General features: G+C 42.1%; 4 protein-coding genes and 2 non-coding genes across 8 annotated transcripts; 2 read left to right on the top strand and 4 right to left on the bottom strand.

The window, feature by feature from the left end:
• The first annotated feature begins 6772 nt into the window (after nucleotides 1-6772).
• On the top strand, nucleotides 6773-6907 carry LOC129400362 (U4 spliceosomal RNA). Its single transcript, XR_008627608.1, has one exon. It is a non-coding gene; the product is annotated as a U4 spliceosomal RNA (small nuclear RNA).
• A 17151-nt stretch (nucleotides 6908-24058) lies between these two features.
• On the bottom strand, nucleotides 24059-24640 carry MSGN1 (mesogenin 1). Its single transcript, XM_004609343.1, has one exon. It carries the CDS (start codon nucleotides 24638-24640, stop codon nucleotides 24059-24061), a length of 582 nt encoding a protein of 193 aa, XP_004609400.1.
• Nucleotides 24641-52348: 27708 nt separating this feature from the next.
• Nucleotides 52349-85386, bottom strand: GEN1 (GEN1 Holliday junction 5' flap endonuclease). The gene is given in 16 exon segments (XM_055122135.1): nucleotides 52349-54458; nucleotides 54460-55150; nucleotides 55565-55705; nucleotides 58188-58249; nucleotides 60468-60598; nucleotides 61517-61597; nucleotides 61699-61735; nucleotides 62201-62351; nucleotides 64411-64502; nucleotides 65419-65492; nucleotides 68866-68976; nucleotides 73712-73888; nucleotides 75219-75405; nucleotides 76442-76633; nucleotides 84901-85007; nucleotides 85310-85386. Coding segments are annotated over 14 exon segments (2721 nt in total). The 5' UTR covers nucleotides 76603-76633; nucleotides 84901-85007; nucleotides 85310-85386; the 3' UTR covers nucleotides 52349-53833.
• Nucleotides 85387-85486: 100 nt separating this feature from the next.
• SMC6 (structural maintenance of chromosomes 6) lies at nucleotides 85487-160857 on the top strand. Of its 2 annotated transcripts, none has more exons than XM_055122784.1 (27): nucleotides 85487-85677; nucleotides 95925-96073; nucleotides 102880-102997; nucleotides 106373-106478; nucleotides 109903-110039; nucleotides 110784-110845; nucleotides 114148-114228; nucleotides 114924-115025; nucleotides 118391-118510; nucleotides 118602-118700; nucleotides 122415-122561; nucleotides 123051-123139; nucleotides 123289-123453; nucleotides 123820-123998; nucleotides 125892-126096; nucleotides 128408-128522; nucleotides 129273-129433; nucleotides 130198-130333; nucleotides 132701-132781; nucleotides 134609-134779; nucleotides 142814-142951; nucleotides 144125-144270; nucleotides 149088-149213; nucleotides 153347-153452; nucleotides 155643-155795; nucleotides 158220-158317; nucleotides 159099-160857. In XM_055122784.1, the coding sequence occupies exons 2-27, from the start codon at nucleotides 95930-95932 to the stop codon at nucleotides 159211-159213; spliced, it is 3300 nt and encodes a 1099-aa protein (XP_054978759.1). In that variant the 5' UTR covers nucleotides 85487-85677; nucleotides 95925-95929; the 3' UTR covers nucleotides 159214-160857. The 2 variants fall into 2 exon arrangements, with proteins under 2 accessions (XP_054978759.1, XP_054978760.1); XM_055122785.1 differs by lacking the exon at nucleotides 85487-85677 and adding an exon at nucleotides 86020-86064.
• LOC129400515 (U6 spliceosomal RNA) lies at nucleotides 131576-131677 on the bottom strand. The gene has a single exon (XR_008627743.1). It is a non-coding gene; the product is annotated as a U6 spliceosomal RNA (small nuclear RNA).
• Nucleotides 160858-169228: 8371 nt separating the features above from the next.
• Nucleotides 169229-286589, bottom strand: VSNL1 (visinin like 1). 2 transcript variants are annotated; one of them, XM_004609347.2, is made up of 4 exons: nucleotides 286271-286589; nucleotides 237279-237441; nucleotides 176009-176224; nucleotides 169229-170510 (listed from the first exon to the last, which is right to left on the bottom strand). In XM_004609347.2, the coding sequence occupies exons 2-4, from the start codon at nucleotides 237438-237440 to the stop codon at nucleotides 170313-170315; spliced, it is 576 nt and encodes a 191-aa protein (XP_004609404.1). In that variant the 5' UTR covers nucleotide 237441; nucleotides 286271-286589; the 3' UTR covers nucleotides 169229-170312. The 2 variants fall into 2 exon arrangements, with proteins under 2 accessions (XP_004609404.1, XP_054978738.1); XM_055122763.1 differs by having other exon boundaries at nucleotides 237279-237445; nucleotides 286271-286587.
• Between the last annotated feature and the right edge of the window lie 1769 nt (nucleotides 286590-288358).

Below are 288358 nucleotides of genomic sequence, written 5' to 3'. Positions count from 1 at the left end.
CAGGAGTGACTCCTGAGCATCGCTGGGTGTGACCCAAAAAGAAAAAAAAATTAAAACAAAACCATTATATCTCTGAGTCGTCTAACAAAATGAGTTGACCCTTATAAAAACAAGTACTTTTTAGTGTTTAATGCTATGAACATTCTCTTCTGTATCTCCTGTCTTCAGACACTGAATTTCATGATATTGCTTTCCTCTTAACCTTAGCTACTAGGAGCTCAAAAGTAAACGCTTTTTCTACCTGAAATGAAGTAAAATTATTCCTCCTACTTTCACTTTTATAATGGTCTCTTATCAAGATCTATCATAAGTGAGATTTAAATTAAGCATGAAAACTGTTTATGATGTTGACCCTTTAGGCTATCAGTTAGTAGCATGGAAATGACTCAGTATCTGGACCATGAGGTTTCTTGTGTGCAGACAGTAAGATGGGGCTGGAGTGATAGCACAGCGAGTAGGGCATTTCCCTTGTGAGAGGCTGACCCAGGTTCAATTCCCAGCATCCCATATGGTCCCCTGAGCACTGTCAGGGGTAATTCCTGAGTGCATGAGCCGGGAGTGACCCCTGTGCATCACCGGGTGTGATCCAAAAAACAAACAGAAAAAAAAAGACAGTAAGAAATAAAGCTGTACTCATTGGACTTAAATCTATTCTTTGGTAACAAGTACTAACTGATGTTCTCTAGCACTAATTTTGTTTTAAAAACAAAGGTTTCCAGGGCTGGAGTGATAGCACATCAGGTAGGGCGTTTGCCTTGCACGCAGCTGACCCAGGTTCGATTCCCAGCATCCCATATGGTCCTCTGAGTACCGCCAGGGGTAATTCCTGATTGCAGAGCCAGGAATAACCGCTGTTCATGCAGGGTGTGACCCAAAAAGCAAAAAAAAAAAAAAAAAAAAAAAGTTATGCAAATACTGAGGAATCCCAGAGAATGATCTTCTACTCCATTAAGTTTCCTTCCCATATGAAGAGATTTTAAGCAAAAAATAATATTTACCTTCACAAGGAGAGAAACTACTGTTTTAGAAGATGTGATTGGCTTTTCTTATATGACTGTTTTCTTACTTGCTTAAATATGCCAATGAACAGAGAAAAGACCTTGCAAATAAAATTCAATTTAAAAAAACAGGCTGATCTAATTGTTGATAATTAAACAAAGAAATCAAAATGAATCAGAAAAGTCTTAATAGTTCTAACACTTCAATGAATGACCCATTCTAAAATGCCACTGTCACTACAAATCAGAAGATAACTGTTAAGCCATCATTGTGTTTAAAAGTTTATGTTATATACTTCTGCACTTGTATTCAAATGTTTATATTATGTAAAGTTTCCATGGTATAGCTATATCTAGGAATTCAGTCTTCTTGTATGTAATTATTTATAAGTTGAGAATATTCCCTGTACTATATGATTCATTTAATAATTACATAAAATTATTGCTATCTTTTAAATTTTATAATTACTAGATTAATTTTATAATTACTAGAAACTTTATATTACTAGACCTAAATCTTGAATCCTCCAATTTCTTTGGATTTCATTCAACTTCTTGATTTATGTGGCTAATATATCCTGTGAGTCCATATCACAGAGCAGTATTAGCCTACTAGACTCTACTTAATAAGGTAGAGTAAGACCGAGTACATTTTTGTGAGATTGTTGACCTAAGCATAGTGTATAAGCTTATGCACAAATGCCCTATGTATCTCCATGCTGGGTAGGTGGGGTGAAGGAGGGACCACGGGGCCATCTATTTCCACCACTGTTCCTTCTGCACTTATTCACTTTAGTAAGTTACTCGGTACCTTTGTCAGATGGGGTTACTCAGAGAAATAGAACCAATGAGATGTGTAGATTTATGACAGAGAATTGGCTCTCATGATTAAGCAGGCTGGCTAAGTCAAATTCTGCAGGATGGACTAGCAGGCTCAAGATCCAGAACGGAACCAATGTTTCAGTTCAAGTGCAGAAGCCAGGCACTGGGGGGGATTCCCTCTTGCTCATGGACGTCAGCCTTCCTTCTACCCAGCTATCCACCTGATAGGATAAGGTGCACTCACATTAGGAAGTGCAGTGTGGCCTCTCAACCTCATATCTCTTCATTCTCAGCAATGGAAAACAAATTATCAAATGCTTTCTTTTCAGCAGGTCGACTTTAGGGGGGAGAAACTCCAAATCAATAATAGTGAATAGTGAATTTTTTGTTGAAATATTGAACATAATCAAAGTAAAGTGAAAGTAAAGTGAAATTTACCAGTTACACATGCGGGGTGAGGGTCTGGGGAGGTTGGGGGGTGGGGGGAGGTATACTGTGATTCTTGGTGGTGGAATATGTGCACCGGTGAAGGGATGGGTGTTCGAGCATTGTATAACTGGGACTTAAACCTCAAAGCTTTGTAACATTCCACATGGTGATTCTATAAAAGAATAAAAAAAATTTAAAAAAATAAATAAAATAAAATAAAATGTGGGTAAATGGGAGCGGGGTGAGTTCAGCAATGAAAGCTTGCCTTGCATAAGAGGCTGTAGGGTTAGTTCAAAGGTCTGCTGCATGTGCTTTGCATACAGGAGGCCTGGGGTCCATCCCTAACACCACATGATCACATGGGTACTACCAGGCATAGTACCTAAGCACTGCTGAGTATGGCCCCAAAACTAAAATAAAATGTGAGTAAACATGGGTCAGGTATTCCCAATATTTTATTTGTCAAAAATTATTTCTCCTGTACTTTTCAGACCTCACTTGAAATAGAGGAAGGAAGGCAATTTTGAAACAGAAAAAAGGAAGCACAGCAGGAAGGGATCTTGCCTTGCATGCAGCTGACCCAGGTTTGAGCTCTGGCATCCCACATGGTCCCCTAAGTACTGCCAGGAGTAATTCCCAAGTGCAGAGTCAAGAGTAACCCCTGAGCATCACCAGGTGTAGACCAAAAAACAAACGGAAAAAAAAGTGATTTTTATGAGACTGACAATTGTTGTCCAATGTTCTGATTCCCTTCTGATTTAATGAAGACAACGGCAATCTCTATTTTAGGTGCCTTTGGTTAGCAGAGGATAGAGTAACATGGATCTGGGCGATCAGTTGTTGAAATCTGAGGAATTTTCATCTTTTCATATCTAACTCTGTTACAAGATCTGAGTGTTTAAAAGTGGGTAAGGGATATCTTGATAATCTTTCAGTATCAATATTGCAAACCACAATGCCCAAAAGGAGAGAGAGAGAGAGAGAGAGAGAGAGAGAGAGAGAGAGAGAGAGAGAGAGAGAGAGAGAGAGAGAGAGAGAGAGAGAGAAGAAAAACACCTGCCATGGAGGCAGGTAGGAGTGGGGGGTGGGGGGTGGGGGGAGGGAACCTGGGGATACTGGTGCCAGGAAATGACGGGTGTTGGAACACTGTATGACTGAAATCCAATCATGAACAGCTTTGAAATGGCCTACCTCATAGTGATTCAATAAAAAAGTTTAAAAAAGAATAGAAAATTTGCATACATGGAAATAAAGTTTAATATTGTGTTTCTGGGAAATTATGTTTATAAAGCATTTGGTAGTAGCGTTGTAGCACTGTCCTCCCGTTGCTCATCAATTTGCTTGGGTGGGCACTAGTAACGTCTCCATTGTAAGACTTGTTACTGTTTTTGACACATTGAATACACCACGGGTACCTTGCCAGGCTCTGCCATGCAGGCAGGATACTCTCAGTAGCTTGCCGGGCTCTCGGGAGAGGGACGGAGGAATCTTGAACCCGGGTCTTCCGCGTGCAAGGCAAACACCCTACCCACTGTGCTATCACTCCAGCCAAAAAAAAACATTTGGTAAAAAAACTAAACTATGAAAAATAAAATCTAGCAGTGTGTAGGATGATTTGACTCCCAGCGTGTTTTCCATCATGAGTTTGTTTTTGTGGCTCCAGTAGACCTTGTAGAAGACTGTGACACCTGGCTGAAGCCTTCCCAGGTGTGTATTTGGTTCTTGGGAAATACTCAAAAATATTAGGGACCCAAAATCCATTTTATTTAAATTTTTTTAAATTGTCTGCATTGATTAAGATACTGCAGTTTATAATGTTGTTAATAATGGCTTCTCATGCACATAAACCCAATAGTAGACTTACCATCCACCCTCCACCTCTCTCCCCCAAGGACCCCTTTCAGACCCTTTATTCCCACAGCACCCTGCAAAAAAGCTCAACTGTGTATATCAGTTCTCCCACTAGGTGGCCCCTGGCTACCTTGCTCTGTGTCTCAGGTATGTGTGAGATTATCCAGAACCAATTTTCATATCCTTCTCCTCCTTGGATGTCCCCAGGTTCTGCAGGCAGTATACATTTAAACTCTAAACCGAAGCCCTGCAAAGACTCAAGGATAGATTGCTTACATAAAGTTCCAAACACTCTGTTCCTTTCAACCATTAACAATTCACTGAGCAATCTTTGTACATATTTTCTGGAATAATGTTATAAATGGTGTTTATCATTTTTTTTTAATTTTGTGTCTAAATAAAGCGCAGAGAAACTCGCTGTAATTAGGAAACAAATTTTATTGTGATGAATCTTACCAATGTAAAAACATCATTAGGATTAATGAGAAAATGGAGTGCTTGAGAAAGGGTCAATGCCAATTTCCCTGTCTTTCACATCCATCATTTAAAAGCATAAGGCAACTTTGAGGATAAAGCATCATAGTTGTCAAGGTGGAAAGCTAATCTTACTTTTCATTTTTCAGTTCTTCCATACTCTGAACTTTCATGCATTAATTAAAACATTTTTAAATAATTCTATATCTCAAGATTCAATTAGAGCGAGAATTTCTCTCTGGTTGAACTTGGGTCTCTGCCTCCCCTCTGCCTCCCATTGGGCCATTTCTCCTGAGCTGAGTATCGGAAAAGTAATGTCTGAAGACCACCTAAGGCTAGGAGCACAATTCAAGGGCTGCTAACTACCCGTAGCTAAGCATACTACTAGACTTACAACTACAATTTAATTGTAACTTAATTTTATCCAGGCACCCTGGATAAAAGCCAGGACCTTTTGTGAGACATACAATCTACCACTAAGCTAACTCCCCTACAGGGAGGACTTTGTGAACAAAATCAAATCAGATATTTACCAGACACTTTGAGGGGAAGGAAACATTTACTCCAGCAGTTATTATACGTGGGACTTTGGTTCCATTGTCTCATTTAACCTTCACACTTGGCCTATGAAGTTAGCTTTGTTTCCATCTTCACAGAAAGATACACTTATCTGGAGCTTATGAGCCTTGTGACACTCTCCCCCCTCCCCAACATAGCTTTTCTGGAAAATCTCCAGACTTCTCATTGCCTATGGTTCTCAGGCCACTGAATCAGTCACAAAGCACTTCTGTCCTGTGTGTCATCTGGCCAAAGCCATCTCTGGCTGCAAGAAAGCAGTTACCTTTTGCACCCAGAAGTGCCAGTCCCAGGCACAGCCTGGGGGCCCCCTCTGGGCACCCCAATCTGCTTTGCTTTTGCTTCTCTGCGGTACCAGATTACGTTTCTGAGTGGGTTTTTTCTTGCCCTGCAGCGATGCCCCTCTGTCCGTGAGCACTGAGCCTGGAGAGCGTGGAGAGCCCGGAGGAATGAGGAGATGGTTCATAGTCCTTTCTCCTCTCCATTCTATTAATTTGGACACCCAGGACTAGTAGGGCTGGACGCAGCTGCGGGGTAAACTTACCTGCAGCTTTCCAAAAAGGAGTACCTCCTTGCTGGGTATTCCAAAAATGAGGGAAATACTCTCTTTCTGGGGGTCCTGCTCCCCAAAGATAAACGGATCTATTGCTAGAGGCACTCAGATTCCAGACTAACAATTGTTCTTCCCTTCACCAGTTCGAGTCCAAACACACCTAATAAGCTTTTCTTTGCCCCATTTGACTAGAACCCTTTATGTGGGGGCCTCCTGGTTCCTCTCCCCACTCCAGTATCCCTCTGAACCTCCAGCCTTGTTAGCAGGGGTGAAAGTCCCCCCCAGGAGCAGCTGAGACTCACTCGCTGTGGGAAAGAGCAAATTAAAGAGGCCTTACTTTTTGTTTGTTTGTTCCATACCCGACAATGCTCAGGGTTATTCCTTGCTCTGTACCCAGAAATCGATGCTGATGGGTTCCAGGAACCCCCTGGGGTGCCAGGGAATCAAACCCGGTCCGTCACATGGAAGGCACGTGCCTCAGCCACTGTACTATCATTCCTGTCTCAAGAAGAAGCCTCTTGGGGCTGGAGCGGGTAGGGCATTTGCCTTGCACATGGCCGACCCAGGTTCGATTCCCAGCATCCCATATGGTCCCCTGAGCGCCGCCAGGGGTAGTTCCTGAGTGCAGAGCCAGGAGTGACCCCTGTGCACTGCCGGGTGTGACCCAAAAAGCAAAAAAAAAAAAAAAAAAAAGAAGAAGCCTCTTTTACAGATAGCCCAAAGATAAGTCTTTTACAGCTACTTCAGATAAGCGACTATTTTATTTGGCAAATATTTAACTATGTACATATCAACCAGTCACCTGCTCGAGCAAATCGATGAACAACAGGACGACTCTGCTACAGTGCTACATATCAACCATCTCACTATGTACATATTTAAGCCTCTCTGGGGATTTTGAAAAAATCATCCTCCAAATAAGAAAACAGATAAATGGAAATGGAAAGCATTAGCAAGTCCTTAAATTAACTGTAAATTGAGAGACAAATCCACCTTTCCTGGGTTCCTGGAACTGGCTGGGTTGTTTTGTTTGTTTTGTTTGGATTTTTTGTTTCTTAACATTTTTTTAAGCTTGGCACAGTGGCAGTATCACAGCCAATGAGGTTTATCCGAGGTGCTATTATTGCTAATTGAAAACTTTTCCCAACCTTTTCTTAAACTGAGGTACTGTGATTTATAATACTGTTGATGACATCCCATGTAGATAATTCCAGCACCACGGCCATCACCAGCGTACCTCCATCTCCTTTGCCCAAGGACATCACACCCCACCCTAACAAGACATCCCCCCACCCCCAAGCTCGATTGTATGAATCTGTTTTCCCACTGTGTTGCCTTGGACCCTTTGTTACTGGAGTGACCATTCTGAACCTATCCCTTTCCTTCTGACTGACTTCCCTCAGGATAAAATTGTCCTTTTTTAAGTGTTAAGCATAGAGAGTCACCATGCTTAGATTGCTTAAGACAAACTTTTTTTTTTTTTTGCTTTTTAGGTCACACCCGGTGATGCAGTAAGTTTACTCCTGGTGGTGCTTTGGGGACCATATGGGATGCTGGGAATCAAACCCAGGTCAGACGCCTGCAAGGCTAACGCCCTACCTGCTGTGCTATCGCTCCAGCCCCGCTTAAGACAAACATCTTTTTTTTTTTTTTTTAAGACAAACATCTTAAGCAATCTTTCTCACATGGGATCCTCACTCTAAAGTTTCTGCTCACAGGGCCTTTCTCTGAGTGAGAGCAGTGATGCTGAGGGGTGAGGGTCGCCCTAACTGTATTGCCCTTTTCTAGCTATCCACCCAGGAAACATGCTTGCGGAAGGCCTAATTTTTTTGTCTATAAAATGAGCCCAAGGCTTGCATCTCACCCGAAATATTGGAATGCACCAGGCTTGGGGAAAGCACTCTGTTACTGGGACTAATTCAGCACTGAAGTGAACTTTCGGGAACCACAGAATTCTCAGGCACTGTTCAGAATGCAGCAATGATACCTTTCTCATGGCTTTTCCCCACCCCCTCACCACAGCTTCTCAAAGTTGGGTCTTTTCCTCTTCGCTGTTACTTCTGGCCCCTCGTCTACCTCACTGGTCTCTCATTCTTTTTGCTTGTTTGTTTTTGTTATTCGACCACACATAGCAGAGATGAGGGATTGCTCCTGGCTCTGTGCTCAGGGAGCACTCCTGGCAGGACCCAAGGGACAATATGGGATACAGAGGATTAAACCTGGTCAGCAAGGCAAACGCCCTCACCACTGTACTATTGCTCCCACTCTCTAATTCTGCTAATTCCTTGCATCCACTCTTTGTCCCTACTTCTGCTCTCCCTCAGTTTGTATCGCCCCTCAATTCTCTGTGATGTGCAACCTATTCCTCAGAGAATTCCCGTCTATGCCACAGGTTCTCAGCCTCCTCACACCGTTGTGGGTGTCCCCAATCTACCGTGGGGAGTATAAATTCCCAAGGGCTAAAATCCTTTCTTTCTCCCAGGAACCAGTTACAGGCCAAGAAACATATTATCAGCCCGGACAATCTTGTTCAGTAATAAATGTCTCATCTTCATCTAGCCTGACAGAATGAGTCCAAGCAAAACTAATGGCATTTGCTGAATCCAGACCTTTAGATTGGCATTCAAGCCCTTAACAGTCTGTACCCAAACTTATCCTTCTGTCCTGAGTCTTACATCCCACTCTACAGGGCCTCCCACCAAGCCCAGTCTTAGCATCTTGGCCTTTGCGAGTCTCCTTCTGAAAACATCCTCTCCTCCGTCAAGTCCCACTAGTGTGTGTGGGTTCAAATTCATTGCTAGCTCACTCACAAAGTCAAGTGTCTCAGCCCAAACAACATTGCTCCACCCTACTTTGTTCTCTTTGTATTTTTACCACCTTTGTTAGGTAGATATTTCTCTCTTCCAAATACATGTAGCTTTTTATACTCCCACAAGGTGATTTGGAAGATGAGAGGGGTTCTATGGATTTTTTTGAGGGGGGTACTTTTGGGTGACACTTGGCGATGCAAAGAGGTTACTTCTGGCTTTGCACTCAGGAATTACTCCCAGCAGTGCTCGGGGACCATATGGAATGCTGGAAATCGAACCCGGGAGAGCTACATGCAAGACAAACACCCTAGATGCTGTGCTATCACTTCAACCCCAGGGACTCTATAGATTTTTTTTTAATCCTGTTATTTGTTTTTAAGTGTGTGGCATCTTGGTCATCCTCCATTCCTTTGTTGTTCCAGAGCCCAGTACTCAGCTAACTGTACATGTTTGCAGCCTGGTGTAGGAATGATGAAGAAGAATGAAAGAGGCCCTCAGGTGTAAGCTCGCACAGCACGGAAGATGGGGTGGATGCATAGGCTAGATGCATAGTTGCATGGTGTGCTGTGTGCCCTGGGAGAAAGAGAATCCGGCTTTCTCTTCTTCCTCCTCCTCCTTTCCTCCCGCTGGGAGTGTTGTGCTGCACAGGTGTGGCTGGAGCAAAGAGAGTCAGAGCAGAGTTGCAAGAGGGGAAGTGGGTGGTGGAGCTGGCGAAGGTGTTCAAGGGTTATGTGCATAGAATGCACGAGATTTGTGTGTGTGTGTGAGTGTGTGTGTGTATGTGTGTGTGAATCATCTATTGATTTTGTTTCTTACTTTTTTTTAAAGCAAATCTAAGAGGAACTGTGAGACAGAGAAAAATGAGCCATTACAAAAGGAAGGTTTTCAGAAATATTGCTAAAGGTCAATGAAGCACAAGAAGGAAACCTGGGATTGTTGGCCATTGAAACACAGAGGTTCCGACCTCAGTGCCTCCTTGGATCCTTCCTGTTCCCATGTAGGTAGGAAGCTCTGATGGTCCTGGGAAAATTAGCCCCTGAGATAGTGCTTGGGAGAGGTGCGCCTCTGGGTTCTCCTCTCGGGGTGAATCTGCGTCCACTCTGCCCAAAAGTCTTCAAGCCCTCAGCCTCTCAGTCCTGTTTGTCTATTCAAGCTTTTTTCCCTGCCCCCCCACATTTGTGTTTCCAGCAAATCAGTCCACTCTGAATTCCCCAAAGCCGGGAGCTTCATTAGGTCATGGTGCGTTTGTGAATTCTGCTCTGGATGCCTAGACCTTCCTTCCTCCAGACCTGAGGCCAATGGCACCCAGGGTAAGGCCTCCTGGCACTCTGCCAGAGACAGGGGAGCTTTCACCTGTCTTTCTCCCTCCCGGGATTGTGCGCGGGCATCTCCCTCGCATGCCCTTAGCTGGCCAGGGAAGGTCTTCAGCCTTCCCTTGCTATCTCCTTCCGGCCCCTCTTCTATCCTTGCAGCTCTCGCCATCACTGCACGTCTCTTCTCTCTGCTCCAGTGACAGGGGACTTCGTCACTTCCAGCATGCAGCTGCTTCCAGACTCCATGAGGATAGCTGATTTTTGTTAGTATATTGGAACTTCGAATTAAGGATCATCTGCTTTCTCTGCTGAGAAGTCATTAGTTAGGCATGTGGTGGAAATAGTGCTAGGATCTCTTGGAAGTACAAATTCTTTATTTTTCCCCTTGATTTTTGGGCCACACCCGGCAATCAGACCATACTGAGGTCTGATTCATGGCTCTGCAATCAGGGCTCACTTCTGGCAGGCTTGGGAGACCATAGGGGATGCCAGGGATTGAACCTGGTTCAACCGTGTGCTAGGCAAGTGTCCTACTGGCTATATTATTTCTCTGGCCCCGTAGGGGTAAAATGTTTGTATTATGAATGGAACAAAACTTATTTCTAGGGTTTAGTTTTCAACTCCCTACCCTACATGTGGATGTTAGTTGTTTTGTGTTTGCAAACTAATTAGATGAAATTCAGACAAGTTTGATGTGAATCCCACTTTAAAGAAACATACACAGAATTTATTCGCTTCTGTCTTCCTGAGGATGCAGGGGGCAGGGTATTGTACATAACTGGACTTTTTTTCAGGAAAATCATAGTTTAGCCTGAAAGACCTAGACTAGAATTTCAAGGATTGGAGTTCAATTTTATCATTTATTAATCCTTACACAATCTTGTCATTATGAAATTTAATTTCCTCATCTGTGAAATGAACATATCAGACAATAATCAACCACTATATAATGAAATGAGCGAGGATAGAACTAAAGAGGAGACAATTGCAAAACTCTTTGTTATTGCTGAAGCAATATAAAGACCTATTTTTTTGAGAACTAGAATTTGGTGTGGAGTGTGGCAGGGGTTTGAATTTTAGGTCCACCGCTGCTGTTGCTGCTGAGTTTCCTTCCTGCCTCTTAGTATTTTCATCCATGAAATGGGGATAATTGTATCATTTGCTTGATTGAGTCCTCAAAATAGCATTAGCTCTTGAGCAACACAGGTTTGAACTATTAAGTCAGTCCACTTACGTGGGAAGTGTATTTCTAATCAGTAAATTCTGCATTCATGTGTTTAATCAAACTTAGGTGTCAGCTGGTTGTACCCACAATGCAATATCTGCCTAAACAAAGGGGGAATTTATCAGTTATATATGAACTTTCAACTGCAGAGAAGAATTGAGCCAAAGTTGTTCAAAAGTCCTCAAAAGTATTGAATAATTAATTATATTTATTTTCTTACTTAATAGAGCTTAAAATATCTGTACCTTGAGAGAATTTCCACACCCTGCATATACACACAATATACTTTTTATCATTGTGGCTATTGCTACACTTTTTTCCATTGTTGTACCTGAGAAGAACTAAATTAAAAGATATATAAATTATATTCCATAAGAAAATGTAATCCTAAAATGAGGTTTCTGGTACCTTTGAAAGCATGTGTGCAAATGGCCCAAAGTTTTATAAAACTCCATGTTTTTTTCCCAATTCCACTTTACTAAAGGAGAGAGCAGCAGGTCATGTTCCATATCTGGTGGGAGGAGAGTTTGATGGGAGCCCAGTTTAAAATATCTTCAGCTCTATGTAAATCCCAATGAATTATTTGGATAGTGCAAATATGAGGACTTCACACAGGTCTACTCTAGTGAAATGCTTGAATGTGGAGCATTCCCTGACATTTATTTTGTTCCCTGCTGCCTCTAAGACACTTAACAGCGTTATAATAGCTCAGGTAAGATTCCAGCAGACAGGATGGAATCCTGATCTCTGCATCTGTTTGACCATAGGCCAGATTACTAGTCTCCCTAAGGCTGTTTCTGGATATGCAGAATGGGCTAGAATAGCTACTTGGTGTTGTCCCACTGTGGAGATTAGAGGAGAAATGATATGTAGAGCCCTTGGCACTAAACCTGATGGCTCAAGTGACAAATTACCAACTGCTGCTCCCTGGAAGAGCCCATGAAGGTACTTTCCACTCTCATACAGGATTCCTCGGCCCTTTTCAGCATCCCTATGTGAAAAAAAGAAACGAAAGTCAGCTGAGTTCATATGAAGACCTCAATAGGAGAATATTACGAAAAGAGTTGAAGTGTTTCATTTCTTTATTATTATTATTGTTGTTGTTGTTGTTAATATTATTTATTGGGTAGCACCTGGCTGTGCTCAGGATTTACTCCTTGCTCTGTGCTCAAGAATCAATCCTGGTGGGTTGAGGGGATCATTTGGGATGCTGGGGATCGAACCTGGGTTGGCGTCCCAAATAGTCCCTGGAGCCCAGCAGGCGTGACGTGTAAGACAAGAGCCTTACCCACTGTACTATTACTCTGGCCTCAAGTCAAGTGTGTCTATTTTTATTCTTTGGCTTTTGGGTCATACCCAGCAATGCTCAGAGGTTCCTCCTGACTCTACGCTCAGGAATTACTCCTGGCAGAGCTTGGGAGGACCAAATGGGATGCCGAGGATCAAACCCAGATCAGCCTCATACAAAACAAGCACCCTCCGCACTGTCCTATTGCCCCAGCCCTAGCCAAGTGTTTCTAAATCCAAGTGACAGACAGATCTTGTCTTGTTCCCAGAATCTTCTCACAGGTTTTATTCTAGGCTCAAAATATTAAGATCAAATCCTTTTGGGTGCTTTAAGCGTCGCTTCTTCCCCTTCAGTATTTCACTGGCAAGGTAGATAGGTCCTCTGAGGTTTCGTGCTAGAGGATATGAGGTTCCCTGCTCCTGTTACTGGCAGGACAGCATGGGCTAAGCCTGCTAAGCCTACAGAGGTCACAGCCTAGGCCCAGATTCTTCTCTGCAGCCAAAGCATGTCCAGGAATCAAATGACATTTTCCTGTAAGCAGATAACGTGCTATGCAGAAAGAGGACCTCCAAAGCAACTTACCACAAGTCATTTTTTGTCTGTGACTTCTTTTGCTGTTGTTGCTTTTTGAAGGAGAAGGAGAAGGAGAAGGAGAAGGAGAAGGAGAAGGAGAAGGAGAAGGAGAAGGAGGAGGAGGAGGAGGAGGAGGAAAAGGAGAAGGAGAAGGAGGAGAAGGAGGAGGAGGAGGAGGAGGAGGAGAAGGAGAAGGAGAAGAAGAAGAAGAAGAAGAAGAAGAAGAAGAAGAAGAAGAAGAAGAAGAAGAAGAAGAAGGAGGAGGAGGAGGAGGAGGAGGAGGAGGAGGAGGAGGAGGAGGAGAGGAAGGAGGGGAAGGAGAAGGAGGGGAAGGAGAAGGAGAAGAAGAAGAAGAAGAAGAAGAAGAAGAAGAAGAAGAAGAAGAAGAAGAAGAAGAAGAAGAAGGAGGAGGAGGAGGAGGAGGAGGAGGAGGAGGAGGAGGAGAAGGAGAAGGAGAAGGAGAAGGAGAAGGAGAAGGATAAAGAGAGGAAGGAGGGGAAGGAGAAGGAGAAGAAGGAGAAGGAGAAGAAGGAGAAGAAGAAGAGGAAGAAGAAGAAGAAGAAGAAGAAGAAGAAGAAGAAGAAGAAGAAGAAGAAGAAGAAGAAGAAGAAGAAGAAGAAGAAGAAGAAGAAGAAGAAGAAGAAGAAGAAGAAGAAGGAGGAGGAGGAGGAGGAGGAGGAGGAGGAGGAGGAGAAGGAGGAGGAGGAGGAGGAGGAGGAGGAGGGGGAGGGGGAGGGGGAGGGGGAGGAGGAGGAGGAGGAGGAGGAGGAGGAGAAGGAGGAGGAGAAAAAGGAGGAGGAGGAGGAGGAGAAGGAGAAGGAGAAGAAGAACTGGCAGCATTGTGTAAGCAAAGTTCAGAAAGTTTTCCCACCCTTTTATGAATGTTTATTGTTCACTGAGCAAAATCAATAGCATCAAAAAATTCTAATGACTGTTAAAGAAAAAGGTTTGTTTGTGTTTTTGTTGTTTGTTTGTTTGTTTTTTGCGACTTTGTTCCTTCTCTTTCCCTCTGAACATTTAGGAGTCCTCGGGTTTAGAAAATGCTAAGACTGGTCTGAGGCTTGTAGTTTAGAGGGTGTGACAAACTCTGAGGGAGAAGTTGCCCCCTTTGCATTGTATTTTGGCTGTGTTTGGGCTAAAGTTGAAGTTTTGGAACATTTTTACACTAATTAGGACCTCAGAAACGGAGAGACTGGAGCGATAGCACAGTGGTAGGGCATTTGCCTTGCATGAGGCCGACCCGGGTTTGATTCCTCTGTCCCTCTCGGAGAGCCCGGCAAGCTACTGAGAGTATCTCGCCCGCCCGGCAGAGCCTAGCAAGCTACTCGTGGTGTATTCTATATGTCAGAAACAGTAACAACAAGTCTCACAATGGAGACGTTACTTGTGCCCGCTTGAGCGTCTTCATTACTGTCATCACCCGCATTACCATCTCCCCCATGATCTTTCTCTGCCATTTTCTGTACATATAATGTAGGTTCTTTGTATGTTCCTCAGTTGCGCATGCTCACCACTCTCCATTGTGATATATCGACAGGTTTCCTAAAAACTCCTGCAATATGTATGCTATGTATAAGAGTAGGTACAGAGTCTACAGTGTATGGATACATACAAATATGTGTAAGGTGACATCACTCTGTCTCTGCAGGTCCCTAATCCCTCTCTTTGAAGCTGTTTTCCAGCCAATAAAACACCTCTTTTCTATTTGGTTGTTTCTGTCCTTTTGGTAGCACAGGACAACACTCAGTAGAGCCCTAAGGGACTGGTATAGAAAAGTAGTATTCTCGAAGTTTCTAGGTTCGAAGAAAGCAAACAACTAAGTTAAAGTCTCAGAACAAATAAAACAGTGCATAGGAAACTTGTCTTTTGTATGGCCCCTCCAGGTTCAATCCCCAGGACTGCATATGGTCTCCCAAGCCCACCAGGAGTGATCCCTGAGCACAAAGCTCAGAGTAAACTCTGATAAAATATAGCTGGGGTATAGACATGGAACGCTATGCACAATGGGAGTTTTGCAAAGACTTTGTTAATGGTCCAAATAAATGTTTGGAACATCTCTTTACAGTTCTGCAGGCTTAAATATGATAGGAGTATGGTCTTCCATGCAAGTCAAAGCAAACATAAATAAATGGGACTACATCAAACTAAGAAGCTTCTGCACTTCAGAAGAAACAGTGACCAGGATACAGAAAGAGCCCACAGAATGGGAAAGAATATTTACCCAATATCCATCTAATAAGGGATTAATATCCAGGATATACAAGACACCAGTAGAATTGTATAAGAAAAAACCTCCAATCCCATCAAAATATGGGGAGAAGAAATGAACAGAAGTTTCCTCAAAAAAGAAATTCAAATGGCCAAAAGGTACATGAAAAAATGCTCCACATTGCTAGTCATCAGAGAGATTCAAATCAAAACAACAATAAGATATCATTTCACACCACAGACTCTGGCACACATTCAAAAGAACAAAAGCAACCAGTGCTGGCGTGATTGTGGGGAAAAAAGGACGCTCCTTCACTGTTCGTGGGAATGTCGACTGGTCCAGCCTTTCTGGAAAACAATATAGACAGTCCTTCAAAAATTAGAAATTGAGCTTTCATATGACCCCACAATACCACTTCTGGTAATATATCCCGAGGATGCAAAAGAGCACAGTAGAAATGACATCTGTACCTATATATTCATTGCAGCATTGTTCACAATAGCCAAAGTATGGTAACAACCCGAGTGCCCTAAAGCAGATGACTGGTTAAGAAACTTTGGTATATCTACACAATGGAAAACTATGCAGCTGTTAGGAGAGATGAAGTCATGAAATTTGCTTATAAATGGATAGACATAGAAAGTATCATGCTGAGTGAAATGAGTCAGAAAGAGAGGGACAGACATAGAGGGACTACACTCATTTGTGGAGTGTAGAGTAGCATCACATGAGGATGTACACACCCAAGGACAGTAGATACATGGGCCAGGAGGATTTCCCCATAGCTGGAAGCCTGCTTCATGAGCAGAGGGGAGAGGGAAGATGGAATAGAGAAGGGATCACTAAGAAAATGATGTCTGGAGGAATCAGTCAGGATGGGAGATGCGTGCCGAAAGGACCAAACATGAGGACCTCTCAGTGTCTGTGTTGCAAGCCATAATGCCCAAAAGTAGAGAGAGACTACAGGGAATATTGTCTACCATGGAGGCAGGGGGAGAGTGGAGAAGGCAAGGTATACTGGGGATATTGGTGGTGGGGAATGTGCACTGGAGGAGGGATGGGTGTTTGATCATTGTGTGATTGTAACCCAAACATGAAAGCTTGTAACTATCTTATGGTAATTCAATAAAATTTTTTAAATAATAAAAATATATATACATGAGAATCCTGGTGAACAACATAGTGTAATATATAGAATTGGTTTATACCTACGTATTTTGGAAACATATAATTATATAAACAAATATTACTTCATCTTTTAGAATCAGGAGAAAAGGAATGAAGAGCGTGAGTGAAAGATAATTACCAGTTAGTCCAAAATAGGTTTTAAATTTATGAATGTGTTCTCTTTCAGATTTTGTGAAGGTGAAGGTTTAAGGAGCAGAGAATTCCCCAGAAATAGGCATCTCAAGCACCTGGGAGCTTGAGAGATGTTGGACCACATGGACGTTGTAAAAAATGTAAACATCGTACGTGCAGAAGGGGGTGATGTGTGTATTGTGTTCGAGGGCTCTCAGGGGAAATCTCTCTCTCTCTCTCTCTCTCTCTCTCTCTCTCTCTCTCTCTCTCTCTCGCCATTGCGTTCGGTGCCTTTGGCCACTGTGTATGGACCGGATGGTCAGGATGGCTCCTCCTTGTGCTCTGCTTCTTTGTGTGCCTCTGTGCTCTCTTCTGTCTGTCTCCCTATCTCTGTCTCTGTAGTTTCTCCAATGGTCTCTTCCGAAATCTCTCTATCTCTGCCATCCCTCCTCTGGTCCCTTCCAATCTCTCTTCTTCTGATCTCTCTCTCTGGAGCCCTACTGCTTCAGTCTCTGGAGCCCCACTCGCTTTCACTTCTGACTCACAGGTGTGTACTCACAGGAGTATTTGCTAACGGGAGTATGTACTTTTATGTTACCAATTAAGTTGGCCAATTTTCATAAAGACCACAATATTTGGGGCTGAAGAAATAGTACAAAAGGTACTATGTAGACAGTCCCATGTGTAAACACTCCCGTTGTGTAGTCATGGGAGTGCGCACTCACGGAGTGTAAGCTCACAGGAGTGTGCATTCACAAGAGTGTACGATCATGAGAGTGTATGCTCACGGGAGTGTACGCTCATGGGATTGTGCGCTCATGAGAGTATGTACTTTATTGTTACCGATTCAATTGGCCAATGTTCTCAAAACAACAATATTTGGGGCTGAAGATATAGTACAAAAGGTACTATGTACACACTCCCGTGAGTACACACTGCCGTTGTGTACTCACGGGAGTGTGTCTTGACAGGAGAGTTCGCTCACGGACGTGTTCACTCATGGGAGTGTGCACTCATGGGAGTGTACGCTCACGGGCGTGTGCATTCGAAAGACTGTGTACTACGGGAGTGTTTGCTCACGGGAGTGTACACTCATGGGAGTGTTTGCTCACGGGAGTGGGTGCTCATGGAAGTGTGACCTCATGGGAGTATGTGCTTTTTTGACACCCATTAAATTGACCAATTTTCTTAAAGACAACATGATTTGGGGCTGAGGAGATAGAACAAAAAATACTATTTACACATGCCCATGTACACAGCCCATTGTGAACTCACAGAGTGTGTACTCACGAGTGTGTTTGCTCAGAGGAATGCGCACTCACGGGAGTGTCCACTCACGGGAGTGTCCACTCACCGGAGTGCGCACTCACGGGAGTGTCCACTCACGGGAGTGCGCACTCACCGGAGTGTCCACTCACGGGAGTGTCCACTCACGGGAGTCTCCACTCACTAGGTGTTCTCTCACGTCAGCAGCCACTCACCTAAGCGGCCACTCACGGCAGTGTTTGCTCATGGGTGTGTTTGCTCACAGGTGTGCCTCACAGGTGTGTGAGATCACAGGAGTATGTACTTTTTTTACCCATTAAATTGGCCGATTTTCTTAAAGACTACAATATTTGGGACTGAAAAGATAGTATAAAAGGTAAGATCTGCACGCTCCCATGTGTACATACTCCCATATGTACTCACGGGAGTGTGTACTCACAGTAGTGTTTTCACATAGGAGTGTGCACTCACTGGAGTGTGTACCCATAGAAGTGTTTGCTCACGGGAGTGTGCTCTCACGTGAGTGTACATTCAGGAGAGTGTGTACTCAAGGGAGTGTTTGCTCACAGTAGTGTTTGCTCATGGGTGTGTTTTCTCACAGATGTGTTTGCTCATCGCAGTGTATGATATCCAGAGTGTGTGCTCGCAGGAGTGACCTGTAGACTTTGGGGAGTGTAGGGCTGGACTGGAGGGGAGTGCACGGGGATAAACAAAACTATTCAGAACGGCCGTGGTTGCACAGGCCCTTTGGGCAGAGGAGTGTGTACTCACAGGAGTATTTGCTCACGGGAGTGTGCACTCACGGGAGTGTATACTCATGGGAGTATTTGCTCATAGGAGTGTGTACTCACAGGAGTGTCGCTCATGGGAATTTTTGCTCACGGGAGTGTACACTCACCATAATGTGTACTCATGCGAGTGTATGCTCACGGAAGTCTATGCTCAAGGGAGTGTGCACTCTGGAGTGTTTGCTCACGAGAGTGTGCACTCATGGGAGTGTGTACTCATGGGAGTGTTTGCTCACGAAAGGTTGCACTCACTGGAGTGTTTGCTCACTGGAGTGTTCACTCATGGGAGTATATACTTTTAGGACACCCATTAACTTGGCTAATTTTCTTAAAGACAACAATATTTGGGGCTGTAGAGATAGTACAAAAGGCACTATGTACACACTCCCGTGTGTACATACTCCCACTGTGAACTCACAGGAGTTTGTACTCACAGGAGTGTTTGCTCATGGGAATGTTTGGTCACTGGAGTGTAAACTCACAGGAGTGTGCACTTACAAGACTGTACACTCACGGGAGTCTACTTTCACTGGCATGTGCAGTCTGGAATTTACTCACGGGAGTGTTTGCTACGGGAGTGTGTACTTTCTGGAGTGTACAGGAGAGCATTTGCCCACAGGAATGTGCACTCATGGGAGTGTACGCTCATGGGAGTGTGCCTTCACGGGAGTTTTCACTCACACTCTTAGTGTGTACTCTACCAATTAGCTCATGGGATAAAAACTACAGGAACAAAGAAACCTCAGCCCAGTGTAAACTGTGGAACACTTACTAGGACACAAATGAACTGAAGTCAGATTTCCTCTGCACCCTAGGACGGACCCTCAGTGTCAGCAGGAAGTGAAAAGAATTTCCAAGAAGATGTTCAGGGGGCAGCAGCAGAAGTTCAAAGGGAAATCATTCAGAGGATGAGATAAACGACCCCACCTGAAATGCTTCCGGTGGTCAAAGAAATGGGGATCCCAGAGCTAGGGAACTAGGGAAAGGTCACGAAGCCTCCAGAGTGAACACTGGATGGACAGACTCCTAATTACCAACTCTGTGCCCATACGTGTCCTAGAGAGGGAGATAGGACAGAAGCATGCAAGGGCCAGCTATGAGCCTTGGGTAGATCATCCACCTAGCATGTGGGAAGCCCTGGGTTTAATCCCTGTCACTAACAGCTGCCTTAATACCTTCAAGTGTGACCTGGGTAGCTCTCATGCACCCCTAGGAGTATTCCAGGGCCTCAGGCATCACCAGGTGTTAACTTCATAGCCAAGTAATAGCTCTCGCCTCCACCAGCACCCCAACCCCAAAGGTGGGTAGCATGATTCTGTGGAAAAGTCCAGAGTCTGCAGTGTGAGGTCAGCCATGCACACTGGCTAGTCACTGGGCATTTGCACTGCTTAGCTATCTAAACCTGTTTAAGCTCATTTTCCAAATGACACTGATAATGCGCTACCTCCTAGGGTTGTTAGAAGGATTACATAGTCTAAAATGTATGAAAATTCTAACCACAACCCAGTAGAAACGCATGAATCATGCTTCCATAACCAAGCACCAGAAATCATTTAATCCTATTCTTGAGCTCTGACCAGGTCAACTGTTTTTAAACGCTCACTCAAGGAATCAGCAAATAAGCTAGTCTGCCACTCGGGCAGCAACTCCGCAGGGACTTCACTGGGACTGTTGCCTTTTCCAGACAGCACCAGGGCTGAGAAAGACAGGGCTGCTCTAGGCTCTGCGGTGGCAGAGACAAGACCCTGGGTCTCAACCGAGAATTCTGTCACCTCCTAGTTTTCCAGGTGCTTCTCTTCTGTTTCTGCTGGCCTCTTCAGGACTGAGGTGAGCCCAGGGGACAGAAATGACTGTAGCGCTATAGTGCTCAGAGAAAGGAGAGAGAAAGGAGAGAAAGAGAGTAAGATGGAGGGACAGAGGGAGGAGAGAAAAAGAGAGAGAGAGATGGAGGGAAGAGATAGAGGGAGGGAGAGAGGGAGGGAAGAGATAGAGAGGGAGGGAGAGAGGGAGGGGAGAGAGAGGGAGAGGGAGGGAAGAGAGAAAGAGAGGGAGAGAGGGAGAGGGAGGGAGAGAGAAGAAAGTGTCTGCCATAGAGTCACAGGGACAGACTAAGGGGCAAAGGGGAGGGTGGTGGGAAGGAAACTGGGGTCATTGGTGGTGGAAAATAAACACTGGTAGAAGGCTGAGTGTTGGAGCATTGTATGACTGAAAACTGATCATGAACAGCTTTGTAACTATGTATTTCATGGTGACTAAATTTAAAAAATATTTTTTTTAAAAAAGAAAGAAATATCTGTAGTTCTCCAAGAGGTTTTGAAATGACAAGATCTCCTGGCCTTTCTAAAGTTTGGTCTAGAGGATGACCAAAACCCCCAAGTTATGGTATTTGTAAAACATTCTTAATACCAAGACTAAAAAAATATCCAAATTCAAAAGCATTTGGCTCCCAGTCTTTTAAAACTAACAATTGACCTAAATGTCTCATTAAAGGCTAGAAACCTCCTCCTGCTTTCTAACCTCACCCCCTAACAAATGAAACACAACAAAATAGACAATAAAACAACATATGTGCATATACATATACTCTCTCTCTCCCATGAGCTCCTCTTCATGGACAGGGTAGGAATGCCTTGGGGAAAAACCATAAAATGCCCAGTATTTTCTAGATTCTTCTTTAAAACTCTACCAGCAAACATGTGGCATCGCTAAAGCCTTGTATATACAGGATGCCACTTCAGCCAGATGCACCATGGCTATCTACCACTAGCCATGTATATACTGATTATTCACTTATAAAAGCATTAATCAAGAGTAAAGTTAACTCTTCCTTGTACTCTAGGCAAAAGAAAAAAATTGCAGGGGCCAGCAGGTAGCACAACAGTTAGGACACATGCCAGGCATACACCTGACCCATATTTGATTCCAATCCAGGTACCACATGGTTTCCCAGGCATCACTGGGCACAGCCTTGTGTCCCCAGCACGGCCAGGCTGGTTCGGGTATTCCTGGAGCTACGGGGACTAAGCAGCTTTGTATTGACCAATAGCTTAGCTTACTGAGAACACCAGTAGGGTCCCTGGACCTCCCCTTGGGAACACCCCAAATTAAAAAATTAATTGCAGTTATATTTAAAGACCCATATATAAATACTTATAAAATATTTGATAAATTAGATACTCTTGGGACTGGAAAAAAATTACCAAATGTAGAAAACACATAAGTCACTTTTAAAAGGAAAAACTTGATCATATATAATGTATATGATCAAAAAACTTAATCATATATAATAAGCCTCAAAGAGCAAAAGTACCATAATCAAAATCACAAATATAAGACACCAGAAGCAAAGATTAGAACAAAATGATGACTTGTAAGACAATTCTTTCAACATGTAAAATGTAGTGAATATGCTCCCAAATTATTAACAAGGACTAATACCTAAATAGAAAAATCTCAAAGAACATAAACTGGTAAGTTACGGAAGAGGAACTGAAATGAACAAAAATAGTCACATGAAGTAAAAAATACTCCACCTCATCTAATGCAAAGGAAAATAAAAATTAATATACTAATTGCATAATAGTGTTTGATCTGTTTAAAATTTAGAAGATACATAAAATCCAGAAGCATTAATACATAGCTAGTTATGTTGCATAATGGTAGAGGAAGTGTAAATAACCTTAAACTTTCATAAGAAATAACATTAAAGTATTTACACTTGAAATATGCATACACAACTCAACCAGGAGTCCCATTTCTGAGACTTTATCATGTTAATTAAAATACGAGTAGGCAAAGTAAAATGCCTTTATTTGTAACATCATGCTTGGGTAATGAAAATTAAAAGTCCACATATTACGCAAAATAACCCTCAAACAAATTGCACAATACCTCTGCTATGGAATGTTGCTTAAAACTGATTTCCACCACATTTTTCACACATGCGATTTGGGCGAGCATTTGCATCAATTTATGTATCTTTAAAATCAAGGAAACAACTCACTTTCATCACAGATTCACTTGTGTTAAGTTAGAGTGATGTTTACTATATACAACTAAATAAAAAATGCAAAAGCAATTTTCAGGATTAAAGGTATTTATGTCCATTGCCTAAATATATTGGTATGTGTATAATAAAGGGGGAGAAATAAAGTTATATGTCCAATCACAGCCTTTGTCATTAAAGAAAAGAAATTTGTCACCAATATTTGTGTATTTGTCACCAACAGAAAAATAATTGGCAGGAAACATGAACAGACAATTTATGGGGGTGGAAAAATACAGCTAGATACAGATAGCTAATAATTAAAGTATAAAAAATTTAGTCTTAAAAAAATCCAGTTGGCTTTGGAGGATTTCTTCATTTCAAAGTCCCCTTTTCAAATCACATGCCACTCAAATTAGCCAAGTTTAAGGGTGCTGGTGACCCCCTACTTGAAAAGCAAAGGGGGCCAGGGATGAGATGAGGTACAGTGTTTGTGGGTGTGGGTAGCAGACAGAAGGCGTTGTGTGCAAGTAAATTAATATCTTTAGAGGGTTTGGAGAGAGACAAGCTTGAATCCCCACCCTTTTTACTTCTCTACAGAATTTAAAGGGTTTCCCTTTCTTCACTTTAGAAATACTAAGAGAAAAAATTCGGCTGAGTCCTATTGGTGAGATCACAGTCATACCAGGCTGGTCCCAGGACAGCCTTCCTCCTGGGCATGCTTCAGGCCCATCTTTGAAGGGGAGCACTCCGCCTCTCCTTCCTCCTTCCATCCCCTCACTCCCTGGACCCCTGCCTAAGTGGCCATTTCTTGCCTGCAAAGAGAAAGTGCTGCCTTTTTGCTGCTTCGCTCTGTCTTAATGTGGCCTTAAAATGCCTTTCTGTCTCTGACTGCCCGTTTTCCAGGACACTCCTCCTTCTGCATTTAAGTGGTTTTGAATTTCTGCCCAAAGACATGATCTCTCTCTGTCTCTGTCTCTCTCTGTGTCTCTCTCTGTGTCTCTCTCTCTGTCTCTCTCTCTGTCTCTCTCTCTCTCTCTCTCTCTCTCTCTCTCTCTCTCTCTCTCTCTCACACACACACACACACACACACCACAGACAGAAAAACAGAGAGGCAGAGAGGCACATCTCACGCACACACATAGACACTCATACACACCACATACACACACACACACACTCACACACAGAACAAGAGCCCTTCATCATTTACTTGACACATCTCTTTCTAAACATTCTAGTCAAGGTACCACACTGAGCCCGAGGCAAAACGCAGTTCTAGTTAGTAACAGAGAAAAACAAAATGCAACTCCAAGTGATGAAAACATCCAGAGAAGATTAACTGCAACCGTTTTATATCTTTGGAAACAACGCTCCAAAATTCATGGATCCTTTAAAATACCTCCTACAGACAAAGAAGGGCAAAGTCATGTCTCTGCAGAGGGCACAGCTCCTGAGAAGTGGGGGGCGAGCCGAAGTCCCCGCTTGTCCCATCACCCAACGCTGGTGGCAAGTCAGCTGGGAAATTCCCCTAGTACCACGCGGCCGGCAGGTTCCCACGCTTACTCCGGACCCGGAGCCCAGCTGCAACCCCGGGGTTCAGGCGCTCTGGGCCCGCGGCTCTCTCCCGCTGTTGAGGAGGTCTGTGAGTTCTCCGATGTACTTGATGGTGTACTTCAGGGTCTGGATCTTGGTCAGCGGCTGGCCCCGCTGGCTGTAGACAGGCGGCAGGTAGTTCCGGAGGGTGTGCAGGGCGTCGGCCAAGGTCCGCATCCGGAGCTTCTCCCTTTCGCTGGCCTTCTGTCTCCGCTGGACAGACATCCTGACTTTGGGGCCCTTCTGGGCCCGGGCGCCCCCGGTGCCCTGCAGATAGGCCGGCTGGAAAGCTAATAGATTGTAGTCCACCTCCACCAGGCCCCCGGGCCCCCGGCTGCTGCAGCCATCGCTGCTCCCGTGACTGGCACCTCTGAGCCCACAGGAAGGGCCAGTCACCAGGGGGCAAGGGGAAGAAGAGTAAGACTCCAGGGAGGGGGCCGGAGAGAGGCTGTGGGCCGGGGAGGTCTGGCTCAGCTCTAAGGGCCCCGGCCCACCTTTCCAGTCCCAGGAGGACAGCAGGCCCTGACTGTCGGCAGAGGCCGAGCTGTCCTCCAGGCCCAGGAAGCTCTCCGCCAGGCTGTCCATGCCTGCAGAAGACTCGATCCCCCAGTGTCCCCTGGCAAGTGAGAAAGCAAGTTGTGCCTCTGAGCCAGGGCCGGCTCTTCTTTTATGAGGGTGCGGGAGAAGTGATGAAGTGGGAAAGCGGGTGGGGAGAGGGGAGTTCAAAGGAGAAAGCCAGGACCAAGATGCAAAATGAACTCTTCAGGTGTCACTTTCTCCTCATTGATAATTAGCATCCTCCAGCTAAAATGTCTTTAAACAGAAAGGCCTCCCCGAGAAGAAAAAAGGAATTATCTTGTTGTAACTAAACCAATTAAGGCTACATAACTAGACTTAGCATTGTGCCGTGGACCTCATTAATGAGGGAGCCAAAGAAAACAAACCTGGGGTGCTCGGCGGCCAGGAGGTGGTGGCTGGAGGCCCCCGGGAGAGGAGCTGAGGGCCCCCAGAGGGCCTCGACCCCCGCCTCTAAGACCTCCTGGATATTTCAAAGCAAGTGGATGATGTGTTGAGAGGTTGAGAGAGGAGCAGTGTGTGTGTGTGTGTGTGTGTGTGTGTGTGTGTGTGTGTGTGTGTGAGCACAGGGGAACCCCCAAGCATGGGTTTCCCCACATGGCAAATGCATGCAAGCTTAGTTCCTTCACTAGGGTGAGGGCAAAGCTGAATGGACACCGCTGTTCTTTCTTTCTCTTTTGTAGCCACCTGATTTTGTAGAGGGCAACGTGCTCTCTGCACCCAACAGGCCACCGGAGCCCCTCTGAATGACAAAGGGATCCAGCTCCCGGTAAACTCTGCACCTTAATAATGAGCAGGAAATATCCTTCCTTCTGAGCCTAAATCCCTGGCTGTAATGGAGAAATTTGGGATTCCCCCTAGTAAACAGATGCCAGAAGAGCAGAATCTACAAGTTTGCAGAATATCTGATGTTTAGGGTTCTAAAAGTCTAAAAATCCAGCTGCAGACTCACACCTAGGTTGTGTTTTTTTTTTTTTTTTTTGAAATGTATAGAGGAAGTGTGAAGTTAACTCTTGGAGACTGTTTTCCCCACCATAGCTCCAAATGCCGCTGAATGTGTTAAGTTGGATGGCCCTGCTAGTTTGCTTCACTTCCTACATGGTCTTGAGAGCTCGACCCTGTGTTTTGGGAAAGGGGTCTTAGAGTCCCCATTTGTTCCATGAATGTAAATTGCAACAATCTCACCAACTAGTATTAACACCGGAATCACACTGCGTTCCATTTCAGGGCCATATTAGATCCCTTTAACGTGACTCTTAAGGTCCTCTTGCCTTTATTGAAAAGAAATGTTGGTGGTGTCATCAGAGCATTTATGATTCTTTTAAATAGCAGAGAAAAAGCTCAAGCAGGGCACCCTGGAAGAATGCTCTTGCTTTTTCTACTTTCTGAAGAACCCTAAAGCCTCATCTTCATACTATGAATGAAACATAAGAAATGTAATAAGTGATTTCTCTTTCTTCCTTTTTTCATTCTCTTTCCTTGGTTCTTAGAGAGAAGTTTGGGATCTGCTAAACTATTCAGGAAACTTTTCTTAAAAGTCATCTTTATCTTTCAAACCCATTATCCTGAGGCACTACGCGATTAAGAAACCTGATCTAGGAGGGTATCACTCTATCGTTAATGGTATTATAAATCACAGTGCCTAAAATCACAAATCCTTTGAAAAATAACTAAATTTAAAAAGGAGAGACAGTGTGGGGTAAAGCCAAATGAGTCAGAGGACAAAGGAGAAAGATCAGAAATTCTAATTTATCTGTGTTATAAAGAGTAATGTGACAAGGAAATGGAAGGTATCATCATGTGCAGACCCTGGTCCCTGCATCCCTAAATCTCTGCAATACAGAAATGAGAATGTCTAGAAACGGGGGTGGGGGGTGGGAAGGAGGCAGAATGGTGGCGATAAGGAGGCATAATCTGGGGGTTTAGACAACTGAGGTCCAGAGGGCAACAATGTCCACCAAAACTGTAAAAGCTAAGACTATCGTAAACGTGTGTCTCAGACTATAAGAATGAAATTTTTAAAATGAGTTTGATATGGAGGTAGGGGGAGGAGAGAGATCCAAGTCTCTGGTGGAGAGATACTGACATGGGTGATGGGTTCCGAATGGGAATCCAATAGACCTGAAACTCTATTTTTTTTATTATTACTTTTTTGGTTTGGGGGCCACCTCCAGCAATGCTCAGGGGTTCTTCCTGGCTCTGTGCTCAGCAATCACTCCTGGGGGTGCATGGGGGATCAAATGGAACTCCAGGAATTGCACCCTGGTTGGCTATGTGCAGAACAAGTGCCCTACCCACTGCATTATTGCTCCGGATCTGAGATTCTGTTCTTAACAGCCTTGTTAATCACAGTAACGTGGTTAGGTAAGAATATATGACATAAAGAAGGACTCAGTTAAGATGTCCCTGGTAAGGAGCCAAGGAGGCAGCTCCAAGTGCTGGGGCTTGAGCTTTGTATGTGGGAGCCCAGTTTTGCTCCCAGCTTTAGAAGTGACCTGCAAGAATCACCTCAGCCATGTGAGCCTTGCCTCTGAGGTGGACATCACCCAGGGTGAGGCTCAAGCAAGGTGCCAGACAAGACCCTATGGGAGAACCCCAAACCACCTTTTAAAAAACTGTTTCTTTAATTTCACTTGGCCAGGTCAGGTGATTTGGTCACAATAGAGGCTAGGTACCATGCTAGTGTGGGGTTTCAGAACTCAGATGCTCAACATCCTGCTCTGGCATCTAACTGTCCCTCTGCTCTCAGACCACCACTAATTTCTACCTTTCTATAGCTCCCTTTTTGGGAAAATGTATTATAGTTTAGGCACTGTGGTTTACACGGTTGCTATTGGAAGGATTTCACGCATAAAACATTCCAGCACCACACCCTCTCCCATTGTCCCAATGTCTCCCCATCTAATTTACTCCCTGGAAAATAGGAAATCTGATAACCTACCATGTGGCAAGCATAAGCCTTTCTATAACTTGTTGTTAATGATCACCAATTTCTCTCATTTTCACAACCTGCATTCCTAATGAGACTATCTATCAGAGCCTGGGTACATGCTCCTCAGGGAATATGTATCATTTGAAAGCCATGGTTACTGCTGGAATGACTTCATGAACTCCTGATTCCTCTAACCCTGACCCCCTTCATGTTTCCAGCCACAAAAGCCATGTTCTTCAAATGAGGAAACTGCCCATCTCCATGTCTGTCTATGAAGACATTCTCTCTCTTACTCTCTGATAAAATAAAATAAGCTAGAGAGGGGACAGAACGATAATACGGGGACTAGGCTTCTTGCTTTTTAGACCACCAACACTTTTAAATCCCTGGCACACATGTGGTCCCCTGAGCATCACAGGAGCACAGAGCCAGGATTAAACCCTGAGCACTACTGGTGTGACCAAATGAGCCCCCCCAAATATAAATAAATGAGCCAGAACTAGATTTACATGACTTCTGTTTCCACGAAACTTTCTAAGCTCAATTGGAAGGAAATGGAGGTGCAGAATTCTGTAATCCCACTGGCAATCTAAAGGCCTATGGGTGGGTAAACAGCAGTGCAGGAGTTTTATTTCCATTGAGAATAAGGCAGCAGAAAAGTGGGCACGGCTATCTGGGTCCCGGAAAAAAAACATTATTTGCTATTGCTTAGGGAAAAGCTGAGACAGAGTTAATCTCCTCAAAGAGAATATACGCCTTCAGGAAGGAAGGGAGAGAGGGAGGAGGGAGGAGAGTGATAAAGGAAGGAAGAAAAGAAGAAAAGAAGGAAGGAAGGAAAGAAGAAAAGGTAAGAAAGGAAGGATTGAAGGAAGAAAGGAAAGAAGGGAGGGAGAAAAGGGAGGGAGGGACAGAAAGGAAGAAAAAGAAGGAAGGAAGGGAGGAAGGAAGGAAGGAAGGAAGGAAGGAAGGAAGGAAGGAAGGAAGGAAAGAAGGGAGGGAGGGAGGGAGGGAGGGAGGAAGGAAGGAAGGAAGGAAGGAAGGAAGGAAGGAAGGAAGGAAGGAAGGGAGGGAGGGAGGGAGGGAGGGAGGGAGGGAGGGAGGGAGGGAGGGAGGGAGGAAGGAAGGGAGGAAGGGAGGAAGGAAGGAAGGAAGGAAGGAAGGAAGGAAGGAAGGAAGGAAGGAAGGAAGGAAGGAAGGAAGGAAGGAAGGAAGGAAGGAAGGAAGATAGGTAAGGAAAGAAGAAGAGAGGGGGACAAAGAAAGAAGGACAGAAGGGATGAAAGGAAGGAAGGTCAGAAAAAAGAAGGAAAGAAAGAAGGGAGAAAGAAAGAGAGAAAGAGGAGGAGGGAGAGGGAGAGAGGAAGGAAGGGAGGAAAGGAGGAAAGGGAGAAAGAAAAAGATACTATCTGTCCTTGGTTCATTCACAAGGGAATCTTTAAAATGAGTGTGGAAGGGGGCCACCAAACTCCCTTCCAGGTCTGAAGTTCAATGGCATGTTATTGTATGAACTGGCATTTTGGGGGAAGACGCACTATACCAGCATACAAAGATAGGGACCACCATTTCATCTGTACCCTAAAGATGACAATAATTTATTCAATACCACACCAAAAGCCTGTGCCAGAAGCAAATTGAAAAGTCTGAGTTGTCTGATTCCCAGCTCTGTCATTTTCTGTTCTTTTTTATTTGTTTTGGTGCCACCCTCAGCAGTGCTCAGGGCTTACAGGGTTTACTCCTGGCTCTGTGCTCAGGGATCACCCATAAGGTGCCAGCTATTGAATGCCAGGCTCTATCTGCTGTACTACTCTAGCCCCAGGCTAAGTCTTTTGTTGTTGTTGTTGTTGTTTTGCTTTTTGGGTCACACATGGCGATGCACAGGGGTTACTCCTGACTCTGCACTCAGAAATTACTCCTGGCAGTGCTCAGGGGACCATATGGAATGCTGGGAATCAAACCCGGGTCAGCCGTGTACAAGGCAAACGCCCTACCCGCTGTGCTATCGCTCCAGCCCAGGATAAATCATTTTTATTCCCGTGAAACTAACACAGTGATACAGTGAAACTAACACTGATTTGGTGATAAATTTTCCTATATGTCAGTCTACAGTTCTCACATTACTGGGTTATCAAGACACACGTTTCAATGTGAACTTCAATTACATTTGCTCAAAACATATATACATAAGTATGATATATATGTACATACACATATATCTATATATCAAAGATAGTTACTGTAACTTTAACAAATTGAAAAGAAGTTCACATGCCTGAGACTTATGTCTCTCAGGGGCCTCAAAATTTCCTGCTCTCCTTTTCCATCAAGTGCAACAGAGGTATAAATGTCAAACTCCAGGCCTTCATAGTAACCTCTTCAATGTCTCTTCCCCCACCGAGGGGGAACCAGGATTTGCCAGAGGGATAATGAGTGGTCTGGCGTCTCATCTTATGATGATGAGCATCTTAGGAAATGCAGGTCGTATCCTCACTGGCAGTCATGAAAGAGACACGGACAAAGGGGCATTTCACACTGACCAGAGATGATTATAAACTGCAGTGAAGGGCCCATGAGCTTTCTTTGGGCAGAGCCACTTCCAGGAAATTGACACAGGGCTCTCAAAATATCAACAGGAAAGAGAAGGCAACAGGTTGCTTTGATGTCTGAACCTCAAACCACCAAGGGTTCAATATGAGCCAGTACCTAAGGCTTCGCTGTGCAAATTAGAAAAATACGGAGTTTGGGCAATCCAGCCTCTCTCCCTCTGTGGATGGGCGACTTTGTACAACCTCCCCAAACTGTGACCCCAAGAGTCTTTCGGGATGTGTTCCTTTTCCAATGCTAGTATTTTTTGCTGTCCAGGCACGGGCGCACAGAAGGGAAGTGTTTTTAGTGGTAAAAGTGCAATTGTTAGAGCTGGAGTCAAAATTTCACTGGTTCCTACATAATTATGACCTTGGTCATGTTCATGAATATCTTAACCTTCGGCTTCTAACACAAAGACTTATCTCATAAAGCAGCATTCTTAAATCCGTTTTCAGATCCCAGACATGGACCAGCAGTCATAAGCAAGGTACTAGACCAGTGTTTTTCATTCTTTCTAGGCCTATGGACCAGCAGCCGTTCATGGGCCAGTGGTGAAAACCCACTGTCATAGAGAACATACAAGTTCTACGTGTTGCGGGCTTCAGCTGGAACTAATGTTGACGTGATGGTGTTAGAGCGCCAATAGCAGAGCTGCAAATACATCCTTTTCACGTCCTTTGGAGTCAAGTCACCTCTGCTTGAAAAATCACAATTGCTACTTCAAATGAAAAATGCCTGTTCACGTCTTTCCATAGCGTGTCTTTAGTGTTTGTGGGTGGGACCCTCTCCCACAGATGCTCAGAAGCTTCTCTACCTACTCAGTGCTGGGGGGTGTTGTTCTCAGCAGTGCCTGGGGGACCTGCAGTGCAGCAGAGTAAACCAGGGCTCCTGTGTACAAAGAATGTTCTCCAGTTTGGTGAGCTACTTCCCTGCTAAGTATGATTTCTAGTACCAAGGAGGAAGCCAGGCCAGTAGTCACTGTCACTTTCATCCTGTTGCTCATCGATTTGCTCGAGCGGGCACCAGTAACGTCTCTCATTATGAGACTTATTGTTACTGTTTTTGGCATATCGATTACACCATGGTTAGCTTGCCAGGCTCTGCCGTGTGGGCACGATACTCTCGGTAGCTTGCCAGGCTCTCCGAGAGGGGCGGAGGAATCGAACACAGGTTGGCCGCATGCAAGGCAAATGCCCTACCACTGTGCTATCGCTCCAGCCCAGGCCAGTAGTGTGGGATACGAATAACAAAGGGGCCTGTTGTCTGTGTATAACCTGGAAACAAAGATAAAACCTACTAAAGGTTAGTTTGCATTTACTATCACCATTAGCAGCAATTTTAACCAATGATAAAAATGATAACAATGAATATTTCTCTCTGCCATAGTTCCCTCCATCCACCAACTCCTCCTTGTTAATCGCAGTCAAAGAGAACTTTAAGCTTTGCCAAGAAGTCTGGAAGTGTGTCCTCAGGCACCTGAATCCTATACCTAGTTCTGAAACTTCTTTGCAAGGAACACTGAGTGACCCATGTAGCTGTTATGGACCTGAATTTCCTCTTGGAGTCTCCTACACACAAAATTACTGTATCACTGCATCACTGTTACTCATTGATTTGCTGGAGCAAGCACTAGTAATGTTTCCATTATGAGACCCATTGTTACTGATTTTGGCATAGGGAATATGCCATGAGTAGCTTGCCAGGCTCTTCCATGCAGGCAAGATACTCGGTAGCTTGCTGGGCTCTCTGAGAGGGGCAGAGGAATCGAACCCGGGTCGGCCTCATACAAGTCAAATGCCCTACCACTGTGCTATCGCTCCAGCCCACAAAGTTACTAGAATGCTAAAAAATGATTCTTAAACTGATTTGACTTTGGAGAAGTTTAAGGGGTTGTAGCCATATGTTATGCTATTTCCACGATTCACAGAACTAACTCCTTTACCTATGAAATTATCTGCTGCCTACCCAGAATGTTGCCCAGCTACATAACACCAAACGCATCAGCTAAAAGGCTCCTTTACAGCCTGTCTTACGAGACACAATGCTCGATCTCAGGCACCACCTGAGGCAGCTTCTATGACCCATGTGCCCATGACTGAATTTCAGCCTCTTGTGACACTTTAAATCCTTCAAGAGATAAGAATCTAGTCAGTCAACTAAAACATCAGATCCTGTTGTCTTATTAAATGAAAATTATTCTATTATGAATTCCCGCCTGTGCTAACAAGCAAACACATTCATCTCCGATTTATTTACCCAACTTAATTTTCCCAGAAACTCTATAAAGCAGAGCTATGGGACTCGCCCTGGAGATGAGGGGACATGGGTTTGCAAAAGGGTTTCACCCAAGAAGAAGAACAGAGACAAGGCAGCTGTTCCCTACGCTGTGTGTGGGGTTAAGGCTCAGGTGCCTTCCTCTCCACTAACTTGCCTCTCAGAACAACACTGTCTGGGCAACACACTCACAAAAACATCCACACAGGGAACCTTCTCTGCCTGTCTCAGCCTTGGGGATTGCTCCTTTGCAGTCTTCACTCTTTCAGTGCTTCAGGAGCTCTCAAAGCATTAGTGAATGGACAGGAAATCAGTGTTAAGTGGGGACCACCAGGGGCAGAAGAAAGGTGGTCCAATCTTAGAAGTACATACCAATGAGGGAGAGATTGAGAGAAGAATCTTCAAAAAGATATGATCTCTAAAATCTGACTTCTTTTTTTTTTGTCACTTGATTTTGGGCCACACCTGGCAATTCTCAGAGGTTACACTCAGAAATCACTTCTGGAGGTGCCCAGGAGACCCTATGGGATGCCAGGGATCAAACCCGGGTCAACCATGTGCAAGGGAAGCGCCTGACACACTGTACTATCTCTCCGGTTAAAATCTGACTTCAGAATCTCTTCTTAGCTCTTTTATCTTAGGATTTGCAGAAAACTGTTCTCCAATGCATGTGCCTACAGGGACAAGGGCCAATTGGAACTAGAGGACACACTGATAAGGCACCTGGACTTTATCTTGACTACAAGGTTTTGTAGAGGCAGGGTTTGCTCAGCGGAGCACGGAGCTAGCATTCAGGCCGCAGTTGGGGAACATGTTGGAATGGAATGTGCCCACAGGGCAAGGCTGCACATAGATTATTATAGATGCTCAGTGTAGATTGACTCACATTCATTCCCACAACGATCCTATAAGACAGATATTATAACTGTCACCAGTCTTGTGTAACACAGAAAATCAAAGCCCAGAGACTTATCTAAATTGCCCCAGATCCCATACCTAACAAGAGATAGTCCTAAGATTAGGATACAGGCACAATGTCTGCAGTGCTCGTGAAGGCAGAACTGGATCTTGAATTGCAACTGAAGCCTAATAGGTACTGTTCAACCCTAGCCAGTGAGTACAGAGCACTTGGTATTGGTTCAGCTTGGTATTGGTTCAGCATACAGAAAGTCAGAGAGAGAGAGAGAGAGAGAGAGAGAGGAAGGAAAGTGCCTGCCACTGAGGCCAGCTGGGGGCAGGGGCAGGGGAGGAGGGTGGGGTGGTAGGAGGGAAACTGGGGATATTGATAGTGGGAAATGTGCACTGGTGGAGGGATGGGTGTTGGAACATTGTATGATGGAGAACTGAACATGAACAGCTTTGTAACTGTGTATCTCATGGTGATTCAATGAATGAAGGGGGGAAGGAAGGAACGAAGGAAGGAAGGAAGGAAGGAAGGAAGGAAGGAAGGAAGGAAGGAAGGAAGGAAGGAAGGAAGGAAGGAGAGAGGAAAGGAAGGAAGGAAGGAAGGAAGGAAGGAAGGAAGGAAGGAAGGAAGGAAGGAAGAAGGAAGGAAGGAGAGAGGGAAGGAAGGAAGGAAGGAAGGAAGGAAGGAAGGAAGGAAGGAAGGAAGGAAGGAAGGAAGGAAGGAAAGAAGGAGGGAAGGAGGGTGGGAGGGAAGGAAGGAGAGAAGGAAGAAAGGAAGGAAGGAAGGAGGTAGGAAGGAAGGAAGGAAGGAAGGAGGGAAGGAGGGAAGGAGGGTGGGAGGGAAGGAAGGAGGGAAGGAAGGAAGGAAGGAAGGAAGGAAGGAAGGAAGGAAGGAAGGAAGGAAGGAAGGAAGGAAGGAGCGAAGGAAGAAAGGAGAGAAGGAAGAAAGGAAGGAAGGGTGGGAGGGAAGGAAGGAAGGAAGGAAGGAAGGAAGGAAGGAAGGAAGGAAGGAAGGAAGGAAGGAAGGAAGGAAGGAAGGAAGGAAGGAAGGAAGTTCTCACGTAATGTACTTGACAGGGTTTTAATTCATTTTTAAGTCCTTTTTGCCTCTCCCGTACCCCTTCATTGTTGTTGATATTGTTGACTGGGGGTTGCACACATTTCTGCCTGTGGTACTTACTGCACATCGAGGCAGTGCTATCACACTTGGGTGCAGTACTCACTGAACTTTGCATTCCTTCAGATGCAGCTCTCACACATGTGCTCCACAGAGCTCACACTCTTATTTGAGGCACACAATGAGGTTTGAGTACCTGCTGGGAGTTCCTGGGGTACTCACACAGTGCTCACCAGTGCTTAGTGGTTGCACTTCTTGATGGTCGTGCTTGCATGCTTTTAGAGTTCCAGCACTCCCCAGGAGTTGCTCCTCTTTTGTGTGATGCATTTAGCTGCATCACAGAAGTATTTGCAGTGCTGGACACAACTGACATAAGAGCTGCCATGTGTAAACAGCAAAGCTTCCAGGGTTGTACTCAGCACATGTGGGACCTGGGATTTGAACTCAAGACCATGTGCTCATAGGGTAGGCACTAAAAGCCATTGTGCTTTTCTCTATGCCCTTGTTATGTTCTAAGAAACTGATTCAGAAGCAAAATGATATAGGATAAAATCAGGTCCTTAAGAAGTCTTCATGTTCAATGTCAGCCATAAATGGTAAATGTAAACTTATTTACCATTAAAATAAATTGCATGGTTTGTTCCAGTTACATCTTGCAAGGAAAATACAATTTTTGTTTCCATTTTATATAAGAAAGAAACTAAGATTTGAGAAGTTGCAAAGGTGAGCCAAAGCCATGAGAGGCAGAGGTGGAGGAACCATGATTTAGAACAGTTCATCAGACTCCAGGGTTCCAGAGAATCATCTTATTTATTTTTACATACTTCATACATTTATTTTGGTTTGTTTATTTGGTTTAAGGCCACACCCACGCTAACCAGGAGTTACTCCCTGTCCTGTGCTGGGCTGCAGTCACAGGGTGTAAGGATGGGGGTTCTCAGGATGCTCCGGGCTGTGCAAAAATTGATCCTGGGCCTCCTGCGTATGTGCAAAGCATGTGCTCAGTCCCTTGAGCTTTTGCTCCCAGGGAGTGATTTTAAATCACAAAAGACCAGACAAGTAGCTTGTTTGAAAAGAGTCCCTTAGTGTATGCTTCGGGTTAGCAGTTGTTTTACCACTTTCAGTTCAGGGTTTCAGCGCAGAAAATATCTGTATTATCCTACCGCTTTCTAGTGCTTTCCTTACTGGGAGTCCACACCATCATCTCTCTTAATCAGAGATCGTTAAGTGAAGGGTGATGTGTAAGTCTATTTTGAAAACTGAAAACCTCGTGTGCATGATCTCAACTTACTTGCACCCAGCCCAGTGAGGTAGGCTTCATGCTCTTTTTTTTTTTTTTTTTACGAGAGAAAACAAAGCTCAGAAGGTGCAGGTCCTCCCCCGAGATCAAAGGACAGTTTGTGCTTTCAAGGCCACAGCTTCTCTCCACACTTCTGAGCTTGACACCCCCAGTACCAGCTGCAGCAATGCCAGCCCTTCACAGCCGCCTGTCTATTCTCAGACGCTGGGGCTACTCTCCTCGCCGTAAGTGTCTTCCTGTCTGCCCTGGACTCTAGACAATGTCCCAATCTTTGCATCTGCAGCCACATGGGACACCCCTGGCCCCGTCAGCCCTGGCCCCGTCAGCCCTGGCCTTGCTGGCAGACAAGGGGAAAGCCTGGCTCTCATTGCCTGAACAGAGTTAGGACTCACTTAATCCAGACCTTTCACCCTATTACACAATCTTGGCATTCAGCTAAGTCAGCAATAGTCAGATAATTCCTGTGGGGCAAAGGAAGTATGCGCGTGCCCGTGTGTGTGTGTGTGTGTGTGTTTGCTCTAAAACACCTCAGTGTAATGTGATATCTTTTCATGTCCTTGAGCTAGTAAAGAGAAATGAAAGCAGCAATTTCCTACCTACTAGGAAATCGAGCTCCTGTGTTGTTCAGCTTCTAAGAGTCTGCGTGGGTCTGTGTGTGGTTCCGCAGCACATGTATGTATGTATCATTACTCTCAATGAATTACTCTCCAGGGAAACGAGAGTTCTGGCTCTCCCGACTAAGGCAGGAGGGTCACTGAAAAGGCAATGAGTTATGTTTGGGTTTTAATCTTCTTCAAAATACACTGGGAATCATCATGCAATATGAGAATAGATGACTTTCACAGACCGAGAATTTAACCAGTACAAATAGCATAAGGAGAGAAATGAAGTGATCTGATTTCCTTTGGAGGAGAGAGAAGACACAGAAAATTAATGTGTGGAGCAGAGAAATCCTTTAAAGCAGAACGCAAAACTCATGATGGATCTCTCAGTCCTTCCTGAAGATTTCCCAACCAGATGTTATGTTTATATCAGCCTTTCACCTAGCAACAGCATAGGATGGAACAACACCCTTTCTCTTCACAGGGCAAGAGCTCATTTCTTTTCAAGTACTTAGACCCCTGCAACTCAAGATTCTATCTCTAGAGCCCAGCTGCGGGGATTTCTTTGCCAGATGAAAGCCGATGAAGAGCAATTGTTGGCAGTCTCTCTGAGAACTCCTCATTCCCACGTAGCTCTGTCCGGGTGGGGCCCTGGTCCTTATGGTTTCTGATCAGGACTCTCCTCTGGAAAGATGGCTAAAGAGGTTGATTTGGACCAAAACAAACTCTAGCCACAGCATCTGTACGAAATGCGCAGTGAGGAGAGAGACAGGGCCAGAGGCGAGCAGAAGGGGGAGTGCAGTTGTGGGGGCGGAGACCCATCAGAGGGAGGAAGCAGGCAATAAATTGCGGAACTGGAAGCTAATTCTCCCCTGAGAGCAACAGGCAGGATGTGTTCAGCATTCTTACTGCAAGGAAAATATGAGCAGTTCGTCTTGGTTCCAAAATCTCTTGTCAACATTTAGGCCCCCGATAGCACCACTTACTTGCCCACTCACCCTAAACCCCGAGGCTAGGACAAGGTAGTGGCTCTGAGTGCTTCACGATGGATTCTTCAGCATCTGGCTAGCAAGATTCTCCCCCAAATCTCACGTGTTACATTTACACCTACTCCTCCTTTTAAGTCAGGTTCTTTATTACCACTGGTATTTGGGGTGGCATTTTAATACCCATGTCAAAAAAGTTGAAAGCAATTTGCTCTGAAGCTGTTCTCTAAGGATTTCCTCCCTCTCCCTCCTCCCTCCCTCTCTCTTTCTCTCTCTCTCTCTCTCTCTCTCTCTCTCTCTCTCTCTCTCACTCTCTCTACCTCTTAGTCTCTCTTTTAATCAACCAGAAGAGGAGAAAAATGCCAAGTTACTTCTTGTGTCCTCTTGAGGCCCATAATTAAGATGCTAAAACTCTGGGTACTAAAATGAAGACTAAAAAGGCTTTTAGTCAGATATTTGCATAATGAGCTGGCTTATTTTCAGAACCAAGGTCTCTACTTTTGAGTATTTTATTCAGATTTCCAATTTTTGCAAATTAATCAACACCTAGAAGCTGAAGACAATGCAAAGAACAAATTTCAGCAACTATTTCTTATGGCTATGAAATTCAAGAGGTTCTTGATAAGAAAAACTCATATAGGTAAGAAAAACAAAAGCCTGTCTTAGGGGAAATGAGCCAGGGCATAAATAAGCAGCTCACAAAAGGAGTACAAGTGGCTAATAAACGCAGAAGAAAAATGTTCACCTCGCTCATAATCAAAGACATGTAAATGGAAGCAACAAGGCAAAGCTTTTTTCTTTTTAACCTCCCAAATGGGCAAAGTTGGCAAGAGGGTGATGAAATGATTCCTCCCACATACTGCTTGTAGGAGGATCAACCAGTGAGATTGCAAAACGATTTTAGTCTCTGGAATGTTTTTTAGATATTAAAAAGTATCTGTGACACATGAATCTTATTATATAGAACTTAACAAAGAGGCTGTCAACTATTTACAAGCAAGAATCTTATCATGGTATTATGCTACTAAAGGATTTCAAACACCTCAGTTTTAAACAAGGATCGGTTATGTATATTTTGTCATCTCCATATATGCTATGCAGCTGATAAAAATATATACTAGGTATGGGGCTGGAGCAATAACACAGTGGGTAGAGCGTTTGCCTTGCATGTGGCAGACCTGGGTTCGATTCCCAGCATCCCATATGGTCCCCCGACACCGTCAGGAGTAATTCCTGAGTGCAGAGCCAGGAGTAACCCCTGTGCATTGCTGGGTGTGACCCAAAATGCAAAAAAACAAAAATATATGCTAGGTACATTGTAAACAAAAAGTCATATTCAGAAGGATGTATAGTATAAAAATATAAAATGAGTCTTAAGCAAGATATGTAAAAGTAATACTCTTAGGCAATTAAAAATTTACAGAAAAATTTTAGAGTTCTGAGTGGTAGGTTCTAGGTGATAGGAATTATGGCAGTTATTTTTTAAAATTCATTTTTCTTCTTAAGAAGAAATGTCTGAATTAGGAGCACTAACATTAGTCCAGTCACGTCAGAGCCTGGCAAGCTACCCGTGGCGTATTCAATATGCAAAAACAGTAGCAACAAGTCTCACAATAAAATGGTACTGGTGCCCGCTCGAGCAAATCGATGAACAACTGGATGACAGTGCTACAGACAGTGCCACTAGCCCAGCAGTATAGGGCACAGGGTATTTAATGACTATTTTCAGCTCTCTGCAGACTGAGCATTCATCTTCCGTCTTCAATAAAAATAAAACCAGGGGTCTCTCCTGGTGGAAGTAATAAAATGAATCAAATGCACAACATTCCCACACTTCCACACCAGAATCGCCTGTGGGAAGAGAAAAGTTTTGTTTCGATTGGGATTTCCAGTTGATCAATCATTTCACCTGCTATCCAAATGTTTCCACCCGTTTTCTGAACTCAACCAACTCAACCAGGTCTGGTTTGTCCTGACCCTTCCAACTTTATGTTCCTCTAGACTATTCTGCTCCAACCCAAAACAGTTCTATGCTGCTCTGACACCGTATTTTATCTCCTCTTACCTCAGCCTGGGCCGTGTCTTCTCCCAAGCCTCCCTTCCTCTTCCTTAACCATCTCAGACTTTACCAATCCTTGTAATCTTGAGCCAAGTATCTTCTCCAGAAACTGCCTTGCACATGGAGGTTCCTGATCATTCCTATCAATAGCCAATGTGGAAATTGCACTATCCTTATGGTTCCATCATTTCCTTCCCTTGTTAAGCTCAGGAACCAGAACTGTAATAAGAAGTAATGCAGGAATGTTGTCTTGGACTTTGTAAAAGATTATCCTACTTATTATAACTCTGGAGCTTCCCAACAACCTCACAAGGCTGGCAGTATCATCGGAGAACTCAGGAAACTGGATTTCACAGGCAGTTTCCATACTTCTGGAGGTAAAACTGTATCACTCACTGTATCACTGTCATCCCGTTGCTCATCGATTTGCTCAAGCGGGCACCAGTAACATTCCATCATGAGACTTGTTACTGTTTTTGGCATATCAAATATGCACAGGAAGCTTTCCAGGCTCTGCCAGGCGGGCGAGATACTCTCAGTAGCTTGCCAGGCTCTCCAAGAGGGGTGGAGAAATAGAACCCAGGTTGGCTGTGTGTAAGGCAAATGCCCTACCCCCTGTGTTATCGCTCCAGCCCAGAGGTAAAACTATCAGTAATTAGCAAAATTAAAAGACCATACACCAGGGATGTCCCCCATAAGAAAAACTGAAATGTGGCAGGCTAGGGAATGGCTTTCTTTGTTATTTAGGCCTGGAGAAGGGGGTAAGCGGCTGGCTTTAAAGAACAGCTGCCTCTGGAGACTGAACCTATGGCATGCAAAGGCTCGAATGGTGGACTCATTACTGCAGCTGTTGCTGGCTATGTGGAGCCAGACAGCTGCTACCAGGAGAAAGATTCAAAGAGAACCAAGGAAATGGAATCCGGCAAAACAACAACCAGGCTCGTACCTAGGAGCATAATGTTCTCCCTTCTTGCAGCTCAATTTGTTCTAACGCCATCACCTAATTATACTCCTAGGAAACCCGGGCTTGACAAGGACAAGGGAGAGAGCCAGGCGGAGAGAAGGTAAGTGTGTTAAAATCTCCTTGCTTCATTCTTTGGAAAGGAAAGGAGCCTTTTACTGCTGCACACCCAGAGGGTTTGGGATAGGCCCTGCGGGAGACAGAATTTGGCAGGAGTGGAAAGCCCAGGCTCAAATGTCCTGCAGAAAACAACAGGACAGGAGATCTCCTTTCTACTCCCATTTTGGGTCTCCTTTTTATCCATTCCCTCACTTCCGAAGCCCTACTTCCCTGTAGTATATGCCACTATTGCAGTTTTATGGATTCAGCATCTCTTACTGATTCTGAAAAGACGGTGCCTGCTGATGAGCCCTTGGCCTGTTCTCTCTCCCCACGTTCTTAGAGGCTGAGCTGGCCCTGCAGTTTCCAGTTCCATGCCCTTTTTATAAGAGGAGCTGCTCATCCCATCGCTAGGTCCCAGTTGGTTGAGGTTTTCTGCTTAGGGTGAGAGGTGCCAGCCTGCTGCCCATCCCAAATCTGAAGTTCCTTCTGGTCCCCGTTCCCAAGGGTCTCTTTCCTTACTCCTTGAAACTTGCTTTTCAACTTTATTTTTTTAATTTTTTTAATTTTTTTGCTTTTTGGGTCACATCCGGCAATGCACAGGGGTTACTCCTGGCTCTGCACTCAGTAATTACCCCTGGCGGTGCTCAGGGGACCATATGGGATGCTGAGGATCGAACCCGGGTTGGCCAAGTGCAAGGCAAATGCCCTACCCACTGTGCTATCACTCCAGCCCCCTCACTTTTCTGCTTTAATACATCCTGCTTTATGTCAAATTTAATTTTTTCAGTTGTTATAAACTTTGAACAAGCACTTTTTAATGCATTTGGAGGAAGAAGGCCCTCAAGTGTTCTCAGGGCACCTGGGAGTCACTCCCGGTAACACTCAGCCTTGAGGTAACAATCCCATAGGAGGGTCTTATGAGGTGGTACTGCTTGGGCCCTGCAGTGTCAGGGCTTAAATGGTTACACTGGCAATGAGAGAGGCCACAAGGCAGGCCAAACATAGAACTGGGGATGCCCACCCCTGAATCCTACAGTAGCTATTTCCCTGGCCCCTCTATGAATTTTCAGTAAGTTCTCCTCCTCCTCCTCCTCTCCCTCCTCTTCCTCCTCTTCCTCTTCTTCCTCCTCCTTCTTCTCTTTCTCCTTCTCCTCCATTTCTTCTTCTTCTTCTTCTTCTTCTTCTTCTTCTTCTTCTTCTTCTTCTTCTTCTTCTTCTTCTTCTTCTTCTTCTTCTGCTTCTTCTTCTTCTTTTCTGCTTCTTCTTCTTCTTTTCTTCTTCTTCTTCTTCTTCTTCTTCTTCTTCTTCTTCTTCTTCTTCTTCTTCTTCTTCTTCTTCTTCTTCTTCTTCTTCTTCTTCTTCTTCTTCTTCTTCTTCTTCTTCTTCTTCTTCTTCTTCTTCTTCTTCTTCTTCTTCTTCTTCTTCTCCTCCTCCTCCTCCTCCTTCTCCTCCTCCTCCTTCTTTTTTTGAGTTTGTAAAATGCAAATGATAATTTCCTTCTCACCTCAAAGAGATTGACTTTAGTGGAGCTAAAAAATGAAATTCCTCTGGGTCTGAGGGCTCACTGGAAGGGCTTCTGCATGCTTTTCATGTAGGAGGCCTGGGTTTGATGCCTGGTCCCACAAGGTTCCCTGAGCACCACAAGAAACCTCTAGAGCAAGGACCCAGGATTAGCCCCCCATCCCTGCTGTGCGTGGGCCCTAAACAAATAACTAAAGTTATCTAAACACATTTATGGATATAATTGGCTCTATTTAATTATTCATGATCTAGACAGCATTCTAGTTAGGAGTAGAAAGACTGCTGGGAGTTGGGCACAAGAAAAGGTTCTTATAGTCAGAAAGGTGGGACAAGAAAAGAAAATGCAGGACCAGAGCAATAGTATTGCGTTCGCCTTGCACGTGGCAGACCTGGATTCGATTCCTGGCATCCCATATGGTCCCCTGAGCACAATCAGGACTAATTCCTGAGTGCAGAGCCAGGAGTAACCCCTGAGCATCACCAAGTGTGACCCAAAAAGCAAAATAATTAATAAAATAACAAATAAATAAATAAAATATTTTAAAGAAAAGAAAATGCACCAAAGTCACCTTCCTTCAGAGAATACAGGGGCTACAACCATCTTTCCAGTGCTCACCAGAACTTCCAAGACTGATAGGGCTAAGACTGCACTTTGGGGAGTGTGGAAACTCCCCCTCTCAGTTAGATATTGAGGTTGGGTGGGCCTCAGCATAAATGATGACATTTTGTTTTTTTAAATAGTTCCCATAATTTAATGCAAGAGGCAGATTTGCCATCTTCTGATCTTCTTACATGATCTTTGTAGAAAATACCTTAAACCCGCTCAGGGTGGGAACCAGGTACAGCCCCAGATCGTTCAAGTGGAAGTGGAGGACTCACTGGACTTGTCCTCATCTCCTTACCCATCGAAGAATTTGCTGAGCTTCTGCCTGTGCTGTGATCTACCTCCGCCACAGCAGTGATTCCAGGAAAAATAAATCTCTGCAAGTAGTATTTGATAATTTAAGATAGTGATCAAAGCTCTTGAAAGCCAGAAAATATGCAAAGGAAAAAAGAAGAAAGTAAAGGAAGAAAGATAAGGACATAGGAGAGAGACAGAGAGATGGATCTGTTATTTTGGCCAAGCCTTGGTAAATGAAGAGATCTATTCCCCCAACAATACTGTTATTTCCTTTTTTCCCCTCCAGTCTCTTACATCCTTCCTTGATAGTACAAATGTATAAGGGTCCAAAAATAGCTTTTAAAGCTAAAACTCTTGGGTCTGGAGCAATAGCACATCGGGTAGGGCGTTTGCCTTGCACGCGGCCGACCTGGGTTCGATTCCCATCATCCCATATGGTCCCCTGAGCACTGCCAGGGGTAATTCCTGAGTGCAGAGGCAGGAGTAACCCCTGTGCATTGCCAGGTGTGACCCAAAAAGCAAAAAATAAAAAATAAAAATAAAACTCTTCATAACATCTTATGAAGGTTGATATGGAGGTGTTGAGAGTAGGAGCTTTCAACTATTGACAAATATTCAAAATAATTGTTGATAATCTACAAAAACACTTTTTTAAGTCTGTGAGAAGTTAACTGACAGCGGTTTTCAACTGCCAGTCCATGGCTGAGGCTGGCTCACAAGTAAGAGAAGATTAAAATATGTAAGTCTAGAGATTTGCAGTATTCAGGTTTGTCTATTGAGTACATGGTGTCCAAGAGGTTGAAGGACATTCTTGTCTATCACCTTGTCGATACTAGTTTGCATCTCTTGTCCTATAATCCCTAGAGGAGGCTGCCTTTGACCTTGGTTGTTTCAGTGAACACATTTGTATCAGAAGAGCTGCATTCTCCATCATACATAGGCAAACACCAAGCCAACTTTGCTCTTACAGATTTCTCACTTCCAGAGTAGTGTACTTACTTGACATGAACACACATTTCCAGTGTGTTGTATCATTAAGTAACAGAAACCTCCGTGTATTACAGAGATATATGGGTACTAAGCTGTTTCTTATCTAGCACAGAGGTCAGAACCAAGTGTTCAAAACTGCACTCAACAATAATGATATGTACCCATTGATATGTTATGGGTAAAAAAGTCTATGAATTTGGCAAGATTTAAAAGGCTTTTCCACAGTTCACAAAAGGTGAGTGGTTACTAGATGAATTGATAACAAATAGCAATTGCTTTAAAAATAAAAATACAATCACTGGCAAGTTAGTCAAATAATGCCAGGTAGGAATCTTCTGAGGAACTATCATTAGCAGGTCACCTATTTTCTCTAAAACGAGTGTTAGTAAGATACAGTAGTTTCCTCAGGCATGGAGGACAAAGTATGACTCCAGTAGTCTCCAGTGACAAGCCATCCTCACAATAGTCTTGTATGGATGTATCTTATTTTTGAAGAGCCTCTGATTACATGGATGGGTGGTCAACAGAAATATCATGGTAGAAATTGGGAGTTGTACCTGAAGAAAAATTGGGATTAGGTACTGGAAAGCCCAGTAGACTGGAGCATAAGCTTTGCATGCAGGAGGCTCAGGTTGTATCCCCATGATCCCCAAACACAACCACAAAGTAATCCCCCAGCACCAAGCAAGGATTAAACCTGTCCATTGCTGATGTGGGCCACCCTCTCCCTGCCAAAAAATAAATAAATAAATAAATAAAATAAAATAAAATAAAATAAATAAATAAAAGAGAAAATGAGCAACAGGGATTGGTCAGGACTTGTGGGCTAAGATTTAAAGTCATTAAATTAGTATCATTTTTACCCCTGTTACTTTGAGTACTGGGCCCCTTGGAATTAACAGGGAGAGAGCTTTGGTATCGCAAGCCCAATTCAACCCAGATGTCCTCTGCTTGCTCAGGAAGGGACTTTCTGCTTTTTTCATAGTTTTCCCTAGAGACAAACTTTCCATGTACCCTCTGCTTTAAGGTTGGGATCTGCCAGGAGAGAAGGAAAAGAAGGGTTTCGCTTTCTAACCTGATCATCCCCACCCTGTACCCTAGCTAAGCACAACACTGGCGCTTTAAAGAGGCAACGGAAGCACAGGGCAGGGCAGTCTCCCCCAGATGGGAGCCAAAACAGGGAGTAGAGGCAGGCAAGCTGTACCTTGAGCTTTGGACCTGATATCTCAATTGCTGCAGGTTTCTTCCAATTTGGCACTTTGAAGACTCTGCCTCCCCGGCTTAGGGAATTATGGGATGCATATTCCCGGAGTAAACTAACTTGCGGAATCTTCTAACTTGAAATTGGCCCATAAAATTAGGGGAGAGGTTGCAGAGAGCAAGTAATCTCTGTTTTTCAAGGGACACTACAATGAGTCCAAAGGTAACGCAAATAAATGATTTGGCACATTGAATTGGTGACTGTCAGTTGATTTTTTTAATTCATTTATGGTTTTGATTTTGGTACCATACCCGATGGTGCTCAAGATTTGCTCGTTTATTCCTGGCTCTAAACTCGGGGATTACTCCTTGTGGGGCGTGGGGGAACCACCATCTATGGTGCCAGGGTACAGACCCAGGTGGGCCGTGTGCAAGGCAAGAGCCCTACGCACTATATTGTGGCTCCAGTTGCAATGTCTGATGATTTTAAATGCAAACGTGGCTTAAATAAGTTCACAATGATCAAAGTCACAAATTCATTCTGTTTATGAAACTCTGCAGAACAGGAACAAATTTCAGTCACCCGAGCCAGGGAATCCTTTGTGTTCTTAGCACACTCCACTGCACCCACCAAACAGAAGGATCTGTGCTCTCTGCAATCATCCAAGTTTAGATCCTGGTCCCAGTAGTTACTCGGGCACCTCGAGTCAGATTTTCCTCTGAGTTGGGGCTCCTGTACAACACTAACGAGTTATTATCTTTCTCTAGGTTAGAGTGAAGATTCAGTGAAGCATCTAAGCCATGAAGGTATTTCCTTCATATTTTACTTTTAACATTAACATTCAAATGCATCTGAAGCCTGTCATTCTCAGGATGTTTGTTTCCTAGACGATTTTTGATTTCCCTCCAGCTCCAAAAAAATAAAAATAAAAAAAAGTAATGTCCTGAGATTCTGAGCTTGTTTCCAAAAGGCTTTGTGGATTGGAGGATTGTGTATGTGTTGAGGAGGGGGGGGGAGTGTAAGCATTCTTTCCAGCACATGTTGGGCGCTGCTGCAGATGAGATGATAGTTCCAAAGCCAGCTGTGCAGCTCCCAGCCACAGCAGTCTGTGTGAACCAGGATCTGAAGGAAAGACACAGTCGGTAGGGAAAGACAGCAAAGGGAAAGGACAGCTGCAGCTTTGGCCCCAAGTAAATCAATTTGTGACGTTTATTGGGCTATTTCCAGAGTAACCTCAGCACCCCCCCACCCCCCCAAAAAAAGACAACTGAAAAACGGGAATGTAGGATAATCTTTTCCAAGCTTAGCTAAGCAGCGTACAATAGCCAGCCTTGTTTGAGGGAATCAACGTGGCTGAGTGAAAGGCCAGAGATAGAGTTGGACTCCCAGCCCTGAGCTTTAAGTCTGCGCCCACCCTTTGTTAGGGATCAGGAGACGTTCTTTAACCTCTCTGAATCTCACTTCCCTCTACCTCAACAACGACGACCATAGTAGTAAATAATAGAGGAACCTTGCGATGGGGTCGTGGTTAGCAGTTGGGGACAGTTGGTTTATGTGGTCAGTGTGTGAAGCCAGTAGCATCCATATATGTACAGACACAGCACACCAGGGCTCACATCCGAAAAACCTCTGGGTGGAGGTCCCAGTTCTCGTTTGTACCTGGCACAGTGTAGGGAGTTAAGGGGTGGGGCAGAGGAGGTAGGCCAGGCTGGGGGTGGGGTGGTAAGAAGAGAGAGAAAGGAGATCAAAAGGCCTATAAATATCTGTCAAACTTTAAAATGCAAATCTCTGGTTTGTAGGCCTGTTGGGACCAAATTTTCCATTATCACCTTTCTGGGAAGAGCTTGAGAGAAGAAAAGGCTTTTCATGGAGTGTCTTGATTTGGTTTCATGTGATTTGGGTGGCTGAGCCTGAATATATGTTTTATTTAACCCAGACCTGTTAGCAGGGTAGAGGGTTAAGACAGTAATTGCCTGTGTATTTTTTTCCCTGTAGATGCAGCATAAGTTCATATTGGAGATGGTCCTTTATTACAGCCTATAATGAAACACCGAATGAAGAGGTGAGTGGGTGGATGGTCATTCATTTTAAGCATCATAGAAAGTCATCTTCACTAGCTGGTAACCCAGTTTTCCAGGATTTTATATTTTTATTCTTGAGCCGCCTCTGGCAGTGTTCAGGGTTTACTTCTAGCTCTGTGCTCAGGAATCATTCCTGGAGATGCTGTGAAGACCATATGGGGTGCCAAGGATTGAACCAGGTCAGCAAGCTCCTTACCCACTATCTCTCCAGCCCTCAAGAATATTTTTTGATGTATATTTCATTGGGGGCCACTCTCAGTGGTGAGTAAGACCCCTCCTGAGGGTCCCCAGTATGCTGCTGTGCCTCTCTAAAAAAATTTTTGGGTGGTTTCTGTCAATGACCAGAGCTCTGTGGAAATCATAACCTGTCCACAGATTGTTTTGCAAGATAACTTGAATCTGTCAATTTGCCTTACTCTGGACTGGCCACTGTGCTTTCTCTCTCTTTTTCTGCATATCTGAACTAGAGATAACCCCCTCACAAAATAAGGTAGTTTGTCATGGATCACATTTAAAGACGTTTATTTGTGATTCATCCTGCATTTTCAGCAGGTCTAAATCAGCAGTGCTCAATTTACACATTAACTGGCATCTCTCAAAAGATCTCTTATCTTACATAATTACATGAGAATAAGGAAAGGAGAATCACTGCCACTTATGAGAAGAGATAAGGGGAAGGCTGGGAATTGTGCCATGGTAGTTTGTCTCTCAGAACTCGGGCTCACACAACATTCCAGGTTAAAGGAAGCCTCCTTTGGTCTGGGTGACAGGATGTAGACCTGGGTGTACCGAGTCCTTTGACACCTCCCATAGAACTATCCCAGCTGTGAAGTCGTGGGGCCTTCACAGGCCTGGCTCGGAGATGTCTATGTTTGGACAGCGCTGTAAAATAAGCCTTCTGGCAGCTTTCTCAGCTTAAAAGAAAAGTAAATAAATTTTGGCAATCATAAGCATATTGGAGGATTCCTGCAACATATTGCTTTAAAATAAAAACCCGAGGTAAGGAAGGGTAGTCTATCTCCACAGGGATACTAAATAAAGAACTCATTTTCATGGTCAGATTCAAAGGACAGCTTTAGGGTTCGCTCACAGCTGAAAGGCACATCAGGGGGAAAGATCGAAGTTCTGATGATGCAAACACTGTAGAATTCTTCCATCGGGTCTTTGGCCAAAAATACTCTGAACACACACGCAGTTTTTGCCATTTTGTAGGTCAATATTTTCCTTTTTTGGTTCTTGGCACAGAATAGTGCTGAGGAAGCTCAGATACTTGCTATTAAAGAAGTTCTGTGTTGGTGTGTGTATATATATATATGTATATATATATATAAAACAAATACATCCATAAATATCTATTCTGAGCACAGAAGGGTCTGTCTACTTTACTCATGACCCTCATCTCTTCTTCATCACCTAAAAGGTAATTTATAGAATTTATCTGTCCTAACTGTACATAATTGATCCACTGACAATTCTAGAAATGGTAACACTTCTTTTTTTTTAAACTGTGACTGATTCTGCAGTTTGTCAATTTAAAGGCAATCAGGTCCTGGTCAGAGGCTAATGAAAGTTGTTAGTGTTACCTGATAAGCCTGATAAAAGGTTTTCCTGGGTGCCACTTAATCTGCAGATAAAAGGAAGCTGCTTTTAGGAATATTATTTAAGCTCTTTTACTTTAAGTGCCACCAGAACTACGGGAACTCATAGCAGATGGTTCTCTTTGTCTTAAGAACACAAGCCAGCAGAAATCACGTCGGTTTTTTTTTTTGGTGGTGGTAAATTTCATTTCCCCTCCACTATCTAACTTCATTAAAAAAAGTATTTGGGTTACTGTAATTTACAAAGTTACTCATTGCACTCAACTTTACAATCAACCATGATCTAATTCCATGTGTACAAGTTTTCCCAGCCTTAACCCCAATCACTAGTATCAGAAATCATTCTCGCCTGGGCTCTGGGGCCATGTGGGGTGCCAGGGACCGAACCCGGATCAGCTGCATTGCAAGGCAAATGCCGTAACCGCTGTCCTATCACTGACTCCCATCACTTCTTATTTAAAAACTGTAATTGATTGAGACAATAGTGAGTTACACCAGTGCTTCTCTGTCCCAGGCCCTAGGACACCCTGTAGGTCCACAGGTTTATAGGTGAAAATTGAGTTCATAGGAGGTCATGGCACAGGAAACGATGAGAAGGTGGGGGAACTACCGGAAGGAGACAAGTTCAGAAGGGGACCATGGTGAAAATGTCAAGAGATACTGGCTTTAAGATTGTTTTAGGGGACTGGAGCCATAGCACAGTGGGTAGGGCGTTTGCCTTGCGCACGTCCGACCCGGGTTTGATTCCCAGCATCCCATATGGTCCCCCGAGCACCACCAAGAGTAATTCCTGAGTGCATGAGCCAGGAGTAACTCCTGTGCATTGCCAGGTGTGACCAAAAAAGAAAAAAAATGTTTTAGATTGTTTTACAATGCCCACCACCACAGTGATTGCTCCCCTCTTGCTTTTCATCTCACTCTACACCACCCATTACCTGTCCTGTGGTCAGGCTCACCAGTTTTGTTGGACATTGTTCTCTTGCTTTGTTTAATTTATTAAAATACCATATGAGTCACGTTGCTTGATATCTGTCCTTCCCCTGACTTATTTCACTTAGCATGACCCCCTCCCATCGCATTCCTGTCACAACAAAAAGTAAGATTTGACCTTTTCTAAGAGCTGGTATGCTCAACACCATGGCATCCTAAGATAACTAAAGGGACACAGGGACCAAATCCAACTGTATTTGGTCTTTTGCCACAAAGAATTGAAGAACTAAGACTCTAAATTTATTACCAGGCAATCAATATTCATTCACTGAATGTTTTCTATGCTTTCTTTTATATACAGTTTTCTGCAGACATGTATGATGGAACGATAGCACAACAGGTAGGGCGTTTGTTTTGCACGTGGCTGATGTGGGTTCAATTCCTCCATCCCTCTCGGAGAGCCTGGCAAGCTACTGAGAGTATCCCGCCCACATGGCAGTGCCTGGCAAGTTACCCATGGCGTATTCAATATGCCAAAAACAGTAACAAGTCTCACAATGGAGACATTACTGGTGCCCGCTCGAGCAGGGCTACAGACATGACTTTTAAAAACAAAGTTTTTTACAGCTAGCTTCAAAATCTCTCTCTCTCTCTCTCTCTATATATATATATATTAAAAATTTCAAAAACAAATACAACCTTAGAAAAAGCAAAAAAAGTTAAAAATATTCCAAATTGGAGTCTAATTGTACAAAGGACTTAATGAAATTAACACCAGATCAGTAAACTAAAACCTCATTTACAATTATGGGGAAATTTCTTCCCTTCTTTTTTGTTCTCTAATTTGTAAGATAAAGATGGCAATGCATACATGGAAGGGAGGTTAGACTACTATACATACTTTTAGGGTGTGTTTGGACAGATGAAATTCTCTAACTTAAAAAAAAAACTTTATTGTGTCACAATTCACTAACCAAAAAACCCTATTTTAACTTCACAATTTAAAGGCTTTAGTGTATTATTTTGCAATCACCAGTTATCTTTGGCACATTTTTATTATGCATCCCTCACAAAACCTATCCAATTAAGTCATTTCCCTTCTTCCTCTCTAACATCCTCTTTCCTTTTCACTAGCCTTTGGCAACTATGAGCCTACCTCCTGTTTCTATACATTATAAACGTGTCTATACATGTTATAGACAAATTGGGCCCTACCAATAACTTTTGTAAACTACATAACTAAAATCTAAAAAACAAACAACAAACTGGATTTTACAACATATTATTTTTGACTTTTTCACTTAGTATTGAAGGGTCATCATTTTATAACATCACAAGTATTTTCTATTGCAAATATGCCATCGATGCAATATTATCACATCAAAAAAACACAAGTCCTTTTATTTCCTTTTGCTAAGTTTTGCTAAACTGTGTCCCTTAACCATATCATTTCTAAAATCTAAATCTCATGATTTATGAGATTTGCATTGAATCAGTACATCAATCAAAGGAGCATCTTTTTTTTTTTATAATTTATTTATTTTTAATTAGAGAATCACCGTGAGGGTACAGTTACAGATTTATACACTTTTGTGCTTATAATTCCCTCATACAAAGTTCGGGAACCCATCCCTTCACCAGTGCCCATTCTCCACCACCCGTAAACCCGGCGTCCCTCCCACCCTCCCCAATCCCATCTCCCCCCCACCCCACCCTGCCACTGTGGCAGGGCATTCCCTTCTGTTCTCTCTCTCTAATTAGCTGTTGTGGTTTGCAATAAAGGTGTTGAGTGGCCGCTGTGCTCAGTCTCTAGCCCTCATTCAGCCCGCAACTCCCTTCCCCGACATGGCCTTCAACTACAATGTAGTTGGTGATCGCTTCTCTGAGTTGCCCTTTCCCCGGAACGTGAGGCCAGCCGCGAAGCCATGGGGTCAACCTTCAAAGGAGCATCTTGATCTTAATATCAAGCCTGTGATTCAGTAGCCTGAAATATCTTTTCATTCTTTTTTTTTGCTTTTTGGGTCACACCCATCATTGCACAGGGGTTACTCTTGGCTCATGCACACAGGAATTACTTCTGGTGGTGCTAGGGGGACCATAGGGGATGCTGGGAATCGAACCTGGGTTGGCCTCGAGCAAGGCAAATATCCTACCCGCTGTGCTATTGCTCCAGCCCCTCTTTTCATTCTTTAGGTTTTCATCAATTCCTTTCAATATATTATATAGCTTTCAGAGTTCATTTTGCACTTTTATTAAAGTATCTTGGTTTTTTAAATGCTGTTAACATTTCGCCCCTAAATTTTATTTTATCAAGGCCCTATGATTTGCAAAGCTATTCAGAGTTGGGTTTTAGGTATACAATGTTCCATCACTGATCCTACCAGCAATGTCAACTCCCCTCCAACAGAGTTCCCAAGATCCCTCTCCTTCCCCCACCCTCCACCCCCAATCGACTATCTTGACAAGAGCCTTTTATGTTTGGTTATTAAAGTTTGGGTGTCATGATTTCAGTGTTAACTCTATGGCTTGGATATTGAGATCCATCATTCCTTAACACCATGATGTACCTTGCCCCTTGCCCCCTGTCGCTCCTCATCTGTCTCTTCTAACCTCCCTACACCCCCACCCTATTCCCCGGCACACACACACAATTTTCTTAATTTCATTAATTTTTATTCACTGCCGCTGATTAGGAATACAGTTGATGTTTATGTATTTATCTTACAGCATACAACCTTGCTGAAATCAGTTATCATTTCTGGTAGTTGCCAATGGACTCCTTGGCCTTTTGTACAGACATGATCTTATCATCTGCAAAGAATTTTACTTTTCCTGGTTGCCACTACAATTTTTGAACACTAAACAATTATATAACAGGAGGTACCAAAATTGGCTTCATATAGATTCATTTTTTTCGTTAGGAATCACCTGGGCAGCATCAGGGCTTAAAGCAAGCAGGGGGACACGGGCCTGCTGAAGCAAAGCATGTGGTCTCTCTTTTGTGCTTTATCTCCACCCTATACAGTTCATTTAAAAAAAAAAAATAACAGGCAAAGAAAACATACTATAGAAGAAAAAGAAAGCAGAAAGGCCAATTCATAATGGTGGAAGAAATTTGGCTTTTTTACTGTTATTAAACATGTGATCCAAGATAAGTTTCTAATCTTCTGATAATACATTCTATTTTCTAAAAAGTTTTTGACTTGGCATACCTGTGAACTCCAGGGGAAGCAAAATAACAGCTTTCCTGTTTATTTAACCATTATGACCATAATTTTTACATCTATTGATTTTTTTCCCTATTTTTTGCTTCTCATGAAAGAGAAGGTCATCAAACCAGAAGAATACCCTAAAAGCATCTTCATAGTGAGAGAAAAACATAACTTTCAGAAAGGGCACAATATAAACATGTAAAAATGTAGGTAATAATAAAGTTACCTCTTGGGAACAAGATATAATATAAATAAATACTTTAGAGGTTTGTGAAAGAAATTAGTAAAAAAAGAACAAATAGGTGAAGCACTTATTCTGTCAGATACTGTTCTAACATTTTAGAGCTATAGTTAAAAAAACTAATAAATATTTCTTTCTTTTTTTTTTGCTTTTTGGGTCACATCCGGTGATGCTCATGGGTCACTCCTGGTTCTGCACTCAGGAATTACTCCTGGAGGAGCTCGGAGGACCATGGAGGATGTTGGGAATCAAACCTGGGTTGACTGCATGTAAGGCCCTATGCACTGTACTCCAGCCAGCCCCTAATAGAGATTTTTTTTGGTATATGAAGCAAGATAGTTTTTATTGAATGAAACTTGCTTAGGAATATGTGAGAGGAGAAAGACAGAAAATATGTTTAAGCAAGAACACAGAATTCTTCAGAGTGGAAATAAGCAAAGAAACATAGAGAGAAGCAAAAATGAGACACATGTTTAAGAGCAAGTCTGATAAAGATTTTTAAAATACGGAAGTATTATATGCTGCAAATACATATTACCTAAAGTTCTCACCATAAAAATAAAGTTTTAGGTAATATTTATTAGTTCTGAGCAAAATCGTAAAAGCATTTCATGAAATATAATAGAACATTATTTTTTTAAAGCCAAACTGATCATACTAGATTATGTAATACATACATAAATACTTCAGTATCTCTAATTTCACTTCAAGTGTTTCTGAATCTTTGCTTTAATCTCTCACATAAAGGAAGAGGGCTATCCAAACAATTCCCAGAGTCATCTTTTCCCTTATCACAGTGGAGGGAACCCAGAGAACCTTTCACTGCCTCTGGGAAACAGTTTTGCTCATTCCTAGTGGTTTTATATGCCTGGACACAATGTTCAGTTTCTTTATTACATATCTCAAAGTTATTCAAGTTATTGGCATCCCTTTTTTGGAGCTGCGGTAGGTTATGCTTCTGAGAGCTCTGCTTTGTTTTTTGAGTTATGTGCTTCACTTTCCCAAACATCGGGACACTTTCTTCATCAGAAGAATGTCTGTCAAGGCAAACACTTCTCTTTGTGATAATTTCCTGAATACTTTGCACAGCAACTTTCCCACTGTGATCTAATGTAGCAAGTGGAGATTCAACTCCAACACTGGAGGTCTTTTCTAGAAGATTACTGACTGAGGAAGGTACAGAAGTATTCATATTAAAGTGTTCTTGAAACAGGTGGTCTCCTTTGAGGATTTTAGAATTTCTAGATTCATTCCGCACGTCAGTTCCTAGAGGAGCCTTTGACATATGTGACGGACAATCAGAATGGCTACTAGCAAAACAAGATTCTTTCGTTAAGTGGGGACAAAGTTTTCAGATCAACATTCGGTTGCACATAATCTTGAGGATGTGATAACTTTTTATATATTCGCTCTTTTAAAGGCAAATCCTGAAGATGTAAATCAGCGATGCCAGAAAGAAGATGTTCTTCGGAATTTGTCTTTTGAAGCTTCCAATTCAGCATTTCATTATTCTTGGTGCTGTACCATTCTGAGTTACATGACAACTGCTCTGGGATATTTTTAAAGATACCAGGACTGGCAGTATTAAGGTTTGATTTTAAACCAGGAGGTAAAGTGTCCCGTGGAAGAGCTGGAGAATTACTGAAAGAAGTGCCTTCCCAGTCAATGGTGCTCAAATGTAACTCAGCAATCACTGATGTATTTGGGAAGGAGGTATTAGGTTGATTAGATTCTGAAATTAGAGATTCACTAACAGCTTTAATTTGCTGCATAGCCAAAGGTCTTAGAGAGGACTTTAACTGTTCTTGTGTATCTAAACAGGGAGTATCTTCAGATAAAATTAAATTATTCAATGATGCAGGTATTGATTCCAGGGGTGATGGAGAATCAGGGGAAATTTCCCAATTGGACTTACAATTCTGCTTAGAAATAATTTCACATGTGAGTTTTGAAGTCATGTGTGACTGAAAATTCATCTCATCTGAGTCTAGCAAATTGATTTTCTTAGGTTTAATTTTCATGCCTGAGGAGAAAAAAAATGCCATACAATTAATACCTGTTTTGTTTTTGTTAACTTGAACAAGCAAATAAACTAAGGGATTCGGATTGGAAATCTTATGAACAATTTTGGTCTTTTCAGTCTCGTGCATTGCTGGAAACTGGATGCGTTATAAAGAAAAATAATGTATAAAATATTTTCTTTTTGAAACAAATACATTGTTAATCTCAGTTGCTTAATAAGTGATTAATATTTCTATTACTTATCCTCAGTTAAATTAGCAGTTAAGAATGGTTTACTCCTGGCTTTTTAACTTTAAAGTTTTTTTAAAACAAAGCAAGTATTCCTTCAAAATTAGACAAGATAGATTAAAACAGAATAGGTGGTGCTTCTATGACATTTCTGTATGACATAACAGCAATCAAACATGATACTTACTTTTTTGTTTCTTCCCTTTGACTTCTAATTTCTGTTTTTGATAAACAGCAACAATCTCTGGGTAAGCTGAGTCAAACAGTGATTCTTCTTCTATTGTTTGTAGAGCCAGTTCTTCATGTTGATCTTCCATAGCATAATGTTCTAAAAGATTAAAAATAAGAGTAAAATGGCCTTAAAGACTTACCTGAATTACTTATAGATTGAAAAAATTGGGGGAATTACTATGTAAACTCAGGCATATACGAATGAATAATAGCACATCTTGCTTTGCAACATAATTAGTCTCATAATCTGTTAATACTAGTATAGAATGACTTCTACCTGACAAGAAGAGCTTGAAGGAACATTTGTTTCTCTCCTGTGCCACACCTAGGAGTGTTCAGGGATCACTCCTGGTGGGACTTAGGGAGCTCTATGGGTATCAGGGATCAAACCAGGATAGCTGCATGCAACACATGTGACTTACTCACTGTACACCAGTCCATGAAGGAAAATTTTAAAACAAGAACTTTAAAATATCTAGCTTCAGTCATAGTAGAAGCAGCTTAAAAGCAAGAAAATTTTGCTTAGATCAAGTTAGCTGCTTAATTGTAGTCTAAAAAGTGTTAGAAATTCAGAATCAGAACTGGAAGAGAGTTTTTCTAAGACTTTAGCATTAGCTTTCTTCAGTGGCGGAATTTGAAAATAGCAGAACTGAAAAGGGCATCAAAAATGTTTCCATCTTCCAGATAGTCATTTCAGAGGTCTCGACGGTATATACATTGGATTACTAGACTCATACATAGCTGATAAATAAAAATGATTGTATATACATTATCATAAGATATTCAAATTATAGATTTAGATTCTTATATTATTCTTTGAGGACAAAATTGTAGGAGAAATCAAATAATCAAGAAAATACCAGTTGATGAGTATAAAACAGAAATAATGTAAACAGGTGATCTTAAAGATCAGAGTTTCTTTGTTAAACTGGGCTTAATTAGTTTAGTCCCACAAAGATAAATAAAAATGGGTACCTAAGGCTCAGTTGTAGATAGAGGAAAGGCACTGCCAAACTGGGTTAATGTGCTGTTTTCTTTCTTGAAAATACTTTTACTCTTCCCTACTACTGCTTAGAAAGCGCTCTCTCTCTCTCTCTCTCTCTCTCTCTCTCTCTCTCTCTCTCTCTCTCCTCTTTCTCTCCCCCCCTCCACTCTTCTCCCACCCCTCTCTTGCTCTCTCTTTCCCACCACGCTTGGTGGTGCTCTCAGGGACTACTCCCAGATTTTGGGGTTCGTTACTGGAGCTGTCTGAAGCTCATGTGGCGCCATGGTGCATGCAAAGCATGCACTCAGCCCTTGGAGCTATCGTTGCGGATATGAGTAACACTGGCTAGAGAAAAATCCAAGCTGCGTGTTCTGAGGACTGGGAGGCCTCAGGTGCTTCATTTCACCTGCAGACCTAGTGGGTCTTGAGCTTGAGCCCCAGAATAAGATTGGAAGTTTCCTTTTAGAGGGTATCTGATGGGGGCCGGGGGCAGGAATGGGTATTTGCCAACAGCTGGTGGGAAAGTATGGAAACGACAGTTCTCAAGCATGTCATTTACAAAGCAAGGTCGAGACTCTCTCAAGGACATTAGCACATCTGGAGCACATTCCAGTTCCAAAGTGAAATTATGACCATCTCAAGGACACCCTGAATGCATTCCTGGCTTCATCAAGGAGCCCGGACCAGCTGCCCTGGCAGCCCCTGCTCGGCTGCTGCTAATCTGTTTGAAATGCGGCCAGAGTCTAGTTTCCGCCTCACTATCGCTCCAGCCTGGTTTTTTGTAATTTGGTTCTTTAAATTTACCCGAGCACTCAATTTTTAATGAACAAATATAATCCCATACTCTTTCAAATATAATCACACGATCTAATTTCAAAACCAAACAGAAAGAAATCTAGGATTATTTCCATTTATCAATGACAGGTGGTTTTCTTGCCTTTAGTTCTGGAGATATTACAGAGTTCATTGCTATTCTGTCTCTAGCAAAATAAAAAAGACTTAACAACTTCTACTTTAAATGACAAAGAGTAAAAAAAAAAATGACAAAGAGTAAAGTCAGGAAAGGAATAGCCCTCCAGGACTATTTGTAACCTCGACGTCTTTAGATCCAGCTAAACTATCAATGACTTAGATCACCGTCAGCAGTCTTCTCTTGAGAAACAGAAATCAAACTATTTCCATATTCTTTTCTTTAGTATTAATCATAAAAGAAATAGATATTTAAGACATTAAAATAAAGGTTTTTCATATGTATTACGTCAAAGCCATTTAAAGGACACAAGCAAACTAAGAAATTAATCCTCAGTGCATATAAAAGGGATCTTTATTTTTAGGAGCTGGAGAGATAGTACAGAGGCTAAGGCATTTGCCTGCACATAGCCAACACGTTCAATTCTGAGTATCACATATAGTCCCTGGAGTCCACCAGGAGGGATCTCTGAGTGCAGAGTGAGGAGTAAGCCCTGAGCACAGCTGGCCCCGAAACAAGATAAAATGTTAATTTTTTATATATACATACATTATAATTGTTATTAAACATGTATGGTTAAATATAAATTTTGCTTAAAGTGACATATTAAATTTGCATACATACCAGGCTTTTCCCATTCTACTTCAAAGCAACGCACTCCATTTCTAATTCTGGTTTTAATGACTCTGAAAAACAGATTCAGCTAATGAAATTTTCATTAACTTTAATGCTATTTTTACAATAATATAAAAATACAAAATTACACAATTAGTGTATTTCTTTGAAAGTTTAAGAGACAATTTTATGGGGCTGGAGCAATAGCACAGCAGGTAGGGAGTTTGCCTTGTACGCAGCCGACCCGGGTTCGATTCCCAGCATCCCATATGGTCCCGTGAGTACTGCCAGGAGTGATTCCTGGAGTAACCCCAGTGCATCGCCAGGTGTGACCCAAAAAGAAAAAAAAAAAAAGACAATTTTCTTGTTAGCTACACATAAATTATAATTGTCAGTTCCTTGTGTTCACAGAGAGAGTTCCTTTCACTGAAAGTTTTCTTTTCCACATTACTTACGTATTTGATGTTTTGGGGCCGTATCTGGTAATGCTCAGGGTTTATATTTGGTTCTCTCTCAGAGATCACTTATAGAAGTTCTCAGGGGGTCATATGTGGTGACAGGAACTGAACTGAACTGGGGGTAGCTGCTTGTAAGGCAAATGACTTAAGTACTCTACTATCCCTTTACCTCCCAAGTCCCACATATTTTTGTTTTAAACTATTGTGTTTCTGTTACTGTTGTTATATCTCTTTGGTAGACATTTGCATGGCAACTGTCTCCTTACTTTCAGACTTTCGTTTTATTCTAAACATGCCAATAGGAGAATAATATCAGCTTATTTTTTAATTCATCCAATATTATGTCTTTTAATAGATGAGTCTAATTCAGTTATTATAAGATTAATGATATAGATGGACGCAATTGTAAATTTTCAGGTTGGCAAGAAATGTTTTGCAACATTTACCTTCTTGTATTCTTTTCACTTGATAGTTTCACTATAATATTTAATATAACAGTTTGGATGATCATGTATAGCAACACTATGAAGATATCTATATTTTCCAATCACGTGATCAAACTAAAGTATATCTGATCAATTTCTATGCTGACCATCTCATAATCCATACCTCTCGGGGTCAATTCTTCTTCTTGTTGATATACATCCTTTGACAGTGATGAAGGCCTGAGTGATAAAGTCTTAGTCTCAGGAGCAGGGAGACGGCTCACAGGGCTAGAGCATGCTCTGCCTGCGGGAGGGCCATGTTTGATCTCTGGTACTGCATGGCCACACCCCTGAGCACCAAGCCAGAAGTAGAACTTGAGTATCGCCAGGTGTGGTCCCTCACAACCCCACCCCGCCAAATCTGAAAAACTCTTAAGTCTTCAGATGCCTGAAATATCTTTATAGTGAAAGATATTTTAATCATGTCTTAGCTGTCAATTCCTTTTGCTCAAAGCTTTGAGATATAACTCCAGCTTTTTCTGACACGTATTATCAGGAAAGATGTGTATACCCAGTCTGTCCTTTCTTCGGAGGATGTTTCTTTGGAATGTCTCTCCAACTGTTATTGTGTGTGTGTGTGTGTGTGTGTGTGTGTGTGTGTGTGTGTGTGTGTGTGTAGGGGGGTGATCCCCTAATCTCCCTGGCCCTCTTCAAACTTTCTCCACTTCTCCAGCCCAGTGGTGCTAGGAGGACCATCCAGTGTCAGGGGATGAACCCAGAGCTCTGGAATGTAGAGCATGCGCTCCTGCCCTCTGTGATATCTGTCTAGCACCCTTCCATGGCCCTCACCAATATATATATATAAATATATATATATATATTTGCTTTTTGGGTCACACCCAGCGATGCTCAGGGGTTACTCCTAGCTCTGCACTCAGGAATTTCTCCTGGCGGCACTCAGGGGACCATATGGGATGCTGGGAATTGAACCCAGGTTGGCTGAGTGCAAGGCAAACGCCTTACCTGCTGTGCTCTCTGGTCCCCTCACCAATCTTTTTACTCAAAAGTTTTTGAAACCTCTAGAAAGTGATAAGAATAGCACACTGTGACACACAGGCCCTTCACTGTAATTTACCAATTCTCAGTTTCACTTCCTCCAGTCACTTGACACTTTCATTTTGCTTTGGCTTATTTATTTTAGTAACAGATTACTACTAAAGTTTGAAGCATAGAGGTGTGTCAAAATATGAATTTACCATGTTATCTAATTATAAGCCTTAAATAAGCTTTTAATATTACAATGGAGTCTTCCTTCATTTTTATTAAACTGTGAAAGATAGAATCTTAAAATAAGAAAATATGATCAAAGAGAAACAAGAGATTTCTTAATATACATTTTATATTACCGAATTGGCTGTAGTTGATTTGAGTTCCTTTTACCAAGTTTTCTCTCAGTCATGTCATAGTGAGTCAAAAGTACTAACAATTTTTCACATGCATAGGAATTGGGCCACTCCATTTTTTCCAATGCAAATCTCTGTAAAGAATAAGAAAAATAACATTTTTTAATCTCTTGGGAGATAAAATGAAGCCTGAAGTAATGTTATTTTTCCCTCCCTCAGAATACACATCAATTTAAGTAGAATCTATGAGAAGAGTCCCAAAAAGAACAAAAAATTTTCCTCAGGATACAATATTGCATAATACTATTTGAATTCCAGCATATTTCCCAGATGGGGGGAAAATTATGTAACTTTTCTTAATCTCAGGTCTTTCTTCTCTAAAATATAATCCAACTCATATGATGAAGATTAAATTAGGTTGCATATAATATGATCTATTTAATATCAAATTTTAAATGTTCAATACACGTTGAACATTTTGGTTCAATACATATTTGAATGTTCGATACATGTTGGTTGGCATTTTATTACTATTTTGGTAGGGATAAGCAACTACTTCACTACTTACTTCACCAATAGTTTATTAATGTAAAATTGGTATAAATAATCACATTTACTTCTCAGGATGACTTTTTAACATTATTTCTATTTTATCAATGAAAAACATGCAGGGTTACAAAGTAATGATAGGCTACCAACAGTTATATTTGTTACTGATTACAATACTAACGTCTCTAAAACTCTATTGCCTTTCATAACAACATTAACTTATACTGATGTTCTTTGGTTGGAAGCCCTTCTCTCTTAAAATAAACCTGGATATATTTGTATGTAGCATTTAATGTGTCTACAAAAGATAGTTATGATTTGTTTTATGGTCTGAAATAAATGTACGGTCTCTGTGTGGCAAAGTAAAAAAGATTAGAAAATAGTGCTAAAATCACATGGGCATTCAATAGTTATTTATTTAAACTTCTCAGAATAAAAAGTGACAACCCTAATCTTCCAGGTATCTAACTTTATACAGAAACAATAAATATTTTTTCAAATACCTGAAACAATAATAAATTAGGTCTTGTGTACTTAATTTCCTTTACCAACTTATCCTTGTTGAAAAGGAATTCTTGAATCACCTAGCAAGAAAAAATGAAAATTAGGAATTGAGTTTATAATTAATTCAAATTATTATAAAGAGCTTCTGAAATAAGTACATATTTGAAGTACTAGTTATTACCTCATGGAATGGGAAACCTTCACAACTGCATGCTTTTCTGAAAATAAATTGCATATGTTATCAATGCAAGCCGGCAAATTTAGATAAACTCTGAAATCATTCCCTGAGATTTAATAAAAACTGCTCTTGGATTAATCATAGTCTTTAAGATTGGCTTTATATAAATATTAAACAAATCAAGAAAAGGATTTTGTGATATGCTGCATTTTTTTTTCCATAAAAAAATTTTGTGAAAATTTTTTCATGGGGGAAAAAATATGTGAAAACAGTTCAGCCACAGGTGTATAATTAGGTCATTGACAGAAAAAAAGATAAGAAAAAAAAGACAGAGGCTGGAGTGATAGTACGGAGGGTAGGGTGTTTTGCCTTGCATGCAGCCGACCCGGGTTTGTAACAGGAATAAACCCTGAACATCGAAGGGTGTGACCCAAAAAGAAAAAAAAAAAAGAAAGAAAGAAAGAAGAAGAAAAAGAAAAAGAAAAGACAACCCCAAATACCTTACTTCTTTATAACATTCTCTAATGCCTGGAGCTGCCTGTCCTGTTCTGTTTGGTGCCACTCACAGGGACAGCAGTAATCATAATCATGCGGCTCGCAATATCGGTCACTCTTGCATAATTTGCATCCATTACGTTCATGATCCTTAGGTGAACCTGCATTAAGATACAAAGAAGTATGGTTCCAGTCTCTTTCTGATTTATGTACTTGTGTTCTGGAGGTGCTCGGGCCTCCCTCCTGGCTCTGTACTCTCTCCTGGTGGTGGCTGGGTGGCCATATGCAGTTCCAGGGATCAAACTGGGGTCAGCTGTGCTCAAGGCAAGAACCTTACTCCTGGTACTATCTCTCTAGGCTGATTTCAGTATTTTTAAGTCGAATAGAATAATGACTACTAGAGGAATTCTCAGAGTAAAGTCAAACTTCAGTTGTTAGTATCCTATGACACTAGTAATTTTTGAATTATAAATTACTCTTCTACATTAAACTGAAAAGTATTATATAGAATAACTCATGAAATGATTTCCTTAATGAGAATATTAAAAGGTTATATTAGCTAATTACCTCTGCTAGTGGCTGGTTCTCAATTACCTATACTGCTGGTTTTAACTCTATTTTTTTTGTTGTTTGCTTTTTGGGTCACACCCGGCGATGCCCAAGGATTACTCCTGGCTCTGCACTTAGGAATTACTCCTGGTGGTGCTCGGGGAACCATATGGGATGCTGGGAATCGAACCCAGGTCGGCCGCATGCAAGGCAAACGCCCTCCCCGCTGTGCTATCGCTCCACCCTCTATACTGCTAGTTTTAAACTCTGTTTGGTATAGAATCAATTATGACTTTGGCATGAGTGTGGGGCCCTAGTTTGAACACCTCAAATGCAAAGAAAATTATCTTCAAGAGTTTTAAGAATATGAAAGAGCATACAAAATTGATGAACTAAAATCATCATTTATAAGGAAAAAAACCAATATATATTCTATTCTCATCTTTGAAACACCTATTTTTTTCTATAATTTCATCTATAATTTAATGATGCTAATGAAAAAGGAAAAAAAAAGACAAATACATAGGAATTTTTTTTCTTTCTTTCTTTTTGTTTTTTGGTCACATCCAGTGGTGCTCAGGGTTTACTCCTGGCTCTGCATTTAGGAATTACGCCTGACAGGGCTCAGGGGACCACATGGGGAGTCAGAGATTGTATCTGGTTGGCTGTGCGCAAGGCAAGTGCCCTCCCTGCTATACTATAGCTCCAGTCCATACATTTCTTTTAAAAGATGAGCTAACAGGATCTCCCAATCTCTATAGGGTTTCTGACCCAGAACATATCAGAGACTTTTTTAAAAACCATGATGACAATTCAAACCATCTTCAAACAATGGTGAACATGTATAAGAAATTAGTTTTAAGTTATTATCTTATTTGTCACTATCTCTTAAATCACACATTGTTAGACAATTATTATTTACATATATAGTATGTAAATATAAATTACTGTTTAAAACAAATGGTTTCTGTTCCATTTTCTCCTAAGCTTTATTAGTAAAACATGCTTATCATAAAGTGCTTTTTTTTTTCTAATGGAAAACTCAGTTTTAGGGCCAGGGAGCTTGCTCTACAGGCTGAAGCACATGCATTGTGGGTAGAAGTCGTAGGTCTGATCCCTTCCCCAGCACTGCAGGGAGTGATGCAGTTCCCTAAGCGCTGCTGCTGCAGTTCCCAAACAAGATGTCCCCCCCCACATCTGAAGATGCAATTTCAGTAATTTGGCATAACGGTTTGGAACTATAAACTATTTTAATTATATTTATCCTACGTTTATTTGCATAATATTTTGAAACTATAGTTAAGCTATGTTAACTATATTATTTCTGTTTATCATTTACATCACATTATTTTGGCTGGAGAGGTATTATAGGGGTTAAGGCACTTGTCTGGCATGGGTCAACCCCAAATCAATCTTCTGGCACAGTATATGTTGCTCTGAACACTGCCAGGAGTGACCCCTGAGTACAGCTCACCCCAACCTCCCAATCAGCCCGAAAATATTTCATCATATATATTGAGGATTATGTGACATATTATCTGTATGTTACCACCCAGAGTCCTAACCGAGTGAGAAAGCTAGGTAAATAAAAAGTCCTATAAAAAAATAGGAATAAAAATAAGAGTATCAAAAACCTAAACTGTAATTGCCCATTCCCTGAAACCAGCTTACCTGGATGAGAACACACAGAACAATGAGCCAGTTTTTTAATGACTGGTGGTTGTGGATCAGAGTAACAAGATTTTTCATTCCACTGATCAAACCTTTAAAAAAAAAAGAATTTAAAAAGAAAAAAAATGCACAAGTAGGTCACCAAAATGTCACATTTCCAAATGTTAGGCAAGTCTGTTCCCTTCTAATCACCCACTTATCTTCTCCTCGGTGGTAAACAAGGTTGCTGGCTCAAGCTCAGAAAATTCTCAATTTATGTACTACAAATGATAAATGTGGCCCTTATGACAGAATTACAACAGGGGTGTGGGGGTGAAGAAACAGATTAAGTGCAGATGTTTGTATGTGTATTCATACGTTCCTTCAGTCTTTGAAAAGAAAAATTACCTTAAATTAGGCAGCAGTATATGAGGAAAATAATTTGAGCATGTCTTTTATCTCTTTCTCATATACAAAATAAACAGAATCATTTGCCTTGCATGCGGCTGACCCAGGTTCAATTTTTTCGCCCCTCTCAGAGAGCCCGTCAAGCTACGGAGAGTATCTCGCCCGCACAGCAGAGCCTGGCAAGCTACCCGTGGCATATTTGATATACGAAAAACAGTTAACAACAAGTCTCACAATGGAGACATTACTGGTGCCTGCACGAGCAAATTGATGAGCAATGGGATGACAGTGACAGTGATGTTTATATTTACTTGGTAAATAATCTAAAAGCCTGTGACAGATGCCCATAATTATAAATAAACTCATTTGACATCTGAGTATTTGTGTTTGCAATAAACTACTAATACTGAAATAATACAGTATAGCTTAGGACACATATTCTCTTCTTTGAAAAACTTCAAATTAAACATAAATGAGTTATCATAAGTGGAATTGTACATTTGGTACAGTTTAAAAGTAAAAGCGCTCCTGTTTTGAAAGTGTAATATTTGGGTAAAATTCACTATTAAATTAAACAAAAATAGAAATTCTATGTCATAAGCAAAAATAAACTTTAATTACCTCTGAAGTAAACTTTGCCCTTTCAAAATCCTGATAAGTTTTAATGCTTGTTCTTTTCCAACTCCAGGGACTCCCTTGAAGAAAATGAGGGAAGAAATTCCAATGTTAATCACTAGGGAATGAATCAACTGAAGGTGCCATTTATTAATGATTCCATGAAAATGACTATCCACTATTATTTTATTTCATTCAAAGACACAGCTCAGGAATGGCCCTTGACACCCCCAAAACCACAGGTAGATATTTATTCCTTTCGTTTATAAGCATTGAACAAAATCTTTAATTTTTTGATGATATATCGAGTTAGTACACAGCCTTAAAGTCTTTAAGTAGGACAATGCACATAACAGTACTTCTGGTGACAAAGGAAGCTAAAGATTAAAACAGTCAAGGCAAATATATAACGTAACACCTTCATAGCTAGATTTCTGTGAATTTAGGGCTTCCTTTAAATTTAACAATGGGTAATTTCTGGACTTTAATTATCATATATAATGTGAGAAATATGAGGCCTTCTGTTTTGGATTAGTTATAATATAATTACTTTCCATATTATTTAGAAGTTTCTTTCCTCTTGCTTTCTTAAAAAAAATTGGGTGCAGGCAGGGGTGATTAGGCAATGCTCAGGAGCTCTTCCTGGCATTATGCTAAGAAGTGACTCCTGGTGGTTCTCAGGGGATCTGGGGCCTGACCTAAGGTCAGCTGCAGCAGAGCAACTGATTACCCTGTCCTAGCAATCACTTCTAAACACAGAGTCAGAAACAGCTCTTGAGCACTGCTAGATAAGCCCTCCCCCACTTCCAGGAAACCAAATGTAAACACAAAACAAAAATCCATCTATTTGGCTACTGGCAACAAATTAGAAATTAGTTAATAATTTTACCATCAAATTCATTGCTCCGACACTCAAGTGAAACAAAGCCATGCCACTCTTTAGAGTTCTCTGGACTACAGAAAATATAGACAGTCTAGAAATATAGAGAACATAGAAAGTATAAGGGGGGCCTGAGAGACAGCACAGCAGGTATTATAGCCTGCGCTGTATGCCGCTGACCCACGTTTGACTCTCAGCACCCCATATGGTCTCCAGATCATTCAGGAGTGGTCCCTGAGTGCAGAGCCAGGAGCAAGCCCTGAACACTGCTGAGTGTGGCCCCAAAACAACAGAATATATAGGTTAAGGATTCTGTGAAGATAAAGAGATGATCACAAGGAACAGAATGATGGGGCTATATAGTAAGAATTACAAGTCATTTGACACATTTAAACATTATATTTAAGAAAACTGGGTTATCCTTATCATTTGCAATTCATCTCTTACCTATCTATTTAGTATAACATGTTGTTCATCTTCTGATATAAATAAAAGGTAAAAGGTTTTCTTTTTTTTTTCTTTTGCTTTTTGGGTCACACCCAGCGATGCTCAGGGGTTGCTCCTGGCTTTGCACTCAGGAACTGCTCCTGGCAGTGATTGGGGAACCATATGGGATGCTGGGATCCAACCTGGGTTGGCTGGATGCAAGGCAAATGCCCTACCCGCTGTACTATGGCTCTGGCCCCTAAAAGGTTTTCTTGAAGAAAGCTCAGTGCACTGCTAAGAGGCGTGGCATTGTTCCCTTCCAGTTGATTCTGACTGGCACTCTTTGGACCTGTAATAGTCTCTTCCAAAGGGGAATACTCTGAGCTATTATTTTCTCAACCATCCGTTTGAACCCGTTTACTCTTTTTCTTTTTCTGGAAATCCTATCCTTCTAAGGTTATTTTTCCTGATAGTAATAATAGCTCTTTTTAATTTTGGTTTGTTTTGGGACCACACCTAGCAGTGCTCAGGGATCACTTCTGGTGAGGCTCAGGGAACTGTATGGGGTACCAGGGAGCAAACCCTGGTTGGCCCTGTTCAAGGCAAATGCCCTATGCACTGTGCTACAACTCTGGTCTCAATATCTCTTCATTATTTTTTATTATTAATTAATTAATTTATTTATTTTTGCTTTTTTTGGGTCACACCTGGCCATGCACAGGAGTCACTCCTGGCTCTGAACTCAGGAACAGCCCCTGGCGGTGCTCAGGGAACCATATGGGATGCTGGGAATTGAACCCGGGTCGGCTGCATGCAAGGCAAACACCCTACCCGCTGTGCTATAACTCCAGCCCCTCACTATTTTTTAAAATCAGTTTCTTTTCAATTGTATCTTCTTTATTGCCAGAGTTGTGTACTTTGTCTTCAAGGTCACTGATTTAATTTGTTTCATTCATGCTTGCTACTACTATATTTTGTGGTTCCTTTGCTTTTGCTTGAATGAGTGGTTTTATTTTTCCTATCAGAATCTCTTCAAGCTGACTCTGAATGATTCTTTCATGTTTACCCATGAAAATATTGCTTTGCCAAAGTCTTTTTCCAGCAGCTTAGAAAGATCTGAAGCAGTTGTGATTTTTTTTGGACTTTTGTCACAATGCACCGTTGTGGTGCTGAATTCTCCCATATTTTATTTGTTTTGTTAATTCTGGTGATGCAGGGGAACTAAGGATGAAGCTCTGAGATGCTGTCAACAGTGATCTGCTTCTTGGGTTCACAGGATCCATGGATCCAGCTAGCTTGTGACTATTGATTTCTAACAGCCAACAATGCGCCTTTACCAGCTATAAAGGAGCTGGCTGGTGAAGCAGGGGAGAAATGAAGGGTGTCATTTAGATCGGAATCTAATCCTTAGCTCAGAGTTGCCCCCAAGTGTCTGAGTTCCTGTCTTAAGAAGTCCTGATTGGCAGCTAGGAGAGCTCATGTCCTGTGTCCTGATGGCGGCTGTTAAGTTCCCATTCACATGTCTGCTCTGGGTGTCCTATGTACCGTCAACTGACTGTCCGCCGATGGTGTTCCTCCTGAAGGATGACCTCAGCCCCTTTTTCACTTCGTGTGACCTGTGACCATTCTCCCGGTTACTCAGGCCTGCATCCATGTGGGACCAAGAACTTGGGCCCTTTCTCCTTTCTGGGTAGCCCACAATCCAAGACCAGTCCGATCACTGTGGGGTAGCTTTAAGCACATGCATGGCTTGCCTTTCACTGGCCTTTCTCCCCTTGCCTTCAGCCTGTCGCGGTGGGCTCCGCTGCCAGCTTCGCAGAAAACCTCCCATTTCCCCGTCTGCTCTGAGTTTCCCACTGGCTCGCCGGGAGCCTCCCATGGCTCACGGTCCGCCTTGGACTCAGGCTGTGGCTCCATGGGTCCCACATGCCGCCTCTATTTTTGAAGCACTCTTGTCTCAGACCCATGAGGATACAGGGCTGCTCTGATAAGATCAAGGTGGGATGGTGTCAGGGACTGAATCATGTTGAATGTGTTGATCTCTGCGGCCCTAAACTAGATCACATAACCATACAGTGACCGTATTACACAGCGTGTAAGCTTTCATGGAAGGTAGTATAAGCAACAAATACAGCAATTCTGGTTACCTTCGGAAGGTAATCACAGCCAAGCAGTACTGCAAGTCCAACTAGAGCATCTCTATCCAAGCCGAGTTCACTCTGGATGGATGATATTGTGTAACAGTCGACGTGTGGGTCCTAGAAGAAAGTACAGACCGGGCTTAGGGCTGACCAGAGGATAAGGTACTTGGTGACCTGAATTCGATCCCTGACACCACATATGGTCCTCCGAGCACTGTGAGGAGTGATTCCTCAGCACAAGACCTGCAGTAAGACCCAAGTACAGCCAAGTGCGGCCCCACGCCCCTTCTACCCCCAAAAGATCTCACATGGCCAAGTTACGGAGCTGGAGTGAGAGCATAGCAGGGAAGACGCCTGTCTTACATGGGACCAAACCAAGCCCAACCCCTGGCACCACATATGGTTCTCTGAGCATCACCAAAAGTAAGCTCTGAGCACAGCTGGGTATGGCCCAAGAACCCAAATAAATAGTAACTGCTTAGAGTTTAAGAGTTTGCTTTAAGGGTCACAGTGCAGCTTTTTATGTGGGAGGCCTGGATTTAACCCCTGGCGCCAGGAGTAATTCTCGGGGCACCCAAGCCCCAAGGAGCCCTTGAGCACTGCTGGGTAGGGTCACCCGCCCAAACAAAATAAAACAAAAACAATCACTTATGCACTAAGCAGCACCACCAAAAATAGCCTGCCGATCTTTTCTTCAAGTGCTTACTTACTTTGTAAGGGTTTAAACAGGAGAAGTTTCCAGACTACCAGACTTTTCAAAATCTAACCCTTTGATATCCAAAAATAAAGTTGCTCATTTCAAAAGTGGCTTTAAAAATAAACTCCAGCACACCCGAACTCCAGCAGAGCAAGCGCCTGGCTCCACCACTCCTGAACTTTGCACATTGCCAGGCTGTTCCAGGGGCACAGCAAACCCACGGAGACTTCTAGAAGCCCACCAAGCTCAGTGAGCAAAACTAAGAACACAGCGGGCTCAAACAGCACCAACCAGCTCAGTCAATCCTCTCTGACTTTAGTAACACCACCGTGAGGCTGTTCAAGGAGATCAAAGAAACAATAGCAACAAAGGTAGTCCGCAAAGCCAGCAGTGCAGAAGAAAGGATGAGGGCTGAAAGGAGAAAACTAAAAGCAGGACTGAAGCACATCATTAGGGGATTTAAAAACCTCAACAGAGGAACCAGAGTAATAATATAGTAAGGTGTTTTCCTTACATGCAGTCAACCCAGGTTTGATCTCTGTCACCCTGTATGGTCCCCCCGGAGACCATCAGGAGTGATCTCTGAGCACAGAGCCAGGAGTAAACCCTGAGCACAGCCAGTTATGGCCCCCAAACAAGACCATACAACAAAAAAGCCCTCCAAACTAAAAAACAACAACAACAACGACAACTCTGAACAGTAGGTTAACAGCAGCTGAGCAAAAGATCAAGAACCTTCAAGATAAGATGAAAAAAACACGAGAAAATAACTAATGGTGGGAAAATAGTCTGAAAATAGCAGAGAACTTTGAGATGAGTTCAAGAGGAGCAATATAAGAATCACCTGAATTCCCGAGACTAGGAAGGTGATCTTTTTTGTTTGTCTTTTTGATTTTGGGCCACACTCAGTGATGTTCAGGATTATTTCTGGCTTGGCGCTCAGGAACTACTCCTAATGGTGCTCAGGGGACCATATGGGATGCATGGGATCAAATACTGGTTGGCTGTGTGCATGGCAAGTGCCCCACCAGCTGTACTATCGCACCAGTTCCAGGAAGGGAAATTGAATGAAGAAATGATATTTAAAGACATCATAGATGGGACTGGAGCGATAGCACAGCAGGTAGGGCGTTTGCCTTGCATGAGGCAGATTTGGGTTCAATTCCCAGCATCCCATATGGTCCCCTGAGTACTGCCAGGAGTAATTCCTGAGTGCAGAGCTAGGAGCAACCCCTGTGCATCACCAGGTGTGACCCAAAAAGAAAAAAAATTTCCTCAACTTGATGATTACGAGCACCAAGATCGAATTGGTCCAAAGGGCCCCAGGGAAAAACAGACCCAACTAGGAAATCTCCTAGATATATTGTACTCAGGGGGAAAACATTCCAAAGATAGAGAGTATTGAAAGCAGCAAGATCAGTAAAGCAGCTTACATAAAGGAGATGGCATAAAGTTCACAGTCGATCTATCAGAGGAGGTTGGTCTATGAGCCAGAAGGGAATGGAGGGATACAATATAAAAACTCAATGAAATAGAACATCGTACCAGGAATACTCTGTCCAGCTAGTCTATCATTCAGATTTGAAGGAAGGATACAAAACTTCTGAGATAGGCAACAACTTAGGGAATTCATAGCCTTGAAATCTGTTTAACCAAAATCTGTAAAGGAGCTTCGTTTTAAAGAATAGGATAAATTTCTCAGCACATGGCACTGAGTCTGGCATTCACTCATGGTGCTAATGGTTGCTCTCTGCTAGATTTAGGATGGTATACTTATTCATAGTTTGCTAAGGGATTTACTTTTTCAATAATGAATAACTCATTCATCATTTCAATAATGAATAACTTTTTCAATATTGAATGTGCTATGTCTCAGTCTTTTCAATATTCCCTAAGATTAAACTTTGTACTTTTTTTTTAAGGGGGGGTCACACCCTGCGATGCACAAGAGTTACTCCTGGCTCTGCACTTTATAGGCCTAATTAGATTTTCCCCTTTAAATTTTCTTAATTTTCTTAACTCTTACTGAATTTTGCAGTTGTAGGTTCTACATATTTAATGTAAATTCTAAAATATATTAGAGAAGAATTGAAAACTTTATTAATTACAGGGAAGACAGGATTATTACCAAGTACAGAATAAAAATTAATGCAACATGTTTTAGGCACCAGAAAACTTATTTACGTAAATGAGTAGCACTGTTGTCCAGTTGCTCATCGATTTGCTCAAGCGGGCACCAGTAACGTCTCCAATGTGAGACTTGTTACTGTTTTTGGCATATCAAATATGCCACGGTTAGCTTGCCAGGCTCTGCTGTGTGGGCGGGATACTCTCTGTAGCTTGCCAGGCTTTCTGAGAGGGATGAGGAAATCGAACCCGGATTGGCCGTGTGCTAGGTAAATGCCCTACCCACTGTGTTATAGGTACTATATTTTCTTGTATTAAATAATTTTAGTTTCTTTTTTTACATAGGTTAATATCATGGCAATCATCATCACAAATCGACTTTTATGGACTTATTATCTGATAACTGCATTTGCCATTTACTAAGTTTACTCGGAGCAAGTAACATAAAATAAATTTGTTTTCTCCCTGCTAAAGGGCAGACTGGGAGGATGGAGAAGAGAAACTGGGGATATTGGTGGAGTTAGGGCACACTGGTGGTGGAATTGGTGCTGGAACACTGCATGCCTGAAACAACCATATTATGAATAATTATGAATAAATCGTATTATGAGTAATTCATGGTGTTTTAATAAACACATTTTAAAAAAACAAGGAAGGGGTGGGAAGCATGCCTGGGATGAAGGAAGCGGTGGGGGCAAGGGAAATGAGGAAGGTTGGAAGTAACATAAGAACACTGGTAAAGGGTTTTGGTCACTACGGGGGAGATGAGTTGTAATAACTGTGTACATCAAAATCATACATTTTAGCACTATTACAAACATGTAACCCAGATGATAGTTAAAAAATGACAGAAATCAGTTTTCTCTTTATTTTTTGTCTACAGAAGTACATTTTCATCTCATAAGATAAAACTGTAAAATGTATAGCATAAAAAGGAAGTATCTACTATAATAATATCTAAAGTTAGCTATTATTAACAGCATGAATGCATAGCCTTCCAAAAAACGATATTTCACAAGGACATATAAACCTATATTATTAACTACATTTTAAAGTAAAAATCAGGGGCCGGAGTGATAGCACAGCGGGTAGGGCGTTTGCCTTGCACGAGGCCGACCCGGGTTCGATCCCTGGCATCCCATATGGTCCCCCAAGCACCGCCAGGAGTAACCCCTGAGCATTGCTGGGTGTGACCCAAAAAGCAAAAATAAATAAATAAATAAAGTAAAAATCAGATGATATAAAACTACTATTTGTTCAAGTTTTTTTGGCCTACTAATATTTCTGAATGTCTTTAATGTCAATACATGCTTTTTTAAATGACTATTAACTATAATACTATGTGAACTTTGAGAAAATGTTTCTAAATGGGGACCTTATCTGGCAAAACTTTAGCTCTCCTGGTTTCAACCCACCACATGATAATAGTTTGTTGTTTTTAATAGTTACAACCAAAATATTCCTTGGAAGTACCTTATTTTTTTTTCCTTTTTGTGGGTCACACCAAGCGATGCTCAGGGGTTACTCCTGGCTTTGCACACAGGAATTACTCCTGGTGGTGCTTGCGGGACCATTTGGGATGCTGGGAATCAAACCTGGGTTGGCTGCATGCAAGGCAAATGCCCTATCTCCTATACTACCACTCCAGCCCCAGGAAGTACCTTTCTAGCTGAAACTATTTAATCATTTCCTACCAAGAGCTATTTATGTGAGTTTTCCAATTATTGGAATTAGTAACAATTTTGAAATTAGGACCCTGTACACTGCATATCTTTTTTCATAGACAGACGTAATTTTGATAATGACTTACTGAAAGTGGAAATTCTGGGTCAGGGCACTATCTTTCACAATTTTCACAAATGTTATTAAAAATAACTCAGAATGAAGTTTAGAATTAAGTCAAGTTCTTAGGGAGAGAAATCCACCATTCAAAGAGAATAATCCACGTGGCAATATTTTTATAACGGTATTTTATTTATTAAGATAGCCTGTGCAGACAATGTGGGATAAAAACAAAGGGAAAGATACCTTGATATTCATAGTGAAGTTCCTGTAAACAGTGTGGGCCCCGTAGAGGAAAGCGTCTCCGTCATTGGTGATGCAGCCATCGACACGCCCACTGGCATTGAGGAAAGCACACATGGCCTCGGCCTCTCCATCTGCCTGCACCCAGGGAATTCCTAAGCACTCCAGCATGTCACAACACTGAAGCGAAAAGGTAAGTGCAAAAATTAAAAGAACAATTTCATCCCAATATATTTATATTTCAAAGATTAACAGTAGCTCTTTAGGTGTTCTATATAAAAGTCAAGGTATTTCAGAAACAAGTAGGGCTTTCAACATTGACTATTTCATGACATTAAAGATTGATCGTGGGGCCGGAGAGACAGTACAGCAGGTAGGGTGCTCGCCGTGTGCACAACCTGCCTGATTCAGTCCCCAGCACTGCATATTATCCATTAAGCACTGGCATCGGGAATGACTCAGCCCTGAGCACTGCTGGGTGCATCTAAACACAAACGACAACAACAAAAAAACTGCTAAAATTTAAGGTGTGATGATAGAAATTATATTGTGATTATATTTGTTACTCACCAATCAGGAATTTTTAGACAAAAAAGTAATAAAATATTCTCTCTGGGGGAGAACAGGGCCGAGATGGCAGAAAACAGAGTAATTTTTCAGGTTTCTGGGTCATATCCAGGGGAACTTGAGGACTGTTGTGATGCCAGGGATCAAAGTGGAGTTGGTTGCTTTCATGGCAAGCAGCTAATCCCCTGTACTATCTCTCTGGCCCTAAAATTTTAAAATGTAAATTAAAAAACTATCCATGTTAAATTTTTTAAAAATTGCTTTTTAAAATAAGTAATGACTGCTCATTACTTTGTTCAATGCTATTTGAAGATTCTGAAAGTAGCACAAACACTGCTGGGTGTGCCCCCACCAAAGTACAAAATCAAATAAAATACCAAAATTCCTTATCTATTCATATTGCCCTCTTATTTATAGTAAGTACTAGATGTGGCTGAATAACCAGTTATCACTGTATCACTGTCATCCCATTCATCAATTTGCTCAAGTGGGCGCCAGTAATGTCTCCGTTCGTCCTAGCCCTGAGATTTTAGCAGCAGCCTCTCTTTACTTGTCCTTCCCAATGGTGCCACATTGGAGGCTCTTTCAGGGTCAGGGGAATGAGACCCATCATTATTACTGTTTTTGGCATATCGGATATGCCACGGGGAGCTTGCCAGGTTCTGCCATACAGGCAGGATACTCTCGGTAGCTGGCCGGGTTCTCCGAGAGGAAGAACTAGACAATAAAAGGTCTTCGGGAGCTTTGTTTTATAGTCTCTGGATCTTGGCCTTGATGGGAGTACACAGCACCTGGGGTAGTTTGTGGGTGTGACTCCCTAGCTACTGGAAAATGCGGGATGTGGGTGGAGGAGGCCCAGTCCCGATCTGAACAACCAGTTATATAGTGTAAAATGTATGTTTTAATTCAAATCAAGAGTACCGAACTATAGTTGAATGCTTACCTCTCTTAAGACTGATTTAAAGTGTGATCTCCCTGTTTTCTGAGTCCGTTGCTTTCCTGAAGATCCATAACGAATCTGATTCCTCTTGCTCATAACATCAGCCTTTAATTTTGGGGGTTCCCCTTCCATAACAAACACCAGTTTCACATTCATAAGTGTTAAATATGAGATACGAAAAAATAAATTCCTGAATATAAAAATTAAAAATACATAAATTATATATGACAGCAAAATCAACATAAACATCCAACATAATGCCAATTATCAAGCACTGTCCACTGTCCTCTGGATGTTTATTGATTTGCTCGAGTGGGCACCAGTAATGTCTCCACTGTGAGACTTGTTGTTACTGTTTTTGGCATATCGAATATGCCACGGGGAGCTTGCCAGGCTCTCCGAGAGAGATGGAGGAATCAAACCCAGGTCAGCCACGTGCAAGGCAAACTCCCTACCCACTGTGCTTTATATCTCCAGCCCTGCCAATTATTAAAAATACCACCAAAAATAACTATTGACAAAAATTTCATATTAAGTGAGCTAAAAAAAGCAATGACTATTATAAAGTAAGGCAAGTTAGGATTGTTTTAAATTTTTACTTATTTATTTTTTTTTTACTTTGGGGAGCCCCACCTGGCGGTGCTCATGGCAGAGAACATCACCTTGTGTGGTGCTAAGGATTGAACTGGGACCCGCTGTGTGCAAGGCAAGTGTCTTACCCTTGTACTAGCTCTTCAGCCCTGATTTAGGACTGTTTTGTTTTGTGGCAGTGATTCGGAGAAGGAGGTTCAAGAACAGAGGGAGGAAAATAGTGACCAATGTGGCTTCAGCAGGACAGAGGAGAGATGATCTGGCATACACTGAGGACGTGCCTCTGGAGTCTGAGAAAAGTCTGTGAACACAAAGTCTATACTGGAAGTGGCTGGTAAGACTTTTGTGGATTGGCAGTGGGGAGGGGGAAGTTAGAGAGAAAAAAAAAAACAGCTCCCAAACTTCTGGCTTTTAGTCACTGGACTATCTGAGTGAATATTTCAGGTGCACAGCTAGAAATAAGAGTCTGAAGTTCAAGGGATAAGGAGTATCAAATTTGTGAGTCAATGTAAAAGTGACCGATCTAGACATGTTAATATAAAATTATCTAAAACTATAAAAGAACAAAAATGAAGTGAGAACAAAACCAAGCTTGTAACACAGCAACATACATATTCTAAGAACTTTTGTCATACCTGAGGTGGGGTTTCACGACTGTTCCCATCATTTTTTTGACTGACTGTGCTTCGCATACCCAGAGACTCAGATCAACTGCAATGGTTTTTCCACTAAGACTATGTAAGTGGGTGTGTTGCTTAACAGGCTCCAGAATTTGCCACAAATCAGTCACTCCCATTCTGGTTATTATATGATGTCATCTGAAACAACTGAAAAAATTGTTAAGACACAGAAGCTCAGGACAGGAATTCACCATCATAAATTAGTTCAGGATAATTCATCAATAGAGTTTCCTCTCATCCTTTAGTCAGTTCATTTTTAGTCAACCAAGAATATTCTGAACATTAAAATGCTAGTAACTAACAAGTTCCGAAAATGCTGATGCAAGTATTTAAAAAAAACTTTTTTTTTTTTTTTTTTTTTAGTGTTTGAGTCACATCCAGTGATGCTCAGGGGTCACTCCTGGTTCTGCACTCAGGAATTACTCCTGGTGATGCCTGGGGAATATATATATATGCATATATATATACATATACATATATATACACATATATATGTATATATATGCATAGGTATATGTATTTATATATAAAACTAGTGAACAATGTGACTTCAGTAGGACAGATAAGAAATGATCTGGCATGCAAAAATATATATATATTTATTTATACATAATATGCCTGATATGCCCAGGGTCAAAACTGGATCTGCCACGTGCAAGGAAAGTACCCTACCTACCCACTGTGCTATCTCTCTGCCCCCCAAGTTTTGGTAGTTTATAGTATGTTAAATGTCCCCTTTAAAATTCACTCATGACAACAAATAGCTATTTCTCTATAACACAGGAAAAATATTTAAATTTAATATAAACCAAATGTCAATAGTACCCTACCCCTTCTCATTCTTTCCTCAAAACACTTCCCAACATGGTTTCATTTATATTGCAAGAACGTGAAAAAGAAAAACAGTACCCCAAATGGTGATAATTTACGTTCAACTAATAATTAGAAGGGCTAAAATATACATAAGTGGATAGAAAATCCAGAAATAATGTCTTCTTGAAAAGTCCCCTACCTTACTGACATACCTCCTGAGAAGAATTTTTGGTAGAAAAAAAATTAAATACAAAAGAGTCATATGCACGCCACCAACTACTATTAAGTGACTGAAGAAAAAAAAAATCTTCTAATATGAGGAAATACAAATGAATGAAAGCAAGAAAGTGGGTAGCAAAATAAAAGAAAAAAACATGAGGTTAATGAAAAATTGTGATGAAAAAGTGGGGAGGCAGAAAATGGAGAGCTGAAGGAGTATTGAATTCTCACTTTTTAAATTGCAAGGTCACATTTTCAATGAGGAAAAATGCTTTAGATGGGAAAACAAAAGGAATTACCAGTAGTTCCACTATCTAAAAAAACAAACAAAAATAAAACCCACTATTCACTGTATCACTGTCATCCTGTTGCTCAGGGCACCAGTAAAGCCTCCATTGTGAAACTTCTAGTTACTGTTTTGGGCATATCTAATACGTGATGGGAAGCTTGAAACCCACTATTAAGTTCTTTTATATGCTTATGACATGAAAAAAAAAACACACCCAGAATTGGCTGAAACTCTGCTACTGTAACCTGCTTTAAAAGAAAAATCTACGAATTTAAATGAAAAGAAGGTACTAGATAGTTAACTGTGGTTCACCACAAATATCTTCAATTTCAAGTCACAGAAGTCATGGCTGAATGTGATAGTGACATCGTTTTTTGTGTTAATTTTACATCTTTGGTAAGACAAGAGGTATTACCTGGAAGATGGAAAAGAAAGGCAAAATATATTTTCCAAGGCATTATTATGCAAGTACAGACTACATGTAAAATTCAGATATGAAGTTTGATGGAAAGTTCTTGCTGAGTTTGGTTTACTTTTTTTTGTTTGTTTTTTCTTCTTTTTGGGTCACACCTGGTGATGCACAGGGGTTACTCCTGGCTCATGCACTCAGGAATCACTCCTGTCAGTCAGTGCTCAGGGGACCATATGGGATGCTGGGAATTGAACCCAGATCGGCGGTGTGCAAGGCAAGCGCCCTATCCACTGTGCTATCGCTCCAGCCCCACGTTTACTTTTTTAAAAAAATTGTAACTCATCCTGAATACTGAAATAGATTTATATAAATTTTGTAATTTTTTTCCCTGGAGACATTATCTTAACACAATTTACCTTTGGAATTTAAGATATACTTTTATGTCACAGATATTTGCAGTGACATTCACTGTAACATTATACAAAAATATGGGAGAAACAAATTTCTTTCAAAGGATAGAACTTTATATAGTTTACATAAGTTTATATAGTTATTAAATGCAAAGAAGGGATGGATTTCTATGTACTGCTAGGTGGGGATGGGGAGAAAGTTCTTTTTGCCAAATCTTCTGTTTTTGGTTCACAATTGGTGGTGCTCGGGGGCTACAACTAGTTTTATAGGGGAGGGGGTCACTCATGACAGTGTTCCAGGGGCCATATGAGATCTGGGGATTTCACCTGGGCTTCTAGCATGCAAAGCATGTGCTCAAGCTCTTGGACCTTGCTAAAACTTTTAAAGAACGATATGCATGCATTACTTTTCAAACAATAGAAGTTTGTAAAGAAGTAATCCTAACTGTAATGCAGTGGCTCGAAGAATGAAGAATAAGCTAACAGTCTTTAGATGGTGTCTGTCTCACCTGAATATTAAGTAATCAAAGATGGCTGCAGTTCAAGGGTCAAATTAAAATGCAAAGCTCAGAAAATAGCTTTTGAAGGAATGAGTGCTTCATAGTTTCTAATTTCTTTCTGGGACGAGTTGTAGTGTCTTAGGGAAGGCAGGCGCCTTTCCCCCTCTGTTCATTGCTACTCTGAAGGCCAATCCTTCCTTTCCTCTCCAATGTTTCACTGTCAGCTGGGAGTTTAGATTCAGTGTAGATTGTCACCTAGTGCAGTGTTCCTCTGATAGCACAAGCAAATGTATATTTATATTTAAGGCTATGGTTGAAGTTGTATTTCTTTTGGTTTTGCAGAAAAAATTAAAGAAACACTGGTGAGGTATATTCTTTTATTTTTTTTTAAATTAAAACAATATAAAACAAAACTGTTAATGTGGTCTGGCACTCAGTGAGGTAGATTCTTGATTTACAAACTATATTTAGGATCATTCTGCAAAACATTAATGAAATATTATTCCCCAAGAGAGCAACAACTAAAACAAAATAAGTCTGGAATGGATTCTATTAATACATGAAGATACCAGGGAGAGTAAAGACAGAGGGTGGGGAGGGGACCTCTCTTTTATTTGCCTTTTACAATTCCCAATACCTCAGAACACAGAGTGGGGTCACTCCCGCCACAGAAACAAAAACAGCCCCTGAGCATGGAGCATGGCCAGTGTCCTTCCCCCAACCTCAGAACAGTTTCTGAGGGCCACACCCAGCCGTGCTCAGGGCTTACTGCTGGCTCTGCATTCAGGGATCACTCCTTCTGGACACGGGAAGCCAGAGGTCAAACCCAGGTTAGCACTGCCCTACCCACTGGACTACTGTTTGGCCCTCCAAAACAGTTTTTAAAATAGACATCACTGAGGTATTTCTTCATCTTGACATTTTCAACCCCATTCACAAAAATTACTATAATAGTCACAGGACCCTCTTTTACAACCAAAAATGAACTAGGGGAAGAGGAGGTCCAGTATATGACAATGTTTTTCAGCTTCATTGGGTATTTAATAAATAAGCAAAGAAAGAGCACAACCGGTTAACATGTTACCTCTGGTAGAAAAAAAATTGAATACGAAAGTTATAGGCCCTTCACCAATAACTATAAAGTGACTGAAGCAAAAAAAAAATACTTAGAGGGTTTGGAGTAGGCATAAAAACTATAAAATAAGACACACAGGAACATAACCTTTTAGTATGTTAGAGGTAGACTACACCGAAAGGACATTACTAGTGAATTCAATTTGAAGAGCATAAGGTAGGAACTTTTATTTAGCCTAAAAATGTTTATCCCACATCATATGACAAACCCCGAGTTCTTGACAAAGACACTTAATCTCTTAATCTTCACATAGATGATAAATATGCTCTTGATTCCACTAGCTGTCCTCAAACTGTCTTATTCCTAATCTTTCTGAAATGCCAGCTTGCTTGGCTAAGAAGCCAGCAGTGGTTCTTGATTCTCCTCTTTACCTGGCTCTTCAATAGCAGCTTGATCAGTGTCTCCGACCTTCAAAACATATCCTAAGGCCTGGGATATGGCTCCAGCAGAGACCCTCTGTTGGTTCCTGGCACCACGGAGGAATGATTGAGCATCACTGGGAGCGAGCCCTGGTCTGGACCAGCCCGAGTACTCTGGGTGTGAGCCAACAGTCAAAGCCAAAAAACATGCCGTTGGAAAAATCATTCGTAAAAGCAGACTACAAAAAAATGACCTCAATAGTTCTGAAAGGACAAAATGATGTGAAAAACAATTTTTTTTGACAATGCCGTAACATCTTAGTTATCTATTTCCATCATCTACTGTTTCTATTTCTTATCACTTTCCTTGCATCAGTCTTTCCTCTAAAGTGACATTAAGTAACAGCAGACTGTAAAAGCACATGAAATTCCAAAAAAGCACAGGGCGAAATAGTTTTTAAGATGTTCAAGTATGACAACAAAGAGAGAACAGATGGTTCTTTCATGAGGTCATGATCAAACTGATGGGGTTACTTGGAAACAGTTCAGCAGTAAATAAATTGAAAAAAATCCTTACACATATCAAGTTCACCGTAGTCATAATTTTGTATTACTTTTTATTTTTGTGTTTTAGAATACTAGAATCTTTCTTTTAAAATTTAAAAGCACGGTACCACTGTCACTGTCATCCTGTTGCTCATCGATTTGCTCAAGCAGGCACCAGTAACGTCTCCGTTGTGAGACTTGTTGTGACTGTTTTTGGCATATCGAATGCGCCACGGGTAGCTTGCCAGGCTCTGCTGTGCAGGCGAGATACTCTCGGTAGCTTGCCGGGCTCTCTGAGAGGGACAGAGGAATCGAACCCGGGTCGGCCGCAGTGCAATGTATACAGCAAAAATGGGAAAATCCCACTGTTCTAAAATAACTAGTCTCACTTTATAGACTTCTGTCCAAATATTTCCAACAGGATAATTTGAAGACACCATTTCTACACCATTTTACAGTTTTGATCTGGCCTGGATCAAATGGATGCTGGGTTAATTCTGATGCAAATGTATTCACTTTGTAGAAGAGAAAAAAAAGATTTGGCTACATTTAAAATAGAACAATTCATCATAATTTGATTGATAACTCAACTTAGAGTAACACATTTGAGATTTAAAAAGAGGCACCTTGTATACACTTGGTGCCATGTAATTATTTTCTAATTTTATTTGTCTTATTGTCAACCTGAACCATTTATTTCTAGCTACCTTTTTTCTTCCCTGTAGTGTCATTTAATAAAAACCTAATATTAAGAAAAATATTTATAGTAATCCTACATAGTAAAATATCATAGTACACTTGACAAAGGAAGCATCAAGCTACAGCCTTTTAAAAAATAAATAAAAGTAGTAATTCTAAGAGCCTTTAGAACCCAGGAGACTAGAAGCTTTGCCACAGAAAAGCAAAATCTCTGCATTGCAAAAACAGTCCAAACACAATTAAGAGAAAAACGTTCATGGAAAGGAAAAGCCATTTTGATATTGGGGCACAGAGTGAAGTCGTACACTGAGAATTCATTGGATTGTTCTTATTACTCTGGAATATATTTTACAATTTTGTCATTTTTTAAAAGAAAAAAATCGAAAGCAAAGTTGAAAGTTTTGTAGTGTGGACCTCGATAAGTCTTTACTCATACCTTGAGTAACAACTGATACTGACATCAATATAATGTTATGCATATTCCATGTGCCTCCTAAAGTGTGTGTGATTCTTAAGATTTGGTGTGACACAGGAACGCTTAGATGAATAAACAAAGTCAGAACCACTATAGTACATAACTTTAATTTAGTTTAGTGCAAGCTCACTAGCTAGGGAAAAGAAGCTTACAATGTTCTGATCTCCTAGCTGAATGACCTTGGGAAGATTTTAACCTATCTACAAAATATGGCAGAAAACCAGATGAATTATAAGATGCTATTCGTTTTTTGGATCTCATCAATTTTGGTAGCTTGGCATTTGAAAAAAAAAAAAAACATCATTCTACTGCAGATATTACTGCTTAGCAGAAAGAACATAAATTTTTAGTTTAAACAAAAGGTTTCAGAATCCACCTGGTTAAAACAAAAACAAATCCTTTGATGTAACCATATGGTGCTCATAAATCAATTTATGCTCCTAAAACTTCCTTAAAAGCTAATAAGCTTTTATTGGATAATTATAAAACTGAATGAGGTGAGAAAACACAGAACCTTGCTAATTCTACTAATGGATCAAATCGAAAGACATAAAAAGAAGCCGATGGTTTGATTTATGCAAAAATGCACCTTTAAAAAAGCCAAGTTTCCCATTTTTCCTGCAGTTTGAAGCAAAAACATTAAAGAATTTCTTAAACAATACAGTGACACACACTTTAAATTTTCTATTTTGAAACTTTCATACGAAGATTGGCCAAAGCTGTAATTTATTCCAGTATAGAATTTCTCAGGACTTACTACATAGTTTTATTAATCAGTACTCTTTCCTGTTTCTTCAGCTTTATGTTCTGATGAATTTAGCTTTGACTTTGAAGCATCATGAGACCTAGACGGAACTTACTGAATGTTCCCTGTGTACTGGGAGCTCTTCTAGATGCTGCAGATACAATGAAAGATCAAGGACCTTAGAATGTGTTTAAGGACTTTAGAATGGTCAGAATAAAGATTAGGTAGTTAGCAAGGCGAGGAGTACAGGTAGACCATTAAGGCAGTGAGCAAGGAGTACTTAGAACAAAAGTGGCACATGGCTAGTCTTGGGCATCAAGGCCGCTTAACAAAGCGAGTGATCTAAGCAGAAACCTCCTAAGGGTGATTCCCATCATTAACCAAGAAAGATCAATGAGGCCAGATGTAACATTTGAGTCTATCTCAGTGATGTCCTATTTCTCACTGTGCCATGCGAAGGCCACAATAAGAACAGCAAATGTGTGATTATCTTTAGAATTAAAAGGGTGACTTTCAGGGAAGGCATTTCATTACTGTAGCCTCAAGGTTTGACACCAATTTATTTGGGGGATTGGGTGAGGGCTAGGAGTGGTAAATGCCATTCTCTCAACTGGAAGATTTTGTTATGAAAGTGGGTTACCTGGCAGGGGATGCACCATCACGGGAAGTAGCGTATGGACCCAAGAGGAGGTTAGTGTCGGGTCCAGAAGAGCTAGGGAAGCTCAGACAAGGAGCATCAACTTCCTTAGTTCCAATATACTTGGAAGGTTGGGGCAGGGGTGGGACTCAGGGTTCAATCCAGGCTCTGCACTCAGGGATCAATCTTGGTGGGGCTTGGGGTCCAACCTGGTCAGCTGGTGCAAGGTGAACGCCTTGCAAGCTGTACTATCTCTCCAGCCCTAGATCCAGTGGGTTTGTGTGTGTGTGTGTGTGTTTTAAGCCACGTGAAATACATAATGGGTTTTGATCATACAATGTTCCAATACCCATCTCATCCTTTCACCAGTGTATATTTCCCACCACCAGTGTTCCCAGATTCCCTCCTGCCAGCCCCACCCCCACCCCTCACCCCTTGTCTGCCTCTACTGGCACGCACTTTTCTTCTCTTTCCTTTCGGACATTATGAATTGCAGCACAGGTACTCAAAGGTAATCATGTATATCCCTTTTACCGACATTCAATTTTTGTCCAGAGTGATCATTTCCAATTACCACTGTCATAGTGGTCCCTTCTCTAACCTAACTGCCTTCCCTCGCCACCACTTGTGGCAAGCCTCCAAGCAGGAGCTCCAGCTTTTTTGAAGAAGGTAGCACTGTTTGCAGGTGCGGAGTAAAGACCAAAAAAAAAAAAGGAAAAAGAAAAAGAAGAATCATCAACCTCAATGCCCTAAGGTAAACTGCTGCAAGCAACAGTTTCAGAACACTGGGTGCCCCCCGCGGGTCCCGGAAGGCTCATCCCTCCCACCGTACTCCCCTCCCCAAGGGCTGGAAAAAGGCGTGGGCGTGTACCCCGTGGCGTGCCGGGAGGGAGGACATCTGGGTCACGGTCACCCGGGCGGAGTCCGCATCCTCAAGAGGCCGCTGCCCGCCAAGGCGGACCCGCGGGCTCAGCAGCGAGCGCGCGGATTCCGACCCGGGGCCCCTTCCCGACGGTCCTCGCCCGGGAGCCGCGGACGGTGTCCTCGGAGGGGCGGCAGCGGGCACCGCGGCGGTCTTCCGGAGCCCCCGGGCCGCCGTGAGCCGGCCCGTGCCAAGACCCCGTGCGAGGAGCCGGCCGCTGTCCCCCCGCGCTCCGCGTCCCCGCGGGACTTACCCGGACAAACCCCGCCTGCCGGGCTCGGGCGGGCGCCCCTCCGTCATCGACCACTTCGGCCCGACTCGCAACACGGTGAGGCGTCCGAATGTCTCGATTTTTCTTTGCTAAAATTAAAAAAGAAAACAAACAAACAAAAAACCCAGATCGATCAATTCTCCACGCTCAAGGTACGCAAGTGGCGTTTGGGGCTTTCCCAACCCGGAGCCCACGGGACCCAGGAGCAACTTCAAATCTGGCGCCTAGGCCCGGGAGTCCCGCCCCTTCCGGGAAGTGACGGTTCCGCCCCCATCCCCGTTCGGCCGCACCGAAGCTTTCCGGGCTCTCGGCGGGGCCACCGGGCGGCACTGCGGCCGGGGAGGACCTGCATGATCTTCGTTTGCACTTAAGCAAATCAGCCGCCGCTTACCCCGTGCTCCAGGCGGCCGCCGACCGCGGACTTCCTCCTAGTGGCTTCGTCCCGCCCTCCGGCGCCGTCACTTCCGGCCCGCCCCCGCGCTCCCGCGGGTGGCGCGAAAAGTCGGCAGGGCGCAGGCGCGGGCGAAGTCCCGGCGGGCGGGGCGGGGGGCGGGGCGCAGGCGCGGAGCGGAGCGTCGGGCGGTGGGCGCTTGGGGGGGCGGCGGGGCTCCTGCCTTCTCCTGCCCGTCGGCGCGTGGTTCCCGGCGGCCCCAACGGCGGGCCAGCCCGGGCCGAGACGCCCTGGCCGCGGCCGTCGCGCCGCACCACCAGCCCGCCGCCGCCGATCGGGTTCCTCTCGGGGACTTGGACTTGTTGGAGGTAGGTGGAGGGCGCGCGCGACTGTCGCTGCCCCCTCGCCGCGATCCGCGCCGCCGCCGCCGCCTCCCGGGGCCGGCGCTGTCCCCCCGTCCGTCTCGCAGAGAGCGGTGCCTGCCCGCTCCCCGCCGCCGCCGGGCGGGCCGTGCGGGGTCCCGCGGGGAGCTCGGCGCCCTCCCCGCCAGCCGCGGGAAACTTGCGGCGGGAGAGCTGGGCCGCTCCCGCCGGCCGCTCGGCGGCGCGCCGGGCGGGTTCCTGCCGGGCCGAGGCGCGGCCCCCCCCCACCCCGGGCGCCCGGCGCGGAGAGGGGCCGCGGGGCCGGCGCGGGGTCCGGTCGGGTCTGGGAATCACGCTCCGGTGGACGCGTCTCCCGCCACCCTCCTCCCCCAGGTATTTTAAGTTTCTATTCCAAAGCGATCTGCAAATTTAAAAAAAAAAAAGCACGTAGATGGGAATTTGCAGTTGAAAAAAAAATCCCAAGTACCTGGGGTGGGGGGCAAAAAAAGAAAGGCACTGACCGAATGGTCCTGAAACATTTAAATAAGTGCAGTTTAGATGTTTTCGTCTGGCAGCAGCCCTCAACCACCCCCCCCCCCCGCGCCTTTTTTTTTTTTTGTCGTCTTCAACCTGTGGGAAAGAACTGGAGGAGAATCTCAATTGGGAATTGTAGGGGGTATTCATTGGGTGCTTAAGGGGTAGGGAAAGGGCTGAAAGGTCTCTTTGGGTGGGGGGGCTTTTAGATAAGGCGGTGATGCTTGCTAGCATAGAGGCATGTTCTTGGGTGCCTCATCGAAGACGCAAGTGACGGGAGCCCTTATTGCTCATCCGGATATTGCATGAGTAGGAGATTAAAAGTAGGGGTTTTTGTTTGTTTGTTTGCTTGCTTGTTTGTTTTAGACTGATTCTGGAAATGTCAAAGGGGGGAAGAAGGGCGCAGATTCCCTGACTTTAGGCGGCGTCCACGCAATCTTTTGAAGTGCTCTTGCGAGGAGCGGGAAGCGGATTCCACGGTCAAGTGCATGCTCGACAGGTGGGAGGCCCCGGGTTCGATCTACCCCCCCCCCACCTCCTGGGGGTGGAAAATGCGTTTGCGACAGGTCTCATAGATCTGTGAGTAGGGTGCAGGTGGGGAAGCATATTAGAAGCATATTAGAACTTCGACTTGGTTTTCCTTGCACTTTATTGGTGTTGTGAAAAAGACAGTCATAATTAGGATGGAATAGGTTCGATCAAAACTTACTTCCCACGGTCTGGACTATTAAAAAGGTTTGGAGGCTGCTAGAATTTTGCTTAAAGCATGTTTTTAATGTAAAACAGCCACGTGACCCTGCTCAAATTCCGTCTGCTGGTACAGTAACCTATTCCGTTTTAGTTCTTGGGTTGGGCAATGTGGCTTTGCGGTGAACTTGCCTTGCAAAAAACTGTGAGAATCTGGACGCATCCTGTAGTTTAAAATAAAAAACAACAGCCGAAACAAAAAAAAAAAAAAGGATTTACGTTTCAGTTCTCCTTCTGTGATGGGAGAGAGTAACTTAGTACCTAATTTGGGGCGGAGGTGGGGGTTGGGGAGGAGGAGCAGAGGGTGGAGGGCAGAATCTTTGGGGAATGATTCATTAATTTTACCTCCTGAGTTGAAAGCATTTTGTTTGCCTGGCAAAAAAAAAAAGTTAATGCAAATGGCATATGAAACTTACAGAGAAAAACAGGTTTTGTTCTTCAGAGATTTATTTTGCTGTCTGTATTTTAACTGAGTGCCTAGATGGTAGAATTTATAAAAGCCTGCCTGAATCTTGACATCATGATTAGACTGCAGTTGTGAAGATTAACCAGAGAGATATGTGACTTTCAGAAGTTAATAAGCAATTCAAAATTTTGCCATAACTGCATTATATTTGATGTAATTAAATGTTAAAGTCTGTACACACACACACAAGTTGAGATGACTGAGAGCCCTGTCCTCACGTTAATATTAATAGCATTTTTCATTCACTAGCTAAATGAGTTGCACACTTCCCATGGTCTCCCAATTAAAAATACTTCCCTTAGCTTTTTTTAGCTGCATGTTCTAATCTGTCTCTGTTGCAGAAGATATTTTACTGTCTGTTGGTTTCTTCTTTTCATATCTAGGAGCACTTCAGATTTGTGTTTTTAACCAAAATACATGTATTATTTTAACTCTCTCGCTGCCTACTCTACAGTGACATTTAGCATTAAGTGTGAAGATTGGTTTTGAAAAATTTATGAAGTTAAATTTAAATTTTTACAGTGAAATTTTCTAAAGCAAGTCCAAAGTTTTGTCTTGGATAGTAACATTAGAGGTTAGAGGGACTCATCAAAATAGAATTCTTTTTGTAGCTTTATATATTGATGAAGCACAGACAAAAAGGGAGAGAGAGAAAGAGAGAGAGAGAGAGAAGCTGCTATTGAGCATTTGTCAGTTAAACCTAGTTCATGATAATAGGAACTTCAAATTTAAAGTGACATGACACTTGGGGTTTTTATATATCTGGATCTCGATAAAGGAAATAAAAAAAAATTTCAAAAAAGTATTTAACAAGTGTTAATTCTATCCTTCCACATTATTGGTGACTTAAGTGTAAGCAGTCTTTCAAATTTCTTGGTTTCAACTCTATTTCATTCCTTAATTTAATGTTGCTTTTATTGAGTCTTCTATCATTTTTTAGAGACTAGTTTATTTTCCCCTATCGATGCTCATTCTTATTTCTCTGTCCTCTACATTGAGGAATGTCTTTTTTCTTTTCTTTTCTTTTCTTTTTTTTTGCGGCGGGAGAGGGGGGTGTCACACCCTACAATGCACAGGGGTTACTCCTGACTCATGCACTCAGAAATTACTTCTGGTGGTGCTCGGGTAACCATTTGGGATGCTGGGAATCGAACCCGGGTCGACCACGTGCAAGGCAAACGCCCTACCTGTGCAAGGCAAATGCTCTACCTTCTGTGCTATCGCTCCAGCCCCGAGGCCACAGGATATCTTAAAACATAGATTAGTCTTCTAACTTTATTATCAGAAGTGCAGGGCTGTTGCTGATCCAGACTTGTTTGGTGATTTTTTTTTCACTTGTTTGTACTATTATTTGTTGATATTTATTGTCTAGATAGTCAAATTTATTATTTTGGGGCCAGGAGACATGTAGGGTAGGGGGTTGGTGATGGAAATCAAACCCAGGCCTTCTACACGCAAAGCTTTTACTCAGCCCTTGGTGCTATTTCAGCAGCTCCTGCCCTCCTGCCCTCCATCCCTCCACCAGTGGCATTTTCCACCACCAGTGTCCCCGCTATCCCTCCTGCCACCCCACCCCATCACACCCCCTACCTCTATGGCGGACAATTTCCTTCTTACTCTCTCTCTACTTGGGGCATCATGATTTGCAATACAGATACTGAGAGGCCATTATGTTTGGTCTTTAGTCTACTTTAAACACTCATCTCCCATCCTGAGCGATCGCTCCAACCATCATTGACTTGGTGGTCCCTTCTCCATCCCAATTGCCTTCTCCCCTAGAGCGTAAATAAGGTAGACTTCCAAACTGTCGTTTTAATTCTTATGTCTGTTCTCATTGCTCTTAGTCCCTGCTTTGGTCTTAATGGGAATTATGGCTCTTCCATACACATAATTTTTAAATTTGGGTATTTAATATTTTTTAAATGCATTTGATCTCTAAAGTTTTCTATGCACATACTTGCTGTAATGAACCCTTGCTATTGATTTTACTTTCACTATTTTTTTTTTTTTGGTGGGGGGGATGCAGGATGGAGGGGACAGTTGTCTCTCAGGTAGTCTCAGGAGGCCCAATCACGCATTCTCCCCTCCCCCTGAAAGAGGAAGCCTCCGTTTCCCCCTTGCCAGTGAGAGGGAAAGCCAGTTTCTCCTCTCCAGATGTTCCATCTCGACCCTGTCAACCTGACTCACATTCCACCCCCGAGGCCCAGCATTCTCGGGCTTCCCAGGAACATAAAACTCTGCCCTGGACTCTAGGCTGACAGGGAAACTAAGATAATGGGCAGTCCTGGATTCTAGGCTGACGGGGAACTGAGCTCATTGGCAATTAGGCCTGGAAGATTTGTTTCCCCTTGCCAGGAAGAAGGACTCCACCGTTCCCCCATTGACCCGACACATTGCATTCTGAAAACCCTGCCCCAGCGGTCATAGAGATTTTTCAGGACCATAAAACTCTGTCCTGGAGCCTCGGCCGACAGGGAGATCGAGATAAAGGGGTAAAAATGCCCAAAAGATTTAGGCCCAGCTAAGACATCGCTGTCATTTTCTGGCACCTTCTGTAAACACTTGCTGACCAATAAGAAGTGCCAGGAGCCCTTAAGACGGCCTGCACCAAACTCCCTTCCCTTACCTGAGTCCGGTACTCGGCTCCTCTCCACTTGGAGAGCTCCTTTTCTTTTCTCGTCTGCTTTCCAATAAACTTTTCTGCTTTCCAACTCTTGAGTCTGAGCATCTTTATTCTTCAGTACTTGCAAGAATGAAAGAACCTGGGAATCATGTGCGGACGCAGAGACCCCCTGCTGCTGTTTTTACCCTGGCTGCACCTGCCACGTTTAGGGGACCCTGGGGTGCTGGGAAGCAGACCCAAGTGTCCTAACTGCTATGCTACTTCCTGGCCCCTTGAACTATTTATTTAATTTGATAAGCTGTTGTCCGTGTGTGTCTGCCTAGAGTTTGCCTCTGCCTCCTTTTGTGGGCAGTGCAGGGGTGATGCACTCCTTGCTGTCTTGCTCAGGGGTCTTGGATCTGGGGGTGTACCCCTATGTGGGCGTGGGGGTCAGACTGTCTGTCCATCCCAGTGGAGTTCGCTTTTTATGAGAAAGTAATGATATGCCTTTCAATCTTATTTTTTAAATATTATAAATATTTATATAAACTTAAATATGTAATTTTTTATATTTATAGGCTTATAAATATATACACTCATATAAAACTTATATAAACTTATACAAATTACATATTAAATATATAAACTTACATATTTATGTAAACATAAATATATAAACTTATATAAAATTTATATAAAACTACTATAAACTCTAAGGAGTTTTAGTGATAGGGAGTTTGGGAGTTTCATACCCCAGGAGCTATTTTCTGTCCTGTGTGTATTCCAGACGATTTAGAAGCATGTTTCTTATTTTATGTCTCTTAAAGCTGTGTTAGCCGGTATCTAACAGGTATTAAAAAATGAGTCATAGGTATTAGAAAAAAATGTATTCTCACTAAATCACAAAGTGATTACAACTTCAGTATCTATTAAAGGCAGGTTACGATGGCAACCAAACAGCAGACTGCAAATCCTAGGTCAAACCCAGCAAATAAAAACCATCTTTGGCATGTAGGGTAGCTCAGAGTCTCACATTCATTGTTAAAAGCTTAGCACATTTACCTTTGTGCATCTTCCAACAGTTTCACTTGATAAATGACCATCTTTTAAGGATAAAACATTAAAATTTGCTGGTGTTCAAGTGTCTGCCAACTGCTCGATAATGTATTAAGTATTAATAAAAAATAGTACTTATATTCCAACAGGGCATTTTATGTTGGACACAACAAGAATTAATGCTTTTTCTTTGCCCTTCTTTAATAGACTCTTAACTGCTCAGTAATTGAGGTGAGGGTGGAGGACGGGCCAGAGGAAGGTACAAGGTGTTTGGGGAAAATAGTCTAGCGAATTTACATGAGCAAAAAGCAGAAATTAATGTACATTGAGCTTGTTGTTTAGGCCTTTGAGTAATATGTTTAATTTTCAAGGTCTGATTTCTATAATCAAATTAAATGTTATTTGTAAAAAAATATATTGAATGTTATGCAATTGTGGCTAGTGATAATAGTTGCCTAAGGCATTTGTCCTATTTGTTCAGTGTCCGTATGCTAAATGATAGTATACCTATTAAGTAGTATTTGATTATCTTGATAAATTAGGTTCTTCGTTGCCTTAAGGAAAGGATAAAATACAAGTTATTTAATGTAGAATAATTCTTTTCACATTAGCATGCTTGTGAATCACCAGAAATCTCATTAAGATAAAGATTCTGACTCACTGGGTTTAGTTGTGGGGCCAGTTTCTTAGGAGTAGTAAATGTTGTTTTCTGGTCCCTGGACGCCACCTTAAACATTAAGAAGATGCAAGTCTTTTATTCTTTTGCTTTGCTTTTGTTTTCGGATCACACCTAGCTGAGCTCAGGGCCCTAGCTCTATCCAGGAATCACTCCTGTTGAATTCAGGGAACCCTGTGGAATGCCAGGGATCAAACCTGCATCAGACTTAGGCAAAACAAAAGCCCTACCTGCTGTCATCACTCAGGCTCCATTGCCCTTGGCTTTTCAGCTGGTCTAACAGACTTCCTTGCTTGCTGGCTGTGCCTCACAGGTCATAGCATTTTTTCCTGTTCTTCAGTCTGTGCCCTGTGGTTGTGGATCTGTGAGAGCCTTTCGAAGGAGCTAAACGATTAAAACTTATCATAAAAAGTTATTTGCCCTTTCCACTGCATTCACTGTTCAGTGTGTAGTGGAGATTTTCACAAGCTATTAGGCTGTGATGTTCTTTCTTTGATGACTTGTGCGGTTTTTTGTTGAACAGTTTCTCCAGGGGCCAGGGAGATTGTACAGAGGTTTGATTTCTTGTGTCTCTAGGTGTAGCTCTGGAGCCCCTCCAGACCATGGGGTAGCTCTTGTGGTTCCTGGTCCTGCAGGTCCAGAGCATCATTCTTTGCAGGAAAAAAAATTTTTTTTCCCTAGCATCTCTGTAGCACTGTCGTGGCACTGTTGTTCATCGATTTGCTCAAGCAGGCACCAGTAACGTCTCCATTGTGAGACTTGTTACTGTTTTTGGCATATCGAATACGCCAACAGGGAGCTTGCCAGGCTCTGCCATGCGGGCAAGATACTCTCAGTAGCTTGCCGGGCTCTCCATGAGGGATGGAGGAATCAAACCCGGGTCGGCCGTGTGCAAAGCAAACACCTACCCGCTGTGCTGTTGCTCCAGATTTATGTGTGCTTATTATATTGCAGTCAGGGAGATAGCTCGAAGAGTCTGAAGCACTTGCTTTGCATGCAGGAGGCCTGGGTTCCACCCCCAGTACTGCATGGCTCCCTGAACACTGTCAGGAACGAGCCCGGAGCACCATGCAGGGAGCTGCCTCAGAACACCACAAGTGTGGTCCCATAACAGAAAAACAAAACAAAGCAACATGTTTACCATATCATAAATTAAAGTAGAGAAACTTTTAAAAAAAAATTTCTAGAGATGCTAGATCGAGTGTATCTAGCCGCTCTCGCTGGTGGTGCTGAGCTCTATGTACCCGCCTTAGCCTTGGTCCTTTCATTCAGCGACCATAGCGGACCAGGACTGCTGCCCCGTGGTCGTTAAGCTTGGACATGGCCTTAGATCTAGAACCTTATCTCGGACAAAGCCTGAGCTCTGGAACTTTGCCATGGCTACAGTGTCAGATGTAGACGCGTAGGAAAGCCCCTCCCGTGACTGCCCCTCCCGTGACTGCCCGGTGCTGCCTGGGTGGGTGGGACTTACAGCTGCCCCTCGCAGTCTGCAGGCCCGTCGCTTGCTCACCTCTGCGGTGTGAAAAGCAAACCTCATCTGACTCCATCCCGGGAAAGTGGGAGTAAGTGACCCCTTTTCAGTCCGGGTGGGGGCGACCGTCCAGCCACGCTCAGCGATCTGATGATGCCACCACTGTGTGTTCTTGCCTGCCGAGCTTACTCCTCTCACACGGCGTTACTTGGCTGTTGATCTGCCCTCTCAGTTATTCCGACTAGGGTTCCTTGATGTCTTTGCTGCTGTGAGAGTAGAGTGGGGTGAGGGGGGTGTGGGGGAAAGTGGGGTGGGCATTGGGGTTTGGTTTTTTCCCCCCCAGTGGTGTTTGGACAGAGTAGAGTGCTTGTTTATTATACAGAGGGTTTGTGCATTGTTAGGCCAACCCTTCCTTGGTGTTTTGGCTGGAGACGTGGGTGACCAGAGGTCACTTGGGCCACACACAGTTCCGAGGTTTATACTTAGGGCTTCATACCCGCAAAGCATGTGCTCTGCCACTTGGGACACACCCCTGCGCTAACTTGTTATTTTCTCTTTTTCCCTCTGCACCTGTTGGTGTTTCCCCAGTTGTTGTTGGCCTTTCCAGGATATTTATGGCAAAGCGAAAACTCAGGGACTCAGCACTTGGTCCGTTTTCTGGGTCCCGAATTCCCTGGCCACTCTGCTTTCTTCTCTCTTATGTCTTATTTGTTTGTCTTATGTATAATTTCCAAAGTTTTTCGTTTTATTAAGGAGAGGGACTAGGAAAATATATTGCTCTTCCACTCTCTACAAAGAATTCTCTGATTGTATTTTTAACTTACACTTTGGGAGAAAGAATCAGAGACCCAGTTCTAGCTCCGTTATGTATTTTTTATATTTAGTTATGTTGAAGTATATGAATAAGCAGTAAATATTCCCACTTAAGGAAACTTTATCAGATAAAGCAAATAACTAATTTTTGATACAATGCGTAAGTTCAAATTTGACAACGCAGCTTGTGTGAGAGGAGTCATGACTGCAGATGAGGATTTTGCAAAATATAAAGGAAACATGTAGTTTTGATCCTTAAGTTTTCACTGTTTTGGGAAGTAAATTGTGGAAAAATGGACTCAGGATGATAGAGTATAACATAGAAAGAAATTAAAATTACATTAAAGAGTCTAATAATATAGTCTTATTCTAATAGCTTTAATTTTAGTTCTTTCTCAATTTCATTGCTGGGGAAAGAGAGAGAAATTTCTCAATTCATTTAATGAAGTATACATTGCCTTAATAATAAAACAATCTTCCTAAGAACTTTTATTACTATTTTAGAGATATAAAAAAATATTCTAAGGAGAAGGCAGCTAGAATAGAGAAGGAATCACTAAGTCAATAATGGTTGGAGGCATCATTCAGGATGGGAGATGTGTGCTGCAAGTAGATAAAGGACCAAACATGATAACCTCTCAGTATCTATATTGCAAACCATAATCCCCAAAAGTAGAGAGTATGGGAGAAATTGTCTGCCACAGAGGCAAGGGGAGGCTTGGAATTTCGGGGCAGGGGAGGGTACTGGGGACATTTGGTGGTGGAAAATGTGCACTGGTGGAGGGGTGGGTGTGCGATCATTGTATGACAGAAACTCAAACATGAAAGCTTTGTAACTGTATCTCATGGTGATTCAATAAAAAAAATTATGTAAAGTCTTTTTATCATTTTAGCTCTAGATCTATTTTATTTTTTAAAATACAAAGGTTTATTGGAAAGTAGAAGGGGGAAAAAAAGGAAAATCCCTAGCCAGGGAGGAACTTAGGATAGAGCTCATTTCTTTAGTCCTAAGTATATTTAAAGAGAAAATGAAAGCAACAATGAGAATAATCTTAGCAATTTGTTTCAATCACAGATGCTTCATTTTAATGTTTAGAATATTTCATTTAAAAATACTAATTTCTAGGCATAAATTTTATAGCTTCTTAGTAAAAAGTAGGCTTCAGTGGGCTACTTTCATGGTTAAGGAAAACAGTTGTTGCTAGACAACTCAAAATATGCCTCTTGGGGAAAATAATAAAATGAGAATTTTAATCTGGTGTTCTATTGTTTATAAGTAGTAAAAATTGAAAGATTACTCTAGAATAATTTTAGAAGTTGTTACGCAGTTTTTATAGGAACCATAATTTTGCAGGTAAAGTTTTAACTTTTTTTGAGCTTAGGAGTCAGCATGTTCATGTATGGTCATGAATGAAATCCATATCATTAATACCTTGAGTAAAATCAACTAAGTAGCATAAACAAGCAATTTAAAAAACACATTTAGTATAAGTCCCCACATGTAGTCACTGTCACTGTGTACGTATCATAAGTGCTGTAAGTATATGTGTGATATATGTTATATATTTCTCTGGGTCAGAAGTCTGCCATACGTCTCACAGTGTGAAAAGTGAAGTGGCAGTGGATCTGTGTTCCTTTCTGGAACCTTTAGGGGAGAATTTATTTCCTTGCCTCTTTGGCCCTCGGGGCACCAGCATTCTTTGACTCATCCTTCCTTTCATGCAAATGTTTTTACTTTTCACAGGTATTTTTATTAAAGTAAAAATGAATGAACATAGTATTTACAACTTAAACATTTTTGAGACTTCTCTTAAGTTTAATCTGTTTGAGTCAAACAAACTATATGGTCTACTTGATTTACTTCTCTGTTACTATTATATTTGTTCAGACCTGATGGCCAAAAGAAAGGAAGAAAATTTCTTCTCTCCTGAAAATGCCAAAAGACCAAGACTAGAATCTGAGTTGGAAGAAGATTTTGATAGAGATGGTGATGAAGATGAATGTGCAGTGTCTTTCACTAATGGCACCTCTACCTTGGTAAGTGTGAGGCCTTAAAATGTGGGTTATTGATTGGCAAGTTTCTCCTGTTCAGTTACTAGGTCATATTCTTAATAAATAAGTGGAGGCAATATAATTTGTTAAAAACTTAGCTAAAACAACTTGAATAGTTTTAAGGTTAATTAGCAACATTAGTTGAGAAAATGTTGAAATAGAAATTCTTGTGAAAGAGAATAAAATGAACAAACTTTTAGTAAGACTCACAAAAGGCAGAAGGAAGACAGGAATCACTGTTCCCAGAAGTAGAATGGGGGCTCTCTCCATGGGTCCTGTCATCAGAAAGTGGCCAATAAGGTAATGTTGTTAACTAACTACATACAGACGTGTGACCTATTTGGAATGAACCAAAGTGCTCTGAAAGCTAAACTACTGTATTATCAGTGTGAAATAGATAATGTGAATCATTTTGCAACTAAAGAAAGGAAAGGCATCATTTAGAAACTCCTAAAAAAAAAAACTCATATTATTTAGACCCAGTTGATATGACTAGAAACTTGTACCAAGAAGAATTACTATAAATTCTGCAGTCTTGGGGCTGTAGCGATAGTACAGCGTGTAGAGTATTTGCCTTGCACATGGTCGACCTGGGTTCGATCCCCAGCATCCCATATGGTCCCCTGAGCACTGCCAGGAGTAGCCCCTGTGCATCGCCAGGTGTGTGTGACCCCAAAAACAAAAGCCAAACAAAAAAATTCTGTAGTCTTCCAGGAAACAGAAGAGAAAGGAATACTTTCCAGTTCGTTTTCTCGGTACAAGGCCCAAAGTGAGTATTAAGGGGAAAAAAGCAAAGAATTTGGGGCCAGAGTGATAGTACAGCTCACGGCAGACCTGGGTTCAGTCCCGGCAGCTCCATCAGATCCCCAAGCCCTGCCAGGAATGATCCCTGAGGGCTGAGCCAGGAGTAAGTCCTGAGCTCACTGGTGTAGCCCAAAACAAAACAAAACAATAATATTAATCTTGTATATCTTATGAGTATGGGTGCAGAAACCCCAATATAGTGTTAGCATATGTCATTCATCAGTATATAAGTCATACGCAATAATTAGTTATTATGCTTACAAGCTAATGCACAGTAATTTACTAGTTTAACAGACTTAAGTAGGGAAAAATCACAATATATTCACTTTATGCATAGAGTCTTGACAGATTTCAGCATTCATTTATGATTAAAATTCTTAGAAAAGGAATAGATATGGATATCAACACAATGAGGAACATTGAATAAAACTTGCAGCTGATATATTTAATGATGAAACACTAAACATATTTTCCCTAAAATTCAGGACTGAGGCAATACTGTCTGTTCCTTAATTCTTATTTAATATAATGCTGGCACATCTAGTCAATATATAAAGCAACAGAAAGGGCACAGATTTGAAAGGAAAAAACTTTTTGTATATTGCTTGATTATCTGCCTAGAATATCTCCAGGGATCTTCCCTCTCCCCCCACAAAAACCTCAGGGGATCAGAGTTGTGACACCATGGTGAATTGCCCACTAGCATGCCCTAAATGTGGAGGCCCTCAGTTTGATCATCTGAATACAAATATTTTTAAGTCAGTTGCTATGTATATGCATTGAACCACAGATACACTGAAATTTGAAGTATGCTTTTTACTTTATAACTGCTTAAGAAAAAAAATGTCAGATTGATAGTACAGTGGGTAAGGCACTTGCCTGATACGGAGCCCAGGGAGGCCATATGCAGTGACCATAAGCTCAGGAGACTCCTAGATAAATCAGTCCCCCTCCCCCAAATAAGTCAACAGTTTATCACTAAATCTAACAGATTATGTAGCTCCCGAAAACTGTGCAATGCTAATGGAAGGAATCCCAGAAGACTGTCATAAACATTGTGTATTAATAGATTCAAAGAATTGATAAAAGATGTAATTTCTTTCTTCAGATGATACACAGATTTAATGCAATTTCTGTCAAAATCTCAAGTTTTTTAAAAATACATAGTCAAATTTATTCAAAAATGTGGGCGTACAAGTAAAGAAACTAGACTATCTAAAACATTTTAAAAGTAGAGTGAATTTAGGAGTCGGTCTTCCAAATTTTAAGGTGTAATAGTAATTAAAATCGTGGTATTGATAATAGAGAAGGTTATTTAATGGAAGAGAGGTAGATTTTTCAACTACTGCTGGATCTCCATCTGGCAAACTCAATTAAAAAACAAATAATTTAAGAATGTATAGAAGTTATAAAGAAGTGTTTTGCTGAAGAGGAGGGTAGTCAGATGACAAATGTGCCTGTGATATTCAACAGATGGATCAGATGTCTACTGTCTCTTTTAGTCACTATTGTATTGGGAGGGAGCCCTAGCAGCAGCAATAAGGCAAGAAAAGTAAATCAAAGGGGTGAATGTTGGAAAAGAAGCAGTCATGTTATCTCTTTTTACAGTGACATGATATTATACATAGAAGACCCAAAAGAGTCCACAAAAACAAATAGAAAAACAACCTTCTAAAAGCAAACCAAAATGGCATAGTGGCTGACTGCAAAGTCAGTACACAAAAATTGGTTGCATTCTCACGTACAAATAATCAGAGGAGAATGAAAATTTAAAAATATCCCATTTAAAATAGTGTCCAAGAACGTCAAGTACCCAGGAATGAACTTAATAAAAGAGGTGGGAAATCTGTACTATGAAAGCTTCAGAACACTTAAGAAAAAGACCTTAGAACGTGAAAAAAATTTTCCATGCTCTTGGATCGGAAGGATCAATATTGTCAAAATGACCATCTTACCTAAACTACTACGTATATTCAATGCAGTCACTATTGAAATTCAGGTACTATTCTTGAAGGGCTTAGAACAGTCTATATAAGTTTGTATGGAATCATAAAAGACCCCGAATAGCCAAAACCATGCTGATGGGGGTGGGGGCGGGCGGGAGGAAGAGCACCTTGTTATGTAACTTGAAACTATACTGTAGAGCCATAATGATCAAAACAACATGGTATTGAAATAAGAAAAGACTCCAACCAATGATAGGTCAGAAAAGAATGTCCAAGGACAAACACCCCCATATTTGGTCAGTTAGTACTTAATAAAGGTGCTGAACGCATGACCTGGAGTAAAGACAGTCTCTTCAACAAATGGTGCTGGCAAAATTGGATAACTACGTGTAAAAAAGTAAAACTGAATTCATATCTCACACCTTACGCAAAAGTCAATTCGAAGTGGATCAAAGGCCTTGAGATCAGATCAGAATCTATAAAATACACTGAAGAAAATATAGGCAGAATGCCCCAAGATCTGAATATGAAAGGTGTCTTCAGTGATACATTTCCACTGTCAATGGCATCAGAATAAAAATAGACAAATGGGACCACATCAAAATAAAATGTTTCTGCATGGCAAAAGAAACATCGCCTAAAACTAAAAGACAGCTAACTGAATGGGAGAAAATATTGGAATCAACAATGGATGACATCCAGAATATGTAAAGTACTCAGCAACACGGGGGTTAGGAAAGAGAGGGAGGTTGACATGGGTGGCAGGATTGGTGATGAAACATTTTATGTTAAAAACTCAATTCACTGCTATTATAAAGTAAAATTTGGAAGTTAAAAACAAAGCGTAGTGTAAAACATCAACGACTACAATAAATTCAATCCAAGAAAGCTTTTTAAAAAAGTTGTCATCAGGGAATTCAAATTGAAATCATGAGATAACATTCCATCTGAATGACTAAAAAAAAGTGACAACGCCAAATGCTGATAAATGCATGCTTTCTGATCACTGTATATCTAGATCAGATATACATTGCTGGTTGGAATGTAAATGATACATCAATTCTGGGAAAATTAACACTCAACTACCTACTCTTTAACCCAATGTTTGTTACATGAAATGAAGATTCACTTTCACACACTATATATATATATATATATATATATATACATATATATATATACATATATATATATGAATATCCATGGCAGCTTTTTTTTTGTAATTAGCCTCAGACTAGAAATCCAGATGTCATTCAGTCTTCCTTTTTGAATATACTGTTACATTCCTGAGAATGATGGATTTGTATAATACTATATTTATGGCAATATTCATGAGAATGAATAGTGGTACAGCTGTACTATGAAATGCTGCCTAGCAGTAAGAAGCAGTGAACTGATAAAAGTATCAACAGACAAATTATTCAGAGTAAATACAGGCCAATCTCAAACTGTTCAATTCTGTGTGATTTCATTCATCTAATCTTGAAATGACTATTACAGAACTGTAAAGCAGGTTAGGGGACCAGAGGCTTAGGGTTGGAGTTGATTGGGTGGGATATAGGTGTGGCTATCCTGGGGCAACAGGAGTAATACTTGGTCTGTTGAAGTATTCTGAGTCCTTATCTGTGATTGGCTATTTCCTGTTTGTGATACTGTACTATTCAAGATGTTACCATTGACAGAACCTGGGTCAAGGATTCACAGGCTCACTTTTTATAACTTTTATTTTATGTAACTGCATCGGTAGCTACAGTTAGATACAAATTAAAATTAATTTAAAAAATGCCTTCAGCTGTGATTTACAGTATGTCATGACAGGATAAAAACATTTGGTTTTTGGTTTTTGTGCTTTTTTTCTTTTCAATAAGATTTTTGTCTTGTAGAAGAGATCCGGGGAGTTTTAAATAAATTTAAAAAATACTGGAGAGGCCCATGGAGATGCTTTAGCAGTTGAGGTCCATACATGCTCCTGAACAGGGGTCTGTCCCTGGTACTCCCTAGCTTCTGAAGCGTTGCCAGATGTGGCCCTTATTGTCGTCCACTTGGGATGGGGGGCGGGGGGAGTGCTCTAAAACAAAACAAAAGGAAAAAGTGGGTAAATGTGTGTTTAATTTATTTTTATACTTTAAGTGCAGAATGCAAGTAGCTACTGTTTCCCAAAATCTCTTTTTTTAGCTGGTTTTGGCCCACTCCCGGCAGTGGTCAGGGGTTACTTCTCACTGTACTCAGGAATCACTCTGGTGGGGCGTGGGGTACCATACGGGATGCTGGGAGCTGAACTTGGGTGGACCCAGTGAGGCAAGTGCACTATCTATGGCTGCCGTATACCAAAATCTTGATTAAAAATATTTGTGAACGTTTTGTAATTTAACTTTGACATAGATTTGCAATGAAGAATTATTTATATCTTGCAGATTTAGAAACTTTGTGTCCTTTGTACATTACCAAGATACTAGGTTATAAGTGACATGCAGCAATTCAGGTAGAATATAGTCTTAAACATGTTCACTCGGTTTATAAGGGATTTCATGTGTTCAGAGCTATATAATCACCTTTTGGGATACACTCCATAAAGTTGTGGTCTCACAGGAAGTCTTACTCTGCTATTGGTTTGCAGTCAGGGAATTCTCTGCTTCCGGACAGTTAGCTGTAGCAGAATATATTTTTGATGTCATGATTAAAGAGTGGGTATAAGCTACTGGCATTGACAGGTAAGGAGCATTGTGAAGCATACGATTAAGAGATAGGCTTCACTCTTTCCTGCTCAACAGAAAATTATCTTACTCAAAATGTCAGTGGTATCTATATTTAGAAACCATGTGCTACTTACCTCAGTATGGTTTTGATTGGCATTACCTAAAAATATCTCTCCACCTGTTAGAATGGTGGTTATCAAAAAAAAACCAAAAAAAACAGCAAATATTGGTGGGGATGTAGGTACAAAGAATTCCTCAGTTTTAGAATGTAAAATGGGACAGCCACGAAGGAAAGAGGTATGGAGATTTGTTTTTCAATAAATAGAATAGAAATGATTTATGATTTAGCTATTCCCCTTCTGGGTATTACCTGAAGAATATGAAAATATTGCTACAATAAGACAACATGCTTCCCTGTATATATAGTAAGCTGCAGTGTTATTTATAATAGTTAAGATTTAGAAACAACTTGAGTGTCCAGTGGTGAAGGAATGAATAAAGAACACAGTGGACTTCCAGTCAGGTGTAAGAAGCGGTGAAGTGTTGGGCCTGCAGGGAATAATCAGTGTCTTGCGAGTGTGAGTTCAGTCGCTACTGCCACTGCGCCTCTGTGAGCACCACAATTAGCATATAGATGTTGGTGCGTGCCACCGGTGGTGCACACTTGAATGTGGTAGCGTTAACAAAGATTGTAGCATTGACATCCACTAGTTTAAGAAGTACAGCTCTGTAAGTGCCGCAGACCCTGTCATCGCAGTGAGAAGAGGAAGAGGACAAAAAGAGATGAGGATTGCCATTTGTAAAGACATGGGTGAACCTACGAGAACATTTTGCTGTGTGAAATCAGTCAGATGGAGCAGAGCTAGTACTCTTAGGATTTCACTGGCATGTGGAATATAAAGCAACAAGGCAAAACATTAAAGGAACAAAAACCTTTAGGTTATGAGCAAACCCACTGGTGGATGCCGGAAGGAAAGTGGGAGTGTGGGGTGGGATTAGGGGTGCAGGAACTCGGTAAAGGGAATCAACTGTGTGGGCTAGAAGCTAGACGTGACGCTCTTGATGTGAAGTTAGCGGTTATAGAATTATGATGCTGAACACTGGAAACTTGGATGGCATTGAATTGAAGCCTCAATGAAAATGTTAAAAAATTACGTAGTCATTTGATTTTGAGAGGCTCTAAAAGGAGAGTGGACTCCTAAGGTCCCCATTTAATTTAATCTTCCTCGTTGATTGATGCTAATTCATTTCTTGTAACTTGTTTCATTAGTGGTCTTTTAATGATCCAACTTGAATGAGTAAATTAAGTGAGTAAACTAAACTGATTTTTAATCTTTTTTAATAGACTGCAGCCGAAGTTGGAATAATTGAGAGTATTCAGTTAAAAAACTTCATGTGCCACTCTATGCTTGGACCTTTCAAATTTGGTTCAAATGTCAACTTTGTCGTTGGAAACAATGGAAGTAAGTATTCTCAACTATACTGAGCAATGAGCAGTACTCTGGTATTAGAATGGATTATCTTTTTAAAATAAATGACTCAGTGCAGTCATAGATCTGTAACATGCTCTTAAGTATTTTCAACATTCTCTGCCAATTTACACTTCTTTGAAAAATGGATTAACTGGGTTAGTAATGACAAGCCCTTGCTTACTCATTTGAATCTGTTGACCTTGGAGTTCCTACTGGAGAGAGGCGGAGAGCTACTGTCTCCTCAGTTGAGGCAGCCCTGTGTCCTGTGTCTTACCTTGCTATTAAACATCAGAACGGAACATTAAAAAAAGTGCCAAGATTGTGCAGACATGAAAAAAAAATTTTTTTCATTGTGTGGTCAATGAAAGCTTTTTAAAGGAAAGGAGGTGGTTGTTTGTGCTGGTATTTAAAAAGAAATTTAGGTTCTTAAGTTTTCTTTGGGAAAGAACCAGCTTAAATGCTCCAGGCCTAAGTTTCTAGTCAGCAAAGGTTTGGAGAGAGAGAGAGAGTAGATCTGCATTATGATGGTGGACAACCTATGTGGCTTTTATCATATGGCGTGTGGAAGCGGCAGAGTCTGGCATAGGAGAGTCATGTGGTGGGAGTATTGTTAAGACTCTGAGAAGCATTTGCCTGCTTTAGGGGGTGGGGAGATGACTGGTAGGGCTGGTCTTGGACTTCACATATCGAAGTCTCAGATTTGGCCCCTGGTGCCTTAGTCCCCTCGGTACTGAGTTAGGAGTGCTTCCCCAGCCCCTCCCCCCCAAAAAATAACAGAACAGCCCAATAACAACAGTAACAAGGATTGGGGGGCTTTATACAGAAATCTCTGAGAAACCAGTTAAAATCACTTCTTTTGCAGTGATTGTGACTGCAAAAGTAAGGTTGTGACTCAGTGGTGAAGGATGCGTTGGCAAATAGATGCCTGAAACCTGGGTTTCATCCCCAGCACCATATAAACAAACAACTTTACCCGACTCCTCTTTTGGTAAAGGGGTGACATGATGAAGATTTTCTGGCCAAAACTGCACACAATGTGGAGAGTATATTAGAAAGGAGAACGTCAGGGAATGACAAAGATCAGTTTGTAGGTTTCGCCGTAGGCCAGCCAGCCATGAGCTGTCAGCAGCTTGTCTGGGTCCCGGTGTGCATGGAGAAGAGAAGGTTCTACTAGCTGGTGCCGTAGCTAGGAAATGGAAGCAGGATTTTGTAGTTCCACAGTCTACCTAATTGTAACTGTTTTCAGGAGGACGGTGTGGATAAAGATGACTGATGGGTTCTGCACTTAAGACTTTCTGTTGCACACTTTAAACAGTACTTTTATTAATAAAACTTAATAAAGTTATTAGTGCAAGTGGTAGAGGCAGTGAATTTGGTGCTGAAGAAAAGAAGCAAGTTAGAATAGGTGCTTGGAAAGCCTTTCTGGGCTGGAGAGATAGTAAAGTGGGCGGGGTGCTTGTCTTGTACACATACCTGGGTTTCGTCCCTCATACCACAGAGGGTCCTGTGAGCCCGTCAGGAGTGATCTTTGAATGCACCAGGAGTAAGCCCTGAGCACTGCTGAGTGTGCCCTAAAAACATAAAAAAGAAAAAGGCAAAAAAGGCATTGAGGCTAGTAATGATTATTTGTTAGTTTGGGGTTCTTTGTGGACAATGGGCTGCATTAATTAGTTTGCTCATGAAGTCAGGAAATGATTGTTCTCCATGTTCTGGGTAATTGTTAAAGATTTTGGGATCTTAATTTGATATTTTATGTATTGTAGGTAAAAACAGCTTTCAAAGCAAGTGTTTTCTCCTGCCCCCTTACCCACCATTTTTGTGGTGCTAGGGTTCGAACTCAGAACTTAACATACACAAGGCTAGTGCTCTGTTTGCTAGACCACACCCCCATCCCCAGGTTGGGCCCGTGCAGGGCAAGCACCTTACATTCTGAACTGTCTTTCAGGTCTCCAATCATTATTTCTTGTCTGCGGAGTTTAAATATTGTTCAAAATAGTTTTGTCTTCTGAGAATTTTTTTTCTTTTCCTAATTATTTTTCTGATCACTGTATCACTGTACCATTGTTGTCCCGTTGTTCATCGAGTTGCTCGCGTGGGCACCAGTAATGTCTCCATTGTGAGACTTGCTCTTACTTATTTTTGGCATATCGAATATGCCACGGGTAGCTTGCCAGGCTCTGCCAAGTGGGCAAGACTCAGTAGCTTGCCAGGCTCTCCAACAGGGACTAAGGAATCGAACCCGGGTCAGCTGCACGCAAGGCAAACGCCCTGCCCGCTGTGCTATCGCTTCAGCAACAGCTAAATATTTCATGACATATACAACTCTTTTTTAAATTGAGCTTCCCTGATTTACAGTATTGTTAATGATGTAATGATGGCTTAGTGAGTACATGATTCCAATGCTACACTCATCAGCAGGGTACCCACCTCCCTCCCACAAGGCCTTAGACTCTTCCCTTAAGTTCTCCCTACTCCCAACAGACTGTTCTGTAGAGCAGTTCTCTTATTTGTTGCCTTTGACCCTGTGATGCATCCTTGCTATGCATCTTTAAATGCCTCATAAAAGAGAGATCCTTCGTATCTATCTCATTTATTTTGACTGACTTCATTCGGCATAATACCTTTTAGTACCATGTCCCAGCATTTATATGATTTTGTTCTTTCTTAGAGCTGCATAATATTCCATTTCACATACATATCCCACAACCTCTTGATCCATTCATCTGCAGTTGGGCATTTGGGTCTGTGAATATATATATATATATATATATATATATATACATATATATATATCCTTTTGAAATCATGTTTTTGTATTTGGGGATAGATGTCAAAAATTAGTATTGAGGGGTCACATGGGAGTTCTATTCCTATTTTTTTGAGAGATCTCCATATTGTTTTCTGTAGAGGCTGAACCACGACATTCCCACCTGTCTCACCACATCCGTACTAACACTGTCTGTTTCTCACTGGACTGATACGGTATCTCAGTATTCTGGTTTGCATTTCCGTCATGAGGGATGCTGAGCACTCATTCACATGCCTGTTGGTCATCTGTATGTCTTCTCTGGGAAAGTTCCTGTTCATCTCCTTGCCTCATTTTTGTATGGTTTCACTGGAATTTTTGTTGTTAATTTTTGTGAGTGCTTTGTAGATCTTACATACGTAGTCTTTTTTTTTTTTTAATTTTTTAAACATTTGCTGCTTTGATGGTGACAGTAAGTTGTAACTGAAGTATAGCACTATTTCAGAATTGGACTAATTTACATTTCCATTCAGAGATCTTCCATCAGGTTGTATGAGTCAGCCTTCCCCCCCCCTTCTCTTACTTAATGACTGTAATTTCTTCAATGCCTGTTTCTTTAGGTGGGAAGAGTGCAGTGCTCACAGCTCTCATAGTTGGTCTTGGTGGAAAAGCAGTTGCCACAAATAGAGGATCTTCTCTAAAAGGTTTTGTGAAAGATGGACAGAAGTAAGTATTTGCTTTCTACATGTACTTTTTAGTTCTTTAGTGAGAAACAGCTGCTTTAGAGTCTCACTTCCAGACTTGGCCTACCACCCCCTTTGTAGGAAAAGAATTACTCAGAGCGTCCTGTAAACTTTATCTTTTTTGCAGACAAACAGTTTTGAGGTTATTCCAGTGTTCCGTGTTCCGTGTTCCGTAAGGGAGTGAGAGCTCACACTTTGTCGTAGTCCTTAGAGTCCTTATTCGTCTCACTCTTAGTAGTCCTTAGAGAAAATGAATTGACTTCCCAGGACTGGGGCAAATGTATCACATCTTTCATTCTACACTTGCCCTGTTGCCAGGATGCCTCACTGTTGCTTGTTATTCTGTCCAGACAAAGAGCCTTGTATAAGTTACTGCCTTCAGACAATTACTTACACTCTTTGTTTTTGTTGTTTTTGTTTTGGGGCTATTCCTGGCAGTCTTAGGGGACCATATGGGATGCTGGCGATTGCACTCAGGTCTGCTCTGTACAAGACAAATGCCTTACCTGCCGTACTATTGCTCCGTGCCAATTCTATCCCTAACTCCTACAAGTGCACCCCCCACCCCTTCTCTCTCTCTCTCTCTCTCTCTCTCTCTCTCTCTATCTATCTATCTATCTATCTATATCTATCTATATCTCTCTATCTATCTCTTTCTCTATTACACTCTTGCTTCTGTTATGTTTTTAAAAGAATAGTCTGATTTTTGTATTTCTGTGTAAAGATACACCTAAATTTTTAACTTTGTCTGGCTCTTTCAAATCAGACTTCACCAAGTTCATGTTAATGTAATAAGGGAAACAGAAAGTCAGATCTAGCAAGGTGACCCTGCCCAAAATTTCTGCCTTCAACTCCAAAACAGAATTCCAAAAAAAGGTACTGCCATCTGACTGATTTCAGCCCCCTGGTTACCAGTGTGTCTGTTTGGAGGAGCGCAATCACAAGTGTGTTTGTGATCCATTTTGATTCCTGGTCAGTGGCCTTGTGACTACACTCCCGGGCTTCATGTTTCTATTTCTTTGCTACATTGTTAAAACTTGCTGCCACAGAATAGTCTGTTGGTTACCCAGTTTGCATCATCAAACTCAAGGCCTTTATCCTTAAGAAGTTCTTCTTTTCAGGCTAGTCTCATTCTTCTTTTTATCTGCTGTCCCAGATAACTTTGAAGGGAGCCTCATTTCTCTCCACAGACTCTTCATGCTCAGTCTCATGTGAGGCCCCATTCTCTGCTCACTTCTGTTTTACGTGCCCAGTGCCCAGAACTCTTGCAGCTTTGATAATTAACAGTGATTTATTTTTCTCATATAATAGATTTTTCTTTTGCTGAGGGTTATCGTCATGCAACTTTTTTTCAATTAAAAGAAGCTAGCAAGTGGAAACGATGCAGATTTGTACTATTTCTTAGATCCTTAAGAATCTTAACTCTTAAGCCCCCCAAGTTAACTCAGAAGAAGGGGACAAAAGAACAACAGAAAATTTTCCAGCCTATTTTCTGTTCCCTCTTATCTTTGGGTCCTAGCTCAGCAAGATTGTCATCTCATTCAGTCCTCAAGCAAAATGATGTCTTAAGTTAAAAATTTATTGCTTTAATGCTTGAAAATAACCTCTGTACTGTTTCAATTTCTTATACTTAGCAATACATCCTTAGTTCCCTAAATAATCACCTATTTTGTTCAGCCACATAACACCTTGGTCATCCAACTAGAAAGGTTAGGAATGTTTTTTTAACCTAGCATTAAATATTTTAAATGTCAATTAAATATTTGTTACCTAGACCAAGCAGAAATTTCCTTCTGAAACTTCACTGTCACTGTTATCCTGTTGCTCATCAATTTGCTCAAGTGGGCACCAGTAACGTCTCCATTGTGAGACTTGTTGTTACTGGTTTTGGCATGTTGCATACGGCATGGGTAGCTTGCCAGGCTCTGCTGTGTGGGCGAGATACTCTTGGTAGCTTGCCGGGAAACGAACCTGGGTTGGCCGCATGCAAGGTGAATGCCTTACCCACTGTGCTATCGCTCCAGCCCCTTCTGAAGCTTGTCATTGGAAAATATTTTTTAAAAAAGAAAAGGCTAACTTAAATCACCAACTTCAGAGGACATAGTTTTTGAGCCTTGGTCAGCTGAGGTCAGAGCTTTCTCCTAGCTCTGTGCTCGAAGCTCAATCTCAGCTCTCCTTAGAGGACTGTGTGTGATTCTGGGATTCAGCCTGGCTCAGTCGTCCGCAAGGCAAGCACCTCAGCTGCTGTGCTGTGTCTCTGGACCCTGAACTTGGCTCTGTCTTCATAGGAGATTCTTTTGAAGCTTCTTGTTTTGAAATTAGATTTCTGAAATATTGTAAGGATGGTACCGTTTCTTTAATATTGGCATTTGAAAAATACTTTCATGAAAGCCATTTTGTAATATTATGTTATTGACTGAATTTTGGGCCTGCTTTGGGTTTGTCCAGTTTTTATTTAAAATTTTAGAGAAGAGTCTGTTTCTCCCCAAGCTTCTGTTCTCTTTCGAACGTGGATCTTTCTTTCTCTTTCTCTCCCCGTACAGTTCTCTAAATTTCTTTCCGTAAATGAATTTTGCTTCGTTTCAAAAGAAATGATAAGAAAGGAAGAAGAGAATCTGTCTGAGTTAGGGTCTGATTTCTGTATTAGCTTATCCGTGGAACACAGGTTGGAGACTGGTAGTGTTGCTTAGTCTTCCGTGCTGGGCCACGTGCAGAGGAAGGTGAGAGATGGGGGATGGCCGAACACACAGTGTCCTCAGGGCACTCCCGCCACCCTTTCTCTCATGAAAACTCAGGTCTGGGGACAGAATCTCCATTGGAACTTTACAGTGATTCCTGGGTTTTGTTTTTTGTTTTTTTGTTTTTTTCGCTATTTTGGGTCACACCCAGCAATGCACAGAAGTTACTCTTGGCTCTGCACTCACGAATTACTCCTGGTGGTGCTGGGGAATCATATGGGTGGGATGCTGGGATTTGAACCCGGGTTGGCTGCTTGCAAGGCAAATGCCCTACCCGCTGTGCTATCACTCCAGCCCCTACAATAATTCTTAAATCATCATTTTATAAAGACTGCTAGGCCTCCAGTTTATAGGTCCTTCATTATGTCATTTGATAGCAATATACTACTCATGTGCATTGCTCTGTGTGGAAAATGTATGATTTTTTTTTCCATATGATGTAACTAAAAGTTAAATATTTTTGTGCTCCTGTGCTATTCGTTCATTTTTATAGTTTCTCTTATTCTCTACTTCATTTTGTTTGTTGCTGTGATTATCTTTAACATTATTCTCTAGTTGCCTGTCAGTCGTCAACTACTTATAAGCTAATTTTCAGATGAACGAGGCAAGTTATTTGGATGTTTCATATATAATAATCTCGTGCCGTCCTGGCCCTGGCTTCCCCCTTAGCTCGGCAGATATCTCCATCACGCTGAGGAACAGAGGGGACGATGCGTACCGGGCAAACGTGTATGGCGACACCATCGTTGTGCAGCAGCACATCAGCATGGATGGAAGCCGGTCTTACAAGCTCAAAAGTGGAACAGGTTTGTTAGAAAGCGATTTTCACTTTCGTCCGGACTCTCGGTAAATAGCCAGTCGAGCCGAGCTAAAGCGATTGTGCTGCGTTTGTTGAAAGGACGGTTCTTTCAGATCTCTGGAAACTATGATTGTTGGTCGAACAAGTGTAAGTACATTCTACATGTGTACATACATGCTTCCTGTAGTTGTTTGACCACAGAACATTCTCCAGCAAAACCATGAGAAGCAGGATTTGGGTTCCTCTGAAATAGGACGTTTTCTTAGAGATGGTTACTAGAGAGGGTTTGCGGGAGGTGGGAAAGGGCATACAGAGGCGGGGAACTTTAAGAGTTACTGAAGACACATCTGAGAAAGAAAACTAGGTACAAGCAGAAGAAAAAGCTCTGAGTCTGGGTGTCTACCTCCTCTGGGTACTTGCATCATGATTGGTGCGTTGCTCCAGTGTTTGTGTATTCCATCTATACAGGTGTTTGTAATACCTTTCTGGATAACAACAAATAAGACTTTTTTTATGGGGGGGAGAGCCACACCAGAAGTGCTCTGGGCTTACTCTGGCTGGAGTGCTTAGGCATCACATGGGTGCCAGGGATTGAACCTGAATCATCTGCATGCTAGGAAAGCTCCTCACCTGCTCTATTATCTCTCCAGCCCAAGAGTCAGATGTTTTTACACTTAATACATAACTGCTCATTTTTTTTCTATACTGTTTTCCTAGAGGCAGTGATCATTTTTCTGTCTCTCCAAACTAGGCACGGTGATTTCTACAAAGAAAGAAGAACTGATTGCAATTCTGGATCATTTTAACATACAGGTAGTTGCTAAATTTGCAATTCAAATGAAATAATGTGACTGAACTTTTTTTATCTGGTGTAGAAAAATCTAGAATGACCTCATGAATAAATTGACCACAGGATTCTAGAATGTTGAGTATTACTGGTACAGTTCCTTAAGATACATTACTTTTAGGGAAATTTTTAGTGTATAATTTACACCTTTGGTTTGATAGCATAATCAAAATCATCTTTTCTAGTCTGTACCATTTTTTTATTAGTAAGGGCTGAAAAATTTTTGCTATTCAGGTCAGAATTGTATCAGTGTTTTCTATATCAGATTCTTATGAAAAGGAAACTTATTCTAGAAAGATAAAGTATTTCTTTGTATATTTAGAGTTATTGATTATACCTGTAGATGACAAGATTTGAAACCTTTCTGCTGAGATGTTTTGACTGAATAATTTGAAATAGGTCATATACAGTCCCTTCAATTTAGCCCTAGATGTTGTTTTATGAAACTGGAAGTCAGAAGTGAATTTGTTTATGCAGTGTCTAGAAATGACCACTGATAGAGCCTTGCTTTGTGTGCAGGTACCCCTGTGCCAGTCTAATGCCTCTGTCCATTGTGCCAGCTGCATTATTCTCAGGTCAAGAACAAGAAGGCTAGTCACCAAGCGGGAAAAAGCAGGCGTCTGGGTCTTTTTCCTGTTTGATTGAAGACAAAACTATTAAGAAATACTTTTCAGGATGGTAGAAATATGCTCTTTGAAGTAAGCACTAGCCACATAATGACTTGAACAACTGACATGTGTAACTGAGAAGTCAATTTTTTTTTTTCATAGTAAGTGGAGAAAATAACCTGTGTGCAGAAACTTTTTTTTTCTTTTTTTGGGGTCACACCCCAGAGATGCTCAGAGGACTCCTGGCTCTGCATTCAGGAATCATTCCTGGCGGTGCTTGGGGGACCATCTGGGATGCAGGGAGCAAGGCAAAACGCCCTACCCGCTGTGCTATTGCTCCAGCCCTGTGTCCAGAAACTTTTGAGTTACATGGGTTGAGAGAATCATTATTAAAATCTGGAGAAATGCGGATGCAACCAAATGCATTTGAGACTAGAACAAACAAAAGATTTCAGCAGAATCGGGAAGGTCAAATGCTAGGTGTTATGAATTCATAGGCATTAGGGAGAATCTTAAATGGCAGATAGTTTATTAGTCCACTGTTGCCCTGTGAGGAAAACTATCAGTAGTCACTTCAGCGGGTGGTAAAGTCAGCAGTGGTAGAGAAATTACCTCCTCCTGCTGCCAGAATGATAGTACAGCAGCTATCACTGGAGCACTGAGCCTACTGGCACCCCCAGGCACCTCCCAGTGTGGTCCAGAACCCAGGCCTCCTGTTTGCAAAACCTCTGCTGCCGCCCATTTTTAAGTTTTATATGTTTATAGCTACAAAGAATCTTTTGATTATTTGCTGGCTTACATTGTTTCCACTGGACTGTGTTGGTCCACGGAAGGAGAGAGTGCCTAATGTCTTTACATGTCAGCCGGAAGTAGTACAGAGGGTAAGAGGTTTGTTTTGCACTTGGCCAGCATCCATATGGTCACCGCAGCCCACCAGGAGTGAGTCAGGAGGCCAAACCCTGAGCACCGTCAGGTGTGGCACAAAAACAAATCTTCAAGTATCTGGTTATGTTTGTCTTCAGTCCCTCCCTTTCTGCTTCCTCTCAAGTTCACTTGTCTGTGCTCTTTGCTTTCCCCAGAGCTCAACAGGTAAAGCCACGAGAGTTTTAAGTAATCTTAGACTAAGGTAAGAATTAGAGGCCCCATTTCAGAAACAAAAGGGTATAGAGAAGACAGGAGAAATCTGTGGGGAAGTTAGAGTTGGGCATTAAACACCTCTGTTTTGAAAGTGAGTGTTTATATCTTACTTTTAAGAAGTCAGATGCAATATAAAATTAAGATATAGGGAGGACCTTAATAAAAAATGGGGTAGATAGAGTCTATCAGTATAAAAAGGAAGATGTAATTATGATTTTGTTATATTTTAATAAAATACCACATAAGGGTATTTTATTGCCTTAGAAAAGACATAAATGTTTACTTTGTGCCCAACTGTGTTGGGGGCATACACTGTACTCAAGGAATATTCCTGGTAGGGCTCAGGGGATTTATGGGGTGCTGGGTACTGATACCAGCCAACCACATGCAAGGCAAGTGCCCTACCTATCTCTCTAGCTCGACAAATTTTTGCTCTTAAGAAAGTTTTTGGTATACTAACAACATCAGTATTTTACATATGGAAAACTAAAGGTGTTTGGGGCTACATGCTCTATAGTTTATTACTAGGATTATTTTCTTATACAACAGAGTACTTACTAACATGACAGTTTGATCCTGAATTTTTTGGAATGAGTTATATTTAAAGAGGAACTTTTCAACTCTGAAAAAGTTGAAAACTGTTGCTATACTGTTGATTAACTGGACTTTAACTCATTACCTAATGGGTTTATTTCAAACCAGGCTCCTCAAAACTGATTCACCCTCAAAGTCACTTAAGTATTTCCATTTACTTTATAATGACTTCATGAAGAAATTAGAATAAATGGGAACTGTCGGAGGGGGGGAATAATACCTATCATATCTGGTGAGAAAAAATTCATGTGGTCCTGTATTGATTTTGCCCAAAACTACTAGGAAGTCCGAGTTAGCCTAAACAGCAGCGCATGCGAGCCGACTCCCAGTGGTACCGGTAGCTTAAGAAGGATCCTCTACAGTGGGTAGTCGTCTGCTTTCTATGTGGCCAACTAGGTTGATACCTGGAGCCCTACTAAGGATCATCCCTGGGTGAAGTCCCGGAAGTGATGCCTTAGCATTTCCTGGTAGGAGAGGAAAGAGAAAAGAATAATACTCTGCAAATAGGTTAAAACCATGAAAGCCCTGAGATACTGCCAACAGGACTGAGGCTGCCCAGTGCCCAGGTGTGGGGGTTGCAGATGGGAGGGGACGGAGAAGATAGTGGGGCTTTGGTGGTCGGTGTGATGCAGGAGCATTGGAAGCCTAGAACGGTCTTACGTCATGTACCTCAATAAATGTAAATTCTTCATAGTTTACAGAACAGAATTATGCTTGTGCTCTTGTGCCCCCCCAAGTAATCATTTTAACATTTTAGTAATTTCTAAAACCAAACATTTCTAGCTTTATTTCTTAATATTTACCACAGTGCTCTAGTCTTTGGTACATACTTTTCTTTATGTCATCGTAAGATAGTTCTAATTATATTTTAGTTCACTTACCTTTGAGGCCTTAAAAGATTTTAAAATAACCTTTTTTGTTTGTTTCAGGTGGATAATCCAGTTTCTGTTTTAACACAAGAGATGAGCAAACAGTTCTTGCAGTCTAAGAATGAGGGAGACAAATACAAAGTAAATAAAACTTTACCAAAGTATATTGATAGGTTTAGTGTATAAACTGTTTTTCTTGTTCACATAATATTATTTTTAAGCCACCCCTTTTAAGTTACATTGTAATATTAAAGTAATGTATAATTTTTTTGCTAAATTCTTGCCTGTATACTTCGGGCTTTCCTGAGGATTATTTTTTCTAAATTAAGTTTTAAAGAAATGGTAACACATACACAACAAATTTTAAGCCTTAGGGTCTTTACAATTTAAAATATATTTACAAGACAAAATACTTGACTACTAAAGCTTAACTATGTAACTTTTGGATGCTTTGATATTTTCCTATTCTAAAACATTAAGACCTGTGCTAAGATTGAGAACATGTATCTTTTTCTGTTTTCACATTGAAGGAATGGAGTAGTCCATAAACACAAGCTTTGCAGGTGGTAGATTATCACACAGAGGGTGTTTTCTTCCTTTGGGTTTTCAAAGCTTTTACAAATCAACATTTGTAAATATGTTCGTAAATTTGACATATTTACAAATATCATATTTTGATTAATGTGACATTCCAAATTAAGTTAATTTGTGGTCTAATGTAATACTTGCATTTAAGTGTATTTGGATGTCTTTTTATGTAATTGATTTTGGCAGCCAAATTTTTCCCAATCATTTGGAGTCTGTTGAATCCTTATTGAGTTTTTCCTGTTGAACAGTTCTTCATGAAAGCAACCCAACTTGAACAGATGAAGGAAGACTACTCATACATTATGGAAACAAAAGAAAGAACAAAGGAGCAGATAAACCAAGGAGAAGAGGTTTGTGAATGCTTTCTGCTGTATTTCTGGAAGTACTGATAATGAAATGATATTGTAAGATCACATAGCTACATAACGTATAAATCTGAAGGGACCAGCGTTCTTCACCAGCATGGCTGACTTGGGCCTTTCGTGCCAAGGACTATTGGACCACTCTCAAGGCACACACCTTGGAGTGCCCCAAGGAGATGGAACCTGAGTGCCTTGGTTGACCATGTGCATTGCATGTCTTAACTCCTGAGCATTCCTCTTATATAGAGCATTCAGTAGCCTTTCCTGTTTCGTAATCGTATGAGCCTGTCTTCCTGTATTGAACTAGAAAAGAGAAGACGGGCAGTATCTTACATAGTTATTCCTTGATGTAATATATGACTCACTGGCTCTAGAAAAAGAGCGGTAATTCTTACTATCAGTGATTTTAAAATTATATTCTTCAGTAAGAAAATAAGCACATGCCTCAAGCACATATTAAAGTATGATATGCCTCTAACTCTATGCAGCAGAAGACTTGAGTTACAGTTTAACATGTTGACAATCTTTAAGCAGCAGTAGCGTGGTGGCAGCTGTCATCCTGGTCAGTGCCAGCCTAGCAGCTGTGCTTGCTTGAGCTGAAGATCACTTCAGCCACTGTGACTTAATGTCCTTTTAGTATCTGCTACATTTTGGTCTTAAGCTTTCTTTCTGTATGGTAATCAGTAGTCAGTCACAAGACTTGTATTCCAGCTGTTCACCTATTGCATTGAGTTCCACCTTTTTCTCTTTCTGTTTCTGTTGGTGGAATGCTCATACCTGGCTGTGCTTAGGGCTTTGCACTCATGGATCATTCCTGCCAGGGTTCAGGAATGACCGTATGGGGTTCTGGAGATTGAACCCAGGTTGGCCTTGTGCAAGACAAGCATCCACTCCGCAGTACTGTTACTAAGGTTCTTCACCAGTTTCTGTGATCATATATCTTGCTCTTTGTTATTTTTGTTTTAGGTCAAATTCATTAGGTGTTGCACTGACCTCTTCGAGTATTTGGAGGAATACATGTTTAAGATTAGGTCTACAAAACTATATCGTAAACAAGTAAAAACTTAAAGGATGAGCGTATAATTATTTTTATCCCACATTATGTGATAGTGTATAAGGAGGTTTGTGCTCTAAATCACAAAGCTACTATAAAGACCTTGTTGGGGTACTAGATTATTGGGGAAAAGAAATACATCTATATTTAAGATATACATAGTTACCCAAGTATTTATACAGCTTAGATTATATTACACATGTATAAGTACAGCAGAATAATTGGTGTGCAAGGATTTTGTTTAAGACTCCATGGGGTTAAACACTTCCTACATTGTGTATTTTGTCCCTTTTTTTGGTTATGAAATCTAAGGAGCACTTTCTCACATAAAGTAACAGAGTTTCTTATACACTGAAAACCTTCCTTCATAAATAATTAAGTGCCCTATATTCTAAAAATAATCTCTGGATTTTAAGAAGGTGTATGTAGTGCCGGGTTGGGGTTAAAAGGTCCTGTGTCTGTGTGTCTGTGTGTCTGTGTGTGTCTGTGTCTGTGTTTGTGTCTGTATCTGTGTCTAGAGATCTTAGAGTTCAAGGCTTAAGATGCTTGCCTTGATATGGCCAAACCATGTTTGATTGCCTGCACCATATGGTTCCCCAAATACAGCCAGGAGTTACTTCTGAGTGCAGAGCCAGAGATAACCACTGAGCACCCTGAGGTGTGGCCCCAAACCCCAAAGAAGAGGTAGTGTGTAAAGGTTAGAAGCTAGAAGCCCTTCAGTCCACGGATGATAGGCTCTAATCTTTTCCTTCATAGCCATATGCTTTGACCATAGCCATATGCGAGCGAACAAATGTCAAAATTCTTGGGATCACAGATGTAGCTGCTTAGTGGGAAGCAGATGCTAAATAAGTATGGCGAGTTCAACTTAGTGAAGTTTTACACTAGGTTTGTGCAAAAGTACTTAGGTTACTAGCAGTAGAGAGGAGAAGGGGAGTGATGTTAAAAAAGTAGTAACTGGGGTAAAAACTGAAAGAGGAATAATACCGGACAAGGGCTAAAATTAGGGAGATAGCACTGCATGGTAGCACTGTTGTCCTGTTGTTCATAGATTTGCTCGAGCGGGCACCAGTAACGTCGTCTCCATTGTGAGACTTGTTACTGTTTTTGGCATATCACGGGTAGCTTGCCAGGCTCTGCTGTGCGGGCGAGATACTCTCGGTAGCTTGCTGGGCTCTCCGAGAGGGATGGAGCAATCAAACCCGGGTCGGCCACGTACAAGGCAGACACCCTACCCACTGTGCTATTGCTCCAGTTCCATTAGGGAGGTATTCTAAAAAAAGTGATATTACAGTCTTGGACAGGAAACCAAATGGTACGTTGAGAACAAGTGAAGGAAATTCCCAGTTGGCTACAATGAAGAGCACAATAGTGAGAGTCGTAGGCCAGATTGTGCAACATGTTGTGAAATTTAAGAGCAGTAAATTTTTAGAAAGTTGATCAGATATTTACTTTTAGTGACTATTGTTCTGTAAAGGGTCTGAAATGCTATAAATTGAGAGTGATTGTTGAGAGATCAGTATAAAAAGAAGATTCTTGATGTCTAAAGAGGTAGTGATACATGTTAGGGTAGAAACAGTAGTAATAGAGAAAACTGAAATAATTTATACAGAAGTTGTATTGAACATAGATGGATAAAGTTGGTAAAGAAGATAGATCACGGGTGACTGAATCACTTCCAAATTTTTGCACAGAACTGTAAATAGCTTTGTTGAGGTAGGAGTATTGGAAGAAACAGCTTGCTATTCATTTTGTTTAAGACGTAGTCCATTTTGAACACATTAATTCTGAGGAGCTTGTGAAGCATTCACATGGAATATACATGGGAAGTTGGAGCAGTTAAGACATAAAGTGATAAATTATTTGTCCTTGGGAAATAAATTCCTCTGGGATTTTGATTTTCTTTGGAATGGACACAGGTTATACTTCGTTCAGAACTTTCAGTACAAAATGAGAAATGGGAAACTTAATTTGGGGCAGTTTTTCTCTATTTGTGTGGTGTTAAACATTTCCTTTGTGTTTCATCTCAAAATCATTGACTTTTTTAGATGCAGAAATTAACACAATCATTGCGTATTAACACAATCATTGCATATAAAGTATCACAATCATTGCATATTAAAGAAATTAACACAATCATTGCATATAAAGTATCCCAAATGGGTAAACAATTATTTCACCTTGTCCTTTTCTAGAAAAAATTTTTTTCCTCTTGTATTTTTTTGTATTGTGTTCAAACAATATACTTGAAAAGTGGCTTTCCGATGTTAGTAAATATATCCTTTTTCTTTTTTGTTAGCGACTTATTGAACTGAAGCGCCAGTGTTTGGAGAAAGAAGAACGATTTCAGAGTATTGCTGGCTTGAGTACAATGAAGACAAATTTAGAATACCTGAAACATGAAATGGCCTGGGCAGTGGTAATTCACTGACTTATTCGCATGTATCTGTGGTTTTGACTCTGTTGGTTGTAATTAGTCTGGCACATGATTTGCTGTATGATTTTCTTAGGTCAATGAAATTGAAAAGCAGTTGAATGCTATCAGAGATAATATTAAAATTGGAGAAGACCGTGCTGCTCGCCTTGAACGGAAAATGGAAGATCAGCAGGTAATTAAGGTTTCCCTGTACAGATAGGTATGAGCAGGCTTCATAATATACGATTGCTGGTGTTCGAGTATGACTTCCAAAAGTAGCTATTCGAACCTATGTATTTCTTTGTATTTCTCAAGTGATGCCGACCCAATTTTGTTTGAAGACACTTTTTTGGGAGAAGTTTTAAGGGCCGCAAGAGCCACTGGAGGCCAATCTGACAGTGCTTAGGAAGCCAGGTGGTGCTGGCGAGCAAACCCAGGGCCTCACACCACACGTCTTGGACCAGTTGAACTGTGTTTTCTGCTCCCGACTCAGCTTCTTTTACTTATTTTTGGTTTTTGTACCACACTCGATTGGGCTTAGGGCTTGTGGCTCCTAGCAAAGATCCAGCCCCTTCTGCTGCTTGGAAAGTGAGCATCTAGCCCCCTGCACCATTTGCAGTGGGTCAGGCCCTGTGAAGCCAGGAAGGTAGAGCCCATGCTCGTGGACATTGGTAGTGACTGGAGAAACAGGGGCAGGACACGTTTTACTCCTGGGCTTACTAGGAGGTGAAAACAAAACGGGTGGCGAATAAAGGGATGAAGGAAAACAGCAATTAGAATAGCTGGTAAAGTGTTGTATACTCTTAAGAATTCAGATGAACACAATGCCCAGAAATGATTAAAACAAACTTTCAGGATACTGAGTTTGGGGTCTAGTTACAGCAGAGGAAAATCATAACTTATGAATGGTCTGTTACGATTAATCAACATGAAGTCCTGCTTAGAAATGACACTTACCATTATCATCATCCCGTTGATCATCGATTTTCTCGAGCGGTCTCAGTGATGTCTCCATTCGTCCTAGCCCTGAGATTTTAGAAGCCTCTCTTTACTCATCCTTCCCAATGGTATTAGAGGCTCTTTCAGGGTCAGGGGAATGAGCCCATCATTGTTACTGGTTTCGGCATAAGAATATGTCACGGGGAGCTTGCCAGGCTCTCATTTTTTCACAATAATTTGTTACATTTAATATTCCAACACCAATCCCACCACCATTACACCTGCCACCACCATATTTTGGATGTTTCCACACTGACCCCAAACCCTGCCCCCAAAGCAGGACCTAAATAATTTATTTTGTATTGCCTGTTATGAATAATCCACTAAGAATGATCCAAAAAATGTCCTTAGAGGAAAGTATATGAAGATTGTTGTATTCCACCCTGGAACCATTAAGCCCTTGTATAAGAGATTACTAAGATTCAAAAATTAGAAGAACCACTTTGGCCTAGAGATGAAAGTTGATTATGTGATAAATAATTTTATTTTGGGGGATTTCACAAGGACTTTTAAAAAAATTTAGGGTAGAGCAGATCTGCTTTTAATAGGCTACCTTTTATTCTACATGAAATAGTTTTATTGATGTATTCATCAAGTCATGCATCTAAAATTTACAGTTTACCGGGGTTAATTGGAATTAATTGGAAGGAATTAATTGCATAATGAAGGATGGAAATTACTTTGTTGGCAAGCATAATACCCACAGATGTTGATTGATAAACCTGTCCAGCTAAATGCACTATAATCCTATAAATCAGTGTTAACGTCAGTGGAAAAATATAGTCACAGGTTAAGTATGTCCACAGGGATGTGCAGCCCACCCTGTGGAATTTGTTGTGTGGTCACACCAGAGATAGAACTTTTTAGTCTTTTTTTCCCTTTATAGGAGCCCCTATGTACTTTCTTTATTCATTTAATATTATAGGAGTGTCTGGCTCCCCAGATTCCTGGGAGTGTAGTATGTAGTATATCAGGACATAATCTCTTTCTGTATTCTTTTTCCTCTTTTCTTCCAAGATAAGCAGGTCCTTTGTCCTTTAGAAGGTCATATCTATCGAAGGTACTAGGTGCATATATAAAAAAATCAGTGATAGGATGGTTCATTTAGGACCAGGGAGGTGACATCAGTATCTGGATGGGAATCCCACGTTCCGTTTCTGTGCCATGGGGTCCTCTGAATACCTTGAGAGAAATTTCTTGCATTGGGGAGCAGTTTCCAGCATCTTTTTTGTGGCTCCAAAACAAAACAAAAAGCAGTGACAAATTCTATTTAGTGCTTTAGGTCCTGGTTTCTGCCTCCCTCTTCAGGCGGTACCTGGAAGTTCACCCCATTCACCTGGCTTCATTCAAATGGTCTTAAAATAACATTCTGAAATTTCCACCAAATTCTTCTCAGTCTTGTTTTTAGCATGTCTTAGGAGAAAGTTATAACTAACTTTAGGTGTTCCCTACTCTAAAAATTAAATCTATCTCTAATAAATACCTTTTTTTCAGTTGGGTTAAGGACTTTTGGTGATAATTTACCAAAAGTGTTTGATCCATTTGAGTATTTGAACATTTTATATATTCGGTGATGTATTTCTGAGATATACAGGCTGTATTTTTATTCATGTCATTTCTACTGCGTCTCAATATATGATACATACATATTTTATGCTTGTTATTGATTATAGAATGACCGCTAATGGAAGGTTTCTGAGGAAATACAGCAGACTTTAAACTTATCTAACCTAATTTAAAACTGAGAATATGACTTATTTTTAGAATAGCTAGACTATATTCTTATAGAAATCTTATAGATTACAGTATTTGCAGTCTAATATTGTTAATATTACCATGATAATAATTATTCATTCCCATTTATGTGCTGCTATCCTATCTACAGTAACCTAGTCTGTTTCTCCTCTTTTTTACTCCTGAGTCCTTGATTCACATTTTTACCTACATGTTTCGGGTACTTAGAACTTCACATGTCTAACAGAAAATTGTGATCGGGATTATATAGTCTGCCAAGCCTGTATATACTATCTAACTTCTAGGAAAAGTGTGCTAATCCCTAATTTAACTAGTTTTATATTTATCATATCAATTCTTATCTAATTATGTTTGCTTCACGGTGTTATATATTTTGACTTTGTCCCAGAATAATTTACAACATTCAGATTTGGGCATATCTTGTCTCCTTGTTGGCTAGAATAAGTTGTCAGGAATTCAGTGCTTTTCTGTTTATCTCATCTTGTCATTCCTCTCTAGATTTAAACCCCTGATATATTTTTAATTTCTAAAATAAGTTATTAAACTTCCTACATGTGTACATGTGTTTCTTTTTTGGGGGGAGCAGTACAGAGGTTACTCCTGACCCTGCACGCAGGGATCACTCCTAACTCAGGGGAACCATGTGGGATGCGGGGGTTTGAATTGGGGTCAGCCACATACATGGCAGGTGTGTTACCCACTGTGCTCTCTGGTCTCTTTACCTGCTTTTCTGTCTTCTAACACCTTTCCCCAGCTTTTCTTCTCAAATGTCTGAAATTTTCAGAATTTAATTCAAATGAACTTTGATTTTGAAGTTCTATTTTAGCAGACTTTCCTATGTTCATCCTATGTGTTCACAAGTATAAGTAGATATTACCTAGTAAAACATGATTTTATACAAACTATATTATCAGTTTGTATGTTTTTCTTAACTAAAATGTGTTTATCGCCCTTGATTGTTGGTTCGATACAGTTTTTGCTGTAACTTTGTGTCCCTAGAAAATAGTACATTTCTTAGATGATTAAATGTTGAATCTTAATTTTTTTAGTTAAAGTTTATTTGAGAGATGTGATAGAATTTACAATTACTAAGGGTTTTTTTTTGTTCCTTAAAGAAAAATAACATTTGCCAACAATGTCATTTTTTTTAAAGGTCAGACTTAATGAGGCAGAAAAGAACTATAAGGATATTCAAGATAAACTAGAAAAAATTAGTCAAGAGACAAATGCAAGAGCACCAGAATGTATGGCCCTGAAAGCCGACCTGACTGCCAAGAAAAGGGCCTTTAATGAGGCTGAGGTAAGTGAGTTTCTCAGTCAGGGATATTACAAGTGCCCAGTAGGATTGAAATACTGTGCTCTGTTCGTTATTTTGGCCTCTTAAATGCTTAGGCCTCACAAGGGCCTGGAGAGAACTCAGCAGTGATTCAGTGTTAGGACTGGTTGGGATTGGTGAGGACCAGTTGATGCTGCTTAGACCTTTTCCTGCCACTGACCACCAGAGTCACCCCAGCAGTACCCGGGGATGGTGCCCAGGATTGAACCTGGGTGGGACACATGTGCCCCAGCCCTGCCCTGGTGCATTTGTGTTTAAAATTTTATAATTGAATGAAATCTGCATTGCTTTCTGAATTTGAAAATACTTGTTTCATATGGGCACTTATGTGCTTTATTTTAAAAGTCTATTTCTGCATATACTCGGGCTCTGATTTGAAGATTTGGTAAAAGTGAACACCAAAGAGATACTTCTGTTTTTCAGCTTGCTAAAGTATGACTCATTTTTTGTTAGGTTTTATACAATCGTTCCCTAAATGAGTATAGAGCTTTAAAGAAAGATGATGAACAGCTTTGCAAAAGAATTGAAGAACTGAAAAGAAGGTAAGGTGGTAACTTCATAGTTCTCATCAATACCTCATTTTTAGATAAAAGGATATATTATTGCTAGAAGAATTTTTATTTTACAACTTTTGGGGGGTTTTTAGACGTTAAGTTTTTCATTTACCTCTTTTTACTTTATTTTCTATTAGTACTGATCAATCTTTGGAACCTGAGCGGTTGGAAAGGCAAAAAAAGATATCTTGGTTAAAAGAGAAAGTAAAGAGTTTACAGGATCAAGAAATTACTGTCAATCAAGATATTGAACAGTTTCAGCAAGCCATAGAGAAGAACAAAGAAGAACATACCAGAATTAAGTAAGTTTCAATGTTTTGGAATTGCTTTTAGTGTGCTTATTTTGTTTTCATCACAAGTTATCTTTTTAAATCCCTCTTCTAAGCCTTTTACCAATTATTAATAGCACTTTGGGATTCAGCAATTTAGAGGATTCCTAGACTTTGTCACTGTTGAATTCCCCCCCTTTTTTTAAAAAGAATATTGCTAAGTTTGAGTATTTCTTACCATTGTTTTCTAGCAGTACACGTTATTATTTTCAGCTAAAGAAATCTGCTTTTAGTTCCATTGTGGCTGATGCACCCATTGGTGTACAGGTATTAGAATTAGAGGAAAAGGACAAATAAATTTCTCTATAACGAATCTGTTATTTTCCCACATATTTTCAGGAGAGAAGAATTAGATGTAAAGCATACACTGAACTACAACCAGAAGCAACTGAAAGAACTGAAAGATAGTAAAACGGATAGACTGAAAAGGTTTGGGCCTCACGTTCCAGCTCTGCTTGCCGCAATAGACGACGCTCACAGGCGCGGACAGTTCACCTATAAGCCTATAGGCCCTTTAGGTATTTGTCATCATTCACTTAAAATATAATAACATTAGAAATAAGTCCTCATTTTAAGGATGGAGTGCATTGAAACTATTTTAAATTTGTGTTAAAGAAATAAGTAGTTCTATGTTGACTTGTACAGATTTTAAGAAAATGATGTTATTTCATGACTTTATTTTTTTGTATTTAAAATAGTCAAAGGAAAGTAACTTGGGAAGAGAAATTGTAATTGAGTTCAAGGGTCTAGTTCTGATATGTTTTTAAATCCTTAATAAGTAAATTAAAGTAAATAAGTTAATAATGTAAATAAATGTAGAAATAGAAATAAATATCACTAATTTGATTGTAAGAGGTTAGTAGCAATAAAAACCAGTACATGATAAAATAAAATAAAAACCAAAACATTGTCAAAAAAAGTTGCTCACCACCTGATGTTTCATAATCTTTTTTTTTTTTGAACGGTGGTGGGGGGATGTTTGAGGGTCATCTGGCGGTGCTCAGGGGTTACTCCTTGACTCTGCATTCATGAATTACTCCTAGCAGTACTTGGGAGACCATCTGGGATTCCTTGGATGAATCTGGGTCACCGCATGTAGCGCAAGATCCCTCCCCACTGTACTATCTCTCTGGCTTCAGTTTTTCATAATCCTTATAAAAGAACTTAACCTTTCCCATTGAAATTAGGCTGCACTGTTTGTCTTATACCAGCTGTAAGATCTAGAATTACTTAATTCATGAACAGTTTTTTCTTTTTTTGGTTGGATTATTATCTCTGATTCTGTACCTTAGGTAAAAATAATGCTATAAAAATAACTATCTTCAATAGTTATTTTTGAATAGCTTCATATTATACCATACAATAAAGTATAATATGGGTAATGTACTATATTAAATTTTACCAGGGGACATAAAAATTTGTGCTTGGGGCTTATTCCTTACTCTACTCAGAGATCAGTACTGGTGGGGCTTGACGGGGAGTCATGTGGGATGCTGGGAATTGAACCTGGGTTGGCTGCTTCATTGTCTTAACTCTCCGGTCCCAGTATATTAAATACTGTAGCACTATAGCACTGTCGTCCTGTTGTTCATTGATTTACTCAAGCAGGCACCATTAATGCCTTCATTGTGAGACTTCTTGTTAACTGTTCTTGGCATATCGAATATGCCACGGGTAGCTTGCCAGGCTCTACCATGCGGGTAGAGGAATTGTATTTGAGTTTAGTGGTTTAAATACTATAGTGTCTTTTCATTAAAATTTTACCGTTTGCCACGATCTATTTTAATGAATAAAGAATATTTATCATCTTAATCTGAGTTCCTAAAGGTAGTTACTTTTACAGAAAATAATACAGATTGTATAAACCATTTGATTTGATTTTTCAGAGCAGCAGAGACTAGAATAGCATATTAGGAGAAATCTGAAGAGTTAGCTTCTCACCCTCCCCCCCACGCCCCTGTATTTGATGGACTTTCTGCCTATTGTGTCCAATGAATTCATGGGAATTTCCGGAACCATTAAAATAGTCACTGTCACTGTCATCCCGTTGCTCATCGATTTGTTTGCTCGGGCACCAGTAACATCTCTCATCGAGAGATTTATCGTTACTGTTTTTGGCATATCCAATATGCACGGGTAGCTTGCCAGGCTCTGCCACTCGGGCTCGATACTCTCGGTAGCTTGCTGGGCTCTCCGAGAGGGACAGAGGAATCAAACTCGGGTCGGCCACGTGAAAGGCAAACGCCCAATCGCTGTGCTATCACTCTAGCCATTAAAATTATATAGGTACTAATTTTAAACCTGCTTCTTATGAAAATGTTTAGAAGTCATTTGTGAATTATTTTTAAAAGTTACATTGGTATTTCAGAATAAGAACTTATGGAACCTTTTTTTATAATTGTTCCTTTTAGGAGCTTGCATTCACCTTCGGGACCCTGAGCTTGCTTTGGCTATTGAATCCTGTCTGAAAGGTCTTCTGCAGGCCTATTGGTGTCATAATCATGCTGATGAAAGAGTACTTCAAGCACTGATGAAAAAGTTTTATTCACCAGGGACCTCAAGGCCACAGATTATTGTTTCTGAGTTTCGGAAAGAAATGTATGATGTAAGACACAGGTAAGACCATAGTCATTAAACTCATCATGGGGATGAGCAATGGTGCGTGGATAGGGTGTTTGTCTTGTACGTGGCTGACCTGGATTTGATTCCTAGCACCCTGTATGGTTTTCTAATGGTAGTGAACCCTGAGTGCAGAGCAGGAATAAACTCTGAGCACCCCTAGGTATCACCCCCAAACCAAAAATAAGTAAGTTCGTCATATGCCACGTCAAAGAATCAAACCAGCTCTGGGCTGGGAAGAGAGTACAGCAGGTAGGATGCTTGCCTGGTCTGCAGCAGATCCATGTTCATGCCTGCCACTCCAGAAGGTTCCGTGAGTCCTGCAGGGAGTGATACCTGAGCCCAGAGTCGGGAATAAGTTCTCAGCATTCCCAGGTGTGGCCCCCAAGAATTAAACCAATTTATGTTAGCCTTACCTAGGTGCTCATTTGTAAATTGCTGGTAAGCTGCTGCTTTCATTTCAGTTGCAGCGTAGGAAGTGCCCGGCTGAGCTGCGTAGCACTTTCCTTTAAGGTCTTTCCCAGGAGATCTGTTGTGGGGAACAATACGGGGAAACAGATGGAGCTGGGATAGAAACTATACTCACGGGGAAATGACGGGGACCTACGGAGGCCATGAAAAGGGAGGTCCAGGGAGGTCCTGAGGAAGGACTTTGGCATTTGCTGCATTTCAGCTCTCAGTACTTTCACACATTCCAGAAAGAGCATTATGGATTATTTTCTTTATTGACTCTAACAAGCCTTCTTAGAGGCACAATAACCAGCTGTTTTCTTTGGTCCCCTCTGACTAACCAACCTGTTTTTTTCAACACATATTCCTGAACACAGGTTGCATTTAAATTTTTTTCCTCCCATTTTTTGCCTCCTTTGGAATAATAGCATATTTAGCTAAATAATAAAAATAATAAAATAATAACTAAGCTATCTGAAATATCACCTTTCTGAAATGATAGCTAACGTAATTCATGTACATCCATGTTTGTGTAATCACGAAGCAGCTAGGAATCCCGCTCCCCCGTCTGGGACAGCTGATGCCATGGGTGGACTAAGGAGGAAACGAGGGCCAGACTGGCGATCAGTTGCCATTTATTGCATTCTCCCACCTTCCTGTTCCAGTCCCACTAAGCCCCTCATTCCCATCTCTTCCTGTCTCCCTCGCTCATCTCTCCCCGCTCCAGCTCCTGCCTCTCTCTGCTCCCTTCCCAACTCCCCAGCATTGGGGGGTAGCACGATCAACATAGCAAAGCCATTCCTGACAGTCTGCAGCCAGGGGATCAGCTCAAGGGAGGAAATACCACCCAGGGGCTTTCCTCTTTTCCTTAGTCCAGTAACTTAGCATCTTAATTCTACTTTTTAATGTTAGTTTTGTGTGGATACAGTAAGAGATACATTAAGCTTGTAGGGTGGCTCTCCTGGGGATGTCTCGCTATAGATCTCAGACCACAGTGCTCAAGCCAGATTAATCTTTCCTAACCCTAGTAGGTTCATGATTTAGTTGTTACTTTTTGGATCATGACAGAATTTGTCCGTGACCATGCTCTTATAGTTATGTATTATGGCGCTTTGGCCTGGACAGTTTCAATGCGAGGGTACCTCACTACTTGCCCTAGGTCCATCCAGGCCCTCATTGGGACCCTGCTTTTGGAGTGCCAGGAAGTAAGGGCAACTGAGGGCATCTGAGTCGAGAGAACAGATACCCAGGAGTGAATATTATTTGGAGTCAGTTGACTCCCAAGTTAGAAAAGCATAGTGTTTTCAACTGTCTTCCTGTGTGTACAAAAAGGACTTTACTCTGCATTAAATATGGAAAGGACTGAAGGAGAAGAGAGAAGCACAGTCTGATTAGGAGATAAAGGTGATTGAGCGCTTGGGAGAGGGGAGCACAAAGAAGGAGATTACAAATAAACACAGAGGAATGGGGCCACTGTGATGGGAGTTACCCAGTAAACCTAAGCTCCCTGTGGCAAGGCAGAAAGGACAAACCAATGTTACCCTACACATATTCATGGTTCACTTTGAGCAGTTCCTAGTGCTTAGTATTCTGTCAGTGTTGGCTTAAAAAGAGCCTTATCACAGGGCCAGAGAGGTCGCACAGTGGGCAGGGCTCTTGCCCTATACGTGGTTGAACCCGGTTCAGTCCCTGGCATCACATCAATCCCCTGAGCTCTGCCGGGAGTGGTCCCTGCGCACAGGGCCAGGCGGAAGACCTGCGTGCCACTAGAGTGCCCTGACAGATAGGAACTCGTTACAGGTATGTCTTCAGATACGTATTTGCGGTTTGAAAATCACTTTTTCTTTTTCTCCTTTAGAGCTGCCTATCATCCAGAGTTCCCAACAGTTCTCACAGCTTTAGAAATCGATAACGCGGTTGTTGCCAATAGCCTCATTGACATGCGGGGGATAGAAACAGTGCTGCTAATCAAAGTAAGACTGCATGCTTGCTGCCTGGTGTGAGGTCTACATTCTAAACACTGGTGGCTGCGTAAATTCTTACTCTCCATTTCTTATCATACAGTGTTTCGTATGTTTTACCATTGTTTGTGTTACCTCATAGGAAGATACAATCATAGAACTGAAAGATATGTTTTCCGCTCCAGAGAATAACTTTCAGATATTCTTTGAGAAGCAATTTATGATATATAATTATTATTATTATTATTTTGTTACAGACAGGCATAAAACTTTTTGCTCTCTTTTGATTTGCCTAAATAATTCCAGACTTGTCCTACATACTTCAGTGTACTAATCTTTTTAGGAATAAACTGTTGATTTGCGTCTATTCTACAGGGCACAAAAGACTAAGATTTAAATGATCTGGTATAAAGTCAGTATTTTCATGTGAAGTACTTAAGATTATTTTTTAATTTGAAGTTGGTGTGAAAACACTTAAAGTATCAATTGCTCATGAAGTATTGTTTCTTAAACGATTTCGTAGTTTTTTTATTTTTTCTTAATCTTGAAGTTTTTATTTTTTGAAACTAACTTGAAGGAATTTTTCCATTCAGATGTTTAAATGAAATTATCTTTGGGCTGTCATATGGCAGGGCCCTGGGTTCCACGACATTGCGCTCCCAGGCACCCTTGGGAGAAGTGTCCCAGTGATGTTCTGAAATAGTTGCTTTAAAAATGTTTTGCCATCCTTAAAAAATGTATTTTTCCCGTTTATTCTTTCAGAATAATTCTGTAGCGCGTGCAGTAATGCAATCCCAAAGGCCACCCAGGAATTGTAGAGAAGCTTTCACTGCCGATGGCGATCAGGTTTTTGCAGGACGTTACTATTCATCTGAAAACACAAGACCTAAGTTCCTGAGCAGAGATGTGGATTCTGAAATAAGGTTGGTAGACGGTATAGCTTCAATATTTATCCCACTTTCCTCTGGCATATCCTTCCATTCCTGATACTCTGTTCACAGTCATTTGGCCCAGAAGATGGCTCAGCGGATTAAACTGTAGCCAGCAAGCGTTAGTCAGAAGTTCGGACCCCATTCCTGCCGCAGGTCCTGTGGCAGTTGCTGAAGAGTTGTTTCCCATCAAATCTACAGTTGTGTTTTTTGAAATTCATATTTAATAGGTATCTTTTTTATAGTAACAGATAACCTTTAGTCAGTGAAGGTCTCCCCAAGAAAGTTTAGCACATACTTTATTCCAGCAGCTGATGTTGAGCTGGATTTTTTTTATTTTGTCACTGGTTCAACTAGTAAATCTCTGAGAATGCAAAGTCATTTTAACTTCCTTCAGACTCTTGTATTTTCATGGTACTGTGGACATAAGACACATTGTTCTATTAAAATGTTAATGATTTTTTTTTCTTCATTGAATTCTTTCATGTTTTCGTTCTATATATATCTTTTCTTAACACTCTACACAAAGACTGCCACTTACAAGTATTACTAATGAAGTAAATTAATAAACTCCAGCTTGGCTCCAGTTTTAAAAGTATAGATATTTTGTGAAAACTCTGTATTTTCTTATTTTCTTATTGCTAACTTGAAGAATTTTATTCTCTTCATTTTGCAAATAAACTACTACAAGCTTTTACTTTGCTTTTTGGTAAATATTCAGAAGTAGACCTAAAACGTATTTTATTGTCTCTAACAAGTGACCTGGAGAATGAGATTGAAAATAAGAAGGCTCAGATATTAAATCTTCAACAACATTTGTCTGCCCTTGAAAAGGATATTAAGCACCAGGAAGAAATTCTTAAAAGGTGCCAACTACATTATAAAGAATTAAAGGTAAATAATTGCACTCAATTTCTTGTTGTCAGACTATCACTTCCGAGTTACCCAAGATTGGGGCCAAAGCAGTAGTATAGTGAGTTGGGTGCTTGTCTTGTACACAGTCAATCCGGGTTTGATTCCTGACACCACGTATGGTCCCTGAAGCCTGCCAAGAGTGATCCCTGATTGCAGAGCCAGGAATGAACCCTGAGCACTGCCAGGTGTGGCCCCAAAGCCAAAAAAGTAAAAGCAAGTTACCTTAAGATCCTACTGTTCATTTAATTAGATGAGTAGTTCTCAGATTATTATTTTTTTTATAATGTAGGAGTACTGCTATTTATTCAGCCATTGACTAAGCTGATTGAATTGGGCATAAACTCCACCTTACTTTTTCTTTATTCAGAATGTTAATTTTGTTATTTCATTATTATTTTTTCCCCTTTTTATTGATTCGCTGTGAGATACAATTACAAAGCTTTAATGTTTGAGCTTTGGTCATCATCAAACACCCATCCCTTCACCAGTGCATGTTTTCCACCACCAAAATCCCCAGTATACCGCACCCCCCTTCCAAACCTTCCCCTGCTGTGTGGTGGACAATTTCCCCTACTCTCCCTGTACTTTAGTTACATTCACTATTTTGACACCAGTCCCACCACTCAAACCTGCCGAAAAGGCAATGCTAGATGATTTGTTTTGTATTGCTTGTTATGGATAGAATATAATGACCAGGAAATTCTGTGTCATTCTCTTCCAGGAGCTGTAATTTATAGTCTCTGGGTATTGGCTGTTGATGAGATTACATGGTGCCGGGGCAGTTTTTGGGTGTGACTGCCAAATACTGGGGACCTGCGGGGAGGAGGCCTAGTCCCAATCTAAGCGGGTTTGGAGATCTCAGTCACAGTTCCTGCTTACCTCTGTACCACTGGCCCTAACTGCATCTTTTGATCTCTTTTGAGATTTATGGGTCTCTGAAATAGGGCCAATAAATGAGCTTATATAGCTGAACCGGCAGTGGTTTGTGGGTGTGGCTCCCACATACCTAACTTTTGACTGTTTAATTTCTTGGTAAACTTGGCCCCAAGTTGTTGGGGTCTAGCCAAAGGTACAGCAGCAATTTTGGGGGTATCTGGAAGTCTGAAGGCACCATCAGGCTGCTGATGTACTCGCCCCGAAGGTACAGGTTGACCTGCTGGCAGCACCACACCCTCAGATTATTTTTTAAATCAAGGTCCTTTAAAGTCTTTTTTTTTTTCTTTAAGTATGGAACGCTTCTCGGATTTGCGGATTTGCACAGGAGCTATGCTAATCTTCTCTGTTTCGGTCCAGTTTCAGTATATATGCTACCGAAGCGAGCACAAGCTCCCTTAAAGTCTTGAGATTTTACTTGTGTGATGTTTATCAATATTTGCTTTATTAAAAATTAAAACATAGGAATATTCTTTGTAAATAGTAAATTTTTGCTAACTTGAATAGCACTTTATGAAAAATGACTATTTCCCAAAATCAAACATACTTTAGTCAAATGACTGCCATATTTTCTATTTTAAAATCAAATTTTACCACACAAGCTTCTGTAGTTTGTTGCATCATAACAAGACAATCTCTTGTATACTCCTGAGAAAATACTAAACATTGAGCTATGGAAATAACTTTAACCTTGGGACTATTATGAGTCTCAGGGACACCAAGGAGTGTCTTCATTGTTTTTGCATGGGAAGGGATTAGCAATAAGGTCAACGTGTGGTGGACTTTACATAGAACTTCTGTTTGCTCATTCAGCACTAATGTTTCCCTTACATTCTATGGAATATTGCTTTCCTGTAAAGCAGGTTTTTTGTGAATTAATGTACTTTGTGGATTCAGTATTTCTTTTTAGTTTCGATTTTTGTATTGCTCATTTGAAGGGACAGAGTTGCCCAGGGATGGTCAGCCAGGCTCTGAGGCTGCTGTTTCCGTGCTGGGCTGTGTGCTGCAGGGGCTCACTGGCGCCAGGGTGAAGCTCCGAGTCCTTCTGCCTACAGAACATGCTCTCCAGCTCTTTGGGCTAATTTTTAATTTAATTTACCATCATTTTGAACTGGAGCACAGTGGGTAGGGCGTTTGCCTTGCACATGGCCGACCCAGTCCCTCTCGGAGAGCCGGCAAGCTACAGAGAGTACCCCACCCACACGGCAGAGCCTAGCAAGCTACCCTTGGCATATTTGATATGCCAAAAACAGTAACAAGTCTCACAGTGGAGACACTACTGGTGCCTGCTCGAGCAAATCGATGAACAATGGGACAACAGTGCTACAGTGCTAACCATCATTTTAGAAGTTATTGATTATTGATTTTTTTAATGTTATTGAAATCTAAAAAATCTTAAATTTTCTCTTTCAGATGAAAATTAGAAAAGGTATTTCTGAAATTCGGGAGCTTGAAAATATAGAAGAACACCAATCTGTAGATATAGCAACGTTGGTAAGATTTTTTTTTTCCCCTCTCAATTTAAGTGTAATTCTAAAGGATAAATGTTTTAGGCTGATATCATCTTAGCACCAGCATTTTGGAGTTTACTGCTTTTCAGTTGAACCTGCTTTTTATGAATGCTGCCTTCATGTACAATTAAAGTAGAAACTACTTGGTTTAGGGCTAAGATCCATACAGTAATTGTGTAATAATCAATTTTGTCTCCTGTTATCTGAGATAAAATTATCAATATTTAATTGTCTGTAACTTGTGGCCCATCAAACCTATAGTAGTATTATTTGGAATTAATGGATATCATATATTAATAGATATCTTTTAACCAGTAGTACTTTGTTTCTGCATTGTTTTTTTTGTTTTCCAAGTAAGTTTATCACATATTTTGTTACTTTTAATTTTGGAGGGGATTAATATTTGACATCTAGCTTAGCTTCTCTTGAGTTGTAAATGAACAGTCACAAACTTTTGTTAAAATGAACAGTTTTAATTAAGTATCTACATTATACTAATTACTACATTAAATATTGGAGTTTAACTGACAAAATAGATAAAATCACGCCATTTTGTCATTTTATTTTAATAAGAATGTGTTTTCATTGTTAGTAATCTTATTTCCTCTAATTTCCATGCATAGGAAGCAATACCATGACCACATATTATAATCTGGTGATAATTTGATTTTTATGATGCTGTCTGTATAATTCTTATTTTCTTTTTTCCATAATCTAGTATCTCTTAGGATTTCTGGGTGGGTCTGCATTGAAATGCTTTGATATTATTGCAGAGATAAATTTTTACGTTATAATTTTCTTTTTTTTTCTTTTTGGGTCACACCTGGCAGTGCTCAGGGGTTACTCCTGGCTCTGCACTCAGGAATCACCCCTGGCAGAGCTCAGGGGACCATATGGGATGCTGGGAATCGAACCCGGGTGGGTTGCGTGCAAGGCAAATGCCCTACCCACTGTGCTCCGGCCCCGGTTTTCTTTTTATTTCTTGAATAGTAAATAAATCTTTGCTTTGAAACTCCCAGAAAAAAAAATAATCTTGTTTTCTTATAGAGTATTTCTGGTTTAAAATTTTAATATGTATAGCAAATTTCTTAAAGGTATGGACCGTTTTATTTATTTACTCAGCATCTGTCACGTTTTCTGAACAAGGCCCTTTGGTCTCGGGCCACACTCGGTATCTCCCTGGCCAAATCCGTGCTTAGGAGTGAAGCCTGGCTGTGCTCGGGTTATCATATGTGGTGCAGGATTCCGTGATGTCAGCCACATGCAAGACCAAGTGCCTCACCCTCTGAACTGTGTCTTTGTTCCTCAGCACACTACATAGTGAGAGAAAGAGCTAAGTAGGGGGCCCGAGAGCTAGTATAGCAGGTAGAGCTCTTGCTTTATACATGCCAACATGGGTTCTATCCTCTGTACCCTGTATGGGCTCACCTGCCCCCAGCCCCTCTAGGAGTGATCCCTGAGCACCACAGGGATGGCTCAGAAAGTGAGAGTAAATTAAAGGCTAGAGGCTCCAAGGATTTGGCACATGCTCTGCATGTAGATGTCCAGGGTTTGATCCCCAGCTCCACACGGTCCCCTGAGTACCCCAGGGAATACCCCTTGATCACTGCAGTGCTTTGTGTCCTAAAAGTCACCACTTGTTTTGACTTTTTTTTTCCCTTTGTCCTAATTTATCATTAAGGGTATAGAAATATTCTAGTATTTTTTATGTTCATCTTTAGCCTATGGATTCTTTCAGAATTGTATGTACTGTTTTTCTATAGGATAGAGCATTTTAATTAACCCCGTGTGCTTTGTAAATATTAACCAGGAAGATGAAGCTCAGGAAAACAAAATCAAAATGAAAACGGTTGAAAAAAATATGGAGCAACAAAAGGAAAATATGGAACATCTTAAAAGTGTGAAAGTAGAAGCAGAAAACAAGTATGATGCAATTAAGCAGAAAATTAATCAATTATCAGAGCAAGCAGATCCTCTTAAGGTATGTCCATCATTATTATATGTGAATTTTATGTCTTAATTTGTATTCAGAGTATTCACTAGATAAGTTTAACTGAACAAAGTCTTAGTTAAATATGAATATAGCCACATGAAAATGGAGTGTATTAATCAAATTTTTACCATTGAAACAATTAGAACTCAGTACTTTGGCTCTTGCTTTATGAGAAAAAAATTGACAAATTTCTTTTTTTCCAAACACTGCAGTTTTTATTCTCTGTTTATTTTATGCTGTTCTCTTTTAGAACCAGAATCAGGGACATCTCACTTTGCTTCATTGTTTCTATGTTTATCTTTCTGTTGTCCCAACATTTCTTAACAATAAAACTTGGGTTAATAAAATTCAACCTAAAAAACAATGCTAGTTGATTCTATTTATTATTATGTTTCAGTTAACACTCATTTTTTCTTGGCTCATGCTTTTAAATAGGAAAATACAATTACTTAACAGTTACATTTGTGATGTAAATTTTTCCATGTTGTTTAATGACTTTATTATCAATCGCTTGTTATTCTTTTTGTGACTAACTCAATTATTCACAGAGCTTCAAGTTTCATTTATAATAACACTATAAAGAATATTTTAGAGTAAAGGGATATATTGATATTATTTAAAAATCCCTCCCCCCCACCCCAGGGATAGTACGGTGGTGCAGTGGAGAGGGCTCTTGCCTCGCACGTGCAACTTTGATTCCCACTGTACCACGCGTGGCCCCCAGAGTCCTGGCAGGAATAATTCCTGATCATAGAACCGGTAGCCCTGAGCACCACTGGGTGTGGCCCCAAAGCAAACAAATAAATAAATATAAACCGCCCCTCTTTTTACAGGAAAACTAGCCCCCATTTGAATAAAAAATTAGGTAAAAAGTTAAAAATAATTTGCACATATGTGGTTTTTAGCTATAATTGTCTTCATTTTAAAATTATGTCTTCTGTAATTTTTGGTTGGGAGAATATTAAAGGAAGCTAGAGAGTTGCATAGGGAAAAAGTCCTCTTTTTTCTTTTCTTTTTTTTTTTTTTTTTGCTACAGCAACCCTGGTGTTGTGCAGATGCTCCCCTTGGGGCCCAGGGAGTCTCGGGGTGCTGGGTTTGGACCCAGGCTTCTGCACGTGCTCCAGCTCTTCGCATATATCGCCCTCGCCCCTAGAAACAATAATTGATGTTTCTGGTGGATTTCTTCCATTTGGTTGGGATTTTTGCCTGCCAAAATAACCCAAGGTAGTTTTGAATATATTTTCTGTTTGGGATGATTGGTGTCCTTTGTTTTAGAGAACAGCACTGTAGCACTGTCGTCCCATCCTTTGATTTGCTCAAGCGGGCACCAGTAATGTCTCCATTGTGAGACTTGTTACTGTTTTTGGCATATCGAATATGCCACGGGTAGCTTGCCAGGCTCTGCCATGCGGGCGGGATACTCTTAGTAACTTGCTGGGTCAGCCATGTGCAAGGCAAATGCCCTACCGGCTGTGCCAAGTGATGGGTTAACTGATTAATGAGAATATAAAACTTAGATTTGTAAGTAGCTTAAAATGGGGAGTGGCTTAACGGGCTAGTGTGCCTGTTTTGCACTCTGGAGGTCCAGGTTTGTCCCTGGCACCCCATGATTCCCCACGCACCACCAGGACAAACTCTGACTCTGAAACCCCATTTCAGGAACAGCTCCTAACCACCTCCACGTGTGGCCCAAACGCCTAGAAAAGTTAAACTTTTAAAGTTTAAAAGTTAAACTTTTAAACTTTTAAAGTGAAGAAGGATATTTAGAATGATAGTATAGAGAAAGACATGAAAGATAACTGCTATAGGAAATCAAAACCACAAAGACAGAGCTCGGGATAGAAAAGAGGACAAAACACTGGAGAGGTAAAACAGGGAGTCAAGTGCTTTTCATGTAGCTGACCTCAGTTCGGTCACCACACATTATCCCCTCAGCACTGGCGGGGTTACTCTTCAGGACAGAGCCAGGCATTGCCTCTGAACACCACAGGTTGTGGCCCCAAGTACCCTACTCCCCAAAATTTTGTTATGAATAGAAGATATCATTACGTCAATAAAATAAATATATCAGTAGCAGACAAGGTAAAATTCAGAACTCATTAGAGTAGTGAAGTTATGACAAAGATTTAAAAAGATTTCACATGCTTAAAAACAATGTAAGTCAAAATGGTGAAATTTTTTGAAACAGTGGATTAGCACCTAAATTTTTTTTATCCCCAATTTAAAATTTAAATCAGAAAATGATGAAGAGTACATTGTGTTCTGTTCTTTTAGGGACCTCTAGGCTAAAGCAACTCCTGGAATTGGGAGTCCATAAATAAGTTCAAGCGCAGAAAATATGGGCAGAAGGCAATAAGAATTCTTGGTCTTAGCTCTTTGCCTTGGCTGCAAATTACTGAAAGCTAGGAGGTGAGTCCTTCAGCGAACCTGCATGCAATCGGCCACGAGCCGAGAGGCTTTGTCTTCACAGCACACGTCACACTAGCCGTCAGTCCTAACACAGGACCGAGGACTTGGCTAACAAAATGATGGACAACTGTTAACCGTGATATTTTAGCAGTTTCTCAGTATGATTTGTTTGCTTTTAGGACTGTGGTTCATATTGAAATGTTTTTAGAACTTTTCCTGAAATTTAGTTCACTTTATGCACTTTAGTTCATTTTAAACATTTGCTCTCATTGTGAATCTCGTTTGTTGGACAGAGTGTGACCGCAAGTAAGCTTGCGGAGAGAGTTGGTCTGCATAGATGGAGTAGGAGAACCCCTTAGAGCCAGAGAAGGCAGTTTCTGTGGATTGATGGGATGATGCCTTTGAAAGTTTCAAGAGCTAATGTTCTGTTGTTCTTTTTTTGTTTGTTTGGGTCACACCTGGTGATGCACAGGGGTTATTCCTGGCTCATGCACTCAGGAATCACTCCTGGCAGTGCTCAGGGGACCATATAGGATACGGGAATCAAACCCAGGTCGGCCGCATGCAAGGCAAACGCCCTACCCGCTGTGCTATCATTCCAGCCCCCTCTTGTTTTTTTAAAGCCTGTTAATTTGAAACTTAGGAGAGTAATACACACGGGTAATTCTCAAATATTGTTTAGTAATTAAGTTGCTTATTTAAGCGCCTTTTTGTTTATTTGTCAGAGGGGTGTGGGGATGGGCACACCCTGCATGCACAGAGCTTACTCCTGGTTCTGAGCTCAGGCATTCTTCTGGCAGCCGTGGGTGGCCATTTGGGATGCTGGGGACACACCTGGGCTGACCGTGTGCGAGGCAAGTGCCCTCCTACTGTATGATCTCTGCAGCTCCCATTGAAGCACCCTGAGAATGAAACTTCCAAGTGGTTTTCTTTTTTCTAGCTTTTCAATCTCTTGCTTTGTGGAGCCCGAGAATTGTGGGCTCCTTGGGATCCAGCCTTAGGCTCCCGTGTTGAAAGCATGCCCTTCAGACCCTTGAATCGTTGGACCCCATCAGTCTATGTTTTAAACTTTCAACTTCAACTTCTTTAAGTTATAAAGTTAAAACTCCCAGTAAAATGCAAATTAACAAAATGCTTTCTTGCTCCCATTTGTTTTATATTTGAAAATACCCAGGGCATAAGTTTATTAATGACAAATTGAATAACCAGGATAAACAGAGGAAAAGGCAGTTCATTTCATCCTATAAAATTAAACCTTTTCTTTCCAAAATTGGAAGAAGGATTTACCTGCACAAATGTGTTACCATTGGCACCATAGAGCTAAATTCTTTCTTTAAGGAAAATTTAGCTCTCTTTATTTTAACTTTGTGCCAAAAATGATTGGCAAATGTGTGTTTACGCCATTCCAATTTTCTGTTAGTATTATCTCTTATTATATAAATTGCGTGCATTTTCTTTTATTCTCTTTGAAGTAAAGGAACTGCTCATCGCTATCTTATATGGATCACTGGGTTTCTTGGGTATTTTGGGTTTTATGTGAAGCAAAAGTTTATTGGGGAAATAAAGGGAGGGAAGAAGAGACGTAGATTTAGTTACATGCTCAAGAGAGAACCTGGGCGTCTCCAGAATGGAGAGAAAGCCAAGTACATATGCCAAGCAAGGGTGTGTGGGTCGTTTCCCTGGAAAGTAGAAATGCGCCCTCAGGTATGAAAGTCCATATTCTAAGACAGGAGATCCAGGCAGATCGTGTGCATCCGTGTTTTAGTTTTTAGCAGGACACTTTTTAGGGGTTGGGATTGCACACAGTAGTGCTCACGGCTTACTTCTGGCTCTGTGCTCAAGGATCACTCCTGATGGGACTCAGGAAACTGAGTGTGGTGCTGGGTTTTGAACCCAGGCCAGCAGTCGTAAGGTAAGCGTCCTACCCACTGTACTATCTCTGGCCCATAACACAACTCCCTTATAAGAATGGCAGATTTGCTTGCATGCTGCTGGCCTTGGTTTGATCCCCAACACCCCATACGGTCACCCCTGAGAACTGCCAGGAGGGATTTCCTCAGAGCAGAGCCAGAAGTAACTTCTGGCCATCGCAGGGTGTGGCCCAGAAACAACCAAAGACAAAAGAAAGCTATGTCTGAGGTCTGTAAAAGGTGATAGTTATTTTTAGCAGGATAAATAAGATGCCTTTAATTGTGGTTTTAGGTAAGGAAATACCCTTAGTCCTGTTACAAAGGGTAAATATTTCCAGTCCTTAAATACTTCACAGGTTCTTTTTGTGTACGTAGAAGTCTTTCAAAATTCTGAATTGCAGCATAGACTGCAGGCATGGCCGCCCGAGGCTGCCGCTGTGGCCTTTGTGACCCCTAGAACCACTGGGGAGGCCCCCCAAGTTAAACAATGTTCTCCCAACAGAAGAACTCTTAAAAAGCACAGTGTAAAAGAAGAGTTTTATTTGGATAGAATTTGCGTATAACATTATGTGGGTGTTGAGTTTGGTATGGGGCCAGTGAGAGTGAGTGATGGGCAGGGTGCTTGCATGGCACGCGCCCAGCCCGGGTCCAGTCCCTGGTATTGCCATATGTGATCTCTGAGCACGGAATCAGCATTAAACTCTATGCACAACCTTAGGAGGTAAGTATTGCCCAGAGGGCCTCACATGTGGCTCAGACACACACACACTCACACAAACACACACACACACACACACACACACACACACACTACAGATGCATTCACTTGGTTAAGGTTCAGTACGTATATAGGTTTTCAACTACACAGAACGTAAACTTAATGCTCAAAAGTTTTTCTCCTGCTATTTCCCTTTGTATCATTCCCTTCCCACATCCTTGTCCTTGTCTCCAGGAACCCACTCTGCTTTCTAGTAATATAGTTTGTACATTTTCATAATTATGTGTAATAAATTAACATATTCTGTCCCTTGCCTTTTTTCAGTTTGTTCTTTTTCAGAATCTACACTGTTTATCACATAGTACATAGAGTATTAGTATTTTTTGAAAAAAAAAAATAATTATAGGGCCTGGGAGATGGTACAATGGGTAAGGCACTTGCCTTGTACATGGCTGACCCAATTCAATCTCTGCCATCCCATCTGAGCTCTGCCAGGAGTGATTGCTAAGTGCAGTCAGCAGTAACCCCTGAGCACTACCGGGTGTGGCCCAAAGACAAAAATTAAAAGTTAAAAAAGTAAGAAAGCAGTGATTGTGTTTTATGAGGAAGAGAAAAACAAGTATATATCATACAAGTTACTGTTTATCATACCTATCCACATTGTTTCTTAAATCAGTAATTTATTCCCTTAAATTGGTGATTTATACTTCACTGTGTTTAATATGACACAGTTTGTTTTTTTCATTTTCTTAATGATTATCTGATATGGTATCCAGTTGGGAACTATTACAAATAAAGCAGCTCTGAACCTTTGTGCATATCTTTAATATATCAAATTAGATGAGCAAAATCTAACATATTAACCTTATAATGTTGACTTTAAGATCAAGACCTTAATAAAGGATTTTAGGAACCCCAAGCCTACCAAACTCCTGAATAATTTGAAAACCCAACAAATATTATAAAACTGAAATTAAGAAAAAAATTGAAATTATGCATCGTTTTTTAACGTAATGGAATCACACTGAAGATTGTTAATAGCAAGATAGCAGATATTTCAAAGCTAACAAGTTTAATCATGGTCCAAAACAGTGTTTAAGAGAAAATTTTTTAATATTTTGTACCAAGCTAAAGCAAAAAGCAGTTTACCAGAATTTATGGCCGATGGCTATGCCGATACTCAGAATTTTGTAGTACTGAAGATTATATTAGACAGTTTTGCAGAAAAGATAAGCAAGCAATACTCCGCACACATTTGTGATTTAAAAAGTAATCTTTTAAAGTAATCAACTGCAGCATGTTAAGGAGTATTCAGCCTGCAGATGACTAGAAAAAGCAATTATAACTTGTTTTCATCTTTTTTTTTCTTAGTCTAGTGTTGGAATTTCTCCTCAGTACATAAGGCAGGTCAAAGAAATAAAAGATACACAGCTTATGAGCGAAGAAATAAAAAGTTTTTGTTGCACATGACATAGAAATTAAAACTGTCTCTATTGCATATGACATAACTATGCAATCCCAGAATCTACACTAGAACTCAAACTAATAAATGAGCTCAGCAAAGATACAAATACAAACTTAGGGGGGAAATTCATTGTATTTTCATATGCTCACAGTGAACAGTGGCATTGTGATGCCACTCAGTTACTCCAAATAATGAAATGTTGCTATACAAATTTATTAGCATATCAACAGGACCTGCATCTTGACCATCCGTAAACATGGATTTGCCTGGTCTCAATTTTCCATATAAGAGAATCCCATGTTTGTGGGTTTCTTTGTGTTGGGGCTACACCTGATAGTGCTCAGGGGGTTACTCCTGGCTTTGCTCCCAGGGATCACTCTGTGTGGCTCGGGACTGTGGGGTGCCAGGGATCACACCCGGGGCAGTGGCATGCCAGGCAAATGCCCTGCCCTCTGCACTGTTGCTCTGGCCCCCCATGTGTGTTTTTTACCTTTGATATTTTCAGGGTTCTGCTAGGGTCTGAGTCCTTACTTTACTATTGCAGTGTCTCATAGTTTGCCACTCCATGGGTATTCCAAGTATTGCTTAATATTACTGAGGGCTTTTTAAAAGTCTCTTCTGTCTACTAATTTTTTACCTAAAACCTCTTTTTAAAATGTTTTTTGACATAGTTGCTAATGTTAAAATCCTTTCTCTATTCCAGTTCACCTGTTAAAAAAAATTAAAGAACTATCGCACTGTTGCACTGTCTTCCCATTGTTCATTGATTCCCTCGAGTGGGCATCAGTAATGTCTTCATTGTGAGACTTGTTACTGCTTTTGGTGTATCGAATACTCCACGGGTAGCTTGCCAGGCTCTGCCGTGTGGGCAGGATACTCTCAGTAGCTTGCGGGCTCTCCTAGAGGGATGGAGGAATCGAACCCAGGTTGGCTGCATGCAAGGCAAACACCCTACCCGCTATGATTTACAAAATTATTGATAGTTGCATTTTAGGCATATAATATTTGTGCCACGGCCAGTGTCAGCTTCCTTCCTTCCAGTTTTCTCATATTCCCTCCTCATCCCAACCGTCACCCGATTCCACGCCTGTCACCGTGACAGGCACATTGCAGAGTTCAGTGGCTGCAACCTGGTCTCATGTTTTCAGTGTTAAGTCTGTGCTGTGGATATATAACTATACCAGCTCACTTTACCTTTTTAAAAACAGTTTTTCTGTCAAATGACCTCTAAGTATCCCACACAAAACTAATTTCCTTCTTTTCTAAAAGAACATTAAAAACACCATAATCTTTGGAGACTTCTTATAAGAATTTAAATAGAATAATGTGATATGCAAGTTTTGGGGAATCCCTCATTTTTGTTCACACATAAAGATGTGAAGTCTTACACTTCTCTTTTCAAGCGGTATAAACAAACCCCTTTGCTTTAGTGAATTTTAGTGAGTGGATTTTATACCTCTGCTAGTAAATCTTTCATAGCAACCTTCTCTTGATAGATTGCTTTGACTCTTTTCAAACAGGATGAGTTAAACCTTGCAGACTCAGAAGTAGATAACCAGAAGCGAGGAAAACGGCATTATGAAGAGAAACAAAAGGAACACCTGGACACTCTGAATAAAAAGAAACGAGAACTGGATATGAAAGAAAAAGAGCTTGAGGTTATCCACTGTTTTTCTTTTTTCCTCGTTTACAAACCTAGTCATGATTAATTAAAGTAGGGTTTTTTTTTTAAGTATGTTCTCCTAATGTATTTCCAAACACGGCCCATGTGATGGACATATGCTTTGCAAAGAGCAACAGCTGTCTTGTTGGATCAGCAGAGGCGGAGACACAGAGAGTGTCTTGCCTGTGACTGTTCACATAGACCAAGTGAAGAGGGCCCTGGGCCTGCCTGCAGCAGCCCGCTTGTGCCTCTGCGTGATTTGGAGCCCGAGTCCTTCACTGCCCTCATAGTTCATCACGCGCCCAGTCCGGCAAGGGGGTAGCAGCTTCTAGTTAGAAAAAGACACTCCTTCCTCGGAGTAGTTGGGATGATGGTGAGGCTGGAATCGGGCTGCTTCTCACTGCACACCGTTGCTGCCGGCTGTCTAGCAGCAGCTGTCTTCCCAGAGCCCGGTGAGCTGAAGACGACCTTTATTTATTTATTTATTTATTTATTTATTTATTTATTTATTTATTTGCGTCACGCCCGGTGATGCACAGGGGTTACTCCTGGCTCTGCACTCAGGAATTATCCCTGGCGGTGCTCAGGGGACCATATGGGATGCTGGGAATCGAACCCGGTGAAGACGACCTTTAGCGAGTAGAGATGTTTTCCATACATCTTAGGGAAATGACTTAGACTCCAGATTCCATTGCTTTCTTTAAGACTCGTCACATGAAAATATAAACATGCTGTTTTTAAAGTATTTTACTTTTAGTCTTTAGTCCTTTAGTTTGTTTTCAGTGCTATTTGATATTCGGGTATCATCCTAAGACAAAAAGTTATGTCTAATTTTAGCACCCTGAATGTCTTTTTTTTTTTTGGTAATTTAAAGATTGTTTCGCTGGAAAGTTTGGGAGATTTTTGAAATTAATAAATTAGAATTAGAATGCAGTAAGACAGTTTCTGGGAAGATTTATGACTCAAACTAGTTCTCAGTATAGCGCTTACAAAAATTGTATTGATGTTAGATGTAATTAAAACGTACCTGAAAATACTTGTTCCAATTAAAAAAAAAAAAAACGTACCTGAACATAATTTCATAATCCTTGCATATATTGACACATGCAGTATAATGGTTGTTAAATCCAAGAAGGGTTTTAAATTTAATATTTTTTTCCCCCCTTAGGAGAAAATGTCACAAGCAAGACAGATCTGCCCAGAGCGAATAGAAGTGAAAAAGTCAGCATCAATCCTAGACAAAGAAATTAACAGATTAAGACAAAAGATACAGGCAGAGCATGCTAGTCATGGAGATCGAGAAGAAATAATGAGGTAGGTTGTCGGCAACTTCCTGCTCGTGTGTGTGTGTGTGTGTGTGTGTGTGTGTGTGTGTGTGTGTGTGTGTTTAAGATAAAAACTAGGTATTTTATATGTGCATCCTAAGTTTGGGTGACATTTGCTCTAGCAAGTAAGTTTGGCTAGTCTTATCAAATTTGATGTCCGTATCAAACTTCAAACTTAAGTCTCGTGGGTGCATTGCAAGCATCTTATCCTACTGTTGGGCACATCCCTTGCCCAAGTGGAGCCTTTTCTGGCCCATGCACTCAGGAATTACTCCTGGCGGTGCTCAGGGGACCATATGGGATGCTGGGAATCGAACCCGGGTTGACCACGTGCAAGGCAAACACCCTACCCGCTGTGTTCCAGCCCCGGAGCCATTTTTTAATGTACGCATTAAGATGAAAACAAAAATTCATTATCAATGAGATTTTATTGAAATGTATATTTTCATATTACTGGTTTAAAAAAAATACCGTTTTAAGCTCTGAAGCAGGAGTACCTGGACTTGAACTTTAAATCTTCTAATTGTTTATGTGACTTTGGCAAATTTTCTGTTCTTTTTGAATCATCTAAAAGGTACTTAAATTAGAGTCATTGAGATAACTCTCAAAATTTGAAGTTCTCCCAGGCACTGTCAGTTTGGCATTAATTAAAATTTTCATTTTTAACACATTCACATAATGTTAATGAATAACATCAAAATTTTTAATGACATTTAACATTTTAAAAATTACAATTTTTACTTTCAGCTGTATTCTATGTTATATAGCCATGAAAATACAAAAATGTCTGAGTTACCATAAGCTTTGCTAAGGAAAATTTGAGTACAGTGTTCAATAAGAGAGTCCATAGTGAGAAGAGAGTGTATAGGCTACATCCTCTTAGATGCGCTGTGCATGTTAGTGTTGTTATTCGAATCTTTGATTTTATGCCAGAAGACTTCAGAAGTTTCAATTTGGCTAGCTAATTTTGTTGTTCTAATCCAAAATTAGAAAAGTAACTTGTGCTCATTTATTATAGCATTATTCATAAGACTGAGAAATTCGAAGTAGGCAACTACTGAACGAGGTTAAACATAGTGGTAAATTAAAGCTGTTATAAAAAAAAATTAAAGCTCTTATACTTTATGAAGACCCTTGCATGTTAAGATCCTGGAGACCAGTGATCTCAATTCTGTTTTCAAAAACATTGGAAAACAATGCAAAGACATAAAATACCATACATTATCTAAAAGAGGAAAATATTTGAATATTTTTAAAAGGCATTGTACAAGTGCATACAGTGAAAAGGTTCCCTTTTTCCTATTCTACATCAAATCCATTACTTTTTATTTATTGAATATACTTCATTGTGCTTTGCATATGCAAGATAATAGAAATATTTTTTATTGTTGCAGACAAAGAGATAAAATATAAACTGTTTCACTGATTTCTTATTTGATCTTTTTGGGTATCTTGCCATGTCAGTAGGTTGGCAGTTTCTCTGTTTTTTTGTAATTTTGCGGTATTAGATTCATCTATTCATCATGGGTATTTGAGCTAGTGTAAGCATTGCTGTTGTAAGTGTTGGTACGGGGCCGGAGTCCTAGTGCAGAGGATATGTGCTCGCCTTCCATGAGTCTGATCTCAGTTCCATCACCGGCATCACATATGGTCCTCTGAGCACCTCCAGGTACGGCTCCAAAACCAAAAACAAAAAGAAAAGTAGTACACGATAATTTTGGTATGTGTCATGTTATAAATATGTTCAGGTTTCTTACACTGGACAAGTTTCTTTCTGGATATTATACTTGATTCTACACTTCCATCAGTACTGTAGAGAGTCCTTAGTTTCCCTGCAGCTTAAATAGTATGTGGCCATATTGATTGTTTTTCTGTTGCATAGAATTCCTCCCGTAAAGGTGTAGACCATGGAGTAATTTAAATTTGCATTTCACTAAACTTCAAGTGATGGAACATATTTTCATGTTTTAAATGTCATTTTTGTCCCTTTTCTGTGAGTGTTATATGTGCTTTCTATTTTTCTCTGATTTTTTTCCATCAGTAACCTCTAATGATTCTTCATAAATTTTTGAAGTAATTTATCTGATCTTTATGTAAAAGTTGCTAGCATTTTTTTCAGTTTATTAAGTAATACTTTATAGAATCTTTTTTTTTATCATGTACAGATTTTATGTATACATTTTTATATCTAATAGATTTTTTAACCATTATCAGAGAAGGCTTCTCTATTCTTAAACAGTTCATCAGGAATAGTTGTGTTGTTTGGTTTCTGCACTGTGTTCACTTTTTTTTGCTGGGATAGCTAGTAAGCATTCTTTTGGGAGACTCTTTATGACCAGTATCAAGGTTTTGGTCATATTTTCAGCCCTAGATTACTGTCTGCTAAAGATTATTGCCCAAACCGCTCTTTGCTATATGATTATGAAAATGGTGATTTTTCTGGCTCACTTGTGTGCTCCTTATTTGTCAGTTATTTGTAAGAAAAAACCTTTCTCTCCTACTTATCTGCCTATTCATTGACTTACTTCTATTTTCAGTCTTGGACCGACGTATTCCTATTTTATATCATTATAGCAGTTATAGTTGGTGCCTAAAATTTCCCAACTTTGGAAATTGGAGTCAAATGGAGCCCCTTCAAGCTGGATACTGTGTACTTTTAACATGCTCACTTCATTTGTATGTATTTATTTGCACTTTTTCGCTTTCAGGCATAACAAGATATAGCAAGCCTTATCCTTTGCCTTTCTTGACCCAGCCTTGGAGTTAGTCACTTTGCCAGGCCCTCGGGTTCCTGTTAATGAGAGCTGTTGGGCAAGAAATACCAGTTCTAGAGAACCCTGAAGGAAAAGTGAATCATCCAAGTCATAATTAGTAAACGTTTATTTTACCAAAACCAGAAAGAGCGTTTGCAAACCAAATCTTCATCCAGAACCGGTGCTGAGTCAGAGGGCAGGGGTGGTGTTCATTGCTGCGGAGCAGTGTATGTGGTGACAGAATTCTCTACAGTGACTTGATTTTTCAGTGACCAATTAGAATAGTAGGATTTTCTTAAATGTAGGGAATATTGATCAATGATTACCTTATATTAACTTTGGAAAGCAGTTTAATTTTGCTGATGACTTATTTCCCCAGGCTTAAATAAGAAATGACCCAGGCCTTGGAAAATAACATGTCACTGAACTTGGCATGCACTAAACTGAATCGGTGTGTTCAGTGAATTTTCAAGACTGGTCTTTGTTTTTGATTAGATGGAACCAGGGGAGTTTATAGTTCCTGACATACTCATTTAGGTTCTTGCTGTGACTGCCGCTGAAGACATGAGTTCCTAGTGATAGCTCCGTTTCCAACTGTGGCCTGGTCTGTTTGTTACCTCACTGCTTCATGTTTCTCTGTTCCTCTGCAGTGGAGACCCTGGCTCTCAGCAGCACTGTTTGCTCAGGCCCACCACACAGTTTCAGAATTGCTACACCCATACTACTACAATTAAAAAAAAAACAAAAACAAATTTCTACTGAAAAGCATTCAAGAGGTGCTTGCTATTATTTTTTTCCTAGTATGTAGCAAATTTACCATGTTCTAAAATTGTTTAGGTGTTTTTCTCCTCTTACTATGGAAAGTAACTGCTTGAATACAGATGGTTCATTCATTCCTGTTTGTGTTTATTTTTAGCTTTCTCCATCCTACTTGATTTCAGTTTATTGGGAATGTGTAAAATATAAAGCTCCCCGAAGTCAAAGTTATATATTCAAAGGTTTTTCTCAGAGAAATACCTTCCCTCAATTTTCCTTCTACATTAGTGTCTACCCATAGCTTTTCCTTGGTCCTAGTGGTTTTTTTCACCCCGAAAGTTCGCAGGTCCATATGTGTTTGATTTTTTAATTCCTCAGTTGAAAACCACCCTGTCGGTTACGGGTCTCCCCATTCTCTGTACAACTTCACTGTACCCTGTTGTGTGTGTGTGTGATTAGTCAGTACACCAGAGTTTACTCCGTTCTTCTGCATATGCATTTGTGTTATTTCCAGTTTTGCAGTTATGTAAGATGTTGCTCTGTGTACTTGAAGCATATGTTTTTTCATATTGTTGGGTGTTTGGATCACTACGGAAAATTTCGAAAGTGAGTTTAGCAGATTAAAGCATGATGAGCAATTATTTTATTATTGCATATTGCTAAATTCCTTTTTATAGAGTTTGTGCCATTTTTGCATTTTCACCAACATAGTATTACATGTGGGTTTGGGGTTCTTTTGTTTTGACGTGATTTGTTTTGGTGAGGAGGTCCTACCTGGTGGTGCTCAGGGCTTATTCCTGATCTTTGCTCAGCGATCACTCCCGAAGGATGCAGGGGACCATATGTGGTGCCGGGAATTAAACTGGGTCGGCCATGTGAAACCTTACCTGCTGTTCTATTTCTCTGGCCCTTGCAGTTCTAGTTTAAAAGCCAAGTTTCTTTGTTACATTATTATTATCATTATTATTATTATTATTATTATTATTATTATTATTGCGATGAATTGGTATCTATTACAAAAGGCAGTATTTTTTTGCCTTCCCTTTACTTTTAGAAGATATATCGCTGAAACTTTCTAAGCTCTGCACCTCTGGGTTCCCCGCAGATATTTTTCCTCCCCCTTCTCTGGGCCTTAGACTTTGTTTCTGCCCTGCCAGCAGCTCCTCCTAGTCAGGGCCGTCTTCTACTTCGACCCTGTGCATCACTCGACGCTCCCTGTTCTTAACTCTAGCTGAGATTTTACTTTTTTTTTTGTTTCTTTTGCACTTATTTACTTAATATTTTGTTTATAAATTAGGCAGTATCAAGAAGCAAGAGAAACCTATCTTGACTTGGACAATAAAGTGAAGACTTTAAAAAGGTTTATTAAATTGCTAGAAGAAATAATGACCCACAGATACAAGACTTACCAGCAGTTTAGAAGGTAAGTGCATTTAAAACTATGACATTTTTGACTTTTCCTTGTTACATGTTTTCCCTTACAAATAAGTAAATCAACCACATGGTTCTGTTTGCTTTATTGGCCAGTACTTAAATTTCCATAATTGAATCAAAGAATTCAGGAGTTGAAGGTCTTTTATACTCAGCCAATCCTACTTCTTCATTCAGTTAGTCCTTTGAATGGGATTTCATTGGTTCTAAAACAGCCTATGTCACTTCTTACATACAACCTTAAGACAAGCCACTGTCCGAAGGAACCTCTTGACCAAGATCTTGGTTGATTTACTGTGACCTGCTAGAGTGATACAGCTCCAGCGACGAAACCTCTGTTTTTGTTCCTCCTGTATTACCTACCTACTGCAGAACCTGACATAAGATAGAAAATTGATCTATGTATTGACTGAATGGCGAAATATAAGATCAGGAAAACTGGATATTAATATGGCAGAAATATACAGACTTACAGGGATAGATTGACTTCCAACAAAAATGCCAACTAAAAGGAAAAAGTCAGGTTAAAATGACCTTTGATATAGTTGGATCCAAGACAGCCCTTCTCTTTTCCCCTCGGTAACATTCCTTTCCTCAGTAATCCTTTCGCTTTCTTTGCATTTCAAACTCTGTAAATTTTAAGACTATAGAAATTTTTTTTTTTTTTAAATTTTATTGAATCACCATGTGGAGGGTTACATAGTTCTCAGGATTATGTCGGTTATACAGTTCTCAAACACCCTTCACTTCACCAGTGCCCATCTTCCATCACCAACCCCCCCAGTATACCTGCCGCCCCCTCCCACCTCCCCAGTCCCAACCCTTGCCCATGATATGTTTCACTTCGTTTACGCCTTATTTCGCCTTATTTCGATTACATTCCATGTTTCAACACACAACTCACTACCGTTGTTGGGGTTTCCCCCAAAAAAGAAAAGCAGTCCTATTGCCAAGGAGGCATTTGATAGTTCTCCATTGCTAAGAATATAGAGATATTAAGTCCCGCTGTTTGTTACATAGTTTTTCTTTTTCCCCCTTGCCCCGCGCCACCGAGTTCACGCCTGTTTTAGTAATCGCCACGCTGCCTGACAAGGGAAAAAAAACCGAAAAGGATGGTTATTTCCCGTCATCAGCAGGCGTGGGGCTCTGGCTTAGTTGATAGACTTGTAGAGTATCTGCAAGCAGTCTCTGGAACCGACGGTCTTGCGCTGGTGTCGGCTCCGGCTCGAGATTCCACCAGCGTCCCGCTGTTCCTTGTACATAATTTTTCCCCTTATATCCCATTCCCACGCCACCAGGTCTGTTTGCTTAATGGACATCACACTGTAGTTGATGACACACCGCGTTTCTTCCCGAGAAAGAAGAAAATTTCTTCTCAGCCGGCGTGGGGATATACCTTAGTTCAGTCTAGTGAGATGACTACCACTTTGATTGCCTTCAATATTTCAGCAACAGACTTACTATTAGGATCTCCCACAAAAGTCCGCCCCATTAGAAAGGAACCATTACATATTGCTCATACTAAGATGACATTAAGTCCGCGGCCGCGCGGTTTTGGGTTTCTGTATAAAGTCCAGGGAAAGTACAACCAGAAATAACATCACTATAAACTTTTACCCTTTTATGGTGCTCATAAGATGGAGAAACCTAGAGAGAGGCTCGGCGTCTCCGTTTTGCGCTCAGGAAAACCGCGGCCCCTGCGCTGTGCTCAGGGGGGAGGAGTTGAGAGAGAGACAGGTTAAAAGAATAGGGGGATGCCCGGGTCCCACAGCTTCAGCACGCCGTGGGGTCTCTGGTCCCATGCCGGAATTAGTTCAGTGGGCTGCTTGGGGTCCGAGGGCGCTCCCTCGGGCCCCTCCATCATGCTCCTTCCACAGCCGGGTCCAAAAGGAAGCAAGACTATAGAAATTTTAAAATGTGTCTATGTGTGTATGTGGAGCAGTTCAGAAAAGGTCATAAGGATAAATAAACTTTCTATGTTGAACTATGTTCCATAACTGAGTTATGGTTAAAATTTGAAATATGTGTTTAGTTTTACAACACATTATTGGAACTTGGGTCACGTTGGCTTATCTATATCCTTTTGAGACTATTTGAAAATCCTGTTCAATGGAACCCAAAGAGCCGTTTCTTTCCTACCTGTGAAGCAGCGCTCTTCTGAGTAACCCACCCAGGCCTTGCGTCACGCAAGCCTCTGCTCAGGCCACTAGCATCGGGAGCTGGTTTGGGCTCTGAATAATCTTGGAGTATTTTCTTTGCCCAGAGTAGCTCACACACATGGCGTGATGGGCTGAACACTCACCTTGACATTCTCGAGGACTGTCCGTTTGTCGTTTCCCTAAACACTTCTCCCTGTGCTGGCCCTCATCTAGTAGCTGCTTTGGGAAACAGAGGCGCCTTGACCCAGACTTCTAGCTCCGACCCCTCAAACAGGGACAGGTTTCCACTCCCTTGTACGCTTTCTCTGACTACCCATTTGGGGCATCTTTCAGTGTGATCTCAATTTTAAGAGATGATTTTAACTGGAACAGCCTGCACTGTCTAATGTCGAGTCTAGACGATCAGATTTCATATACTTTGTCCACGTTTAGTTTCAGACGAAGGAATGAATCCAGTGACTTTTGCTACTTATTTACCAGAAGCAGTAGGATTTGTGTTTATATCATATCCAGGAAATTGATCTTTAAAGTGTTTTCTGTAAATGTAAGTGAGGCCTTACATTTTATTGTCTTGATATAGCTCTTCACCACTAATATGTTCTACATGATTTACCCAATTTCCGGAGCTAAATTCTGTTTTTTTCTTTACCCCGGAGGGATATAGAGGTGTGCCATTTTATGACTAACAGTCTCTTTTGGATTTTCATGAATAGAAGAAATTAAAGAAAATGCATATTAGTATGAAAGAAACGTTAATGGTAAATTTTTAAATAGTAGTGGTTCGTATGGCAGGAAAAGAAAACGCAGACTGTCAGTATTCTGTAGCCTGGAGATTTGATGCAGATTAGAAAGGGGAGTTGAAGGGGAAAAGAATGAAAGAAATCGTCTCTGAAGAGATGAGTGTTAGACTCAGTAGAAGGAGAGATCATACATTTAGTTCATTTGTCCTGTCTTAATTCCTAAGTACTATTCTCCAGAAAAATGAGCTACTTGAAGAGCTGACTGATTCAAGAGAACTATGGAAAATACAGATGAGCTTCTTGCTGTGCCATAGTATAAGAAAGTACTCAAGAAAACAATGCAAAGCAATGATAGAAGACATAGAAGACAGATTACAGGAGCTCCTATTAGCAAAATATTGGTAAAAGATAGGACAGGGCAAGAAAAATGAATAAGGATGTTTATGGAAGGTAACTGAAGGAGTAAAAAAAGATATGTGACTGTCAGATTAATAGAAGGATAGAAAAGTTAGTAATTGATAAAGAAAATCTTCCTTATCTGATTCAGAGACAGAATGGTGTAAACTGCATCATGCTAGGCACTTTGGAAGGCTAATATTATAGGCACAGAGTAAGAAATAAATAATAATTGACTTTAGTCTTCTTGCTGTTGTAAGTTTAAAAGAGACTGGCAAGTGGATAGGTCATTTATTCGTTATCTTATTACTTCTCTCATGTAAGACTTCGTTTTCTTTTGTATTCAGCTATTATATATTCCATTGAATAGATGATGCATTCATATGGACTGCTTATAATACAATGAAATATTATTCATTGTGATAGGGCCTCTTCATTCTATAGATGTTTATTATAAAAGGAAGTGTAGTAGAGAGATGTAGGATGGAATGTGAAGTATAAAGATGGGAATAAAAATCCTACAAATGGTGAAGAGATAGTACAGGTGTCAAGGCACTTTCCTTGTGGATGGCCAATCCAGGTGTGGTGTCCCAGCGCCCAGAAGTGATCCCTGAGCCACAGAGCCAGGAGTCAGTCCTGAGCACAGCTAAGTCCCCGCTTGTCCCCTCCAAAATATCAACAACAGAAGAAGTACCTAAAACTGCACCTATAAATGGACAGCCAATGGTAACCTCTTTCTCTCTGGGTTTCCATGCTGGTTTAAAGACCGTGCTAAGTATGTATATCTAATGCTGTGTTTTTATATTCTTCATAACATGTTTTTTTCTTAGGTGCTTAACTCTACGATGCAAATTATACTTTGACAACTTATTGTCTCAAAGAGCTTATTGTGGAAAAATGAATTTTGACCACAAGAATGAAACTCTCACTATATCAGTAAGTATCTTTTGGTTGTTGGTCATTAGAAAAATTAGCCGCTGTTCATCTTTTAATAATATATTGGTAAGATTATCTATTCTCTTTGGGAAAAAAAAGAACTTTACTTTAAGGGTAGTGTGCCAGAATTATGTGTGACAGTCATTATGGAAAATCTAAGCCTCTGGTTTTAAGACAAGATTTCTCAAAAAATATCCTACCCCATGTAATCGCTTGGTATCTCTGAAGGTGTCCTAAATACAATCTCTTTTAGATAAACAAAGTCACCACATTCAACTTCGCAGTAACCTCTTTTAGAATTCTTTCAATCACATGTATTTAAAGAAATTTTCACTCATCATGGCTTATTATTTTTTGTTCAGTATGAGTCTTGTATCTGGTTGTGTCTTTATGGCATTCAATAATTATTTTTAAAGCTCTTTAACCACTAGATGTCATTGTAATTCAGTTAACAAAAGATTATTTTGATACTTGTAAGTATAAAAGAAAACAGGAATAGCAAATTCAAGACAACAAACTGCATAGGAATGTATTTGATCAAGGAGGTAAAAAATATGTATACTGAAAAAAATATAAGACGATTTATCAAAGAAATTGAAAAAATTACACATTAATGGTAAGATACCCGGTCTTTATAGATAAAATCGATACTGCTCAAATGTTAATGCTATCTGTAGATTCAATGCAATATCTATTTAGATGCATTGTTGACAAACACAGAAAATAGGGGCCAGAGAGATATTACCACGGGTGAGGTACTTGCCTTACACGTGGGCAGCCGAGGCTCAGCTCCGGGTCATACGGTCCTCTGAGCCCTGCCAGGAGTGATCTCTGCATGCAGAGCCAGGAGAAGTAATCCCTGAGCACCATCATGGCCCCAAAACCAAATAAAAATTTTTTAAAAAAATTTGTTTTAAAGACAGAAATAGTCCTAAAATTTGTACGAACCATCTGAAGATACCAAATCAACAAAGTTCTTTAGAACAAAACTTAGGGTTACCATACTTCCTGGCTCCAAAAAGCAGTAGTGACACAAATACTACAGGACTGATGAAACATTTTTAAATTACTGTTTTAAGCCCAGGCGTTAACTCATGCTTATACATAGTCAATTAATAATACTCGTTTAGCTAATAAAATCCAGTGGTTATGGAGTCTGTTCAGTAAGCGGTGATGGAAAACTGAGTATCCACATGTAAAACAATGAAACAGTAGATGTGTCTTAGACCGGTCCCAAGAGCAGCAAAAATGGACTGAAGACTTAAACATGCACAGGTGGTGTATGTTGATATTTTGATGCCGGATGGGTTATGGTCCTTGCAGGAAGATCGTTTCTTTTGATCGTTAGTGTTTGCCTGCCACTGGCACTGTTAGTGGTTTGCTGCTTTTCTTTTCAGTTGTAGTTAACACTCATGCTAGCTTGTACTTTTGACCTACGAAGTTCCTGCACCTTCACTGCCACCAAAGTACCCAGCACCCTCCACCGCAGTACTGTGTCGCCCTAGTCTGCCTCTTCCTCTCCCCACTCTTCCCCCTACTGCGTGATTCTCTGCGTTCTGCAGTCAGAGGCCTAGAGTTTGTCACTGTTTGGTAGTTCCCATGTGTTGTTTCTCTGTATACCTCAGATAAGTGAGACTACCTGGTATTTGTTCTTTTCCCTCTGACTTATTTCACTTAATATGATGCCCTCCACTTCCATCTAAATCGCAAAAGGCTCTGAGATTTTTTTTCTTATAGTAATATAAAGTACGTTGTATCTAACACGTATTCTAAAACATAATAAAACATTTCTTGTAATACCTGCATAATATTCCTTTGTATATATACACCACAACTTCTTGGACATTTAGGTTATTTCCGTATCCTGGCCTTTGGGCACGGGGATTTAATGAACATGGGTGTGCAGGCATTTTTTATTAAGCCTTTGGAATTTGGGGGTGTCTAGTCTAGTTACATTGAGAAAACTCGAATTTCAGTTTGATTCTCTTTCTTTCAAACAAAACTACCTTTAAACTGCTTATTGTTTTACTGTAATGTATTTTAAAGGGTATAATGTCATTTCCACATCACTCAAGGCCTTCAGTTTTTATCTTGTATGTGTATGTATGTGTCTATATAAATGTTTAAAAATACCCATTTCCTTTTACGCCGACCAAACTGTTGTGTATTTTCTTCTGTTAACTCCTTAAGGTTCAGCCTGGAGAGGGGAACAGAGCTGCCTTCAATGACATGCGAGCCTTATCTGGAGGTGAACGTTCTTTTTCCACAGTTTGCTTCATTCTTTCTCTGTGGTCCATTGCCGAATCTCCCTTCAGATGTCTGGATGAGTTTGATGTCTACATGGTAATATTAATTTTTAAGTTCTCCAATCTCTTTGTTGTTGAAAGTATGTATTCTCAAAGGAGCAAATTTCTCCTTATTTTTTTTTTACCCTCTTTGATGGTGCTAGATATCGAACCCAGGGCCTTAAGTATGCAAGGCAAATGCTCTACTGCTGAACTGCATGTAGGCCATTTCTACCTCTAAGGCAAAATGTGTGATCCAAGTACCAGGGTTATCGTGAAGCTACGTGAGGACCTGCATCTATTGCCCATAGTGTGGTACAGACATAAAAGTCCTCATAAATGATCTAGCAGACTTCTTTATTCTGTATCTCAAGGGATCTGGGTTTATACTACACTACTCCAGCAAAATTGTTTTAGCAAGAATGGTAAAGAACTTCTATATTGCGTTAATTGAACCATGAATATAGTGAACTTGCATTGCATGTGTAAGACCCTGATTTTTGATCCCTACACCACAAATATTTTATTCTTAAGGTGGTTGATACCACAGACAACCTCCTAAGATGCATTATTCAATTCCATGAAGGTAGAAATTAGCTATAAAATAGGAAGAAAGCCAGGGAAAAGCACTAAGAGCATGCTGTTAACCTTTGGGTCAAAGAAGAACTCGGAGAAGAAGTTAAAGAATTCCTCAGAATGGGGCTAGTGAGATAGTACAGCTGATCCAAGTGCAGTCCTGGGCACCCCGCCTTGTTCCCTGAGCACTGTCAGATGCTATCCCTATGAACATTAATGTAAATGTTCTTGACAAAGTCTTAGAAAAACAACCCCACCAGTATATTAATAGAATCATATACCATCAGCAAGTGGGATTTATCTCAGAGATGCAAGGATGGTTGAATATGTGCAAATCAAACAGCATAATACATCATATTGAAGGACAGATAAAAATCATAGGATCCTGTCAGTTGATACAGAGAAAGCTTCTTTTTATCTCTTTTTGGATCACACCCAGCGATGCACAGGGGTAACTCCTGGCTCTGCTCAGGAATCACTCCTGGTGATGCTCAGGGGACCATATGGGATGTTGGGGATAATTGGAGCATTTTTTAAATCTCTCTCGGTCTAACCAACTGCTTTTTTTCTGTTTTGTTTTCTATTGGGGTCTTCTTTGCTTATTATACTGTTTATTTTCTTAGATAACATTCCCTACCACAGTTCCCAAAACTACTACCTGCATTTGGATACCAGGAGATACAAGAATCTCATCCTGACACCTCTCTGGCCCTGTCCAATAGATGGTGTCCAGCAGCTGCCCATTAGGCGTCACCCATAATAGATGACCTAAATCTCAAACCCAACCTGAGATTCAATTTGAGTCTTTCCAAAGTATCTTCTTTTTCTTGAATTACATGCTTTGGTTACTGGAAAACTGCCTCTTCTCTCTCAGTCCCTCGGAAACCTTTGATTTATGTGTGATCATTCCTTTCTTTTTACTCACGTCTTCTAATGGAAGAATGTACTTATGAGCCTTTAGAGCAGGCAGGTCTCCATGTGAGTCCTGTGTGCTTCCACAGCCAGTGCTCTCCGCCATGTTCTGTTGCCGCGTGAGGTTTCAAGGAGACCTTTAAGATCCTGTGTCCTGACTTTATCTTTGAGGAGTTAGGGACTCCTCATGGGAGGGGCAATGGAGACTTACTCCCCCGCTTCCTGTTTTTAACTCAGAAAATACAGATCTATAGTTCAGTTCACTTAATTAAAAAATCTGTTACAACTAAGCATTTTTTAAAAATCATACCAAATGTGTTATCTTATATTAAAAAACCTCAGTCTAGAAGTTGTAATTGATTCGATGGTAAAAGGTGGTGGGGGCAAAAGCTTTTGGAACATCTTAATCACTGAAAGAAAATTTTGAGTAAGTTGGAAACAGTCATTTCTGATATTATGAGTGTACATCTTTTATTTATTTATTTATTTGTTTATTTATTTATTGGGTCACATCTGGCCATGCACAGGGGTTACTCCTGGTTCTGCACTCAGGAATCACCCCTGGCAGTGCTCAGGGGACCATATGGGATGCTGGGAATTGAACCTGGGTCGGCCACTTGCAAGGCAAACGCCCTACCCACTGTGCTATTGCTCCAGCCCCGAGTGTACATCATTTTATATAAATTAAATTTATTACTTTCCAGTTGTTTTGAGTATTTTGTTATTATTGCTAAGTTGTTTGAGAGAATGGCCTGTGCATATTAATTTTTGACTATAGAAATCACCTAGGAAATATGTGTTCAATTATTTTAGCTAATAGTTTCACGTACTGCCTTCCTACATGAACTGTTCGGCACTACAGCTGAGGTAACAAGATATCCCAATGGGATATCCCTGTCCACTCTCCAGAGGCTTGTGAAGCAGAACAGTGCACTTTTACAAGACCTTGCCTGAATTGATAGTCGCTCTCTAAGCCTCTGCCTTTGCTCTCCAGGACATGGTCAACCGAAGAATTGCAATGGACATGATACTCAAGATGGCAGATTCCCAGCGTTTCCGACAGTTTATCTTGCTCACCCCTCAAAGCATGAGGTAACCTTCGAGTACTTTTCTGTAAACATCCCATGTATATAAAAGGAAAAAAATCTTCTATAAACTTAATTTTGTTTTTTGGTACAGCAAAGGAGTGTAATTTTAATTCTCTTAACTGCAAATGAATTAGTGACCAATAAAATGAACAATTTAACTCCTGTATCAGTTCAGGATATTTAAGTTTATATTTTTATATATTTAAAATTTTTTTATGTCAGTCTCCCATTGCAGAATCAGTTGATTGGAACATAATTTTTGACTTGTTCCATTTTAAATGCTCTATGATTATCATGACCAACTAATCAAAAGTAATTTTAGAAATTCTGTCTTGACTAAGGAAAAATATTCTTGATTTCCTCGGCCTTGTATCTTAGTGACATACAAGTACCATTTTTTGCAAACAGAGTTCTGTTCATTATTGTTCAACGTACATCAGGTACCTGTGAGGTCAGCAATTGGTATTCTGTGTCTTACATGGTCACTTGCTTACACAGGGATTTAAAATTGGGATTAGAAATATTTGTGTAACTTATTTTTTTAATTATAATTAATATGTAAAGATTTTTTTTCTCGGAATTGAAAATCTGTGGCACTCAGCAGATTGTTTTTCAATGGAAGTAAATTATTATTACAAATTTCATTCTAGAATGGCAGATATCAGATATGCACCCATTAACAGATTATAACCTTTATATATTTTCATAAGAAAGAATTGAAATGTTTTTCAGTATGATGAAACTTTCCCTGGCAACTTGAGGGTTTTTTTTTTTCCCCTCTATAGCTCACTTCCATCAAGCAAACTAATTAGGATACTTCGGATGTCTGATCCTGAAAGAGGACAAACTACACTACCCTTCCGACCTGTGGCTCAAGAAGAGGAAAATGAGCGAAGTTGATTTGTAACTTAATGCGCCATGTCGTCATGTGGAAAGATTTGTTAAAGGGAAAGTCAGTTTTGGACTATTTGATGAAATAAAATGATACTGAAGATACTCCTAAGAAAATCCTTTATATATCTTACCCCAGCAAAATATGTAAATAAGCCTACAAAACAAACAATAACCAGCAATTTAAAATTACTATTTGCATTACTATGAGAAAATCAGTTTCATAGGTCTGGTTTTAAATCTTGTTTGTTTTTACTTTTGTTTTTGTTAACCATCTACTTTTATAGATTCTTTTTCAGAAGCAATTTTGTACATATGTACATGTACATACCTGTTTAGTTTGGGTTAATTTCTATAGTGTTTTGTAAGAATTAAAATAAAAGTTTGAGCACCTGGTTATATTTAGTTTTGCTTTCCAGAATCACATCTCACAGCAGGGGGAGCACACGGGCACTCTGAACAGGGACCAGTTTTATACAGTGGGCTTCTTGTCGCTTTGCTCTGAGGCTCCCTACCTGCTGACTCACGGACTTCGGGCAGAACCCCTGCACCCGCACAGGCAGATTTTAATCCCAAGTTGACAACCTAGATCTGGAGTATACTTTTAATTCCTGTGTTTCGTCTCATTTAAGATGCTCTCTGTGTATCACACTTCAGCACTGCCAAGCCCAACACCGGGCCTTTGCTCCGTCTAGTCGCTGTCATGTACCGGGCTGCGTGTCTGCACCCTGTCGGATCTGGAGTGGGACAAACTCTCTTGCCTGCTGACCCTCAGTGGGCTTGGTCTCAGCCCTTCCTGTTTGACGTCCAGGAGCTCCCCAGCTCTGGCTCAGCTGAGCAGTGCTCAGACCTGAAGGATGTGTAGTCCAGGAGAAGAAAAGTAAACTGGGAGCACTAGAAGCGGAGGGAGGCTCCTCCTGGAGCAGGAAGTAGGAACCAAAGGCCAAGTTGTCAGTTGGAGCTGACATGAATGATGAAACATAATGTGGTCTTGGAGATAGAAAAAAAAAGTGTGTCAAGATCGGTAAACATGTGCTCTATTGTGGGAAAGGAATTGATGAACTTTTTAAAGAAAGTACCAGTATTCCTGCCAGTATTTTCTGTTTGATACTAAAACTTTTTAAAAATGCATTGCTGTCTAACCAAAAGCATTCCTTGTATTACTAGCAATAAATGTTTTGTTAAATTCCAAAGGAAGTATTTTAAAGTTTTTTAAAAAAAATATTTTTAAAGCAGTGATACTTTTCAGTTACAAAGAAAAGCTGAATTTTGGTTTTGGTGGGCAATGGTAGTCTGATTTAGTCTTTAAGTTCAGATCTGACATGAGAAGTCTAAATACTTGTACAGAAAGATATACCTTCTGAATATCTTAAACATCTTCAGTAAGCATATAAAGTCAGATTTTTTTAAGTTACATTTGTAGCATTTGTATCAAAACTATTTTAACATACATGTGCTTTTTCAAGTTAAAAAAATGTAGAATATGCCAAATGCAAATACTTATATTAGCTTAATAATTTTGTGTCTAAATTTTTGTGACAATTTTTTAATGCTGTGGTTCTTAATACAGAGTGGGAAAAATATTCCTCATGACTAATAATTCCTCAGAAAAAAAAATTCTTCAATAAATATCTCTGTTGAGTCGAAACATTATTCCTTTGGCCTCACAAAGTTTTGATTTCAATAATCATAAGTAAATCTGTCTTCAGTTATATTCTAATTAATCATTAATTAGAATTTAAATGTTTTTAAAATGTCTCTTCATAATAAAACTTAAGTTTACATGAATGAAGATCATGCTTTTGTGAATTGGGGATGGTAATTAATTAAATGGAGCCTCTTCTTGAATAGTGATTTACATACTTCTCATACAGATGAGTCTTTAACTCTTCGTTTTTTTATCAGTGCAACTAGGACCAAACTGAGTAGAACTGTTTTGGAAAATAAGAAAGACTTCCTTGAAGTCTGAAAATCTACCTCTTCATGCAGGGTAATCATTGATTAAAATTTCAAGAATAAATTTGGTGAGTTTCAGCAAAACGGAGTTGATGTAGCTACTGAAACTGGTGATTACACTAAAGATTCAGGCATTGTCTCAAATATTTTCCAGATTTTTACTTCTCCCTTTTGCCCCTTCTCTTTGAACATCTTGTAATGACTGAGCTGTTCATATATCAGATCAAAATGTTTTTATTCTGTGTAAGAAACATTGATTGGGACTCAAGAATTGGATCAGAAACATTGAGAGAACCACGTGATCCAGACGGTTAAGTTTTCCAAAGCGAAAATTAAATGTGTAAATTATTTTATCCTGAGATGTGTAAATTATTTTACCCTTTATCCACTTTCTGATTCAGCTTATCACTTGCTTTATTCACCTGGATGTCTGTAGATAGGTAATATAGATAGATGTCTATACTTGGAAGAACTCATTCTCAAGAGAATTGGTTTGAAATTCAAAAGTTAGATAGTTACCAATACTTTATGGCTTGAATAAATGATGTCTGTTGACTTGAAGATAAAACATTATTTGTAATAGGTTTTATCCTAGTCAATAGTGTGGATGTAAGTTAGTTGATTTCTTGAGTCAAATGAAGTTTTATTAATTATGTAAGATATAGCTGCTCTGCCAGCTACTCAGCAACCTTCGGGCGCACTCCATCAACCTCAGAGAGATCAACTTGAGGCTGCAGGTGTCCCAAGTGCTGCCCAGAGACGCAGGCAAGGTGCATGTTTGTCAGTGTGCAGATTGTTACAACATGCCATTTGACCAAAAGCTTACATTCGGTAGACTTGGGAACACCTGTGAGGGTGATTCAAGGCCGCCCCAAAAGCCTCCATCCCTGTCGGAGAGCCTGGCAAGCTACCAAGAGTATCCCACCCGCACGGCAGAGCCTGGCAAGCTACCCGTGGCGTACGTTCGGTGTTTCGATATGCCAAAAACAGTAACAACGGTCCTCATTTCCCTGACCCTGAAAGAGCCCCCAATATGCTATCGGGCTACACTAGCACGCAACAGGTGTGAATGGAGATGTTACTGGCACCCGCCAGATGCCAGTGACAGTGACATAGTTATATATGATATTAATACTTAGCCTATGAAGTTTTGGCAACAGCTATTGCATAGAATTCTAGATAAATATCTGGACACTCTAGATACATATTCTGGGTAAATGATAACTCATTAATCAGCAAGCTTAAGAGGACCCTTGCTTGGGCCAAAGAAATAGTTCAAAAGGCCGAGTACAAGCTCTGCATACAGAAGGCCTTTCAGTTTAATTCAGGGCATCACCTGGTCCACTGAGCATCATCAGATGTGGCCCAAGAGCCAAAAAGAAGAGAACTCTTGCTGCCTAATTTTTCTCCAGTTTGTAGAGATTAATTTACTCAAATGATGTTTCTGCCATGTACTATTTAAAGCACTGGAAATACTGACTACTGAAACTGAATCTCCCCTGCGGAGCTGAAGCCAAATTAAGGAGATGGTACCCTATATGACTGCAGATCAGAGTAATTGCTATGAATGCTTACAGCAGGGGAAGGAGTTGCGAACGGAAGGAAATGGTATTTGGATGCAACCTTACGGGAAGGCCTTGGCAAAAGGTAGTATTTAAGCTGAGGCCTGACACATGAAGAGACTGAGCCAGGATGCAGTTCACTGTTAACCATCCTGGTAGAACTGTCAGGACAGTGGCTTGAGAACTAGGTGAGCAAAGGGTGTGCCGAGGGTTAAGTTTCAGTAGGAGTCTGAGATCTCCTTATGTGCCAAACAGATTTTTCAGACCTGTTCCGGTAAGCAAGTTCCAAAGATTGGTGGCTGGTGTTTTTTGGAATTTGCAAATTTGCAAGTTTCTTGGAATTTCCTGAATTCCCAAATCCCCCCATTCTTAGATGGGGGCTGGGCAGAGAAAGAGCAGGCAGGTTTTGCAGTGGTGAAGGTAAGAGGGTGTGTGATTTCACTGAAGTGTTAGAAAGGTTCCAGTTTGAAATCTAACTGCAGTGGGACTTGCTGATCAGAACCCTGGACTGGGGGAGAGAAATCAAGGCCTGGAAATCAGATGAGTGATGGTGCCTTTCACATGTAAGAAGAATATGGGGCCCGGGGAGGGCGGTGAGAAGCTCCGATGAGCATAGGATATTTGAGGTAACGAGCGAATTTTTGATGGTAACTTTACATTGGTGAACACCAGGATTGGAACAGCAGCATAAGCGTCAAGGGGTTACCACGACTGTTAAATGCTGAGAAAACCTTATTTCATGTCTAATTACTGGCCAGTGGAGACCTAAAGGAACGGCCTTTTTTATTTAGAAGCTCTAATTTGACTTTCAGTTTCTCACTATACCCCCCACGTATCGCTTGTCCTACGGCTTTCTTTAAGGACATTGGTGGAAGCCTCTTTTACTTCTTGACATGATTTCCAGCTGTGGTGGAGGAAATAATTCTCTGGTCTCTCCATTAATTAACTCCTCTCCATCCCCTCTCCCCGCACCTCCCAGAACAACCTTCCTGGCGGTTCCCAGTGCTGGGAATCAAACAGTACAAGGGATGTGCTTTACCGTGGACAGCAAACCCAGCCCTCATTCTGGCCTCTCCAGAAAAGTAGTTTGTTGTTTATCAAAAGTGATCCTGAAAGAGAAAATACAGGAAAGATGAAGACCGAAACAATGATTTATTAAAAAAAATAAATAAAATTTAAAAAAAAACCCTAAAGGTTTAGAGTTGGGCCAGAGAGAGATCAGTGGTAAGACTTGCCTTGCATGCAGCTGCCCCTGGTTCAAATCCCCTAACACCACATACAGCCCCTGAGCACCGCCAGGGGTCACTGAGCACCAAGCCAGGAATAGCCCCCGACCTCTCCACCCCGAACACACCAAAATAAAGAGTTGATGAAGTAAATTCAGAAATGCAGGATTTGTACGTTCTTAAAGGATGGCACAGAAGTCCAGCCTGAATATTCCAGAGTTGAAGGAGGGCCTTTCTCTCCACTATTCTTTCCTAATTTAGCTTTGGAAGGTAGTCGTGTCTACTGTATTCCATTCGTTGAAAGAAAGCACTGCCCTGTCGCACTGTTGTCCCATTGTTCATCGATTTGCTCGAGCGGGCACCAGTAACGTCTCCATTTTGTGAGACTTGCTGTTACCGTTTTTGGCATATCAAATACACCACGGGGAGCTTGCAAGGCTCTGCCGTGCAGGCAGGATACTCTCGGTAACTTGCGGGCTCTCTGAGAGGGACCGAGAAATCGAACCCGGGTCAGCTGCATGCAAGGCAAATGCCCTACCTGCTGTGCTATTGATCCAGAAAGAAAAATATACCTGGGTTAAAAAGGTATTAGATTTTTCACGGGGCTGGTGGGGAGGAGGGGTGCATTTTAACTAGAGCAGCCACAAGAGTTAAACAGCTAATTTGGTCATTCACTTGAATGTCCAGAAGAAGCCTGTTGTTGGTTCTTTCCCCAGAGCCACTGGCTGGTTGGGATACTTAGGTCAGTGACAACTCGTTACTAAAGTCTGTGTGTTTGGATGAAATAAGATTAGAGGACTACTACATTCAACGCAGTATCACTGGTCTGTGCTTCTTCTTTTTTTTCCTTTTTTTTTTTTTTTTTTGCTTTTTGGGTCACACCTGGCGATGCACAGGGGTTACTCCTGGCTCTGCACTCAGGAATTACTCCTGGTGGTGCTCAGGGGACCATATGGGATGCAGGGAATTGAACCCGGGTCGACCGCGTGCAAGGCAAACGCCCTACCCGCTGTGCTATCGCTCCAGCCCCTGTGCTTCTTTCTTTTCATCCCTATTCTTGACTTCCGGTGACAGGCCATTCCCTACAGATGGCCACAACAGTACGTCTGTCTCATAGTCTTCCAGGACCTTGCATGGCAAAATCGAATACCTTTTTAATCCAGGTATATCTTTCTTACAACCAATAGAACATAGTAGACATGACTACCTTCCAAAGCCAAATTAGGAAAGAATAGTGGAGAGAAAGGCCCTCCATCTCTGCGATATTCAGGCTGGCCCTCTGTGCCATCACGGAAACTGACTTACCACATAGTTAGGCCACTTCAAGTATGGGGAGAAGCCACCCAGAGAACCCCTTTAACTACAGGGAGAGAAAGATACCCAGGCCTCAGCCCCTTCAGCCCTGTTTCTTATCCTACTACTGCCCAAATGCCGAAGTTACAACCGCCTCAATTCCCAAATTCCTAGCTCACAACTATGAGATCTAGAATTATCACATCAATGACAGTTTAGTATTTATAAGCAGGATTAACAAAAGAAAAAAATTAAGCAGGTGGGCCTTGTTCAAATGATCCTGAGATGCGTCAAATGATCTTCATGAATCCAAAGAACGTTTAGGAGAATATAGAAATGGAAAGGACCTCAAGGATGCTATTGGTGAGTGCTAAAGGGAAGGAAGGACAGTAGAAGGCAGGAGACCAGAGGACGCTGTTAAGGCAATTGTGGCCCAAACCCTCAATTCCCTAATAAAATCAAATCCATTAGTCCCTTAGTTAGGACTCAGCTAATCTAAGGCAGTGCTTTCAGAGTGCTACAACCCAGGTCTTTTTCTAAGGGCACATATCCCTGGTCCTCTCCATTAAATAGGAATGTCTGTTTCACCCCTTTCAACAGTGAAATTCATAAATTGATAGGAAACCCATAGATTTATTTTTTTAAAAAATAATAATTGTAATTCTTTTTCGACATAAAGTGGCTACAAAAGAAGCTTTTGTACTCCTAAACTTTTATGAACAAGCAGTCGACAGATAACACTACTCAGCTTGAAATACAAACTACTTTTGTGGAGAAAAGCTACTGATTTCAAGGGTAGAACAAGCAGTGTCAAGGGTCATGGAGAACAAGTCCAGTAGGACAGAGCCCTATTTAAGGAACTTCAGAAAGGTACCTGGCGGGATTGCAGGATTTTTATGGATAAGACTGCGATGTACCTTCTAGGTGCCCCTTTTTCCAATTTCCTCTCTCCTGCAGCCAGCACCCTTCCCACTATTGTATGTCACATAAGTGGGGAGAAGGCAGATAATTATCTCCTGGATTCTCTGAAATAAATAATAATAATAATAATAATAATAATAATAACAATACCATGTCTTCTGCTTGAGTAAACACCTCTGAGAAGCCTTTAGACCAGAGATTCCCAACCTTAGTTTGCCTACTTCCCCTTTTCAGGAAAAATAAAAATAACCTTCAATGTGTGGGGTTATTGTGCACATTCCCCCCCACCAAAAAGAAAGAAAGGAGAAGGGAAGAAAAGAAAAAAGAAAAGGAAAAAAAAGAAGATAAAAGAAAAGGAGAGAAAAGAAAAGGAGAAAAGAAAAGAAAAAAATCTACCTCCTTTAAGAGAATATACAGCATCTCCAACAGTCCACGAGACTGTTTCTGCCTTTCCCTAATGCCCAGGATTCCAGAGTCCCTAAAGGGACCCACTTTGGGAAACAGGGCTTTCCACAGTGACCTGAGAACTCAAGTCTGCCCCTTCAGGTAGAAGATTTCTCTGGTTTTCTGGGAAGGAGTGAAAGCGTTTGGCCCACTAAGGAATAGGAATTGTAGCAACTCCGTGGACAGTAGCACGCAGATTCCCAAAGACTAGCCACAGGATCTCTCCTGTCAGTTGGTCTTCCAGGACCTAGCCACAGCCTATCATGGCGTAAAGTTTGATTCCCTTCTTGAATATGGGTGTATCTGTGATTTTCTTATCGCTAGCAGAATGCTGTGGCAGTAGCACTTCATGTCTTTGGGGGCAAGGTCAGCAAAGATGAAACTGGCATTTGTTTGTGCTGAAGCCCTCCTGAACCCCACGAGTCATATGAGAGTGTGAGGCCACAGGACTGTGAAGGAAGCACAGACAAGCCAGGCAGAGACTCTGGGTGGCAGAAGGTGCCCAGTCAGCACCTGGTTGTTTCCACTCTGGCTGCAATGTCAGACCCTCAGCCAGGCTATCATGCTGAACCCTTCTCAGAAACCCTCCTGACCCATGGAAAACATGAGAAATGATAAAATGACTCTAAGTCACGACATTTTAAGAATGAGTTGTGTGAGCAATACTAATTGAACCATTTCCATTCACAACTTCCCCCTAGGAATTGTTCTCATGTGATCATTATTTTCATTTTACATGACCTTGGTGTTTCTTTTGATGATTTATGTATTGCACATGCAATATTTCCATAGTATATATTGCATACAATGTTTTCATAGCATATATTGCATGCTACAATATTCATAGTATATATTGCATAGTATATAATGCATCTCATTTTCTCCACCCTTTCACTCAGTTTTGAAAATGTCTATTTTGCTGTGCGAACATGAGGCTGTTGCTTCCAACTGACGTGCAGAATGCCATCAGATACATCCACTTTTTCTACACTCAATTCTCCAGTAATGAGCCATTAGATTGGGAATTGACTCCAATTCCCCAGCCACAAGCAGACCTGTCCCAGATACCCCAAAGTGTGTCCTCTCGTGGCCTTCCGAGGGCTTCTTGAGAGTGATGTGTGGAAGGATGGGGAGGAGGCCTGGGTCGGAATACTTGTATGATTTGTTCTACCAGGTTCTTATGGACACTTCACCAGACTGCCAGACCACACCCAGCTATACTTCTGCAATGAGGTTAAAACAAAAAAGTAATGAGGTTTTACTTGCTTGTCTATTTTCTCCATTTTACCTCTATTATGAAACAATGATTATATTTGGAGGGTTTTCTGGAAGGCCTCCATGTTACTCAATTCCTTTTTCACAAGGTCTTTAAATATCACCTAATCATCCCTACTATAAATATCTATCGCTATATTCTATCTCTCTGTCCCACTTTGTTTGCTATATTTTTCCTTATTGTTCTTAAAAGTTCTTAATATTTGTGGATCTGATATTTTTTTATCTCCTCATTTCCCACAGAAAGTGTCAGGTACACAGTAGATGACCCATGAGGATCTACCATAAAAACAGTCAGTTCAGGGGGTGGAGTGATAGCACAGCGGGTAGGGTGTTTGCCTTGCACGCGGTCGACCTGGGTTCGATTCCCTGCATCCCATATGGTCCCCTGAGCACCACCAGGAGTAATTCCTGAGTGCAAAGCCAGGAGTAACCCCTGTGCATCGTCAGGTGTGACCTCAAAAGCAAAAAAAGAAAAAAAAAGGAACAGTCAGTCCAGTGTCTGACCTAAATGAGTGCCATTCTAGCTCCTCATACCCCCTCACCCATCACTTAGTCGGGAGAGGTCATCAGGAGAGTTCAACCTGCATCTACTTTGGACTCACTAATTAATCACAGAGGTTTAGGGTACCAGCACCTGCACTCACGACTGTTCTCTCGGGGAGCAGAAGTTTGGTTCTGTCCATTTCAAGTACCATTGGAATCCTGAGTGTTTGTAGTGAGGTTTGCTTGCTCCACTTTTCATTGAATGAAGAAATGGAATTATTAGGTTCTGCTCTCTGGTCTCAGGTAATGATCCTAAGACACACAAGAGTATTCGTTTGTATGTGTGTGTGATGTGTGTGGAGGGGTGGGAAAGAGGGGCGGGTTAAAGGGAGCAGAACTAAATTAAAAAATGCTTCCATGAATACTATAGTACCACACCGTCTTGATACTACTAATTCCATATGGGAAATCAAGTCTACATGAAATTGTAAGAAGATTCAGTTTCTTAGTTACATCACCTTAATCACTGAGCTCAATGTTGTGTCTGTAATGAGTGCTATGGCCTGTTCAGTGGTACAGAGAGTTCTGTGGGACAGCACTGGACACCCTGAACCTTTTCAGGCACCTTCTGTAAATGAAAGTGTCTCCTTTGAATTGTTAATGGAATCTCTTATACCTTCTTCCCCGGTGGCGGAATAGGTCAAAGTTTTGTCCAATTATTAAGAAGATCAACTGGTATATACTTTTGGTTTAGAAAGTCAGCATGTCTTTCCTGCTGGTTTCTCTTAGAGGGCCCACCTCAGACTACGAGCATACCCGTGTCCTTGCTGAGAAGAGCATAAGGCACCGCTAACACCACAGTCACACCAAGAGCAGATTTATTGTCATAGAATGAGCATTATTTGAGAATAAACAAGTTTCATGTTTTATTTAAACTTAACATGCCATATGAAGAACTGGAATGTTGCTTTTCCCCCTTTTCTTGTCAGTTAATTCTTCACATTCCAAAATTGTGGGTTTAAGGGTAGATTTTCTACACTGCTACCAGCTGACTCTTGATGAATAGAAACATCTGTCTCAATTTTTAAAATTATAAAAAAAATTGAGGGAAAATCAAATGTTATAAATTTATTTGGGACATCTCTTGCCACCTCTTTAGGAACCTTTAAAAACTCAAGCAGAAATCAATATACTTTCATCTTTTTTTTCACTTTTCAATAAATAATATCTTTGTATATATGTATATATAGATAGATATACTTAATCATTTAGCAGGGTTTTAGGGTTTATACTGCATTAATTCCAACACAGCTCTTTCCAGATTGGTAGGATGCAAATGAGGTAAGAATTAAGGCAAACCTAAAAGGCATGCAAATGTAGTACATCTCTATTCACTGATAATACAAGCTCTTGTGTGTGGACAGCACAGAGAAGCCAAGAGCCCCTTGGTGCATCTGTCCAGTACTATTTTACAGGAGAATGGTGACACAGCTTATAATTAAGTTACATTACTGTGAGGGGTCTCATTGCTACTAACATATGGAATCAAGGAGACAGGAGCATTAGCAAAACATGAACAAGAAATCATGTAACTCTTTGCAGCACATATCTGCCCAGGCTTTGGAGAAGGGTCTTGTTTTGTTTTTTAATGAAATGATATTACACATATCACATTGTGGCAGGTTGTTTGTTTTTATGATATATGCTTTTAAAATTCATTAGCAAATGACATTCTCATGCACACAAGTGTTTCAAACACAAGAAGCAAGTCCAAGGTAGTCCAAGCAATATTTATATGTGTATGTGTGTGTTGTGTGCATGTGTGTGTGTGCGTGTGTGTATGTGTGTGTGTGTGTGTGTGTGTGTGTGTGTGTGTGTGTGTGTGTGTAGCTGCAGACTGAATGGAACTAGTGACTTTTGTGCAGTCCATAGTATTGACCTCAGCTCATTTCTGAATGTCGCACTGCAGAAGTAATACGATAGAAGGGTCGCTCTTCGCAGCTTCTTTGAATTCATCCAGTGTTATCTGGTCATCTTTGTTCTTATCCATCTTGCTGAAAATCTTGTCTACTCGCTGCTCAGGCGTGAGACCATCCTCATTCATCTTCATCATGATCACGGTGCCCACCATTTTGTAGATAGCCTTGGGAAAACAAGAAGTAGACCATACAGTTCTCCTCTGATGTGATACATAATTTAAATTTATTCAAAGAACTACTAAAAATGGTTTTACATATGTATTATTTCCGTGACCAATTGGATATTTAAAAAATGGGATGACTCCAAGGTTTCTGTATGGAAGAAGTGGATACAAAGAGTAATAGTGCTATTAAGAATAGTGAATGAAGATTAGATTCAGGGAGGGAAATGATGAGTTTAGTTTTAAACCTCCTGCATTTGAAGTGTGTACTGTAGCCAATAAGCACCAGTTCTTGGAGACTTAAGTTGGAAAATGGAATGCAGTTCTAACTGAAAGGAGCCATCAGTCTGCTAAGATAATTGTGCAGTGTCCCAGCAAAATTCATCCCCTAAATCAGTGAGTTTAGGACATGCTATGAATTTTGGACTATTTCAAGTTAAGGAATATCACCAGAAACTCAAATTATCAAGTTCAATTAACTGTAAATTATGAATTCTCAAAGCAAAAAATTACTCAGTAGATAAAATTTTATTTCTTACTAAAGCACTTTCAAAAATCAATGCCCATCTATGCAGCAATTTGCAGGAAGGCATTCATAGAAACATTATAATAATAGACCCAACGGGGCAATAACATAAGAGCTTATCAGCTAGTTAACAGGGTCTCTCAGACATATCTATACTATTTTAGCAAAAATATGGAATGAAACTCTGATAAATGGTACAATGTAAATAAATCTCACTCTACCCTCAAAGAAGCCAGTCACAAAGGCACTACGGTATATGATATGATTCCAGTTCTACAAAATATCCAGTGAGATGCGTCCAAAGAAACAAAGCACAATCAGTTTCAGGATTCAGTTGTGTTTCATTTTTGTTTTCATCTTTGTTTTAGTCTCATTCCTGTTTCAGGGAATGGGCAGGTGGGCATCAGAAATCTCATGGGGAGAATAAAAGTATTCTACAATCAGATAATGACCAACGTTACAAACTTTGATAAATTTACTAGAACCATTGAATTGTACCGTTTAAGTGAGTGAATTATAACTCAAGTTTTTAAAAATGCTAATGAGGGGCTGGAGCGATAGCCCAGCGGGTAGGGTGTTTGCCTTGCATGAGGCCGACCAGGGTTTGATCCCCGGCATCCCATATGGTCCCCTGAGCACCGCCAGGAGTAATTCCTGAGTGCAGAGCCAGGAGTTACCCCTGTGAATCACCGGGTATGACCCAAAAAGCAAAAAAAAAAAAAAAAAAGCCAATGAAAGAGGGGTCAGGGATATAGTATAAGCGTTAAGGTGGCTGGTAAATTAATAAATCAATTAATTAGTTAATGCAGCTGAGTCCCATTCAACTTCAACATCACTATGGTCTCCCTGCACCACCAAGAAGTGACCCCCTGAAAACAGCCAGAAGTTAGCCCTTGAACACTGTCAGATGTGGCTCCAACCTACCCGCTTAAAACAAAAAGCCAAGTGAAAGAAAGAAAGTGGATCACTAACAAGTACTTCACCTAGCAAAGTAAAATGTCTGCTAGGTTAAACTGAACTTTGTTTGCTACTTTTTAAACTACATCGTGGATTTTGCTTTTATTTATTTTGGTCTCCTAAGCAGTGCTCAGGAAGGCCCAGGGACCTCTCCTGGAAACAGTCAGCCAACCCAGCTCTGAGTTCACTGTGAAACCTGAGGATTTAGTGCTGGTCAGGTCTTGGGGTGCTGAGGATTACTTGCCAGTGCTTCCACTGAAGGATTCAATGCTATTCAGTTCCAAGGGTGCTGGGGATTAATCTGGGCCACCCCAACAGTGCTGGAGACTACCAGGGTGCTTTCAGCATCCTGTGATTCTCAGGGGACCATGTGGTACCAGAGATGGGAACTACGGTTAATTACATAAAAGGCATGTGTCTTACTCTCTGTACTCTTACCGGTGTTGTTTGTCACTGTCATCCCATTGCTCATCGATTTGCTCGAGTGGGCACCAGTAATGTCTCCATTGTGATACTTGTTACTGTGTTTTGGCATATTGAATACACCATGGGGAGCTTGTCAGGCTCTGCCATGCGGGCGAGATACTCTCAGTAGCTTGCCGGGCTCTCCAAGAGGTGCCAAGGAATCGAACCTGGGTTGGCCGCATGCAAGGCAAATGCTCTATCTGCTGTGCTATCGCTCCAGCCCAGTGTGTTATTTATTGATGGGAGAAAAAAACTACAAAAAATTGAATTTGTTAAAAGCAGATAATGAAATTTTATTTGGGGAACAATTAGTAGACAGGGCCTCTATTAGTAGTGTGAGTAGGTAGGAAGGAGAAGCAGAGACTGCATCATGTTGTTGCTCTCCCTCCTCGTCCTTTATTGGTGTGGTTTGGCTTTGGGGTCACACTCAGTGAGGCTCAGATGTTACTTTTGGCTCGACGCTCAGACATCACTCCTGATGAGTGCTCAGGAGGACCATATGGGGTGCTGGGGGATTGAACCTGGGTCAGCTGCTGACAAGTCAGGCACATTCCCAGGCCCCTCACTTCAGTCCTTTGAAAAATAAAATTTTAAAGGCTTTAAGGAGACAATAAATGGAAGGTGGCCCGTAAGAAAAAGGCCCTACTAAAGAAAGTCAGGGTGATGAGAAATGCGAAACACATGAATCCACCCCGGACTTCATTAACATCCCTGAGCATGTCATAGTCTCATTAACTGTATCTAGGACATCACCCTGAAGCTTGGAGCATTATCCTGGCAACCAGAAAAGTATGTTCCAGATGCAGACGCATTGGACACCAGTCTGGGATGAGGGTCTGGCAGACTCAAAACTGAATATCAGTTTTCCCTCGGTGGAGCGACTGATATCTGTAGGGGATGTTCCGTGCCTTATGAGCATCAATGGCATGTACCCAAATGTCCAGCATTGCCTGTTCAAGAGTAAGATGTGCCACTGCATGGGCTGTCCTAGGAAGCCATAACTAAGACACGTATCGTTGGATTCACTTGAACTCACTGGATCTGTGTCTAACACTTTGGGTAAGACACACCTTGGTTGGTCAGCAGGTTAGAGCCCTTTGCTGGTCTCCTGTTGACCCCTCCCCATATCAGCACCTGCTTCTCTCTCTCTATGGCCACTGTCTGCTTACTTAGCTGAATGGAGACCTTGGGTGAGTGAGATCCTTTTCACCCCTGTCTCTCTGCCCCCTTACAAGATGCTGGCACCTAGAGAAAGGCTGATTACAGGCTTTCGGAGTCTAGAAGACTGGGGAGACCTGTGGGCAGCAATGCATCAGGGAGACTTCTCAGATGAAGCAAGATCACCTGCAGGTTGAGAGGATTTTGGTGGACGTATAGCCATGAGGGAATTCCAAGTGAAGGAGTGGAATAATCAAAAGTGGAAAAATCAAAAGGTGGGGCAGGTGCAAAGGTACAGGGACTCAGGGATGGATAGTGAGGCTGGAGCAGAGGACAGAGGCGGGTTGGATGCATCATCTGAGTCTGGCACAGGGTGAGCTGCTGGGTATAGATTTGTCACCAAATACACAGGAAGGTCCTGAAGCACAGGCACGCCATCGTGGCACAGTGAGGGCAGGTCTGGGGGCAGGGAAACACGGAAGGGCACAGGAGGAAAGGGCCAGAAGCCCCTGGAAATAAAGATAGAGACAGGAAACACACCAGGGGGTGTGTGAGAGGGAACCCGGCCTGCAGGAGGGAAGGAAGCTCAGAGCCGAGGTGGATATTTCCAGGGGAGACGCCGGAGAGACCAGTGAAAGCAGACCCTCGTGAAACAGTCACAAGCACTGAGCTCGTGCTCTGCCAACATCTGTCTCATGTCACCGTCACCCTCCAGGACATGGCCAAGTTTGATTTCTCCTCATTGTGCCTGAGGATTTCGAGGCTTTCCTGCAGGGCCAGGGCCTTAGGACTCGGGATGGAGTGACAGCATAATAGTGGGGAAGGCGCTTGCTCGGCACGCCGCTGACCCAGGTTTGATCCTCGGCATCCCAGTAGGTCCCCGGAGTCATTTCTCAGTGCAGAGCCAGGAGTAACTCCTGAGCATGGCCTGGTGTGGCCCCCAAGGCAAAAATAAATAAGAAAATAAGAATAGAATAAAAAAAAAAATCCTTAGGACTTCTCGCACCCTCCTTACCCCTCCCCAGCTCCTCCGCTTTCTGTCAGTTTTCCAGTTCAAGGCTAGAAGACAGATCAGTCAATGGGGGAGAAGAGACTTCAGTGCCCGAGGAAAGCCAGTTAGCTAGTTGGAGGGCTGGCCGAGGGGCACAGGCAGAACAGAGCAAACCGTGCTGGGGAGCGGCGGGGGTGGGGGGGGAAGGTCATGGGTGACAGCTGAGGATGTGGGGCCCTGGGTTTGGGCTGCTCTTCCCTGCAGTCGCCCCCATGTGGAACTCCAGTTCTTCCCAAACCTCAGTACTTGTGGCCTGGTTGTGGCATCACCCCTGCCTAAAGGGGACACACAGGCCTAATAGGAAGTGGCACCTTTTGCTCTCCATAGGTCAAGGCAGAGAGACATGCCCTGTATACACACTAAGTATACACACTAAGTATACACACTAAGACAAAGAGAAGTCAAATCCATTCATGTAGCCCCTCAGGCTCTTCTAGGTTCTGGGTGACCAGAGGCCTCTTCTCACAGAGCTATTCGGGTGTGTAATATGGTGAGACGGGGCGGCTGGAGCAATAGCACAGAGGGTAGGGCTCTTGCCTTACATGCAGCCGACCCGGGTTCAATTCCCAGCATCCCATATGGTCCCCTGAGCACCGCCAAAGGGAATTCCTGAGTGCATGAGCCAGGAGTAACCCCTGTGCATTGCCGGGTATGACTCAAAAAGAATTAAAAAAATGGTGAGAAGGGCCCAGACACAACCTTCTGGCAAAGAGTTCCAGTGCCTTGGGCGAGGGACTGGGCACTATTTTTCGAAGATAGTGGATGGCGGGTGGGCTGGGAGGTGGGGTGTGAGTACAGGTGAAGTGAGGGGGCAGGGGAAGGGCATCTGGGTACGGGGACAGGAAGTGAAGGTCCGGAAGCAGGGCAGAAGGTTCCAGAACCAGGTGTGCAAGAGGAGCTGTAAGGCTGAGGCCACCGTAGTGGGCTGCTGACTCCTGCTTGGACACTGACCAGGCCAGTGGAAGCAGAAAGATGTGAAGTAGAAAGGACCAATCCCAGGGCATACCCTATTACCTCTCCAACCCCCTGCAGGCTTTTGTTTCAGACGCTCCAGTAGCGCCTTTGTAGATGGTTCAAATGCCCAATGGCTGGCACTGACCCTGGGCACTGCAGCTGGGATGAGCAACATCCTCCACATTGTGCTGGAGAAAACACCAACCAAGAATTCAAGGCTGGGCATGTGAGTAGAAGGGGGTCAGGACAGGGAATAAAGAAGCCCCTGAGACTCAGGGCTCCCCTCCCCAAGTGCTCGGCACCCAAGTCCTGATCACACTCCCCAAACATGGCCACGCCCCCAGCCTGGACCCCTCACCCTCCAGCCCCATTGCACCGCCTTGCCCTCACCTCAATGATCTCCAGCATCTCCACGCGGGTGATCTTGCCGTCACCATCCAGGTCGTACATGTTGAAGGCCCAGTTGAGCTTCTGCTCGAAGCTGCCCCGGGACGTGATGGACAGGGCGCAGATGAACTCTCGGAAGTCGATGGTGCCGTCCCCGTTCTTGTCAAAGGTCCGGAAGGCGTGCTGGGCAAACTTGGAGGCATCCCCGTAAGGAAAGAACTGCAAGGCAGAGCACAGAGCACGCAGTTGAGGCGTGGACAGGGAAGACAAAGCACCAGCTCGTCTTGGCCGAGGTCTGAATCAGGGCAAGAGTGAGGGTCCTGCTGTCCATGGCAGCAGGGGGACGCCCTGCCCTGCTGTCTCCCCAGATTCTGAAGCTTAAGGATCTCAGGGAAGATCCTTCCTCCTGCAGGCATGGCTATCCGTTGGGGATTGCATCCAATCTCCCCACCTTCCTCTCCAAAGCCGAAGATGGGGCTGAAACCCCAACCACCTAACAATGCTTCATCTTTCTCTGGTGATCAAGACCTCATCCTTTAAACGACGGAAGGGTCCCAGTCCAAGCCATCTCATTAGCATAGCGGAAACACGATGGCCAATCCGGAGAATGCAGGGATCTCAGAAACTCTCGGAATGATCTATTGTTATATTACAGTTGCACATGCCAGCTGGGCGTTCCTTCCTGGGAGGGGACTCTGTCCTCAGGTCCTGTCCCAGGGATCCTGAGAAGAGCAGGGACTGGCTCAGTGGCCTTCGGAACCGGGTAGAGTGAACTCAAATCTCCTCCTGCAGTTCCTGTTCCAGCCTTTATGCGTGCAGGGAAATACATGGGCCCGCTGGGTATCTTCCCGCTTCCTGGGGGTGTCTGTGAGGGCAATGCTTCAACTAGACTCTTGCTCGTAACACACCTGAACTTAAGGGGTACTTGTTTTATCTAAAGAGACTAGGGTGCCCTGGGTCAGAACATCACAAACTAATTTAAATCTGGAAATCCTGGAGGAAAATAGGAGGGATGGTAAATTTCGAGCAAATCACATGTGCCTTGTAGACAGTTTGTTGGCCGACCTCTCCAGCCAGCACTTTTACTTCTGAAAAACTGAGCGGGTGCCCAAGAGCCCTCCTAGATCTAAAGTACTCTAAAAGACCCAAATTCATCCTATCATGTTCTGAGTGCATGTGGGTTCTCAAATCAGCAGCTGGCTCTTTCTCTTAATGAGTAGGATGAGGTGAATCAGCTCTGGAAGAGCATCACAGAAAAATGAAGTTGCATTCCCTTCAGCACCATTAGGAAGAAATCATGTCTTTGAACTTAGATTCATTTCTCTGGGAGAAAACAGTGTCTGCAAAGTACAAATATTTTGGGGTTTTTGGGGGGAGGCTTGATTTTTTTTCTTTTTGGGTCGCACCCAGTGATGCTCAGGGGTTACTCCTGGCTCTGTGCTCAGGAATTACTCCTGTCGGTGCTGAGGAGACCATATGGCATGCCGGGGATTGAACACAGGTCGACTGCATGCAAGGCAAATGCCCTACCTGCTGTACTATCACTCTGGCCCCTGGCTTGAATTTTTAAGACAAAAATTCAAAGGAGTTGTTTTAGATTTTTTAATTTGATGTCTATCACTTTGGTAATAATGATTGATGTGTGAAGTAAATTTTGATGACACTAGTAATATGTAAATCTTTTGCTATCCAAAGAAGTTGGAGATTGAAAATGTATGAGCGTAATCATATATCACTCATATAATGCGTATATTCATTTGCACATGAATCTTTTTCTTGAATTTTTACTATTGATGCTTCTTTAACGAAATATCAGACTATGTGGCTGAATAACAACAAATTTCTTTATCACAGTTTTGGAATCTGGACACCCAAGATCAGAGCAGCAGTCTGGTAGATTCTGGTTAAGATGCTCATCTAGATTGCAGACATCTGCCTTCATGTTTTTACTGGAAGGGGTGAGGAAACTGGGGTCTCCTACGAAAGGGTAGCACTGTAGCACTGTCGTCCCATTGTTCATTGATTAGCTCGAGTGGGCACCAGTAACGTCTCCATTGTGAGACTTGTTGTTACTATTTTTGGTATATCGAATACACCACGGGGAGCTTGCCAGGCTCTGCCGTGTGGGCGGGATACTTTCGGTAGCTTGTTGGGCTCTCCAAGAGGGACAGAGGAATCGAACCCAGGTCAGCCGAGTGCAAGACAAAAGCCCTACCCACTGTGCTATCACTCTACAAAACAGTATCCGTAGTATTCCAAAACACTCTGCTTTCATCACCTAAACACCTTTCAAAGATCTTACCTCCAAATGGCTTACATAAAACCTACTGGTACGGGATTCAATTTTAGGTTTATTTTAATTTTCTTTTTTTTTTATGTTTTTGGGGCCCCTATACCAAGCTGTGTTCAAGAGACTATATGCAATGGCAGAGATTAAACCCAGATTAAACCAGATTAAACCCAGATTGACGCCATGCAAAACAAGTGCCCTACCCACCATACTATTGCTCAGGCTTTCAACTTTTGCTAAAATAAGTAAAACAGGGCAGGAGGATAGTACAGCCAGTAGAGCATTTACCCTGCATGCGGCCACCCGGGATTAAATCCCCAGCATCCCGTATGGTCCCCCAAGCACCAGCAGGAGTGATTCCTGAGTGTAGAGTCACCCTTGAGTCATCCCTGAGTATTGCTGGATGTGACCCCCCCCAAGCCAAAAATAAATAAATAATGTAAAGCGGGTGGTAAAATAGTTCAAAGGGCTAATTTGCATGTGGGACATGTGGGTGTCATCGCTGGCACCCCATCGTGCTTTGAGTACCACCAAGGGCGACCCAAACTGCACTTCTCCAAATTTCAAATCTAGTGTGTCCAATAAAAGGGAGGGAGAGCCTTGTGGGAACGGCTGTGCATGAGCCAGAAATGGATGGTGATGAGAGTCCAGGTCCCTTCCAGGGACACCCCGGAGGGTCCCTGCGGCTCCGGTGGGTAGGAAAAGCTCATCCCAGAACAGAGAGGCATTCTCAGGGCAGGCGCTGCTTCTGCCTGTGGGCGCCAGACACAGCTCTGTCCTGCTCCATCTGTCCCTGTGCTTCCCTCTGTCCGCCCCCCCCCCCCCGTCCTCACTCTGCCTTTCCAGGGCCTTTCCTTGTGGTTCTCTGCAGCAGGACACGAATCCTTTGCCACCTCCCGCTCCACGACAGGAGCTCAGTCCTAGTTGCCGCAGGAGGGGCCCGGGCCTGCAGAGAGATGGCTGGGCCTGCAGGGCTGGGCCAGCTGGCTCCTGGGCCTCAGAATCTTACAGAGGAGTGGAGACAGGGCCCGCCGGGAAAGCCTCCTGGTTTGGCTATTCCGGGGCCCAGATCAGAGGTGAATTCAGAGGAACCGACTTCCTAGACTGCCGGGACCTGGCCTGTCTCTCAGCAGATTTCCCCCCAAGACCCAAAGCACTGATGTGCACGTGTGCGGCTGCTTCCTCCTGACCCGCAGAGGGACACCACTGTTCTGGAGAATTCCCTAGACCCATGCTGGGTGACACAGCTTTCTTTTCTGAGGACGTTCCCCCCCTGAAATGCCCAGAAAGATGCTCATCCTGACCGGAAGAAGCTTTCCCGCCCGCCCTCCCCACTCTCAGCATTGTCAAGTAGGACCCGGTGATGTGGTTTCCATCCATCGAAGGATGTCCAGTGGGATGGCTTCTTCCTCTCCAGTCTCCGTGATCTCCCTCCAAGGAAAACCCAGTGGACCCAAGACCTCCTCTCTTTCATGCCACCACCCTGTCATTTTTTCCCAACAGCTCAGCCCCTCATCTCTCCCCTGCTTCCTACCCCAATATCCAGAGTCTCGCCTGCTGGCCTGTGGTTCTGGCCACCCTCTCCTAACTGGCCCCTGCCTTTGATGGCCTCCAGAACCCAGTGTGGAGCCAGCGTGGTCTCCTGCCACGTGGCCTAGATGGAAACTTCCTCTTCCTGGAAATACTCAGTGGAATTAAATCTAACGCCCTTCACTGGCCAATCACTGGCCACCATATTGACTCAACACAAGCCTTAAATAGTGTGTCCTTGGGTTTATCCTTCCCAAACCTCTCGGACTGCACAAGATAAATCCTCAATTTTTACTCTGCAGCTGGTGTTTCACGTTTGTGCACAAACCCTCCCATTTCTCAATTTTCTACTGTTGTACCCTATGAAGTGTCACCAACCACATCTTTTGCTTTCATATTCCTAGCCCCTCCCACTTTTTTTTTTTATTCCATCTCATCTTGACCATTTGGCCCTGAGGAACAATGAACACTGTCTTAAACACCTGCTTTGCAAGCATCTGGTCATGAGTACAAATTCCTGGTGCCCTACATGTGTAGATTCCAGGATCCAGCTCTCTGCTATTTGAATCTAGCACTTAGCCGCATGTGATGCCAGTGTATAGCATAGCATAGCCAGGCTGCTAGAGAACCACAAAACGGTATGACTCCCACAGGGCACCACGGCTAAAAAAGATGTGTAAGCACCACTGGGGGCAGGAAATGCAACCTCCGGTGAGCTCAGTGAACACTGCAGCAGTCCCCAGTGAGCGCCTCAGCTTAAGGAGAGCAAACCTTGGTGAGCACCACCTCTGACTATGCAAGAGCCGAGTGATGTGTGATGTGTGACCCCCAGGAAGCACCACTGCTGAAAATGGGAGACAACTCCAGCCAGGCATGTGTGCAACCCTGTCCGGTGCATCAGCAAAAAGAATTCCAGGGGAACAGAAAGAGAGATGCAGGATGCATCTCGTCAGATGCAGGAGACTGGAAAGAGAGAGAGACAGAGACAGAGACAGAGAGACAGAGATAAAGACAGACAGACAGAAAGAGACAAGACACACACAGAGGGGGAGAGAAAGTTAGAGAGAGAGGGAGAGAGAGAGAGGGAGAGAGAGAGAGAGAAAGAGAGAGAGAGAAGAGAGAGAGAGAGAGAGAGAGAGAGAGAGAGAGAGAGAGAGAGAGAATAGGGGGCTAGATGCAATAGTACCACAAGTCGAGTGCTTGCCTTGAACTCGATCGGCCTGAGTTCATTTCCAGACACCATATTTGGGCCCCCAAGCCCTGCTAGAAGGGTCTAAGCACAGAGCCAGGAGTAAGCCCTAAGCATCATCAGGTGTGGCCCCAGAACAAAAAAAGAAAGACAATAAATACTGAAGCTAAGGCTCTCCTAGACCAGAAAAAGAGGTCGCTTTTCCTTTACGTGCGACTCAAATGCTCCACCTTCATAAATCCACACAGCAGACCGTCTCCCTCCGCTTTGGGGGCTCATTCCTTTCTCGCTAAATCTCTGCAACTCTACCACATGCGGAGCAATTCTGTCCATCTCTGGGCCTACTGGGCCATGCTTCTGGGGTAACAGGAGGACTTTTCTCCCTGGACCCCCCAGTCTCAATTTACAGGGCCCCACAGGGGAGCCCCTGGTGGCACCTCTCTTTGCATTTGTCACCTTGGTCAGCGTCACCTCTTTCAGCGGCTCCCTTCCCTCTCTAACATCCGCATTAATGAAGCCGACTCAGGCTCCTGCGTGGGCAGAGAAGGGTTTTCACTACAGAGGAAATGAGAAATATTCCAAGGCGACTCTGTAGAGCGTCATCTCCTCCTGCAGCACTTGCTGCCTGCTTTCCTGCCTTGTCCTTCTCCGAGAAGCCGGTGGCTGAGACCAGGAGACAGAACAGTGGTTAGGGCTCATGTCTAGCCAATGCCTAACCAGGGCTCGATTCCTGGCACCACATGTTCCCCTGAGAGCTGATGTCTACAGCCCTGGGGGCTCCCGAGACAGCGGGGTGCGGCCCTGGAGACCCCCAGTACTTGTGAGGTGATCTTGGGAGAGGGGTTTGAGAGGTGCCCACATAGGAAAGTGGCATCTGTTCTGCTCTGTCGGCAGAGCTGTGCTGAGCCGGGCTTGGATGCTCGGGCTTTGGCTTGGTGGGGCCCCGTGCTGGGGCCACCAGGGCTGCAGAGGGTCAATGTGGCCTTAGGGACTGGACATAGGCCTCATGCTAAGGCAAGTGCTGCAGCCCTTTGAGCCTCCTTCTTGTCCAACACTAGGCATTTCTCCCTGTTTTGTGGGGTGGGATGGGACTTGGGGCCACACTTGGCAGGGCTCATAGCTTCCTCTTGGCTCTATGCTCAGCAGTCACTCCTCGTCAGATGCAGGAGACCGGAAGCTATGCTGGGATTCAAACTGGGCCCACCAGGTGTGAGGAAAGCACCTTCCTCCCAGTACTCTCTCCCCGGCCTAACATAAGGCATTTTTTTTAATTTTATTTTTTTATTGAATCACCATGTGGAAAGTTACAAAGCTTTCAGGTTTAAGTCTCAGTTATACAATGCTTGAACACCCATCCCTTCACCAGTGCACATATTCCACCACCAAGAACCACAGTAAAGCTACCCCCCCCACCTCCCCATCCCCCGCCCCGCCTAACACAAGGCATTTTAAAGGTTCATTCATTGTCTTTGTCCTCCGTGCTCTGAGGGAACTCCATAAGGACAGACATTCTGGGCACCTTAGCTGATTTCTGCTGCTTAATGACCACCTGGTACATGCTCAATACACAGGATATGGATGAATGAGGGAACGATTTTCTTTTCGTCAGTCTTTCTCAGTAACTCAACTACAGAGTTGCCCTTGACTTAAACTGGCCCTTTTAGGATCCTGAAGACAACTCAAGGCCGTGGTTTGGTTTTCTAATGTTGGCTTGGCAACAGAGAAGCAGATTTTTAGGACAGAGGCTTAGCACCATCTGCCATTCATATTTATTTAGGGGATTATTTATTTAATACCTATTATTATTCAGTAAATTCCCAGAGTGCAAAGCCTATTTGCTCGCCCGTATTTCCACAGTGCCCAGAACAGGTACTGCAGATGTTAGGTGCTAAATATGATCTTGTGGAGTGGTCAAAGGAAGTCACGTCTGCAATGCCAAGCGATTAAAGGCTGGTGTTGAAACCATCACCCCTCGATGAACATTTATTATTCGGGGCAGCTCTGCCCAATAGAACTTCTAGTGATGAGGATGAAAACATTCTGTAAATCACATGGTCTGAAATAATACTATGCAACAGACATGTCAGGCCCTGGGCTAGATGCTGGAATTCAGGCAGGAACACTGTCTCTGAACACTGAGGACAGTGGGGAGGGGTGTAACCCTCCCGGTGTTGCTGGGACGACTTGAAGGACAGACTATCTGTATTTAACTTAAACCTCGCCTTAGATAACTGCATGTGATTAGTGAATCGTGTGGCAGGAGCACTGCAATGACAAGCTTCATTAGCTCTCGCAGTGTTCCTGGAATACATCTATCCTTAGTTCCATTTCACGGACAAGGGAGGGTGGGCAAAGAAAGGTGCTTAAGCTCTGCAGCTAACTTCCTTCCCACTGTGTTCGTCTGAGCACCTTGCAGCAGGACTTAGGCGTGGCAGGAATGGTGTGTGAGCCCTTCCAAGAATAAAAACCTACTGAAGACCAGGAGGCTTGGGAAGGGGGTTTTCATCTGCCTCCTTTTTGGCTTGGAAAGCCATCATAACTGTCACTCAGCTCCATCAGGAGATCGGTTCTAATACTTCCAGGAGGTGTTATTCCATTTCATCCTTATAACAAAAGCTGCCGCTATAAATTCGATTGGAGACAAGGAAACCAGCTTGAAAGGTCAAGACGTTCGCCCAGGGCTCCTGGCTGGCTGTAGCGGTTGGCTGCGGCAGAGGCAAGAACTGAATGCCAATCTGTCCAATAATTTCAGCGCCGTGTTGCTGTTTCTCTTAATCAAATATTAGCGAGGAAATAAACCTAAATAGCCATTTGATGAGGCGAGCGCATTTATTGCATTATGTAATTCTTAGCTGCGGGTTTGGATTTGCTAAGAATTCTCAGCTCTGGCTATTCATCATCGCCACCTTCTGGCCAAATATGAGTACTACACGAGGAAAGGGCCTCTGAGGCATCTCTCCACCCCCTTTCCTTTGATAGAGGTGAGCAGGGCCGAAAACACACACACTAACTACACTTACGCTACACGCGCGCGCGCACACACACACACACACACACACACACACACGCACACACATGCACACACACTACATTTTGTAGCGCTCACTACAAGTGCTCTTTGCATGTGGACGGTGGAGGGGATCGAACTTGTAGCCTCATGCCCATAAGCCATCATGAGTTTTGACAACTCGTTTGTCCTTCAGTTCATCAGCGAGCAAGCAGTTAATATGTGTCTGGCACTTTCTTGGGTGCTCTGAATGACACAGAAAACATACAGAGCGCATCAGGGAAAGCAAGGCAAAGAAATGTTCAATAACCACACAAACGAGCGTAAAACACTGCATGATAAGTGACACGTCTATCAAGAGGCAGACAGAAAATGGAGATGAGACTGAGTTTGAAAATGCAGAAAACAAGTGTGCACTCCCCTCTCTGGCTAAGGGGCAGGCTGCAGGCCATGTGCTTTGCTCTGCAGTTTAGCAATGGCCTCTGGCTGGAACTTTCCAGGATTACCCAAATCTAGATTTTGATTGCACTCCCAGGCCCTTACCCTGAACCAATACGCAGAAGAAACTCCAGGAAATGTCTAGGGGTCTTTGTTTTAAATCAGATTGACCACAAGAGATTGTATTAATTACCTGCTCCCTGGAGCTACAGACATAAGACACAGAAAACACATACACATGCACGCAAGCGCACACACGCACACACACACGCACACACATTTATTTAAACCCACCTACTCAGTTGTGGATATTACAGGGTTTGCTTTCTCTCAAACGAGGAGAGAATAGGCCCTGATGCTTCATGCAGAACTTGCTTCCGGTCACTCACCTACTCACCTCTGCACTTAGGCCCCATCCGTGATAACACAGAATGACTGGGGGGGCTGCATTCGAAAAAGGGCCCAAATACTTGGCTTTTCCCCCTGGTGCAATCCTTCCTCCATCCCCCCCTCCTCCCCTGACCCCATCCTTGCCTCTAGGCTTCAGCATTTACTTCCCTCTCACTCTTCTGGAAGTTGCGCTCAGTTTGGAGACAATTTTGCCATATTCACCACTCACCCCACCTCTAGTATCTCTCCTACGGCCTCAATTTGCTTCAGGCTGCAGGTGACCTAAAACCCCCGGCACACCTGGGCTTGTGTGGGGGTCTGCTGTATCAAAGGGGGGTGGCAGTTAGGCCAGCGAGGATAATTTCTCTCCGGGGCTCTGTCCTAATCCCAGCTCCTAGGGGAGGCTGGCTGGCTCCAGACCTCAGAATAGACTCTGTCCGTTATTCAGCCCGAAATAGAGCTCGGGATGCGATCAGAGAGCAGTGTTCCAGGGCTGCCCTGCCGCCCCCGGGTTCTGGGGGCCGGCACTGTCCCTTTACATGTGTCCTCCTGCTGGTCCGCAGCTTTGTTCTACAGCAACAACTTTTCGTTTCTGACTTATGAGCTTCCCATCCTCCCCGGGGCTGTCTCGGACACCCCTAAAAGGCCATCCGAGGGCCTGTTGCTTGCACACTGTCTGCTGCTCCCCGCCTTGTGGGGAGAGCTTGGCCAGCTCCTGAAGAGGGTTTGGAGCTGGAGGTGCTCCCTCCCTACCTCCTCACCCCTACATGCAGGAAGCAGCGTCCACACCTCCTCCCATCCCCCTGAGCAGCTCCCACTTGCTGGCTGTGGTCTCAGCCACGCGCATGCAGAGGCTTTCCCAGCTGCAGTCCACTTCCCCTCGAGCGAGGGGACAGGGGTCTCGAGTCCGGAAGGTTCACCTCTCTCCGCACACGCCCACAAACACGCCTCCCGCCCTGCACGGTGGGGGTCCCATCCTATCTCCATCCTCTTCAGCACAGCCACTGGAGGCCCAGGGTGAGCGGGTCAGCCTCTGAAGGGGCCACAGGGGCAAACACAGCCCGCCAGACAGTTCCTGCTCGGGCAGCGTTTCTGAGAAAGGTCTTTGCCCAGGGCAGGCAGACGGGGCCCCTTACTCTGTGGCTGGTGGTACTGTGGCAGGAGGGGGAAAGGAAGCTTGGGGGTTTGGTCAGCCTCCTGGACCTTGGCCATGACCCAAGGTATCACTGGCACCCGGCTGCAGGAGTGTGGCACCCTTGAGAGCCAGCAGGACCTTCCCAGGGGAGCAAGGGGCAGAGATAGGGGTCTGCGCCGTCCACTCTGCACTGTTGGCTAAGTCAGTTCACCTCACTCATCTGAGCCTGAGTTTCCTTATGCATGGAATATTATGATGATGATGATGATGATGATGATGATGATGATGATGATGATGATGATGATGATGATGTTGGGCCAATAGTAATGAGAACAGACTACAGAGAACTTGCGACCTGGATGGAGCAAACTGCAGGGGCTGGAAGAAGCTGGGTGCCTGGGTACGGAGAGGCCCCTTAAGGCTTCCATGGCTTGTCCCAGACCCTGGTGCTTACAGATGGCCTTGGGTAAGCAGGGCACTGGGGGTGAGGCACCAGGGCACAAGCCATGGGCTGATGGCCAAGGTAGTGCCTTTGAGTGCTAACTGGTATTCGGTTTGGCTTTGGGTTCTTTATGCCCACAGAGGTCCACCCAGGTGTAAGACCCTGTTTCCTGGGTTCCCTGGTGCTCCGACAGCTTCTCTGACTCCCAGTGCTCCTCTATCCCTGCCCCCTATGCCCTCTTGACCGGGAGCTGTCGAGACTGGTGCGCATATGCCCAGTTCTCATTCCGTGGAGAGAACCTGGTAGGTATTAGAAGTTCCAGCCTTTCAAAGCCTTTCCCGGTCTGGTCCTTGCGTCCAGGCTGAATTTCCAGGCCACTCCTGTTTCTCAAACTTCTTTCACCACGTGAGACCCTCACTGTGTGCTCTGGCCACCATTGGGGACCCGTGCCACACAGTTCCCGCCAGCATGGCACATCTTGATTTGCTTCTTCCTTTGCCCCGGGATGCCCCTTTTCTGCCCACGGCCCAGCTAACTGCAACACAAATTTCATCTTCTCGGGAGAAGCTATTGGAACCTTGGCCTGAAGAACCACCTGCTGCAAACATATACCCCCCTGGGTGCGCCTTGTCCCTACGACATGCTAATGTCCATCCTAACTGTGATGGGACTATCGGCTGAACTGATGGTTCTTCTTCAGTCAACTGTAGCTAGATGAGGGCAGGGGATGCTCTGCTTTTGCCCACACTGGAATCTAATTCCCAGTGCCTGGTAGGGCGGGCAAATACAGAAGGTGATTAATAGGTGTCCGTGAACAGGTGACTGCACAGCGGGTTCCTTTTTTGCCCAGGGAGGCAGCAGAGCCACCCAGTGTCTGCTACAAAGTTCATAAATGGTGCTGAAGATGGTCTTGAGTCACCTCCGCTAAAGGAGACTCGCCATTTGGCCTTCACACGCGCATCCCCGTTACATTGCGGGCTGATGATTCAGAAGGGGATGAATCACGCCAGGGAAGCACAGGCACTCGGTCACGTGGGTGGAAAGAGGGGAGAGACAGTTCCCCTTAATTAGAAACGGTGAGTCCGAAAATCATTTCCTGTTCATTCAACAGATCCGCCCAAAAGCCCAGTGGGGGCTGGACTGACGCAGCAGAGGGACAGGGTGTGACAGAGCACCTGTTCCCGCCCTCCGGCAGGCCAGCATCGCGATTGGGCAGAGGCTGGAGTGGACACGCTCACCGTGCCGCCCCCGACCTGGTGGCCGTGTGCATTTCCCCCAGGACTTTAGCTTTGATTCCAGCGACCCCCCTTGCTCACGGCTCTTGTATAACTACGTCTTTTTTTCCTTTTCTTTTGCTTCGGGGCCACCACAGCAGTGCTCAGGGCTTACTCCTGGCTCTGCACTTGGGACTCACTTCCGGCTGGGCTCGGAGGACCGAGTACCTGGTGCCAGGGATTGAACATGGATCAGCTTCACGCAAGGCAAACACCCTAGACTCTGTACAATCACTCTGGCCCCAGAACACATCTATCTTGAGAAGAAAATTAGTCCTGAACTAAACTTCAAGCAAAGGGGTTTTTTTTTGCCTCTGGATCAAAGGAAGCAATTTTAATTTATGTTCCCATTTCTTTCCTCCATATGTCCAGTAGCCCCTGTGGCTCCCAGAAGGTCATTGACTTAAATAAATTTGTGTTTGAGCCACATTCCAATGTACTTTAGAGTTAGTCCTGGTTTGGGGCCTTGGGAGGGGCAGGGGGGGTCTCCTAAGGTGATGATGGGGGCTTGTGGTGCTCGTGACCCAGCCCAGGTTCTTCTACATGCCAAGTGTGAGTCCCAGGACTTCTCCAGGGTCATTACCTTGGCTCAGTCGTGTATTTTCTTACAGTCAACAAGGCACAGAAAGCTAGAAATTCGGGCTCCTCCCTAATCTTCCAGTCTCCTTCATTTTCTTACCGCCTCTACTTTGATTTTTTTTTTTTTTTGCTTTTTGGGTCACACCCAGCGATGTTCAGGGGTTACTCCTGGTTTTGCACTCAGGAATTACTCCTGGCGGTGCTTGGGGGACCATATGGGATGCCGGGGATTGAACCCGGGTCGGCCTCATGCAAAGCAAACGCCCTACCCGCTGTGCTATCGCTCCGGCCCCACCGCCTCTACTTTGAAAGGGAAACATTATGCTTTTCTCTTTACTGTAACCTAACTGCATTTGTGTTAGGCCATGGTATGCTGGAAGTGTATTGTCAGGTGGAAAATCATGAAGTTCGCTTATAAATGGGTGGACAGGGAGAGTATCATGTTAAGTGAAGAGTCAGAAGGGGAGGGACTGACATAGAAGGACTGAACTTATTTGTGGGGATATCAAAAACAAAGCATGAGAGTATTACCCAAGGACAGTAGGAACGAGGGCCAGGAAGACTGACCCATGGTGGGAAGGTGGGAAGCTTGCCCTAGGTTCGAGGGAGAGGGCAGTTAGGATAGAGAAGGGATCACGATGACAGTAATAATTGAAAATGATCACTCTGGACAAGAATTGAGTGCTGAAAGTCGGTAAAGGGATATATATATATATATATATATATATATATATATATATATATACTGTATTGGAAACCATAATGCATAAAAAGGAAAATGAGAGAGACAGAGACAGAGAAAGGAAGAGAGAGAGAGGGAGAGAGAAAGAGAGGGAGGCAGAAGGAGAGAGAGAGACAGAGGGAGAGAGAGACAGAGGGAGAGAGAGAGAGAGGAGAGAGGAGAAAAGTGCCTGCTCGCCACAGAGGCAGGCTGGTGGAGGTGATGGGGCGGCAGGAGGGAAACTTGGGACATTTGTGGCGGGAAATGTACTCTGATGAAACCCAGTCCTGGACAACTTTGTAACTGTGTATCTCACGATGACTTAATTTACATAAATAAAGGTGTGGGATGCATATAAAAAAAGTGTTTGTGGCAGAAGAAAGGCCCCACTACCACTGGCCTGAGTGGGAGGGTGACCAAGTGTGAGGAATGTGAAACCAGATTGTGTCTTACGGCTTCCGTCTCCCTCACTGTATAAGGGGAGAAATCAAATAAGCTTTACAATCCATTTTAGCTACAGGCATTATTATTTGTTTCTGGTGCTGTAAAATACTGAAAAAAAGGAAAAAGTAAATGATGAACTTGATAAACAATAGTACTTGGATGGGTTTTGATTTTTAATCAGCCAAAGCACCTCCTGGTCCTGTGCACTTTCTGTGACTTCAAGGAGTGACTAGACTTTTATCTCTGTATCTCCATGGAGCTGATAATCTGTATTGTAGTTCTATCTCTAGATCATCTCTATATCACATCTATTTCCAGATTCTCTCTCCCTCCCTCCCTCCCTCCCTCCCTCCCTCCCTCCCTCCCTCCCTCCCTCCCTCCCTCCCTCCCTCCCTCCCTCCCTCCCTCCCTCCCTCCCTTTCTCCTCTCTCTCTCTCTCTCTTCTCTCTCTCTTCTCTGTCTCTGTCTCTCTCTCTCTGTACACATGGTCATGCTCAGGGTTTCCTCCTGTCTCTGTTCTCACGGATCACTCCTGATGGTGCTCACTCATAGAGTGCTGGGGATCAAACTCGGACTGGCTTTATGCAAGGCAAACACCCTTCTTGCTGTACTATCTCTCCAGTTTTTAGCTACTTCATCTCTATAGCACATCTCTCTCTTTATAGGCATATATTTTTTTCTGTCACTGTATCATAGTTATCTCTTTCTCCAACTTAATTGAATGCACCACAAATCCTGAAAGTTATACAATAGTTACTCTCAGATTTCAAAGCCAAATAAATTCTCTTTATGCTTTAACACCCAAATTACAAATTGCATCATTGACATATTGATTTCAGATGGGATTTCTCAAGCACTTCTGTTGCTGAATAATCTTGTATCATTTTACTAGATGTGGGACCTTGGGCAAAGGATTTTTATTCTTTTTCAATGCCTTAGCTTTATATATAAAAAGAAAGGGATGGGGAGAAATTTTCTGCTGAGACAGACTCTCAGGATACCCGAGGTGGACACCAGTCCATTCCCTGGACAGGATCTGGGAATGAGGTCCACGGTGCTCCTTCTTGGGATGGACATGAGAAGAAAGCTACATGGGCAAAGACGATGTGACAATAATTCCTGTACAGAACGTGGCTCACAATAATGCTTGGCTCCCTGGCAAACGTACGATGTTATATTTTCATCATTTATTACATTATATTTCAGCAAGGCTGTTTTTCATACGCCATGTGAATATGAAAATTAAGGAACACTCAAAATACATAGAAAGAAAAAAGATTTTCTTTCATTTCACTGTGGAAGAACATCATAAAAAGTGATTTGCCTATTTTCCGTACTAGGTGTAGTCACGTGTGGAGGTATAGGCCAGGTGCTGAGGGATGCCAGGAAGTGTAAGCCATGACCACGATCCCAGTCAGGTCAAGGGGGCAGCTTCAAATCAAGGATGTGCTCAGTAGGCCAGGGATGGTGGCGGGGCCCCTACTTGAGGAAGAGAAGGATTCAACTGGGCATGTTCACGTCTTCCGGCCATCAACTGTAACCCATGTAGAACTCAGCAAAACTCAACAAAATTCAAAGTAACTGAAAGCCAGACACCTAGAGGAGACAAGTGACTTCACTCCCGAGTGGAGGGAGAGCAGATGATGGCAGCTGCCCTGTCTGACAAGGCCCAGAGCTCTCCTCAGCCCTCACTGCACAGCCCTCACAGTACTAACTCCAGGACAGTCCTATTTATGTGAGAAGGACAAAAAGATGTGCCAGAACTCAGGACCACAAAGAGCAGCAACACAAAACCCATGCAAAAGAGGATGCCAAGCTGGCCGGGAGCACCCCCCCCTCTGCCATTCTCCTCTCTGTCTCTGTCTCTGTCTCTCTGTCTCTGTCTCTGACTCTCTCTGTCTCTCTCTGTCTCTCTCTGTCTCTCTCTGTGTGTGTGTGTGTGTGTGTGTGTGTGTGTGTGTGTGTGTGTGTGTGTGAGATGCTGGGTACCAAACCCACGTCCTCACAAATACAAGCACTCCATCCCTCGGTACCCAGCCTGTCCTTCCACGTGGTACTACCTATCCTCAATTCTTACTCTGCTGGAAAAACCTCCCCAGAGTCTCTTGAGAAAGTCGAGTGAGCACCCCATGGTTCTGTGGGGGAGGAGTCTTCCTCTCCTACCCCTCTCCCCGGGATCCCCCTCAAAGTCATCTGATTTTCTGTCCTCGCCGACTGTTGAAATTGTGAGCTCAGACCCAGGGCTCAGAAGACTTCTCTCGGCAGAGTCAGCCAGTAGCATCCCACCTGGTGGAGGACAAAGGGCAGGGGGCACACTTGGAGGGCAGCTCAGGGCTTGGAGACTCCCCGTACTTCATTCATTCATGCATGCATGTATTTAGTTATTTATTTGGGTTTCAGGGCCACAGCCAGCTATGTTCAGGACTTACTCCTAATTTTGTGCTCCGGGGTCACTCCTGGTGGTGCCGGGGTCGGGGAAATCATGCAGTGGCAGGATCAAACCAGGAAAGGCAAGAACTTTAACCCCTGTCCTATCTCCCGGGCCTCCCCCCTGACTTCTTAATCCTGCCCAGCAGGGCAGGGCGTGGATCTGAGGACCCCAGGCAGAGAAGGGGCAGAGTCCAAGCTCCCTTCTGTCTCTTATAGGTTCTCTGACGCCAGGAGAGGATTCAGCAATCTGGCTGTGTTTGCTCTTGTGCCCCATGAGGGGTTATTGGTCTCGGAGTCCTGGGGGTTCTTTCAACAACTATCGTTTTCTCAATCTACCGTTGCCAACATTGTACTGAACCAAAGAGCAAACATGATTTAATTAAACTTTGATAGCCTTGACCTGGAGCTGTCTCAGCACACTGCCAATATTTCACCACGTGATGCTCTCTAGGAGGCAAGGAGCACCGCTCTCCCCATTTTCCAGGTGGGAAAATAGAGGCACGTGTCACTATCCTCACCTCTCCACTCACACCTATTTAACTGGTGACAAAATTTGAACTCAGTTGGCTCCAAAGTCAATTATACTCAAAGCCCCCTCCCCACCCCCCCAGACACATTTCTGATATTAAACACCCAGAAACTCAGTCAACAAAGGCAAAGAGTGCTCAATACACAGTAGACCGTCTGTTGTCTGTTCTACTCAGCCAGAGGCAGCAAGAGTCTATCCTGCCAAAGGCCTCAGTAGCTGCAGTGGTTCAGAGATCGTCTGGGGGTGAAGCCTTTGGCCAGAGTCGAGTGCTCTTGCATGCTGAGCACTCTTCAGGGAGCCAGGGTGCCATCTAGTCTGTTCCAAAACCTCCAGCCAAGGCTCCTCTCTGGGCGGAGGGTCTCCACTCTGGGGTGGGTGTCCCTGAGTCCTCTCTGGCTGGGGTGAAGCAGGGCTCAGCACTGGGGGGAACTCGTCTCCTGGGGGAGGCAGTTACAATCCAGATTCCCAGGTCGGGGAAGAGGCAAGGGGTCCTGCCTCTCATACAGACTGCACGCACAGCTGGGCCACGGGCGGCGCTTGGAGAAGCAAGAGGGCGAGTCCCTGAATGGGCATTTGAGGGGGACGCCCAGGCAGAAGGAGGAAGCCCAGGGGCTTCGGAGGTGGTCTGCCGGAAGAAGGGGTCTCCAGGGGGACCCTGAGGTAGCCAGAGGTAAGGAGATGTGAAAGCATCTGAGGAGCGCAGGATGCAGCCTCTGAGCTGGGATGGGGGAGAGGCCCTTGGCCGTCTGGGGACAGCCCTCCTCCCTCACGCGCTTCCATATTTATCTCTCCACTGGGAAAGCCGGGAGCAGCCCTGACTGGTTGCAGGGCACCCCTCTGTCGGGCTCATGAATAAAGATGCAGCCTCCCCAGGAGAGGCCTGCAGGCTGTCCCCAGAGAGAAGCTGGGAAAGAGGAGGGAGGCAGCAGCCTCAGGCAGCCCAGCGCCCTTTCCCCTGCTCTCACCTCAGCCTCTCAGCCTAGAAACCAGGAGCATAAACAAAATGGCTTCAGGGCTTTCCTCCCAGGGGGGGGGGCTTCTGGTGATGCTCTCGGGGAGCAAGGCAGATGCTGTAGTGTGGACGGGCCTCCCAGTGCCAAGCCTGGGAATAGGGCAGAGGGGAACCCCGGGCATGCACCAGGAAGTCATTGGCATCCCCACACGTCACTGGCAATCTCCCAAGAGCCATGTTTTCAAAGCTATGGGGAAAAGGGACCCTGTTCTATAACCTATGGACCCAGAGTTTCGAAGTTCTTCATTTTAACATGTAGTCTAATGGTAGGGCTGGAGCAATAGCACAGCGGTAGGGCGTTCGCCTTTTCATGTGGCTGACCCGTGTTCGATTCCTCTGCCCCTCTCGGAGAACAAGCTACCGAGAGAGTATCGCACCCCACGGTAGAGCCTGGCAAACTACCCGTGGCATATTGGATATGCCAAAAACAGTAACGATAAGTCTCTCAATGAGAGACGTTACTAGTGCCCGCTCGAACAAATCAATGAGCAGCGGGATGACAGTGACCGTGACAGTCTAACAGTAACTTCTTTTGGTTGGGTATACTCCCACAGTGCTCGGGGCATCATATGTGGCGATGCTGGGGTTGGCTAAGAATCCGGGGTCAGCTGCATGCAAGGCAGATACCTTTCCTTTCCTCCAGTGCTCTCTCTCCAGCCCGGTAATTTTATTTTGGGTGTTGTTTTTTCTACTTGTGTGTAGGGGGTGGGGGAGGAGTGTGTGTGGGGGAATCAAACCCAGGGCCCCACACAAGCAGGGGAAATACTCTATTGTTGAGTCACATTCCTGGCCCTGAGCATGTAGTCTGTATCAGTGTTACATAATGAGTTGGTTTGCATGTTTGGGGCTGTCCTTTGGGGGCTGCTGGATGTCCTATACCTTGTCTCTCTTGTTCCTTGGCTCGTGGATACAGGATGGAGCCATGGCACTCTTACCTGCCTCGCCAGAGAGAGACACCCCGGTAGGTTGATCAGATGCTTTGCCTGCAGAGACCTGGGTTCGATTTTGGCTCGGCATGGCCCTCTGAACAAAGCAACCCCAAAGAAAGAAGTCTACCCTTGGCTCCCGAGCACTGTCAGGCCTGTCTCCAGAAACAAACATATGAAGGTGCTTACACCTCAAAAGAGGGTTTGCCTAATCCCCTCTAGTTACGGACAATCACCATAACCAACCCCCAGGGGTAGGCTTATACCACAACACAAAGGAGCCGAGAATCAGAAACTGCATGTCCACCAGGGAAGCAGGGAGGCTCTGAGAAAAGGCCGTCGCCTCTCAGACCAGGAAACTGCTCTGTCCTCCGACCCCTGAACATACTGACCAGCAGGGCCAGTGCTTGGCAGACAGCCCAGACCTCCTGCGTGGAGGTCAGGCAGCCGCATTTTGCCTGGTTCCATCTCAAAAGCAGCTGAGTGGTCTTAAGCAGAGTACTTTATGCCTGAGCCTCAGTTTCCCTGTGGGGGAAGGAGTGAAGGCCAAGCCACGGGCAGTTAATCCAAGAGCCTATACAAAGCGCTATGTCCAGTTCTGTGTCCCGATACAGAAAGACACAGAACAAGGAAACTTCCAGCCATCTCCCGTCCTGGGATGGTGCCACCTTCTCACAAAGGGCAAAACTTCGTCCCAGAAAAGTTGAACTAACCACACGCTGACGGCCCCCTACCTGTTGGATGCTCCTACCGGTTTCCACTTGTCATACTAGGTCTGCGCCGCCAGGGCTCCTGGCTGAGGCACAGAGAGGGAAAGGAACTCTCTCCAGGTCACAGAGGCGGGGGCAGAGCTGAGGGTCGAATGGAGGAAACACAGGGGCAGAGCTCTGAGGCGGAGCTTTTTGCCTCAGCGCTGTGGAAGAGAGAACGCCTTAGCAGCAGGCATCTTCTGGCGATGGGGTGGCTCAGCCGATAGTGCTCAGGGCCTACTACTCACTCTGTGTGCAGGACTACTCCTGGCGGGACTCGGGCGACCATATAGGATGCCAGGGATTGAACCCGGGTCAGCTGGGTCCCAGACAAGCGCCCTACTGGCTGCACTGCTCCAGCCCCCAAGAGGGCATCTTTGATCCTTAGCTCCAGAGGCAAGAACCCACGCGGGCTGGGATGGAAGCTTCCAGAACCACCAGCCACAGGGATGCCCTGGCCCGGATCCTGCCAAGGCAAATCCCCTCGGCAGATATTTGGAAGTTTTACATTTTGCCTGCCACCTGTTAGCAGCTTCCCCGCCGCCCACGGCTTTCTGTCACGATTCTGTTTTCTGGAGCATCACTCCCAGCAGGTCTGGGAGATTCCTAGCCTGGCACGAGAGCCCTGCCAGCGTGGCCCCTAGACTGTCTTCCTGGGGGCCAGGCACCTCTTGCCCTTCAGCTCAAGTCCCGCGTGTGGACCCTTCCCCTCCCAAGGGTCATCTGCCCTGGCAGCAGCGAGAGGTGTTGAATTCCCTGCTCTGCCCGAAAAGCTTGTTGCTAAGCAGCGGGTGCACGCCAAGATGTGTGGAAGGAAACCCTCCGGGTGACAAAAACAAATGCTCATGGGTGTGTATGTGTGTGTGTGTGCGTGTGTGTGTGTGTGTGTGTGTGTGAGAGAGAGAGAGAGAGAGAGAGAGAGAGAGAGAGAGAGAGAGACAGGAGAGACAGAGACAGAGAGAGAGCGTGTTTAAAGGATCTGGGGGTTGAGCTGCCCGCCCACTCGGCCCAGCTGCCAGCCAGCACTAGTTTGGGGGCAGAACCAGGCAGCCCCTCTCTGCTGCAGGATCCAGGCTCAAGCACAGAGGGGGTGCGATGCAGCTAAGCGGCTTCCAGCAGGGCGGGATGCACTCTCTTTGGTAGAGGTGCTCCCAGGAAAACAGAAAACAAGTGCACAAACGCACAAATGCTCAACAAAATCACCCGTCTTCCCCTCTGCCAGCACCTAGCTCGGAGCCTTCTTTAGGCTGGGCAGGGGATGGCGATTTCCAAGCCTCTGTGCAGTGAGGAGAGAAGGCGAAGGATGGGCAGCTCCGTCTTTCTTTGCCTTGTGCTCATTTTTAATCACTTGCCTGGCAGCACGTCTTTCCTGCCCTGGGCAATGTCACACATTGTTGTTTAATTTGTTGTCTGGTCTCTTGAGAGTCTATTGAGAAGATCCCTCCCTGCAAAGGCTGGGGAGAGGGGTGGATGGAAAGTTCTCTCTCTGACCAATGTAGGCTAAAAAAAACAGCTTCTAGTCTTGCCATGGTCCCTTACATAATTTGGGGGACCCAGTGCAAAATTGGTTGCAAATGTATTAGCAATTTCCAGACCATCAGAGCAGGGTGTTAAATCAAATGCAGGGCCCTTCCAAGCACAATCCTTAGATGTACACACACACACATGCACACACACACACACACACACGCACACATACGCACACACACGCATGCACGCAAGCACGCACGCACGCACGCACGCACGCACGCACGCACGCACGCACATGCACTTAGGCACAGAAAGCCACCCTGGGTCTTGCTTCCAGTTGCAAATGGACAGACGCGGACGTAGTGCTTGTGCTTCTCCACTGAAAGCCCTGTGTGCCCGACGCCGCACAAGCTCCCATAAGCCCCTGGGCTTAAGGCCGCCCCTCCTTAGTCTACACGGGTCTTTCTTACAGCAGTCCTGCAAATCTCTCCAGCTTCGTTTTCCAATCCTTCCCTGGCTCGTTCTACGCCTGGACTGATCTCCTAGAAATCCTCCTGAAGCACCTTTGCATGCTTTGCCCACACTTTTCTCTGTGCTAAGAGTTGCCTTTTCTCCCCCTTCCAGTTTCTTTGGGTCTTTATCATAAAGCTCAAGAGTCATGGTCGCTCCTTCCAGACTGTCTTCCCAGACTGCTCTCGCCTGTGATCCCAGAGTCTGCACTCCCCCACATCATCCTCTGAAACCCCTCCGAGAGATAGATGATGGGACACAGTCTGGAGAGGTGTTTCTTCATTGTAAGGATCTGTGTAACCCCTTGCCCAATAGCTCTCCCATGAGCATCTATGTGCCTGTTTTTTTCATTAAGTCTAGGGCCCGAGACACCGTGAGTCCTCCATCAGCGTTTCTTGATTTGAGATGAAGATGTGTCTCAATGGTAGAGCCTTGCATGCGTGGGATCTTGAGTTTGATTCTTTTTTCTATTTTTTAATTTTTTTATGTATAGGCTTTTTGGGTCACACCCAGCAATGCTCAGGGGTTACTCTGGCTCTGCGCCCAGGAATCACCCCTGGCAATGCTCAGGGGACCATATTGAATGCCAGGGATTGAACCCAGGGCAGCCATGTGCAAGGCAAATGTCCTCCCTGCTGTACTGTCACTCCAGCCCCTTGGGTTTGATTCTAGGCATTGTATGGCTCCCCGGATACTGACAGGGTGACTAAACACTGAGCACAAACCCAACAACTATGGATTCACTTGGTTCTGTCATGGAACTTCTTCCTAACGTCAACATGTTATTAACTGAGAGGTATTTCTCAAGCTGATTTCCACATTTCTTTTTTCTTTTGGGGTCACACCTGGCAATGCACAGGGATTTCTCCTGGCTCTGCACTCAGGAATTACTTCCGGCGGTGCTCAGGGGACCGTATGGGATGCTGGGAATTAAACCCTGGTCAGCCACGTGCAAGGCAAACGCCCTACCCGCTGTGCTATCGCTCTAGCCCCACCCGCTGTGCTATCACAGCCCCTGATTTTCATGTCTCTCGTAATGTTTTCTCCAAAGAGTGAGATGTTTAATGTACACATGAAGGAGGGATGGTTGAACAGGATCAGTTAGAGCTAATGAAATTGATTGTTTTTTTTTGAAAAGCACTTTAATTTTCATTTAGCAAATATCATATTTTGTTTCTAACTTATGAAGGCCAAACACATCTATGAATAAAAAAAATCACAATAGCAATTAATATCCAAGCTACCACTTAGAGTTATTTGAGTGACTATTGTTTACAATCTTCATTCATTCGACAGTATTTATTGACTATGTCATGCATTTGGTGATACTATACAGACATGTATCCACAGAAAGGCTTGCCTTTGTTCTAGTCATTGCTTCTGTACATGTCTGTGTATGTTTCTGGGCACACATTCACACACAAGCATTTAAGTGTATATATTTGCAACTTATCACTGGAGACTTTCATTGAATGAGATGTGAAAGTTTTTTTCTAGTCACTGCCTGTAAGTGTATGAATCTTATCTTTGTTTTCACACCACACCTGGCTCTGCTCAGGCCTGCTTTGCATGCTCTCAACCCATTGGGCTCTCTCTGACCTGATGTGACCTTTTCTTATGATTAAAGGTTTCATAAAGGCCTCGTTATTTGTTGGACTATATCCTTGGACGGGGAGTGATGGTTTGGACCACACCTGGCAGTACTCAGAGCTTATTCTGGCTCACACTCAGAGAGTACACCTCGTGGAGCGTGGGGGACCAGAAGGGGTGCCGGGGAATCAAACCTGGTCTCTTGTATGAAAGCCAAGTGTCCTTCCTTACAGCCCTCCACCCCACATCTTAATTCTAGGGAAATTATTGAAAACTTCACTATATCAATGCCTTATTTGCATTTTTAAATTACAAACGTGACCTGGATTTTCCCCAAAGTAAATTTCTCTGAAAGAGTCCACAGGTTTGGGGCTGGAGCAATAGCACAGCGGGTAGGACATTTGCCTTGCATGTGGCCAACCTGGGTTTGAATCCCAGCATCCCATATGGTCCCCTGAGCACTGCCAGGGGTGATTCCTGAGTGCAGAACCAGGAAGAATCCCTGTGCATCGCCGGGTGTGACCCAAAAAGAAAAGAAAACAAAACAAACAAAAAAACAGTCTACAGGTTTTAGTTCTGATAGGCACTTATGCACTGCCCAGGGACAGTGTACTCCTTCCTCAGCCACATTTCCGGCTGTCCTGGGTGTCAGGGCTTGGAGAGAAGACAAAGGAGTTCTCATTATTTATCCAACCACTTTTATGCTTCTCTGATTTCTAGTGAGGTTGAACATCTTTTTATGTTTCCTGTGGGAAAATCAAAAGGGAGCTTGTCTATAATTAGGTTTTCCTTGTCTAGAACATTAAAGTTTTGGTTGTGAAGTTCGTTCATTCATATTAGTCTAACTGTCCTCTAGTTTGAGGGTCATATTTGGAAAGGCCTTCCCCACAATGAGATTTAAAATCTTCCTCTAGGATGTTGGAGCCATAGTACAGTGGGTAGGTCATTTGCCTTGCACGTGGCCAACCCGGGTTCAGTTCCTGGCATCCCATATGGTCCCGTGAGCACTGCCAGGAGTAATTTCAGAGTGCACAGCCAGGAGTAACCCCTGAGCATCATCACATGTGGCTCCAAAAGCCAAATAAATGAATAAAATCTTCCTCTAAATTTTTTCTGATAATTCTCTCTAACCCACTGAATATTCATATTTACTTTGTGAATACAATGATGAGACAATTATTACACAATTTAATTAAGACTCTTCCTTCATGACCACATTTTTTTTTTTTGTGCTTTTTGGGTCACACCTGGCGATGCACAGGGGTTACTCCTGGCTTTGCACTCAGGAATTACCCCTGGCCGTGCTCAGGGGACCATATGGGATGCTGGGACTTGAACCCGGGTCGGCCGCGTGCAAGGCAAACGCCCTACCCGCTGTGCTATCTCTCCAGCCCCTTCCTTCATGACCACATTTACACTGGACAGTGGGCTTTGTGCTATTTGCTTTTTGTTAGTCTCTTCCTCTTGTTTAGAGAATAGTGCCATAATCTTGTCATTTATTTTAATATGTGACGAGCACTCTCTCCCCTTTACATTTTTTTGTGGTTCCTGTAGGAAATATTTGACACTCCTCTTGGAACATGAGGTCAAATGGCGAACAACCAAATAAAGTGAGACCAGATATGATTTTAAGATTGCTTTGAAATGTTCTGGTCATTTGGAACAAGCTGGCATCATGGCAATACTGGGTCCTTCTGCCCAAGAACAAGAAAGACCAATTCATAGAGAGAGAGAGCTGGCGCCTATGCAATGCTGTCCGTCCGCCTAGCCAAGAATAAGGGGCTTCTATTTGCTTATTTACATCTGTCCAGCTGATGACAGGTTGTAGCGTGGGAAGAGTCACTAGCCTTGAAGCTTTGGAGCGGAGCCACTGGTCTGTCTGAATCACCCCATTTCCAAGCCTGGGTTGGAATTCCTACTGGGGTTTTTACTTTGTGGCCATCCATGTCCAGGTAAGTGCAGTCTGCACAGACACAGGGAGAGAGAGAGAGAAAGAGAGAGAGAGAGAGAGACAGAGACAGAGACAGAGACAGAGTCAGAGACAGAGGGACAGAGAGAGAGGACTAAAGGAATCCATAAGTCTTGACTTAAGGAATCCTGCCTCAGGAAAGGAGAAAGAGTCACAGACTAGACAACTGAGGTGGGCTCCTTTCTCTAGTGAAATGAGGGGTTGTTAGTTCAGGCGCTTGTCCTGAGCTTTGGATGACCTGCCCAAGGTAAGGACACTAGTGCTCTGGGATTGCTGCTGAGACTTTGACTAAACCACCCTGAGTCTTAAGGACGTAATAAGGGCCTGAAAGAACAGTGTGTGTGTGTGTGTGTGTGTGTGTGTGTGTGTGTGTGTGTGTGTGTGTGTGTGTGTGTGAGAGAGAGAGAGAGAGAGAGAGAGAGAGAGAGAAACAGAGAGAGAGAGAGAGAGAGAGAGAGAGAGAGAGAGAGAGGAGTGGGGGGAGGGAAAGTAAGTGCAGACAGAGGGAAGGAGCCGTCCAGAGCCCCACAGGCTGGGTGCCTGGGTGGGGCAGGAGATGGGTTGGCGCTTCAAAGCTTGGCCTGGCTCTGAGCCCAAAGTTGAAGGCAGACACTGTCTTTATTCTGTGGGGAAGGTCGGGAGTTTTGAAGTGGAGACGAGAAGGAGCCCAGACTCTGTGACTGTGAGAGAGCCAGGCTCCAAGCAGGTGAGGGCGGGGAGAGAATGAGGTCACCGGTAAGAAAGCCCGAGCTGTCCAGGGGCCAAGCTGCAGCCCGCAGGAGGCTCAGGGCTCGGCTCTGCTCAAGGCCCAGACCGCCAGGCGAGCTCCATTTAAAGGACACCTGGATACGGGACAGGATTTTACAAAGTTCAACCTTCAAAGCACCTGGCACTATTTTTTTTTAAAGGAGATCTGCTTGCCTGCCACAGTGGCTGTCGTGGCGGACCTTGGCCTTGATCCCTCTTGATCAATTGAGAGTTTGAAATAATTTCCATTGTTATAACCTGCATCGACCAGCATGACTCTTACCAGATAAACAGCGGGCAGAGAGGGGACTTTTAAAAACTGCACGGAAGAAAAAGAGAAGAATGTTTCTTCTCCCTCCCTCTCTCCCTTCCTCCCCTCTTCCTCCTTCCCTCCCTCCTTTTCTCCTTTCCTCCCTCTCCCTCCCTTCCTCTCTTCTTCCCATCTCTCTCTTCCTTCCTTCCTCTGACATGTTTACAATAGTGCTAACATTTGTGGTTTTAAGGTACAGTTATTACCTAGGGGCGGCCTTAGAGTAGTTAAGATTAATCTGTCTTTCTGGGGCTGGAGAGATAGGACGGTGGGTAGGGTGCTTGTCTGGCATGTGACCCACCCGGATCCAATCTGTGGCATTTCCATTTGCTCCCTTGAGCACCACCAGGAGTATAGAGCCAAGAGTAACCCTGAGCATGGCCAGGGTTACTGGTCATGTAAAACTAAAAAAACCAAAAACCCAAAACGGTCTTGAAAACTCTCATGCGCCAAAGGCCTTCCCAGCACTCTGCTCTCTGGCACTCCCAGCTCCAGTGCACAGTCACACGTGTGTGTGTGTGTGTGTGTGTGTGTATGTGTGTGTGTGTGTGTGTGTATGTCCCACCACTAAAGAGGGTGGCTCAGCAAGCACTGCAACCAGAACGGCACAAGCACAATGACCAAAACCTGTAGCCCCCGGTGAGCACCATAGCAAGAGTCAATCTGAGATATAGCCCAGAGACAAGTCTAGGAGATTGGACGTCTATTCCTGGTACAAATCAGCTTTCTCTCCCTCCCCCTCCTTTTCTCCCTTCTTCTCTTGTCCCTCCTCCCTCCCTCCCTCTCATCCTCTTTTCCTCCCTTCACCCCTTATCCCTTCTTCCCTCCTTTTCTTTTTTCTTCCCTCCTTTTCTTTTTTCCCCTCCTTCCTTCTCCCTCTTCCTCCTCTCCTCTCCCTCCCTCTCTCACTCCTTTCCTCTCTCCCTCCTTTTCTCCCTTCCTCCCTTCCTCCCTCCCTCCCTTCTTCCCTTCTTTCTCTTCCTTCCTTTCTCTTATGTATTAACAATAGTGCTAACATTTGTGGGGTTTTGTTTTTGTTTTTTGGGTCACACCTGGCAATGCACAGGGGTTACTCCTGGCTCTGCACTCAGGAATTACCCCTGGCAGTACTCAGGGGACCATATGGGATGCTGGGAATCGAACCCAGGTCGGCCGAGTGCAAGGCAAACGCCCTACCCGCTGTGCTATTGCTCCAGCCCCTAACATTTGTGTTTTTGAGGTACAGTTACTACACCTCACCAGCACCAAAGTACCTGAGACACTCCATCACTGTTCTATGTTACTTCTAATCTTCTCTATTCCTCCTTCTGATCCCCTCTTCCGCCCCTTGTTTGGTATTCTCTGTTCCATAATCCAAGGACAAGAATTTGTTATTATTTGAAACTGTCTATTCCCTTCCTAGGTTTCTCTATACAGAGATGAGTGAAATCATCTGGTATTTGTCCTCCTTCTGGTTTATTTCATTTAACATAACATTCTCCAGTTCCAACCAAGTTGCAGCAAATGAAAACTCAGTATTTCTTATCAGTTCTTAAACCCTTTTGGTAATATTTTTTATCCTTGTGGTAATTTATATACTATATGTTCTAATACATTATTGATTCTATATAAGAATATAACATATTTAGGTATTTAAAACTAAATATTATTTTCTTTCTATTTATTTTACAGGATTTGAGGGAGACACTTAACATGGTTGTTCATTAATGGTTAATATATTTTTTAATTTCTAATAGCAGTGGGACTTAGCTTACTGGATGAAGGAAAATCTCCATAAAATTAAATAATCGTGGTCAAAGAGAAAATGTGTTTTCCCCATCTTAATTTTAATAGATATTTATTACTAAGAATGTTGATTCCAAATTATGTTCATGGTAGCAAACTTCTCTCAAATTAAAGAAGCTGTTATAGATATTATTTTTTTCTCTTGTAGAAGATGCTATCATTTTATTTCTTTTATTGCCACATTTTCTTTTATTGTATTGCTGCTGGTGACACTTTCTTTATTGTTATTGGAAATAATCTAGATTAATTCTATCACTTTAAAATTCACCCATTCCAATGATAATTATATTTTAATATATTGATATAATTAAATTATGAAGTATTTATGACTTTTAAATGCTAAGTATGCTTAAATTCCTGGTGGGAAAATCTTAGTTGACTGTGGTGAATAATTGCTTTAATATGCATTATATGGATGATTAGAATTTACTGAAGATATTTCTGTTTTAGATATAAGATTAGTGGTGCTTGATTAAGAGATGAGCCAGAGGAAGAAAGACTGCTTTTACCTCAGAATTCAAATTCTGTGATGAATAGGTAAAAGAGGAAATTTTTAAAAAATGGATTTGGATTAATTGAAGAAAATGAATGAGAATATGAAATGAGTTTCAGTTTACACTTTCTGATACTCATTACATTTCTCCAGATATACAAGAAGAGCCAATCTACAAATCAGTAGCTTTTCTAGCAATGGCTGATTTTTATACGGTTGGCTTTTCAGTGAGATACTCTATTAAGTAAAATACTGAATATCATCTTGAGAGAGATTTATTTTTTTAGGCCTCACCTGGCAGTGTTCAGGGCTCACCCTTGGCTCCGCACTCAGAGACTACTCCTCGTATAATTGGCTGCCAAGTTTCATATTTTATTCAGTTTTTAAGTGAAATTTCCACTATGCTTCCTAGTATTTTTTCTTACAAAATCTGAAACATGCAATATAGTGCTCACTGACAGGTAAATTGATAAAGCAATACAATGTGTGAATGCAGTGTAAAATTGTGCACTTCTTTTAAAAAAAAAGGAAATCCTACTCTTGATAACATGGATGGCTCTGGAACGCATTATGCTGATGAAGTACATCAGTCACAGAAGAGCAAATACTAAATGGCCACACTTACACGATACAGCTGTCACTGTCACTGTCATCCCGTTGCTCATCGATTTGCTCGAGCGGTCACCAGTAATATCTCCATTGTGAGACTTGTTACTGTTTTTGGCATATCGAATACACCACAGGTAACTTGCCAGGCTCTGCTGTGTGGACGAGATACTCCTGGTGCTTCCTGGGCTCTCCAAGAGGGGCGGAGGAATTGAACCCGGATCAGCTGCGTGCAAGGCAAACGTCCTACCGGTTGTCCTATCCATACGATTCAGCTAAAATAATTAAATTTAGCTACCGAAAGTATTCTGCCTGCACGGCAGAGCCTGGCAAGCTAACCGTGGCATGTTTGATATGCCAAAAAGAGTAACAACAAGTCTCACAATAGAGACGTTATTGGTGCCTGCTCGAGCAAATCGATGAGCCACGGGATGACAGTGAAAAGAACAGAAAATAGAGTGTTGGTTGCCAAATAACAGGGAAAGGGGAAATAGGAAGTTTTGCTCACTGGTATAAAGTTAGTTATATAAGATGACCAAGTTTTATACATTTTCTTACAGTATAATGCCTATAGTTAACAAAGTGTTAAACAGTTTTTAACCTGTTAAATTGAACAGGTCTTATGCTAAGTTCTCATACCTCAGGCACATGAAAATAGGGAATGGACACAAGGAAACTTTTGGAGGTAGTGGATATATTTATGTCCTTATTTGTGGTGATATCATAGGTATATGCACTTGCTCAAATTAATCAAATTGCATACATTATATACATAAAATATATTCAATTTGGTCTGGAGCAATAGCACAGCGGTTGGGCTTTCGCCTTTCACTCGGCCAGCCCGTGTTCGATTCTTCCGCCCCTCTCGGAGAGCCCGGCAAGCTACCGAGAGTATCAAGCCCGAGCGGCAGAGCCTGGCAAGCTACCCGTGCATACTGGATATGCCAAAAACAGTAACAATAAGTCTCTCAATGAGAGATGTTACTGGTGCCCTCTCGAACAAATCGATGAGCAATGGGATGACAATGATATTCAATTTGTTGTAGGTCAATTGCATCTCAATAAAGCTGGAGAGATTTTGAACCATGTTAACAGTATATTCAGTTACTTAAAACTGTAAAGGAATTTTGAAACATGGTTTGAACACCTATGGTTACTAACTTTCAATCTTCAAGTCAAACTAACATTCGGGAAGATACCCAACCACTGGTACTCTGACTGTGCTGGACTTTTCTCCTTAGTCTAAACTTTGGGAGAGTTCACTGAGCTTCCATATCCAATTTCCTCATCTACAAACTAGGATAATTATGCCACTGATGTAGGGCATTCATGAGGATTAAATGAGCTAATATGTGTAAATGTTTAGCTAACTAACTTTATACTTTGTATTTGTCACATGTCATGCACTAAATAGGTGGCAAAGTGTTTCTCTTACAATAATGACTTACAGAAAGCCCACATGCACAAAACTTAGGTTGTAGTAAGCAGAATAATGCTCCTCCAAATATGCCTACATTCTTTTAAAACATTTTTTAAAACATTTTTAAAATTAATCACCATGAGGTTGACAGTTACAAAGTCATTCACAGTTCGGTTTCATCCATACAATATTCCAACACTCTTCCCTTCACCAGTGTACAACCTACATTCTAATTCCTGAAATATTTAAATAAGCAACTTTACATGGAAAAAAGGGAAACTGCAGATGCAATTAAATTACAGACTTTGGTATGGAGAAATAATTCCTGGACCCATCAAGATGGACCTAATCTAATTGCCAGGACTTGTAAGAATCAGAGAAAAAGATGTGACCAAAAAAAGTGAAAACAGGGATTTGAATATGTTATACCACTAGATTTGAAGACAGAGGATGAGCCAAGGAATATAGACAAGCCCCAGCAGGTGGAAAAGAGGGAGAAAAATCTCCCATAGAAGGGCTGTAGCGATAGTACAGCAGGTAGGGTGTTTGCCTTGCATGCGGCCGACCTGGGTTCAATTCCCATGATCCCATATGGTCCCCTGAGCACCACTAGGAGTACTTCCTAAGTGCAAAGCCAGGAATAACCCCTGTGCATTGCCAGATGTGACCCATAAAGCAAAAGAAAAAATTATCTTAAAACCCTTAAAAGAAGTGCAACCTTACTGATACCATGATATTAACCTGTTAGATTCATGCCACTTATCTGACCTCCAGATCTCTGTTTTAGCTAATACATGAGTAATCATTCTTTACAGTACCAATAGAAAACTGATACATGGTGGTTATATCCTTGATCATAATCACTGCCAATCAACTCCCCTCACCACAAGTAGGTATGATCACCCTGGCTGACTTTCTCCCCACTTCTTCCATTCCTTTCCTCATATTAATTCCTTATAAATTGTAGATGACATAGGTGCCTGAGAAAATATTGCCTTGACTGAAATTTGCACTGAAAAACACTCCTCTTCTGCTCCTAGCAAATGTCGGTAGCAAAGGTGCAGGGATGTTTCATCCATGTGTGTGTGTGTGTGTGTGTGTGTGTGTGTGTGTGTGTGTGTGTGTGTGTGTGTAGCGCACGCAGATAAGGTCTACACATGAGACCGCATGATGGAGGCAATCACTTATCAGGGCTTAACCCTAGAAACCTGGCAATTCTGTCCAACCTGGAGAGATAAGGATGAACATCATTTGCCATGGAAACAGCTTCCCTTGGCTTTTGCTCACTGCCTCCTCAGCACAGTTCGACGGCCATGTGATCATCACCACCTGCCCCGGGCAGCTCTGTGCCATGACTTGGTCTAAACACCAGAAGCCTGGAGCATTTTGGTTATTCTCTATCTGAAGTAACTGCATGGAGACTAGAAGACTGTTCTCAGATTCAGGGAAACAGAACAGTAAGGCGAGGCTGCAAGGTATGGTGAGCAGCACCCTGGATTCCAGCTCTCCTTGTGAAATCCCTTGCTCTCCCCTGAGCCCGTGTCCTGTCTTGTGTGAGGAATAAGGTTGATCAGAATGACCCGTGAGAGGCCCTCTAGCAGCTGTGAATGAGATTAAGTGCATATATTTAGATGATACATTTAGACTAAATAATGAGAAAGAACTGTGAGGCTACATCTCAGTCTTCCTGAAAACCGGTGTACATTCTGGAGGGGAAAATCCCTAGGGTCAGCGAGCTGATGGTGGGGGGAAAGCTACCCTGTGTTAGTCAGTTCCATCTTTCTCAGAGAAGTGTCGCACACCACAGTGAGTGAAGCAGGAGCACAGGCAATGAGTCCACTCCCTTGAAGCCTCTCCATTGCAGACTTCCTGCGTGAAAGGGGGCATTTGCTCCTTCCTATTATTCTTATTCTTATTATTCTTCAGGAACCGATAATACAGTTATTATGGCTTCTAAACCCCACCACAGCCAGGAGGAACACTAGGGCCTAGATAACACAAGGCAGGAGGGAATAATCCTCAAATTAAGTTACATGATCAACAAACTTTTCTCTCTAGGTTTCAGTGACCTCCTGATCTCCAGTAACTACAGCCTTCCTGGGGAAGCACAAGAAGTCCCCAGGTTCCTGAAAAACTGCAGGTCAACTTATTTAATGGGGGAGGGGGTTAAAAATTAATGTTCACTTATTTATAAGGATGGATTAAAAAGAGAGGACATATGACCCAGCGGTACCACTTCTGGGAATATACCCCCCAGGGTGCAAAAACACACAGCAGAAAAGACATCTGTACTTGTATATTCACTGCAGCACTGTTCACAATAGTCAGAATCTGGACTATTGGACTATTGGACAACCCAAGTGCCCAAGAATAGATAACTGGTTAAGGAAACTATAGTACATCTACACAGTGGAATACTCTATAGCTATTTAAAAAAGTGAAGTCATGAAATTCACCTATAAATGAATAGACATGGAGAGTATCGTGCTGAGAGAAATAAGTCAGAAGGAAAGGGAAAGACATAGAATGACTGCATTCCTTTGTGGAATATAAAAAAATAGTATGAAACCAAAATCCCAAGGATAGTAGAAACAAGGGCCAGGAGGATTGGTCCATGGTTGGAAGGCTGCCTCAAGAGCTGGGGAAGAGGGCAGTTGGGATAGACAAACCATTATGACAACGAAGGTTGGAAGGAATTGCTCTGATGGAAGATGTGTGCTGAAAGTGGGTAAAGGACCAAATATGATAACCTCTCACTATCTGTATTGCAAACTATGGTGCTCAAAAGGAGAGAGAGAGAGAGAAAGAGAGAGAGAGAGAGAGAGAGAGAGAGAGAGAGAGAGAGAAGAAAAACTGCCTGCCATAGAGGCAGGCTGGGGGCTCGGGGCTTGCAGGAGAGATACAGGAATATTGGTGGTGGGAAATGTACACTGGTAGAGGGATGGGTGTCGGAACATTGTATGACTGAAACCTGATCATGAAAACGTTGCAATTATATATCATGATGATTCAATAAATAAATAATAGAGGGGAAAGGATGTATAAAATTATAACAACCATTCTCTAAAGAATACTGAATCTGGAATCCTGAGAATCCCTCATTTAACATCATTGACTTATCTCAATTGTACTATTTCTCACTAAGAAATTGATAGTGCTTTAAATATAGTGTGAAGCATAAATCTTTAGGGGAAACTCCAACTTTTAATGACAGATCCTCTAATGAACCAATTTAACCTGATAGAAACCAGCATGAATTTCCTAGTACTTACTTCTGGCGAGAAAAATATCACCAAACTTTCAAATAAGAACCCCCAAAACTTCTAGTATTAAACAATGTTCTGTATTGACTCAGTCATTTACTGATTTTCAAACCTGCTCTTTCCAGTTCAGAGCCATGAGTGGCCAGAGCTTGTCCCAGTAACTCAGGTTGTAAGGGGGAACTCAACCCTGCGTAGGACGCTCTTCCATGGCAGAGCCACGACACTCCTGCCAAATAGGGCAGGACACACACCAGTGAAGAGCACGTGCATATCTGTCTCTAGCTGGGGAGGAGTCCAGATTACCGGAAAAAAAAAAAAACAACAACAAACATCCATGCAGATACGCAGATTTGAGGAGAACATGTAAACTGCACAGACAGTATTCCAGGCCAGAATGGATTCTTTTTCATCAACATTATAACAAAGCGACTTTATTTGAAGACCTGCTGTATTGGCCGTGCAAAGTCTGTACTGTGCTAGCCTTGGTCATGTTTACTTGCTTAAAAAAAGCAAATTTATTTTCCATTTGGTCATTCCACCTACCACCGCACTGGAGTCAGCCCCAGGGTGCTTGGACAAGTTCACTCTGCCTTCCCCATCTTTGTGAGATTGCTGCAGAGAAGTTCAAGGAACTAGCAGTGCTAATGGGGAGAGATGGGCAATGCTACCTCATAATACAGCATGATAAATAAATCGGAGCCCATCTATTAAATATGAGAGCCCAACAGGAGGGACCAGCTGGTGGTAGGGCCTCTGGAGCTGTGAAGCCGTGTGCGGCTTGCTCTGAGATCACGTTCTCAGTGGGTGAGTGTTGTTTTTATCACCGTGAGCTCCCAAGTGAGCATGTTACAGGCCCAGGGAACAGCTTGAGCTGGGGACGGGAGGTGCCATGTACAGGAATGCCTTGGGGACCACAAGCTGCCGGTGTTAGCGAGGGAATGAACTTAATCAGTGAGAAAGGAAAGTTCATGCCCTTAGCAGCTTGTTTAAGCTACCTTATTACTACTTAAAAAAATTAAATTAAAAATATTTATTGAAGTGCTATAAACGACAAAGTTACAAAGTTATTGATGCTTGAGTGTTAGGTGTGCCAATCTCTTCACCAGTGTCTACTTCCTTCCTCCAATTTCCTCAGTTTCCCTCCTGTCCCTCAGCAGGACTCTATGGCAGGCACTTCATTTATTTATTTATGTATGTATGTATGTATGTATGTACTTTTTTGGGACACACCAGCAATGTTCAGGGTTTACTCCTGGCTCTGCACTCAGGAATTACTCTTGGCAGTGCTTGGGGAACCATATGGGATGCTGGGAATTGAACCTGGGTCAGCTGTGTGCAAGGTAAACACCCCCCTACCCCCTGTACTATCGCTCTGGCAGGCACGTTTTACCTGCTTTTAGCACCTTGCCCTTCTCCAGAGTGTCCACTTCCCTCCACCATTATTGCAGTATTCACTTTATTTTTTTTTTCTTTTTGGGTCCATCCACCAATGCACAGGGGTCGCTCCTGGCTTGTGCACTCAGGAGTTACTCCTGGCTGTGTTCAGGGAACCATATGGAACACTGGGAATCAAACCCGGGTTGGCCGCGTTCAAGGCAGACGCCCTACCCGCTGTGCTATCACTCCAGCCCCAGTATTCCCTTTCTTGACCTGTTCCCCAGAACCAAACCCCAGTGGCAAACTTCCTATTGAAGACTAATTTTCATGTTCATTTCTATTGCCATTGGGCATTTCTATCGACTGCTTTTTATTTTTTTATTGAAACAACTTGATTTTTGTTTGAGGCACTGATGTTCCTACCCCAAAACAGTAGATGATGATTGAACTAAAGTTAATGTTGACAATTCTATTTTCTTTCTTTTTAATTTTGTTTTTGGAGGGAAATAGGGCATGACAGAGTTTTGGCCAGAGACATAAGAATGCATCAGCTAAAGGTGGGGTGGATAGGAAATTCTTCTAGATATCTTGTGACTCCTTAATAAAAAGGGACAGAAGGAATCACACCCTTTCCTTTCTCTAGTAGACTTGAATGGTGATGTGATGCCTGGAGCAGCAACAGTTAGCTGCATGAGCAAGAGTCCACCGGAATTTCAGAAGTCGTGATCTAACATTAAACAATTGTTCATCTTCACACATCTTTTTGAGAAAAAGTCCTGTGTGTTTAAGGCCCTATTGGTTGGATTTTTGGTTACTTGTAGCCAAATATCTGAGAGAGATCCAGTTCAAGGAAATATAATTTGTACTTCTCCAGTTGGTAAGGGGGCCTTTAGGAAGACTTTTGTTTAAAGTAACTCAAAATAAAAAAATAATTGAACAGTCTCTGTGGGAAAACTACCAAGCCACAAAAAAAGCATATAAAGTAAAGAATAAAATAGTGACCTCACTCCAAAACTGCTTCTATGAAGGAGAGGTGCGGAGGGAGAGGTGGGTCTATGCTTAGTGATAACAGGATCACACTATAGAACCCTAGAGTGGGTTGGCTCTTTGTACCATGGAAACAAGATGATTTCACTCCCTTCTCTCCCCTTTTGTTTCTGCTGCTGTTGCTGTGACTGGGAGTTGCATACACTTGATTCTGGTGCTCGAAACTTCAATTGATTCCAATGTTTCCCCAGGTGCTCCCTGGCTCTGGTGCTGTGCTCACTGCAATCACACACTCTCATTGCCATGCTCACACCCCCCTGACTACACCAGAGTTCAAGCACAATGGACTCTGGGGATCCCAGAGAGCAGAACTGCCGGGTCTCTCTTGGTACGCTGGGCATCAGACTCGTAGCCTTGATATTTCAAGTCTATCTCTAGGCCTTTCCAGGAGGTTTTGTGAAGAAAGTTTGGACGTGGGAATGGGAGTACATGGGAACTATACTTAGCAAAGACAAAGCTGATATGCATTCAGTCATCTAGAAGTAAGGCATCAACAGAAGTTAGACACAATTCACCTTCTCTTTGAAAAGAAAAGGCAGATGAGGCTGGAGCAATAGCACAGCAGGTAGGGTGTTTGCCTTGCACATGGCTGACCCCGGTTCGATTCCCAGCATCCCATATGGTCCCTTGAGCTCCGCTAGGAGTGATTCCTGAGTGCAGAGCCAAGAGCAACCCCTGTGCATCGCTGGGTGTGATGAAAGAAAGAAAGAAAGAAAGAAAGAAAGAAAGAAGAAAGAAAGAAAGAAAGAAAGAAAGAAAGAAAGAAAGAAAGAAAGAAAGAAAGAAAGAAAGAAAGAAAGAAAGAGAGAGAGAGAGAGAGAAAGAAAGAAAGAAAGAAAGAAAGAAAGAAAGAAAGAAAGAAAGAAAAGAAAGAGAGAAAGAGAGAAAGAGAGAAAGAGAGAAAGAGAGAAAGAGAGAAAAGAAAGAAAGAAAGAAAGAAAGAAAGAAAGAAAGAAAGAAAGAAAGAAAGAAAGAAAGAAAGAAAGAAAGAAAGAAAGAAAGAAAGAAAGGAAGAGAAGGAAGAGAGGAAGAGAGAAAGAGAGAAAGAGAGAAAGAGAGAAAGAAAGAAAGAAAGAAAGAAAGAAAGAAAGAAAGAAAGAAAGAAAGAAAGAAAGAAAGAAAGAAAGAAAGAAGGAAGGAAGGAAGGAAGGAAGGAAGGAAGAAAGAAAGAAAGGAAGGAAGGAAGGAAGGAAGGAAGAAAGAAAGAAAGAAAGAAAGAAAGAAAGAAAGAAAGAAAGAAAGAAAGGAAGGAAGGAAGGAAGGAAGGAAGGAAGAAAGAAAGAAAGAAAGAAAGAGAGAGAGAGAGAGAGAGAGAGAGAAAGAAAGAAAGAAAGAAAGAAAGAAAGAAAGAAAGAAAGAAAGAAAGAAAGAAAGAAAGAGAGAAAGAGAGAAAGAGAGAAAGAGAGAAAGAGAGAAAGAAAGAAAGAAAAGAAAGAAAGAAAGAAAGAAAGAAAGAAAGAAAGAAAGAAAGAAAGAAAGAAAGAAAGAAAGAAAGAGAGAAAGAAAGAAAGGAAGAAAGGAAGGAAGGAAGAGAGAAAGAGAGAAAGAGAGAAAGAGAGAAAGAAAGAAAGAAAGAAAGAAAGAAAGAAAGAAAGAAAGAAAGAAAGAAAGAAAGAAAGAAAGAAAGGAAGAAAAGGCAAAAATTGAGATGTCTTAGTTCTTGAGTGCAAGCACAATGCTAAGTATTTTTATTTAATCACAACTCTTTTGTGAGGTTATTCACATTTTTAAAAAAGGGAAGCAAGAGAGTTTTTAATTGAATGAAATTTATAGAAATGTGTGAGGGGAGAGAAAGAGAAGAAGAATTGCAATCCAATTCTATCTGAATCCAAACCCTTTGATTCCTCTTCCACCAATAAGCTCTTTGCATATCCCCCCCCCAGGGGGTGGCAAATCACAATTATCCCTTCTGCTTGAGGGGATAGAAAAATCATATTGACTGAGGGGCAAAAAGGGACCTGCACAGAAGACAAAGTGCTTTAGACTCACTCGTGAGGTATCAACACTTCCTCTCACTGTGCTGCTTGATGCCAAGCAAGTAAACAAAAGGGCCCAGGTTTGGAGGGAAGGGGAGCCAGGAAGTAAAAACCGAGGAAAGTGTGCTGAGCAGAGCCTGGGAAGCTGGCTCCCCTGCTGGCTGTTAAGCAAAGCTCGTGGGAAAATGACAACTGGCAAAATTCATAGTGAGGGGGTAATTATGCTGTCAGAGGCACTCTGGTGCTCAGGGATGGAAGCTTTGCCAACAGGATTCATTGTGAATATGCAATTTACTGAACATTGTTAAGCGACTGTTTCTCCCAAGTAGGATATCTGACAATACGAAACCTGATTTCCATGCCTTCTCCTTTGCTGTCACCTAGGCAAAGGCGGGGTGAGAGGCCCCCATGATCCCTCGTGCCCACCACTCTATTCGGAATCTGCCTGTGCCCAGATTCAGGGTTGGGCTGTGATGCCTTCTCGTCACAGTCTGGGGTGGAAGCTACTTCAGTTCAGTGCCCAGCTGAGGCCGCCTCTTTCCTGAATCCCTTTTTGATGGTCCTCCCTTCCATCATGGTCACCTCACTTTTCTAATGTTTTGTGGTTTTTCTTTGGAAAATGACTGAGCCTGAAGGGTTTACTGTTTCTCCTTCTGGACTGGAAGTTCCATGGGGCAGAATCTTATGTGTCTGTGGAATGAATGAATGAAAGAATGAATGAATGAATGAATGAATGGTTGGCGGTGGAGAGTGACACCCTTTGTTTCTGAGCATAGGATGTGCAAAGACAGAAAGTAACGTTCTGGACTAACATCCCCTTACCTCTCCTTCTAGGTGGGGAAAAGACATGGGCATTATGAGAAAGTGGCAGAGACAGTCCAAAGACCTATAGCGAATACTTTCTAGTTGGACTTCTAGGGTTCAAACACTGGAAGTGTGGGAAATGACCCGTGAGCACCAGAGGTGTGGCCCAAAACAAGAGAAATTGTATGCAAGATGAGCAGTGGGGTAACTGTTATAAAAATAATCCTTTGAAGCAATTTAGTCCTGATGTCTTTCATGCCTTAGAAATAGGCCCAAAGAGGAGCTTTGGGTTTAAGGAGTCAGTGACATAGATGGAACTAGAACTCTTGTCTGCCCCTATACATCCCAGAGCACACTTAATGTCCAGAATAATTTGGTTTACCATCCTGATACCATCACATAATTTTGGCCATAAGGGTTTCAGAGATATATAATTCATCAAATGCTTTCCCCAAATTTCCTTGTCCACTCAAAATACAATGTTTATGAATTTTGACTTGTTTTGGAAGGCCATACCTGATGGTGCTCAGGGCTTACTCCTGGCTCACGATCAGGAAACACTTCTGGTAGCACTTGGGGGGATCTGATGGGATACCGGGGATCAAACTTAGGTTGGCTGTTTGCAATGCAAGCTCTCTATGCACTGTATTATTCCTCTGGTCCTGTCTTTGTTTTTCACAATTCCTATTCTTTATCTCAGTTAATATTTTCCTGTGCACTTACTAAGTAACGCTTGCCAAAAACGCATATTCACTTCTATAGTTGATGCTTTCACAAAGCCATGCTCTTTCTTGTTTCTATATATTGATTGGCCTTCTGCAATTTTGATATCTCAACATACTAATTAAAGCAGAGTTGTTTGTTGAGCACTGTTATTTCCTTTAATTTTTTTTTTACTTGAGATAACTTTGGCCTATACAGGTTGATACTATCTCAAATATCTGTGATCCATGTGTTTGTTTTGGTTAGTTTTTTTCACCACTTTCACCACTTGCTTTATTTTTTTATATCCCATATAAAGTGAAGTGAGAGAAATCACCAGGTTTTGTTTTTATTCTCCTAATTTATTTCTCTTGGCACAATACCCTCCAATTCCATCCGTATTGTCTCAAAGGCAAGGATTCATCTTTGTTTCTAGTTAGTTGCCTGTCATTTAGATAAAACAACTGAAATTCAGAAAATTTATGTCAGTTGTCCAAGGGTGCACATAGAGGTCAGATCTGGGAGATCCAAAGTCAAAGCTCACCTCCAGCTCAGCCACTCTTTAGTTGTGAGCCTTAGGAACATTTTTTTTTCTTTTCCCAGTTGTCTCTTCCATAAAATGGAGATGCTCGTGGTACCAACTGCAAGAGTTGTCTGACTTAAAGAAATAAATACACAGCACTATAGAAAAAGGTGCCTGATACAGAGCAAGTGCTCAGTATTTGTGATGATGGTGCTGACGATGCAGCCAAACTTTCTCCTCTGTTTCTCTCATAACATCTACTCAACACACAGCGGGAGTTACCCACCCGGTCCCTTTCCTTTGTCTTTCTGAAAGCTACCGTCAGGAACAGAAAAAAAAAATGCCATAACTAACTGCTTGGTTTCTGGAGCTAGAGAGATTTTTACGTTCCCCAGGGAAAAGGAGCCAAGACTGGCACTATTGGATCAAAGCGAACAGAGTTCAGGGTCTTGAGCTGTGGCCTTCTCTTGGCTGGAGTTCAGAGGAAGGCCCCTTAGAAACACACAGTGGAATGGGAGAGCCAAGGCCCCGTCATCCGGATGCTTTCAGTCCCATATCACTGACACGTTGCAATCCAACACCATGTTCCTGATCTGCAGTCAAGCAGTTGTGATAAAGGACTGACTAATGGGCAGGAAGGGAAACATCTTGCCAACGTGCTTGTTTCCATTAGATTATGGGTGTATTTTTAGTGTAGCTGAGAAATATCTAGGATCTTGCCTTGCAAGATGATTTTGTGGACTAAGACTAGAAAGAAATCAACCTTTAGTGAAAACACTGAAAGAAAAGAAGAATCACAAAGTGCTTCCTATTCCCAGGAGCTCTTTCTTTTCATGACTACCTGATTGACTCTGCTACGATGAGACTCAACTGTTACTGCTTCTGGGAAGCCTCCCAGAACCAAGCAGTCTTCATGCATCTTGCACAACTTTTATCTCGTTGTATTATCATAGGTTTATTTGATTGCCTTCTTCATTGACTGGGATCTTTAAGGACTGGAGCATCATATTGGCTCATCCCAGTATCCCTAATTTGGGCTTTTTGAATAAAAAAAAGTCTTATTGACTTTAGAAGGTCAATAATTGATGAATGGATGGATGGATGGATAGATGGATGAGGTGGGTGGATGGATGGATGGATGGATGGATGGATGGATGGATGGATGGATGGATGGATGGATGGATGGATGGATGGATGGGTGGATGGATGAGTGGATGGATGGATGGATGGATGGATTGATATATAAAATACAAAGAACAGTCATCTTGTATGGGTTACTAGGAGGTATAATTACAAGTCCTCTTTCTCAGTATCTCTCACCAGTTCTACGTGTTTGCCCCTCACATAATGTTACATTTGCTCAATGCTACTTCAGTCCTGCTTCTCTTGTGCCACAGGCAAATCAGTATCTCTTCTGCCAAAGTGATGCAAGGAGAGAACAAAAACACTAATTGTGACCCAAGAATCCAGCAGCACCCCCCCCCCATAAAGGTGCTCTTTGGAAATAAAAGTTTGGGGAGCAGAACCAGGAAGAAGAAAATAGTGACAAGAAATCTTACTCAAGTAAGCGGTAGAAAAGTTTCTTGGGTTTTAAAAAATACATTTGTCTGTAGCATTTGAAGAGACCAACCTGTGGGACTTTTGTGATCTCCGTGTACTCTATTTGGGACTTACCATCAGGACTCCATGCATCACACAAATGAAGCCCTCAGGAGGCAGACAGGTCAGTCCCAAGAGAATAACCCAACACCAAACACTTTTGTATAAGCAGATGCTCACACAGAAGGAGCTCATTCTCTTGGTCAGAAACTCAAATCTGATTTTTAAAAAAAGCTGCCATATTTTTCTATCTAAAGAAACATTGATGACAGAAAAGGGTTTCTCAAAAATGTACCCTTGATAGAGATTACTCACTGTTCCCCATTATCTAGTCCTTCCTTCTACCAAAATCATGTTTTTAGTCACCAGGGTAGATGTCCACCCACAATGAAGGCTGCCAGGAGTTGCCATGAGACTAAGTTGTGGGTAAGGATAAGGTGATGTAAGTGATTTCTGGGACTTGTTCTTAAAGAGAAGGACCTGTTTGTCTACAAATGTTTTTGACCTGCTAGCTGGAATGCAACAGTCACCAGCCACTGGAGGCCATGTGAATCAAAGCAAAGCCCTGGGAAGGAGCTCAGGGGGAAAAGGATAGAGTATCTAAGGCCTGCCAGGGGGAACTCCTAACCAGTTTAGATTTTCTCTGAGAGAAAAATTAGCTTTGGTCATGTTGACACCCTCTGAATCTCTTAAGTTAAATGGAGATTTTATCCTAAATGGGTAGGTGCCAGCATAACTGTGTGTATGTGTCATCTGGGACTATACCCTGGGGGCCTCAAAACACACAGAAGAAACACCTTTTGCACTTCTATATTCATTGCAGCACTATTCACAATAGTCAGAATCTGGAAACAGCCCAAGTGCCCAAGAACAGATAGCTATATATATATATATATATATATATATATATATATATATATATATATATACATATATATATATGTATATATATCTAAAAAAAGCATGGTATAATCTACAGAATGGGATACTATGCAGCCACCAGGAAGAATGAAGTCATGAAATTTGCTTATAAATGGATAGACATAGAGAGTATCATGTTGAGTGAAATGAGTCAGAAGGAGAGGAACGGACATAGAATGATTGCACTCATTTATGGGATATAAAAAGCACAGTATGAGACTATCACCTAAGGACAATTAATATGAGGGCCAGGAGGACCGGCCCATTGATGGAAACTTGTCACAAGTGTATGTGGGGGGATGGAGATGAGGGACAGGGCAGTTAGGCTAGATAAAGGACCACTATGACAAAACAGTTGGAAATGATCACTCTGGACAAGAATTGAGTGATGGAAGTTGGTAAAGGGATATACATAACAACCTTACAGTACCTGTACTGCAAATCGTAATGACCAAAAGGAGAAAGAGAGAGAGACAGAGAGACAGAATGAGACAGAGACAGAGAGAGGCAAAGAGACAGTGAAAGAGAGAAGAAAAGTGTCTGCCATAGAGGCAGACAGAGTAGGAGATGGAAGGAGGAAAATTGGGGACATTTGTGGTAGAAAATCCCACTGGTGACGGGATGGGTATTGGAACATTATATGACTGAAACCCAATCATGGAAAACTTTGCAACTGTTTATCTTATGGTGATTTAATTAAAAAAATTTTAAATAATAAACGTGCTTCTATGTGTGGTGTATTTGATATAATCTTCATGTCTCCTCCATTGGTTAGTTACAAATTCAATGATGTTTTGAAGTATTAGAAGAAAGGGAGTATTTGACTCTTTGAACAATAAGTATGTATTAATATCTTCCTAGGACCAAATAATAGGGAAATGTCAATACCTTGAAAATCTTAAAAGGAAGGACTGGAGAGTTAGAGGGCACTTGCCTCACATGCGGCTGGCCCAGCTTCCATCCATGGCACCCTACATGGTGTCCCTGAGTGACCCCTGAGTGCAGAGCCAGGAGTAAGCCCTGAACACTGTTGGGTATGGCCCCAGAATCAAAACTTAAAACAAATAATAAAAATAAAATCTAAAAAGGAAATAGTGGGACAGATTTTTTTTTTGAAAATTCTCATGGGTCGAAAGTAATAGTACAGCAGACAGGTCATTTTCCTTGTATGTGGCCAACCTGGGTTCAATCCCCGGCCTCCCATGGCCCCCTGAACACCACCAGGAGTAATTCAGATTGCAATTCAGTAATTCTGCATTCAGTAATCCCCTAAATTACTGAATTCAGATTCAGAAGCTGGAGTAACACCTGAGCATCTCTGGGTGTGACCCAAAATAAAGAAAGAAAGAAAGAAAGAAAGAAAGAAAGAAAGAAAGAAAGAAAGAAAGAAAGAAAGAAAGAAAGAAAGAAAGAAAGAAAGAAAGAAAGAAAGAAAGAAAGAAAGAAAGAAAGAAAGAAAGAAAGAAAGAAAGAAAGAAAGAAGAAAATGACAATTCTTGCCTGATAAATGGATGTATTGTAATAATTATTTGTTAAGTAAACTCGGTAAACTAGAGTTCTCTTTTCTCCTATTTTTATTTTTGGCCAAGGAGGGAGACACATTCAATTGCGCTCAGGGCTTACTCTTCATGGGACCATATGGGGTGCCAGAAATTGAGCCCAGATCAGCTATGTGCAAGGCAAGAACCCTACCTACGAATATCTCTCCAGCCCACCAGAGATTTCTTTATGGACCAGGGCACTGTGATTTTTCTCTAAAGGTGACTGATCTAGGTGTCTAACACTGCACTTTCCAATGTGCCCACCAGGCTCTCCTTCTGAAGGTGGGATGAACAAGGAACCCAACTCCTTTCCTCCTGGGGCTGTGCCTTAGACATTTCCTAGTTGGTCTTGTGTTATGTAATCTCTCCCAAAGCCTGCTCGAGTCTCCTCTAGTGAGTTACCCTGGCAACCCAGCTGTGTCATCTTGAAAGATGTCTCCAGGCACCAGTTTCTTAGTCTGTAAGATATCTGACTGGGGATGAGCTGAAGCCACAACATATTTGCTCGAACAAGATGTCATCATTTATCGTGTTACTGGTAGACATGTGACATTCTTTAAAAGAACATGGATAAAAATAAGTCCTACCTTGACTAGGCAGTGAGATTTACTTAGATAGCAGACACGGCTCTCTATTTTCAGAGACCATCTATGTCTTTCATGGTCTGCCTTCCCTTTCAGTTTACATTTTTTTTCCTGACAGTCTCATTACAACTCAAACACAAGCAGCCTAATTTTCAAATCATCAGATAGCTTTTTCCATGTCAAACATCTCGAGGTTTACATTTTTAGCCTCTCATTTCCTCCTTGGGAAAATAGTATTTAAGGAAGTTCATTGACCACTCTCTTCCATTTGGCAAGTGTCTCACATATTCATAGGAAAATTAGCGAGCCACTTGACTGTGGGAAGGGGGATGCTATGTTAGCCTGCTCCATTGCATTCTGTTTATTTAAATAGTCCATATAAAAAGCAGCTCATTTTGCATCTCTGTAAGTGGTTCATTATTATTCTGGACAAGACACCCACAAACTGTTTTGTTCCGTTCATTTATTTTCAGCCTGAATTTCAATAGTGCTCCAAGTCAGAGAGCTTTATTGATTATTTTGTTCGACCAACCAACTAAATTATGTTATTAGGTGTTGGGGGTACAGAAATGAAGGACCGACAGACTCTGTCCCTTTGGATAGTTGGGAGGGAAGCCTGAGTTACAGGAAAAAATACATCTCGAAGAGATCTAGTGATAGTTCCACTTGGTTCCTAGAATCATGGTGCTGGAAGAGAACTTCAGAGGTTATATGATGCTCTTATTTTACAGAAGAAGAAACTAAGGCCATTTCTGCATCTCCTCCTTGTCATCTTCTACAACTCTTCCCTGTTTCTCTGCTAAGCTAAACTGAACTTTTTACTGTCCATGTAAAAAAAGGACTCCATCTCCATCTTCGCTTTTCTATCATATTTTGCCCATTTCCTTGTCTCTAGAACAAAGTAGGAGATGGGAATTAAAAAAAAAGTTTCATGTGGTCTCACATATGTTCTGGGAAGGAGCTAAGACAGAAATTACCAGCCTCGTCAGTAAGTTGAGACCTTATGACTCAAAGCTTTCTGTTCGGCCAGCTGTTAACAGCAGATCCTGAGTCTCAGCCATATTTTCCTTTCATTAAGGATGATACTTTGTCTGGAAAAAAAGACAAGACCAACTAATGGTGGCTTAAGTCACTGAGGTTAATATATTCCACACAACATGTGTCTAGATGATGTTTAAGAACTGATGTAGCTTAGCCGTATCACCAATGTCCAGAGTCCTTTCAGTTTTTCCACTCTGCCACATTCAGCTTGAAAGCAATACTACCATTCATCATTCAGCTTTAACGGCAGCACTTCCAGGAGTCGCTTCCAGCTACCATAAATACCAGCATAGTTGTCTTTCTATGAACATAAAAACATTTCCAGAGCCCTGCCCAGTTGCCCAACAAGTCTTTTCTCAGAAGCTTTTTGACCAGAATTGGGTTGTGTGTCAACATCCCACAAACAATGTAGACCAGGAAAGCATGCACCTAATTTTTTAGCCTTTATGGCAGAAGGTAGGCCATAGAGAAGAACTGAGGAGAAGCCGTTGGCCATTGTACCTGGCACTGCATTGAAGCAAGTCACCTTTGAGTTTCCACTGGCCAGGCCTTGGGTGTATGTTCTCCTAATTTGTGGTCATTAAGTCTGCTTGACTTATGATGGGTGGGCTTCTCCAACCTCCTATACATAGTCAACCTGCCGATTTTTCACTGGCCCAACGTCATAGCCAATAGGAGACTCTCGTAATAGAAATGTTGACACTTTCAGGTCCTCTGCCTCACTGGCCCTTACACGTAACCTGAGCTGGAGATAGGCAAACTTATTTTTTGTCTGTCGAGGAGGGGAATGAACTCAGAGTTGGTTAATACCCAGAGCAGGGTAGTGGCAGAAGCAGGACTTGGCCTCAGTTCTGTCTGATCCCAAACTCCTCCTTCCATCTTCTGGAGTAGCTACTCCATCCAGAAGTCATCTGGAACATATTGGTAATTTGTCTGAATTTTGCAGTTAAAAAACGATAGATATTTGTTAAACCACACAAAGCTTCCTTACTAGCAGGGATCAGAGCCACCCGAGATTCTCACCAAAGCTTACAGAATCCAACTGCCCAAATTTGAATATCCTGTGACCTTAGGACAATTATTAGCCATGTCTAAATTTTCTCATTTGTAAAACAGGAAATGAGGATGTGTGTCTCATATACATTGTGAAATCAAATGAGTTAATATATGCAAAGTGCATTCATATATGCAAAGTTCATTAATATAAGTGTGTTACTATATGCAAACTGCATTAATATAAGTGTGTTAATATAGGCAAGTGCATTAGTATAAGTGTGTTAGTGGGCTGGAACAATAGCACAGTAGGTAGGGCATTTGCCTCGCACGTGGCCGACCCACGTTCAATTTCTCTGCTCTTCTTGGAGAGCCTGTTAAACTACCGAGACTATCTTGCCTGCACGGCAGAGCCTGGCATGCTACCCATGGCATATTCGATATGCCCCAAACAGTAACAAGTCTCACATGAAGACGTTACTGGTGCCTGCTCAAGCAAGTCAATGAGCAATGGGATGACAGTGATACAGTGAATGGATGCATAAAATAGTCTTTGATATGCATTTAGTTAATGTTGGTTATTATTATCTATTAGACATTCATCTAGTCATCTGTTCAACTAGTCACCCTTTGATTTATTCTAGAAGGGACCTAGAGTGCTGGTTTCTATGGTGCTTTACATTGTTAAGTCAACCAGTCTCCTCTGCTCTCACCCCCAGGGTATGCCAGACTCAGGAAGCAGACAGCGAGTAGATGATGGCACTTCCCTGCCACCCACTGCAATGTCTAGAGTTTGCTTGCGTTGTCTCAAATGTGATCTTGTCCCTCTAGGTCAGCCCTGAGCAGGGGCTTGGCAAAACCTCCAAATACCCATCTGGGAGCCTTGTTGGGGACAACTGTATTCTAAAGTTATTATTATTTTTTTTTCTGACATCTTGTAACTAAGCGTTGGGGCTAGAGTCAAAGAGTGCAGGAGGGAAAGACGAGCTCAGCTTCCAACCCAACACCCGGAGGTTTCAGTGCGCTGCAATTAGTGCTGATTCCTTCTTCCTCCCTCCCTGCCTTTTCCGAACAGGAGCAGGGGTCTGAGCCAGTCTGGAGAGGTCGCTGGGGAAGGTTAGAGAACGCTACTGAAAGCCATGATAGTCCTCCCATGAAGGAGGGAACAGTCCCCGGAACAGATGGTACCAAGCCCAGAAGGATACTGTGGCGCTGGCAGAGGGAGGCCGGCTTCCTCACCCCAATGCTCTTGTCACCAGTTCCCTGGACCCTGGCATCAAGACAGCGACCTTGAGCATTAACCGGGCACCTTTAGCAGCAAACACATGTAGGATAGCGAAGAAGAATTAGTTAACAGCTGCGCTGCTAGAGATAGGGGAAGTGGAGGGCCCTGCTGAGAATTCGCAGCTCGAAAGGTGCAGAGTTTGGATTCCAGTCGAGTGTCTGCCTGGCTCCAGGGCTGCTCTTTTGACAAAAGCGCCTCCCTTTTCAGCAACTGCTTAACACACAGTCAGAGCCACTTTCTGCGTGTATCTCAGAGACAGGGGTCTAAGCGTTAGACGCTATTCAATACTTTACCTGTGGGTGCTATTCCTTATAACATAGATTTGCACAAAACACCCGTCTTCCACACTCCCCTTCCAAAACATTGTCAACTCCACTCATAAAACAACCCATTTTATTTTCATTTTGTTTATTTGTCTTTTGTTGTTCGGGCCATGTCCTGTGATGCTCAGGAGTTACTCCTGACTGGGCACTCAGGAATTAATGCTGGCGGTGCTTGGGGATGGATTTGGGATGCCGAGAATGGAACCGGACAAGGCAAATGCCCTACCTGCTTTACTACCTCTCTGGTCCCATCTCGCTTTCATTTGAAACCCAAACAGATGGAGTTTGGTGTTTTTATTTTAGAGAATTTGTTTCTTTTCTGCAGAAATGATGGGTAGGGGGTTCTCTGCCCATAGCAGCTAGGCCAGGCTGATCTTTATGGAAATTCAGTATCTTTCTCCTGAGACATTTAATAATTCTGCCTGTTTTTCACCAGTTCACCACCAGTTACCCTCTGTAGATGCCTCCTCCTTGAACAGTAGGACTCAGGACAGGCAAGTTCTTGCTAGGAGCTGGACAAGGATGGCAGAACTGGATCAGCTTAGAGGTTTGGAGCTGGCTGCCACTATGACAGGTGAAGGGTGGAGACAAGTTGCCTAGACAGAAGGAAAATTCCAAAATGCTTTTGAGCAGGGTCCTAGCATTCCTAAAGCAGAACTTTGATTACGCCCCTGTGTTCTGCTTACCACAAGCTCTGTGGAGGGAAGGTTTTCATTCTTCTTTTTTTTTTTAAGATGTAACAGTCTCCAAATGAAGTCACTGATGCCAAGTCCCACGCAAACTTAAAACTTAAATGGAATTGAAGTTTCAACCTCTCCTGAAAGTGGAGTTTTATTTTTTATTTTTAATTCAACTTCCTTGGAGTGAGGTACACCCAACAATGATCAGGGTTTACTCTTGGCTCTGTGCTCATGGATCACCTCTGGCAGTGCTCAACCGCCCATAGATAGTGCTGGAGATTGAACTCAGATCAGCTGCCTGCAAGTCAAGCTCCCCCACCCCACTGTGGTATTATTCCAGACCCTCAAGTAGAATTTTAACCAATCCACTTGGATTAGCTCTACTGAGGTAAGATCCTTCACATCTCTTCCAAAGTAAGGAAAAGTGACTTTGTGAAAAATAATATTTGTTAATTACTGTGCTCTGGACTGGAGCAATAGCACAGTGGGTCAGGCATTTGTCTTGCACGAGGCCGACCTGGGTTTGATTTTTCCATCCCTCTCGGCGAGCCCGGCAAGCTACCGATATATCCCGCCCGCACAGCAGAGCCTGGCAAACTACCATGGCATATTTGATATGCCAAAAACAGTAACAACAAGTCCCACAATGGAGACATTACTGGTGCCCGCTCCAGCAAATCGATGAACAACTGGATGACAGTGCTACAATGATACAGTGCTGTTGTGCTCTACTCTCTTTCTGACTATATAAAAAAATCATTTATACAATTCCTGCCAGTGATTTTCTACTTGATTTATAAGCAGCTACCCAATTCAAAAGTTGAGGAATGGTGCCAAATTAGGCCAAATGTTAACATCCTCTCATCTAAGTTCTATATGGAACCTCAGTTCCCAGCTTGGCAAACTCTCACCCTGAAACTTCTTTCTCTGTTCACTGAAAACCCCCAGATCCTCTAGCTGCATTTAGTGTTTGAGCTGTCACTGCACGTGGCTGCTTGGAAGACCTATCTCTCCAGAAGGCATTGCACTGTTGTGGGTGTCCTACTTATCCATCACCTGGTGGTTAATCAGACATGCACACAGGTACAGACGATAACAAAGGAGTGGAATAGGTCAGTCAACTTGAACTCTATGTCATTCACTTGAGGGCACACTATGAGCTCTTGTAGCTTCACTCAAGAACTCATTGGGAACGTTTACAAGGGAATAAAAAAAATCTCTCACTTTTAGACGACTGAAGAGATAGCACAGGGAGCAAGATATTTCCCTTGCATGCAGCTCAGCTGGGTCCCCCACCAGGAATTGGTACCCTATATGGTCCCCTGGACCTGCTATGAGTGACCCCTAATGCAGAGTCAAGAATTTGCCCTGAACACAACTGGATGTGGCCACAAAACCAAAATAACTTTTTAAAAATTTTCCATTTTTGACACTGTCATTTATATTTCTATAAAATGAATAGTAAACCAGAATTTCCCTGGTCATATAAGACATGTGGACGGGAAGTAATTTTGTCTCCAAGCCTCAACACTTCTCACCTTTTCCAGCATCCAGTGCCCTCGGTGATTAGCCCTCACTCATGTTTCTAACCTCACTTGCTCCCCACCATCCCCCCACCCCACCTCTTTAGTCATCTGACATTTCAGTCAACGCAATTGATTGCTCTTTCCCACACCGTTCCCCTACATTCTCTGCCCTTGCTTATGTTGATTCTTCTCTTAGGAATGTCATCTTTGAAGCTGCAAATATTCCTTATTACATTTCAAGATATCTCAAAATCATTGGTGAGGATATTTAAACAGAAGAAATTCATTAGGTTGGGACATATACAAAGTAGGAGGCCAATTATCACATTCTCTACTAACTTTTAGTTTTCTACATTGGTTTTAGTTTAGTTGTAGTTTTAGTTTTCTATGAAAGTTCTATGAGGCTGGAAGTCCTTCAAAAGAATGAAGGGTCTGACCCCAATTCTGCATCCTCCATAGTCTTGGCTACAGACCTGCTATCGATGTCAGTCAGTAGCATTTGCTGAAAGGTAGATGGTTATTAATAGTGTCTCTAGATCCTCCCACAAATGACCCGAAGGACCCTTGCATATTTGTACATGAACTTAGCCTACTTTGTGTATCTGACCTATCTTTTCTCTGCCTCAGTTGCAACAGAATAGCATTGCATCCGTGAGAGCTCAGCCTGTGACACATTGCACATCAGTATAGATACAAGGTAGGATCCCATTTTCTATAACCACCCTCAGAAACTGTCAATGGTACAAAAATGATTCAAGTGGAAACACACAACACACTTTGTCAAGAAAAGAGAAATCTTTCTTTTGTCATCAAATGGACTATCATGGTGGGTAGTGAGTGGAGAAATGGCTCCTCCCCAAGTGGATTGGATGGTATCACATCACCCTTTCAAATGATCGGAAATGCTGTAAAACAACCTTACTCTGAACCATCCAGATACAATGTTTGCATTTTTAAGCCCTAGCCTATGAGAGAGATGGGCTATTTCTTCCTCTTCCACTCTATTTCCAATTAGAAATAGATTGTTCTTCAAGAATTAGCCGCAGAGAATAGCTACATGGAGAGGAGGTATTTTTGATTTAAAACTTTATAATCAGGCTGGTGTTGAGGTAGATCTTCTTGGATCTTAATAAAAGCAACTAAGAAATGGCTCTGTCTTGGACCCCTCCTTACAGAGGTTTTTAGTTAACTCAATTGTAAATAGGTGTGGGTAGCTGAGTAGGTTGAGACTTTTTCTAAAAGACTCTTTACACACCTTCTCCTGAGGACAAAAAATTTGTATCATCCAAGAACATTCCTTTGGCTATCTTAGCTCTAATGGCATTTATATCTCTCTAGCTGACACTTGGCCTATCAGAGAAAAGCAAATCCCAAAGTGTAGAAGCCATCCAAATTAATTTCACACCTTTTGTGACAGGAAAAGGTTATCATGTCCACCTCCCTGGAATAAATGGTCTCTCTTGCAAAGCATGCTGGTAGCTAGCTACTCTCTGAGATAATCTCATCATAATAAAGCGCCTTGAAGCTTCACAGAGAATCTTGTTTTCCCAGTGTTGTAATTCTGTCATCTCTTCCTCAAGATTTCAAGCTCCAGATCTTGTTTTCCACATTAATTCAAGTTGGAGTGCAGCTTCGATCATGTTGGCAAACATTCCAAATGGAAATGAATTCCCAGGTTCTCACTAAAAATTGCAACATCCTCACCAGCCCAATCTGGATGACATTTTGGATCTTATGTAATGTCTGGTTTCCTAAGGAATTAAAAGCTTTCTTTATATAGCTCTGCCCAACAAATTTTTAATAAGGCCTATTCCTAATTACCTCTTACGAACAAGCAGAATCTGACTCCCTGAATACTGATCACCCAGAAATCCTTTTTTTGAGCCAAGAGTTTTATTTTCAAAATTGATTTAAGTCACAGATTCAGAAGCCATAGAAGTCATCTTTCACTTTTCTTTTGATGAAATAGCCGGTAGGTGAGCCAGCCCTTAAAGACAAGAGGTCATGAGACTGGGAAGTTTGGCAACGTGGGTATGTTCTCACCCTCTTCCCTGGGCTTAATATCAAGTCACTGCTCAGCCTTACCCGAGCAAGATAATTTATTGTTTGTAAGCACTTTGGTGTGCTTAAGCATCTCGTCTCTACAAATTGTCTACGACTTATACTGAGCTCAGATACTCTTTCCATATGACAGATGAGGAAACTGAAAGTCAAAGTGACATGTGACTTATTTAACAAACCATCAAGCAGAAAATGAGCCTTAAGTCTACAATGACTGTATAAGACAGAGCTGGGTCCACGAACAACCTTCTGATGAAACCACACGTCATGGGCACTTGGGGTGTTTTTGGGTTTTCAGCAGAACACCTACTGTGCAGTCTCAGCTCCAGGGAGTGCAGAATGGCTCAAACTCTGAAGTTAAGGAATACTCGCAAAATTGTGTTGCAAAACCTCCTGAGTGTCCTGGTTAAGGGGCAAAAATCACAAGATTACAGATATGGTACTATTCTGACTTTGAGAATCAAAGTCAAAAAAGGAAGGTTCTCCCAGAGAGAAGCCTTTGAGCTGACTCTGGAAAAAACAACTGAAGTGGAGCAACAATAAAGTATCTCATGCATTCCAACTTCACAAGGCAAGAAACTCCAGGAAGCTCGCTCATGAGTGTGACCCAAAGAATAGAGGAAGCTCAGCAGAGTGGAGAGAATGCTGCCAGCAAGGTGGCCCAGTAGAGGTTTCTGCTTGGTTTTCCATAGCTCTGACTATTCATGTCTCCTAACCTTCTGGTTGTTACAGCTTGAAGTGAGGGAAACATTACCTTCAAATTCTAGTTCCTTACCCACAGTGAGAATGCAGTGTGTTCATGGACAGATAGATGAACCTTTGGAGGGGTAAAGGAAAGAAGATAAGGGAGAGTGAAGAAGGAGATGGAGGGGGACCACAGAAGGAGGCTTAGTAAGGAGATCTGGGATGTACAAGCTTTTTCTTCTATAGGGTGTTTTCCTGATTTTCTCTCCAGGACTTCCAAGAGGGTTTTATTTGTTTTACTCTAAAATAATATTAATTTGATTTTTGTGTCAACCTAATGTCACCCTGGCAAGCCTCCTGCCATCACCACAGGAAGAGACTTTCATACACAACAATCATTTTTTTCTTTCTAGCTATTGGAATTTTAGTGAGATTTTTTTCAGTTTCCAGAAAAACCTCATATTCAAATCATCATTCCTTTGAGCATCAGTTTCAATGATAATTTTTCCACCAGCCTCCCTAGACCCTCAGGTCCTACTTTGTCTCTTATGATCACAATTGTCTTTGTGTTAGTTATAGATGTGCATCAATTAATAGAAGAATCTAGGGGCTGGCTGGAACAATAGTACAGTGAGTAGGGCATTTGCCTTGCACGCAGTCAACCCGGGTTCGAGTCCCAGCATCCCATATGGTCCCCTGAGCACCGCCAGGAGTAATTCCTGAGTGCAAAGCCAGGAGTAACCCCTGTGCATCACTGGGTGTGACCCAAAAACCAAAAAAAAAAAAAATAGAACACTCTATATCTATCTATCTATCTATCTATCTATCTGTCTGTCTGTCTGTCTGTCTGTCTGTCTGTCTATCTATCTATCTATCTATCTATCTATCTATCTATCATCTATCTACCTACCCTTCCTTTAAGACTTTAAGATGGGTTGTTTCTTCTTTTTTTAAAATTTATTTTGGGAGTTTGTCACACCCACTGATGCACAAGGTTCCTGACTCTGCACTTAGGAGTTACTCCTGTCAGTGCTCCAGGACTGTAGGGGATGCCAGGGACTGAACCTGAATCAGCTGTGTGTAAGACAAGCAGCCTAGCCACTGTACCAGCCCTGAAGATAGGTTTTCTAATGGCACTACACCATGGGAATCTGTGTGAAGGTTCGTGATGTTCTTCTCTAATGCTCCAAAGCTCCCATAACCTCTGGAACAAAGGCTAATTGGGACAACAAACGGAAAGCAGGATTGCACCTTATCCCACTGGCTTATTCACATCATCATTTTCAAAGGGTGATGAACAAAAATGCAGTTTAATGAACAGGTTCTGAATAAATTAGGGAACTGCCTTCCACATACTGAAAACAAATTCAACAATGTAAAGATTAGAAATTATTCCTATTTTTGTGTTCTTACTTTGTGCTGGTGGAATCGACTTGAAAAGAATAGATTAGAAGCTGATTTTTCTCCATTGGTCTTAGCACCAGTGAAAGATGCAACAGTAACTCTGCTGTCATAGAAACTAGAATATTAGATTTGCCAGTGATTAGAAGCATTCAGTAACCATATTTATCCAGTTAAATATCTTTATTCACTAGAAAATATTCTTTTATTTTTCTTTTTGGGGTCATACCTAGTGATGCACAGGGGTTACTCCTGGCTCTGTACTCAGGAATTACTACTCCTGGCAGTGCTCAGGGAAACATACGGAATGCTTGGAATCGAACCCAGGTCGGCTGCGTTCAAGGCAAGTGCCCTACCTGCTGTGCTATTGCTCCAGCCTCACTAGAAAATATTATTACTCTATTAGAATATATTTTTGTTTGGTTGTTTTGGGACCAGGCTGGAGTGATAGCACAGTGGGTAGGGAGTTTGCCTTGCACATGGTCGACCCGGGTTTGATTCCTCCGTCCCTCTCGGAGAGCCCGAGCAAACTACCAAGAGTATCCACCCGCATGGCAGAACCTGGCAAGCTACCCGTGGCATATTCGATATGCCAAAAAAAGTAACAACAAGTCTCACTATGGAGACATTACTGGTGCCCGCTCGAGCAAATCGATGAACAATGGGAAGACAATTGCAGTGCAGTGTTTTGGGGCCACCCTTGTTGTTGCTCATGGTTCACTGCTGGCTCTGCACTTAGGGATCAATCCTGCTGGGACTCAGTGGACATTATGTGGTGCTTAGGAAGCAAATCTGGGTTCACCACATGCAACCCACATCCTTACCTGCTGTACTATCTCTTGGACCTCAAACTAATCTCTGTGCAACCCAGATAGGACTTGAACTCACAATCCCCAGCTTTGGAGGTTAATCACTGGGTCTCCACTTTATTAGAATGCCTTTATCATAAAAATTTTAGGTGCCCTGATTCTATGATATCACTTTTTGTTTTTAATATATATTTCTAAATAACTATGGATATAATTTCGATGTGTAAAACAATTATATTCCAGTGCTCTAGGTTGAAGAAGTTTCCTATTGAATAAGGCCCACCAGTACATTTTGTTGTAAAATAAAGATGGCTTTGTGAAGTGTAAAGTTTATACAAAAGGAATATGTTATTCCATCTCCTCCAAACTCTGAACTCACTAAGATCAATGTTCAGATCAGCTTCTGTCCCACAGGAACTTCAAAGGAAATGTGTCTTGAATGAATGAAGTAAGAAATAAACAACCCTTCTCTCTGATTCATACATAAGACATGCACTTTCTAATGATCAAATGATGAAAGTTCTCCCAAGTTTTACCACTTGGAAGTACATCGTATGACTTAACCAGTATATTTTTGTTATAAGAAAATAACTTTTACTAAAAGTTAAACAGGTAAATCAGGGAGGACCTAAGGGGATGTTGGAATTTCCTACCTGTCAAGGGTGTACCTCCCTGAGGCCAAACTGAGACCTGTCACCCATGAGAAAAAAATTTAGTGAAATGACTTTTGCTTGAAGGAAGAACAGAGTATCAGGAGAATGGAGTGATCACCTAACAGAAATCTCTGAGAACGTACATTTATTTATCAGCAAGATGATAAGCAGTGGGGACTGAGTAGCTGGAGACTTCTGAGGCACTGAGCACCAAGCACAGGCACTGTCATTGGTGAGAATGACCAAAGAAGTCCCTGAATGCCACATATCTTATGTACGGCATCAAGGGTTCAGGAGAGTCCCTGAGCTTACGTCTATGAACCCAGGATGAGAATGAGGACAGTATAACTTTGTGATGGGTCCAGCTATGGTTACTGCTCCACTGTGAACAAACATGACCCTCTGAATATGACACATCTCCGTGTTGAATCTCATTGAGCCTCTTTTCCTCTTCTGTAGATCCTTTTAGGCTGCCATTGGCTTTGGGTTTAGAAGAAAGAAAAGAAAGAAAGAAAGAAAGAAAGAAAGAAAGAAAGAAAGAAAGAAAGAAAGAAAGAAAGAAAGAAAGAAAGAAAGAAAGAAAGAAAGAAAGAAAGAAGGAAAGAAAGAAGGAAAGAAGGAAGGAAGGAAGGAAGGAAGGAAGGAAGGAAGGAAGGAAGAAAGAAAGAAAGAAAGAAAGAAAGAAAGAAAGAAAGAAAGAAAGAAAGAAAGAAAGAAAGAAAGAAAGAAAGAAAGAAAGAAAGAAAGAAAGAAAGAAAGAAAGAAAGAAAGAAAGGGAAGGAAGGAAGGAAGGAAGGAAGGAAGGAAGGAAGGAAGGAAGGAAGGAAGGAAGGAAGGAAGGAAGGAAGGAAGGAAGGAAACGGTTTCTATTTTCCATTTTGGTTCTCTGAGAACAAATAGAGACCACCTATCAGTTACAATGGCAAAGTCAACTTGCTGGTAATTGAAACTATTTTTAATTCCCTTCTTTCCTTTGGGACTCCACCATTGAGAGGGCAGGAAAGGGTTTGTTATTTCTTCTTACGGGACTGGAATTGAGACTCAGAAAGGAAATGCTCTGGCAAATGTGGCACACCAAAGATTGAATCTCAGGTCTGCCCATCTCCAGATCTCAGTGTTTCATCCACTTTTCACCTCAACCTGAATTCATCCCAATGGTATTGATATAAACAACCCTGAAAGTCCAAATCCAATGTTCCAAGTACCCAAATATCACTTAAGGTTCCTCAGGACACTCCGGGTTCATTAACTTGGTTTCTTACTGTCATAGCGATGAAATGAAATAACAGCCTGTTTGAAGAAGAGGAGAAAGGGACATGACCCCCCCTTATGCAGTGGCTTACTCTTCCCAAGATTATTTTTCTTTGAAAACGATGACTGCGCCCCAGAAAATAGAGTTAAAACTTCAAACTCACAATCTTAATTTGTGATTTTGATTTGGCAATCACTCTGATTATTGGAAATGGGAAATTCTCTTGGGCAAAAATCAGGGACTGTGCTGGCGAGTTCCCAAATGTAAAGGCTCCTTTCTCATCCTCTGAGCAGAGTGCCCTGGTGAGCATGATGAAACCTTGGTCAGGTTCAGTGACACGGCCCTCCCCGTGTGCGGGAGAGCCTCAGAGAAAGCCTCCTCAGATCGCAGAGAGGGGGCTCCTGGTTTGCCCCTGAGACTTTTCTGTAGGAGAAACTGGTACCCTATGAGTTTGCTTAGGTTACAAATGGAGCACCACAGGCTGAGTAACATAAACAATTTAAGAGCATTTCCACACAGCTCTTTCGAAAGGACATTCAAGAACGAGGCATTGGCAGAGCTGGCTGCTTCTGAAAGCTCTCTCTAGTTTGTAGCTCCACTGTGTAAGACTGACTTCAATTCTCTCTTTATTAGGACGCAGTGAGATTGGTCGAATCCATACCTGTCCTACCTCCTCATTTCAACTTAGTCATTTCTTCAAATGTCCTGATGTCAAACACAATCTCATTCTGAGGTAGTGGTGACAAAGGACACACAAACTTGGGGATGTGAGCTGATAGGGGGACAGGGACACAATGAAGCCTATTATACCTATGAACAAACTAAAATAACTATTCAGAGAAATGCATTTTCTAAGAAGTGAAGAAAAAAATTGAGAGAAAGAGAGCCCCCAAAGGTTGGAGCATATGCCTGGCACTCAGAAAGCCCTGGGTTGGTTGGATCCCCAGCACCATGTGCCATCTGAATACCAGCCGATGGAGTCCTGGTGGTCCCCTGAGCACTGCTACAGAGTCTCCAAAACAAAACAGAAACAAGAAAGAAATTAAAAGCAAAGGAAAAAGTCCTTCTTCCATCACTGCATTAATGAAGGTATTTTAGTGTCTCATTTGGAAATAAAACGCTTTTCTTTCCACACTTGCCTCCGCTAAGCAAGTCCGGCATTCTGTTTTCCATTGCAGTTAACTGCGTCTTCCCAAATCGTTCGCAAGATTCCAGAAGAGAGCAACGCTATCATTCAGTCATTGCTGCTGGTCTGTTCTATAGGGCCTCTTGCGAGAAGAGGAGCTTCTAATATAACACAGCCAGCTCCTCATAGAACTCACTGAGCAAACATTTCCTCGTGTCTGTCCAGGGCAGGCTCTGGGCTAGCCCCCTGGTCTGGCAATCACTGAAGGTTGGTGGCTGTGATTTCAAGAACTAAAGCATGCAATGGGATCAAACGAGGCTGGAGTGTGTTCAGATCTCCCTTCAGCAGCTGTGTGCCGGGGACGTGCCCCGGGGATCCCTCAGAGAGCCAGGGCTGCATGCTGCGGAGGGAATTCAGATCTGTCCTACCTTCACCTCTGGGGGGATGCTGGGAAAATCTCCTTTGTTGGTACCTCAGCTTGAAACAGTTTTCGGCACAGACCTGATGAAGGAGTTCCTTTATACTTGGACACAATGGTTTCTCACGTTAGGGGTCTGTGGCTCCTGGCCTGGCAGAAGGACCTCTGTCCTTCTGCAGATCCTCCCTACTTTCATCAGAATTAGGTCTGTAGCAGCCAGGTGACTCTCCTGGAGCCAGAAATGGGTCAGGTTGGCAACAGCAAACCTACCAGCCTGGCCACACAGACAGGGCAGCAGAGGGCACAGAGGGCTTTGCTCACTCAGGTGGATTCTGGGCTGTCTCAGAAGCCACACTGAGACACAGGAATGATGGGAAAAGATCCTTCACTCTGGCTCAATCTTTGCACTTTTCATCAGCTTGAAAAGGTTTTTCTTCTTGTCAGCCCCTCTCCTGGGCCTTATTACATAACCCCCATCTTTCGCGCTTCTCGCTTCTAGCCTATCACAACTGTCCTTTTATTCCCCCTGGGTATGTAACCTCTTCTGTCCTTGGACAATTCTGGAAGGAGGAACATTTTTGTGGGCTTTTTTTTTTTTTAACTATTCGAGAGAAGAGCACAGAGCGAGTTTCAATACGGTTATTCAGAAGCTGCCAAGAATCAGAGTTTTATCCTAAGAGTCATGCTTTTCCTTCCAGGAACAAACATCTGCTCTGGGGTTCGGGAGGGGTTACATATAACACCAAGGTATGTTTCATGTTTACACGATTTCCCCATCCTGTGGCTGGTTACTTATTCAGTGCTGCATAGTTTAATAGATCAATGAAATAGCTCACTTCCCACATTGCCTATTTCTTCAAAGGCAAATCCCTTTTCATTTACAGAAGATAGTGAGGGGCAGGGTACACAGAGCTCTCTTAAACACAGAGTGACAGCTCATATGCCCTTTGGGGATAGGAAAGTGGCTTTGCCAAATCTCATTTGTCTGTACTTTTCTTGGGGCTGAAAATGAAGACGGTTTTGAGGCTAAGCTTCTGGGTGATAGAAAAGTAGATGTGACTTTGAAAACAACAGAGGATGGTCTAATAGGCTAGGAAAATGTACCACTGCATTTCTCTGCAAACGCAGTTTATGTAGATTGAATAATAAATATGTTTCTCAAAACTTTGAGATTAAAGATATTCATATGATGCTAATTTACTGTCCACTATTCTCAGCAATATCACACTAATTTCAAAGCACGAGTATATGCCACTGTAGATGTGGTATTTTTTGACACAAATTTAAGGAGATTGTTTTCTACTGACCAATGGGGTCCTCAGGGGCTCAACCTTGGCTTAATCTTAAGTGTGGGTTCCTGTCACTCATTAGTAGCCATGAAGGCCATTAAAGTATAGACTTTAATAAAGCTCGACACACCTGCAAATCTCCCATCCTTTGACACAATCTGTCTCTAGCGAAACAGTTGTTTTCCCACCCACCTCGAATCTTTACCACTGGATATAACCTTCAGCTCATCTCCTGTGCACACGGCAGCCTTGCTTTCCTTTATATAAGACTTTATGGTCTTGATGTGCAGCCCTAGAAAACATTGATCTCATTCGTGTCTAATTTAGAATACTTTGGGATTCACATTTTGCACTTAAAATTGTAATGTTGTAGCAGTGCAATTGTTTGAGCTGCTGTGTGAATACTCCGCAGTTATTTTCCATTCTCCCTTGGATGGGCATTTGGGTGGATTCCCAGCTTTGCTATTTGTGAGCTGCCTAGCTCTGGGCATTGTGATACATGTTGCTTCTTGTCGAGGTGTAAAGATAGAATTTTGGGAGCACAGCCTAGATGAACTAGTCAACGCTAGCAGATAATGACAATATGGACTATTTTACGGGATCATCACTCACGTACATAAATACATGTGGATGATCCATGTTGTCAGTATGAGCTGTGTGACATAGGCTACACCGATAAAACATGTTTTCTCTTTCACGTTTCAGTCAGAAATATTAAAAGAAAACTCGTGCCTTTCTTCTACTAACCTAAGATTACATAACGATACACAAAATGGAAAGTTTTAGATCATGCCAAATTTAGCAGCAATTCCGCTGATAAAGTAAGACAGACTGAAACAATACATTGCAGTAGAAATTGTACCTCGAAAGGAATAGTTTTATCTAATGTCCAGGGAAAGATTAGGTGCTACACAGTACATGTGCTGAATTAAGCCTCCATGTTGTGGATTTCAGACCGCAAAGCTCACCAGATCTCCCTATCTGCTTCTAATTGTGCTGTCATGGAAGAGTTTTCTCTTCATCTGCAGATAAGAGCCTCTTTCTTGGTGAAAAAGATTTCCATATATATATATATATATATATATATATACGTATGTGTACATATATATGTATGCATAAACACACACACATATATATATATATGTTCTAATCTGTGTAAGTGCAGATACATTCCCAACAATGGCATCAGTAGCTGTTTGTGGTAATCATCAGTAAACACTTATTTTTACTGTTCTCTAAACTATATTCAATGTTTGGCTTGGACAGTTGCTATTTCTGTTCAGAAATTGCTTAACTTCTCTGTGGAACAAAATACATTGCCTCGCATTATAATTTCACGTAAAACTACATTTCCTAAAGATGATGTATTCTGACTTGAAGGGGAAAAAAAGGCAATGAAAAGCAACTTACCTTCACGTAGAGTTGCTGAAATTCCTCCAGGTTCAGTCTCCCGCTTGGACAGTCCTTGAGAAATCCTTTGTACCACTGCTTGAGTTCGTGCTCATTGAACTCCGTGCTCTTTACCAGGTCCTCCATCACCTCCGGGGCCAGTTTGCTGTTCTGTTTCCCCATTCTGTCTAAAGGAAAACAAATTAACGCAATTAGTGCCTGAGTCCTGATCTTTTCAAACTTGATTAGCAGCCAAACTTGTGTTCCAAGCAGTCCCTTGGTGGAAGGGAAATCCCTCCAATGTCTGATCAAAGTCTACTCGAGTACGCTTCCTTCTAAAAAGGAGTGGAGCAAAAAGACTCACAGTTCAAAAGGCTGTGGAACTCCTCCTCCTCCATCATCTATCATTTTTTGCGTGACTTTAATCCCCAGATGGAAAGACAACTGTCCATTTTTGAGCTCTTCATATTAAGTACATGGAAGCTGTTTATATTCTTCATATATCAGTTGCAATTCATTAATACTTGCTACAGGGATGACAGAGTCAACATTCAATTGCAGAATTATTATTACTTTTGTTTTTAGGCCAAACCCTCCTTTGCTCGGGGCTTACTCCTGACTCTACACTCAGGGATCACTCCTGGTGGTACTTGGAGGATGATTTGGAGGTGCTGAGAATTAAAACCAGGTTCGCTGTGTGCAAGGCAAATGCCTTACCCTCTGCTATTCCTCCAGTCCAGTTTGCAGAATTATTAACAAGGGTAAGAAGGTTTTATAGTCAGATGATTAAAAAGTGACTTGAAAATTTTGATGAACAATTGTAAAGAGTATAAGTTAGTCTAGTTCCACACGTTGCACCATTTTATTTTCCTCAAGTGAAAATAGCTAATTTTTTTTTTTTTTTTGCTTTTTGGGTCACACCCGGCGATGCACAGGGATTACTCCTGGCTCTGCACTCAGGAATTACCCCTGGCGGTGCTCAGGGGACCATATGGGATGCTGGGAATCGAACCCGGGTCGACCGCGTGCAAGGCAGACGCCCTACCCACTGTGCTATTGCTCCAGCCCCGAAAATAGCTAATTTTTATTAGTCACATCTTCAGAGACATTCTCCAACATCTCACCAGAGTTACTGGTTTCAGAGTCAGAACATCCTTGATGGCTTTTGTAAGACAATGGTTCATAAATTTTAGTTGACCTAACTCCATTTGTAATTTTTATGATGATTAAGTAAAATAGTAGAGTGAAAAAATAATGCTTCCTGTATCATATCAATTTTGTGCTAGATTACGTAGCCAATGTCACATCAGGGCATAGGTAGACTATCAAAGTTTTGGGATCATCCTGATTTGTTGTTGTTGTTGTTGTTGCTGCTTTTTGGGTCACACCCAGCAATGCTCAGGGGTTACTCCTGGCTACGCACTCAGGAATTACTCCTGGCAGTGCTTGGAGGACCAGATGGAATGCAGGGGATTGAACCCAGGTCAGCCGCTTACAAAGCAAATGCCCTATCCACTGTAATATCACTCCAGCTCCTCATCCTGATTTTTATTCCATTTATTGATTCAGTCATGTATTCTGTATGACATAGGTCAAAATTAATTATGTTATCTTTGATTCTTCCTTAATAAAGTGTGCATTAATAACAACATTTTTAGATTTACTGTGATGACTACTTAAAATATATAAAGATTAAGAAATACTCCAAATTTCAAGTGTAATATTAATGCAAGAGAATTAAATATTAATTTTTTTAATTCCTGCAATACTTTATACTAAAGAAGGAGAAAGGAAGCCGACTTTTAAAAGTCAAATTAGACTTGAAAATCTGATGGATCATCAGAGTGTCTTAAGATGTTTAAAATCCTGTTAGAAGAAGCTGTAGCAGAGTCTGATTTTGAAGCATTTACCCCACTGTACTTGAGACAAATTTTCTCCCAGGCAGGTCTACACTTGCAATAGCCTAGAAGAGATAATCTCATCACACACTTTTTTAAAAAACCTTTCTTTGAAAAACAGAGTCCACACCCACCATCAGTAACTTGCCCCAACATTGAACAGTTCTTTCACTGTAATGAAACTAACCCACTCCTGCTTCTTCAAGAGAACACTTCCTCTTTGGCACTATCCCAGTGGCACACAGATGGGCAAAGATACTATAAACATAGCCTTTTGTCTTCCAAGCTCTTCTGTTGGTGAAAAGGACCAGAGGATCAGAAACTATGCCTTTGATCATGGAGTTTCTCTCATTTTCTTTTGCTCTTAATTTCAAATTCCAAGACTCCTACTAGTTTTGAGTCTCTTAGTCGTAAATTCAGTGGGATTCCACAGCTGAATATGGAAATCAAGTAGTACTCAGATGTCAGATTTAATCGATCTGGGTAAGAAAACTGTAATTCACAATTATCTGGATAATCAGAGATAGTTATCAAACGTTTTTTTGTATTAATTTCACTTTCAGTTAAAAATGACAAATTTTTATTACAGAATCTTACCTATCACTAATAGCTACTGAGTAATCAGTGTTAGCTGTGAAGTGCATTAAGCACTTTACAAACTTGATCCCTCACCCTAGGATAACTCAGAATAAAGATTAGCGACGTTTTCTCTCTCTTCCTCCCCCTCACTCCCTTTCTCTCTCCCTCTCTTTCTCTCTCAGTGATGCACAGCTGGCTATGTGGACCTGATGGTTTAGTGATGAGGCTTGGAAGTACAAGGGGATATCCAAGACCACACTCAGTGGTACTCAAGGGATGATCAAACTCAGGTTCCTGCAAATGCCCTGCCACTTAAACTATCTCTTAACCATACGGAATTTCTCTGGAATTGTTCAAGAGATACATAGTAGAGACAGAATTTGAACTGGCTGGGGCTGGAACAATAGCACAGTGGGTAGGGCGTTTGCCTTGCACGCGGCCAACCCGGGTTCGACTCCCAGCATCCCATATGGTCCCCTGAGCACTGCCAGGAGTAATTCCTGAGTGCAGAGTCAGGAGTAACCCCTGTGCACTGCCAGGTGTGACCCAAAAAGCCAAAAAAAAAGGAATTTGAACTGGCGTTCTAAGACATCAGTTGTACAGTCACAGACAGTTCAATGGAAGGCATTTTAGGAGAAAGAACAGGAGTAAATCAGGAACATTTAAAGGCTGAATCAGTGTCCTTCAGTACTGAAAGGAGGGCTAAGAGGGACCAGTCATTTTCCAGGCCTATTTGGGAAATATTGTTAGATTTACCCAAACAAGAAGTTCAGAAGTGAGTTGATATTAAGAATGGGAAAAAAGATTAAGAGTCATGAACTACCCCCATCCCCCCAAATCCCTACTGCCTGTAGAAGGTCAACAATGGGTCATTTTCTCTTCAATGTGTCAGCAGGGTAGCTTGGAAGCCCCAAGCATCATCTAAGATACTTTAAATGGTCCCAGCTGCCTGGGAGAGGGTGGTCTTTTAGACACTGAAGGAACATCATCAGCACCATGAATCACAGTTTCAGTTTCACAGATTCAAATGCAAGACTTCATGCTTCATGGTTCAGCTCCATCACTTAGGTGTGCCTAGAAATGGGTGAATCACGTAAAAAGTCAAGTCCTGACGTGACATGACTCAGATTGGCACTGCCACTGCCCTCATCAGTCTTTCCTGGATTAATGATCAGTCTCCTTGTTGGACTTTATGACTCCAATCCATGTTTTCCAGGGTGCTTGAATGAATTTCAGAAATCTAAACTTAACCATTTTTCCCTCTCTCTAAAGTGTTCTATAGTCCTTTGCCGACTACAGGATGCAGCCCATTTCCCTAGCATAACACCGGTTCTGCCCATTTTTTTATCCTCACTCCCCAGCAGTAAGTCTTCTTACTTCATTTGTCTGCAAGAGTCAACCATTCCAGATTCCAGGACTTCCATTCACCCTCTCGTGCTTTGTACATGCTGTTTTCTCTTCCAATAATGACATCTTCTTTGCTCAGCAAACTTCTCATCAGTGACCTTAGTCACATATCACTTACTCTATGAAGCTTTTACATACTTTCCAAGATCCATTCAGGGATCTTTTCTATTAGATGAGTCCATTTTTCTTATTAAAAACTTTGGTGGTGGGGGAGTGAAGATGAGCCAGGAATATGGCTTAGTGGTAGAGTGTCTGCCTTGCAGGCTTGAGGCGGAGTTCCTTCCAGACTCAGCAACCTAATTGTGAGGACACTGGCAAGTACCACCAAGCCCCACAGCAAAGTATGTGATCCTTGGACATTGCAACAATGACAACAGAGAAGTGAGAGACATTTTTTTGAAGTTTCTAGGATGAGGAGGGTTTTAATAATTGGATTATTAGTTTCTGAAGTGAGAAACTAACTATATATTTTTTCTTTGCATCCTTGGTAAACCCACAAGGTATTAAACTTTTTTTTTTTTGCTTTTTTGGGTCACACCTGGTGATGCACAGGGGTTACTCCTGGCTTTGCACTCAGGAATTACTCCTGGTGTTGCTCATGGGACCATATGGGATGCTGGGAATTGAACCTGACTGCGTGCAAGGCATGCATGCAAGGCAAACACCCTACCCGCTGTGCTACCGCTCCAGCCTCAAGGTATTAAACGTTTTTGAAGGAAAACAATAAATGAGGGGACCGAGCCTCTGTGAGATAGATATTCAAGGATGTTGACACTGTTCATGATAGTTAACATGTTCCTTTCTGAGAAAATGAGTCTCAAAATCATCTATGTGTGAGGAAAGTCAATGCAGTTCTAAAAATAATGCAGGCAGCAAATGTATGGAAGGAAAATATCTCATCCAATCTCTAGGATTTTAGTAATGTCTGATAAATAAAAGCATTAATGGGTGAGATTTCTCCATCTATACACCTTGGTTCTGGGCCTTCAGTGATTAGGACTGCCCAGTGTCTTTCATTAGGAATTCAGGATGACAAAAAAAGGTAAAAAACAAAATGACAATAAAGTATATAAACATCCTTGTAAATACTATTTCATGGCATAATGTGAGAGGGGTTTGTCCCAGACCTGTTCTATTTGCCTGAGCAAGGTTCTGTCCCTCCCTGTCCCTCAGTTTCCCATTTCTAAACTAAGCGAGTCAGGCTAGAGGGTTTAAGGCTTTTCCAAAGGCACCGCTCACTGACTTGCAGCACAAGTTTTGATCATATGAAAACATGAGTCAGAGTTCCAATTGACTTGTCTTGAGAGAGCCAGCCATGCTGCTCTGTGTGTTCTATACCTGAGAACCTGTCAGCACTTGAGCACTTCCTGACAGAGGGGTTAGACACTGAAGAGCATTATTTATTTTTATTGCTTTACTTTATGTTTTAAGCACCGTGGTTTTTACTGTTGTTGGTGGGTTTTTAGGGGTACAATATCCCAATACCATGCCATCCACCAGAGCGTCCACTTCCTTTCCCCACCATGGCCCCATTTTCTTCCTAACATTCTACACTCACACCCCCATAGGATTCCAGTTCAGATCCCAAGGAAATAGTTTCTCATTGCTTACATGTTATTAGAGAGAAACAATGTTTGGAACAGGGATTCCACAGGGCAAGCGCACACAGGCAGAGAAGGGGGAAGAAAACCCAGCCCTAATTTGCAGATATCTAGGAAAAATACATAGTTTACAAAAGGCTTTTGTGCAACCACCATTAACTTTGAAGTGAAATTATAAGAAAGAGACCATTAGTATCCCCTGATTAATGATGAGAAGTTTGAAGTGAAAGAATACTAAGTGACCCTAGCTAAAGCAGGGAGTGAAAAGCTAGTACAGAAAGGATGAGTGGAATTCTCTCCAGTCCATTGGTTTCTTAACACAGGTCATCTTCCTGGATGCTACGACCATTTACAAGAGAAGTCTGTCCTGAGTTTTTCCCACATCTTATCTGTATCCTACATGTCTTGATGGTGTAGTTTCAGAACAGAAGATGTTGAACATGTAAGAATTCTGTAAGTACAGAGCTCTGAGGCTTTCTGAGGGAGGGAGAACCCACCAACAGGGGTAGAAAAGCACCCAGGAACATTTTTTCCCCCATAAAGTCTGATCTTGAAAGGAAGTCAAGTAGAAGTGTGTAGGATAACATTGGGTTTGTCCTTTCAGCCTTGCCGCAGGGAACTTAGTTTACCTTAAAGCAATGTCCTTTCTGTATGGACACAGGAAGACAGTTAATATTATGCTTTCTAACTTGGGAGTTCATTGACTGCAATAATATTTACTCCCGGGAATCTGCTTTCTCGACTCAGTTGACCTTAGTTCCTAGCACCCCAAAAGCAGGGTCCCGACAAGGGACTAAATGGACCCAGGGAAATCTGTGAGCTACCCTGGATTCAAAATGGGACAGGCCGAAGCACCACAATACTTAACTATAAATTGAGAGCATGGTCATAGACAAATGTTGTCATGGTCCAAAAGTAACGACAAGACTAGGACCCTGCTGGGGTTAGGAAGACTAACCTGTACTGAGGACTGTGGTCTGGAATATATAGTGAGATGTCCTCAGGAAGAACCAAACTTTAAGTTTGATATACCTCTTACTGTGTTCATACAGAACAATGTTGCTTTTAGGTAAACTAAGTTCCCTGCAGCAAGGCTGAAAGGACAAACCCAATGTTATCCTACAGAAGTGTGTGTGTGTGCACGCGCACATGTGTGTGTGTGTGTGTGTGTCTGTGTGTGTGTTTCCCTGAGTTCAGTCACTCTTCATCTAGGCATGCCGCGTGCAATGTGGCACACAGAAAAACATGTCCCCAGCCTGTCTGAATCTTGATTTACTTAAAGACAAGGGGACTGAGATGGAGCATCCCTGTTGAGTAGGCTGACTGACAGCAGGGTAAGCACGTCAATGGGAAGCATCGCTGGAAATAGGCCCCATAGCAGAGAAAGAGAGAGTTTTAAGTAACTAGGTTAGAGGCCTATGAAATGCACAGCAATCAGATATGAAGGAGTCTTGAATGGCAACCAGTCAACCTTGCAAACAAAGATCGTCTCTCTGGGCCCCGGGCTCCTTACATGTGTGCGGTTGGAATTGGAAGAAATCAGCCTTGCTCACACTTAAATTCCTGCTTGAATTACTTTCTTTCCTTTAGCATGTGTCTAAGTATCACTCTTTTTGCAAGGCTCAGTTAAATGCTGTCTTCTTCATGACAATTCCTTAATAGGTCTCCCTACTCACTGCTTTGTCCTTTGGAGTTCACGTTTGTGTCAGCTATAACCCTTGGATTGGTTCACAGAAAACCCACCAATCAAACATTTCTATATAGAGATGTTTATCTCTGACCAAGGTCCCATGCTAGGTACTAGGTATAAGGAGAAGACAGGATTCCAATCTCAAAGGAATCAGAACTGAATAAAGGAGACAGTCACAAATTTTGGAATCTGAAGCTTGGTGAGATTAATACTCAGGGAAGAAAGCATTGAGGATGAAGGAAACAATCGCACCAAATCAGGTACTTCACCTAGGACTGGTCCCAGTTTAAAATTCTTAATAATGTTCTTCCAAACTCAATGGACTATGAAGGTCATCTTGGATTATTTTGTTAAAATTATGTGAGGCTGCCCCTTAGAGAGAAGAATTGAATATGGTCATCAGTCACTTTGGGAAGCACTGATTGAAAAATAAAAGTGGAAGGTCTAGGGAAAGAATATTTAAAGTAACATAAGCATACCCCAGTTCTAATTATTCACTCTCTACCGATCTCCTGATAGGGTTTCAAGATTTCTGTATTAGGCACCTGTGTTAAGAATTAGGCACTACTGTATTAAGAATTCAGAAGTGTTAGATAGATGCTTTGCATGTGCAAGGCCCTGAGTTAGACTCCCAACACCCTATGACCTTCCGAGCACCACTGGGTTTATGCGCAAACACTGTTGAGTGTTACCGTCACTGTCATCCCATTGCTCATCGATTTGCTCAAGCAGGCACCAGTAACATCTCCATTGTGTAACTTGTTGTTACTGTTTTTGGCATATCAAATACGCCACGAGTAGCTTGCCAGGCTCTGCCATGCAGGCGAGATACTCTCGGTAGCTTGCCAGGCTCTCCAAGAAAGATGGAGGAATCAAACCCGGGTCAACCAAATGCAAGGCTAACATCCTACCCACTGTGCTATCGCTTAATCCCTCACTCTCCTGATCCTGAGCAGCATCACGTTGCCAGGCCCGAGAAAGACATCAGGTCCCCACAACCTGGTCGAATATCAAGGGCTCTCTGAGCACTGCTTGGAGACCCCTTACCCAATGAAGAATTTGGAACTCTTTTAAGTAGTAGAGAAGCTTGAAAAGGCTGGCCCCTGGCTTCTTTTATCTGATCTTCAGTTTTAGGTTGGAGAATCTGCAGCTCTTCAAGATGACAGGGGTGAGTGGTGGCAGAGCCAGGATGAGAAGCTGAGTCCTATGACCCTGCTGGGTATTCCCTCTGTCCTTGCCCTCCTAACCCCCCCCCTCCACAGCATGCTGTCCCTTTGCCAAACACTCACAGCCTACACGCCAGGAGGCATGTTTATCTCTATGCCAGGATGTTGAAACAATCCCCATCCCCACCCCTCTTGGATCCTATAAACAATGACATGAGGTTGTAGTTTCCAGAGACTGTTAACCCAAGCCAGAAAGTCCAACCTCAAAGTGGCGCCACACAAACTGTGGGGTTTTCTCTGCTAATGCAAGCAAATGTCTGACACTCTGGCTTTCTTCCTGCCCCCCAGAAGCGTTCCCTGGGGAACAGGGAGAGGGTTGACCCAGGCTGGCCTCTCGTACTGTCTCCAGGGTCTTGAGCATCTTCCGAAAGAAGAAATCCTTTCTAGCACCTTCTGATGCCATTACCTCAAACCCAGAACCTCATGGGATTTCAGCCAAGGTACGAGCACAGACTATATCCTTGGGGATTCTGTATCAGACAAGAGTATTTATTATATTTGTAAGTAATGAGGAAAAACATTTTGAAGGCAGAGGCACATAAGCAAGTGACAAGAGTTCTGGTTTAAAAAGTTGGATGAATGCATGAAGGGATAAGCCGAAGTGGGCTCATCTAACCTCTTTGTTTCGCTAGGTAAGTCCCAGGGAGGCTAGGGATTATATACCAGGGAATTTAGCAGATGAGTAACAGTCTTGCAATGCTCTGGCTTCCAAGCTTGACAATAATGGGGGATGTTGCAGTCTCATCCAACCCTGTGATTCTGGTACTCAGAGGAAGTGGGGTAGATCCAGACTCTGTGACCAGCGCCAGAAGCATGACCTCTCCTAGACCTACTCAGATGCCACTCATTTGAGCTTCTTCCCTTCAGCAAGGAAAGAGCTTGTGGAATCTTGGGACAACTCTGATCCTGGTTTGGATCAAGTGGACCCCTCTGATCTGACTAGATGGTTCCAATCTACAACCTACCTGGTTACAAGGTAGTAGATACTCAGAGACTCTGATCTGCAAGGACCCAAGAGGTCAGATCCTCAACTGCCATCTTTCTCAGGTACCAGGAAACTTTCCCAATCGCTTAGAAAAAATGATTGAGGGGCTGGAGCTATAGCACAGCAGGTAGGGCATTTGCCTTGCATGCGGCCAACCCGGGTTCAATTCCCAGCATCCCATATGGTCCCCTGAGCACCGCCAGGAGTGGTTCCTGAGTGCAGAGCCAGGAGTAACCCCTGTGCATCGCCAGGTGTGACCCAAAAAGCAAAAAAAAAAAAAAAATGATTGAGAGCACAACCGTGTTTGCTGCTTAGGTGCTAGGCTAATTTGGGAAAACTTCTGCTTAGACTCAGTTTCTTTTTAAACTTTGCCATGTTCTTATCGGGATATGGGGAGGATTTCCCCCATTTAGACTTAGAGGAAGAAAACTGGGTTAGAGAGATAGTACAGTGGGTAGGGCACTTGCCTTGCATATGGCCTGCCTGGGTTCCATCCCAGAAATCCCATTTGGTCTCCCAAGCAACTCTAGGAATAATTACTGAGTGCAGAGCCAGAAGTATGCCATGAACATCACCATGTGTGTCCCCCAAACAAAAGTAAGCAAATATACAAACAAATAAACAAGAAAAAATAAAATGAAAAAAAATTGTACTAGAGAGTCAACTCTGGGATAAAATGATGTTCCTGCTATGGGCAAGACACATGATTTTGATAAATTACTTAGCTCAGTAGAGCCTCATTTTCCTTCCCTGTCTATTGGGAATGGTGGCATTTGCTCTCAAGGTTGTTAGGGAAATCAATAAGATAATACACTGAATTTCTTGACAATGTCTTCTATGTGGCAGGTTTTCAGAATTGGACTCAGAAACTGGCTTGCTCTAGAAGAGGATTCAGGCCTAGACTATATTGCTTTGTTTGGGTTTGGGAGCCACACCTGGCAGTGCTCAGGAGTTACTCTTGGTTCTGTGCTCAGAAATTACCCCTGGAAGGTTCATGGCACTATATGTTAATCTGGGAATGGAACGGGGGTTGGCCACATGCAAAGCAAGCACCCTTCTCTCTGCACTAGCCCCAGGCCTAGACTTTCATCTAGTGTTCCTCAAACTCCCTGAAAGCCATTGCAGAGACACCCCACCCTTAGACCTGGTGCATGCCAACAGAAGGACCCAAATCATGAGATCTGGGGGATGTTTCTGTGACTCCAGTTTACTCTCCTTCCTTGAAGTAGAAGCACTACATAACCCATCAGACGGAGGAAAGTCATCTGAGGACCCCACAGCCCTGACGAAGCACCAACTGTTGACTGAAGTTTCCCTCCAAAGCTTTACTCAGAACAGAAGTATGAGCTGATTAATAGCTGCTAACCCTTCATCCGGGAGCGTTTTGAGCAGCCACCCACTTTACTGTATCTTATTTTTATTTCCCTGTGCATCTTGTCTCCAATCATGCTGTACATTTCTGAGAGTTGATTTCTATGAAAGGAAACGGGCTGTCTCTGGCTGTATCAGAACCTCACTTCATTCTATGAGGTATCAGAGAAAATGCTTTCTTTAATAATCACAGCCTTCTGTCCAACAGATTGTGTTCCAGGTTGTGCTGCCAAGTCCCAGTGGGGAAGGACCATGGCCCTTATCTCAGAGCTGCAGGGAGCTACAGAGAGAAGCACAGACTAGGGCTCTGTTGTCACCTGCACATCCCAGCAGAGAGCTGGGGCAGCCCTGAGCATCATGGGCAGAGCCCTCTCCTTGCTTGCAGTGAGAACTTGGATTTCTGAGGGGTGAGTGGCACGGCCATGGGTCTATCTACATAGCATGGCTTAGTTGCTCTGACCTCAGTACTCCTTGGACTCACCTTATTTCTAAACTGTTATGGCTATAGTAGCTCTTAAGAGTATTTTTACTTCTGTGGGAGGATATAAGTTAAGAGAACTTTTAAATTCTCATACCAAGATGTATTTTTTTACAGGGGCCAGGGCAAAGTACAGTGGGCAGGGCTCTTGCCTTGCATGCGGCTGACCTGAGTTTGATCCTTGGCATCTTACACGGTTCCTTGAGCACCGTCAGGAGTGATTCCTGAGTGCAGAGCCAAGAATAAGGCCCTGAGCATTGCAGCTATGGCCCCCAAACAAAAACAAAACACAACACCAAAAAATATATATTTTTGTATGACTGAAAAAAAATTTTAAAAGATGTTTTTCATAGAACTAAAATGGTCTATTTGAAAAAAGCATAACACTAAAACCTCATTTATTCATTCATTTATCCAAAAAACTCCTATTCAATATTATTGTGTATCTCAAGGATCAATATTGTTCCCAAATCTATTGCAAAGGTAAGTCTTTCCTGAATGTAGGATGACATATCCATCTGCCTAGACATTTTCTCTGTATTCTGTAATCAGACCAACTCAATAAATCTTTGAGTTTTAAATACAAAATCTTTCATTAAAAAATCTTTCATTGCTGGCCTCGCATGCTGGGGAAAAGGCAGCTCAGATAGAGAAGGAACTAAGTCAAGGGTGCTAGGAGGGCCCACTTGGGATGGGATGGGAGATGCGGGCTGAAAGTAGACTACAGACTGAACATGATGGCCACTTAATACCTCTAATGCAAACCACAATACCCAAAAGGAGAGAGAGCGAGCAAAAGAAAACGCCCTGCCACAGAGGTGGGGTAGGGTGGAAGGGATGAGGTGGGGGTGGTGGGAGGGATGCTGGGACCATTGGTGGTGGAAAATGGGCACTGGTGCAGGGATAGGTACTCAAGAATTGTATGACTGAAACACAAGCACGAAAGTTTATAAGTCTGTAACTGTACCTCATGGTGATTCACTAATAAATTTTTTTTTAAAATTTTTAATTTAACAAAATAAAAAATCTTTTATCTAAAAAAGTTTTAAATAAAAGGTCTTGCTCCTATCTGGGTAAATGGTACCACTGTTTGGTCAGGACTCCATTCAGGACAGGATCTGTCCTGGCCTCTTCTGTATCCTCTACCTTAATGGACCTAACCGTCAGGCTGAGCAGTGAGTAGGGTCTACTTCCCTCCTCTTTCTCAACTCCATCCTCTTCTCCCGATTGCCACCATCATCTCTCACTTGGACTATTACAAAAGGTTCTTAATTTGTTTCTCCGTCTTATATGGTTTCACTCTCCTGAAATCCATCTTCCACACTAAACCAAAATGATTTTTCTAAAGCACTAAATCATCACTGATACATTAGTGGCCTTCCATTGCCCTCACTCTGAGACCTGGGCTCAACCTGGCTTTCCAGATGAGCTCACGCCGCAGACTCTGCCTTCCACCTCCGCTTACTTCGCTCACCTTTCCCTGGGATCAGATCCTGAGTTCCAATTCATACTTCTACTTGCTGTTTCTCTTGCACTTAGGGCCATTCCCATGTGATCTCCTTTAGTGTTTTCAGTCAATTCCAGCCCATATTTCTAGACACACAGGAGGTAACTAAACTTTGGTGACTTTATGGGCTGACCTTTCTGCCAACCTGATTCTTCGTGTATACCGTTGTCTGGAACATGCTGTTGCCATCACTCTGCCATGCCTGTCACCTCACCTGAGATGAGCTTCCCCAAGAGCCTGCTGATGGTCTATCTGGTTTATCTTAGCACCTGAGTTGGAGCTTACCACCGAACAGGCACCCAGAAAATGCTGTCAGAGCAATCAGTTACCAGGAGATCCCTGTATTCAAGGACTAGAATTAGCCTAGTGGTAAGTGAGACCTTATGAAGTAGATCAAAGATCAAGATTGTGCCATGTCATCAAGAAAAAACTGGCAAAGGTAAGAAAAGGAGGAATAAAAAAAGAAAGAAACGAGGAGGGAGAGGTGCAATGAATTAGCAACAAAAACTTTAGGAGCTGAAAAGATTTGGTGAAAAATTGTTTGCAAAGTAGTACCTGAAATTCATCTCATGGAATAATCAAGCAAGTCTGCACATGCGTATATACTCTCTCCAGTATCACTGTCACTGTCACTGTCACTGTCATCCTGTTGCTCATCAATTTGCTCAAGCGAGCACTAGTAACGTCTCCATTGTGAGACTTCTTGTTACTGTTTTTGGCATATTGGACACACCATGGGTAGCTTGCCAGGCTCTGCCGTGTGCGCTAGATACTCTCGGTAGCTTGCCGGGCACTCTGAGAGGGTTGGAGGAATTGAACTCGGGTCGGCCGCGTGCAAGGCAAATGCACTACCTGCTGTGCTACTGCTCCAGCTTACGCTCTCCAGTATATTTTAAAAACCATTTTTGAACCATGTTTTAAAAAGAACCTAAATCTGTCCATCAAAGGGAACTAGTAAAATGGGGTCTGGTGGAAGTACACAATGGAAATTATTAAGTATTAAATGGAGAATATAGATCTACATTGATTGACATAAATTGAAATTAATTTAGTCATTTGCTTAAATTAGCACATATATCTATACAAAGCAACCATATATTAAATATGCATCTTTTAAGGACATATACGAGAACATGTATTATATGCAGTAGAATGGAACTCAAGAAATTGTATAGGGGGTAAGGCTTTATATTTGTGCCAACTGACACGGGTTCAATCTCTGGTACCACACATGGTGCCCCCAGCACAGAAGTGATCCTTGAGCAGAGAGCCTGGAGTAAGCCCTGAGAACACAGGGTATGGCCCCCTCCCTCTTCCCCTCCCCCCTAAATAAGCACAAAAGAATGCAGGAGGAGGATACGAGTGAATTCAGATAAAGAAAAATGTATAATAAAGCACAAGAGACTTTATACAGACAATTATAGGCGCCAGGTGTGAACAGAACATGATTAGTGAAGTATGTACTTACATCCATACAAAGAAACAAAAAAACAAAAAAGATATTGCAGTAAAGCAATTTTTGTTGTTGTTTTGGAAGGGGCCATACTCAGTAATGCTCAGGGTTACTCCTGGCTCTGTACTCAGGAATGACTCCTGGCAGTACTTCTGGGAACCATATGGAATGCCTGGGTGGAAACCCCGGTCAGGGGGTCAGCAGCGTTGGCGTCAAATGCCCTACCCACAGTACTATTGCTGCACTCACCCCACCTCTCAACAAAGTACCAATTGAAAAAAATACAACTCCCCAAACAGTAGTAGAGTTCCACATTGCTTTCCACTACATACACACACACACACACACACACACACACACACACACACACACACACACTATGTAAAACTTCTTAACAGTTTAAATGCTGGTGGTATAGCAGTAATACTTCAGTCCTCAACATCTCCCTTGAACTTTATAATAATCAAATAGAACATTTATAATCAGAAAATGTGCATAACAAAATCTTGAAAAATAAAATACTTTCCCCTTTCAAAAGTAAAAATAAATAAAATAAGTCACTGTCATCCCATTGCTCATCGATTTGTTCGAGCGGGCACCAGTAACATCTCTCATTGTGAGACTTATTGTTACTGTTTTGGGCACAACCAATATGCCACAGGTAGCTTACCAGGCTCTGCTGTGCGGGCTCTCGCGGGCTCTCCAAGAGAGGCGGAGGAATCGAACACGGGTCGGCTGCGTGAAATGCGAACGCCCTACCGCTGTGCTATCGCTCCAGCCCCAAATAAGTAATAAATAAATAAATAGATAAATAAATAAATAAAATTCATTTTTAGTGGCCAGAGAAATAATATAGTGGGTAGAGAGCTTGTCTTGCATGCAGCCAACCCTCAGTGGATTCCTGGCTCCCATACGGACTCCCATATACTGCCAAGGAGTGATCCCTGAGCACAGAGCCAGAATTAAGCCCTGAGAACAGCCATGTGTGGCCCCCAAACTAAAAACAAACAAATGAAAAACAATTCTTCCTTTCAAACAATTCACAGCATTGTTGCGGGGGTCACTTACAGCAAACACTAGTGAGGGAGATCCTGTTAACTTTTAGTGAAGTGATGAATATGGATGTAAACACAGGAGAACCCCAAATCTAGCATTTTCTAACCTAAGCACCATGGGTGACAGTGATGAAGAGAAAAGGTGTTGTGAATGAGGGCTCTCTGAGTCCCAGACTCTGGGGGGCAGGGGGATTATCTTTGAGGTTCAATTATACCTTCTGTGAGATCAAAGTTAGCAATGCTAACCTTAGTGAATTATCACCAGGTTTCAATGATGTAACTTAAGAAGACACATCGTAAATGCTAAAACACTATAAATCAATTCAACTTTAACAGTATAAAAATGTCATTCTCTGATCATATCTTCTGGTACCTAAGGCCAGATCTAGAATTTCCTTCCACTACTAGTGTCTGTAGAAGGATCTACTTGAAAGTCAAAGCCAAGAAAACATTGGCAACAGCAGCAACTCTGGATGCACCTGTGAATCAACCTTTCCCTTTTCCTCTCTGTCTCCAGAAAATAAGAAAATTGTTTATTTAAAAGCTCAAGTACACCATTCTGGTACCAAGTGGAACTGTTGGATACAAAACTAGGTGCCATCTTCTGGAAAACTGTCCAGGGCTCTCCCAAAGGCCTGCGGTTGGATGTTGGTCTTCGGTAGGTTCAGGTGAACATCTCTTCCCCAAAGCACCATGCCTGGGTGTTTGTCCCAGCACAGCCAGCTTCCCTCGGCGATCTTATACAAACTCAGCTGTTCCTTTGCATTTTCTCATCCCTAAAAGCTCAGTGACAATGCTTATGTCACCTAATTCACTAGGTGACTCTATGGAACAGGTCAGGTGAGCAATTTGTAAATTTTCTAAAAATTGTTTTATTTTTTTGCTTTTTGGGTTTCACCCAGAGATGCACAGGGGTTAACTCCTGTCTCTGCACTTAGGAATAACTCCTGGCAGTGCTCGGGGGACCAGGTGGGATGCTGGGAATCGAACCCGAGTCAGCCACGTGCAAGACAAATGCCCTACCCGCTGTGCTATCGCTCCAGCCCCGCCGTTTGTAAATATTTTTATATCTCTAACTTTTTATCAAGTGCACTTCGCAGAACATGATAGAGAAGAAAATACGATACAGGTAGATGTTCAGAGTTGGGCGTAGTAGGCATGGAGGAAGAGTAGGAATACATTACAAACCTGGGGCGTGATGGAGTCCCCGTGCTGTGTGATGAGCAGCCAACAGCAGGTTCACAGAGAAGTCGGAGGGAAAAAAGTCAAGCCAAGGCTCTGTCTTAGAACATTAGTAGCGGCATGGAAAGGGCATATTTACCAAAAGTTGCCAGAGGAGTACTGACTATCTAGTGAGGTTCCTGTCTTTGATGTGCTTCCATATCTAAACTCTGCTCACCCGTCCTTGTTGCCTTTTATGAAGTACCGGGCAAGGTTGGAACAAAACACTTTATTGTGGCGCATGAAAAATGTCTTGGCTGAAAGGGACAATGCCAAGGCTGGGAGGACTAAAATTAGACCTTCCGGTTCTGTTTGACTTGGCAGTTGTATGCACAGGCTGCTAACATGGCATCCTCCACCCATCTCCCGCCCTCCCGTGGGCCTTCTGAGAGTGCAGGTGACATGTTAGAGGAGAGGAAGTACCACTTCCTCTGGGACCCTTCAAAGATGACAAATGCCTCTAGGTCCATGTTATTACCTCTTAATGTAGTATGTTGAGCAATACTTAGTTTGAAGGGGTATGTTTCCATGTCAACTAATTTGCAGATTAAGATAAAACTATCTTACGCTCTCACGAATCTAATCAACTGATTATATTGTAACCAAAAGGAAATTTCAAGAGAATCATATAGTTGAGCCTTATATTTTACCTTTACCTAAGAATTTAATTTTACCTCTGAAGCCAATCCAGAAACCAAACAGCAAATTATAGGGCTGGAGCAATAGTACAGCGGGTAGGGCAATTGCCTTGCACACAGCTGACCTTGGTTCGATCTTGTGGCATCCTATATGGTCCCCCAAACATCATCAAGGGTGATTCCTGAGTGCAGAGCCTGGAGTAAACCCTGAGATTCGTCAGGTGTGACTACCCCCCAACCAAAAAAGAAAAAAAAAAACCAAGAGTGAGTCCTAAGTACTTTACACCATGCCGTACAGTAAAATCATCCGTAGAAATGAGCATTAGTGTTTGAGTTTCACTAATGTGGTGGACTCTCCACCTGGCATTCCTTTTAACTAGTTCCTTTTGGAAAGTTACTGAGCATTTCTTGCATTGTTCAGTCCACCTTTTAATTTATATATATATTTTTTGTTTTAGGGAGTCACATCCAGGTGTTGCCTGGACTTACTCTGGCTCTGTGTTCAGGGCTCATACCTGAAGGTGCTAGGAGTACCACAGTGGGTACTGGGGAATCAAATCAGCCTCAGCCACATGCAAGAAAAGTGCCTTAACCCCTATACTCTCTCTCTCTGGTCCACACCTTCAAATTGTGTATGTGAATAACTACCTTTTGTGTCAAATGAAAAAAGAGGTACATATGGCCGATAGTTCGTATGTTGGTATGAATCAGCCTAACCAGTGCTTAATCTAGTTCATGTATCATGTGCTTTGTCTTTACAATGGGATGGAGTAGATACTACAATGTCTTCATTTTACAGGCAAGGAAAAGAGGCTTAATTAGTTTAAGACACCTACTCAAGGTAGCAGAATTTGAACCCTCTGATAAGATATTTTGATGTATTAAAAGAGATGAGAAACATGAAAGCATTTTCTAGGAGAAAAAATTGTTGTTTCCACCTTACTCTCTCATATAGGCAGGGCAAGGGGTGGGACGGGCGGGGCATACTGGGGTTTTTGGTGGTGGAGGGTGTGCACTGGTGAGGGAATGGGTGTTTGATCATTGTATGACTGAGACTTAGACTGGAAAGCTTTGTAACTGTTCTCATGGCGGTTCAATTAAAAATAAATTAAAAATAAATTAATTAATTAAAAAAAACTTGTTGTTTCACTGTAAGGGCTCACTGTGGACTACTAAGTGATGCTATGAAGCTATTCCCTTATCTCCCAGTTGCGCCCTGGCATCCCTAGGTTTAAGGGGTAAGATATCAAATGCAGAAGCAGCTATCGAAGGAACTTGGTATGTTTAGCCTGGAGAAGCAAAGACTCAAGAGAGGAAATGTGAGCTGTCTTCAAATAAGTGAAGGATATACTGGCACAAAAATAGACTTATAGATCAGCATAACAGAATGGAGACTCTAGAAATAGATCTGGCTATACATAATTACTTAATATATGAACAGGGAAGCTTTTCAGAACAAGAAGGCAAGGAAGTATACTTTTATAAGTGACATCATAACCTCTTGATAGCAGTTTGCGGAAAGAACAAAAAACAGAACCACAACATATGCCATCTTTTTAAGAACTATTAGCATTTGGAATAAATAATGTAAAATTTGTCAAGGAAACTTCAAAACTAAAACTATGTTTGCATATTAATACCAATTTTAAGGAACACATTATAATTATAAGAGATGAATAACTGAAGATAATTTACACCAGGGTAAACACAAATAACAAATTCAGAGAAACATGTCTAATCTACTTAGTAAGGTTAAGACAGAATGTCTAAAGATAAAAGCAAATGCAAAAACTCTAAAGGACAAGATTGATACATAAAATTCACACAAATCCTAGGTTTAGGGACTATAAACAAAAATGCCAGAGAAAAGATAAATAATAAAATGGGAAATATGCAACATAAATGTCTTTTATGTATTAAAGCTGTTTAAAACAAATGAAAGAAAGTATGGCAGAAAGCCAGGCAATGGACAGAAACAGAATATGAATAAAAGCTAAGAACCAATGGTTAAGTTTGATCCTATAAAAAGTTAAATCCTATAAAAAGATAAAGTAAAATTGCATTTTTATTCAAAACAATGGATAATACGAGAAACCAAGAAACATTAAATAGCAGCTCTCTGAACTAAGGGAAGCTATCTTAAAGGAAATAACACAAGACCAAAAAAATTATAGAGATATTTATTACAACTTTACTTAATGATAGTAAAAACTCTAAAGTATAACCATTCCCAATTAAAGAACTGAATAATAAATTATGGCACACAACCCAATAAAATATAAAATTGCAAATAGAATGTTGAAGCATAGAAAATTACTTATGCTAAGAGCATAACACAGAATATAATATTGAATACACGTTATAATTACAATTACTGCAAACAAAATAATCAATTGTTTTTCTCTTTTTCTTTTTACAAGACAATAGCAAATAGACTGTATGAGGATATGCCACGTGTTAGGACACAGAACCATTTATTTCCTGAAGAAATCAATGAGATAAAGTAAAAAGTATTAAATTAAAATTTGTAATATAGAGTGATAATTATATTACCACAACGTACAGAATTCTATGGCAATATGCATGTTAAAAGGCATAAGATCTATAAATTACTATATTTACTTATATTAAAAGAACGGAAAGTTGAAGATATCTCTGTAAACTCAAACCAGTATTCTATATTTCAGATGAGAAGGATGAGATCTAGTGAGAATAAATAGTTTAATGTTAGATAATCAAAATTGCAGATAGAACAACAAAGTTTTTGAACACAGAGTTAAATATTCTTTTCAATATTTCCTAGATTGAATTTAGAGATTTAAACTTTAAATTAATGTCTGTGGGTAGTGTCTTTCTTAGATACTACCAGTAGGTTTTATAATTGGCACGACTTTGGAAAACAATTTAATAATATTTAACACAGCAGAAGATGCTTATGGAACATGATCCAATAATTCTATTTCAACACATATATTCTAGAAAAACCTAACATAAATATACAAATATGCAATATACACTGCATATTTGTAATAGCAGGCTTTAAAAAATGACAACAGTTTAAATGTTCATCACAGAGGAAATGAGTAATCAATTTAAGGCATAGTCACATGATGAAACAGTACTACAATTAAATGAATGAATGACATTAAAAGCATAAAATGAGATTTAAAAATATTTTTGAAAGAGTTGGAGAATGATACATACATATGGTGTAACTACCTAAATATCAAAAAGCAAAAATTATATCAATCATACATGGTTAACACTGTAGCACTGTAGCACTATTGTCCCGTTGTTCATCGATTTGCTCGAGTGTTAGCAAAAAAAATTAAATATATTTATAAAGAAAATTCATATAAAATTCCAGAATGATGATTCTTGAAAAAGAGAAAGAGTATGAGTATAGGAAAAGAAATGCAGATGAGAATGCATTAGTATTTGTGATTACTAGGTCAATAGATGCTGTTCTCTGAACTTTTCAGTATATTTAAATTGTTCATAATAAAAATGTTTGCTTATAAAATATTTTATAATTCATACTTATCTTGATCACAACTGACCTTTACCTAGGTACTTAATGTTGTCAAAGATTATCTAATCAAGTAGATTAGATTTATGATTTTAGATCACGATGTTTTCTTCCAGCTCTTATTCTATAGAGTAATCATGTTCATTTCAAATGAAATGTGTGGAAGGATACTCAATATATAGCAGTGCCCAAACAAAAAATTTTAGGGATTAAATCATGACTATCTTAAGTGTGTAAAAACTTTAATTTTATCCTCCTTGATAATTCTCAAACTATTTCATTGTTGTGGTATACAAATTTAGCAAGTTTCACATTACATTTCATAATCTTTTCCAAAAAGATTAATTTTTATCTGGGGGGACCACAACCTGCAGTTTTCAGGCTCTGTGCTTGGTGATTCCCTCCTGGTTGTGTTCAGGGACTGTCTGCAGTGCTGGGATCAAACCTGTGTCAGCAGTATGCAAAACAAGTGGCCTATGGCAGTACCATCTCATAGCCCAAATTTCAGTCATATGAATGATTTTTGGGTGGGAAATTGCATATGAAATTAACACTTCCCAAAGCAGCTTTTCTGCATTGCTATTACTTCTTTACTTGTCTGATTCTACTAGACCCTTGGACACTTCGAAAAGTGGAACCTGTCTTGTTCATCAGTGCCTATACCCCATGTGTAGTAAGTATTTTTAAAAATGATTTAAGAGCTGAAGAGATAGTAAAGGAGATAAAGTACTTGGATGATGTTACAGGAGGTAAGGTGATTACAGTGCATGTTCCCTGTTAGATCCCTAATATTCCATATGGCCCCTTCACAGAGCCAGGGATAACCCCTGAATACCACTGTGTGTGATCTAAGATCCAATCTCCCCTAAAAATAACTTAATAAAATTTAAATTTTCACCAAAAATGAGGACCTATGACAGTAAACTAACAAAACATTTGCAAGGCATCTTGAGAAGTTCTATTCTTTTGAGCTTCTGACAGAGTCAACCGAGTTGGAAAGAGAATAGTTTTTTGACTATCTGATTTCTTGCCATTGTCCTAGACCCATCATCCAATTATGCAACCACTTGAAGTTGCTACTAAAGATTTTCCAAAATCCTAGACATAAGTACTGGAATAACTTCTTAAAGGCCACCCTGAACAGCCTCAGAAGATGTATATAATAAAGTTCAGTTAATGATAAAAATGCATTTCATTGGCAAAGTAAAACACAATTTTGGGCCAACTATCTAGGCATTTCTTTTAGCTTCAAGGCTCTGAAAACATATTGTGAGTAGAAGGATTCAAGAAAGGTACAGAGGAAGTTACCAGGTCTTGCGGGAAAAGTTTTATCTAAAACCTAGAAGGGTGGGGTAGAGCAAATCAGAATCCAGTCATTGTTTTCTTTTTTTGAAATTTCTTTTTTATAGTTTTGTTGTTGTTATCTTACTTCACTATATTTGATGCACTTGATGAACCTAACTAAAATTTTTTATGAAGCAAGGAGGAAGACTGACTTAAAAAAAATCTAGAGGGGCAGGAGAGATAGTACAGTAGGTAGGTGCAGGGATTGAACCCAGGTGTGCCAGGTACAAGGCACCTACCTACTGTACTATCTCTCCTGCCCCTCTAAATTTTTTTTTCTTATCTTCATTACATGCTTACCTATATCATGGAACTATACTTTATTTATTTTTAAAAGACTTGAAATGTATATCATTTACAAACAATTTTAAAATGTTTATCCATTACCTAATTTATACCTTTAAGAGCAGTCTTGGGTAGTGGAGATACCAGTGGCAGACCCATACCTAATATGTGTGAGTCCTATGTTTTATGCCCTTCAGAGCACAATACCACCATCAAATGTGACCCTGGTGCTCCCCTGAGCACTGGTAGTCTTGAGCCTTGTCAAGAGTGGCCCCAGGTCTCCCATGACCACTGGATGTGGTTGATTAAAACTTTTCTTTTTCTGTGCATGTGCTGCCTGAGCCCATGTGCTGCTTTTGCCCATGTGCTGCTTGTGCCCACAAGCACATGCGGTGCCTGAGCACATGTGTCGCCTGCATCTCCCCTCTTGAGATGTGTACTTTCATACTTTCGTGTCCAGTGCTAGGATGTGTGTAGAGCTCTCTCCACCCTTGGAGAAGCCCGTGTTCTCTCTTGAGCGCGTTATTCTTACTCTTCTCTCTCCCACTTACCCCTTCCTCCTTTCCTCAAAAAAACCTCTAAATAAAATCTGTTTACTTCAAAAAAAAAGAAAAACACAAAAAACTTTCTTTTTCAAAAAGATCTATCTTGACTAATTTAAACCTAATCAAATTAAGTGATCAACCCAGTACTCCCTATTCCTAGTATTATTTAATACTAGTCTGCCTATCTGACTGATACCAGACCCAAATTTTCTGGTTGGAATAAAATTGCAAATGCTTCAAGTTCTGGAGTCAAGCAGACATGTACCTGCTAACCAAGCTAACCAAGATGGCCAAGCACACACTTATTCCCTCAAGCCCTCCGTGTGCTCTCCTGCTAAATAGAGATATGAGAATAAGCTAACTGCCTGTGCTCTGAAGCTAATGTTGTATAATACATGCAAGGGAGACGCATGTATTGTTTGGGGCAGAAAATAACCAGTTTCTTTCTCCCTTCTGTTTCTCTGATTATTATTCCTTACCTGACACACTAGAAAATAATAATATGCACAATATCTTGTTTTAGCTGCAATGACCTTGCTCATAACTTCATTCTTAGGGAATTATCGAGTTAGGCTTTTATTTCCTTATTGCCAGAGGTGGCTTAAAAATCTCATCAAAATTGGCTCACTGACCCAAGAGTGGCATAACACAGGCCAGTAGATGAATCTGCATGGAGAGAGGAGCTCCGCAAATAGAGATCAAAGTAATCAGACTAGCTCCTTTCGGGATCTGGAATGGAAGGCAGATGGCACTGGATCCTTTATCAATAGTGAATGCAAAGCTAAACTACGGAGAGAAAGAAGCTGAGTGTCTGTATGCTATGTATAGATAAAGGAACATCTTGGATCCCACAAGACCAAGAAAAGGAGGCAGCAGCAAATCCCCAGAGTTCTGCTGTTTCCTGATGACTCTCTAAGTCTCGTTCTGATTTTTATTCTTAAAATAATTCTTCTTTGTATAACAATGTTCAGAAGCAGATAAAACTGCTTCAACACAATGTATGATGGCATTATAGACAGATTCTACTTCTAAATCTAGGGCCAAACTTATATGAGGAAAAAAAATACTAGATAATCTAGCCCTATTTCTCTGTCTAGATGCCAATGCTAGGGAGCGTTAATTTATTCTTTAACTTTTAAATCACCGTATCACTGTCATCCCATTGCTCATTGATTTGCTCGAGCGGGCACTAGTAATGTTTCCATTGTGGGACTTGTTACTGTTTTTGGTATATCAAATACACCACAGGTAGCTTGCCAGGCTCTGCTGTGCGGGCGAGATACTCTCGATAGTTTGCCAGGATCTCCAAGAGGGACGGAGGAATTGAACCTGGACCAGCCATGTGCAAGGTTCCACCCACTGTGCTATTGCACTATACTTTTTTTTAATCAGGATTTCTCAAAACTATTTTCTCTTAATAGCAAATTTTTTGAATTCCAATTTTGTACCTACAGGTTAAATCACTACAGTTCTGAGGGAAATGAAGAAAAATGACATCCAGTTTATTAGATAACCTTAAATTTTATCAACCTTAAATATGTAACTATTTTGAATAAAACTGATTTTTCCTCCAACAGACACATGAGTTCTTTTTTCCCTATGCTCAAATTTTTTTCTCTTAAGTAAATATAACTATATAGTATATCAGTGATTTGCAAATGAGGAAAGTATATTGACACCTATAACAAGCCTTCCTTCTCTAATAATGAGTATGTAAAGCCAGATTTTCTTTGCAATCCTTAACCAAAACAATACATTACAAAAGACTAACTGCAGAAGCAGCCACAAAAACCTAGTTGTGATGGCTAATTTTGTGTTCCAATTTAACTGGGCCACAGAGTTCAGAGATAATTGCTTAAACTTTAGTCTAGGTATGTCTGTGAAAATATTTCAGGACAAGATTAATATTTGACTGTTACTATTAATAAGACATAAATTTTTCCCAGACTGGCACTATTTGTGCTTCCAATCAACTAAAAATTAATTGTAGCTATATAACATGAAGCTTAGAAAAACTATTCAATTCCAAAGAAGTCCTAGAAATATAAAATGATGCTGGAAAAATTACACCTTGAGTATCTGATAGAAAACATTGACCTGAGGAAGTCTTGATAGATTTGAATTGAACCTCAATAGAATCTTGGAGTAATTGTTTTACTTAGAAGTATTAACCTGCTGACTGTGTGATTCTGATGAATATATTTCTTTAGCACAAGGAAAAGGTAATGTCATTTTCTCTACTAATTTCTGGGCTGTGTGACTGAGAGTCACACATATACACAAAAGAATATATAACTTGGCCCTGGCAGAGGTTTTCTATGTGAAGAATTGTTCTATCATTACATCCCCAACACAATGTCTTTCTCCCTCTGTCTCCATTTCCTCACAAACGTAGTAGTGCTTCTGTATGATCTACCTCAGAAATAGCTCTTAGATCTGTGCCAAGTTTCTGAATCTGTGCTACACCACCTCTACCTCCCACTTTGAAAACTGGAGGTTTCTGAAAGGTCTGTTTCTGTCTAGCTCCTCCCCATTTCATTCTCCAGAAGAATCTTTTGCAAATCCAGTTCGAATCAAGTCAGTTCCCCCCTTTTAAAACATTAATATTTTCTTAGTGCTCTTAGAAAGCAGCAAAAACTCCAGAAGCTCCTTATAAGATTTATCACAATCTGGAGCCTAGCTTCTCGCTAGCGAAATCTTTTTTTTTCTCCACTGAGAAAACTTTTATTCAAAATAGCCTTTATTTAAAATAAGAATCATAAAGATAGCACAGCAGGTAAGGCACTTGCCTTGTTGTGGCTCACCCAGGTTTTTTTGCTTTTGTTTTTATTTTTGTTTTTATTTGTATTTTTTTAGTGAATCACTGTGAGGTACAGTTATAGACTTACAAACTTTTGTGCTTATGTTTCAGTCATAAAATGATTGAGTATCCATCCCTCTACCAGTGCCTATTCTCCACCACCAATGTTCCCAGCATCCCTCCCCCTCCATCCTTCCCACACCCCTCCACTACCTCTGTGGCAGGCAAATTCCCTTTTACTCTCTCTTGCTAGCAAGCTCTTGAGTTTCATCTAATACCACTTTTTCACGTACTTTTTAAAGTTCCAGTTTCTCATTAGCCTATTACTATCAGCCCAACTTTTAGCTCTCACCTCTCCACATTGGCTATACTCTTTCTCTGCCTCTCTTTTTCTGGTTGATTTCCACCTCTACTTAGAATCCTAGCATAAATTTCACTTTTTATCTCTGTGCTGGATTCTTTTCTCTAAGTTCTATATCATATGAGCCTACAGAAGCATAATCATACTTTTCTTTTTTAGGCCCCTCATTTTTAAAAATATCATATTTGTTGTGCCTTTTCTAACATAGCTTCATGAGATGTATCTATCTTTTATCATTCTAATTTTTTCCTAGTACAGGACTTGGCACATAATAAGTAGGCAATTAAAGTCTATTAAATTGGATGAATCAATTATGTCTGTTGTGCTAGAATAAGTATTAAATTCTCATGGAGGAAATTTTTGAGGTACAAAGAGGCAACTTCAGAATTCTGTGAAAGGGTTGGAGGGATAGTACTGTGGGTACGGAGCAGGCCTTGCATTCTGCTGACCTGGGTTCAGTTCCCTTCAAAGCAAGTGGAATCCTGAGCACCTCCAGAAGTGATCCTGAGTACTGCCGGATATGGCCCCAACACAAGTCAGTACAAAAAAAGAAAAAGAAAAGAAAGAAATCCATTGAAAGATATTTGCTCTTTTACTTCCAAACTTTATTAGTAAATAGTCTACTCTTATAGTAAGTGGCTCCCTTCCCATTCTAACTTATGTATTAGATTCATTCAGAATCTCAGCTGTGAAGCAAATATTGTGGTCTGAATGATACTAAAATTTGCCTTCTAAAATATATGAAATGTACTGAAAGTTGTTGTTATTGTTGATTAGGGGCCATACCTGGTGGAGTACAGGGCTTACTGCTGGCTCTGTGCTCAGGGATCACTCCTTGAGGGTGTTCCAGGGACCACATGAGGTTCAGGGATCAAACCTGGAGCAGCTGTGTCCAAGGCAAGAGCCCTTCTTGCTATTATAACTGTCCAGCTTCTGAAAGGTTTTGTGTTAATGACACATACTAAAGTAATGGGAGTTTAGAAGTTACATGCACTAAAACATGCCAGGTTTTTCCATTGCTTAATTTTCATCACACCTCGATTGTAAATGTATCGCCTAGATTTTCTAAGCTTTGAAAAAACTTGAAAAGCTGATTCTAAAACGACTTGGTTCTCTATCTGGCAAAGTAAGCCTACTCTCACGATTGTTTTGAATACCTTTCTTTGCTATTTAATCTTTAGAACACAGTCTTCCAGATAAAATTTACAAGCAGGTTAAATAACTTGACTAGTGCCTACGATAAAAAAAAAATTCTGAGCACTGTGATTGTTGTCTAGTTACAGACGCAGGGCATTGCCTTTTCATTTGCCTTTTTTTTGTTGTTCTTCAGCAAGTTTGCATACTTGTTATCCGTTAGTACTTTGCCTTAAAAAAAATTCATTTGGGGTCCAGAGCAATAGCAGAGATAGTCAAGTGCTTGATTTGCACACAGCTGATCACGGTTCCATCTCTGATACCACTTATGGTTTCCTGAGCTTTGCCAGGAGTGATCCCTGAGCAAAGAGTAAAGAGCCAGCAGGAAGTCCTGAGCACCACTGGGTATGACCCATATAAACCAAAACCAAACAACTTTTCTTTAAAAAAATTCTTTTAATCTTATCTTTGGGTGGAGGTTCATTGCCAGAAGTTTTCGTGCAGTGTTGCCAGGGGTCAAATCCAGGGTCTCATGTGCTCTACCACTGAAGTTGTATCTCTGGCTTATCTTCTAATTTTTAATCTGATATATTTTATCATCTTGGTTGCTATTGTATATGTCATTTCCCCTTTTCATTTCTGTATACTTTTTGTAGACCAAAAGTCTATTTTATCATTTATCTTGCATCCAGTCTCCTTGTCAATGTGGAATTTTTACTTGAATTTATGAATTTTCTGTACATAGCAATAATGAGTTCATTTTTCAATGTCATTTTGTTTATTTCACTTTCATATGCTGATTTTGTATAAATGAAAACAATAGGTGTTTTCAGTTTTTTGAGGCAAGGTCAGGTATAAACAGAGACAAATCTGTATCTATTGCTGAGAAAACATTGTTGAATATTGCCTTATAACACTTTATTACTTTAAGATACTGATACAAACTAAGTGTTGAAAGCAAGGAAAGGTATATACATGAACCTTTCATCACTTGTACCACAAGCCATAATGCCTAAAATGAGAGAGATAAAGAGAGAGAGAGAGAGAGAGAGAGAGAGAGAGAGAGAAGAGAGGTGTCTGCCATTGAGGCAGGCTGGGATGGAGGGTGGCTTTAAGGGGTGAAAGGGAAACTGGGGACAGTAGTGCTGGGAAATCACACTGGTGGAGGGATGGGTGTTGGAATATTCTATGACTGAAATGCAATCATGAACAATTTTGTAATGCTCTATCTCACGGTGATCCAATAAGAAAAATAAAATACTGATATAAATATGTGAGATTTACTTATGACCTTATTTATCACTAAAACCATCATTTTTACCACCTCAAATGTTCACACATTCAGTAACACCCATGTAGAAAATAAATTAATCACTATAACACTGTCACATAAATATCATTACCTAAAATTCAAAAATAAAGTGGTTTCTGTCATCTAGAATATTTTTGATAGATGCTGATTATAAAATTTGCATTTCTTTTCTTTGTCCCCCTTGCCTTCCCATTATTATTATTTTTTTGATGACCAAGAGTAGCACACTTTAGAGTTGTGCTCATCCAAATTCTGAAAATTTACATTTTTTTCATAAGTGTTCATTTCAGCTGACCAACATTCTCTACCCCTTTAAAAATGTGTCAGACACACGCATTTGATGGTTTCTGGGAAAAGATTTTGTACTTTGGCTTTTACTCTGTCAATAACAGCAGCCTTGTTCTTCCTTCTACCTATTGTCTAGCTTATTTCTAGTCTTAGTATTGCAGATATTATCCTACCTCCAAATCTCACCACAGGGGAATTTGCATGTGCCCAAGAAATGCTCCCATAGAACTTTATGCTTCCTCATGATTGTTTTTATCAGGCTATCAATTATTCATCTGTATCTACTAGTGGAATATATCACGTGAAAGCAATTAGAGGTTTGGGAATAGCACCTGACACACAGATACTTTCCGATTTCTTATCAGGACACTGTGCTGGGGAGGTGTGCCTCAAGAGTGGTTCTCTTAGAGACGTACTGATAGCAGAGATTTTGTTGGTATCCTCTTAGGGAATATTACAAATGATGAGTAAGTGGGAGAGGCTGAAAACAAGTCCCATTCTCCTCTTCTCAAAGAGAAATGCAGCAACCAACTCCTTTTTAGGACCCAGAGATGGTAAACATCTCAGTAGAAATCCCAGGAGTCTGAATTGAAAATCTAGACCTCAGTGGACTTCCTTGGAGTCTATTACTTCAAACAGCTCAAAATAAGTCTACCTATTACATGTTCTTCTACAGAACTTACTCTTATTCACAACTGTATGCATTTTGGGACAACTTGCTTAATATCTATTTATCTAAGTGGACTCTGACCTCTAGTTAGAGAGCCAGGATTGTGGTGGTTTTAGTTCAACTCCACACTCTTATTACTAGGCAAGTACTAGATATTCAAATGGAAACAAAGAATGAATTGATAAAATAACTTGATTATATCGTATACAAAGCAATATAATGGGCCTGAGTGATGACTCAACAGACTTAGTACACACTTTCCATGACGGAGGCCTAGATTTGATTTCTCCATGCACTTCTGGCAATGACCCCTTCCAAATACAGAGCCAGGAGCAGCTCCTGAGAACCAACAGGTAGGGTCACCCCCCCAAAAGGAAAAAGCAGCATAAAGAATATAAGAACAAAAATGTAAAAGAAATAGAGCACAAATCTGTTTGGGATCCTAGCATGATTGCTTGCAAATTCCATGACTGAACTAAATGACTTGATATCTACAAACACTAGTTTCTTTATCTGAAATAGAAATAATCTCTTGTACATTGAACTGTTGTAAAAGTGAGAGAGATTTTAAAAAGGAAGTGAAAGAGGTAATGCAGATGTAAAGCAAAGTACCTTACAAACTCCGTAGCACAGAGACACACTGTGTACAGTGTTTACAAACTTATCTTCCTGTAGTCTCTTTTTAAATAGAATTTTCTATAATGGGGAATCAGAAAACACAAATATCTTAGGGCATAAAAGTCTTTGAAGAGGAAAGTACTTATATGAGTGAACCCAAGTAAATGTATAGTCCTTTTGCCTTTGAAATACCTTCCACATGGGACCAAAATTTTCTACCTTTCTATTCTACCTCTTGGACAAACATTTGGAACTATTTGGTATCTTTTGATTCATTCAATGCATATTTATTGAGCACCTATGGTATACTATGTACTAGACTTGGCTCTGAGCATACACTGATGAATTGACATTCAGTCTGAGAGTGCTGTTTACATGTAAACACGTTCTGGAAAAATTTACATCTTAGTCATTCACATATCCTGTAAATAATAATGATAACTTCTGGTATTGCATATTTACTCTTGTTCCCATCTTACTCCTAGGTATGCCTCATGCATCATTTTTATTTAGTCTTTACACAGTTTATGCCAGATAAATTTAATTTTTCATTTTTAAGAAGGAAATAGAAACTATACAACTTGTGAGTGAAATGCTGGTATCTGAACCCTAGTCTCTGAGACACTATGGTTACTTCTACTACAAAATTACTTTTTTTTTTTTTTTTTTGCTTTTTGGGTCACACCCGGCAATGCCCAGGGGTTACTCCTGGCTCTTCACTCAGGAATTAGTCCTGACAGTGCTCGGGGGACCATATGGGATGCTGGGAATTGAACCTGGGTCAGCCTTGGTCAAGGCAATGCCTTACCTGCTGTGCTATTGCTCCAGACACACAAAGTTACTTTTAATGGTCATATTAAGATATGCTGAACTGATATTCTTTGATTAGGCCCATGTATGACTACTAAATGTGATAAACACTGTTCCTATAACTTCTAATGTAAGAAGTATGGGTTTATAAATGCTACGTTTTTATACATCAACACTACTTGCATTTGGCTTAGCAATCTAATTTTATGGACTCAAGTGTGGAGGAGCAGTAGATCAAATGCCTTGAAAGTGTGTGGCTGTAGCATCATATGAGGCTGACACCCAAGGACTGTAGATACAAGGGCCAGGGGGATTGCCCCATAGCTGGAAGACTGCTTCATGAGCAGAGGGGAGAGGGCAGATGGAATAGAGAAGGGATCACTAAGAAAATGATGGGTGGAGGAACCAGTTGGGATGGGAGATACATGCCGAAAGTAGATAATGGACCAAACATGATGACTTCTCAGTGTCTGTGTTGCAAGCTATAATGCCCAAAAGTCAAGAGAGAGTATGGGGAATATTATCTGCCATGGAGGCAGGGGGAGGGTGGAAAAGGGGGGGTATACCGGGATATTGGTGGTGGGGAATGTGCACTAGTGGAGGGATGGGTGTTTGATCATTGTGAGACTGTAACCCAAACATGAATGCTTGTAACTATCTCACGGTGATTCAATAAAATTTTAAAAATTAAAAGAAAAAAAAGGAAGTGTGTGGCCCTGGATTTGATCCCCAGCACTTAAGTAAGTAAATAAATAAATAATTAAAAATGAACTCCAAATTGAAAGCGAAAATCAAAATCAAGGATCTCTGTTTTACCAGGAGAGCCAAATCCCTGAACTCTAAACCACCTAAAACCATGAGTTTGTTTCTATTGACTTTTCCACTTGTGCTATGATTTTTAAAGGTAAAGATACTCGGTATTCTGCTTCATTAAAATTCTGCCACTTTCATACTCCTTTGTCACCTGGTCTATTTTACTAAGCTCCTGCATGAGCTTCTGGAATGCAGAATTTTGTCTGAAGGATATTTGGCCCTTGGAGCCAAGCTCAAACCCAGGCATGTGGTATAAACACACAGGAGACATTTGCGGTAAGGAAGAAAATTCTGTTAAGAGCCTCTTTAGGCTATCAGAGTGGGCTCAGGGCTTGCATAGGGCAGAGCAAATTTTAGATGCCTGAAATTTATCATTCACTGCCTCCTCGATGGTCGGTAACTTTTTATTTAGTTCCTTCTAACAAAACTAGGTTTCAAGGGGGAGAAAAACATCCAGAGATTTATTTAAGCTAAAACACAAGTTCTATTTAAAGTATCTAACAAGAGCATAACACTAAACACTTAAAAAGAGCATATTCCTGGGCTCGAGAAATCGTGCATTGGTTGAGGCGCTTATGTTGAATGCAGTCTATCCCAGTTTGACCCTAGTTACTACATAGTCTGTGAGCACTGGCTGGGGAAGGGGGGGGGGGAAATACCGCATTCCTGGACCTGCTAGAGCAACAGGCTGAGTATATGCTTTGCATCTAGAAAGCCTGGATTCAATTCCCAGTATCACACAGAGTCAGCCCAGATAAGATCCTAGCACCAAATAATGTGTGTGGCCAAGACCACCTCCTTACAATGGAGTTGAAAGTAGTCTCTGAGCATGTCGACTATCCAATCACCCTTTTCCCCTTTCCTTCTTCTACCCTCACCAAAAAGATCACATTCCTGGGTTCAGGGAGCTGGTCTAAGTTTCAGGACATATATATATGCTTACCCGTGCTGATCCTGATTTGGTTCCAGCAACACAAGCCTCAGACATCACAGAACAAAACTTCGGAGGATCTTGAGTACCATGGCTTGAGTACCATGGCTACAACCCAGGTGCCTCTGAGCACTTCTGTGCTGGCCTGGTGATTCCTGACCCTGCAGGGCCCAGGCAGTATTGCATCCTTGACCTCTAGCATTGACTATGAACCATGGCCCCGCTTCCCAGGTCCGCTCACTACTGCCAGGTGCCCTGAGCATGGTTTAGGGGTCTGCACCTTAGCCAATAGCTCAGAGCACATTCCTTGGGGCTGATGATATGACTCCGTGGTAGGGTATGTGTTTCTATGGGTGAGGCCCTGAATTTAATCTCTGACACCATGAAAAATAAACAAAAAACAAAATCCCAGCTCTTACTAAGGGAAGTTGATTGGAGTGTTGCTGTACTGAATAGGAACTAAAAGGAACGGTTGTTTCTTTGGTGGTGGTGTTTTTTCTTTTGGGTCACACCTGGCAATGTTCAGGTATTGCTTCTGACTCTGTGCTCAGGGATCATTTCTAAAATGGCTCAGGGGACCAGATGGGGTGCTGAGGATTGAGCCTGGGGTAAGAAAGTGCAAGGCTAGCACCCTGCCTGACCTACTCTCTCTCCAGCCCCAGGAACCCTTTTTTCTCCAGTTATGCTGATAGTCTACAGCAGCCTGTAATTCTAGTTCTTAGAGTTTTGTCAAATAAGCTCATAAAACTAGGAACTTTACAAAAGAAAAAGTCATATGTTTCCTTTGCTTAATTAAAAAAAAAAGAGAGAGAGAAAAGAAAAATTCTGCACTTAGATTCCTAGACAGTCACAAAACCGAAATATCCTTACTGTTAAAATGAGGCAATCTCACACAGGAGTATCCAAGATAGATCCAAATTCAGAGGAGTGACTTAATTCTTGGTCATTTGTCAAGAAAGAGTAACTATAATTCAGAGAAGTTAGCTGAAGCACTATTTGGAATTTGGCCCTTTCCCAATCCTTTCATCTCTCAGTGAGATACCACCTTATGGGGCTACTACAAAAATCTGAGTCCTCTTTCCCAGCATCCTCTAGTTGTGGAAGTGGTTCACACATAACCCAGAAGACTCTGTTTCGCTTTGCATTGCTCAGTACTTTGATTGGTTGGTGGTGTCAGGAGCCCAAATCAGACTTCAGACATGCAAGGTCTACATCATCTTCTACATCATCATCTACATCATCTACAGCTGAGCATGGCCCCTGGCTTGACTTTGCATTCCCTAAACAAGCAGGCATCAGCCTAGACAAGAATTTGATGTTATGATCAGACCGTGAGGCCTTACAAATACAACATTATAAATGGAAACATACATGCACTAGATCAGTATTTCCCCAAGTGGGTAACTGTCCCTCCCTCCAGTCCCCCTGGACTACTGGAGCCGCCAGGCGGAGGTTAGCAGTCTGCAGTGTAACTGGGGGTGGTAGTTTCTGTTTGTTCACTTAAAGAAGGTAGGTTTCCAGGGAGCGCTGAGTGGCGTGATTTCTGACAAATACATCTGGGAGCCTGTGCTCATTAACTCCACAAATGTTTTCAAATGTTTTCACGTGAGTCCGATGTAGGAGATGGCCTATTAGTGTGCTTAAGTCTACATTTCTTAGTTATTGTTTCCTTTTGGTTCTTAAGTTAAAAACTGAAGCCAGCCACTGTTAGTTCACAATTAAAAATGGGAATCAATTAAATTTAGGATTCTAAATTTAGGATTCTGCTCGGCATTTAACATATATTACCTAGTTTAAATAAGAGTTTTGTGAAATTTTATTACCTATACTTAAATGAGAAGACATGTTTAGATGGATCAAACTATTTGCCTAACATGCCACCAATTAGAGGTAGTAGAGTCAGAATTCAATTCTGATATATAGTTGAGTTTTTTTCTTTTCCTTTTTCCATTTTGCCATGTTGTTGATATCTAATCTCCAATTCGATTACCCTATTCAGGACGTATAAATAAATAAATAAAAATTTGAATCAGATTAATTGGTACTATTAATATATATATTTGTAAACAGTTTTGGGGGGATTGGGAGCCAAAAATGGCTGTGCTCAAGGCTTACTCCTGGCTCTGTACTCAAGGATCACTTCTGCAATGCATGGGGACTATAAGGGGTGCAAGGGACCAAACCGGGGTGTGTCACTGTACTATCTGTTCTATCTCACTAACACCCTTGTACTATCTCACTAGCACCCTTGTTTTTTAAATTAAATTACTTGTGCAGCACAGCTAATATCTGCTAAAATAATATCATATTCTGAATTTTCTATTATTTTAAACTAATGTAAAATTAACAATTTTTGGTCAAATTGCTGTTTTTCTGAATTTGTTTTAAAACCACATATTCTTCCCTTACATGTGACCAACTATGCAGTCCGGCACACACGCTCAGGAGAGACCACAGAGGCATTACTCATGGGCCACTTTGGCACAGTCATGGCCAGATTCTATCCAGAAACAAAAATGGGAGTACTCTCCAGAGAGCAATAGCCAGAGCACTCCAAGAAGTTTCTTCCAGCTTCCTGGCATATTATTCCATTTTTCCCTTAAAATCTGTTTTAGAAATGAAAACTAATACTCATTAGAGACCTTATACACGCCAGAGACTCTTCTAAGCATTTTCATAGACATTATGTTATTAATCCTTGCAATTACTCTCAAGAGAATAATTTTCATTTTCTAAAAATTAGCTAACTTGTTCAGAATGACAAAACTCATCTTTGAAGTTCAAAGCTCAGCTCTTTTATCCATACCTACTCTCTCCAGTAATTAATCATTAAAAAAAATTAAACCAACTGCCCGTATTCAGGTTCTGATTAAAATGAACTATAATACATTTATAAATATTAAAAATGACTAGCTATCTTATATTAAATATTTTTGTGTATGACAGTATTATGGACATGTTTTAAAGAGTCCTTATAGTATGTATTTAAATATAGATGAAATGAAATAATGTCTTGGCTTACTCAAACTAACTCATTAAGCATGGAGTGGATGGGTTATTGATGAGGCAAATTACTTGAGTAATGATTAGAAGTGGCTAAAAGGTATTCTGGAGTTGATTAGACCACTTTTTTTTAAATGTGCATATTTTTCAGAATAAAAAAAAAACACTTTTTTAAATACCTGTATAGATTTATAGAGAGAATCCTAGGTTTAAATTGCATCTTCCTCACTCAGTAGCACTTGACCTTGAGTACATAATTTTCCAAGACAATTTGTTCATCATAAAATAAGGCTTACCTTGCAGATACTTACCAAGCAGGGAAGCAAGGCAGAGCCAATGAAGCACGTGTGTAATATCCAACAAAATACCCTGTGCACATTTCACGCCATTGCTAATTAATATGATGGATTACAAGGTATAAATGATCACTTCATTTATTCCCTGACTCATAACTTTGCTTAGAGATAATTTTTAATATTTAGATGATTCCAATTTTGTCAATGAGTCAAGGATGGATGGTACAAATCTTCTCTGCACAGGGCCTCTATCAAACATCTTTTGGGGAAAAAATATCATTTACAGCTTCTCCCCACGCTATTGGTGGCTTGAATCCAGATCACCCTCTTCTGCCACTGCATTTCATATTACTTAATACTATACCAGTAATTCTGGCTTAGCCACTAATGAGAGGAGTGAATCATACACCATTTTGTATCGTTCCCTTTAAAACCAGTTGGTGGGGCGAGTTAGCAGTAGAGTTTGACTCTCTGTTCGTTGAGTCACGTAAGCTTGGCGATGGCTCCCCATCCTGTCCTGAGATGCTCTATTGGGCTGATCTGTATCTCTTCAGGCCACTTTTTTAGATATCAGGAAAATGGACAAATCAGGTGTTAATATGCTCGGTCTAATTTAAATGTCACTGTCGCTGCTGGAGTGATAGCACAGCGGGTAGGGCATTTGCCTTGCATGTGGCCAACCTGGGTTCGATTCCTCCGCCCCTCTTGGAGAGCCCAGCAAGCTACTGAGAGTATCTCGCCCCCAAGGCGGAGCCTGGCAAGCTACCCGTGGCATATTCGATATGCCAAAAACAGTCACAACAAGTCTCACAATGGAGATTTCACTGGGTCCCTGCTCGAGAAAATCGATTTAAATGTACATTTTCAAAATATACCCAAACCAGTCTTTCCTTTATCTGCTCAACTTTGAACAGAGACCTCACAAGCCAGCGGTATAAAGGCACTAAAGTCTGTTATTTCTTAATGCTTGCTTCTAACACCCATTACTTGCTCTACTGCTTTCTGGGAAGGAGGCACAGAAGAGGACTGTAGAGGAGGAAATGGGCAAAAATCTTTTTTTGACTAGAACTGGAGTAATGTTACCATCCACGTGTTTTTTGAAACCAAACTTGGTTACTTCTTATCTTAGGGTGTTTGAGGATCCTTTTACAAGTACAGACTGCCAATTGCTGAACTTCACTAATTATTGGTGGGGCGAGATATAGTTTGTTTACTATTACTAATATTCTTCTCCCTTCTAGTGATAACAACTCTCCCAAGAGGGCGTCAAGATTTTTTTTCAGGTCTGGCATTGTGCTTTCAAGGAACTTAAAGATTTATTGGAGAACTAAATCATGACTGAGTCCAGGTATGATAAGAGAATGGGCAACTCTTGGTTAAGGATATCATAGCTCTAGGTTAGGATGATAGAAAAGGAACAGATTTGGCCATCAGAATTTGGGCAGCTCAGAGAAAAGATGTCTACCGTCCAGTGGCCTGCACTGAGCATACCCAGAGCTCCTCTAAGATGCAATCCCTCTGACCTCAGGCACATGCGGGCCTCCTGTGAGTCTCCCTTCACTGCCCTTACATTGTTCCACTTATATGCATGTGCCAATCCCAGGGATAAGAGACCCAGTTGCCTTCATAGACCTCATTGCCCCCAAAGAGTGAAAATCATATTTCCAAAGCTTTCTTGTTACAACAAACACAAGACGGGGCCATGGTTATGCTTTTCTTCCGTAAGAGTTTCTCTGCAGAAGGGCTGGAGCGATAGCACAGCGGGTAGGGCGTTTGCCTTGCACGCGGCCAACCCAAGTTCGATTCCCAGCATCCCATATGGTCCCCTGAGCACTGCCAGGAGTAACCCCTGTGCATCACTGGGTGTGACCCAAAAGAAAAAGAAAAAAAGAAGAGTTTCTCTGCAGAGGGACAAGGAGAGAGCTCAAAGGGTGAGAGCGGTTGCCTTGCATAGGTCTGGCCCCTAGTTTGATCCTTTTATTACACGGGCCCTGAGCCTTGCTGGGTACAGTCTCGGAGGCCTCCACGCTTCACCCTGAGGGCCCTGGGCACACTGGGTCTGAGAGCATTGTGTTAATGCATTGAACACGGACTCTTCCAATCTAGTTGGCAGAGCATCTCCTGGAGTGAGTGAACAGCGATTTGGAGGTAATGCCATGCAAATAAAAGAGACTCTGCAAATTGAGACACGTTTGCTCCATTGAGAAAGGACTGCAGGCTCAGGTTTTACAATGGCAATATGCGAAGCTCGGAGAAGAGCATGCATGCTATAGAAGTACCTCTCACACCTTAATAATTTAGGTTTTTCCTCCAGAATTATTTTACTTTAAAATGATTTCTTTCTGTTCAACTATAAAATCTTGATTATAGTTATTACAGATTTGTCATTCTATCCTTGGTGATGAGGTGGGGAAATGGTACCAGGCACTTTCATATGTTAATCATTTCTTGTGTTTTGGTTTATTTTCCTTTGGGGCCACACCAAGAGGTGCTCAGGGCTCGGTCCTGGCTCTGTGCTCAGGAGTCCTACTGGGGGACCACAGGGGATGCTGGGGTTCAAACTTGGGTCAGTTTCATGCAAGGCAAATGCCTCCCCATCTGTACAATCTCTCCAGCTCTCATTTTAACCAATACAATCTCAATATACTAATTTGCACAAGATCAGTACTTTGATTCTAAAATAATTTTTTAAAATAAAAAAAAAGGGGCCAGAGCTATAGTGTAGCTGACAGAGTACTTGCCTGGCATGTGACCGACCTGGGTTTGATCTCCGGGACCTCAAGTGGCTCTAGGAGTGATCCCTAAGCACAGAGCCAGGAGTATGTCCTGTGCTCGCCAAGTGTGTCCCAGAAACAAACAAAATAATCAAAGAAAAGCTAAAATTCTCAAGTTGAATAATAATAAGTTTCTTCAGTGTATGTGTACATGTTCACTCATGGTGTGTGTGTGTGTGTGTGTGTGTGTGTTTGGGTCACATCTACTGTTACTCACATTTACTCCTTGCTTCGTGCTCAGGATTCATTCCTGGTGGTGCTTAGGAGATCACTTATGGTGTCTCAGACGGTATTCCAGTTGACCACATGCAAGGGAAGTACTTTATTATTTATTATTAAAGTACTTTGTTAAAGTACTTTATTACTTTATTATCTCTCCAGGACCTGATGATGGTAAATTTTTTACCATCACATGGCAGGCTGTGCACATTCCCAGAGTATATTATGTTCATAGTCATCTTATCTCGTAATAATGCCTGTCTAGAGAGGGAAGGAATACCATGTGTATCTTCACATGAGGAAACTAAGAAATGTTATGTAACTTTCCAGGCCTTCACCCTTACAGTAACTTGAACACATCTGTGGTGGCTCGAACATATCTAAGCACCTCTAGTTTTATGTATTTTGTTATTTTTTTTTGTCCTGGTAAAGCCATTTTCTAACAGAATTCTCCAGAACTACAGTGAGATGTTACTACATATATATATATATATATATATATATATATATATATATATATATTTTGCTTTTTGGGTCACACACAGCGATGCTCAGGGGTTACTCCTGGTTCTGCACTCAAGAATTATTCCTGGCACTGCTTGGGGGATCATATGGGATGCCGGGGATCAAACCCGGGTTGGCCGCGTGCAAGGCAAACGCCCTACCCGCTGTGCTATCGCTCCGGCCCCTACGTATAATATTAGTTTCCAGAGCCAACAGGTTTGGAAACTTTAAATTAAAGAAAGCTAAACTGGGCTCATTCCATCAGGACCACTATATGAAAGAGAGCTAAGTAATAAGTGTTTTTCCTCTCAAAAAAAGATCTCTCTGAAACTGTAGGGAAATTTCCCCAGAAAGATTGCTTTAGAGAAACAAACTCTAAATCGATCTTACGTCCAAATAAACACCATCACCCTCTATTTTAATTCTGCCACTAGATCGGTGGTTTCCAAACTTAATCCGAACTCCTTAACCTTTTTAGAAAAAAAAAAATCACCTAGCCCTCACCTCTTCCCTCCCCCAAATCTTTAAGCAAACAGAAAGCAACCCTAACTGCACTTAGAGGTGACTAACACACCCTATTTTTTCCCTATCAGCTACTTGGAGAAATACTGATGTAGATAAGAAAACTTTAGTAGGCTTTCCTGTAGAATTCTTTTTTTTTTTTTTTTAAATTTTGGGTAGGAGTAATAGTACAATGAGGAAGTTACTTGCCTTGCATGCAGCCCACCTGGGTTTTACAAATTTGTTTACAAGGGGGGTTCAGGGATATAGTGTTCCCATCTCCTTTAAATGTTCTCTCAATACCACTGATTTGCTATAAAGCCAGCTGCTCTTATTTTCCTTAAAAATATAGAACATCAGTCACTGAACATCTTGCATGTATATCATGGATGTGTACTTCACATATGTGTCTGTCTGTGTGGAAGCCTCTTTCTTGCTTGGAGAGTCATTCTCTGCTCTTGGGTGTTGTGTATTAAGACACAGTTTGACACAGCAAACGAAGCTCTGGCCAGCTGAGTTGGACAGTTTGAGACAGGACTTGCCACCAGGGCTTCCCTTTCTGTCATCATTTGGTGTTATGTGGTGGACATTTATTTGACAGAAAAAAATTAATGTAAGGGCTAGGGCTGGACTTGACACAAAGAAGTGACATAAAGTGTCACTCTTTCCCATTTTCTCAGAGAGCTGAAAGAGCTCAAGATGGGCGGAGGGCAAAGGTAAAAGGAATGGGCAGGATAAAGGTCGGAAGATCAGTAAAGGCTTACAGATGTCCTGTGACATCATTTATGCAGAGAACCATAAATGTAAATGACTGGAATGGTGGAAGATTGCTCATATTCATATCCAGTAAAAGAAATATATTATAGTATTTTATGTGAAAAAAGTAAGTTCTAAATGAATGAGAATAAAAAAAAAAAATTCTACCCCGTTGGTAAATCATCCAAGAGTTTCAGATTTTGATGAAACTTTAATAGTTTTCAAAGGGAGAAAAGAAATTTCTTCTTAATCAAAGATTAAAGAAGAAAGAGCTAAATCTGGATAGCCATTTTGTGGGGTAAGTGTGTGTGTGTGTGTGTGTGTGTGTGTGTGTGTGTGTGTGTGTGTGTGTGCAGTGGTGGTGGTGGGGTGGTGGGAAGGGCGTTTTAGAACAGTTCGGCAGTAAAAAGGGGTTGGTAGGAATATTTTCCTTATTGTAATAGTCCTGGGAGAAAAGAATGGAAAAAATAAATCATATAAAAGTCCTCCCACAGATATGCATTGGAAGATTAGTCATGAAATGAGTTAAAGTAATAAGGTAAATAAAGGAGCCTATGAAACAGAAATTCTCCTTTCTGAAACATATCAAAAGATAGAAGTAATTTTATAATATTTAAGCCAAGTGGCAGGGCCACTACAATATGTTTATTGTTTTAATGTGCCAAGCACTGTGTGAAATAATGTGAAAGCAACATTAATGAAGATATAGTCCCATTTTTGGAGAAATGTATGCCTCGTAGGAGAAATGGAAATAGGGAGTGTAGCTGTAGAGGAGGGAGCATTTCTAGAAAAACTGTCTATACTGCTAATTCAATTTTCTCATTCTTTCTCTATATGCGTGCCATTTCTATTATACCTATTCTTTACCATTACCACATGTATTTAATAAATGTTTGCTTTCTTTCTTTTTTCTTTTGAAATGTTTGCTTTCTAAGGCAGGTTCTGTTGATCTTCACTCCATTCCTTATTCAACTCCATTCCTTATTCAACTCCATTCCTTATCGAGAGGTTATTCTACAAATGGGGTTACTGTAACTCAGAGGCTAGAGTGGTTTATGAATGATTAATTTCTGAAGAAGAGGATGGTGGGCAGGTTTAGCAATACAGCTAATGTCTTGTCCCTTTCCCTTGAAATTTCCACTAATAATTATCATTTTATGCAATTTTTTTGGGGGGGGCCGGTTGTGCTACCAATCAGTAGCACAACCTGAGGACCTGGGGGACCTGGGGGCCATTTCTGGTGATGCTTAGGCAACTTTGTCGTTTGGTCCCTGCAGAGTTGGGCATCACCAGGGCTAACTTGGCAGAACGTGGGAGCCACCAGGACCACACTTCTCTGTTAGAAACTGGGAAGAGGGAGAAACTTCGGATTTATACCTGGCTTGTCCTTTAACCCCTGTACTATCATTCCAGCCCTCCTGTATATTGCATATGAATTACTATTATGAATGAAGACCGAGACTAAGATATGAAATACTTGACTTCTTGTCTAAATATATCTAACTTAAAAATTCTTACTTACATTTCCCCTCATAATTTCTTTTGAGCTAGTTGAAACCCTGACGAGGACCAAGTAATATTCCCCTCTATTAAGTTCAACATGTGAAAAACTTAAATGGTTGGTTTTAAGCTCACTCTATATAAACATTTCAAAGGAAAATAATATTGTATAATTTTAATTTTTTTTTTAATTTCTTTAAAATTTTTTGAGATTTAATTTCTTACATGCGCAAAATAGCCAAACACCACACACCAATACATGCTTTCAAAACACTTGAATTTTTAGAATAGACAAAACTATTAGTTTTCAAACAGAAGAATCCCAAAGAATTTCGATAAAAGTTGTTAATTCAAAATTAGATTTCTATGTGCATTAAAATAATATATTACATTAATATGCATGCTAATTTATTGATAATGTTTAATCAATATCCTATGGGATATTCAACTGACAATTTAGACTGGGTTGCAATAAATCAGAAACAAACATAAGCTATGCAAATAAAAAATGCCCAAGGGTCTTATAGCACCACAGCCTGCCATTTTAAGAGATCTTCCTTGCAATAGACATTCTAAAATATGTCACTGTCACTGTCATCCCGTTGCTCATCGATTTGCTCCAGTGGGCACCAGTAACGCCTCCATTGTGAAACTTGTTGTTACTGTTTTTTGGCATACGGAATATGCCACTGGTAGCTTGCCAGGCTCTGCCATTCGGGCGAGATACTCTCAGCAGCTTGCCAGGCACTCCGAGAGGGGCGGAGGAATCGAACCTGGGTCAGCTGCAAGGCAAACCTTACCCGCTGTGGTATCCAGCCCATTCTAAAATATTAAATAATAGAAATACTAAGGTCTAGTTGCTTGCATTAAAAAGTAATCTATTCAGACCCCAAAACACACTTATTATGTCAATGAGTTGCAAAAAAATCTATTTACATTCAATTCCTTTGAATTTAATAGTCTTTCAGAGTCTAAGAGAAGGTAAACAAAATCCGAAGGAGAAAACAAGTATCTTTAAGCTATGGATTTCTATTCTCAGAAAAGCCTGTAGCACTGTCATCCCTTGTTCATCAATTTGCTCCAAGGGGCACCAGTAACATTTCCATTGTGAGACTTGTTACTGTTTTTGACATACAAATATGCCACAGGTAGCTTGCCAGGCTCTGCTGTGCAGGCGGGATACTCTCGGTAGCTTGCCGGGCTCTCAGAGAGGGTCAGAGGAATCAAACTCGGGTTGGCCATGTCGGCCCTGTGCAAGGTATATGCCCTACCCTCTGTACTATCATTCCAGTCCGATCTAGAATAATTGCTAGTAAATTTAACATTCTGCCTTTTATGAGCTATATTTCAAAAAGAAAACTCTTTTCAAAGGAGCCTAGCTTTCCATAAAAAGTTCAGCAGTCATTATATTATTAGATGTGCTGAACTTGAAGGTCACTTGGTGAATGAGAATACTTTGAATGCAATTGATGAGTATTAACTGTAATTTTGAATGAAAGTAAATAGACCCCCTCGCCTGAAAATAACTAAACAAACTGTTAGAAATGCACAACATTGTCTTTTTTTTTTAAATTCAGTGGTAGCAGAGCAGGTCACCTGTGTTATAACTGCAGCAAAGTAAGGAGTAGAGGAACCCAAAGTATAAAAATCATGGCAAATTACCTGATTTACATATTTTAAGTCAGCTGATAAGGGTATAGACCATCTCTTTAATATAGTCACAGGCACCTTATTATTAAAGTGTCAAAGCTCTTTGAGGATTCCTAATTTGCTATTCCATTCCTGTTTAGTTTCATTCATTAGTTTCTAAAGCACCCCCAAGATCCCCATTTACGAAGTTCTCAATGAACCAAGCTGAGAGCAACTCAAACTATTTTTGATTCACTTAAGAGAGCATAAGTTATCTTTAGAAACAAACTGTAAATGTGAAATGCCGTGTTGTAGTCCCTTCAGTGTCAAGTTAAAATAATTCTGTAGCTCAAGAGACCATCATGTAAATAAGTGGTTACATTCCCTCTTTTCTGAATTTTTCACTAAAGAGATAAGAGAGGATACTGATATAAGGACTTAAGCTCTTAAAGATAAATATTACTATCGTGTTTTTCATGCATTTACAAAAATACATTATAAAATAAATGATGAAATATTTTGTCTAGGTCCAAGAGATAGTATGGGGGTTACGGAGCTTACCAAGCATGCAGCTGACCCTTATTCAATTCCTGGCACCACATATAGTCTCCTGGGCATCACCAAAAGTAACCCCTGAGTACAGAGCCAAGAATAAGCCCAGAGCTCTCCTGTATGGCCCAAACACCTTCCTGGAAATATTTAGTCTGGCTTTTCCTTTTAGTAACTTAAACAAGTTTGTAAAACAAGTTTGGCTGTACATAGTTTTTAATAGAAATGATTTAACTTCCCGATACATTTAACAAGGTATATACAACTGATTTTTATTGGAAAAAATATTTAATTGACAAATGTAACTATGAGCTATGAAAGCTTTTATGAAGGTATTGTAGAAATATGAAAAAGGTTATTAAAGTCTCTGCACTTGTGGGCTGTGATTTGATATTTTGAGTTTCTTTAAGATAAAAATGTTTCTATTTTTCTCTAGTGGAGGGATGAGTTGGGTACATTATGATGCCCTCATTCAGTTCATATACTCTATTAATACTATGAATTAACTACTAGGATAGTAAAAATATCAAGCCATATATGAATTTATCTCTGGTAGGTTTCTATGGTGTAATGGTTAGCACTCTGGACTCCAAATTTAGCTTTACACTGGGGCTGGAGGGATAGTACAGCAGGTAGGGCATTTGCTTTGCACGTGAACAACCTGGGTTTGATTCCTCCAGCCCTCTCTGAGAGCCCAACAAAGATGCTGAGAGTATCCCGCCCGCACGGCAGAGCCTGTCAAGCTCCCCGTGGCGTATTCCATATGCCAAAAACAGTAACAACAAGTCTTGCAATGGAGACGTTACTGGTGCACGCTCAAGCAAATCGATTTGATAATTTGGAAAAACAAATATTCTTATATTGACCAAGTTGAAATGAAATGGACATTGTCAAGTTCACTTTAAGATCAAAGAACAATGATTCCTTCTATACAATTTTCTTTCTTTCTAAATAATGACTAATTATAGAAGCACAGATATCATTCAATGCAAACAAAAAGATCTTTACAACGACATTAAAAATATTGCTGTTACGAATGAGGAAACAACGAATTTGATATTGATGTTATCCTGCCCCTCTATGGAATGGATTCCCAGGTTTCTCAGCAATGTTTAGAATCCATGCCTGATGCCATCCAAATAGAAAACCTATACCCTACCCAGGACAACATTTCTAATTGTCCTGTATCTAATTACAGATGAAATTCATAATTCTAATTACAGAATAAATCAAAGCAGTTCAACTTCAAATCTGTTTGCAGGTGCTGTCTGGGAAGTAGAGCATAGCTGGTCAAGTCTGTTTTCAAAATGGAATTGCAAGACCCACAGAGATCTGACCCTGGAGCATTTGTTAAAACATCAACTCTGTCCAGGGCAGAGCTCATCCCAAATCAATAAAGGTTTACTATAAAGGGAAGGGTCCAATTCGATTACTAACTGGAGGGAAAACTCACCACCTGTCTTCCTAGGCTTCCTCAACAAACATCCAAGGGTATTTAGCTACTCTCCCAAAGAGAGAAACGCAGTCTATCTTCCTCAAGCCTCCCCTCCCTAATGCCTTAGCTTTTCAGGTAAGAATTACTGGCAATTTCTCTAAGGGAACATTTGTGGGGGTTGTGGTTATCTTTTTGAGTGCCTGCAAGATTGCATTTTAGGAGAAGGAACGGGAGGGTCCAGATTTTAAAGTGTCTAGGTCTTTAGTGTATAAGCATTCGGGACATTTTGGTAGAAGACATGAAAAAAATACCAGAAAGACAGAGAGAAGAGGGGGAGGAAGAGATAAAGGGAGGGAGAGAGAAAGAGGGAAGGCAGGAGAGTAAGCTAGAGGAAAGGAGAAAGAAAAGAGAACGCCAATTATGTGGGCCTTGTTGCCTACTTTTCAGTCCCTATTCAGCAAGATGAGCATTGCCAAGCCTTTCGAGCTCCAAACACTAAATAAAAAAATAAAAAAAAAAAAGGAAGGAAGGAAGGAAGAAAGAAAAAAAAAGCCGCATTACTCTCTATAGCGCCCTCTTCAGGTTGAACCAGGAAAGTCACCCCTACACTCCCCCCTCCCCCTTTCTCTGCAGGTGGCTTCATCTGGAGGATTTCCATGAAGGCTGCAGTGAGACATCTTGGATTTGGGTTGTGCCTTCTAGGAGCCAGAGGAGAGCTGGCAGAGCCCACTGTGTGTTTACACTGCAGCTTCCTCACTCCACTCGGCCCTAATCCGCAGCTGCGGCAGCTTGGGGAGGGGAGCGGGGTTGAAGATCCAGGACTGCACCTCGTCAATGGCAGCGGCTCAGAAGGCTGGATTCTTTGAAGGGGACCCTGGACACTGGACACTGGCCTGGGCAGTCCTCAGATAGGAGCTGAAGAATTCCACTAGTTTGTCAGTTTTCTCAAAGAAATAAATAAAAAATAAAATAAAAAAACAACTCCAAGGGAATGGATTGAATGCAGAAGGCTAAGCCTTGCCTAGAGATGGCTTTCTTAGAGGTGAGGGACAAGAGAAGAGAAATAGAGGCCTGACATGGAAAGGAAAGGTGTATGTGTGCATGTATGTGTGGTGGTGGCGGGGGGGTGTAGATTCGCTGTAGTCAGAGAGAGAACTGACCTCTGGAAAGCTAAGCTGGGGAAGAGGCATTGATTTATTTGAAGACTTCGGCAATGTCACCAAAGATGCTATTATGTGCAGAGGACTGAAACATTTCCACTCATCGCTACCTTTCAGTATTCATTTCATAGACAGGAAGTGAATTAACTTTTCTCTGGTTCCCTGGTTTAGGGCTGAATTTCCTCACCTGCCAAACAAGGGGGTTTGGACTAGATGCCGTCTATGCTCTCGGTCCCAAATGGGTCTCTAAAATTGTCAGCTTTCAAAAGAGAGCACTTAAGACTAACACTTATGAGCTCTTTGAGACCAGATTCTCCTACCAGATCCCCCTCCTTTTTATTCCACCCCCCATTTCTCCATGCAGGGTGCCACCTGCACCATTCATGGAACTGATGCCATCTCGGTGGTAACAAGGAGAATGGCTCAATCCTGACAAGTATTTGGTCCTTCTGCCCTGGAGTAAGGAAGGAAAAAGAATAGAGAAGGCAATACACTGTGTACTTTGGGTCTTCAAGGAGAGGATAATCTCACAGGTTAAATGTCCAGGTTCCCTCATTTAACTGAATTCTAAATTCTTCTGAGGAGTTCCAAATAGTTGGATTGCTCTAAGGGCCAACAAGCCTAACGGTGAGCTTCCCTATTGGGGATAGGGTCAGAGAACGATTGATTTCATCCCAGAAATTTGACTTAATCCAGCACACCCTAGCCAGGCTCTTCTCTTTGGCTGCTTCGTGTCACTCTCACCACCTGCTCCGGTGCAGCATTTTCTGGGGTTATTAAACACTCGAGCTTAATGAGAATGCACTCAGGAGTGCAGTGTTCAACCATGCAGCGCGCCCCCCCCTCCACCACACCCCTCACACAAACACAAGCAGTTTCACTGGTAGTGGGATCAAATGTGCTTTCAGGGAGTTTCCTTTTCAGTGGATTGCACCCCTAAATTCCTTAAACGTTTTTTAAAATATTCATATGTAGAAATATGACTCCCTTGCGCCTCTTGCCTCTTGTTTTCAGGTGGGGGTGTGTTTGAATCGTAGGTCTTTTGTGTTTCTAAAGCCACAAGCATTTCCATTTCATTTTGATCTCCAAAATATGGACAGGAGGGCAACTCTAGAAAAATGGATTCCCACTCCTGCCTCTCCCAGGGCACTGATGCGTGTAGTGTAGCTCTGGCATAGTGTCCCCCTCCCACGCCACCCTTCCCCCCCCAACATTCACCAGCGCCCCTGATTTTTTTTCCCCCACAGGGGTTTTGACCTTGCAAAGACCCTTCTTCCGTTTTTGGGTAGGATGAATCCATTTAAACTCAAAATACAAAGCGACCTTTTCCCCTTTAAACAAACGCTACCAAATGCACCACATCTGGGCTCCCGCGTCTAGCCCCTGCTGCATTCCGACGGCGAATACGGGATGCAGAGGCAGGTAACTAGTTTGGATCTGACAGTCCTCCTTCCGAGGCGCAGACGCTTTTCGAAATAGACGGCTGACTGTGCGGTTTCACATCTTTCCTTTTTCTGTCCATTCACCATCATGTCGAAAAAAATCCAGACCGAGCAATTAGAGTCTCATTGCTCAACGCCTCGAGAGAAATGCACTTGTTTTGCCCCCCCCCCCCCCCGCGAAACACGAACATCTCATTTGGAAATCAATCCTGAATCTCAGACCACCTCTTCCACTGAGTTCTACTCAGCAAACACCTTTGCTGCTCTTTCACGGTGAGAAAGATGGTGCACCAGCCCCACGGATGACAGGTTGGTACTTGACTGCAACCGCTCAATAGTTTTATCAGCAACCGGCAAACTTCACAATCGGTCAATTAGCGACTTAAATTCGTGTAAGGAAACCCGCCTATTTAGAGCAGACTGAAAAAGAACCTCCGATTCTTAAATCTAACCAAAGACAACCCCCCAAAGTCGCCGCATAAAAAACATCCTTCACTCCCCCCACCCCCATTATTCAAAAAGGTCCCTCCTGGGCTAACCGTACATTTAAATCAGCAACATTAACCAAACCATTTGCCACCATGCATTTAGAAGCATCTATGCAAAGCAAAGTAAGTGACAATAGCTGAAGCATCTCCCAGACAATTGGCTGCACTACACACGCAGAAATGCAACGAAATTGTATTTTGCACTTACAGTTATAGCGCTGCGCACGGTCACTTAACGAAAATGATCAAACTCAACAGTTCTTTTAAAAATATATGTATATATATATTTCTATGTTAATTCAGAAAAACGGTTAAGCCGTCTTATGTGTGATTCTCTCGCGCTCTTTTTTTTCCCCCTCTGGAGAGCTAGGCTGCTTAAATCCGTCTTGGATCGCGCCTTGCAAACCCAGCGGCTGCCGCCACACGCTCGGGTAAATCTCTGCTGCAGATTGGGAATCCCATAGAAAATCTAGGGTCCCTGGAGCCGGGTGCGCAGGCGCGGGAGTCGCCGCCTCTCCAGGCACCCCCTCCCCTTTCCCCTCCTCCCTGCTCTTCCAGCTCTGCAGTCCCAGCTCGGAGAGCTCGGCGCCGGTGACCAAAAGCCGCCTGGTATAGGCGCATGCTCAGTTCGAGGGGTCGGAGTTTCCGCGGGTAGATTCCATGTCTCCAGATTTTAGCAGAAACTCCCAAGGGAAGTACAGAGGGAAGGGAAGGCGGGCGGCCCGAGCCGCAGGCACCTGGGCTCGGGGCGACGGAGGGTGGGTCGGCTTCACCTCGTCCCGCAGGTAACGAACGAGTCGGCAGGTGGAGGAAGCTGAAGACAGAGCTGGGATGCGGGGAGCCCACTTTTCCCACGCCATCTCGGTCCTAGGGGGCGCCGGGCCCACCCTGTATCAGGTCCCAGAGGATGGAGCAGCTGCAGAAACCCCCGTTCTGGGAATGATTCCCCGCCCACTCGCTGTCGAGGCCCCACATAATGGACACGTTTGTGGGGTTTGGAGGTCCTTTGCGGGGATCTCTACGGGGCGGTGGGCGGGGAAGGGGGAAACGAGTGCCTAGTATGGTTTTGGCCCAGACGGTATGGGGGAAATACTGGGTCCGAGACGTTTAACCCGTTGTGACCTCGGGTGAATCCTATTAATCCTCAACAAACATTTAATAAGCTCCTTCAGTCTGCAGTCAATGCATCTGGGTGTGTTTGAACGGTGGGGCAAGAAGGGGGGGCGGGGAACATGGAGAACTGGACCATCCTTGGTGTGAGGGTTTGGATGGAGCAAGTTTCCTAAAGCCCCCTTTGTGTCCCTGAGCGTCTTCGACATTTGCCCACCCTCCACACCCTCCGCCCCCCTCCCCCTTGGCTCCCCAAAGTCTAGAAGACTTGGCAAGTGGTGCCCAACCAATGTCTGGTCGCTTCTCTACCTGGAACGCAGAGGGAGGGAGGTGGGATGCTCAGACGTCTTGCACTGGAGCATTCATTCATCCCTCACCACTAGTTCCTGAATCACTGACCTACCGACTAGTAGGCACTATTCTGCCCTTTGGGGTTGCAAGTGGAAAGCTCCCCCCTCAACACCCCCCTCCCCTCTCCCAGGTTTCCCTTCAGGTAAGAATCCTGTTATCCAGGAAGGGAGTTGGGGGAAGGGGTGCAGTGAGGACGGGCAGACTTAGAGCCTTCTGATGGGCAACGCTCCCTCACACACCTCCACGAAAGCGGCCACCCTCTGTGTTGAGGGCACCCAAAGCGTCTTCCTTTGGGCCAAACGCCTCTAGATAGACAGATCTCGGCTGCCTGGAGGAAGCTGCTCCCGGCTCTGCACAGCCGGAGTCCAGCTCCCAAGAACTTGCGGCTACTTAAGGGAGGACCAAGAGAAACTCCATCCGGCGAGTTTCTGGCATCAGACGGCTCGTGCTCAGGACCCCCGTCCCCCTCCCCGAGGAAAGGCCTACACAGCAGCAGCCCCCGGGTCAAGTCAACGACACGGGTCCAAGACCCCAAGGAGCAGGCGCAGCGCTCCAGGCCCGCGGCTCCCGGGACTCCCGCCCGGGTCTCCTCCCAGCGGGGCTCCGGCGCCCGGTGACCGCGGAAACCCGGAGCGCGGAGCCGGGCGGAACAGGCCCCGCGGCCGGGCGCGCTGCGGCAGCCGAGCGCGTTCGGAACGCGGCGGGGCCAGTCCCGAACTCTCCGGCCGCAGTGCGCACTGCGCAGCGGCGCTCGTCCTACCCAATGTGGGTTTTTTTTTTTTTTTTTTTTTTTCCCGGGGGAAGGCGTGGGCCAAATTCCGTTCTAGTCGCTTTC

Source organism: Sorex araneus, chromosome X, assembly GCF_027595985.1.
Source record: "Sorex araneus isolate mSorAra2 chromosome X, mSorAra2.pri, whole genome shotgun sequence".
Lineage (NCBI taxonomy): Eukaryota > Metazoa > Chordata > Mammalia > Eulipotyphla > Soricidae > Sorex > Sorex araneus.
This window is presented reverse-complemented; position numbering and strand designations above follow the sequence as displayed.

Excerpts from the sequence above, each read along its gene's own strand:
- VSNL1 (XM_004609347.2), bottom strand. The coding sequence starts at position 237,440 with ATGGGGAAACAGAACAGCAAACTGGCCCCGGAGGTGATGGAGGACCTG. Across the intron at positions 176,225-237,278 it reads TTCAGCAACTCTACGTGAAG|TTCTTTCCTTACGGGGATGC; the intron begins GTAAGTTGCTTT and ends TCTGCCTTGCAG. Across the intron at positions 170,511-176,008 it reads AGATGCTGGAGATCATTGAG|GCTATCTACAAAATGGTGGG; the intron begins GTGAGGGCAAGG and ends TGTTTTCCCAAG.
- MSGN1 (XM_004609343.1), bottom strand. The coding sequence starts at position 24,640 with ATGGACAGCCTGGCGGAGAGCTTCCTGGGCCTGGAGGACAGCTCGGCC.
- SMC6 (XM_055122784.1), top strand. The coding sequence starts at position 95,930 with ATGGCCAAAAGAAAGGAAGAAAATTTCTTCTCTCCTGAAAATGCCAAA. Across the intron at positions 123,454-123,819 it reads GAAGAACATACCAGAATTAA|GAGAGAAGAATTAGATGTAA; the intron begins GTAAGTTTCAAT and ends ACATATTTTCAG. Across the intron at positions 149,214-153,346 it reads ACTTACCAGCAGTTTAGAAG|GTGCTTAACTCTACGATGCA; the intron begins GTAAGTGCATTT and ends TTTTTTTCTTAG.